General features: G+C 39.2%; 2 protein-coding genes across 8 annotated transcripts; both read right to left on the bottom strand.

Moving 5' to 3' along the window:
• Positions 1 to 7,837: 7,837 nt before the first annotated feature.
• Positions 7,838 to 52,047, bottom strand: PRRC1 (proline rich coiled-coil 1). Of its 3 annotated transcripts, XM_057540896.1 has the most exons (10): positions 51,714 to 51,865; positions 47,140 to 47,275; positions 45,648 to 46,037; positions 43,225 to 43,385; positions 40,544 to 40,646; positions 38,102 to 38,265; positions 31,392 to 31,495; positions 23,720 to 23,822; positions 10,665 to 10,836; positions 7,838 to 8,767 (listed from the first exon to the last, which is right to left on the bottom strand). In XM_057540896.1, the coding sequence occupies exons 2-10, from the start codon at positions 47,252 to 47,254 to the stop codon at positions 8,616 to 8,618; spliced, it is 1,464 nt and encodes a 487-aa protein (XP_057396879.1). In that variant the 5' UTR covers positions 47,255 to 47,275; positions 51,714 to 51,865; the 3' UTR covers positions 7,838 to 8,615. The 3 variants fall into 3 exon arrangements, with proteins under 3 accessions (XP_057396879.1, XP_057396878.1, XP_057396877.1); XM_057540895.1 differs by lacking the exon at positions 51,714 to 51,865 and adding an exon at positions 51,958 to 52,047 and having other exon boundaries at positions 7,838 to 10,836; XM_057540894.1 differs by having other exon boundaries at positions 7,838 to 10,836.
• Positions 52,048 to 120,727: 68,680 nt separating this feature from the next.
• On the bottom strand, positions 120,728 to 278,230 carry MEGF10 (multiple EGF like domains 10). Of its 5 annotated transcripts, XM_057541528.1 has the most exons (26): positions 277,378 to 278,088; positions 246,704 to 246,760; positions 241,908 to 242,040; positions 234,422 to 234,523; positions 233,979 to 234,079; positions 204,606 to 204,698; positions 179,487 to 179,733; positions 177,717 to 177,837; positions 173,774 to 173,910; positions 166,589 to 166,801; positions 160,107 to 160,281; positions 158,344 to 158,464; positions 157,374 to 157,537; positions 154,993 to 155,095; positions 142,286 to 142,432; positions 140,962 to 141,096; positions 140,306 to 140,434; positions 138,809 to 138,937; positions 136,538 to 136,666; positions 134,214 to 134,342; positions 131,883 to 132,119; positions 130,674 to 130,801; positions 129,255 to 129,378; positions 125,459 to 125,503; positions 124,419 to 124,625; positions 120,728 to 122,238 (listed from the first exon to the last, which is right to left on the bottom strand). In XM_057541528.1, exons 3-26 carry the CDS (start codon positions 242,021 to 242,023, stop codon positions 122,030 to 122,032), a joined length of 3,441 nt encoding a protein of 1,146 aa, XP_057397511.1. In that variant the 5' UTR covers positions 242,024 to 242,040; positions 246,704 to 246,760; positions 277,378 to 278,088; the 3' UTR covers positions 120,728 to 122,029. The 5 variants fall into 5 exon arrangements, with proteins under 5 accessions (XP_057397511.1, XP_057397512.1, XP_057397510.1 ...); XM_057541529.1 differs by lacking the exons at positions 246,704 to 246,760; positions 277,378 to 278,088 and adding an exon at positions 278,212 to 278,230; XM_057541527.1 differs by lacking the exon at positions 246,704 to 246,760.
• Between the last annotated feature and the right edge of the window lie 10,128 nt (positions 278,231 to 288,358).

Genomic DNA, 288,358 nt, shown 5'->3' with positions numbered 1-288,358 from the left:
TTTCTTCTTTTCTTCCAGATGGCCAGTTTGTTGGTATACAGTGGCTCATAGTAACCTGTTAGGTTCCTTTGTATTTTTGTGATATCAGTTGTAATGTCTCATTTTTCATTTCTAATTTTGTTGATTTGGATCCTCTCTCTTTTTTCCTTGGTTAGTCTAGCTAATGGTTTGTCAATTTTACTTATCTTTTCAAAGAGCGAACTCTTAGTTTTGTTTATTCTTTCTATTGTTTTCTCATTCTCTATTTCACTTATTGCTGCTGTAATCTTTATTATGTCCTTCCTCGTGCTAATTTTGGGTTCAGTTTGTACTACTTTTTCTACTTCCTTAAGGCAGGAGTTAGGGTGTTTTTTTGAGATCTCTTGTTCTTAAAGTAGGCACTTATTGCTATAAAATTCTCTGTTCGATCTGCTTTTGCTTTATCTCATGAATTTTGGCATGTTCTGTTTCTATTCCATTTGTCTCTAGACATTTATTTCTCCTTTAATTTCTTCTTTGATCCACTGGTTGCTCAGAAGAGTGTTCATATCCATGCATTTGTGAATTTTCCCATTTTCTTCCAGTTATTGATCTCTAGTTTCATACCGTGGTAGTCAGAGAAGATAGCTGGTGTGATTTATTTCTTCTTAAATTTGCTAATGTGGTCTCACACATGATCTATCCCAAAAAAATGTTTCATGAGCACTTGAGAAAGATGTGTATTCTGATGCTGTTGGATAGAATGTTCTATACATGTCTCCTAGGTAACTTTGGTCTCTAGAGTTGTTCAGATGCTCTCTTTGCTTATTGACTCACTGGATGACCTAAGCATTGTTGAGAATGGGGTATTAAACTCCCATTTATGATCAGGAGGTAGTTCTATTTTTAAACTTGGGGGGAACCTCGATAGTGTTTGCCACAGTGCCTACAGCAATTTGCATTCCCATCAACAGTGCACAAGTGTTCCTTCTCTCCACCTCCTGGCCAACACTTGTTAATTTTTTTCCAGTTCTATTGAGGTAAAATTGACATACACCACTATGCCATTTAAGGTGTACACCATTACAATGGTTGGACTTACCTATATTGTGAAATGAACACCACAGTAAATTTAGTTAGCATCCCTCATCTCATTAAGAAACAATTAAGAAGAGGAAGCAAAAAAGAAAAAAAATATACTGTTTTTTTTTTTCCTATGATAACTCTTTAGGATATACTTTTCTTAACAACTTTTATATATATCACCCAAATGTGTTAACTATAGTCTCCTTCCTGTACATTATATCCCTAATACATATTTATCTTATAACCAGAAGTTTGTCCCTTTTGACCACTTTGATCAAGCTCCCCCTTCCCCTAACCCCCATCTGTGGTTACCACAAATCTCATCTCTTTTTCTATGAGGAGTTTGGCAGTTGCTGTTGTTGTTTTGTGGTTCCATGTATAAGTGAGATCATACAGTATTTCTGTTTCTCTGACTTGTATAATTTAGCATAATGCCCACAAGGTCCATCCATGTTGTTGGAAATGGCAAGATTTTTCTTCCTTTTAAATGGAGTAAAATTCCATTGGTATATACACTACATCTTCTTTATGCATTCACCCATCCGTGGATGCTTCAGTTGTTCCCTGTCTTGGCTATTATGAATAATGCTGCTGTGAACATGGGGGTGCTGTTGTGAACAGAATCATTTTCTTCATTTCTTCTTCAGATAATCATTGTTAGTGCATGGACACATTACTGAATTTTGTTTGTTAATTTTGTGTCCTGCCATTTAACTCAGGTGGATGATTAGATCTAAGAATTTTTCAGATTTTCTATATATAAAATACTGTCATCTACAAATAGAGACAGTTGTCCTTCTTTCCAATTCCAAGGCCTTTTATTTCTGTCTATAGCCTTATTTCTCTGGCTAGGACTTCCAATACTGTGTTAAATACAAGTGGTGAGGGAACATCCTTTTCTTGTGCCTGATTTTAGAAGAAAAGCTTTCATCCTTTCACCACTGAGTATGATATTACATATGGACTTGTCATATATGGCCTTTATGTTGAGGTGTGTTCCTTCTATACTGAATTTTCCAGAGTTTTTTTTTTTAATCATGAACAGTTGTTGGATTCTGTCAGTTTTTTTAGATCATGGGCTTTTTTTCCCCTTCCATTCTATTAATGTAATATAGCATATTGACTTATTTTTGTGTAAGCTGAACCGTCTTTGCATCCCAGGGATAAATCCCAATGGATCATGGTGAACGATCCTTTTAACGTGCTACTGAATTCAGTTTGCTCATATTTAAGTAAGCAATTTTCAGCTATATTCAACGGGGATGTTGGCCTGTACATTTCCGGTAGCATCCCTGTCTGGCTTTGGTATCAGTGTAATGCTGGTCTCACAATATGAGTTTGGTAAGTGTTCGTTCTAAGATTTTTTGGAAAAGTTCAGTTAGAATTGGCATTGAGTCTTCTTTAAATGTTAGGTAACATTCACCAGTATAGCTGCTGATGTATAGCTATTCCTGCTGTTGTATTCTTTTTGGGTTTTTTTTCTGGTTACCATTTGCTTGAAATATCTTTTTCCATCTCTTCCCTCACAGTCTCCGTGTGTCTTTAAAGCAAATATAAATCTCTTATTGGCAGCATATCATTTTACCTAGTTTTTTATCCATTCAGCTGTTTAATGTCTTTTGATTGGAGAATTTAATCCATGTACATTTAAAGTCATTATCGATTGGAAAGGACTTACTATTGCCATTTCTTTAATTTTTTATTGCTGTTGTGTAGATTCATTGTTCCTGGTTTCTTATTCTGTTGACTGTTTTTTTCTGATGTCTTTTGGTATCCGTATGCTTGACCTCTTTATCATGTTCTTTTGTGTAGTTACTATAGGTTTCTCCCTTTTGGTTACAATGAGTCTTACATAAAATATCTTAAAATTATAACAGCTTATTTTAAACTGGTAACAACTTAACTTTAATAGCATTCCTAAACTTTACACTTCCTCCTCCCCTCCACACTTTAGGTTATTGATGTTACAGTTTATATATTTTTAATTTTCTGTTAATAATAACAAATTATTGTAGTAATTGTTATTTGAGTTATGATTATTGAGTTATGGTTATTTTCACTATTTTAACTTTTAAACGAGAGTTTAAGTGCATTAAGCACCTCCTTTTCATTGTTACAGAATCTAACTTTGACTATATACTTACCATTTCAGTTAGTTTTACACTACCTTCTTATTTTTTTATGATGTTAATTGGCTGCCTTTTACTTCCGTTCAGGGAACTCCCTTTAGCATTTCTTGTAAGCAGGTCTCGTGGTGACAAACTCCCTCCACTTATGTTTGTTTGGGAAAGTCTTTATCTTCTTCATTTCTGAAGGACAGTTTTATCAGGTGTAGAATTCTAGGTTGATCAGGTTTTGTATTTCAGTATTTTGAAGATACCATCCCATTCTCTCTAGGCCTGAAATTTTTCTGTTGAGAAATCTGCCTATTACCTTATGGGGATTCCCTTGTATGTAACTTCTCTCTTTCTCTTGCCATTCTCAAAATTTTCTTTAACTTCTGCCAATTTAATGATAATGTGTTGTAGCGTAGCCTACAGGCTCAACCTCTTTGGGGTCCTTTGTGACTCACAGATCTAGAATGTCCATTTCTCTCCCCAGGTGTGGGAAGTTTTTGACCATTACTGCTTTAAATATAATTCCTGTCCCTTTCTCTTTTCCTTCTGAAATTGCCATCATGCAGATATTGTTTCTTTTGATGGCGTCCCATAATTCCTGAAGGTTTTTTTCATTCCTCCCTCCCTCCCGACTCAGTAATTTCAATGTCTTCTAGATCACTGATTATTCTGCATAGTCAAGTCTGCTTATGAACCTCTCAATTTAATTGTTCAGTTCAGTTATTGTATTTTCCTGCTCTAAGATTTCTGGATTTTTTTTTCTTAATTTATTTATGTTTGGCTGCCTTGGGTCTTCGTTGCTGCACACGGGCTTTCTTTAGTTGCATTGAGTGGGGGCTACTCTTTGTTGTGGTGCATGGGCTTCTCATTGCGGTAGCTTCTCTTGTTGTGGAGCACGGCCTCTAGGTGCACAGGCTTCAGTAATTGTGGCTTGCAGGCTCTAGAGCGCAGGCTCAGTAGTTGTGGCGTGTGGGCTTAGTTGCTCCGCGGCATGTGGGATCTTCCCAGACCAGGGCTCAAACCCGTGTCCCCTGCAATGGCAGGCAGATTCTTAACCACTGCGCCACCAGGGAAGCCCTGGATTGTTTTTAAAGGTTTGCATGTCTTTGTTGAACTTCTCATTTGTTCATGCATTGTTTTCCTAACTTGGTTTAGCTGTGTGTTTTTGTAGTTCACTGAACTTCTTTGAGGGTTAATTTGAATTATTTGTCTGATTGTTCCTAGATCTTCATTTCTTTAGGGTTAACTTTTGGATCTGTGTAGTTTCCTTTGGTGGTGTCATGTTTACCTCCTTTTATGTGATCCTTGATTCCCTACATTGGAATCTGTGCATTTGAGTAAGTGATCCTCTCTTCCAGATTTTACAGGTTCCCATTGTCAGAGAAAAGTTAATCACCACTCAGCTCAGTCTGGGCTGCTGGACATGTCTGCTGGTGATATTCTTGGGCAGGTGGTGCTTGCTATCTGGGTATATATTTGGGTGTGGCCACTGCCAGCTCTGAGATTCGGGGGGCGGGTGCCACTGGCTGAACAGTTGGATAAAACTGCTGGCTTGATTCTCTGCTCAAGTGAGGCTAGAGGATGGGCTCTGCAGTTACCTGGGTTCTCTGGTCAGGCTTACTAGGCAGTCAGGATTGGGTACTATATATGCAGCCAAGGTGGAGCTATGAATTAGCTTCCCTGCTTTGGCAGGATAGCAGGACTGATCCCAGGGCCTGCACAGCTTGTTTTCTGGAGACCCGAATCAGGTGACTATGTACTGAATTCCCTGGTCAGGTGGGGCCAATGGTTTTATTCTGCAGATGGGAAAAACCATGGGATGTGCTCTCTGTGTCAAGCTCCACGGCAAGCATGGCTGTTGGATGGGCTCTACAGCTTCCGTGTGCTCTAGTTAGGTTCCCTTTGGGTAGGCTGAAGGCTGGATTCAGGAATTGGTGGGGCTGCAAATGTTTCCCTGTTGGGGCACAGTGGGAGACCCAACCGCAAGGCCAGTAAGGCTCTTTGTGGTCTTGACTCAAGTCATCCTGTGCCCCAAGTTCTCTGGCTGAACAGGGCCACTGGATTGCTCTACAGACTATCAACTCTGCCTACTGATCCTCTACTTGTGTTGCTGGGCTGTGCAGCTTCCAGGCATTCATGCCAGCCTTTCTGGTTAGGCAGGGCCAAGAGCTACACCCAACCTGCCAGCTGGCCTGTGGCTAAGCCCCCCTGCCTGGATTGGGGCAGAACAGGTTCCACAACTATTGAGGCTCTTCATTTGAGGGTCTGAATCAGATAGACATGTACCTGCCAAGTTCCTGGTCAGATTGCTCCACTGACTGGTTCTGCAGATAAGCAAAGCTGCTCTTGGCACTTGGGCACTGCAGGTATGAACTCAGTCTCTCAAGATCTGAATGCTGATGATTGCAAGCCTCTCCCCCTTCTCCATCACAGTCCGATTCCCAGTGGTCAAGCCCTGAGGATTCTCCTGCACCCTCCACTGGAGACCAGAATAGCAGCTCCCACAATGCTGGGTGACACCCGGCCTCTTTTTTTCCACGATAGGCTCACAGCAAGGTGCTGCTCCAGCCTGGGGGAGGGGCAGTGCAGTCAGTGTGTATCCACTCCTCTTGACCATCTAATGTGGTCTGTCTTGGTCTCTGTGGCACTGGGAGATGCTTAAGCCTCATCCCCATGGCCTGGGATTCCCTCAGTGGTGGCTTGTCCATGAATAGCTGTTAGCTGGCCTTCTTATGTGAGGGAGCAAAGTCAGGAACAACCTATGTTGCCATCTTGGTGACATCACTCTCTCTAAAATACCTTAGTATATGCAGAATGAGTCAGGATTTGTATTACAGCAGTGGTTTTCAAAGTGTGGTCCCTGAAGCAGCCATAAGTATTATTATAATATTTAAAAATGTATGTGGTCAGTACCTTGCTTGAAGACTAGCTTAACAATAATGACATCTCTGGCTTTTATCCTAAAAATGATACTAGAAGGTAAACCTAGTTTATGGCTTCTCAATTTTGGGAGTTAGAATAATCAGTTATCACAAATATATTTTCATACCAGCAGCAAAGCCAAAGCAGCCCTCTCAAACTAAAATGAAAAATAAGGCATAAAATAGTTTTCCTTAAACATAATATTGTAAAATTAAAAGTATACTAGGGCAAAGTCCTCATGCCACTATTTGAATTCAGTTAAATTCAAAAATAATTATAAGTGATTTACCCATAACTTCCTGAAGCAAATATTCAGGACGTTTTGGAAGAGAATGGTTTACCAAGTTACACATTCCATTTGACTTCTGTCTCTGTAAATTGTTTGCCGGGATGATCCTGGATAAGCAGCTTAATCTGATTTGGTTATGTCATCTATAAAAATAAGTGCCTACTCCATTGCCTAACTAACAATAGGTACTTATCACATAAATGTTAGCTTCTCTTTCCTTTCTTACTGCTTTAAATCCTTAAAATGAGTTCACTTTATGGATAGTTCCAAAGATTTCCTTCATCCTTAAATTTCTTAATTTCCTTGATAATGACCTTTGCCAATTTTGTTTCTGTTGCCATTTTTTTCCCTCTTCCAGTTACTTCTGAAACAAAGTATAAATTTAACAGGGCTTTTCCTGGGCCCTACTAAAGGGCTTTTTTTTTGTCTATTGAAAACAATAATTTGTCTTTTGGCAAATAAATCCCCAAATCAATATCCTACTGTCTTTTGGCATGTATCCCTTCCCCCACCAAAACAAAAGAAAAATCCCTTGTCTGGGGATCATAGGCTCAGAATAGCAAAGAGTAATGAGTAAATTTTTTTTTTTTTTTTTTTTACAAGAAGATACTCCTGCAGGTCAAGGGTAAATTAAACTCGGCACTGAAGAGGTTTCCTTATGAACACAGGCCTTAACTTCCTGCCTATTACTACCAATGTATCCTCTCCCCCAAACATTCTGTGTTCTTTAACCTTGAAGTTAAACTCTGGTACACAGTCAACCCTTGAACAACATGGGTTTGCACTGTGCAGGTCCACTTATACACAGATTTTTTTTCAATAAATAAGCAGAACAGTATTACATAATCAGTGGTTGGTTGATCTCTGATGTGGAATTATGGATATGGAGGGCTAACTGTAAAGTTGTACGTGGACTTAAGACTGTACACAGGGTCAGCTCCCCTAAACCCTCATTGTTCAAGGGTCAACTGTATTTGAATGTCACAGTTCCACTTGAAAGATGGTGTTTTAAGCTGCTATTACATAATTCTTGGCAGCCAGTAGCCAGTTGAGACAAAAAGGAATATGGGTCCTTCTAATATAATATAAATATGATTAGCATTAAAAAAAAATCACTTGGGATATAAGTCGAGGTATTTTTTATTTATGACATATTTACATACGTACAAAATTGGCTTTATCCAATATATCATCCTGCATAGTATCTTAAAAAACAATACCATATTCTGGGAGTAAAAATCCAAGTTTCTTAATTTATGTATAACCTAACATCTTTTAGAACACAGAATATTACCAATTTGGCTTCACAGAGCACAAATTCCTGTTTAGAATTTTTTCTAGCCAAGGAACAAAGTAAATTCAACAACATCTTAAACTAATTTAGCTGACCCTGAGTATATTACTAATTTGCATAATTTTGAATTAATGTATATAATACACTTTCATCTGTACTGTTATCTACTATCATTTTGTCTATATCCATTCATCTCAATTTTCTACCTCATTAATCCTTGAGAGAAAGAACAAAGAATGGGGAAGTAATAATAAGAGGCTCAGAGGAGAAAACTAAAGGTATTGGCTCAAACTTTTCCACCCAGAAGTCTGGGGCCCAGCTTTAAGTCCAGGGTTACCTGATAAACTTAATAACAAGATGATATTGATCTGAATAATCTGAGTACCTTCTGTCAATTGAGGCTGATGTAAAATTACTCTTCCTGCATTTCTTCCTGTTCTCTTTCACAGCACTTAATTAAAAAGTATACAAACTTATCAAATTCAGTAAGTAGTTCTGGGAGCACTTCAAAAGAAAAAAAAATAACACAAACATGACCAAAATAGTAGTGGCAAAGTACTGTGTTAAAGATAGGTTGTCCCAAGACGCTCGAGGGTAAAAAAAGCAAAGTCCCCAGCTCAACTCTCCCTAAAAAATTCTAGTCAAGAATTATAAGGAAACAAGCAAGAAAAGAACAGGGCAGCTGGATGATTGGTGAAGGGAGCCGTGGCCTTAGGTTGATGACCAGCATATCTCATGCCAAAATACCAACAGTAAAAGACCTCCTGGCTCACACTGCCCTGGTGTGTGAGAGGTAATGAGTTACTTTTCTTGCTCCTTGTACAAGAGGGAAATCCAAGAATGAAAAAGTAAACAAGAGGCTGGGAAAGTTGACTGTGGAGTCAGTCATGTACTGATGTCTTTCAAAGATAACTCTGGGCCAAAAAAGGAATAAGGGGCCAGAACGAGATCATGTGTTTATCTTTTCCATCTGCCCTTCCCTAGTCCTCACCCACTCACAAGAGCAGAGGGTGCAAATTACCAGGTGCAGGAAAATCATCTGCACCCAAACCACAGAATAACTCTGCCATTGCTGTTTGGGGATTCGAAGAAAATTATCCTCTAATGGGATGTCAATGTTAATGATTCTATGAAAACCACCCTCAAAAACATCAACTAAGAAAGATATTTGAGACTTGGTAAAATAAAAAGAAAATTTTATCTTTAGGATCTGTAAAATTTCCCTATAATAGGAGGGAAAAAAAGCAGAAATACGAACTACGGACATATGTTCCTTCATTCCTAACAGGGATGTGTCATCAGGCCAATGTCATGATAAAGGGTAGCTTTTTAAAATAAAGGATAAAAACAAATGGTAGAGAAAGGCTTCTCTTATTCATGAAAGATGGAGAAAACATAGACGAAGTGTTCCATAAATTCCAATAAAAAGGGAAAATAAGTATTCCTCTGTCCCTATTATGCTATAGCAACCAGCTACATCTCTCTTCTTTCTCTCATTACTTTTAATGACACAGAAGTCTGAATTGCACTGAATGACAACTATACAGTGCATAGAAATTAACACATAACACAGATGGAAAATTAGTACTTAATTGTCTCATCCTCAGGTAAAAAAAAAATAGCAGAAATCAAACAAGTACTTGAAATGATATTAATACAAAGCAAACGTTACATGTAATGAAATGATAGCACAGGATAACAGCTTCAATACCTTAAAAGATTTTATAAGATTGTGCTGATTCTTTTACATCCAAAAAATTATACAGAAGAGTAAATAAAAATTAAATTACGTTTATATAAGAAACTATCTTCAAAAAGTTATTTGAACTTTCATACATAGAGTTCAAAAGTATATGACAAACTATTTATTTTTGATTTGTATAAATCCAAAAATGGTAAAATATATTATCTGGGGGGAAAAGAAGCTTTCATTAAATACAAACATAATGGACTAAATAAACCAGATTCACTATAAAATAGTTTCCTGGAAAACTTCCATAAAAAGTAAAGGCAGAATGGCACGAAGTTAGAAAAGCAGTGTTTAAGGCAAACTAAATAAGTAACCTTAAAGTAAGTCATATGATCCCATAAACAACAAAGTAATTTCCTCTCAAAAATTTCTCTATTAAAGTTGGAGAAATGAATTAAAGCAGAAATAATGGCTGTTGTCAGAGTGTACTTGGAAGCACTGAATACCATTATGCAAAAAAACCCAAATGCTTCTAATTTAAATATGCTTGACTCATTTGCCACTTAGTTGTCATAGAGCAATGAAAAAAATAAAATGCATTAGCCCAGTGTTCATCGTACAGTATGAATGTGAAATGCTGAAACATCAAAAAAAAAATTTTTTTTCAGGCTAAAAGTGCATAACATGATAACCAAAAAGAAAATGATCGATTCTGTTATTCTGGCCTATGTTAAAAATATGCATAGACAAGTGCACCATCTCCCTACAAGTAGGTGTCTTAGATTCTCTTGTTGAGCACATGGCTTAGCATCAGACCTGCGATCACATGGACACACGAAAAGCTTCCAAGACGGACAGGGAAGAGGTTAATCGTGAATTAAAAGAAACAATGCTTTTAAACAGTGTTCGGTAAACATGTTCTTTAGTCAACTATTTCTTAAAAAACAAAATAATCAAGTACATATCATTAAGTTAAATATCTTAGCACATGAATTTGCACCTTATAAATTTGGTGTATCAAACTGTCCTATAAAAATATTTATATATTTTTTGAGAACTATGGTACGTGCAATTATATAATCAGAAAAAGGATCTGTTTCTTTTCATCTACTGGAATGACACCATGCCTTTCTAAGAAAGAAAAACTGCAGCCTACAGGAAAATGATCAAAACAGCTGAACTGACTGAAGTTGTCCAGTTTAGGAAGGGACTGGCTCTTCTCCACCAGCAGCTCAAAGTTAGCAAGTGTCAGTATCCCAGGCCAGTCTTCTCACATGGTCCTGGGGGACAGGCGCTGTTTATACATGCCTGCTACCGCTTTGGCTGCACTGTAGATCATCTGCCGACGAGACATGCCAGTGAAAGTCACATGCCAATCAGTCCGGCTGACATTGAGTAAGTTCTTCTCCAGGACTTCTCCCACTGTCACCAAAAGGCCCGACCACCTCAGACTGTAGTCTTGGGGAGTCAGACTTTGAGCCTAAGGAAAAAAGAAATTGATAGTTTAATACATTAAAAAACATCACTGAAAGTAGTTATGTCATAAGTGACGTTTCAAAGTCTCTCAGGTTACTTTTCATAGAGATTATGACAGACCCTGAGAAACACAGCTACGCTGCCAAATGTATGAAGTTACAAGGCTACAAAGAAAAATCAAAACAATATTGCACACATGGACTTGATTTACAATGTCCACACTAAGCTCATTTTGTTGTTTAAATACAATCTAAGTCTTAAAGCTAATGACTCTATCTAACGGAGCTCAGTGTCAGAGGGCCTAAGCGTCAGTTCTACATTCAGTGTCACTTTAGGTTAATAATAAAATTAGTGCTAAAATAGAAATGTTACTTTTATCTTTTTACAGTAATAAAATTCCTACCAGAAAGAGAGATAATACTGCATATTAAGGCTTCAACCCTATCAGAAAAGAATTGTTAAATTAATTTGCAGAAGAGTATTCCTGGAAACTTCATTTATGTGTGAATAAGTTAGTACCAATATATTATCAAATAACATCCAGTCCAGGAGAGAGCATCAACCACTGTTACATCACTTGTACTTGACCCAGCCTATATCTGCTCCATGGAAATCATTTATTCACCTACACAGGAATGAAAAAACAAACTCATTGCCTGATATCCAAGAATGATAAGAGTTTTCCGGCTTTAGGGTGGTAAGTATAGTCCAGAGGAGTATATCCATATGTAGAAAGGACCCATGCAGTGATTCCCAAATGTGCTATATACTGCAATCACCTGAGATGCATTTTTTTTTTTTTTTTTAACAAAACCAGTTTTCATGCTCCACCTAAGACCAATGAATTGGAAACTCACAGAAGGTTCCAAGAGAAAGAGCACAATACTTATAAAACAGTTTCCAAGAAAATGTGCTGCGGACAGCCCAGCAGCTGGGGAGCCTGCTGTCTTCCCTTCCACAGGGTACACTGCACTATCAGTATTCTACTATGTTTCAAAGAGAGACAGTAGATAAACCACTATGGTCCTCAGAACTGTGTTTCTCAAATGCGATGTGCACATGAAGCATCTGGGGAGCTTCTAAAGTTGCAGATCCTAATTCCATAGCCTTAGGTTAGGGCCCAAGAGTCTACTTTTTTTTTTTTTTTTTTAAGACTAAATGGGCAATGCACAAATCCTTTTTTTCCAGTTTTGAGATAAAATTAACATATATCACTATTTAAGATGTATACCACAATGGTTTCACTTACATTTATTGTGAAATGATTACCATGATAATCTCCCCATATTTAGATACAATAAAAAGAAGCAAAAAAAGAAAAAAACCTTTTTTCTTTATGACAAGACCTCTTAGGATCTACTCTCTTAACAACTTTCATATGTATCATACAATAGTGTTAACTACAGTCACCATCCTATACATTATATCCTCAGTACTTATTTCTCCCATAACTGGAATTTTGTACCTTATGACCGCCTTTCTCCTACCACCCTTCCTCAAGTGTGCATTTTTAGCAAGTTCCCAGGTGATGATTATGATGCTAGGCCTAGGATCATACTTTTAAGGATCAAAATACTTGACATTAACAGCAAACATCCAGAAACTGGGTTTTTAATTGGGGGAGGAGGGATCATTTATATTTGTTTAACCAGCATAAACTGTATAAAAATTTTTCCTGATTTTCACTAATATATTGATACATGCTGATTATAATCCCCTTAAGGGCTGACTTCTAGTCTCTTAAATTCTCTTAAAAAATTTCAACTACAAGGGAACACGGAATTGAACATCTTGCAGTGGATAAAACAAGAAACAGCGTAGAACTGAAGAGCAAGGATAAGAGGAAGGAATCTCAATACCTATACTTTTGTATCTCAACTTTGTACCTTGTGAAAGAAATGAAATGACAGCAGAAATGGTAAAACAAAAAGCAAACGACACTCTTTGAATACCACTGTTCACAGTTAACCACATTAAGAGCTTGTGTGTACTTTTCCAGGTCTTTTTTTCCTATTCATTTATATACATTTTAAAGTATATATGGGTATATGTGTGTGTATATATATGGATACTACATGCAGTTTATTTTCTCCTAGCAATGTCATAGACAAATTTGAATATTAGTATATATAGTTTTATTAGTATATATACTTTTGATGCTTTGTTCCTTGAGCATAATGTCTGTTTCTTTCCAATATATATTTTTAAAAACAGAATAAAAATTGTCCTTGCAGTGATCAGACATCTAGCAAAAGAGTCACCAACATTTTCTGAAAAGGGCCACATAGTAAATATCTTAGGCTTTGTGGGCCAGTCTCTATAGCAACTACTCAATTCTCCTGCTGTAGCAAAAAAGCAGCCGTAAACAGTATGTAAACAAACGGGCCCAGGTATGTTCTTTACAAAAAAAAATTTCTTTACAAAAACGGGTCAGGCCAGATTTGGCTGTAAGACTTCTTTTTTTTTTTTTGTGCTAGTCCCTGATTTCAAGCAATGTAAGAATGACAGTGATAGAAGCAGCCTTCCAATTACAGGGTTCCTAATGTTTTACCATTAGATCTGATTTTTGCTTTGACTTTCCAGTATACACATACCCTTCTAATCCTAATTAGCTAAGAGTTATTAGCATGGTTGTAATTTCTTTTTTTTTCTTTTTAATATTTATTGGAGTGTAATTGATTTACAATGTTGTGTTAGTTTCAGGTGTACAGCGAAGTGAATCAGTTATACATATATCCACTCTTTTTTAGATTCCTTTCCATTATAGGCCATTAGAGAGTACTGAATAGAGTTCCCTGTGGTATACAGTAGGTTCTTATTAGTTATCTATTTCAATATATAGTAGTGTTTATATGTCAATCCCAATCTCCCAATTTATCCCTTCCCCCCTACCCCCTTGGTAACCATAAGTTTGTTTTCTACATCTGTGACTCTGTTTCTGTTGTAAGTAAGTTCATTTGTACCCTTTTTGTATATTCCACATACAAGCTATATCATATGATATTTTTCTTTCTCTGTCTTACTTCACTTAGTATGACAATCTCTAGGTCCATCCATGTTGCTGCAAATGGCATTATTTTGTTCTTTTTTATGGCTGCATAATATTCCATTGTATACATGTACCACATCTTCTTTATCCATGGACATTTAGGTTGCTTCCATGTCCTGGCTATTGTAAATAGTGCTGCAATGAACACTGAGGTGCATGTATCTTTTCGAATTATGGTTTGCTTCCGGATATATGCTCAAGAGTGGATTGCCGTATCATATAGTAGCTCTATTTTTAGTTTTTTAAGGAACCTCCACACTATTCTCCATGTGGCTGTACCAGTTTACATTCCCACCAACAGTGTAGGAGGGTTCCCTTTTCTCCACACCCTCTCCAGCATTTATTATTTGTAGACTTTTTGATGATGGCCATTCTGACCAGGGTGAGGTGGTACCTCACTGTAGTTTTGATTTGCATTTCTCTAATAATTAATGATGTTGAGCATCTTTTCATGTGCTTTTTAGCCATCTGTATGTCTCCTTTGTAGAAATGTCTATTTGGGTCTTCTGCCCATTTTTTTGATTGGGTTATGTGTTTTTTTTATATTGAGCTGCGTGAGCTGTCTGTATATTTTGGAGATTAATCCCTTGTCAGCTGCTTCATTTGCAAATACCTTCTCCCATTCTGAGGGCTGTCTTTTCATTTTGTTTATGGCTTCCTTTGCTGTGCAAAAGCTTTTAAGTTTAATTAGGTCCCATTTGTTTATTTTTGGTTTTATTTCCATTACTCTAGGAGGTGGATTGAAAAAGATCTTGCTGTGATTTATGTCAAACAGTGTTCTGCCTGTTTTCCTCTAAGAGTTTTATAGTATATGGTCTTACATTTAGGTCTTTAATCCATTTTGAGTTTATTTTTGTTATGGTGTTAGAGAATGTTCTAATTTCATTCTTTTACATGTAGCTGTCCAGTTTTCCCAGCACCACTTACTGAAGAGACTGTCCTTTTCTCCATTGTATATCCTTGCCTCCTTTGTCATAGATTAGTTGACCATAGGTGTGTGGGTTTATCTCTGGGCTTTCTATCCTGTTCCATTGATCTATATTTCTGTTTTTGTGCCAGTACCATACTGTCTTGATTACTGTAGCTTTGTAGTATAGTCTGAAGTCAGAGAGCATGATTCCTCCAGCTCCATTTTTCTTTCTCGAGATTGCTTTGGCTATTTGGGGTCTTTTGTGTTTCCACACAAATTGTAAAATTTTTTCTTCTAATTCTGTGAAAAATGCCATTGGTAATTTGATAGGGATTGCATTAAATCTGTAGATTGTTTTGTATAGTATAGTCATTTTCACAATATTGATTCTTCCAATCCAAGAACATGGTATATCTCCACCTGTTCGTGTAGTCTTTGATTTCTTTCATCAGTATCTTATAGTTTTCTGAGTACAGGTCTTTTACATCATTAGGTAGGTTTATTCCTAGGTATTTTATTATTTTTGATGCAATGGTAAATGGGGTTGTTTCCTTAATTTCTCTTTCTGACCTTTCATTGTTAGTGTATAGAAATACAAGAGATTTCTGTGTATTAATTTTGTATCCTGCATCTTTACCAAATTCATTGATTAGCTCTAGTAGTTTTCTGGTAGCATCTTTAGGATTTCGTATGTATAGTATCATGTCATCTGCAAACAGTGACAGTTTTACTTCTTTTCCAATTTGGATTCCTTTTATTTCTTTTTCTTCTCTGACTGCCGTGGCTAGGACTTCCAAAACTATGTTGAATAACAGTCATGAGAATGGACATCCTTGTCTTGTTCCTGATCTTAGAGGAAATGCTTTCAGTTTTTCACTGTTGAGAACGATGTTTGCTGTGGGTTTGTTGTATATGGCCTTTATTATGTTGAGGTAGGTTCCCTCAGTGCCCACTTTCTGGAGTTTTTATCATAAGCAGGTGTTGAATTTTGTCAAAAGCTTTTTCTGCATCTATTGAGATGATCATATGGTTTTTATTCTTCAGCTTGTTAATGTGGTGTATCACACTGATTTGTGGAAATTGAAAAAACCTTGCATCCCTGGATAAATCCCACTTGATCATGGTGTATGATCCTTTTAATGTGTTGTTGGATTCTGTTTGCTAGTATTTTGTTTAGGATATTTGCATCTATGTTCATCACTGATATTGGCCTGTAATTTTCTTTTTGGGGGATAACTTTGTCTGGTTTTGGTAGCAGGGTGATGGTGGCCCTGTAGAATGAGCTTAGGAGTGTTCTTTCCTCTGCAATTTTTTGGAAGAGTTTCAGAAGGGTAGGTGTCAACTCTTCTCTGAATGTTTCATAGAATTCGCCTGTGAAGCCATCTGGTCCTGGCCTTTTGTTTGCTGTTAGATTTTTAATCACAGTTTCAATTTTAGTACTTGTGAGTCATATTTTCTATTTCTTCATGGTTCAGTCTTGGAAGGTTATACCTTTTTTATCTGTCCATGTTTTCTAGGTTGTCCATTTTATTGGCATATAGTTGCTTGTAGTAGTCTCTTAGGATCCTTTGTATTTCTGTGGCATCTGTTGCAACTTCTTTTTCATTTCTAATTTTATTGATTTGCACCCTCTCTGTTTTTTCTTGATGAGTCTGGCTAAAGATTTATCAATTTTGTTTATCTTTTCAAAGAACCAGCTTTTAGTTTCGTTGATCTTTTCTATTTTTTCTTCATCTCTATTTTATTGGGTTGGTCAAAAAGTTCGTTCAGTTTTAAGTAAAAATAAAAGACACATTTTTTCATTTTCACCAAGAATTTTATTGAACAATGTATTTACTAACCGAATGAACTTTTTGGCCAGCCCAATATTTATTTTTGCTCTGATCTTTATGATTTATTTCCTTTTGCTAATTTAGGGTTTTTTTTTTTTTTGTTCTTCTTTCTTTAGTTGCCCAACAAGGTGGAAATTTTAAAAAGTTGTGAAGACATAGGTGAATAAAGTAAATTTTGATTGGGATGAAACAGAGGAAACAGAGGAGATTCACAGAACTTATCCCAGCAGGGTGGAAATCTTCAGATGGCCATTAAGAAACAGGATGAATAAAACAGACATAAGTGGGATTAAAACAGAGGTTTTAACACAGCACTACCAAAGGTTGAGTGGGACTCCCTGCTGGTTCCCCAACATTGAAGGGCCCCAAATAAGTCTGCTCTATTTATCCTAGTTAGGAGAAATTTTAGAAGTCTGAAGGTAAAAATGACAATAAGAAATTTAAGCAGCAATCAATTGGGGCAGTGACTAGGCAGATTAATCAAGATGAAGACTGACAAATGGGCCAAAACCCCTTGGCTCAATCCCTAGTTGGGGACCCAAAGACTTTTGTACAAGAGTGAGTAAAATGGTTGAGTGGAGAAGAGAAGTTTCCAGGACTAGAAACAGGAGTCCCTTGAGCTGTCTTACCAAAGTCCACTGGTGAAGGCCTGATGTGTGCTACAATTAGACTGAAAGAAAGTAAAAATGTAATGGTTGATAGGATTATGAAAGTTGAATGTTTAAGCAGGTATAACATAAGGAAGTGTGTCTCCTTTACCTGGATGGATATTTGGCTGGGGGACACTTCCCCTACCTAGTATTACAAAACCAAAACCCACTGATGAAGTCTCAATGGGGGCTACAGTGAGGAACATAAGTGATGATGGAATTACAGTATAAGTTTGTAGGAGACTTGGTGTTTTTGAACTGGTTTTATGTGAAATGACTGTGTTTTTTTCCACCTGATTGTATTTTGGGGATGGACACTGTATCTCACTGGAGAACGTTTCCCTTATCTAGTATTGTAAAACAGAAGGGATGGAAAGCCACCCTTCAAGCATTATTAACTGGACATGCTATATGGAACCAGTAAGACTGTCTGAGCCTGCAGTGTGGAATAGAAGTTGGAGTGCTGGTAGGGACAAAATTCTCTGCGCCACAGCCCTATGTGGAACGTAGACTGAGGCTTATGGCAAAAATCTGTGAGTGCCTCCCAGCAATGACTACTTGAACTTCGAACTAGAGAATTTCCATTTGAGGGGTGTTTACTGCCTAGCCACTGGACATTATTAATTGAAGCTACTCATGACTAAAGGACATAAAATGATATTGAAATGTGAAATACCCGAAATGTCTGGGATGATGGAGAAACACCCTAATAGGGATGGCAGTGCCCGGAAGAGTTCCACCATAATGGAAACGGTTTATACAGGATCATGCTGTCTGGGGAGTATAGGGAGGAGACTAACAAGCTCGATGTCTCTTTTCCTCTAGGACAGATTTTGGAGTCACCCGAGAAGCTGCCAGAACCGACTGCCATGTAGAGAGTGCCCTATGAACAGCTCTTAACTGAACAACCAAGAGCTGCTTGGTTTATGGGTAGCAGTTCCAAGGTGGATGGATAACATACTATTTGGAAGTCCACTGCTCTGACTGAGGAAGGTAAAAACAAATCAGATGGGCAAGGCTGAACTGCATGCTCTTTTCCCAGCAGTGACAAAAGAACTGAACAGTGATATAATCTCCTATCTTCTGGTTTTTACTGAGTCATGGGCAGTGGTCAATGGCCTGGCCATATGGTCAGGCAGGAGGGCAGTGGAAACCTGGCCTATTAAAAGGATGCCCATATGGGACACACAACCCTGTGGAAATCACTGTGGGAATTGGAGGGATGCATTAAAGTAGAACATGTTGATGCCCATCAGAAGAACTCCTTTCCAGGCTTGGAAGGTGAGTGGAATCAACAAGCAGATATCCCCTTGCTCTCTCTCAAGACGGCCACCTGGGTCCATGAAGTGAGTGAATATGGGGTTAGTGCAGCAATGCAGAGATGGGCTGAATCTAGACACATTCTTCTTGTACACTCTGAGGCAGAAAATGCCAATAAAAACTTCTGTCGACCAGCAAAAAAGACAAGAGACTGCAGATGGCTATGTGGCAGATTTCCTGTTGGGAAGGCCCTGAACATAGCTAGCAAGTTAGTTGGTAGCCCTGGGGGACTACAAACGGTTCTTCACAGGTAGAGACAGTGACTCTAGGCAGGGCTTTTCTTACCCAGTGGTAGAGGCAAATGCTCAGTTACAGTTTTTGGTTCAGTACTCTATGTTTTGTTTTGTTTTTTTAACACCTTTACTGTAACTGTTTTTAATCTTTGTTACAATTCCTAAGGGCCTATAGGGCAAGGTGTGCCTTCACTTCATCTGAAAAAATGGGGCTAACAGTGATTGCTGCTATATGGGCTGGTGGTAAAGACAGCCCACCTGTTCTGCACCTATGTAACCTTATCTGAATAGAAGTGGATGAGGGGGAGGCACCTGCTAGACTAGTATTGCTGTCTGTAATCTAGACCAGCACAGTGGCTGAACCTAATGTCCCTTCCAAAGGTGGAAAAGTTTGGGTATGAATGGAGAAAAGGGAAAAAAAAAAAAAAAAGGCTCAGAGCAAGAGATGATACCATCTCTTAGCCCTATTACACCACATGCCTGAAAGGGTGAAGCCATATACTGTACCTCTGGCACCACTCCTGCTGTTTTTTTTAAATTGAAGTATAGTTGGTTTACAATGTTGGGTTAGTTTCAGGTATACAGCAAAATGATTCATTTATACATATGTATGTACAGATCTATTCTTTTTTGGATTCTTTTTCATTATAGACTACTACAAGATATTGAATACTGTATAGCACAGGAAACTGTAAGTCCTTGTTATCTACTTTTTATATAGTAGTGTGTATCTGTTAACCCCAAACTCCTGATTTACCTCCTTGCCCCACCCCCCCACTATCCCCTTTGGTAACCAAAAGTTTGTTTTCTATGTCTCTGAGTCTATTTCTGTTTTCTAAATAAGTTCATTTGTACCATTTTTTTTTACATATAAGTGATATGTATTTGTCTTTCTCTGTCTGACTTACTTCACTTAGTATAATAATCTCTAGGTCCATCCATGTTGCTGCAAAATTACATTATTTCATTCTTCTTAATGGCTGAGTAATATCCCATTGTATATATGTACACCACATCTTCTTTATCCAGTCATCTGCTGATGAACATTTAGGTTGATTCCATGTCCTGGCAATTGTAAATAGTGCTGCTGTGAACACAGGGGTGCATGTATCTTTTCAAATTAGAGTTTTTGTCTTTTCCAGGTATATGCCCAGGAGTTGGATTGCAGGATCATATGGTAGCTCTATTTTTAGTTTTTTTATGGACCCTCCATACTGTTCTCCATAATGGCTGTACCAATTTACATTCCCACCAACAATGCAGGAGAGTTCCCTTTTCTCCACACCCTCTCCAGCATTTATTATTTGTAGACTTCTTGATGATAGCCATTCTGACTGGTGGGAGGTGATAACCTCATTGTGGTTTTGACTTGCATTTCTCTAATAATTATTGATGTTGAGCATCTTTTCATGTGCCTGTTGGTCATCTGTATGTCTTCTTTGAAGAAATGTCTCTTTGGGTCTTCTGCCCATTTTTTGATTGGGTTGTTTTTTTGTGGTAGAGTTTTATGAGCTGTTTGTATATTTTGGAGAGTAATCCCTGTTGGTTGCTTCCTTTGCAAATATTTTCTCCCATTCTGCAGGTTGTCTTTTCATTTTGTTCATGGTTTCCTTTGCTGTGCAAAAGCTTTTAAGTTTAATTAGGTCCCATTTGTTTACTTTTGGTTTTATTTCCATTACTCTGGGAGATGGATCCAAAAAAATATTGCTGTGATTTATGTCAAAGAGTCTTCTGCCTATGTGTTCCTCTAAGAGTTTTATAGTATCCAGTGTTACATTTAGGTCTTTAATCCACTTTTGAGTTTATTTTTGTACATGGTGTTAGCTACATGTAAAAGAATGAAATCAGAACATTCTCTGTCTACTTTTTCCAGCACCACTTATTGAAGAGACTTTCTCCATTGTTTATTCTTACCTCCTTTGCTGTAGATAAACCGACACACCTGTGGTCAATTAATTTCCAGACTTTCTATCCTGTTACATTAAATCTGTGTGTGTATTTTGTGCCAGTACCATACTGTTTTGATGACTGTAGCTTTGTGGCATAGTCTGAAGTCAGGGAGTGTGATTCCTCCAGCTTCATTCTTCTTAAGATTGTTTTGGCTATTAGGGGTCTTTTGTGTTTCCATCCAAATTTTAAAATTATTTGTTCTAGTTCTGTGAAAAACGTCACTGGTAATTTGACAGGGATTGCACTGAATCTGTAGATTGCCTTAGGTAGTATGGTCATTTTAACAATATTGATTCTTCTATCCAAAACCATGGTATCTTTCCATTTGTTTGTGTCATCTTCAGTTTCTTTCATCAGAGTCTTATTTGGAGTACAGGTCTTTTGCCTCCTTACATAGGTTGATCCCTATGTGAATTTTGATGTGAATGGTAAATGGGATTGTTTCATTAATTTCTTCCTTAATTTCTCTTTCTGAGAACTTAAGAAAACAATTTCCACTCCTGCTTTTGAAACCTGCAAACCCGTGTGCCCTCATGCTGGGAGACATTCTCATGATATGACAATGTACTAAATAGTTATTAATGACAAACTGGGATGCCAGTAATGTGCCAGTATCATTTAACATTTATGACTGTTTTACTATAATGGATCCATGTTCGAAGACCAGGGAGTGGATTGTGATATTTTGATTTATAAAATATTTATCTGGTCTTCAACATCAGTTTCTGGCACAGAGCTCCTAGGAACTTGGCTGGTTGCCAAGGGAATCAACTATGTGATCAGAGGGTTGGAACTTTCAGTCCCATTTATTCCTCCCCACCAGGCCCCCTGCACCTCTGAAGAGGGGACCGGAGGTTTGAATCAATCACCAATAGCCAATGATTTAAACAATCATGCCCATCTAATGAGGCCTCCATAAAAACCTAAAAAGGATAGGGTTTAGACAGTTTCTTGGTTGGTGAAGGTGTGGAGATTTGGAGAGAGTGGAGCACTAGGAGAGGGTATGGAAGCTCCACCTCCTTTCTCCATAGCTTGCCCTACGCATCTCTTCCATCTGGCTGCTGCTGACTTACTTATATCCTTTTATAATAAACCTGTGATCTAGGGTGAAGTGGGTTTCCTGCATTCTGTGAGCTACTCTAGCAAACTGATCAAACCCAAAGAGCAGGTTATGAGAATCTCTGATTTCCTCTGATATACAGCCAGTCAGTCACAAGTTCAGGTAACAACCTGAACTTGTGATTGATAGGTGTCTGGAAAGGAGGGGCACAGGCAGTCTTGTAGGACTGAGCCCTTAACCTGTGGGATCTGACACTAATTCTAGGCAGAAAGGTGTCAGAATTGAGTTGAATTATAGGATATCCAGCTGGTATAGGAGAACTGCTAGGTGGCATGGGGAAAACTACCCCCACACACACTGGAATTCGTTTCAGAACTCTTTTTAATGTTCTAATACATTTCAAAATTTTTACTAGTTTTACCGTTTACTTCTTAAGTGATACTATATTATAATTTATTTTTTGGTTAGGTTACAAGCTAGTCTCACGGAATAAAATGGAAAACTTTCTACCTCTATGCATGAGAATCATGTATTCTTTGAATACCTTGTAGACCTCACAACACCATTAAAACTCAGTGATTTTTTTGGAGCTAGATGAAACTCTTGCATCAAAAGGCTTCACTAAGATAATTAGGTTAAATCATATGAAACTGCCAAAATTTGACTGGTTTTGACTTCAATGAGCAATTTTGTATGGTTCAACCTAATGGTTATAAACTGCCATTGTTGATTCAAGAATATTTTCCTAGAAAATCAACCGTTTTCTGTAATTTTTCTAAATTATTGGTATAACAGTGTACATAGTATTTGTTTACAATCTTTTAATCACCTTCACATTGGAGTGAATTTAATACTGCCATGTATAAAAATGTTTTCTTCAACTTCTGAAGAGAAATTTTGGTAAAATTATGGTATAACTAAGTAAAGGTTCAATAAACTTAAAAATTCCAAGCATAAATTCTTAGTCCCCATCTAACCTGTAAACCCCTAAGAAGGCCACAGGTTGCTTTCAGGGGCTCTGTAAACATGTGAGCCAAATTTATATGTGAGTGCATACATCATACATGCATGCTCTTGGGGGAAAACCCAGTAGCTTTAGCAAATTCTCAAATACCTGAAGTGCCAAATAACTTTAGAGAGTTTTGAAATGACATTTAACAAGGTACATACATAAAAATTGATGTAAATTCTATTAAATGGAAGACAGGAAAAATACCATTTAAGAGTACAAAGATTCCAATGTAAACAAACTCTTACATTCTATTTCATTTAAGAAAGGATTAAAAGAAGTACATAAAAATATAGAAGGATAGAAGGAATGAAAACCATTTTATATTAATGCTAACATTCTTCTGGAAACTATGTGGATAGGTAAACATTTTTCAACAAACCGAAAAGACATGTGACTTTCATCCAAGGTTTGTAAACTTCTAAATGTGTTTCTACATGTTTTTAAAGATGAACAAACTAAAGAGGAAGATGAGGACAAAGAAAAAGGAACTACAGTAACAGGGGAAAATAAAATTGTGAGATAAAGGAGACAGACAGACAGTTAATGAAAGGTGAACATAAAACCAGAATAGGTAAATTTTTTTCTGATCACAAGGTAGTGAACATAATCATAAAAAGACAGAAAACAATGAGAAAAAGAGCATTAACCATGTAATGGCTTACCTTGACAAAGACCGCTGGAAAACAAAAGTAGGGAGGTAGTGAAACAACATGGAAGGAATAGAAAATTGAAAAGCAAAGAGAAAAGGCTAAAAGGAAAAAGAGTGAAGCAAAATCAAGAATATACCGTATTTCCAATGAAAAACCTTATTTTGAAAACAATATTTCAGGTTTCTCTGAAGCATAATGAAAAATAAAAGGATAAAACTAACCTGTTGTACAAATTCCAAGGGTACTGGTGTAGCTTGTGTAAATGCTTCTAGATGAATACCATGCACAGGGTCTTCAACTATCAGACAGCCAATGTCAAACCATCTGCAACAGAATGTATGAGTTTCACGTTGTGTATGTGCTAAATGAATTACGGTGAATAGATAAAGTACTAACATTCAGATAAAACATTACCAGATTGATTAGAAAAACATTTCCTTGAAATTTTCAAGAGGACAATCCATAAAACAACATATAAAATTACCCTGTTGGCTTAATTCCAAGAGAAGGAAAAAAACAAAAAATGGGGAAAAACAACAAAGAAAAAATAATTGAAAATTACTCATCATGGAAAGTTCCTTTTCTTGCTAAGATCTGGAGAAAAGAATGGCAATTAGGGGTGCTCAAATATGCAACAGATAAATCTACTCATTTGAAAATGCAAATAGCTTATCATAATTAAAAATGTCACTTGCTAAAATATGGGAAAACTTATATTACCAACTCTATAATTAATATACAGCCAAGTTACAAAGTTACTATAAAAATAAACTCATTCAGGAAATAACAAATCCTCTCCTCATTCCTGATAAATCCTTCTAATCACACTTTTTGAATTGTTCACAATGAATCAGTCTTTGAAAACAGCCTCATGAAATCAAGAAAACTTTCTTCAATTTAAAGATATACGTAAAAAGTGATACATTTAAAAACTGACTTAGGTGAGGTCATCTGTAACATCACTAGCATTTTAACTAGCCAGAATCAGGAAATCATGAGTTTAAATGACAAGATACAGAGCAAGAAAACTTTAAAATATACAGATTTAAGTGCGATGAAATACAATATGATTAGGAAACTTATTTACATATTCAAAGAAACAATAAAACAATATGTAGAATAACTTTGCTGAGTGTTAAAATGGCAGTTTATAATGTCTGTAGTATTCACATCCTAAAACTTTGCTTTAAATTAAGAACCTAAGTTATTTTATTTATTATGTGAATCATTATTTTAAATAATTTATTTGGTATATGATGAATCAGTATTTTATTTTACATGATTTGTGTATTATGCAGATGGCAGAGAATAATTGCAGTGACTAAGCTTCCAGGCACGACACGGACGTCCGGAAAAGCAGCAACCCTGAAGGTACAAGCAGTCTCCCCTACAATGCCGGTGAACATACATGAGAAGGACTCCCCTTCCTCTCCAAACTACTGTCACGCTCCCGAGCGTGTCAACCTGGATATCCCATTCTTCTCAACTCAAATCTAAACTGCCGTCACTGTCATGCCCACCGAGACCTCTTCCATTTCCCTAACTAGTGCTATTGGCTGAGGAAACGTTGTCTCCTCCCTCCTGTCCTTCCACCCCACTCCCACTCCCCACCCAGCAGGAGGAAGAGTGGTGGTCTCCACTGTTCACACTCAAGCACAGTTGCTAAGGAACACTCTCCTCCTCACCCTCTCCATGCGGTTGGTGAAATAAGATAGACTCGACCAATCCTATATGGACGCTACTTGGACTTAAAAAAGGCTTAAGGAGAATAGTGGTTCCAAGACATTTAGATTTCATGTAGCAGAAAAAAATCAAAATAGCACCTGAGGAGCTGACACAGGTATGCCAATTTGTATTTTACCAAAGAAAGACCATCCACTACCACCAGTCACTTCACAAAAGGACATTTTAACCCATTTCACACATAACCCTTGGTTTTAGAACTTGATAGGTTAATCTCAGAATAAGGACAATTCATGCTTACACAGGTATTTTTCCATTTTGGTATAAAACATGCTAATTTTCCTCATGTAGCATGAACTGACGCAAAGTTTATCACAAATAGCTAGGTCTATACTGGCTTTACTATTAGGAGCCAAACACCACTGGTCTTTTCTTGACTCAGTTATAAGCACGTATTTCCCTGACTTTATCTTCTGTGCATTTATTTCTCATGGGAACACCACAGAGAGAAGTAGCCGAAGCAAACTATCAAGTGTTTTGGGTTTGCTGTTTGTTCTCATGTCCTTCCTCTAATCCCCTTCTGTATCTTAACATTACAGCCTTTTCATCCTCTCTCCTCCTTAAACCATACTGGAAACCATCCACAGACTTTCTAATACCATTTACTAATTCCATTTACTAATAAATACCATTCCTAATCTTCCTTATTTGCTAGTCTTCTGCTCAAAAAAAGGTAGGAAAAATACCACATCTAGGTATGATGGAGCAGTTGATGACAGACCAATGCTCCCAATGAAAAGCTGGATGAGTATACAAGTCTATATCTAATGGCATCCAAGAGCTGTAGAAGCAAGGAAGACAAAATGGAGTAACATTCTGGACAGGGACAACCTTTCAAAGGTATGCTGAAGACTTCCAGCTGACCCTGAGCACAACCCAGCCCGGACTCAGGTCAGTCTATCTAAAGTGCACCAAACTACCCCTTCCACACAGCTCACTACTCTGTTTATTAGAGGGAAGAGTGAACCTTCTCAAAATTACCTCAAGACTCTTGAGTTTCTTATAAACAATGCCTGGCTTTCAAAGATTATGAGGCATCCACAAAGACAGCACCTTATCGTCACACCAAAAGGAGGCTAAAAGAGGCCCACACACTGGAATCAGTAGACAAGGATCTTAAATATGACTCATATTCAAGGAAAGAGAGGTAAAGACAGTCGAAATAGAAAATATAGGTATTCAATAGATAAATCTACTTTAAAAAAAAAAATCAATGTATGGGCTACACAGCAGAAGACAGGTAAACAGAAGATACTCGAACTAAAGAAGAGAGAAAAATCAGAGTGAGGAAGTAGGGGAAAGAGGGGACTGACCAAATGAGAACTCTGAGGCACAGTCAGAAGGTGAACAAGCATGTAATTAGAGTCCTAGAAAGAGAAGAGAGAAAATGGGCCAGAAGCCAATTCTGAAGATACAATGGCCAAGAACTTTCCAAAACTGATGAAAGACATAAATCCAATGAAAGAAAGAATCAAGCTCAGGGAATCCACAAAAATTCAATACCTAAGCAAGCACACAGCCCTGTACATAAATACCATAAAACTGCAAATATAAAATGACAGAAAAAATCCTAAATGCAGCTAAACAATACATTCTCTTCACAGAAACAAGCTGGATAGCTGATGTAACAGAAATGATGGAAGCCAGAAAACAGTACAACAGCATCTTTAAAGTACTGAAAGAAAAGATCTGCCAATCCAGACTTCTACATCCAGAAAAAAACACCCTGTGAAAATAAAGGTGCTTAAAGGCACTTTCAGACAAAAGCTGAGAGAACTCCTGGCTAAAGTCTTCCATTACAATGTATATAGTACCAAAGGATGTTCTTTAGGCAGAATGAAAATGATCCCAGACAGAAAAACCAAAAATGCAGGAAAGAATTCAGAGAATAAATATAAGTGAATAGAGTGTACAGAACTATACTAATATCTTAGGAGTTTAAAATATATACACAATTAAGATACTTAACAATACTGCAAAAGATGAAGGGGGTAAATGGTATTGAAAGTAGTTCAGTATTATCAAAATTCATAATTTTTATTAAAACATAATACATGGAAAAAGGCACAATGGAATCTCTAAGGTAGCCCTTAAATGAATATTTCATTTTTCCCTTCTGTTAATCTTTTAATATTCATCATCACTGGATGGTTGCTTGGTGCTCACATAGAAAGTTCAAACTTCCCAACCTAGCAATCAAAGCTCTTCAGTCTGTCCCCAAACTACTTTTTGATTTCCTATCCAACAGTGTTCAGCCAAGCTGATAAAATCACTGACCCCAGAATACATCTTAATCATCTTCATACTTTTCCTCCATGCAGAATGTCCTACCTATTCTTTTCTATTTAACCAAATTTTACCTACTCTTCAAAATTCAGCTCAAGTCCCAATCATTCACGAATCTTATCTGACACTATCTCCACATCAAGTTATTTCCATTGAAAATGCACATAGCATTTTATGTATAGCCCACGTGCAGAAACGAAGACCCAACACAGCCAAAAATTTAAAAAATTTAAAAATCATATATTCCTCTATTGACATGTGTTTGGTGATACCTATCAATCAGTGTGAAAAGATAGATAGATATTAAAAAAAAAATGATGAATTATGTTGCTGGAGGTTTTTTCCAAACTAAATAGATGAGAGGTAGTGTTCAACAGAACTCAAACCTGGTGACTGCCTCCAGGCCCTCTTGCCATACCTTCCATTACTCTGAATGACTGTGTAAATGATTGTTACTGGAGGTCAACCTCCAAGCCAATAACTAAACCACTGTATCATATGTAATTGATTATTAACACAGTCTTAGCTTGCAGGCAATACAATGTCCATTTTATAATTAAAAAGGAGAAACAAGAGTAGAAATGTGAGCTGAGCTACACAGGTCACATAGCTAGTTAGATGATAGAGCTAGACCAGAACGTAATTTTCTCTCTGGTTCTAAAATAGGATACATTTTTTTACTAGATATTCAGTGTAAGCAATCATATTTTGCTCCTAAGAGAAACATAATAAGCCTCTTACTGAACCATTATACACCAATAAACTGGACAACCTAGAAGAAATGCATAAATTCCTAAAAACACACAACCTACTAAGACTGAATCAAGAAGAAACAGAAAATCTAAACAAATGGATTACTTGTAAGGAGACTGACTCAGTAATCAAAAACCTCCCAGCATACAAAAGTCCAGAACCAGATAGTGTCACTGGTGAATTCTACCAAAGATTTAGAGAAGAATTAATACCAATCTATCTTTCTCAAACTCTTCCAAAAAATAGAAGATAAGACACACTTCCAAACTCATTTTACAAGGCCAGCATTACCCTGACACCAAAACCAGACAAGGACACTACACAGAAGAAAATTAAAGGCCCAATATCCCTGAAGAAGAGAGATGTAAAAATCCTCAATGAAATACTAGCAAACCAAATTCTACAATGCATTAAAAAGATCTATACCATAATCAAGTGGGATTTACTCCAGGGATGCAAGGATGGTTCAAAATGTGCCAATTAATCACTGTGATACACCACATTAACAAAATGAAAGATAAAATCATATGATCATGTCAACAGAGCTATAAAAAGCATTTGAGGGGGCTTCCCTGGTGCCGCAGTGGTTGAGAATCTGCCTGCCAATGCAGGGGACACGGGTTCGAGCCCCGGTCTGGGAGGATCCCACATGCCACGGAGCAACTGGGCCCGTGAGCCACAATTGCTGAGCCTGCGCGTCTGGAGCCTGTGCTCCGCAACAGGAGAGGCCGCGACAGTGAGAGGCCCGTGCACCGCGATGAAGAGTGGTCCCCACTCGCCGCAACTGGAGAAGGCCCTCGCGCAGAAACGAAGACTCAACACAGTCATAAATAAATAAATAAAAGAACGTGAATTTCTTAAAAAAAAAAAAAAAGCATTTGACAAAATTCAACACCCATTAATGACAAAAACTCTCAACAGAATGGATACAGAAGGAACATACCTCAACATAATCAAACTCATATATGGCAAGGCCATAGCTAATATCATACTCAACAGTGAAAAGCTAAAAAGCTTTACTTCTAAGATCAAAAACAAGACAAGACTGCCCACTCTTCCCACTTTTACTCAGCATGGTATTGGAAGTCCTAGTCAGAGTAATTAGGCAAGAAAAAAAATGCATCCAAATCAGAAAGGAAGAAGTAAAACTGTCACTATTTGCACATGACATATTATATATAGAAAAACCTAAAGCTACCACCAAAAAACTGTTAAAACTAGTAAATTCAGTAAAGTTGCAGGATACAAATTCAGTATCCCAAAATTTGTTGTATTTCTTTACACTAATAGCAAACTACCAGAAGAAAAAAATTTTAAATACCATTTACAATTACATCAAAAAAATAAAATAGTTAGGAATATATTTAACCAAGCAGGTGAAAGATGTCTACTCTGAAAACTGTTAAGACATTGATGAAAGAAACTAAAGACACAAATAAATGGAAATATATTCCATGCCCATGGACTAGCAGAATGAACACTGTTAAAATGTTCCTATTACCCAAAGGAAGCTACAGAAGACTCAATGCAATCCCTGTCAAAATTCCAATGATACTTTCCAAAGAAATAGAACAAACAATCCGAAAATTTGTATGCAACCACAAGACCCTGAATAGCCAAAGCAATCTTGAGAAAGCAGAGCAAAGCTGGAGGCAACATGCTCCCTGATGTCAAATTATAATACATAGCAACAGTAATCAAAACAGTATGGTACTTGCATAAAAAACAAAAATATAGATCAATGCAACAAAATAGAGCCCAGAAATAAACCCATGCATTTATGGCCAATTAATTTATGACAAAACAGCCAGGAATATGCAATGGGGAAAGGACAGTCTCTTCAATAGATGGTGTTGGGAAAACTGGACCACAATTTTACACCAGCCATAAAAATTAATCAAAATGGATTAAATACTTGAGCATAGCACCTGAAACCATAAAAAACTCCTAGAAGAAAACATAGGCAGTAAGCTCCTTGATATCTGCTGTGGCAATGATTCTTTTTGGATTTGACACCGAAAGCAAAAGCAACAAAATAAAAAACAAGTGGGACTACATCAAACTAAAAAGTTTCTGCACAGCAAAGGAAACTATCAACAAAATGAAAAGGAAATCTACCAAATGGCAGACAATACCTGCAAATCATATATCTGATATGGGGCTAATATACAAAATATATAAAGAACTCATACTACTCAACAGCAAAAACCGAACAATCCAATAAAAAAATGGGGAGAAGATCTGAATAGCCTCCTTTTCCGAAGAAGACATACAGATGGCCATACATGAAAAGGTGCTCAACATCACTAATCCTCCAGGGAAATGCTAGTCAAAACCACAATAAGATAACACCTCACACTGTTAGAATGGCTATTATTATCAAAAAACAAGAAATAACAAGTGATGACGAAGAGATGGAGAAAAGGGAACCCTTGTGCACTGTTGGTGGGACCGTAAATTGGTACAACCACTATGGAAAACAGTATGGAGGTTCCTCACAAACTGAACTACCAAATAATCCATAAAATTCACTTCTGGGTATTTATCCAAAGGAAACGAAAATACTAACTCAACAAGACATATGCATCCCCCTGTTCACTACAGCATTATTTCCAACAACCGAGGCAAGGAAGCAACTTAAATGTCTGCTGATGATAAAGAAAATGTGATTTATACACACACACTCACACATATATATGTATGTATATATACAATGAAATATTATTCCATTGAAAAGGAAGGAAAACCTTGCCATTTGCAGCAACGTGTATGGACACTGAAGTCATTAAGCTAAGCAAAGGAAGTCAAATAGAGAAAGACAAATACTGTATGATCTCACATGTGGTGGGGGGAAGCAAACTCACAGATACAAAGGACAGATTGGTGGATGCAGAGGCAGGGGTGGGAGGGGGAGGGGGAGTAAAATGGATAAAGGGGATTAAAAGGTACAAACTTCCAGTTATAAAATAAGTTAGTCATGAGGATATAATGTACACCATGGTGACTATAGTTAATAATACTTTTTGTACATTTGAAAGTGGCTAAGAGAATAGATCTTGTAAGTTCTCTAAAAAAATTATAACTATGTTAAAACAAAAAAAATCCTCTTACTTGTCAGGAAGCAATTCTGCAATGAAGTTTTCTACTGACACAGCAGTCTGTTTTTCATGGATCACTCCAGTTCGACGCAAGCTATCTATCCGTTCCTGGGCACCCTGAAACAGTGTACATTAGAAACTATTTTAAATTATTCGGTTTTAAATATACTAATTTATGGTTGTATAAGTAATATGCGTATACATTTATACACAAACACATATATACTCATTGTAAACATGAAAACAATACAGAAGCATAGAGAGTAAAAAGTGAAAAAGCCCCATTGTATTCCCCTCAGTATTGAGTCTGCAGTGCATCTTCTAAATTATTCCTATACGCATTATTATTTTGGTTGCTATCATGAAATGGAAAATTTTTATATTACATGTTCTAATTGGTTATTACTAATGTAAGGAAACTATGTGCTTTTTAATGTTGATCTGGCAAGAGGCTATCTTACTAAATAAAAATCATTTATCAATTCTAGTAGTTTTTTAGTTGATTCTCTCTTGAATTTTTCTAGGCAGGCAATCATATCAATAGCAAATATGTTTTTTCTCTTTCTTCTGATTCCTTTTATATATAGCCTTTAAAGTTTGCACCAAAATGACAGTTATTTTAACACAAACGTATGCATTACATCAAAGCTTATTCAAGAAAATTAGTACCATTTATGAAACAAAATTGAGGGGCTGAGAACACTATATAGATAACTCAAAATCATGAATTAAATACATACTTACGGCAGAAAACTAAAAGCTGGATTAATAAGGACAAGGTTGTTGTTTACTACTTTTATTTGAATCACTTCATAAAAGTGATCATGAATGATATGATGAGAATGTGTTCAAAAAGCAAGATAAAACTATTTCTGAATAAAACTAGTCATGGATAATACCCTTATTTTTATCATGAACAGCAGAGCTAAGCAGTAAATGAGATTAAGGGGTCAATTCTTCTTCAAATGAAAATTAAGAAAGCTAGGATACTTCTAGAGACAACTGAATTTATTTCAGAGACAACTAAAATAAAGAAGTGACAACTGTATGAGAACATGTAGGCCAATTTGTCATTAGCCTATAAACATGAAAGATGAAAGAAGATATGAGTTAAACTACAATAAAATCAAGCTGTATTTTTGCTTACTCTTGTATCTCTGGTACTTAGCATAGTGTCTAACCTAATAGGCAGCCAGTGAGAACTTACTACATGAACAAGTGAACAACGGAAAAACTAAGGGCTTCTGAAGGCCTATATGGCTAATATTAGGAATCTAAAGAGTGTAAATATGGCATCACCAAATCTAATAGTGAATGAGGAGATCACTGTTGAATCTGAAAGAAAATACAATAGCTAAGATGAACTTAATTCTTTGTACTGGATAATGTAAATCTGTTCTGAAATCTGGGAGGAGTAAAATAATTCCCTCCTCCCAAAAGGTAGTTATGTCTAATTTTTACTATAAAGAAGCTTAAATAAATGTTAATTCAGTAAAAAACTATTAGGGGATTAGTGGGATGTTTAGAGATTCATCTGCAACTCTTCAAAGGTACACACTACAACAAAATATTCCTAGATTTTATGCTCCCAGGAAGCAGAAACTAAGTTGGTTCATTTTTTACTATCCTACAGCACAGGGCTTTATACTTCATAGGGTTCACAAAATATTGAACTGAAATTAATTAGCACCTATAAAAGATAGGATAATGAGTTAGGTAGACAAGTGTAATGCTTGTTTTTGTTTACGGAATCCAGAAAAGAAAATGAAGAGGGGGTAAATCAGCCTCTCTCCTCCTCTGACCACAACATTACTTAAATGTGGCATCTTTTGGCATCACAGAGACACTTTGATATTAGTCACTACCAATGTTTTGAGAAGGGAATTTTAACTTTATTTTTCAACAGTGTAGGGGATCAAAAATTAGGTAGTTTAGAGGCCACACTGAAGTAACTGTCTCAGAACTGAAGTAAGATGCAGAAATGCCTCTAGAGCTTATACTAAGCAACTTGGTTCAGATAATCAAAATTCCATGCTTCTTCATAAATTCTTACAGATATTAACTGCATTTTTCTTGAATATAAGCTATAAAACAATGGTCATAAATATAATTGGCTTTTCAGTAAAATTAATACTTGGCATTGGAGAAGTTTCAGAAGCTTCCTAACTTTAATTACAGCTGATTTATTTCCTTAAACAATTTCATATGTTTAAAGGAAAACTTAAGTTTAGTTCAAAAAAGACATTCACTTCAAATAAAATCTGATGGGGAGAAAAAAATCTGGGTTGAAATTTTAATATTCTACATTATTTTCTTTTTGTTAGTTCCCTCTACTGTTTCTGAAAAAAAAACAAACAGCTGGTAAAATTACATATCACTTTCCTATATATATCAGTTTCAATGAACTTTAATTTTAAGCTTGTATTAAAGATTGTGGAAAAGGAACACTTTTCTAAATTTGAAGGGCAAAAACCAATACTAAAACAAACCTATCAAATACTAATAAAATCACAATATAAACTGAACTATTAATATTCAGAAAATAAGATTTTTCTTACAGAAAAAAATCTCCATCAGCCTTTCAAGTTCAGTACCTACCGATATGAAGTATCTTTTATGCAATATTTAACATAAAATATTTAAGACTCATCTTTTAAAAACCATGAAATTCTGAGTTATGTTCCAAAAATCATGTGGTGATCTATCATCAGAAATTATGAATGACAACTCTATCAGTTTTTTTATCAGTTTTTTTGAGAACAATTAGAAACCACAGGACTTGCAATAAGATTTTACCGAGTCATTATGTCATTTGCATTCTTAACATCTAAAACATTATTTTGAATTGTCCCTTCATATGACACTCAGGAGGATTTTAGGTTCCGAGGCAATCAGTGGGTGAGCAGTATATCTTTATTTTCTAATGGGAGAGGTCAGAGCTTATGAAGAGGAGATGAGAAAGGAGATGGCATGTTGCCGCCATTACAAGTATGTATTCAGGCAGAAAATTTTAGGAAAGAATACGTATGGAAGTTGAGGAAGGAGAAGCTGAGTTCCTGAAACCTATCTGGGTCTACTTGGACCCTGTAAAATCTTTGCATGTCACCAGAGGTACTTATACACAAGTCTGAAGACCACTGTTTGTTTGATGGTAAAGGTACTATCAAAGTATAGCAACAGGTGGGCAGCTAGAGGTCTGTTAAGGGAAAAATCTCTATTCTCATAAGGCTGACATGTTGTTAAACCAAAATTCAAAACAGATCCCAGAGTGAAAACATCTTCTGCATTAGACTGCTTACTTGAGGAAATAAATTATTAATTTTAAAAGTTTACCCTAGCACTTTAAATTCTATTGTTTGGGGTTTTATACCAAGATATCTCAATAGGACTGCTAGATATTCATTTTAAAGAACATGAAGCACTATTCTAAAAGTTTATATCTGTAAACGAAACAAAGATCTCTGCTCTTGTAGAACTTAATTCTCGTGGGAAAAAAGCACTTAAAAAAAATAACATAAACGTAAATTATACGGTAAATGAGAAGATGCTGGACGCTATAGGAGAAAGATCAGAGGAGGGTTAGGGGATCAGGAGAGCAGGGTAGGGAGGTGCAGACTGCAGCATTGAACAGGGTGGTCAGGACAAGCCCCACTGTGGAGGCAAGATTTTACTGAAGACTTGAAGGAGGTCAGGGAGTCAACCAAGTAGGTATCTGAGGAAAGAGTGGCTCAGAGAGAGCTGTGAAAAGGCTGTGAGAAGAGAGCAGCCTGTCAGACAAGTGCAAAGACCTGCAAGGAGGCCAATGTGGCTGGCGCGGAGTGATCAAGGGGGAAGACCGGTAGGAGACGAAGCCAGAGAAAAGCAGAAGGCCGCTGGTGCAGCCACTATGGAGAACAGCATGGAGGTTTCCTAAAAACCAAAACAGAGCTGCCATATGATCCAGCAGTCCCACTCCTGGGCACATACCTGGAAAAGATGAAAACTCTAGTTTGAAAAGATACATGCACCCCACTGTTCACAGCAGCACTATTTACAATAGTCAGCTCGTGGAAGCAACCTAAGTGTCCATCGACAGATGAATGGATAAAGAAGATGCGGTGTGTATGTACGATGGAATATTACTCAGCCATAAAAAAGAATGAAATCGTGCCATTTGCAGCAACATGGATGGACCTAAAGATTATCACACTAAGTGAAGTAAATCAAAGACAAATATTTATGATATTACTTATATGTGGAATGTAAAAAGATAGTACAAATGAACTTATTTACAAAACAGAAATAGACTCACAGACATAGAAAACAAACTTATAGTTACCAAAGGAAAAAGGGTGGGGGGATAAATTAGGAATTTGAGATTAACAGATACACACTACTACATATAAAAGATAAACAACAAGGACCTACTGTATAGCACAAGGAACTATACTCAGTATCCTGTAATAACCTGTAATGCAAAAGAATCTGAGAAAGGATACATATATACACATATATGTGTATATATATGGTATAACTGAATCACTCTGCTGTATACCTGAAACACTGAAAATCAACTATACTTCAATTTAAAAAAAAAAAAAAAAATAGAAGGCCAGTTCAGCCAGGCCATGTGGGGCTGTGGAAGCCTTGGTAAGGAATTTGGATTTTACACTCAGTGAAATATAAAGTTCTGAAAAGAATAGTGAAATGGTTTGATCTTGTGTGTTGTAAGAATTACCCTGGCTACTCTGTTGAGGATAACATATAGGGCCACAAGGGTAGAAACAGGATGACCTGTTAGGAGGTGAACCCAAGATTCCAGCAAGGCTTTGTGGTGGCTTCACCCAGGGTGGGAGCAATGGAGACAGTGACAAGCAGTCAGATGCTGGATGTATTCTGAAGGTACAGTGAACAAGATTTCTTGATGAACTGGACATGGGTAACAAGAGAAGTCAAGGATGACTCCAAGGTTTCTCATCTGAGAAAATGGAAGGACAGAGCTGTCATCAATTGAGATGGAGAAAGCTGCGGCGGGGGACAGGTTGGAAGGAAAGAAAAGCAGTTGAGTACCAGACATGATAAGTTTGAGACATTCAAGTAAAGGTATTAAAAAGGCAACTTTTATATTAACCTAGTTTACATGAGAGGTCTCTGCTGGAGATACAAACTCGAAACTGTCAGTACACAGCTGGTATTCAAAGCCGTGGGACTGGCTGAGATCACGAAGAGAGTGAACGTAGATGAAGGGAAGGAGACCATCAGGAGGGTGGGGAGAAAAGGAGGAGCCAGCAAAGGAAGCACAGAGGAATTAGTGAGGCGGGGAAGAAACCAAGCGTGGCATCCCCAAAGGCGAGCGTAAAAGACACTACAGAGGAGTCTCAAAGCCAGTGGCAGGTCAAACAAGATGCACATTGGTGACCTTGAAAGCATTCTCGGTGGAGGGGTGAGGGTGACAGCCTGGCTGGGGTGGGTGTAAGAGACTGAAGAGAAGAACTAGAGATAAAAGTGTTGGCAACTCTTTGCAAGTTTTGCTGCAAAACAAAAACCTAAGGTTGGAGGTGATGGGGAAAGTAACGTAAAAAAATTTGTTAAGGTTTTCTTTGGTTTATTTTTGTTTTTTAAGGTGGGAGCAGTGTTTATATGCTGATGAACTGTTCATTTGTTTTTGCGTGTTTGTATACTGATGGTAAAAAGTGTATGAGAGGGAGGGCAGAACTCTTGGAACTTTAACACTTAGCACGCAAGAGGGGGCCAGGTCTACTATGGTAATGGAATTGGCTTGTGTATGTGACAAATTTTTTAATGGTAACAGTCCAGAAGACAAAGTATACGATATCCAAGTGGTGCTGTGAGTATGCAAGTGTGTGAAATTTGTTTTCAACATAAGCCATTCTATTATCTGCCACTATTACGTAGGGATTATATAGGTATCTATAGACTTAATCACAAGGTCTTCTTCCCTCACTACCAAAAACTATGGCAGTGTCTTCCTTTGGTAAGTGCATTACTACTGGTAATGTAATTTAATAGGTCTCTATATGCTGATGAGACCTTGGCACACTCTGGTTATATACAGGCTTTGTGCCTATAACATGCCAGCTAGTCGGGTCTCTAAGGCAAGGTAGTTAAAAGGACAGGGAAAGGGAAGACTCAAAGAAAGTAAGTTAAGAAAACTTTCTGGATGAGTGCTGAGTCCCCTCACCAAGTACTGGGTTGGCCAAAAAGTTCGTTCGGGTTTTTTCTGTAACGGAAAATACAAGGGAAAAGGGGGACTTTGCCAGGTATATTTACAACCTGCTTACTAGAATCCCATTACTACTCTGGAAACTTCCAAATATATGAGAATCCCATAAACCATGAAGAAATACATAAAGTGTAAAGTATTATTAATAGTGATAGTAATAAAAAGCTTACGGGATTCAAGGGATATTATAATTTCAGTAATGGATTTAAACGTTAATACTGGGTTAAGAAGATCTCTTTCAGGACTAAAACTGCTCTCTTTCTGTGCTCTTGGCATGTGGTTCCTCCCCTCCCCCGATAATCAAAACCTACTTTAGGTTTCTTTAAATTAAAACTCCACTGTATCTTCCTAACACTACAGAATTGTCTAATTAAAAACAAAATCAATATTTCAGTATGTAAAAACCCAAAAGCTCCATATAGACCATAGGATTATCATCAGAAATTTTAAAAAATGAACTGCCAGCTACTATATCCTGAAAAAGATGCTCTATTACTCACTTTTAATCCAGCTGCATAGCCCACTGGTTGTGGAGCAATGCTGGACTGCCCAGCTTCCCCTATCACCACAGCTAAGCCAAAGACCTCCTGGAAGGCATCTCGGACAGCGGCAACTTTTACTTCTTTATTTGAGGTCACTACAATGTCCAGTTCACCTCCAGATTCTACAAAGACCAGAAGAAAGTTTCAATTCCAAATTAAAATAATGAAATTCTCATAATTACTACCATGCACTAACATTTTATTACATAATTACTCTTAACCTGGCAAAACAATGCAAGCTATAGATTACCTTTTTATTGGCTGAGGAAACTGAGGCTCATAAGGTCTCGCCCAAGGTAACAGAGCTACTTAGCGATGATGGCAGGACTCAAATCTAGGTCTGTATCTTTTCACTACACTGCCTGATGCAAGCAGACACATTTCACCCTGTCACCTAATGGCATCTTACTCTGAGATTTCTCAAGAAAGCTGTTTGTACTGTGAAATATTTTGCCCTAGAAACAATGCTTTTCCTCAGTAAGTAACTTTTGGAACAGCTGAAAATATTTTCCAAATATTTGGGCTTTTTATCATGGATTTCTTTTTTCCTGATTGAAACAATGTTCCACAGATCCCATCTTTACTGGAATTTCTTAAATTATTAAAACCTAAAAGCAAGGGTTACCACAGGAAAGAAGAGGAAGACTGTATGTTTTTCTTTTTTTTGTTCTTCATGTGGGACGTATCTCTTAACCCTATCTAGCTAAGTACTGTTCCATTAGGCTTCAGCTCAAAAAGCTTTACAGTTTTTTGTGATGACTCATGCCACTTTTAATGATTATAAAGGGAGAGCTAATCAAAAAAATGTTGCAACTGTGTTAAAGTCCATTTCTAATAGTTCTTGTGCTTTCTTAATACATTTGAAATTGTTATAGTGATTTCTAAAATATTTGTATAAAAACATGGTAAGTTTTACTAGAGTTCTGTTAGATCCAAATGGTCTCGTTTTTGCTGCCTGTCAATAGCTTTTTCACACTCAGTATTATTGCTTTTTATAGGTGATTATATGTCATTATATCTTCTAATAATAGAAATTTCATTTTGTATTTTTTTCTCCCTGTTTTATTTTCCTTTTTCTGGATGTCATGCAGAGTACTGGCCTGAGAAAAGTCTTTGGTTTGAGTCCTGATTTTATCACTTACTAGCTTCGTTACCTTGGGGAAGTCACTGAGCTTGTTTCCTCACAGAAAAATTCCTGCTACCTCACAGGGCTTGCTCTAAGGATTAAATAAGGTAATTGATTTTACCGTCTAACACAGTACCCCTTAAAACAACAAGAGCTCCAAAAATACTAATTCCTTTCTTTTCCTCACTAAAAATAAGAGCTTGTGAAGACAAGAACATATATACTGCATTAATTATGTCAAACTTGATTATTATGAATATATGAAATCAGTATATGTGGTAGGGTCCAATTTCTAAACCCTGGCAATTACAAACACAGAGAACAATTCAACTGAGTTAATTCTTTGATTCAATTTTCCACTTAAAGGGAAGCAAAGTAGCTAAGTGTTAGCTCCACCAAGCTGTGTGACCTAGGATAATAATAAAGCTCTCTGAACACAAGTTCCTCATCTAAAACTTGAGGAAAATAACACCTAGCTTGCAGAGCTCTTATGAGAATTAGTATCTGGCAGATCAAGCATTTAATAAATGGTACTTATCATTATTAGGTGTTGCCCTTTGACATTTACTAGACAATTACCAACAGACTGAAGACTTATGAAAGCTACTGACTTTTTATTGCTACTGAAAATCTCTGTTCAAGTACCTGGTGCATAGCTTTGACCGCTAAATTGTTATCTTCAACAGAATTACTAATAATTGGTCACAAATCCTGCTAAGAGATTATGTTATTTCACTTACTGGATATGTACATAAAAAATTAATCCTCCAGTTAACCGTCTGGAGGATTCTTGGTAATGAGGGTTCAAAGGTGATTAAAATAGCTTTCCCAACAAACCTAGTAATGACATATTATTAGTAAATAGATTAACAGCCTATAAAAATTTTATTCCTGAGTTACACATAAACACATTTAATTAAAATAGGTAACTGGAGAAATGTCAAAACCAAATACGAACAAAGCAACACTTCAAATGTCAACACTGAACGGTAAAATTCATATAAAGCAACACTAACCATATTCGGAATTAAAATCAGTAAGTATACGAATAATTCAAATCATTTTTACTCCTCCAAAGTTCATTCTGGGAAGTTTTCAAAACTTATTTAATGGTGACTAAGAAAAAGATGAATTAAAAGTACCAAAACCGAGACTGACAATCAATGTAAGAATATAGGAGGATTTTCACTGATGACACGACCTGCGGGATTACACTCCGGCCGACACGAGCACACACTTTGTATGGCAGATGCTGCTCTACTTTAAGTACATACTGATGTACGGAGCCATGCCAGGGTCCAGCGTCGTAATCATGCTCTCTACTGAATGTTTTGTTTTATCAAGCACAGATTTCACCATAGGGTTCCCGGCCACACCCTGCACAGAACAAATTCACATGTAAATACTCATTCTGAGCAAAGAACACCATGATTACCGGATGGTGAGGGAAAAAAAAAATTTTTTTTTTAAGTTTCCAATGCATTGCAGACCTATACTTTTGTAAAACATAAGAAAACTAAGGTTACAGCAATGTCAAATTGCTATAAAATTTCAAAATGCTTCCTCTCAATTTCTCTTCTCATCTCATCATAGATTGACAGCAGTCTACTGACCCCACTTCGAGCAACACTGGCCTGGGAAGTATGTTTATTGTATACATATGTATGTGTGTATGTATATATGTTTATTTCATTTCTATGTATACCTATATTTTTATTTCATTTCATTACTGTTTATTTATCTATCTATATAAAAGACTAGGCAAAACTTGTCCATCAAGGTCCCAAATAAAGATTGTAATTGGATGTCTCTGAAGACTCATATTTTGTTCCCTAATATAAAAATAAAAACAGTAAAAACATTTCTTCTCTTTATTTCCCAGAACAGTTCCTTATTACCTTAATATATAATACTCTGTTCTATGAAAGTTTCTTTTTTCCTACTTCCTATTTGTTTTGTTCCCAAATTCTCCCTTTTAATAAAGCCAGACCTAGTCCTCTGAATTCCTAAAACCACACTATTAGACAGAAGGAACCAGATCTGAGTATTTCCTTCCATCTATGCTTCTCCCACAGTCGAAGAGACTTAGAGATGGCATCTGGCTAACAGGCCATGATTCCACCTGTCCCAACCTACCATTAAACTAAGGTGATTCAGAAAAACAGATGAGTTCATAACACTGATATTTAAGACTGTCCACCCATCTTATGCTGAATATTAGAAGAGTTATTTACAAGATCTGTAGGGTTGAACTGAGTATTACAACTGGTAACTGACATGCTGACACATGCTCTTAACAAGGAAAAGAAGTGACAGTCTCTACATAAAGGAGACCTTTAAAAAGCACAAAATGATATAAAGAAGCAAGGTTAGAAAAATGCCATCTTTCTGATACATAAAACTCAAATGCTGTAAATCAGTTTAACCAGCTACCAATTTAAAAATATGTTTAATATGTAATTAAATTGCAGCCAAACCCTCAGAATATTGAGGGGAACTTGACAAAGCGATTCCAAGATTCATTAAGAAAAATAAAAAGACCAGCAAAGAAAAATTTTGAAGAGAAAACAGCAAACTTACACAACCAAATGCTGATCTGCCTTTAGGAATGCAGAGACTCAGAACTGACTTTTCTATCTGACTCATCTATGAATACTCTTCATCCCCATCTCAGCACAGCGTAGGCTTTCAATAAATATTAGTGTAATAAATAAACAGTTACAATAATTAAAATAGTGTGGTACTGTTGCAAGGACAGGCAGAGCAGTGAAATAAAATAGAGCCCAGAAACTGAGGTTAACACACAATTTAGTAACTAAGGTAAAGGTAACGTATCAAATCACTGGGATATGATTTTGGAACAGTCAATTAAGTGGTTGGAAAAAAATTAAGTTTGACTTCTACCTCATATAATATAGTAAAGTAAGTATCAGCTATATCAATTTGGTAAGTAAAAAAAATGAAACCACAAGAAAATTAGAAGAAATCATAAAAAATAATTATCATATAATGTAGTAGGTAAATGTCACTTTTAACATTTAAAAAAATTGAAAAAAAAATGATAGAAATGACTCCCCAAAATTTAGAAGGCTTTGTGTCAATAAAGTATAATAAAGTTGAAATGTAAGATAAAAATGGAGGCTACTGCAACATATGATAGCATATAATAAAATATTCTTCTTATATTAAGAGTTCTTATCAATTCATTATAAAAGAAAATCATCCCAATTCAAAACTGAGCAAAGAACATGAATATAGACTTCACAAAATAAAAATACAAATGGCCAAAAATCACATTAAAAAAAGTTCAAATTGAGTAACAAAGAAATGCAAATTTAAACAAGGTATTATTTTTTTGCCTATCTAATTAGAAAATACTATATTTCAATTAATAAAATCACTGCTGGCAAACGAATGACATTATGACAGTGTATCTTGGTATAACCTTCCTGGAGAGCAATATGTATCAGTAATTTTTTTAAATGTTCACACTGACATTTACCAAGAATTAACTGATAAAACAGAGATGCACATAAAGATTGGCATACAAGAGTGCTCATCATAATTTAATTAATAAGAACTACCATTAGAAAATGCCAATAACAGATAAGTGAAATAAAACATGGGAAATAAATGCAATGACATGTTGGGTAAAGTAGCCTGAAGAATTTTATAGCTGGGAAGATGTTCACGATACACACTAGGTAAAGACAAACAAAAGACACAAAATTGTGTCGTGTCACTACTCCAGTTTGCTTTTCATGAAAAAAGAGATACATTTACATAGATATGTGCATCCAAAAGACAGAGGAACTACAGAAAAAGTGTAATAAGAATAAAAGGTATTTTAATTTTTCCTTACACCTCTTTCTACTTTCAAAATTCTCTCTAATGAATATCTGTTAGTTTTATAATTAAAAAATTAAATGTGATTTTTAAAGTAAACACCCCTTACCTTAATAAAACCCCAGAGTCCACCAGCAGATGCTTCATCCTGCCCTCTGCCAATTCTAGGATCTTCTTGCTCCTCTGGAAAAGTGATGGCTGGTGTGGTTCCAGTTCCCTGTGCCAGAGACGTCAAACCAGCTTGCTGAGTAATGGGAGTTGGCAAAATACCTAGATAATGGCAAAAATGTTAATATATGTAATTTATTCCATAAACCATTTCCTATAAAAAGAAGATACAACATATGAGATGAGTAGTTCAAAACAGCTTTAATAATGTAACTATATACTCAGGCATTTCAACACTGAGATATGAGCTCAAAGAATCACCTAAACCTTTATAAAATATACAAAATTCCAAAGAAGAAATTTCTTTCCCTCTTCATAAGCTTACACCAAGTGCCCTGAAAATGGACAGAAAATATACATCCAAAAGTACTTCATGTTAGCCCTATGTAGCATTTGGATACAGACAGCTATAGTCTGAATCTCTTTAAAGCATAAAAATAACTGATATGAGCACTCAAGCCCATCATACAAAAAGCATGTAAAAATTAGTAAACATATCCATATACCCTATTTTAACTCAAAAAAAAAATTCACATACACATACACATGGGTGTCATACTTGTACTCTTGAAAAAATTTTATTTGTTAAGGTAGGCAAGCCAAGTTGGATTATAAAATCACAACAAAATTGTTTCTTTTCCTAAAATGAGAAACAATAGGCAGAATATGACAGGATGAAGTTTTGATATTGATTTCCAATAACCATTCCAGGGAAGTCGAAAAAGTAGGTGTAACTGACCTAGAAAATAAAATAGTCCAATTCCACCAACTTACGGCACATACACTTATTTGTTTTTGAACTTTTACCTGGCTAAATAAAACTACTCCCTGGACCATTCAGTCCTGATAATTTTTTAAGTAAAGCTTTAAAAAAACCTCTCAGACTTCACCTTGATGTTTCTCTATAACTGCACAAAATGTTAGGACAAAATTTTCGAATTCTGTCTGACATTCCACATTCTAATCATGTACTAAGTTTTATATCATATAAAAATCATATATTAAGTAACATCAGCTTTATTTTAATAATTTAAATGAAAATAGGAAGCTCTGGAGATCAAGGAAAAGGGAATGAAACATTCATGCACAGTAACCGGACCCCTCATACACTGCTGGTGAGAAAGTAAAATGGTGCAGCTGCTTTGGAAAATAGTCTGGTAGTTGTTCAAAAGTCAGCAATTCTGACATGCACCCCGATGTTCACAGCACAGCACTATTTACAACAGCCAAGACATGGAAGCAACCTAAATGTCCATCGACAAATGAATGGACAGATTATATATACATATACAATGGAACATTACTCAGCCATAAAAAAGAATGAAATAATGCCATTTGCAGCAACATGGATGTACCCAGAGATTATCATACTAAGTGAAGTAAATCAGACAAAGACAAGTATCATATGATATCACTTATAAGTGGAATCTAAAAAATGGTGCAAATGAACTTACTTACAAAACAAATAGACTCACAGACATACAAAAAAACCTTACGGTTATCAAAGGAGAAGGAGGGGATAAATTAGGAGTTTGATATTAACAGATACACACTACTATATATAAAACAGATAAACAACAAGGACCTACTGTATAGCACACAGAACTCTACTCAATATCTTGTAATAACCTATAATGGAAAAGAATCTGAAAAAGAATAGATATATGTATAACTGAATAACTATGCTGCACACCTGAAACTAACACAATGTTATAAAGCAACTATACTTCAATTTAAAAAAAAAAAAAAAACCCTCCAGGAAAAAAAAAGTCAGCAATTCTGCACCTAGGTATAAACCCAAGAGAAATGAAAACATGTTCACATAAAACTTTGCACACAAAGGTTCATAAAATCAGTATTCACAATAGGCAAAAAGTGGAAACAACCCAACAGTGTATCAACTGATGAAATGAATAAACAAAACGTGGTATATCCATACAATGGAATATTATTCAGTCTTAAAAAGGAAGTTCTGACACATGCTACAACATGGATGAATCTTGAAAATATTACACTAAGTCACAAAGGACACATATTATGAGTCCATTTATATGAACTGTTCAAAATAAGCAAATTCATAGAAACAGAAAGTAGATTAGTGGTTCTGAGGGCCATGAGGATTGGGAGGAAGTAGGGAGTGACAGCTAATAGGTATGGGGTTTCTTTTGGGGTGATTAAAAGGTTCTAAAATTGATTTTGGTGATGGCTGCACAACTCGATAGATACAGTAACAACTATTAAACTGTACACATGAAAGGGTTGAATTGTATGTGAATTATACCTCAATAAAGCTGTTTTAAAATAAATAAATAAAACATTCACCATAACCACTTGTTTCAAAGTATCAGTGGGAGAGAGAATTACCTGTCACCGGAGGTGCAGAAAAAGACGGCATCAGGGGTGTCTGGGGAGCTCTTCCTGCATGTCCTCGTGTAATGTCATAGGCTGAGCCGACAGAGAATCCTGATGTGGGAGGACCCGAAGCGGGGGCAGATAAGAGAGTGTTTGGGGCAGAAGTGGAAGGTGGGAAGTGGGATAAAGGAGGGTTACTGAAGGCAGCAGCAGTTGGTGGAGAAACATGAGGTGGTGAAGAGGTAATGAGTGGAGGACCAGAAGGAACCGGTGAAGGAGGCACAAAGGGCAAGGGTGGCGAAGGCCTCACAGGAGGCAGGGACTGCTGAGGGGTGGAGTACGTGTGTGGCGGCAGGGGCTGCACAGAGGACACGCTTGGAGAAGAGAAAGCGCTGGCTGCAGCTAGAAAAAGGAGGGCAGGAAAAAAATGCGTCAGTGAAATGTTTTTTACTTAGTTTTCAAAGTGTCTCATTACTGTCTTCTTGGAAAATTTTAAAATTTAACAGACCCTATCCCAAGAGTTATTTTTAAATGTGTGATTTGAAATATAGGACCATGACTGAGTGCAAATGACTTTCAACTCCCGTCAGTAAAAGCAGCAGCTATGTAAAATTAAGTTATGGTATTGCAGACCTTTGTGTTTTTGTTTGTTTTGATGTGCTTTTAATAAAATAAAGCCGTTTTTCATCCCTGCTGATATGAGCATAAAACCTCACAATTTAAGGCTCAAACTTTGGTCAGAAGGTTAATCACCACAAAGTCACAGAACATTAGACAAAGCTAACACATACTTTTTAGGATATCTCTGTCATAACAAAGATGATTTCTAGTCAGTATGAACATAAAGAACGAAAGTTAAGATAAAGCAAAACGTATGTTTTCTGTCTTCGAGCTTAAATTAAAAAAGGCTATCTCCCTTCATCCTGGCAAAGATTACAGAATTTTTAATATACAGGCACACCTCATTTTCTTTTGCTCCGCTTTACAAATTGAAGGGTTGTGGCAACCCTTGTGTCAAGCAAGTCTATCAGCATCATTTTTCCCAACAGCATTTGTTCTTCGTGTCTCTGTGTGACATTTTGGTAACTCTCACAACATTTCAAACTTTTTCATTATTATTATATTTGTTACAGTGATCCGTGATCTTTGATGTTACTAATGCAAAAAGATTACAACTCGCTAAGAGCTCAGATGATGGTCAGCATTTTTAAGCAATACTTTAGCAAAGTTTTTACTTAAGGTACATACATTCTTTTTTTAGACATAATATATTGCACACTTAATAGACTACAGTATAGTGTAACCATAATTTTTATATGCACTGGGAAACAAAAGAATTCATGTGCCTCACTTTATTGCAATATTCACTTTATTGCAGTGGTCTGGAACTGAACTCACAGTACCTCTGAGGTCTGCCTCTATGCTTTTTTTAAATGACTCTGAGAAAAGATGACAGTATCTTGACTATCCTCAAAACATACTGATGTTAGACAACTGCACGTACCTAAAGGGGCTGCGGGGGGAGATGGCTGTGCCGCTGCGGCAGCGACAGCCAGTCCCGCTGAACTTGGTGGAGGAGTCCCAGGTGGTGTTGTCTCTATTCCACTCTCTTCCATCATTTTTCTTCAATTACGGTAAAACTGTAAAAATATTAAAATGTAATAAATATTACACAGTAATAAAAAGTATATTTTTAAACCTTGGATAGTTAGAGAATAGTTTTTTAAAATAATCAACAGACAGATGTCTGTCTTTACTGTTTATAATGCCACTTATCTCCAGGTGAAGGGTTTGTCAAAATTCCTAAGAAAATAGTCTGTGAGAATATTTAATGTGCAAACAATCTGAGACATTTTCATACACCTCCATTACTGAGAAATAATTTTATGTTAACTAAGTAATTAATTACCCAATATATTTCAAACAGTAAATTACTAATTTAATTTCTGCCACATGAATGCATGGTAGATTTATATCTAGATTCCAGTCACTATTACTTTTAAAATAAAAATAAATTACTTAAAGTATTCTTGAAACACTTCCTCTCTCCTCATTAAGCAGGGTACACGGGCTACTCCTGTTAACAGTAAAAAAAAAATTTTTTACTGTGCTCGATTCCCAGGTTTTCTTAGTTTACATTCTAAAATGTGCCCCATAATGGCTAAATGATATGTCTCGGGTTTTAGAAAAGTTAACTGTAGCAAAAATGCCACTAGATAGCATTTCGACCTAACAGTCAAAAATGGGTTACAAAATGTGGGAAAACTTCCTTAAAAATTACTAATTTTCAAGCCTGCCTCAAGTATAAAATCAAAACTTCTAAACCTACCAAATAAGTTTTGGAAGTTTTTACTCATTTAACAAATATTCAGTGACGGTCAACCACTTGCCAAGCACTGTACTGGTGCCTCTGAAAATACAGTGTAAGCAAAACAAACGGGATACTTAAAGTCCAGTCCGGGAGACAGTCAAACAATAAGAGCAACATAACAATGAACCACAGCCTGAATGATGTGCTCTGAGAGCAAGAACAATTCTGCTCGCTGGGAATACGGTTTTGACTTGCGGACAGAAAAGGGTTCCCCAAGGAAGTCACATATAAGCTGAGATCTGCGGAACGATCAGAATTTAATTAGGCAAGGGAAAGGAGCTAAAGAGGGCACATGCCAGAAAAAGTGAATATAGAGAAGGCATAAAGGCCCTGGAAGGCTGAGGGACATTGACACATTCAAGAAAACGCATGCAGCAAAAAGCAGAAAGGAATAATGAGGACCGGAGACACGGACAGGAGCTCAGACTGTGCTGAGACGTATAAGCCAAATTAAAGAGTTGGGTCTTTTAAGAACAGAAAGTCACTGTGGGACATTCAAACTGGGAATGACATACTGGGTCTTTTCACTTTTTTGAAGAAATTTCAGATTCACAAGAAGATGCCAAAATAGAGCAGACTTCATGAGTACCTTAAACCCAGTTTCTGCCAATGATGGCATCCTACGTAACTAGACTATGGTGATAAAACCCAGGAAATTAACATTGGTACAATGCGAGTAACTGAACTACAGACCTCATTTGGATTTCACCTGTTTTTACATTCACGTGTGTGTGTGTGTATGTGTAGTTCTATGAAGTTTCACCATATGCACTGACTCATGTAGCTACCACCACAATCAGGACACAGAACTGTTCCATCACCCCAAAGAAACTCCCACATGCTGCTCCTTGGTCACACCCTCTCATCAACCATAAGCTCTGGCAACCAACCGTTCTCTACCATTTTCTCATTTCATGAATGTTACATAAATAGAATCATACAGCACACAACTTTTTGAGATTGGCTTTTTTCACTCAACAGAATGCTCTTAAGATCCATCCAAGTTGTTGGATATATCAATGGCTGGTTCTTTATTGCTGAATAGTATTCCATTTTATAGTTGTACCACTGTTTGCTTATCCATTTATTTGCTGAAGGACATTTAGGCTGATTCAAAATTTGGCAATTCATATTTGTGTTCTGGAAAAATTCCTCTGACCACAGTATGCAGTTTGTGCCACAGGGCAGTCAAGAGTAGATGCAGAGAGACCATTAAGAAGGATATAGAAGTAGTTCAAGGAACATCCTAGGTTAGCGATTCTCAAATGGGGAGTGGAGGAGGGTGATTCTGCCCCTCTCCCCCGCAAGGGTCCTTTGGCAATGTCTGGAGACATATTTGGTTGTCAGAACTAGGGGGTATTACTGGCATCTAGGAGGTAAAGACTGGGGATACTGTTAAAAATCCTACAATGCATAGGACGGCCCCCACAAGAAAGAGTTATCTGGCCCCAGACTAAGGTGATGATAGTGGAGATGGAGAGAGTGGACGGACTCAAGAAATGTTTAGGTGGTTAGCACTCAGTGATAGACTGGGTATGGGGTCCAGGAGGGGGAGAGGCATGACCTGCACAACTGGAGAGATGGCGGTGCCATTCGGCAAGGCAGGGAACACTGCAGGAGGCCAAGGTGTATGTCTGACATCTCGGGAGAGGAGGGACTGTGCAGTATTGAATACTGCACATGCTAAGTTCAAGCTCCTTGAAACGTCCAAGTACCGCTGACTTGGTCTGCAGCTCAGAAACCACATAAATGAGGGCTTCATCAGTTTACTGATAGTCTCTAAGAGTCATGTGCTGAAAAGAGATTATCTGAGAAGACCAAGAGAAAAAAGAAGATGGCCCAACGAACCCTTGAAGAAGAGCCCAGGAGAAAAAAAAAAAAAGCCTGCAGAGAAGAATGAAAGACCAGAAAGACAGGAAGAAAACCAGCAGGCTGTGGTGTCCAAAAGCCAGAGTGTTTCAAGGTAGGAATGGGCAACAGTATCAAATGCTACAGAAAAGACAAATAGGATAATATATGAAAAAGTCAATGGATTTGCCAAACTGGAGATAAAACTTAGTGAGAGCCGTTTCCATAGAAGGAGTGGGGATAGTGGGGATAGAAGCCAATTTCAACTGGACTGAGGTGTGAGGTGAAGCAAATATGTACAACACTTTCAAAAAGTTTTGTTGTGAATGTAGAGGAAAGATCTATGGCAGTAAGTAGAAAACAGGTATCCAGGGAAGCAAAACCCTTTCATTCAATACTTACAGACGAAGATAATCAGGGACAGAATGGCCTTCTGGGGACTTTATCACTCCCTGACAAAGCTACCTCTTTTCTTCATCTCATTTCTCCACTGGTTATTCATCTTCCTCCTACAGATGCTACCAATTCTCATAGTAATTAGTAGAAGTCATATTTAAAGATAAATATTAATGAATGCATTTGCAAAAGAACCTGTACAATGAATACAACCCATAAAATGGAATAATTGGTCAATTTCTGTCTTTAAAAGCCATGTGATTTGAGAATTGGCTTAATGACAATATTGGGTAAATTTTGGATGCATAAACATAATACCTTCTACTACAGAAAAGCTCCTGTGATAAAAGTAACAGCAAAGGGTCAGAGTTGGTAAAGGTTCTAGTGCTCATTCTCGACACAAAAAGTATATTAATGTATCAGCATTAAAGAAAAAGTAATGGAAATGGCTTGGAAAATTGAGTCCTCAGTCTCTGGACCGACCCTGATCTTCCAATTTGCTTGTGTCTTGGTTCTTCAGTTAAAAAGTAGGTGGCTACTTATAAAGATACAAGAAATGGAATAATGAAGGTTTGATAAACGTAAAAGCTCGTTGAAAGCGATTATTATTGTCGATTACCGGTTCAAAAGATAGTCTCTACTACCCTTTAGTGACCACTGCTGCAGGAAGGTCTGAGTTTTGTCTCTGCATTCCCACTTCTTATCCCAAAATAACTTCCATAAATGTTCACTGACAAAATAGCAGCTGTACAGGGAAAAGACTGGAATGCCAAAATGTGTCACGTTCGCAGAAATGTACATGTTGTCTCTTAAAATAACTACTTCGAATGACAAAAACTCCCTTGGATTGGACAAATTCTGCCAATCTAGAGCACGGGCTTTCCGGCAAACTTGCCCGAAGCAGTTCCCAGGAACGAACAAAGAGACAGCGGAGTGCAAAAGCCCTCTGGAGCGGCGCTAGGCACTGATGGGGGAACCCACGGGAAAGGAAGCTACATCCCATTGCCCGTCCCCATTTGTTGACCTAGGAGTCTCCCAGGCGGTAGCGGCCTCCCCACAAGCTCTGCCACGTCTCCAAGAAGGGCTGGGCCGAGCTAAGGTCAATGGGCTCCTGCCTCGTTCTCTCCCCTCCGGCCAGCGCGGTGGAAGGTGGAGCCAAACAGCCCGGGGCGCCGGCGTCGGTCCCGGAACTGGAGCAAAGTGCCGGATAAGACCCCCGGGCCGCACCCACCGTGTAAGCCGCGGCGGGAACGGCTTGCCTCTCGAGGCGCACCCTGAACCCTGCATGCACCCACGGCCCGAGCCCGGAAAGCACGACGGCAGAGCTCCCAAACTACCCTCGCTCTCGGGGCGCCTGCCGGCCCGCCCACCTCGCACCACGGCGCCCCTGGGCGCCGGTTTGGGAGCCCGCGTCCCATCCGGCCGCCCGCATGCACCCGCGTTACTGCCAGGCTGACGCTCACCTGCGGGCCGGAAAGAGTGTCTGCGTGGCAGTGAAGAGTGGGAACTAGAAAGGCTGAGCTGTAGGACTACGAGAAGACGAGCAAGATACAGGCAAGAGCTCGCCGCGCGCACCCCCACCTCCAAGATGGCCACCGTAGGTGCACGTCCCTGCGCTGCCACGTCGGCCGCGCGCCGCCCCGCCCCGCCCCGCGCCCCGCCCCGTCTCGCTCGCCCGGAGCCCCGACCCGTGGCCGCAAATTAAACCTGCTGGAGTACTTGGGGCCAAAGATCCTCCTGCCCGCAGGGCTGGGTGCTGCCCAGCTCTAGGAGCATTCTCTAGCAGGACTGCCCAACCTTCCACGCCGCAACCTCCGTACGCGAGAATGGAACCCTTGCTACCGGGTGTAGCTCACTTACTCTGTGCCGTGGCCGCCCACGGGGATGACGATGAACCAGCCCGGGTCGTCCAGTCCAGTCCCCGCCTCCAGGAAGGACCTCGCTCCAGAAACAGGAGACTTATCCTATGTATTTTCAAAGATTTCCAGATAATAGCGGTTGCATCAAGCAAGAGAGATATAACGGTGGCAGCTACCATACTGATTTCCCCCCCAAAGTTCATGTGTTACACATTCTTTTTTTTTTTAATGGAAAACCAAAGATTATCCACTTTCTTAACCTTACGTGCTGCACTTAAAACAGTTCCTGAAAGTCGGTGCTCAATAATGTACACTAAATAAATCAATGAATAGAGTGCAATGGAGGAATATAAAGAATTTGCAATCAGAAGTCCTGTTTAGGTCCAGGAGTGCCCTAATGCCACTTGAGCAGTCATGGGACCTTGTACAGGTCACTTATTCTCCCTAAGTCTCCATATTGCATCTGTAAGATAGGAATAATATTGTTTGCCATCTCTAATCAAGCAGGTAACAGAGTTAAAATAAGACATACGAAAGCACTTTTTAAACTGAGCGGTAAACACATGAAAAACTTGTTTTTATTGTTCCCAAATTCCTTCAGGAACTCATTTGTAGATTTAGCATTAATATAATATCCCGGACTTGACAGCTGAAAGCACTTAAAAATACCAATACCTCACTGAAGTGTTAATACTATTTAACTATGCCCTAACTTCAGACAAAATGATTTGCAGCTGCAGTGGGTTGTTCCCTTTGGCAGTGACTCTTACCCCACCCACTGAGAATGTGTGTAGATGGCTGTCTCGGTTACTCTCCAGAAAGTGCTGTTTCGGTTGGTGTTGAAAATAGTTACCATCTCTATCCTCTTTGGTCTACACCCTTAATAGCTATAAGAACTGTTCCTTTCTTCATTCATTCAACAAATAATTATTAGTGGCTGCAATGTGCTGAGCGTCAGTACTGGAAATGTAGCAATGAACAAGACAGACAAGATCCTTACACTGAGGGAGAGGCAGATCTTCTCACAGGAGAGGCAGGCTATGAGCAGGAAAATAAACGAACTAGGTACTGTTTGTGAGGGGCACTTTGAGGAAAGTCAATAGGGTGATTATTATTGACAGTAATTGGGGTAGGCCACTTTGGATGGGACAGATGTGCAAGGCTTCTCTGAGGAGGTGCAATTTGAGTAGAGATCATAAAGAAGCAGCCCTGTGGTTCTCTGAACAGAAGGAAGAGCATGCAAAGGCTCTGAGGGAGGGTGACTGGCACATTTGCAGAACAAGAAGGAAATCGGGACTGAGAGGGTGGTAAGAAATGAGGTCAGAGAGATAGCTGGGCCAAATCGTAGCCAGCCTTGTAGGCCATCTTAAGGCCTTTGGGTTATATTCGGAGAGAAATGAGAAGCAGGTGGAAGGTTTTGAGCAGAGGAGGGACAAGACTTGACTTCAGTTTTAAATCATTCTGATTGCTGTGTGGACTAGGCAGGTGCAAAGACTAAAGCAGAGTGATCATAATGAGGTGATGGTGCCTTAGAGTAACTAATGGGATGAGGGTAGAGCAGGTATATGGTGTGGACATACTTTGAAGGTTAAGCTGTCATGATTTACTGATCGATTGGATGTGGCTGTATTCGTTTCCTAAGACTGCCAAAAAAAATTACCACAACTGGTTGGCTAAAAGCAACAGAAATTTATTCTCACACAGTTCTAGAGACCAGAAGTCCAAACTCAAGGGTCATCAGGGCCTCTCTGAAGGCTCTAGGACAGCATCCTTTCTTGCCTCTTCTAGCTTCAGGGGAGCCAGATGTTCTTTGGCTTGTGCCAGCCTAACTTCAATTTCTGCCTTTATGTCCACATGACCTCCTCTCCTGTGTCTCTGTGTCTCAAATCTCCCTCTGCCTTTCTTTTATAAACATGCCTGTCACTGCATTTAGGGCACACCCTAAATCCACAATAATCTCATCTCAAGATCCTTGAGGATCTAGACCCTATTTCTAAATAAGGTCCTATTCACAAGTTCCAGGTGGACGCATCTTTTTGTGAAGAACACTGTTCTACCCACTTACGTGGGTCATGAGAAACAGGAGTCAACCAAATAAGCAGGATTATAAAATAGGTTTTGAAGTTAACCTTGAATTGCATTTATAAATTGATTTACTCATCACGTCTCATTTAAACTTCAAAACAACTTTGTGTGGCAGGTATTATTATTATTTCAATATAAGAAATAAGAAAACTAAGGGTCTGAGAATTGTGTGTAGGCCTGGAATTAGAACCCAGAATTCTTCAGCTATACCCCAGATTCTTGCCTGCTTTTGGGGTGGTGGGGTAAGAAGATATGTTCTTAGACGGAGGGCATTGAGGGGAGTCAATGGAAGATTATAGCTGAATGACAGACCTACTTAGGTTTTTTGGTTTTAGCTAGCAGAACTCATCAAATTTTTTTGTACAGGAAGTTTCTAACACATAATAGAGTTCATTTCTGAGCTACAGTGCTATAGTGGAATTTTGCTTTTATTGCTCAAAACCAGAGGCAAACAAAATTATTTCCCACTTGAGGCTTTTTTCAGCTCAATTTGTAGTTAATAGATCTATCCTTAAATAGTCTTAAAACAGTCCATAAATTCTGTACTATTCATATGAATATTGATGTGTTTATCTGCAGGTGGAGAAGAGACCAGGCTGAGGCTCTGAGCATCTCCAGCATAACCGGGACTAGAGGCGAGGCTGAATCCGATTGAGAGACCATGGGCTCTGCTGAGAGAACAGTCAGTGAGTTATACAACCAGGAAGGACACTTCAGCAGATGTGTCAAGGGTACCGGCTCATGCATAGAGATCAGGGGCTCATACCCACATCCAACTCCTGCAAAGAGGAGATGTAAGTTCCTTTGGCACCTAGGAAGGAGGAGGATGGTTGTCCCAACCACTGCATGGGACATACCTGTACTAAGAAATTATTCATTGTTTATCTGGAATTCAACTTAAGGTGGAAAGCAAGCCATGACTGAGAGTCTGAGAGGCAATGTAGTGTAGATTAGGACACAGATATTGGTACCAGATGCCCTGGATTTGAATGCTGACTCTACACCTGCTAGGTCAACAGCTAGCCTTAGGCATGTCACTTAAACTCACTGTGTCTTGATTTTTTCACCTATAGACTGAGAATTATACTAATACTTACCTCATAGTTTTGTTGTTGTTGTATTTCAGGTTTTTTTGTTTTTGTTTTTGTTTTTTGGCTGCGTAGGTCTTTGTTGCTGCCCACGGACTTTCTCTAGTTGTGGAGCGCAGGGCCTACTCTTTGTTGTGGTGTGAGGACTTCTTATTGTGGTGGCTTCTCTTGTTGTGGAGCAGGGGCTCTAGGTGCGTGGGCTTCAGTAGCTGTGGCACGCGGGCTCCGTAGTTGTGGCGCACAGGCTTAGTTGCTCTGTGGCATGTGGGATCTTCCTGGACCAGGGCCCGAATCTGTGTCCCCTGCATTGGCAGGAGGATTCTTAACCACTGCACCACCAGGGAAGCCCCTTACCTCATAGTCTTTTTACTTGTGGATTGAATAACTTAATATGTGTGAAGTGCTTAGAACAGCGCCTAAATCACAGTATTCTCTAGATAAGTGTTAGAGGTAATAGTCTCTATATATTCTTTGACTTTTAAATTGCCTAAATATTCACCTGACAATGACTGTTTTAAACCAAAAAGATTTTTATTTAGGTGAGTCTGAGTTGTAATTTCCAAATAAAGTTTTTATATGCTTCTTTGTTTGTTTTCAACGACAGATAATTTAGTTTAGTTTTAAACAGAGTGACTCAACCTCTTGATTTGCCCAAGACACTCCCAATTTACTGCCATATTCTCAGCATAATTATTAAAAGCTCCCACCTTTTACTCTCAAAAGTGTTCCAATTTGGACAATAAATCTTTTGCTCATCCTAGTTACAGAGATATTAAGGAGTTACTCTCTTTGCACACGTGAGTTACAGTGTGGAAATGTCAGTACCTGCTCCTCGCCTGAACACACATAATCATTACCAGAGTCCACTGCAGTTTGCTTCAAAAAACTAACTTATCTTTCTAAAATATGCATTTATAAAAACACTCTGACTCCTCATTGCCTGCATGGTAAAATCTTAAAAACTCAACTTACCCTTATTTTCTAGACTCTTCTCCTCTTCCTGCATCTTCCTCCATATTCTCCAGGCACCAGCCTCAAGGATATGCCCCCTCCTGAAACCATGTGCCTTTGCTCTGATCAGTCCCTCTGCCTGAAATGCCTTTTCCCTTTCCACCAAATGAGGAATCCTCATTTTTCAAGGACCAGCTCAAAGTTTTCTTCCATTATAAACCTTCGTGCATTGCATTTTTGTTGATTTCATCTATATTCACTGTTCATTTATAAGCTCCTTGATGGCAATAACTTTGTCTTTAAAATCCCAATATATTCAAATGTTTACACAGAGTGACATGTTATCTGAAGAAAGTGACATTTTTACTTCTTCTTTTCCAACCTGGATTCCTTTTATTTCTTTTTCTTCTCTGATTGCCATGGCTAGGACTTCCAAAACTATGTTGAATAAAAGTGGCAAGAGTGAACATCCTTATCTTGTTCCTGACCTTAGAGGAAATGCTTTCAGTTTTTCACCATTGAAAATAATGTTTGCTGTGTGTTTGTCATATATGGCCTTTATCATGTTGAGGTGTGTTCCCTCTATGTACACTTTCTGGAGAGTTTTTATCATAAATGGGTGTTAAAGTTTGTCAAAAACTTTTTCTGCATCTATTGAGATGATCACATGGTTTTTATCCTTCCACTTGTTAATATGGTGTATCACATTGATTGATTTACGTATGTTGAAGAATCCTGTATCCCTGGGATAAATCATGGTGTATGATCCTTTTAATGTGTTGTTGGATTTGGTTTGCTAGTATTTTGTTGAGGATTTTTGTATCTATGTTCATCAGTGATATTGGACTGTAATTTTCTTTTTTTGTGTGATATCTTTGTCTGGTTTTGGTTTCAGGGTGATGGTGGCCTCGTAGAGTGAGCTTGGAAGTGTTCCTTCCTCTGCAATTTTTTGGAAGAGTTTCAGAATGGTAGGTGTTAAACTCCCAACAGCCAAAGCAATCTTGAGAAAGGAAAACGGAGCTGGAGGAATCAGGCTCCCTGACTTCAGACTATACTATGTTGATGACTGTAGCTTTGTAGTATGTATGGTACTGGCACAAAAACAGAAATATAGATCAATGGAACAGGATAGAAAGTCCAGAGATAAACCCAAGCACCTATACTCACCTAATCTATGACAAAAGAGGCAAGAATATACAATGGAGAAAAGACAGTCTCTTCAATAAGTGGTGCTGGGAAAACTGGACAGCTACATGTAAAAGAATGAAATCAGAACATTCTATAACGCCGTGCACAAAAATAAACTCAAAATAGGTTAAAGACCTAAATGTAAGGCTGGATACTATAAAACTTTTAGAGGAAAACATAGGCAGAACACTCTTTAACATAAATCGCAGCAAGATCTTTTTCGATCCACCTCCTAGAGAAATGAAAATAAAAACAAAAATAAACAAATGGGACCTAATTAAACCTAAAAGCTTTTGCACAGCAGAGGAAACCATAAACAAAACAAAAAGACAACCTTCAGAATGGGAGAAAATATTTGCAAACAAATCAATTGACAAGGGATTAATCTCCAAAATATACAAACAGCTCATGCAGCTCAATATCAAAAAAACAAACAACCCTATCAAAAAATGGGCAGAAGATCTAAATAGACATTTCTCCAAAGAATACATACAGATGGCTAAAAAGCACATGAAAAGATGCTCAACATCACTAATTATTAGAGAAATGCAAATCAAAACTACAGTGAGGTATCACCTCATGCCAGTCAGAATGGCCATCATCAAAAAATCTACAAGCAAGAAAGACAAATATCATATGATATCGCTTATATGTGGAATCTAAAAAAAAAAAATTGTACAAATGAACTTATCTACAAAACAAAAATGGAGTTACAGATGTAGAAAACACACTTATGGTTACCAGGCAGTAAGGGGGGGGAGGGATAATTTGGGAGATTGGGATGGATGTATACACACTACTATATATAAAATAGATAACTAATAAAGACATACTGTATAGCTCAGAGAACTCTACTTAATACTCTGTAATGGCCTATATGGGAAAAGAATCTAAAAAAGAGTGGATATATGTATATGGATACATATAACTGATTCACTTTGCTGTAGAGCAGAAACTAATACAACATTGTAAATCAACTATACTCCAATAAAAATTTTTTTTTAAAAACCTACAAACAGTAAATGCTGGAGAGGGTTTGGAGAAAAGGGAACCCTCCTACACTGTTGATGGGAATGTAAACTGGTACAGCCACTGTGGAGAACAGTATGGAGGTTCCTTAAGAAACTAAAAATAGAGCTACCGTATGATCCATCAATCCCACTCCTGGGCATATATCCAGAGAAAACCATAATTCGAAAAGGTACGTTTACCCCAATGTTCATTGCAGCACTATTTACAATAGCCAGGACATGGAAGTGACCTAAATGTCCATCGATAGATGAATGGATAAAGAAGATGTGGCACATATATACAATGGCATATTACTCAGCCATAAATAAAGAACGAAATAATGCCATTTGCAGCAACATGGATGGACCTCGAGATTATAATACTAAGTGAAGTAAGTCAGACAAAGAAAGACAAACATCATATGATATCGCTTATATGTGGACTCTAAAAAAATGGTACAAATGAACCTATTTACAAAACAGAAATAGAGTTACAGATGTAGAAAACAAACTTATGGTAAGAGGGGGAGGGATAAATTGGGAGATTGGGATTGACATATACACACTACTATATATAAAATAGATAACTAATAAGGACCTACTGTATAGCACAGGGAACTCTACTCAGTACTCTTTAATGACCTATATGGGAATAGAATCTAAAAAAGAGTGGATATATGTATATGTATAACTGATTCACTTTGCTGTACAGCAGCAACTAACACAACATTGTAAATCAACTATAATCCAATAAAACTTAATTTAAAAAGCAAATGTTTATATAAAGTGAGTATTCTATGAACTTTTTTGAATTGATTTGAACTTTCTATGAAGATCCATGTGTAGAACACACATTTCAAAAAGTACTTATAATCATCTTTTTTTTTCTCCCCTAAATATGATTTTGCTAAAAATAATAATTTAGGTGGCTGAGCAAATATGCTTCCTTTGGAAAATTTGAAATTTTACTTTGAACAGGAAACCATGCAACTGAAATGAGTTCTCTAGCAAAAACAAGAACAAAAACAAAAAACACACTGATAATATGCAGTAACATATTACAAAGAATTCTAATTTTTTTCTAGACTTTTTTTTCTTACAAAGTTTAGTTTGCATAATTTTAACTAAGTGTTCCCAAAGCATAATAACTCCTAAATATTTATACCTGTAGTATTGATTCTCAAGTCTTTGGATTTACAGAACACTCCACTTTTCCCCTCTAGGTTTTACATCATAGTTTAGAAAAGAAAAGGAAATATAGCACAGTTGTTCTTACAAACACATTCATTTTCAAGCAATGTTTAAAACTCAGAACATGTATTCATTCTTTTGGCAATTCAGCATTTTCTCTAAGGCTTAGAATTGAAATTTTGGGAAGACAGCCTAGGAGATTAATGACTCCAGTTCACATACCACATACCAATCCAACTGCATGTACACAGCCATTTGGTGTCTTCCCACTTACACTTCTCTTAGAACTGCTGCTGAGCAGGTCATCAGGATAAGGTGGAAAATGCACTAGCTTAGAAATCTAATACTGCCATTAATTAGCAACACAACTCTGGAGTTACCTTCTCTGAGCTTCAATTTCTTCCCCTGACAAGTGAAGGATAGCTAAGTGATTTCCGTACTGTATGTTACTTATGGTTGGCTTCCTAACAACACAAGAAAAGAAATTGATAAGACATTGTACTTACCAACATAGATGAAAAGTCTAGATGAAATGTTAGAAGATGGAATTGAGGAGGATACAATGATGATGATGATGATGATATTGATACACATTGTGATTAACTAGGTTTTTTCCCCCAGGAATGCAAGAGTGGTTCCATTTCAGAAGAATGTACTGATGATTTAATAAATTTTAAAAGAAATGAATCTGATAACACCCATAGTGTGGAAAAAAGCATTTGATAAAGTTCAACTCTTATTCATGATAACTCTTGGTTAACTAGAATTAGAAGGCATCTTTAACCTGATAAAGGGCATCTGCAAAATAGCACAGAAAATATCATAGTTTAATGGTGAGCTGTTAGAAGATTTTACTTAAAGTAAGTAATAATGGAAAAAGAGATTAAAATTTTTAACAGGGAAAGTAAAAATCAATACTGTTCTCATTTGCAGTAAAACTTCCTATTGAAATGATCCAGTACTTACTCCTTGCACCCCTTTTTCCAATTTTTAGTCCATGGCTTTAAACAACATCTATATTCCAGAGATTCCCCCATTTATATGTCCAACCATAAATTCTCTCCTAAACTCTAAACTATTTAATAGCTTTAACTTGGTGTCTCATCAGGAGGCTAATTAAAACTCTTGATGTTTCCACAATAACCCCACTCCACTTACACTCTTCCTGCTCAGTGAATGGCAATTCTGCTTTTCCATTTGCTCTGGTAAAAAAACACCTTGGATCAGAGTCAACATCAACAGTGGTAAGTCATGTTGATAGAATCTGCCCTCAATATGATGTGATGAAAATGGCACTTTCCTCTGTAGTCTTCCTCCCCAAGACCCATAATCCTGACGGATGCTGAGAATAAAGATATATTCTACAACATCCCTGACCACTATTCCTCAGAACTGTCAGGCTCATCAAAAGTAAGGACAGGGGCTTCCCTGGTGGCGCAGTGGTTGAGAGTCTGCCTGCTAATGCAGGGGACATGGGTTCGAGCCCTGGTCTGGGAAGATCCCACATGCCGCGGAGCGGCTGGGCCCGTGAGCCACAATTGCTGAGCCTGCGCGTCTGGAGCCTGTGCTCCGCAACGGGAGAGGCCGCGATAGTGAGAGGCCCGCGCACCGTGATGAAGAGTGGCCCCCGCTTGCCACAACTAGAGAAAGCCCTAGCACAGAAACGAAGACCCAACATAGCAATCAATCAATCAATCAATCAATAAAAAAATAAATCTTTAAAAAAAAAAAAAAAAGTAAGGACAGTCTGAGAAACTATTACAGCCAAGAGGAGTCTAAGGAGACAACGCCAGCTAAATGTAATGTGGTGTGGAAACAAAGGCCACCCAAAGGAGAACAAGAAAAGGCTCTTTACTCAGAGCTTGCAAGGGAGTCAGCCATCACCACTTTTGTTTGGCAGAGACTCAAAGGCAGGCAGTGGGGTAGGAAAGCTTTTAGGGGAAGGAAGGGAAGGCTTCAGGTATGCCCTGATTAGAGGCCGTGGCATGAGGAAGCTGTAGGTGAGCTATCTAGAAGCCCAACATTCTATGTGAATGGTTAGGAGGACATATTTGGCTTTCTCTGGTTGGTCTTAAATTGGAAGCTGTCCGTTATTAATCAACTCTTGGCCATTTGGGGCTGATTGCTGCAGGGGTTACTATTTGGCTTCCTGGGCAGGTTGCTATAGGTTGCAGGTCAGAGTTCTATTTTTATATGTGGTCTGGCCATTGTCCATTTTTATATTTAGTCTCTCAGAAGTATCCTGGATGAGATCTTGGAACTGAAAAAGGACATTAAGCAAAAACAAAGGAAATCCAAATAAAAGCATGACTTTAGTTAATAATATAACAGTATTGGTTCATTAATTGTGACAAAGGCACTATACTGATGTAAGATGTTTTAGTGACAGAGGAAACTGGGTGTGGGGTATAACAGAACTCTGTACTATCTTCTTAATTTTTCTGTGAATCTAAAACTGTTCTGAAAACTAAAGTTTATTTAAAAACAACAACACCTTAGAGATATCCTTGACTCCTCCCTTCCCTCACCCTCCACATCCAATCCTTTCACAAATTCTTAGTATTGACCCCACCCCTCTGCTGTACTGGTGTCACCTTAGCCAACTTCATCACCTCTGCCTTGGAAATCTTCACTACTTTCCTAAGGGCCCACCTGCTTCCACTCCAGGCTATGTGATACTTTTCCACAGAGCTTTACTGTGGTCTACAAAACAACAGAAAGCTTTAACAGGTTTGGCGGCCCGATGAATATGGTTGGTGGAGGAAGGAGAGCTGTCAAATTGTATTTCTAATGACTGGATCAAATACAGTCCCTATAAAAGTTAGCAGTTGGCTCTTTTCAGGGACTGGATCCTACAAGCATAGCTCTGTCTCGCTTAGCAAGTATAAATTCAGATTTTTATTTCAGATGCTAAACATTTTTTAAAAGTTTGAGTCAATATGTTTTTTTCATTAGTAATGTATACACACAGTACAAAATTCAAAGTTATAAAAAGTGTGTAATGCCAAGTTTCTCTCATAAGTCTATACTCTAACCTCATTGTTCTTCTCCTTAGACACAACCACTGCTCTGAATCTCACAAGCACATGTAATGCATACTCTTTTCCTTGTGTTTTTTACACAACTGGAAATATACCATATATACTATATTATACCTCAGTGCTCGGTGTGTGTGTGTAAATACTGCATGCACATGAGTGTACACACACATGTGTATGAGACAGGCCTGGGACCCTTTGCTGCAGTGCTGCAATGCTTGCACCTGGATAAACGTCGAGCAACAAAATACAAAGAAACTATAAGGGACTAAAAATAACTGTGTGCAGCTGGGGAAAATTATGGAGAGCAAAATACAAGAAAGACCAAAAAGCCCAGCTGCCACTTCTGAAGAGCCAGGAGCAAAAGCAGGAGGTCGGGAGCAAAAGCAGGGTACTGTGCATGCCTTCTGCACACAGCACCACAAAGGGGTGGGCAAACCATCTAATCTACCCCTGTGGCCCGACGCCTGGACACACTCCTACCCTCACCTCTTATAAGGAACAAACTCACTCCCACTCAGGGAGCGAGCAAGCAAGGGAACCTGTTATTTGTTCTCACTCCCCCCAATAAAGCCTTGCTTGAATTTGTTGTCTGGCCTCTGATCAATTTCTATTGATTAATGAGGCCAAGAACACTGGTCAGTTAACATACTTGGTGGCAACCACGAAGGGACAATTGTCCCCTTCCCAGGAGAGACTCTGGGCACCTCCAGGACCACTGAACGCAGATTCCCTGGGGGTAGCAAGCGGCCTCCTGAACCTCTTGTTTCAGCATCACCACGTTTGGTTTGTCTGCCTACCTGGCCCCTGAGGGCCTTAGTAACCTCATTCAGGCAACGCTTTCTCCCTCTTCTTTGTTCTTTTTTCCCTCACCATTCCTTTCCCTCTCCTGAAAACTCTCTACTTCTCCTCCCTGTCCTCTCCTACTTCTCTCCTATCCTTCCGAGAGAGTGGATGTCGGACAGTTACAGCATCACTCCTCTCAGCTTGTTAGACCTGCTCCCTCTGGTCTCACCTTGACAGGTGACAAGCAGAGGTGGGAGAGGCTTGCCTGACACCGTGTGGATCCTGGTCCAGCAGGCTCTCCCTGACCTGAGTGTGGTGGCCCCCAAGCTGTAAGCTTATTCAGCTTTCTGCTTTCCGGAGAACTGCTTGTCTCTTTCTTGGTACGCACCCCTGACGCTGCGGTATTGAGCGTAAAAAAGGAAAATGGCTTGCGGCCAGTTTCGCTCCAGGTGCCTGCTCTGCATCTAAGAGCCCCTGGTTGTTCCCCAGAAGAAGGACGTGCTGCCCTGAGGGGGAAGTCTGTTTCTCCAAAGAATGGCCCATAAGGCATGCTGACGCATAGATAGTGGTGCATAGATAGTGGTGCATAGATAGTGGTGCATAGATAGTGGCGCATAGATAGTGGCGACAGAATTATGCGGAAATACAATTTACTGATGTATTGTCTGATATTCGTTCCGAACTAAACCTATATATACATTCATGCTTTGAATAAACTTGCCTTGCAACCATCAGTTGTCTTGGCCCTTCTGACCCCATACTGGTGCTTTTCAGTTCCTTACCCCTCACCGCCAGGAACTTCTAGCTTTCTGCAGCCGGTCTGCAGCACCTGAGATTTCAGAGCGTGATAGAGGTTCAAACCTCATATCGTGTAGTGTCTGGAAGTCTGATCATCCCAATATTCTCAGCTTTATTTTCCTGCCACTAAGAGAAGTCCTGGTGGGAATGGGCTGAAGCGGCAGATTTCTATATACTGGTGTATGCCTGGGTGAGAGTCCCACAGATGACGTACAACTGACTGGTTTCCGGGCTTGATCACCCCAGTGGGCAGTGGACAGGGTGCTCCCTCCTTCGCTGGCCCTTTCTGGAAGCACACAGGTTGGTGCCTGAATAGACACCCACAGGGGGCGGATTGAAACAGCAATCTCTCTCTTTCTGCCTCTTTCTCTTCAGTCTATTCTGTCCCTTCTCCCTTTACCTCTCCCTTGGTCCTCACCCCTACACTCCCATCCCCTTCATCCTGAAGACTCCTTGTTTGTGTCTTTAAGTTTTGTCATTGGTAACTTTGTGATGTAGTTTTGTCTGTCCAGCTGCTCCTGGAAGTCTCTGCTGACATGGTGGGGCACAGTGGAGTACTTAAGACTTGAAATACAAACACAGCTCACGTTGCCTGTGACTCCAGCCTTGGTTTACTTAGTGGGATTTTAAAGAACAGAAAGGAAAGGAGAGGGGCTTGCATGTCTCTCCTCTGCCTTTGCAATGTAACTATTCTGCCTGGGCTCTCAGGAACTACCTGATTCATCTGTAATCCCCGAGACTGAGGGAAAAAAAGGGCCATTTTTAATTCAAGTGGGAAAACTATGAGATCTCTAGTTCTGTAGAAATTGGCTTTTCTGGCTTAATTTTGTGGGTTTAATTAATACAGACCTGTCTTTAGAGTCATCAACATTAAGTACAATACAGTCATTGTACCTAAGATTACTGCAAGTCAATAAGTACATATTGTTTCTGTTATCAAATCTGTCAACAAGGAAAATTGCCTGATATGATTAAACTTTTAAGTAAATATAACTGGGATAAGAGCTTTTTGGTTAACTCTATAGGAATAATTATGTTTTGGAAATGTCCATCTAAAATAGTCTCTCCAAATTTTGGTAACTTGAAACTAAATTAAGTTAACTGATAGGAATCCATTGCGTATCCAGGCCATTTCAAATAAAACGAAATATTGGAACATTAACTGCTAAACAGGTCTAAATTTACTACTACCACTTTTATTTTCTTGTAAGAGGGAAGCTAAAGATGTTTGGGTTTATTTGACATGTCTTGAGCCACATTAAGGAAAGAACTTGTGCTTTGGGAAGATACATGTTTCTAGAGGTTATGGGATATTCCAATCAGGGAATGCTAATATAAAAGACAGTTCATGGTTGCTTAAGGCAAGTAGGATGTGTGTTTTCAAAAAAGAAGTTATGAGGAATGGAAATATATTTTGTTAAAAGGAAAAAGATGAGTTTTTGTCCTGGAGCTGGTTATTTCTGAATCGAAAGAATAAGGGACAGAATAATATGGCTACAGAAAGTTGCAGAAGGTTTGTGGAAAAGGAATATTGGGAAAATAATTTTGTATGTGGTCAGGACTTTCTAAGGTTGGATTAATTTAATTAGCAAAATGGTTTTTATTAAGAGTAGGCTGATGCAAGACTGGATTTGGTTTCTCTCTCTCATAAGAGAACAAAGTTTTCCTGGAATGCTGCTTTTTATAACAGATCTTGTGAGTTCCTGTGCCTTTAAGTGATCTGTACTTACTTTTGAAATCTTTTTTCACCTTAGCTCGAGGCATAAGTACTGTTTCACAGCTACCTATGATCCTACCTGACAGGGTGTTTTAAAACTTGCTGAACTTTTTGACAGGCTTCCCAAATACCAAATTCTAATTAAAGTTCTTTTGACTTCCAGTTAACTTTGGGATGCTTCAGGGGGCCCCTGGAGCATCACAAAGAGAGATCCTAAACTAATTGGGTTCATTTGGTATGTTAAATTACATGGGGCACATTGTGAAAACTCACTGTTGCCTGTGTCAGATGGAATCATCAGGCTCTCCCCAGTTTTATGATAGCCGCCAAACAGATAGGAGATAGCCGCCGATCTCACACCTTACTCTATGTCCAAAAAAAAAAAAATCCCCTGGGGGAATACTCCCACCTCTAGGCCCTCAGGTCCTGACCCCCGTGGCATTTTCCATTGCACCCAACTCCAATTCCTCCAGGAGTTCCTTTTTGCACCTCTAGGACCCTCTTCACTTCAGGCCTTGGCAGCCCAGACCCTGTTACAGGTTACATATTGGGCTGGCCACTTCCAAGCAGCCAACATCCTAGGTTTTATAGATGCTTAATCTCAAGAAATACCCCCAGCATAGGGAAACATTATAGGACAAAAGCCTCCCGGTAAATGTTTCCAGGATGCCGGACATCACTTCTAGGAGTGCTCTTTCTCGGGTGCAGGTTACTCAACAGGGGAGGATCCGCTTCTAAGCCAGAAGAAGCACCTCTGAAGCGTATCCTTAAAAACTGGAAATGTTTCAAAACAGATGTGCTGAAAAGAGAAAAACTTAAACTCGACTGTAACATTGCCCGGCCCTTATATAAGTTGGGGAATGGAGAAAAATGGCCTGAAAATAGGTCTCTAAATTATAATACCATCTTGCAATTGGATCTTTACTGTCACAAGATGGGAAAATGGACTGAGGTTCCCTACGTTCAAGCATTCATGGTCCTTTACCAAAACCCCGTTCTATGCGGCTCCTGTAATCAAAAGCCTGAGGAATCAGAAAACACTCCCGATGTTTTAGATGATCCCCTTCTAACCTTCCCCAGCTCTCAGGAGGGAAACCAAGCCCCACCTACTTCCCTGGAGCTACCTACTTCTCCTGGTCCCTCTGACCAATCCCAAACTCTGCCTCCCTATGTCCCTTTATGTCCTCTCTTGCCCCAGGAGGGAGAGACTAGTCCCTCCAGGGTAACTTGTAGTGGAACTTCCTGTCACCTAGGATCAGGTTCAAAGTTAGCCTCCATCTCTGCCCCACAAGGTCTTTACCCCCTTTGGGAAGTAGCTGATGGGAATGGAGGGATTACTAGAGTGCATGTCCCCTTCTCAATGGGAGACTTAGGAATCTGTAAGGAGAAGTCTGGCAGATTCACAGAGAACCCTGACAAGTTTAGGGACAAAGTTATCAGGCTGGGGTTGACATTCTCTCTCACCTGGCAGGACATCATGGTTATTCTAGCCCACTGTTGCACCCTGGATGAAAAGGAGCATATACTGAGAAAGGCCAGGGAACACACAGATGGCCTACTGGTCACCAATCCACACCGTTGACAATTTATCCAGCAGGTGGGGATGCAATCCCAGAACATGACCTGCCCTGGGAATATGAAGATCTCCAGGCTAGGATGAGACATTACATTACTAGCCTATCAGAAGGAATGAAAAGGTGCATGGTGAAACCTGTAAATTACGATAAGGTCCAAGAGGTTACACAGGAAAAAGATGGAAACCCGGCAGTCTTCCTTAGCCGAGCGACAGAAGCATTCAGGAAGTACACCAATACAGACCCTAGGTCCGCGGAGGGGAGGACACTATTGGCCATGCATTTTATCAACCAGGCTACTCCTGATATCAGGAGAAAATTACAAAAGCTTGAGGCTGGGCTCCAAACCCCGTTGTCAACCTTGCTAGAGGAGGCCTTCAAGATCTATAACAACTGAGACTTAATGGAGGAGGTCAATAAGGATAAGAGGCTAATAAAGAAAACGCAGCTTTTGGCTGCTCTAATCCACCCACCACCTCGAGAGGACCCTGGAGGGCCAAGAAGGCTGGACAGACCACCAAAGAAGTTGCCTGGGCCTGAACCAATCTGCCTTTTGTCAGTGCCCCTCGAGGGGGCACTGGAGGGGAGAATGTCCTGAGCGCCCTCCTGTGGGATACCTGAGGGGCAATGCCGGCTGGCCCCAGTTCCTTGCAAATCTCTCGGATGAGAGATGCCCGCACGCTGACTGATGGGGCCCAAGCGCCTGCCCGGCTCCAAGTCCCACTCGATCCATCCTCATCACTCCAGTGGCGCCTCGGGTCACCCTCAATTTGGCAGGTAGGAAAACCAAATTTCTTGTAGCCACTGGGGCCACCTGCTCTGTTCTGACTCGGTCAGCTGGCCCCCTCTCCAACCATGACTGTATTGTGAAGGGATTTGACGGACAGCCAAAGGCAGGGCGATTTACGTCTCCCCTTGCCTACGGAATCAGGTCCATTATTATTACTCACTCTCTTTTGTATATGCCAGAATGCCCTGTCCCCCTCCTCGGAAGAGATTTGCTAAGTAAATTAGGAGCCAGTGTATTCTTAGGACAGGGTGAAGTCCAAGGAGATAGAGAATTCAAACAGCGAATGCATCGATTGATAGCCCCAGGTGACCCACCTGCTGGTCATCAAAATATTCCCCAAGACATCCCCCAAGAAATTAGAGAATGCGTAGATCCTGCATTTTGGGATACCTCGGTGCCAGGAAGGGTAAAACGTCTTCCCTCAATAAAAGTAAGGTTAAGGCCTGGGGAAAAATACCCCTGGAAAAGACAATATCCTTTAAAAGTCCGAGGCCCTGAGGGGAACCAACTGCTGCTCAGCAAATTCCTAAAACACGGACTCATTAGGCCCTGCCAATCCCCTTGCAATACCCCCGATCCTCCCCGTTCAGAAGCATGATGGGGAGTATCGGTCTGTGCAAGACTTACAAGCAGTGCATGAGGCAGGAGTCCCTATTCACACATCCGTGCCAAATTCACGCACCCTTGTTACCCAAGTGCCAGGGAGCACTCAGTATTTCTCTGTTTTGTACCTCAAAGATTCATTTTTCTGTATTCCCCTACATCCGGACTCTCAATACCCTTTTGCCTTTGAATGGAGGGACCCTGACACCCTGCAGGCTACCCAATATAGCTGGACAGTGCTTCCGCAGGGCTTTTGGAACAGCACCCATCTTTTTGGAAACGGGTTAGCAAGGGAACTGAGGGAACTGGGCCTTGAGAAGGGAACTCTGTTACAATATGTTGACAATTTGGGGCTTCCCTCGTGGAGCAGTGTTTAAGAATCTGCCTGCCAATGCAGGGGACACGGGTTCGAGCACTGGTCCAGGAAGATCCCACATGCCGTGGAGCAACTAAGCCCATGCGCCACAACTACTGAGCCTGCGCTCTATAGCCCACGAGCCACAACAACTGAGACCATGTGCCACAACTACTGAAGCCCGCGCGCCTAGAGCCCATGCTCCGCAACAAGAAAAGAGAAGCCACCACAATGAGAAGCCCATGCACCACAATGAAGAGTAGCCCCTGCTCGCCACAACTAAAGAAAGCTGGTGCACAGCAACAAAGACCCAACACAGCCATAAATAAATAAATAAATAAATAAATAAATAAATAAATAAATTTATTTACTTTTAAAAATCTTAAAAAAAAAACAAACCAATATGTTGACGATTTATTGATAAGTAGTGAGACCAAAAATACTCAGATCAAAATACTGTTAGGGTCCTAAGTTTTCTGGCAAAAAGGGGATATGAAGTCTCTCCAACCAAGGCTCAGATCTCACAGCAACGGGTTCAATATTTAGGATTTGTTTTGACCCCAGGGGCATCAGCCCTGGCCATAGATCGAAAAACAGCAATTACTGCATTACCATCTCCAACCACAAAGAGGCAACTCTGAGGCTTTCTTGGGATAGCTGGGCTCTGTGGTATCTGGATTCCAAATTATGGCCTTATAGCAAAACCCCTATATGAGGCTCTAAAGGGAGAAGAAAGGGAACCTCTTCAATGGAATAGGACCACCAGGGGCCTTTGAGACTCTCAAGACTGAGTTGAGTAAAGCACCAGCACTGGGGCTTCCAAATTTGGACAGCCCTTCACCCTATACATTCACGAGAGGTCAGGGAGAGCACTAGGGGTCCCAAAAGCTGGGACCAGATCAGAGACCAGTGGCTAACTTTCCACAACAACTAGACTCAGTGTCCCTGGGATGGCCAAGCTGCCTGCGGGCAGTAGCCGCCACAGCCCTGTTGGTTAATGAGGCTTCCAGGCTCACCCTGGGACAACACTTAGATGTATTAACGCCTCATCAGGTACAAAAGACATCATTGGTTAACTGGAGGACGGTTAACAAAATAGCAGGCCCTCCTAATGGACACCCCCACCATTCACTTAAAGGTGTGCCAAACCCTGAACCCAGCAACTCTGCTTCCAGCGGCCAAGAGTGGAAGCTTAGTGCATCAGTGTATAGAGACCATAGAACAAACTTACTCCAGCAGGTCTGATCTTCTAGATGAGCCTCTTGACAGCCCTGTGGTCGAATGGTTTACTGATGGGAGCAGTTTTGTAGAAATGGGAACCCGAAAGGTGGGGTATGCCATAGTTAGTCTAGCTGAAGTCATAGAAGCCAAGGCCCTGTCACCCCAGACATCAGCCCAGAAGGCTGAACTAATTGCATTAATGAGAGCTTTGCAATCAGGGAAGGATAAGAAATTAAATGTTTTTACTGACTCTAAGTATGGGTTCCATGTGCTATAAGCTCATGCCACCATTTGGAAAGAAAGAAGAATGTTAATCGCTAGAAATTCCCCCATAAAACACAGATTTGATTCTGGCTCTTTTAGAAGCAGTGCAGCTCCCGACCCAGGTGGCAGTAACCCACTGTAGGGGCCGTCAGAGGGATGGATCTTTTGTGAGCCAAGGGAACAGCAAAGCTGATCAAATTGCAAAACAGGCAGCTCGACTGCAGGAGCCTGAGCAAGTTATAGCCCTAGTGGTTGGCCCCCCTGAACTCCCTAGCCTTCCCCAGTATTCCCCACAGGAACAAGAAAATGCTGAGAAATGGGGCTATGAGAAAGGAAGCACAGGCTGGTATAAAAAGGAGGATAAGGTTCTAATCCCTGAGGCCCAACAGTGGAAACTCACTAAGAGCTTACGTGATGCCACCCACTATGGGAGGGATGCATTATGGGACTGGATGCAAAAGGCTTTTTCAGGGATGGGGCTTAAAAGGACAGTAAAACAAGTAACACTTGCCTGTGATTTATGTGCCCATAATAACCCATAGGCCCATCCAATCCTCCCATCATTACTCAGGTCAATTCAGTGCTGAGGGGACAAGCCCGGGGGAAGACTAGATTAGATTTCACCCAAATGCCCCCATGATCAGGATATAAATACCTTCTGGTGTTTGTTGACACTCCCACGAGATGGGTTGTAGCCTTCCCCACCCAATCTGAAAAGGCCATGGAAGTCTGTAAGTCTTTTTTAAAAAAAGAAAGAATTCCTCAGTTTGGACTTCCAATGTCCCTCCAGAGCGATAACGGCCCTCTTTTATAGACAAAATCATACAGGGGCTCACAACGGCCCTGGGGATAGACTACATGCCACACACCTCTTGGCACCCCCAGTCTTCAGGGAAGGTAGAGAAAATGAACCATACTTTAAAGAAAACCTTAGCAAAGCCCTGCCAAGAAACTCATGCACCCTGGACCAACTTGCTTCCTATTGCACTCCTCAGGGTCTGTGTAGCCCCCAGGAGTGGCCTGAGGCTTAGCCCACTTGAAATGACCTATGGGGGGCCTTTTCTCACTACTGATGTTCTGCTGGATGAGGACGTGAACCAGGCCCTGAGATATATTCTTAATCTAGGACAAGTTCAGAAGGCAATCCAGGACTAGGCCCACAAGGCACTGCTGGCTCCCACTAAAAATACAGAGGAAGGAGCAGTTCCTTCACAAATAAACCCCGGGGACCAAGTTCTTCTTAAAACCTGGAAAGAGGGGGTCCCTGAAGACCAACTATTGCCAAGATGGAAGGGCCCCTGTAAAGTAATTTTAGCTACCCTCACTGCTGTCAGACTGCAAGGGATATCTAGTTGGGTACATTTGTCTAGACTAAAGCTTTTACCTTCACAGGCCACAACAGAAGAACAATACACCTGTGAGCCAGTGGAAAACCTGAGATACCTATTCAAAAGACAGGCCCCATCGACAGATAGTTTGTGTGATAACTAATACTTCCTGCTGCAGCCGGGTCAACGAGACAGGACGGGTAGAAGTTAATATGAAGGAGATACACGCCCGGGGCAGAGCAGCTTCACAATTTTGGCAGGGGCGATATCACGTCCACTGCCTGGTCAACAGGTAAGGAAGCCCAAAGTGAACCTGGTTCCTTCCCTTTCTGGGCCCTTTAATGGCTATTGTTGCTCTTCCCCTTTTTAGCCCTTGTTTGTTTAACCTTCTGGTTAAGTTTGTGTCTTCTTGGCTCCAACAGTTTGAAGTAAGGCTCATGATGGCTCAAGGAATTCAACCCATTCCAGCAGAGAGTGGCCCGGGTCCCTACAGTTTCTTGGAACAGTCAGTGAGGGACTTCTACACCTCTAGGGTAGGCTAGGGTCTGTGGCCCCTGTCCAGCAGGAAGAAGTTTCAGAAGAAGAGACCTTCGGCCCCTTACCACTTAAAAATAAGGGTGTAGAGTCTCTTGGGGGAATAAGATAAGTCTGGGACCTGGGACCATTTGCTGCAGTGCTGCAGTGCTTGCACCTGGACAAATCTCTCTTCGAGCAACAAAATACAAAGAAACTGTAAGGGACTAAAAATAACTGCATGCATGTGCAGCTGGGGAAAATTATGGACAACAAGACACAAAAAAGCCCCAAAAGCCCAACTGCCACTTCTGAAGAGCCGGGAGCAAAAGCAGGGGGGTCAGGAGCAAAAGCAGAGTACTGCGCATGCCCCCTGCACAGAGCACCACAAAAGTGTGGCAACCCACCTAAGCCACCCTTCCAGCCAGACCCCCTGGACACACCCCTACCCTCAGCCCATATAAGGAACCAGCTTGCCCCCCACCAAGAGAGCAGGTGAGCAAGGGAACCTGTTATTTGTTCTCACTCCTCCCTGCTGCAGCAGGGGCCCCAGTAAAGCCTCGCCTGAATTTCTTGTCTGGTCTCTGAACAATTTCTATTGATTAAGGAGGCCAAGAACCCCGGTCAGTAACACGTGCATGGGCACGTGCGCGCGCGCGCGCGCGCGCGCACACACACACACACACACACACACACACCTTGGAGCTATTTCCACATCACTCATTTCCTCTACTTCACTTATAAAGAGCTAGATGTGCTTCCATTGAATGGATTAGATTGCCAATAATTTCTTTAACTTGTACCAATTCCTGAACATGTAGTTCATTGCAATCTTCTGCTAATACCAGCAATGCTATGTTGATTCTATTTGGATACATGTCATTTTACACATGTACAAGCATAGCTGTAGAATAAATTCCCAAAAGTAGAGTTACTTGATCAAGTGATACATCTTTGGAATTTTGAGAGATATTGCCAAATTGCTCTTCATTGGGGATGTATTGATTTATACCCTCACCAGTAAGGTATGAGGCCAGCTTCTCTTCTTCTCCAGCTAAGGTTTGTTATCAAATATTTGAATCTTTGCTGATTTACAGGTAGAAAATATATCCCTTTGCATTTATGTTATGAAGAGTAAGATTAAGCACGTTGTTTTTTGTAAAAGTCATTTGGATTTCTTTTGATGTGATCTCCAGGCTTACATTATATTATTGATTTTTAAAAATTAGTTTATAGGAGTTCTTTATACAATAAAGAAATTAGACCTTTATATATAATACATACTGCAAATATTTTGCCTTCTTTGTCATTTGGGTTCTCACTTTGTGTGTGTATGTGAGTTTTGCCATGCAGAAATTTTTTTATCTTTCTAGAATCAAATTTATTAGATCTTTACGATCAGTTCTTCTATATTACAATAAAACTCAGATGACATTTTAATTGAGATCCTATCAAATAGATGGCATTTAAGAAAATTGGCATCTTTATAATGCTTTGTCTTCTTCTCCAAACTCTTTTTATGTGCCCTGACAACATTTTATTTTTAAAAAATATATAATAGAACTTAAATATTTCTTCATAATTTTTTCTGAAGTATTTTATCTTTTTCTTGCCATTTTCAATAGAGTCTTTTCTTCTATTGCATTTTCTAATTGATTACTGCTTTTATATAAGAAGCCTATTTATTTCATCATATTAATTTTGTCACCAGTTACCTTACTGAAATGGCTTGTTTCCAAGAGCCCATGAATTCATTTGCTTTTGTTTACCAGTTCTGTATGATATTTATACTTCTTATTTATTTCTATCATCTAACTTTCTTAAATTGACTAAGGTTTTATTTGTGTCCTAAAAAATGTCCAGTTAACTCCAATGTTTTATGGGTATGTAAAAAGAATGTGAAGTCATGGAACTTAATTCCATGCAAAACACTTATAACTACCTATTATTTATATTATTTATGTATTCCATTGACAAACATTTCTTATTCACTTGCTATGTCATGGACTGAGATATTGGAATTAAAATCTCCTGTAACTAAAGTGTCTCTATTGTCTCTTTGTTTCCTGTAATTTTTGCTTTAATTATTTTGATACAATGTTGTTTGATTAATAGGTATTCCTAATGATGAGATCATCGAGGTGGATTGTATCCTTCATCATTTTCTTCACATTTGTCTGATAGGCCTTTGCGCGTCCTTTAATTTTCAATTTTTATGAGTTACTTTTCTTAGGTATATCTCCTGAATTTGAAAATATAATTAGGCTTTGTTTTATGATTCAGTTTGAGATTCTTTTCTTTCAATGAGGAGTTAATCAACTTACTTTTATTTATGTGACGTAAATGTTTAGTTTTCATCCAATATATTATCATATTATGTTTTCTGTTATATTGATTTTCTTTTTTATAATTTTTCATTATATTGCCTATAATGTTTTGTACATGTGTGTAATGCCTGATAATTCAGAGTTTATGTTTTTGTTCTAACAATTACCTTTATAATTATTATTTATGTGACATATTTGACCCTCTATGTAACACCTATTGACTGCCTACTGTGAATAAAGATGAAACCAGTATAAGCCCTTGGCCTTTTCTTACTGCTACTGTCCACTTTTAGTTGATTATATATTTTTGATAGTAACTACCTTTGTATTTTTAAATCACACACATTACTTGATTTATTGGCTTAATACAAGTCCCAAGACCCTTCCTAGTCTTCCAGTCTGTATCTCCAACCTCAAACCCTTACACTCAATCTGAGAGGCAAAATCAGAGTCTAGGGCAAGCCAGAAACCCAGCCCATGCAGCAGAACATTGGAGCAGGGAAAATATTGTACAGCAACCAGTGGCTGTGGGCAATTCTGAGATCTTATAGTTGCAGAAATTTGGGGAAAGAGGAGCAAGCAGGCATTATGGGAAGCAATGCTTTTCAATTAAGTTTGGAGAAGCAAAATTAAATGGGCTTTGCTTTTGAGAAAATTCATGAAAATGAAGTACTCTATGGAATTTGTGAAATTGGAGCCTGTGAAGGGGGTCAGTGAAACAAAGATCATGTTCTGAACATGGGGTTTCAGTTTCTATTATCTAAAGAAAAGAGGCTGCTTCTGGTTGTAAAGCTCAATATATTGTACTTGAAGATTAGAAGGAAATATGACCTTTGCTTGTTTACAATGCCAAAGGTTGATCTCCTTGTTAGATGATTTTCTGCTTCAGCTGTACTTTTGATTCTGCACTGCTCCTGGAATTTCTTGCCCCATTCTGTCCTGCAACATTTAGTAACTATTAAGTACTAATATCCACAAAAGAAAGAAAAGGGCAAAGAGTTAATAAATGCTGAATGCCTACTGTGTGCCAGGCTCTCTCTGGAGCTTTTCATGTGCTAGCTCACTCAATCCCAAAACAATACTAGGAGGGTAATATTATTATCTTTATTTTCTGATGAGAAAAATGAATGTCTAGAATATAAGAGCTGAAGCCCACACAAATTATAAGTGGCAGGATTCAAATCCTTGTCATATTCTAACTCTCTTTTTTTTTTTAATTAATAGACTCTATTTTTTAGAAAAGTTTTACATTTACAGAAAATTTGAATGGAAAGTACAGAGAGTTCCCATATATTGCCCCCTAACCAGAGTTCTTCATGTTATTAACATCTTGCATTAGTATAGTACATCTGTTACAATTGATGAACCAGTATTGATGGTATAATTTCACTGCCCTCAAATTCCCCAATGCTCCACCTATTCAGCCCTTCCTCCTTCACCCAACCCCTGGCAACTGCTGATCTTTTTCTATCTCCATAGTTTTGCCTTTTTCAGAATGTTACAAAGTTGGAGTCATACAGTACATAGTCTTTTCAGACTTGGTTTCTTTTACTCTGCAATATGTATTTTGGGTTCCTCCATGTCTTTTCATGGCCTGATGGCTCATTTTTTTAAAATCACTGTATAATAATAGCCAATTATATGGATATACCACAGTTTGTTTATCCATTCATCTAACAAAGGATGTCTTGGCTGCTTCCAAGTTTTGACAATTATGAATAATGCTACTGTAAACATTCATTTTTGTAGGGACATAAGTTTTCAACTTATTTGGGTAAATACCCAGGAGCATGATTGCTAGATTGTATGGTAAAATCATGTTTACGTTTGCAAGAAACTGCCAAACTGTCTTCCAAAATGGCTGTGCAATTTTGCATTCCCACCAGCAGTGAATGAGAATTCCTTTTGCTCCATGTCCTTGTCAGTATTTAGTGTTGTCAGTGTTATGGATTTTAGCCATTCTAATAGGGTGATAGTGGAATCTAATTATTGTTTTAATTAACAATTCCCTAATAACATATGATGTTGAGCATCCTTTCATTTGCTTATTTTCTATCTGTATATCTTCTTTGGTGATGTGTCTGTTTAGATCTTTTAGCAATTTTCTTATTCAGGTTGTTTGTTTCTTATTCTTGATTTTAGAAGTTAGATTTTTAAGCAGTAGATTGTCTTTCAAGAAATTATTCCATTTCATCAATGTTGTGGACATAGAGTTGTTAATAATATTTTTTATTATCCTTTTTAATATCCATGAAATTGTGGTGATGGCCCCTATTCTATTTCTGGTATTAGTAATTTGTATCTTCTTTCTTTTATTCTTAGTTGGCCTTGCTAGAAGTTTATCATTTTATTAATCTTTTCAAGGAACCAGATTTTGGTTTCATTGATTTTTCTCTATTAATTTCTTGTTTTCAATTTCACTGATTTATGTTATAATTTTTATTATTTTCATTTAGTTCAAAATATTTAAAAATATCTCTTAAAATTTCTTTGACCCTGGTGTTACTTAGAAGTGTATTGTTTAATCTCAAGCATTTGAGAATTTTCCAGCTTTCTGTCTGTTGTTGTTTTCTAGCCTAATTTTACTGTGGTTTGAGAGCACACTTTTTATGATTTCTGTTCTTTAAATTTGTTAAGGTGTGTTTTATGGCCTAGAATGTGGTCTATCTTGATAAATGTTCCATGTGAGCTTGAGAAGACTGTGTATTCTGCTGTTGTTGAAGCAGTCCATAGATGTCAATTATATTCAGCTGATTGAAGGCACTGTTCAATTCAACTAAGTCCTTACTGATTTTCTGCCTGCTGGATCTGCCAATTACTAAAGTCACTAATTATAATAGTGGATTCATTTATTTCTCCTCAAATTTCTATCAGTTTTTGCCTTATATATTTTGACACTCTATTGTTAGATGCATACACAATAAGGATTGTTATGTCTTCTTGGAGAAGTGACCCTTTTATCATATGTGATTTCTTGCTATATCCTTGATAATTTTCCCTGCTCTGAAGTCTGCTGTCTCAGAAATTAATAGAGTTAATCCTACTTTCTTTTTATTAATATTAGCATGGTATGTCTTTCCCCATTCATTTAGTTTTAATCTATATGTGTCTTTATATTTAAAGTGGGTTGTTTTTATAGACAACATATAGTTCGGTCCTGTTTTTTATCCACTCTGATAGCCTCTTTTAAGTGTTACATTTAGACCAGTAATGTTTAAAGTGATTATTGGAGGAGGAGCTTCAAGATGGCAGAAGAGTAAGAAGTGGAGATCACCTTCCTCCCCACAAATACATCAGAAATACATCTACATGTGGAACAACCCTTACAGAAAACCTACTGAATGCTGGCAGAAGACCTCAGACCTCCCAAAAGGCAAGAAACTCCCCACGTATATGGGTAGGGCAAAAAGAAAAAACAGAGACAAAAGAATAGGGACAGGACCTGCACCAGTGGGAGGGAGCTTCCTGCACACTAGGAAGCCCCTTCGCGGGCGGAGACTGTGGGTGGTGCAGGGGGGAAGCTTCGGAGCTGCGGAAGAGAGCGCAGCAACAGGGGTGCGGAGGGCAAAGTGGAAAGACTCCTGCACAGAGGATCGGTGCTGACCAGCACTCACCAGCCCAAGAGGCGAGTCTGCTCACCCATCCTGGGTGGGGGCTGGGAGCTGAGGCTGGGCTTCGGAGGTCAGATCCCAGGGAGAGGACTGGGGTTGGCTGCGTGAACACAGCCTTAAGGGGGCTAGTGCAACAGAGATGGCTGGGAGTGTGTCCAGGAAAAGGTCTGGAGCTGCCGAAGAGGCAAGAGACTTTTTATTGCCTCTTTGTTTCATGGTGCAGAGGAGAGGGGATTAAGAGCACTGCCTAAATGAGCTCCAGAGATGGGCATGAGCTGCAGCTATCAGCGCGGGTCCCAGAGACGGGCATGAGACACTAAGGCTGCTGCTGCAGCCACCAAGAAGCCCGTGTGCAAGCACAGGTCACTATCCACACCTCCCCTCCCAGGAGCCTGTACAGCCTGCCACTGCCAGGGTCCCGTGATCCAGGGACAACTTCTCCGGGAGAACACACGGCGCGCCTCAGGCTGGTGCAACGTCACACTGGCCTCTGCCGTTGCAGGCTCGCTCCACACTCCATACCCCTCCCTCCCCCGGCCTGAGTGAGCCAGAGCCCCTGAATCAGCTGCTCCTTTAACCTTGTCCTGTCTGAGCGAAGAACAGATGCCCTCAGACGATCTACACACAGAGGCAGGGCCAAATCCAAAGCTGAACACCAGGAGCTGTGCGAACAAACAAGAGAAAGGGAAATCTCGCCCAGCAGCCTCAGGAGCAGCGGATTAAATCTCCACAATCAACGTGATGTACCCTGCATCGGTGGAATACCTAAATAGACAAGGAATCATCCCAAATTGAGGTGGTGGACTTTGGGAGCAACGATATATATATATTTTTCCCTTTTTCTCTTTTTGTGAGTGTGTATGTGTATGCTTCTGTGTGTGATTTTGTCTGTATAGCTTTGCTTTTACCATTTGTCCTGGGTTCTGTATGTCCGTTTTTTTTTTTTTAATATAGTTTTTAGCGCTTGTTAACATTGGTGGATTTGTTTTTTGGTTTGGTTGCTCTCTTCTTTCTTTTTTTTTTATTACTTTTTAAATTTTTTTATTTTTAATAAGTATTTTTTATTATTTATTTTAATTTACTTTATTTTATTTTTCTCTTTCTTTCTTTTTTTCTCCCTTTTTTTCTGAGCTGTGTGGATGACAGGGTCTTGGTGCTCCAGCCCGGCATCAGGCCTGTGCCTCTGAGGTGGGAGAGCCGAGCTCAGGACATTGGTCCACCAGAGGCCTCCCAGGTCCACGTAATATCAAACGGCAAAAATCTCCCAGAGATCTCCATCTCAATGCCAACACCCAGCTCCACTCAACAACCAGCAAGCTACAGTGCTGGACACCCTATGCCAAACAACTAGCAAGACAGGAACACAACCCCACGCACTAGCAGAAAGGCTGCCTACAATCATAATAAGATCAAAGACACCCCAAAACACTCCACTGGATGTGGAGCTGCCCACCAGAAAGACAAGATCCAGCCTCATTGACCAGAACACAGGCACTAGTCCCCTCCACCAGGAAGCCTATACAACCCACTGAACCAACCTTAGCCACTGGGGGCAGACACTAAAAACAATGGGAAGTGCGAACCTGCAGCCTGTGAAAAGGAGACACCAAACACAGTAAGGTAAGCAAAATGAGAATACAGAGAAACACACAGCAGATGAAGGAGCAAGGTAAAAACCCACCAGACCAAAGAAATGAAGAGGAAGTAGGCAGTCTACCTGAAAAAGAATTCAGAATGATGACAGTAAAGATGATCCAAAATCTTGGAAAAAGAATACAGAAAATACAAGAAACGTTTAACAAGGACCTAGAAGAACTAAAGAGCAAACAAACAATGATGAACAACACAATAAATGAAATTAAAAATTCTCTAGAAGGAATCAACAGCAGAATAACTGAGGCAGAACAACGGATAAGTGACCTAGAAGACAAAAGAGTGGATATAACTACCACAGAGCAGAATAAAGAAAAAAGAATGAAAAGAATTGAGGACAGTCTCAGAGACCTCTGGGACAACATTAAATGCACCAACATTCGAATTATAGGGGTCCCAGAAGAAGAAGACAAAAAGAAAGGGACTGAGAAAATATTTGAAGAGATTATAGTTGAAAACTTCCCTAATATGGGAAAGGAAATAGCTAATCAAGCCCAGGAAGCGCAGAGAGTCCCATACAGGATAAATCCAAGGAGAAACACACCAAGACACATATTAATCAAACTATGAAAAATTAAATTCAAAGAAAAAATATTAAAAGCAGCAAGGGAAAAACAACAAATAACATACAAGGGAATCCCCATAAGGTTAACAGCTGATCTTTCCGCAGAAAGTCTGCAAGCCAGAAGGGAGTGGTGGGACATATTTAACGTGATGAAAGGGAAAAACCTACACCAAGATTACTCTACCCAGCAAGGATCTCATTCAGATTCAACAGAGAAATTAAAACCTTTACAGACAAGCAAAAGTTAACAGAATTCAGCACCACCAAACCTGTTTTACAACAAATGCTAAAGGAACTCTCTAGGCAGGAAACACAAGAGAAGGAAAACACCTACAATAACAAACCCAAAACAATTAAGAAAATGGTAAGAGGAACATACATATCGATAATTACCTTAAATGTAAATGCATTAAATGTTCCAACCAAAAGACATAGATTGGCTGAATGGTTACAAAAACAAGACCCGTATATATGCTGTCTACAAGAGATCCACTTCAGACCTAGGGACACATACAGACCGAAAGTGAGGGGATGGAAAAAGATATTCCATGCAAATGGAAATCAAAAGAAAGCTGGAGTAGCAATTCTCATATCAGACAAAATAGACTTTAAAATAAAGACTATTACAAGAGACAAAGAAGGACATTACATAATGATCAAGGGATTGATCCAAGAAGAAGATATAACAATTGTAAATATTTATACACCTAGCATAGGAGCACCTCAATACATAAGGCAAATGCTAACAGCCATAAAAGGGGAAATCAACAGTAACACAATCATAGTAGGGGATTTTAACACCCCACTTTCACCAGTGGACAGATCATCCAAAATGAAAATAAATAAGGAAACACAAGCTTTAAATGATACATTAAACAAGATGGACTTAATTGATATTTACAGGACATTCCATCCAAAAACAACAGAACTCACTTTCTTTTCAAGTGCTCATGGAACATTCTCCAGGATAGATAATATCTTGGGTCACAAATCAAGCCTTGGTAAATTTAAGAAAATTGAAATCCTATCAAGTATTTTTTCCGACCACAATGCTATGAGACTAGATAAAAATTACAGGAAAATATCTGCAAAAAATACAAACACATGGAGGCTAAACAATACACTACTTAATAACCAAGAGATCCCTGAAGAAATCAAAGAGGAAATCAAAAAATACCTAGAAACAAATGACAATGAAAACACGACGACCCAAAACCTATGGGATGAAGCAAAAGCAGTTCTAAGAGGGAAGTTTATAGCAATACAATCCTACCTTAAGAAACAAGAAATATCTCAAATAACTTAATAACTTATTTAGGTGTAACTTAACCTTACACCTAAAGCAATTAGAGAAAGAAGAACAAAAAAACCCCAAAGTTAGCCAAAGGAAAGAAATCATAAAGATCAGATCAGAAATAAATGAAAAAGAAATGAAGCAAACAATAGCAAAGATCAATAAAACTAAAAGCTTGTTCTTTGAGAAGATAAACAAAAATTGATAAACCATTAGCCAGACTCAACAAGAAAAAAAGGGAGAAATCCCAAATCAATAGAATTAGAAATGAAAAAGGAGAAGTAACAACTGACACTGCAGAAATACAAAGGATCATGAGAGATTACTACAAACAACTATATGCCAATAAAATGGACAACCTGAAAGAAATGGACAAATTCGTAGAAAAGCACAACCTTCCGAGACTGAACCAGGAAGAAATAGAAAATATAAACAGACCAATCACAAGCACTGAAATTGAAACTGTGATTAAAACCTTCCAACAAACAAAAGCCCAGGACCAGATGGCTTCATAGGCGAATTCTATCAAACATTTAGAGAAGAGCTAACACCTATCCTTCTCAAACTCTTCCAAAATATAGCAGAGGGAGGAACACTCCGAAACTCATTCTACGAGGCCACAATTACCCTGATACCAAAACCAGACAAAGATGTGACAAAGAGAGAAAACTATAGGCCAATATCACTGATGAACATAGATGCAAAAATCCTAAACAAATTACTAGCAAAGAGAAGCCAACAGCACATTAAAAGGATCATACACCATAATCAAGTGGGGTTTATCCCAGGAATGCAAGGATTCTTCAATATATGCAAATCAATCAATGTGATACACCATATTAACAATTTGAAGAATAAAAACCATATGATAATCTCAATAGATGCAGAAAAAGCTTTAGACAAAATTGAACACCCATTTATGATAAAAACCCTCCAGAATGTAAGCATAGAGGGAACTTACCTCAACATGATAAAGGCCATATATGACAAACCCACAGCCAACATCATCCTCAGCAGTGAAAAACTGAAACCATTTCCACTAAGATCAGGAACAAGACAAGGTTGCCCACTCTCACCACTATTATTCAACATAGTTTTGGAAGTTTTAGCCCAGGCAATCAGAGAAGAAAAAGAAAAGGAATCCAAATTGGAAAAGAAGTAAAGCTGTCACTGTTTGCAGATGACATGATACTATACATAGAGAATCCTAAAAATGCTACCAGAAAACTACTATAGCTAATCAATGAATTTGGTAAAGTAGCAGGATACAAAATTAATGCACAGAAATCTCTTGCATTCCTATACACTAATGATGAAAAATCTGAAAGTGAAATGAAGGAAACACTCCCATTTACCATTGCAATGAAAAGAATAAAATACCTAGGAATAAACCTACATAAGGAGACAAAAGATCCATATGCAGAAAACTATAAGACACTGATGAAAGAAATTAAAGATGATAGAAACAGATGGAGAGATATACCATGTTCTTGGATTGGAAGAATCAACATTGTGAAAATGACTATACTACCCAAAGCAATCTACAAATTCAATGCAATCCCTATCAAACTACCACTGGCATTTTTCACAGAACTAAAACTAAAAATTTCACAATTTTTATAGAAACACAAAAGACCCTGAATAGCAAAAGCAATCCTGAGAAAGAAAAACGGAGCTGGAGGAATCAGGCTCCCTGACTTCAGACTATACTACAAAGCTACAGTAATCAAGACAGTATGATACTGGCACAAAAACAGAAATATAGATCAATGAAACAGGATAGAAAGCCCAGAGATAAACCCACACACATATGGTCACCTTATTTTTGATAAAGGAGGCAAGAATATACAATAGAGAAAAGACAGCCTCTTCAATAAGTGGTGCTTGGAAAACTGGACCGCCACAGGTAAAAGAATGAAATTAGAACACTCCCTAACACCACACAGAAAAATAAATTCAGAATGGGTTAAAGACCTAAATGTAAGGCTAGACATGATAAAACTCTTAGAGGAAAACATAGCCAGAACACTCTATGACATAAATTACAGCAAGATCCTTTTTGACCCACCTCCTAGAGAAATGGAAAAAAACCCAAAAATAAACAAATGGGACCTTATGAAACTTAAAACCTTTTGCACAGCAAAGGAAACCCTAAACAAGATGAAAAGACAACCCTCAGAATGGGAGAAAATATTTGCAAATGAAGCAACAGACAAAGGATTAATCTCCAAAATTTACAAGCAGCTCACATAGCTCAATGTCAAAAAAACAAACAACCCAATCCAAAAATGGGTAGAAGACCTAAATAGACATTTCTCCAAAGAAGATATACAGATTGCCAACAAACACATGAAAGAATGCTCAACATCATTAATCATTAGAGAAATGCAAATCAAAACTACAATGAGATATCATCTCACACCAGTCAGAATGGCCATTATCAAAAAAGCTAGAAATAGTAAATGCTGGAAAGGGTGTGGTGAAAGGGAACCCTCCTACAGCGTTGGTGGGAATGTAAATTGATACAACCACTATGGAAAACAGTATGGAGGTTCCTTAAAAAACTAAAAATAGAACTACCATACGACCCAGGAATCCCACTACTGAGCATATACCCTGAGAAAACCATAATTCTGAAAGAGTCATGTACCACAGTGTTCATTGCAGCTCTATTTACAATAACCAGGACATGGAAGCAACCTAAGTGTCCATTGACGGATGAATGGATAAAGAAGATGTGGCACATATATACAATGGAATATTACTCAGTCATTAAAAAAACCCAAAACTGAGTTATTTGTAGTGAAGTGGATGGACCTAGAGTCTGTCATACAGAGTGAAGTAAGTCAGAAAGAGAAAAACAAATACTGTATGCTGACACATATATATGGTATCTAAAAAAAAATAAAAAGATCATGAAGAACCTAGGGACAGGATGGGAATAAAGATGCAGACCTACTAGAGAATGGACTTGAGGACACAGGGAGTGGGAAGGGTAAGCTGGGACAAAGTGAGAGAGTGGCATGGACATATATACACTACCAAATGTAAAACTGATAGCTAGTGGGAAGCAGCCGCATAGCACAGGGAGATCAGCTCGGTGCTTTGTGACCACCTAGAGGGGTGGGATAGGGAGGGTGGGAGGGAGGGAGTTGTAAGAGGGAAGAGATATGGTGATATATCTGTATGTATAGCTGATTCACTTTGTTATAAAGCAGAAACTAACACACCATTGTAAAGCAATTATACTCCAATAAAGATGTAAAAAAAAAAAAAAGAGTCAAGACTATACAATGGAGAAAAGATAGTCTCTTCAATAAGTGGTGCTGGAAAAACTAGACAGCTACATGTAAAAGAATGAAATTAGAACATTGTCTAACAAAAGTAAACTCAAAATGGATTAAAGACCTAAATGTAAGACTGGGTACTATAGAACTCTTAGCAGAAAACATAAGCAGAACACTCTTTGACATAAATTGCAGCAATATCTTTTTGGATCCACCTCCTAGAGTAATGAAAATAAAAACAAAACTAAACAAATGGGACCTAAGTAAACTTAAAAGCTTTTGCACAACAAAGGAAACCATAAACAAAATGAAAAGACAACCCATAGAATAGGAGAAAATATTTGCAAAGGAAGCAACAAACAGGAGATTAATCTCCAAAATATACAGACAGCTCATGCAGCTCAATATCAAAAAAACAAACAACCCTATCAAAAAATGGGCAGAAGATCTAAACAGACATTTCTCCAAAGAAGACATACAGATGGGTAAAAAGCACATGAAAAGATGATCAACGTCACTGTGTATCAGAGAAATGCAAATCAAAACTACAATGACGTATCACCTCACACCAGTCAGAATGGCCATCATCAAAAAGCCTACAAACAGTAAATGCTGGAGAGGGTGTGGAGAAAAGGGAACCCTCCTACACTGTGGGTGGGAATGTAAATTGGTACAACCACTATGGAGAACAGTATGGAAGTTCCTTAAAAACTGAAAATAGAGCTACCATATGATCCTGCAATCTCACTCCTGGGCATATATCCAGAGAAAACCATAATTCGGAAAGGTGCATGTATCCCAATGTTCACTGCAGCACTATTTACAATAGCCAAGACATGGAAGCAACATAAATGTCCATCAACAGAGGAATAGATAAAGAAGATATGGTATATATATACAATGGAATACTACTCAGCCATAAAAAAGTATGAAGTAATGACATTAGCAGCAACATGGATGGACCTAGAGATTATCATATTAAGTGAAGTAAGTCAGAGAAAGACAAATATCATATAATATCACTTATATATGGAATCTAAAAAAAAAAAAGATACAAATTAACTTATTTGCAAAACAGAAACAGACTCACAGACTTCGAAAACAAACTTATGGTTACCAAAGGGGAAATGCTGGGGAGAGGGATAAATCAGGAGTTTGGGATTAATATACATATACTGCTAAACGTTAGATAACCAACAAGGACCTATTCTACAGCACAAGGAACTCTGCTCAGTATTCTATGATAAGTTATCTGAAAAAAGAATCTGAAAAAGAATGAATATATGTATATGTATAACTGAATCACTTTGCTCTACACCTGAAACTAACACAACATTGTAAATTAACTATACTCCAATAAAATTAAAAAAAAGAACTACCAGGAAAAACAAACAAAAAAAAATACAAATTGAGAAGACTTTCTCTTCTTGTCATAAGTAAGTTTGTTACATTTCCTCAAGCACAAAATGACCGATTGGACTAAATAACATTGAGAGCCTCAACCAGGGTTATCTAAATTGTATGATTTAATAATTTAATATCTTAGTTAGAAAATATCTTTGTGTCATTTTTGAAAACATCCACTAGAGGGCGAGATAATGTGTCTCTCGTCAGTAATGTAGGTGAAATGGATAGACTCTCCCCGCAGCAACATTTGGGTACACATCAATTTTTCACCACCATGGGTGCTCCACTTAAAGTGAAGCAGCAATGTGAATAGTTCCAAGAATTTCTAAACAACTTTACATGGGATTTACTACCTAATTGAAGTTTCTTACTTTTCCTGGGAATTTTTCCTTTGGGCCTGTAGAGGGAGCTCAAAGCCTGAAATTTTTTTTCTTTCTGTGCTTTCAGCACTTAATTGCCACTGCCATTGAAGACTTCATCCTTAAGACCCTGACTTCTCCTAGATTTTTTTTTTAAGAAATTACTTGAGATATCCTCAAAAATAAAATGAAAAAATAAGAATTGCTTTTTAAAAAGTTACAAATAGTATAAGTTATCTAATACAATAAAATCTATAAGCAGCATCCTATTGACATCTAGTAAAAGTTAAAATCCTTAGTCTCTACAGGTAAATTTTTTCCCTACTGTATACATTTAAACTTCCCTTTAAGTTAGATTTTAGGTGCACAAGTTTTGGTACATAGGGACTTTCTTTGTAATTCTGTTCTAATTATTTTCTCACTTAATTATTGTTCTTTGACCCATGACTCATTTAGAATTGTGTTTTAAATTTTCTAGTCTATGAAGGTGTTGTCTTTTCATTGATTGATATCTAATTTTATTGCACTGAGATACAAGAACTCAGACTGTATCATGTCAGTTCTTTGATATGTGTTGAGACTTGCACTGTGGTTTTTTAAAGGATTTAAATTATGAGTGTGAGGTGGTGTGTGTGTGAAACAAGATGTTAACTGACTTTTTATTGTTGTCTTGGTGTTTTCCAGAAGTTGCAAAGCTGGCAATGTACATCTTTGCTATACATTCTAAGAGAGCATGAGATGGGCTTTACAACCCTTAGATCATCACTCACTTCAAAGGTGCATTAGACTAGTCTAGGGGATTGGTTATGTGTTGATGAAGAGGTCGGGGAAGAAATGTTGGAGAGCCATGGTGTTTCTCCTCTCCTTCCAGATTTGTGCTAATGCTAATATCATTTTAATCAAGGAGCACATTTCAAAAGAACCAATCAGAGAGCTAGACAGGTGCTTCCTAGAACTGGGGGACACTGTAATTGGTACCTGATTTATAAGTAAAGGTGAGAGCCTGGCTGGAGGTCTGCCTGGATTTGGACTGCACTTTCAGAATCTGTTAGCAAAAAAGGATGCATAATTCTCTCAAGAAATTGAATTGAATTTTATGGCTGCTTGGGAGGGAGATACTCATGATTTAGGAGGGATAAGGTGACTAAAACAGAAGAGTGGACTGTCAGAAGTTAGCCAATCCAGGGATTTATAAACTGCCAACAATAAAAGGTCTCTAAAAAAATTTTCACGAAAGTGTCTCTTAAAAGAAAGAGCCAGAATTTGGGTGTGGCCACAAAGCAAAGCTTCATACCAGATTGTAACATTGTGAGCTTTGAAAAATTGTTCCCTTTTTCTTAATCCCCTTTTATGCCCCACCTCCTCTCCCCATTGGCCAAAAACACATCTAGGAAGTAAAGACGGGAGTTATCCAAGCAAGAGGAAAGAAGCCAGCTACATCCTGCTTCCCCATGGTGGGATTTTACACCTTTGACAGTTGAGCTGGGGAAGGAGACCATCTAAATTGTGCGAGTGTAGAGTTGTTTATATTGGACTGGACTAGACTTTCATTTCCTGAAAATGACTGGAAGAGCTGAACTTGCCAGGATTACATTTAGGAGCAAAGTCCTTAGAAGCTGAAAGACTTCCTGGTTTCTCCTTGCACTTTATAAAAACCAGTTTGATAGTTCAATAAATCATATGTAAAGACAAATATATCTATATCTTTATCCATGTCTATACCTATATCTATATCTATATTATGTATACAGTACCTTACACACACATACACTCATATAAATTTAGTGCAAGATTGTTACATTTTTTAAAACATGCTATTCTTTTCCCAACTTTTGCCATTTTCCACTTTTCCTTGAAATTCTTTCAGTGTTTCTTTATATAGATAGAGGCCACATTGTTAGGCCCACATGGATTCAGAATCATGGCTTCCAGGTAAATTCTTTTATCCACATGCAGGAATTAGTTGTCCCTAATAAATCTTTTGCCTTACAGTCTATTTTGTTTGACATAATATAATGATGACAACTTTCTTTTGATGAGTGTTTGGTATATCTTTTCCCATTTTTGAAATTTCTATCTTCCTACATTACCATGCTTTGAGTATGTCTTATTTAAACAAAACAGAGATGGATCTGTTATCTTATATGAGACCTTTGACTTTCATCTGACAGGTGTAATCCATTTTATTATTTTTTATTTATATTTTAGATTTGTTTCTATGATCTTAGTTTGTGCTTTTATTTTTATGATTTTGCTATGCTTCCTTTTATTCCTCCTTTCTTATGATAAAATAGATTAATCAAAATTTCCACATTTCCTTGTCCATCAACAGATGAATGAATGATAAAGATGTGGTACATAATATACAATGGAATATTACTCAGCCATAAAAAAGAACAAACTAATGCCATTTGCAGCAACATGGATGGACCTAGGGATTATCATACTAAGTGAAGTGAGTCAGATAGAGAAAGACAAATATCATATGATATCATTTATATGTGGAATCTTAAAAAATGATACAAATGAACTTATTTACAAAACAGGAACAGACTCACAGACATAGAAAACAAACTTATGGTTACCAAAGCAGAAAGGAGGGGAAGGATAAACTGGGAGATTGGAATTGACATATACACACTACTATATATAAAATAGATAACGAACAAGGAACTACTGTATAGCACAGGGAACTATATTCAATACTCTGTAATAACCTATGTGGGAAAACAATCTGAAAAAGAATGGATATATGTATATGCAAAAAAAAATTTTCACATTTCCTTTTCTCCACTTCACTGACTGCCCCCCATACTGACTTTCTTTCTGTACTTTGTAGGTTCACTTAATCCAAAAGATTAATTTTCTTAAAGTAATACAAAAAGGTTAGAAAGTCAAAGCTTTAGTGTTTAGGCTTAGGATGAAAAGGAACAGGCCAGCCTTCCTATTCTTTAATCCCACTCCCCAGAAGCAACCTCTTTGAACACTTTCAGCTCTTTCTTTGAATATTTATCTTTGTATTTTTAAATAGCATTTTATGATATGTTTTAAAATGTTTATTCTAGGGACTTCCCTGGTGGTGCAGTTGTTAAGAATCCACCTGCTAATGCAGGGGACACGGGTTCGATACCTGGTCCAGGAAGATCCCACATGCCACGGAGCAGCTAAGCCCGTGCGCCACAGCTACCGAGCCTGCTCTCTAGAGCCCGCGAGCTACAACTACTGAGCCCACACACTGCAACTACTGAAGCCTGCATGCCCTAGGGCCCGTGTGCCGCAACTACTGAAGCCCGTGCTCTGAAATAAGAGAAGCCACCACAGTGAGAAGCCTGTGATGAAGAGTAGCCCTTGCTCACCACAACTAGAGAAAGCCTGTGCACAGCAACGAAGAACCAACACAGCCAAAAATAAATAAATAAAATAAAATAAAATAAAATGTTAATTCTAGACACTATCTATTGACTAACTACTATGACTATTTTCCTGGGATTTCCTCTTTACAATCATCCTGCTATTGCTATATTGGCTCTCCTGCGCCCACACTCCATGACTTCTTGTTTCTTAGTTTACCAGCCTGTTTTGAGAGAACGCTTCCTTCTGAAGATTACTAAAAACGGGGTGCCTGGGAGGCAGATTTTTCTCTGAACTTGCATGTCTAAAAATATATTTATCCTACTCTCACACTTGATTATTTGACTGGATATGGAGGTATGAAATCTAAACTGACAATCATTATCCCTTAGAATCTCAAAAGCATCTTCCCATTGCCTTATACATTCCAATATTTCTGCTGACAAGTACAATGTCATTCTCTATGAGATTCTGTGATTTCTCCTGGAAACTTTCAAGTTTGTCTCTTAATCACTCATGTACTGGTACTTCACAGTGATGTACTTTCTTAACAGACTTTTGGTTTTTTTTTCCATTCGTTCTGCTCTGCAGTCAGTGGGGCAACTTCAGTCTGGAATCTCATGTCTTTGGGTCCTCACATTTTTCTGTGTTATGTCTTTGATACTTTCCTTTCCGAGGTTTTCTGTTCCCTTTTTCTAAAGCTCCTATTATTTGGATGATAGAGCTCTTGAAATGGTCCTCTAATTTTTTCATTTCTTTCCTATTGCCGATCTGTTAGATTTTTCTTCTACTTTCTGGAAACATTTTTGAACTTTGTATTCTAATTCTTCTGTTAAAAATTTTGTTTCTACAGTCATAATCTTCCTTTCCAAAGCTTTTTTATTCTCTAATTTTTCAATGGAAATGTTTATTATTATTTCAAAGGTGTAAGAACTTTTATTTTTGATAGAATATTAATCAGTTATATTCAAATAATTTGCTCCATCTTCCAAGTTCCTTTTTTTTCTGTTTATTCAATTATTTTTATTGCTCTCTTTCACTTTGGAAGTTTTCCTTTAATGTCTAGTGATCATGGACCCTCTATTCATATTTAAGAACAAGGCCCTTAAAACCTAACTGAAATTTCTAACTCTCTTACTGATATCCCCCAATGATAGAGGATTCAGAGCTGTTTTTGTTTTTTGTGTTCTACTTTTTGTTTTGTTTTGTGCTCTTAGGCTGGTCAGTTTCATCAATGGGGAGTCTTTGTAACGTCTACCTGAGACTCTCAGCCTGGGTTTCAGCACTCTGAGAGCCCAGGCAGGAAGAGGAGAGAGCTGAGGAGGGAGCTTGCAGGGCTTGACTTGACTCCCTCATTTTAGTTTGGCACCTCACCCCTGCTCTTGGTCATACCAGCATCCATAACACTAGGGCTTCTCGAGGTCACTGTCTTCAGAAAATAAACTTTCTGTTTTTTGCTGTGGTGAGGGAAGTGCAGCCACTTTGTTTGCAGCATGGAGGTGGTTTGAGGTTCGAACTGCTTTTTATGCTTTTAATCAATCGTCCAATTCTACCTTCCCCCCGCCCCCAACAACCTGCACTTTAGCAAAGCCTGTTACCTCCAATTCTTTGGCCTTTCCTCACTCTGTGACATGAATCAGATTGTTTTTTTATAGGCTTTACCCATTAAAGTCTCTTGTATTATATTTCCTTTTTCCCTGCTATAATGTGTTTTTCTAGTTCATACACTTTATGTCTTCAATTTTTTTTTAAAACACAGGCTGGCTGTTGTTATCCCATCTTCTGTTTTCCTTTTCTTTGTCGGCTTACTTCTTTCTTATTTATTTATTGCCATTTTAATGGGATTTGGGAAATAAGTGGTGTTAAACACATATGTTCAAACTAGCATGTTTATAAGAGACCCTGCCTTTGTTTTTTTGTGCCTACTTGACTTAAAAAGGATAAATTTATTCAAATATATTTATCTTCTTCCTGAACAATAAAAGTTCCATACAATGATTTAACTCTGTCTATTCTCCCATATTCCATGTTATTATGACCTAGTATTTTGGGTTGTTTAAAAAAATCTCGTTTATTATATCATTTGTTTTTGTTGTTTTTATATTTAATTTTCATTTTCAAATATCCGTATATTTACCACTATTGATTCTAGGACCCATTCCTTCATTTTGGGTCCAATGTTCTTTTTCCTGAATTATGTTAGCAAGCAGGATCTGTAAGTAAAATGTCTTGTTTGTTGTCTTTTTTAAACTAGAATGTTTAATTTTGCCCTCACTTTTACATGGTAGTTTATATCACAGTCTTGCATTCTTGACAATTTTTCTCAGATCTGTATTTCAGATCTTGTTCTTCATTTGTTTGGTCCCCTAAGAAGCAGACATCAAGATGGGTTTAGACAACAAGAGATTTATTGAGGGAAATGATGGTAAAGAAGCAAGGGAGGGAGCTGGAGGAGGTAGGGAGCTGTCAGACTGGGATGCAGGTCTGACTCCTGCAAAGGAGAGAGGAAGGAAGGAATGATGGATAAGCAGCGTCTTAAACTGTCTAAGAAAGTATCAGCCAGGCCAATGGGAAGCCTTGGGGCACAGTTACTCATTAGAGGAATCCTGAGCCTCAAAGGACTCGGTCTGCCTATCCCTAGCACACTCAGTCATTTGTCTGGATCAGGCTGTTGGAAGCGTTGCCTCCACCTGACAGTGGGGATAGATTCAGAGCAAAGCACCAGGGGCCACCCAACAGTTATATTCCCCACCGCAGAGCTGACTAGCACAGTTTCATGGCTGCCACAGATTCCTGTTCAACTGTGTGTAATCTGCTGTTTAACCCTGACAGTTTAAATGACTGTATGTTTCATTTCCAGAAATTTCATTTTATCCTTTCTCAAAGCCACTTGTTCTTTTGTCTTGATGCCTTGGTTCTCCTTATGGATTCCATTCCTTTGTTTATCCCTCTGTTTAATATACACACAATTGTTCTGCTTTCCTTTTCAGATGGATTTATTTTCTCAAATTCGTGGAGGTGTTACTCTTCTTTTTACTGTATTTGTCAATTTTCACCTATGATACCATGTCCTTATTTGTTTGGAAATGTTTGTTGTAAGCTCACCTTTAGCAGGAATTGTTCTATCTTTGATACCTAATATTTAATTGTTTTATCTTTAATCCTATGCAGCTTGGGTTTTAGAAGTGACATTTAGGAATGGGATTGATTTTTACAATATCTTGTACCCTAGGGATATCACTAGTCACTGAATAATTTTTATGTCAAATTTTCATCTTAGATGATTGTTTTACCCAATGAACTATATATATTTTTTTCTGGAGATTTTTTTTTCCTACACATTGCTCTAGATATTCTTCCCCATCCTTGGTCCTATAGATATCATTTTTCTAGCTTCCTGTCATGGAAGAGCAGCCTTTCCTATCTTCATGGGGGACAAGAGCTCATATCTTCATGGGGGACAAGACCTCATTCTTCATGAAGGACAAGACTCCTGTTTCTAGGCAGACATTAAATTTTCAGCTTCTAGGCCTATAAGACCTAACTGTGGGTCTGATATCCCACCTCCTGACCACAGCAGTAATAATCTCTACTTCTACTGCTCTGTGTTTCAAGTAACTCTTTTTGTCCGATACCACAAGGATTGTCCCCTCCCACTTTTTTTTTTCTCTTGCAATATCAGACATGTATTTACATTATTTTTCCTATTATTTTTTTCCAGAATCTTCAGGTGTTTGTAGCAGGAGAGTGTCCATGTTAGTTGAGTCTACCACGGTTTGGGAACCAGTGTTGTCATCCTTTGATTATTCCTTCTACCTGGAATGGTCTTCTGCATCTTTTTTATAAGTCCATATTCTATTCATCCTTCGATCACCCATCCTGGGAGATGTTCTTCTGGGTCTTTCTTCCCACACCCTACTTCTTTAGCCAGAAGTAATCATTCCCACCTCTGAACAACAATACTACATTATTTAATATCTGCTGTATGGCATAGCATGGTCTTCTTTCAAAATAGTTATTGGATTACGTAGGATTTTGAGGAAAAGGACATGTATCCATAGCCAAACACTCAACACAGTATTATCTATAAATACAGAGTGTAGTGGAAAAAAAATACTACATTAAATGTTACACACCTGCTAAGTGCCTGAACTTCTTTTCACTTTACCTACTCATAAAATGAATTACACACTCACTCTTAATTAACTTACATTCTAATTCAAATGAATCTTTCATTTAAAGAGAAATAAACTTAATAATGAAAATAGTGAACCTAAGTTGCATGTGACATTCTAGGAGAACTCATAAACTGAGAGCACTTCACACACATATAAAAGATACATTGCCTTGGTATTTAATTTAAAGTAGAATAAAATAAATCAGAAGGTGAAGAAAACATAATTTAGCTCCTACCTCTGCTGAGTCATCAGACCTCATTGGACAAGCAAGTTTCCTCATCTCCCTTTCAGCATTTTGGTCAGGGTATCTGTGAAAGTACTTAACAAAATCAGTCAGTTCGGTGAAATCAATATTGCTTGGGTAGGCATAGCTTAGTGGTTAAGAATGCAGGATCTGGAACCAGACTGCCTGAGTTTAAAGGCTTGCTCCTCCATTTTCTAGTGATATGACCTTGGGCAAGTTACTTAATCTCTCTGTTTTGTTAACTGTAAAATGGTGATAATAATACTTCTTATAAATACTCCTTATTGTGAAGATTAAATGAGTTAATACATGTGGAGTTTGGAACAACATTTGGCATGTATTCCAGTAGCTACAAGATAAACTACTACTGGTCAGGCGCTGGGTTAAGAATTGGGAATATGAAGCTGAAGAGGGTTCTTATAACAAGAAGACAGGAAACTGATCTTGAGCTCAGTATTTGTCAGAGAACATCGATTAATAGATTAATGGTTGGGTAGGAACAGAAACCAAATACACTTGGCAACAATCTTGATGTAAACTATCAAATTACCTTTGATACATTTAAGGAAAGTATGTTTAGCTCTCATTACCTCTAGTGATAAGGGAAGGAGCAGTGGTGCCCATGATCTGAAATTCATTTCCATTTGGCTTTGAAGAGCATGATGTTATCATTAGGGGCCAATTTGTCTTCCGTGTGTCTTACTGAAGTCAATATTAAATGATTTTTCATTTTATGATGATAACAGTCCATCATAGAAGGAATCAGCTCATGGCTTGGCAAGGGAAAGCCAATCTAGATCATTAATTGGTTGCGGACAATTCACAAAGTACATCATAACAGACAGAGGACAGTCAGAATCAGTAAACTCTCTCAAATGAAACAGGTGTTCAACACCAGTGTAAAATCATTTTTATAGAGAGAAGGGTTAAAATCTAAGAACCTGTTCTACTATTGTATTAAGCAAAATTCTTGATGTGAATGAAGCTAAAATTCATCTTTATTAACACAGGTTAGGTGACATTCTTTGTACTGTTATAGTATGTGCTTTTAGGTAGTTGAAATGTTGATAAAATTATATTACAATAACTTGGCACCATTTAAACACTATCTGCTGTGGAATGCAGAAACAGCTATAGTTTCATACTGAAATGGAAGTTTTCTACTACTAGAACTAGTAGTACAAAAGGTCAGTGAATAATTCTAAATTGTGTTTAATTGTAATTTTTAGAATCTTTAAGTGAAAAATCTTTTTTGGAAGTGTAGAATATAATATTGATCTAATTCTCACCTTTATTCAGAGGCTTTGTAAATCCCTATTTACTTTATTTCTCTTTTTCCTTTGGCTTTTGTTGCAAACTGGCTGTTAAATAAATAGTGTGAAACATTGTCTGAATGGCTTGTTGTAGGTATTTTCCACTTTTATCAACTAGAAAGCTTAAAGGGGTCACAGGAGGACTCATCTAACAGACAGAGGATTTTTTTTCCTATTCATTTTGACTCTATTAATTAATGGAATTATTTTTCTTAGTAACAGTTGAGATAAACTCTACATATAGAAAATAAATTTATTTTCAAGTATTTCTTAGACTATAAGAAAAGAAAAAGAGCAATGAAACATGCAGAAAAATAAAAACCAATCAGCATCTTTTTGTCACAGTGCAGAGATGCAGCGACTTTGGGGTTGAAGAACATTTTAGAATTAGAGGCATTAAAGTTCAACATGAGATTTCTGAAACTTTCAAGGAAAATCTGCCAAACAGGGGCCTACAAACACAATACCTTCCCCGTTATAATAAACTATTATGTTTCATACATTTAAAACATTCCATTTTTTTCTGCCAGAAGCATGGAATTCTGAACTCCATCAGACAATGAACAGAAACCCAAAGCAATGTGTTTCTAAAGGATTATATTGCTGCCAATGCTTCCCAGACTGTTGGTTTATTGTGAGAAACTTAACTCCTTCAAGCTTTTCAGTAATTCACCCCTTTTGTCCATGTCAAGATGAAGTGGCCCCTTGTTTCTAACAATGGATCACATCATCAAAATCCCTGCAAGTGCACAAAGCAAGGAGGTATGTCACACTGTGCAAATGGCCTTCAGCTTGACTGTCATGGCACTGTCACCATTGTGTCACATGCTGGCAAACCCAGTGCCACAGATATAGAGCCATCGGGTCAGGCCATCATCTAGGATGGAAGAATTCACTTAAAATACAAAAACAGTCCATGACCAAACCCATGGACATATTTTACTTTACTATTGATAGCAGCAAACCATGAACATGATTCTTGGACCTGCCTGAATCATGACCAGAAATAAAAGGAAAGAAAGGGGAAAAATAATCAGAGAAGACTGTATTAAAGAATGATTCTTCCCCACAGCGAGAATGTTGTATTCTATTTTGAAACCATTCCTCTTGGGTTTTCGCTTGCATCTGCTTTCTTTTTTCATGAGAATCTGACTGTTTCAGGCACAACAGAATTCCATGTTTCTAATTGGTAAATGAGGATTATTTTACAAAAAAGTTGGATGCTAACTGTGTAAGAAGAAAAGGGGGCCCCATCATGCAACACTTTCTCCTACTTTTACAAGAAAATAACTACTGCCTCACAGATACAAAGAACAAACTAGTGGTAACCAGAGGGGGGAGAGGTTGGGGGAGGGGCAAAATAGGAGAAGGGGATTAAGAGGAACAAACCACTAGGTACAAAATAAATAAGTTACAATGATGTAATATACAATACAGGGAATATAGCCAATATTTTGTAATAACTTTGGAGTATAATTTAAAAATATCAGATACCTATGCTGTACACTTGAAACTAATATAATATTGTAAATCAACTATACTTCAAAAAAATAGTTACTACAGTTAGGCACTTCCTCTTTGTCCCATCTGCATGAATCTGTTTTATCATTTCTCACACTGCACTATAATTTTGAAGTAAATGTTTGTCTCCTCCTCATGCACACACATGATGTCCCTCTCAGTCATTGTTTTCTACTCTTTTTTTAAAATTTGAAAACCTAATATTTGTACATGGTTAACAAAAATCACTACAGAGTATATATAATGAAAAGCAACTTCCCTTCCTGCTTCTTTTCACCAGAAGCAACCAAAACTGGTTTTTGTGTGCATGTCCTTCCAGAACCTTTCTGTGCACATACAAATGTTTGTAACCTGATGGCATGTTACAAAACCTATTTCTGGATTGAAATAATTCACAATGAGCCAGTACAAATTAGTAAATAAAAATAATTATAGTCATAGAAAAAAATAAGATGAAAGAGTTTGTGCTTAAAACATATTTTAAGCCCAGGTAAATAATTTTCTCTGATATTTTTTACCAGTTTATCACCCTCAACAAATGTTTACCCATCTTACAATTTATTTGAGGGTTTATGCTCTAAGTTACAACTCCTGTGAGACATCTTCAGTTGTAAATGTCATGGGAACACAGAATCAGTGTCATATCAACACTTAGGAGTTGTAACCTCTCTTTAAATGACTTAAGGTCCCCTTTTCATTCCTGACCCTGCGATTACCTTCTTGAGAGCTTAATAAATTCTTTGTCAAGTCCATGAAATGAGTATCTCTGAGCCCCTTTTAGAGAATCTCCATTCAGGCCTATTGGGTTATTTCTCTCAGGATGAAAAGAGATTAGTAGGTTTAGAGATGAATATTAACTTTTATATTCCCGTGGGAATATAAAATGGAGATAGTTGCTACAAAATCTAAACTTGAACCTTTGCTTCTAAAAAGTGAGTGTTAAAATACTAGCAAACAGAATCCAACAGTACGTTAAAAGGATCATACACTGTGATAAACTGGGATTTATACCAGGGATGCAAGGATTCTTCAATATATGCAAATCAATCAATGTGATACATCATATTAACAAATTGAAGAATAAAAACCATATGATCGATCAGAAGAACCTAGTGGTAAGACGGGAATAAAGACACCGACCTACTAGAGAATGGACTTGAGGATATGGGGAGGGGGAAGGGTAAGCTGGGACAAAGTGAGACAGTGACATGGACATATAGACACTACCAAACGTAAAATAGATAGCTAGTGGGAAGCAGCCCCATAGCACAGGGAGATCAGCTCGGTGCTTTGTGACCACCTATAGGGGTGGGATAGGGAGGGTGGGAGGGAGGGAGATGCAAGAGGGAAGAGATATGGGGACATATGTATATGTATAACTGCTTCACTTTGTTATAAAGCAGAAACTAACACACCATTGTAAAGCAATTATACTCCAATAAAGATGTTTAAAAAAAAAACAAAACCATATGATCATCTCAATAGATGCAGAAAAAGCTTTTGACAAAATTCAACACCCATTTATGACAAAAATTCTCCAGAAAGTGGGCATAGAGGGAACCTACCTCAACATAAGAAAGGCCATGTATGACAAAACCACAGCAAACATCATTCTCAATGGTGAAAAGCTGAAAGCATTTCCTCTAAGATCAGGAACAAGACAAGGATGTCCACCCTCGCCACTTTTATTCAATATAATTTTCGAAGTTCTAGCCAGGGCAATTAGAGAAGAGAAAGAAATAAAAGGAATCCAAATTGGAAAAGAAGAAGTAAAACTGTCACTGTTTGCAGATCACATGATACTATACATAGAAAATCCTAAAGATGCTACCATAAAACTACTAGAGCTAATCAATGAATTTGGTAAAGTAGCAGGATACAAAATTAACGTACAGAAATCTCTTGAATTCCTATTCACTAACAACAAAAGATCAGAAAGAGAAATTAAGGAAACAATCTCATTTACCATCCCATCAAAAAGAATAAAGTACCTAGGAATAAACCTACCTAAGGAGGCAAAAGACCTGTACTCTGAAAACTATAAGACACCGATGAAAGAAATCAAGATGACAGAAACAGATGGAAAGATATACCATGTTCTTGGGGTGGAAGAATCAACATTGTGAAAATGACTATACTACCCAAAGCAATCTACAGATTCAGTGCAATCCCTATGAAATTACCAATGGCACTTTTCACAGAACTAGAACAAAAAATGTTACAATTTGTGTGGAAACACAAAAGACCCCTAAGAGCCAAAGCAATTCTGAGGGGGGAGGAGAGAAGATGGCAGAAGAGTAAGACGCGGAGATCACCTTCCTTCCCACAGATACAGTAGAAATACATCTACACGTGGAACTGTTCCTACAGAACACCCACTGAATGCTGGCAGAAAACGTCAGACCTCCCAAAAGGCAAGAAACTCCCCCGGTACTTGGGTAGGGCAAAAGAAAAAAGAAATAACAGAGACAAAAGAATAGGGACGGCACCTGCACCAGTGGGAGGGAGCTGTGAAGGAGGAAAGATTTCCAAAGCAATTCTGAGGGGGAAAAAAAGTGGAGCTAGAGGAATCAGGCTTTTTGACTTCAGACTATGCTACAAAGCTACAGTCATCAAAACTGTGTGGTACAGGCACAAAAACAGACACATAGATCAATGGAACAGGAAAGAAAGCCCAGAAATAAACCCTTGCACCCATGGTCACCTAATCTATGACAAAGGAGGCAAGAATATACAATGGAGAAAAGACAGTCTCTTCAATAAGTGGCTCTGGAAGACTGGACAGCTACATGTAAAAGAATAAAATTAGAACATTCTACAACACCATTCACAGAAATAAACTCAAAATGGATTAAAGACTTAAATGTAAGGCCTGATACTATAAAACTTTTAGAGGAAAACATAGGCAGAACACAGTCTGACATAAATCACAACAATATCCTTTTGGATCCACCTCCTAGAATAATGAAAATAAAAACAAAAATAAACAAATGGGACCTAAGTAAACTTAAAAGCTTTTGCACAGCAAAGGAAACCATAAACAAAACGAAAAGACAACACAGAGAATGGGAGAAAATATTTGCCAATGAAGCAACTGACAAGGGACTAATCTCCAAAATACACAAACAGCTCATGCAGCTCTATATCAAAAAAAACCAAACTACCCAGTCAATAAGTGGGCAGAAGACCCAAACAGACATTTCTCCAGAGAAGACATATAGATGGCCAGAAAGCACATGAAAAGATGCTCAACATCGTTAATTGTTAGAGACATGCAAATTGAAACTACAATGAGGTATCACCTCACACCAGTCAGAATGGTCATCATCAAAAAGTCTACAAACAATAAATGCTGGAGAGGGTGTGGAGAAAAGGAAACCCTCCTACACTGTTGGTGGGAATGTAAATTGGTACAGCCACTATGGAGATCAGTATGTAAGTTCCTTAAAAAACTAAAAATAGAGCTATCATACAATCCAGTAATCCCACTCCTGGGCATATATCCAGAGGAAAACATACTTTGAAAAGATACATGCACCCCAGTGTTCATTGCAGCAATATCTACAATAGCTAAGACACGGAAGCAACCTAAATGTCCATCGACAGATGAATGGATAAAGAAGATGTGGTACATATATACAGTGCAATATTACTCAGCCATAAAAAAAAGAATGAAATAATGCCATTTGCAGCAACATGGATGGACCCGAGATTATCATACTAAGTGAAGTAAGTCAGACAGAGAAAGACAAATATCATGTGATATCACTTATATGTGGAATCTTAAAAAATGATACAAATGAACTTATTTACAGCACAGAAACAGACCCACAGACTTTGAAAACAAACTTACGGTTACCAAAGGGGAAATGTGGGGCAGAGGGATAAATGAGGAGTTCGGGATTAACATATACACCCTACTGTATATAAAATGGATAATCAGCAAAGACCTGTATAGCACAGGGAACTCTACTCAGTATTCTGGGTTAACCTTTATGAGAAAAGAATCTGAAGAAGAATGGATATATGTATATGTATAACTGAATCATTTAGCTGTACACCTGAAACTAACTCAATGTTGCAAATCAACTATATTGCAATAAAAAATAAAAATTAAATGAAAAAAGTGAAAGAAAGATGAGACAGAAAAAATAAAAATAAAAAAAGTGAGTGTTAGAACCTGACAAATTAATTGCCTTTTACTAAAAATTTGCAACTATCTCAAGGCCAGATATCTAGGAAACTCTTCAGATCCAAGCATATCTTCATAACCCATCCCAGTTCAGACATACGTGCTTGTCACTAAGCCAGAAGTGACCTGAGCTAAGCTCAAGGCAAACTGCCGTTTTCCTCTTTGAGTCTCCTCTGACCTGGACAGCCACACATAGGAATGGTTGCTAGATTAGAGAGCACACACCAGATGTTCATGGGATACCTGTGCACATTGGGTTATTAATCCATGCTGAGTGTCTCTTCTGATTAGACACAAACCTATGATAGGAACTTAGGTTCTTCATTCCACATTTGGAAAGATTTCTACTCCTCCCTGAGTTTGTATTAAGGCAGAATTCCACTTCTTGCTTTGCAACCAAACCAACTCATTTGGTTTCTGACTGACCGGGAGAATTCAAAGCCCTTCAATGGAAACTGCCAAGTTATCATGAGTTTGGACTTCCTGCATTTCATATCAGCTGCCTCACAGAAACTTTATGATGCTAAGAAAAAACAAATATCAAAGCTCTGGGACATTATATCTGTGTGGACATGGTAATGCATTACACTCCAATGAAAGCTGTGAGCTGTGGCCTAGTTGTGAAAATGCCTAGTCCCACCTTATTGATGTGCTGAAGGATTGTGAAAAAAACTTTAGCTTTCAAAAGTGATAAATGACCCTACTCCATTTTCATTTAAGTCATGGAAATACTTAAAAAAAAAAAAAACAACTTAGGATAGATCACATATGTTGCTGAATCTGGGCAAAACACTGCTGATAGCAGAAGCAGAGATGATAGCAAGTATCAAAAAGTAATGTGACCACTGAACAAGGTAACTGAAAATAACTGCAGAGAAATAAAAGGTTAACAGTGGTATCCAAGCCCTATTTCTCTTGGGTTTGTCTTACCAATTTATGCAAATATTTGGATGCATTGATCAGAGATAAATGAAATCACTTACTGATTAAAATAGATAGTGATTTATTGCCCAGCAGGGTCTTGACAGGAAAGGATTCATACATTATTTCATACATGTTTGGATGAGAAAAACAGAAGGAAAAAAAGTGAAGAACTGGACAATTTGAATGAATTTTTGACTCATTCAAATGAAAAGTAATAACTTATTACCTAAATAACAACTTAAATAATAACTGACTCAAGCAGTGAAAGAAATGTCTGATCACAGTGATTTTAGTGACTGTTTTAATAAATATTGTAAACCTTATTCTTAGGATGCATAGTTGCATTTTAATATCTTAGAACTTTTTATGCATTCACAGAGTACCAGGTACTGAGGAAACACATTAATACTTTTTCTCCTGGCTTTGCCATCATACACCAGAAAGAATGGTTGCTACATAAAAGGAAGAAAATTCAATTTAGACTAGAAGCTCCCAAAGGGTAAAAAAACATTTTTTTAACATACATTTCAAAACTCTGCACTATACACATGAAAACCATTACATGAAATGCTAAAAATGAAACTTTCTTTAATGCACATTTCTCCTGGTATTAAAAGAAAACAGCAGAAATGTTAATCATTGAAAATTTCCAGTAACACAAAGTAGGCCCTTCTTAGTGTGGTATTGAACCAAGAAATAAGGATCTTTGGCATATTCAAGAGGAAAGAAAAATTTGGCATTTGTTCTGCAACACAATTTCACAGTTATAATTTTAGGAAGTCATCATTTACTTGATATAAAAATGGTATTTCAGACTTCCAGTTTCCAGTCCTGCATGTAAGGAGCTTAGAAGTTGCCACTCCATCCTAACAACCAGTAAAAAGCTGAACAGACTAAAAAAATCAGCAACACTTCTTAAATCCATCAGAGAAGTTAGGTCACAGGGCAAACCACTGCTTTCAAAACTGAAGAGACAGACAGACTGATAAAGAGAGTCACAACTTACCAGAGCAGAAAAATCTGCCAGAACCAGTGCCAAGGCAGGAAAACCTGAACTTCAGTTAACAAACTGCTGGAGGCTCAGTGTGGACAAATCTGAGAATTAAAAACTCCAGGGGGTCCAAAAAACTGCAGAGGAAGGAACACTCCCAAACTCATTCTATGAGGCCACCATCACCCTGATACCAAAACCAGACAAAGATACTACAAAAAAAGAAAATTACAGACCAATATCACTGGTGAATATAGACACAAAAATCCTCAACAAAATACTAGCAAACAGAATCCAACAACACATTAAAAGGATCATACACCATGATCAAGTGGGATTTATCCCAGGGATGCAAGGATTCTTCAATATATGCAAATCAATCAATGTGATACACCATATTAACAAACTGAAGAATAAAAACTATATGGTCATCTCAATAGATGCAGAAAAAGCTTTTGACAAAATTCAACACCCATTTATGATAAAAACTCTCCAGAAAGTGGGCATAGAGGGAACCTACCTAAACATAATAAAGGCCATATACGACAAACCCACAGCAAACATCATTCTCAATGGTGAAAAACTGAAAGCATTTCCTCTAAGATCAGGAACAAGACAAGGATGTCCACTCTCACCACTATTATTCAGCATAGTTTTGGAAGTCCTAGCCACAGCAATGAGAGAAGTAAAAGAAATAAAAGGAATACAAATTGGAAAAGAAGAAGTAAAACTGTTTGCAGATGACATGATACTATACATAGAGAATCCTAAAGATGCCACCAGAAAACTACTAGAGCTAATCAATGAATTTGGTAAAGTTACAGGATACAAAATTAATGCACAGAAATCTCTTGCATTCCTATACACTAACAACGAAAGATCAGAAAGAGAAATTAAGGAAACAATCCCATTCACCATTGCAACAAAAAGAATAAAATACCTAGGAATAAACCTACCTAAGGAGGTAAAAACCTGTACTCAGAAAACTACAAGACATTGATGAAAGAAATCAAAGACGACACAAACAGATGGAGAGATATACCATGTTCTTGGACTGGAAGAATCAATATTGTGAAAATGACTATACTACCCAAAGCAATCTACAGATTCAATGCAATCCCTATCAAATTACCAGTGACATTTTTTACAGAACTAGAACAAAAAATCTTAAAATTTGTAGGAGACACAAAAAATCCCAAATAGCCAAAGCAGTCTTGAGGGGAAAAAATGGAGCTGGAGGAATCAGACTCCCTGACTTCAGACTATACTACAAAGGTACAGTAATCAAGACAATATGGTACTGGCACAAAAACAGAAATATACCAATGGAACAGGATAGAAAGCCCAGAGATAAAACCACACACCTATGGTCAACTAATCTATGACAAAGGAGGCAAGGATATGCAATGGAGAGAAGACAGCCTCTTCAATAAGTGGTGCTGGGAAAACTGGACAGCTACAAGTAAAAGAATGTAATTAGAACACTCCCTAACACCATACACAAAAATAAACTCAAGATGGATTAAAGACCTAAATGTAAGACCAGACACTATAAAACTCTTAGAGGAAAACACAGGAAGAACACTCTTTAACATAAATCACAGCAAGATCTTTTTTGATCCACCTCCTGGAGTAATGGAAATAAAAACAAAAATAAACAAATGGGACCTAATGAAACTTAAAAGCTTTTGCAAAGCAAAGGAAACTACAAACAAGACAAAAAGACAACCCTCAGAATGGGAGAAAATATTTGCAAACGAATCAATGGACAAAGGATTAATCTCCAAAATATATAAACAGCTCATGCATCTCAATAATAAAAAACAAACAACCCAATCAAAAAATGGGCTGAAGACCTAAATAGACATATCTCCAAAGAAGACATACAGATGGCCGAGAAGCACATGAAAAGCTGCTCAACATCACTAATTATTAGAGAAATGAAAATCAAAACTACAATGAGGTATCACCACACACCAGTTAGAATGGGCATAATCAGAAAATCTACAAACAATAAATGCTGGAGAGGGTGTGGAGAAAAGGGAACCCTCTTGCACTGTTGGTGGGAATATAGATTGATACAGCCACTATGGAGAACAGTATGGAGGTTCCTTAAAAAACTAAAAATAGAATTACCATATGACCCAGCAATCCCACTGCTGGGCATATACCCAGAGAAAACCATAATTCAAAAAGAGTCATGTACCACAATCTTCATTGCAGCTCTATTTACAGTAGCCAGGACATGGAAGCAACCTATGTGTCCATCGACAGATGAATGGATAAAGAAGGTGTGGCACATATATACAATGGAATATTACTCAGCCATAAAAAGGAATGAAATTGGGTCATATGTAGAGATGTGGATGGATCTAGAGACTATCATACAGAGTGAAGTAAGTCAGAAAGAGAAAAACAAATATCGTATATTAATGCATATAAGTGGAACCTAGAAAAATGGTACAGATGAACCGGTTTGCAGGGCAGAAATAGAGACACAGATGTAGAGAACAAATGTATGGACACAAAGGGGGGAAAGTGGCTGGGGAGGGGGTGTTGGTGGTGGTGGGAAGAATTGGGAGATTGGGATTGACATATATATGCTAATATGTATAAAATAGATAACCCATAAGAACCTGCTGTATAAAAAAATAAATAAAATAAAATTCAAAAATTAAAAAACATAACTCCAGGTGGACCCAGTAATGTGGGACCTCCGTGCTTTACTGAGTTTTATCTCCAGGAGCTCAGACCAGGTTCTCACAGTGAATATCATAGAAAAATCCCCACATGCTTCTAGCGGGGCAAGGGGTAAATGAACCATTTTGAAATATGACAGAACACTGTCTTCCTAAGAAGCTTGATCTCAGGAAAAACTAGTTAACCAGAGCCTAACCTGCTGAGCTTTTATCAGAGCCTAACTGACCTTGGGGGAGGGAAATACCCAACTCCAGTCCTCTCTAATCAACTTGTCCCACCTAAAACCCGAGAAGCACTTGGGAAATTCATAGCCCAGGAACAAGGCAATCTGAAAAAGTTACATACTGTATGATTTCAGCTATATGCCATTCTAGAAAGTACAAAACAATGGAGGCAGTAAAAGGATCAGTGGTTGCCAGGCGTTAGTGGGGAGGGATGAGTAGGTGGAGCACAGAGGATTTTGAGGGCAGTGAGACTACTCTGTACGATACTACAATGTTAGATACATGTCATTATACATGAGTCAAAACCCATAAAATGTACAGCACCGAGAGTGACTCCTAATGTAAACTATGGACTTTGGGTCATAATGACGTGCCAATGTAGGTGCACCGATTGTAACAAATGTACCACTTTGGTGCAGGATGTTGGTATTGGGGAGGTTGTACGTGTAGGGGCAGTGGTATTTGGGAACACCCTGTACTTTCTGATCAATTTTGATGTAAACCTAAAACTGCTCTAAAAAAATGAAGTTCATTAATCTATTTAAAAATATGTTACTAAGATGAGATTATCCCTGTATTAAAAATAATATTTGCTGTTTTCACAGCAGCATTATTCCATAAAGGTTAGGACTTTTCCACAACTTATCTCATGGACATTTTTTCTCCATCCTTATTTCTCCGATGTGGTCAGCTGCTGGAAACACCAGATGTCACTCATATGGTGGAAGGTAAAGTGATTTAAACAGAGCTACACAGAAGGTTCATCTTAGAGATGAACAGGTTAAATCAGGATTTGGGACTACTGATTTATCCTTTCCATAGTTACACCCATGACAGCATCCTGTAAGAATCTACTGATTCTAGAAAATCACATTTATATCCCTTCCTTCTTGATCCTTCTACAATGATAATTTCGGTAAATTCAAGCATCAACAAAATATTTCAGTGTCCCTTAAATTTATTTTATATTATTTTCCAGTAAGTGGCACATTCATTAGGAGATTTCAAATATATACTTTATACATTATGCCAATTCTGTGAGGAACAGTGTCAGTATTTTTTCAGGCGAATAAACTAGAGTCAAGTGAAATGAATTTCCCTGATCAAGATCACAGAAGGTGTCAAAACTGAAAAACTGAAAATCACCAATCCTGCCACTCCATATTTCTTCACTTTTCTATCATTCTCAAATGATATTGCTTTAGAGTATGTTCCTCTCAGTCCTAGAAAGAATTTGAAGTAGTCACAATAAAAGCCACTTCTAAAGCACTGCAAATATGTACAATGAAGATAGTAAGGTATATAGAGAGAGAAGGTAAAATAAATATGGAGACTTAAATAATTCAACTGTGACTAACCATAAAATTGAGGTCAGAATCCCTTAAATACACTAGCAAAATCTTTTTTGCAACATAAAACAATGTCACTTGGAAGAGATGATGTGGTCTGTATGCGGTGGGATGAAAGTGGGGAGGGAGTTCAAAGAAGGGTAAGATGATCCTCTGTAGACTAGCAGAGAGAAATCAAAGCAACATCTTCCAGCTCTATTAAGGAATGCTGTAGGCCTTCTATTCTAATCAACAATGTAAGGCTACATACAAGCAACGGTCTCCACTTTTGCATGCTTTAGGTAACAAGATGCTGAGAACAGCTGTGAGTAAAAATGTCAAGAAGAAATTCACTGCGACCAGAGGATTTTGGTACTGGCTGATCACACCCATAAGAGCTGAGGTCACCAGCCAGCTCTGTCATTGGGTAAGGGCCACTGCACTCCCTGCCTCTCAGAGCAGTTGCTGGTTTTCCGAAATTCCTCTGAGGTTTTCCTGGGAGAACTTTTTTTCCCTTAGCTTCTGAACCAATTTCTAACAGTATAAGAGTTATACTGACTATAAAGTGTTTTTTAAAAAAAATGAATAATTCAGGATGTAAACACCAAGCAAATGTTTTCCTTAAAGTAATCACCGTGGGCGGTGACACAGTTTTTCTTAGAGATGCTGTCTTGGCTTAAATCAGTCTGCCTTTAGAACCAGTAACAGCCAAAGGGGAAATTTGTATTATGTAATGTATAGAGTTACATGACAATGTTTTAATAGGCCATGCTTAGTCTTTAAACTTTTGTTTAATGGCATTGTGGCTTTTTACTATTCATGATTTTAATACTGACTTGTGATTTAAAAGTGCCTAAAGCATTAATGAAGCACATAATGTTCTTATACCTGTTTGTTCAATCAATATTATTTAATGGAAGCCTATTTTATTTATACCAGATGCTGAGCTCCTAGAAGAATCAATTACCCTAGTAAGGGAAATAGTACTCTTTTTATAACCAAAAGGCATTTTCTAGTGATTAATATGGCCCCACAGTTCCCCATTCTAGGTTTAAGGGTATCCATTGGCAATCACCTTATACTTTGTGAGGGAAAATAACAATATTTTCAGCCTCTGCATCTGTTTTCCTAGCTTTTCCCCCTCCTTTTCTCCTTTTAAAATAATACATTCTGGAGATCAACATTTCAGCTTAGCCCCTCAAGGTTCTCTTTCAACATCTCAGGCAAGTAAGAAAAATCCTGCCTTTAATTCTGGTGTTTTAAAATTATCTTTGTCAAGTGACTCTGCTCCAGTTTGTTTTCTGCCAGAAAAGAAAATTTACCTACAATACAAATAAAATATTCAGAACATTTTTTTAACTTAATAAATATGTAGTCAAAATTCAAACATAAAGGACAGCAATTGATATTTATCAATGTCCAGCTATTTAGTGAGCAGAAATACTAAAGTGAATCTTTTTAAGTTTAGAATTCTTTTAATTTTAAACATATGTGTTTACATTAGGAAAGTTACCTATAAATTCCTGAATATCCACTAATGAAAAGAAATTTTTAAAAAACCTCTTGATCATTCAAAAAAAAAGTGAATCTTTTCAAAATTAGTGCAGTATGAATAAAACAGTTAATCCAGTTCTTATAACATAGTATTTTTAAAGGTCTCTATTAGTTGGGCATCCATCCTGGAAAAAGTCTCAAGTGGGTTCTATTACTCACTTACAGGGTTAGGGAACTCTATGTATAGTTATAAACAATGGTGTAATCGAGGGCGTTTTTTCCTGCATAAGTGCATTTTTTTTTCTGAATGGCAATTCATAAATAAATCCTTGTGCTAAGAGTTTATATATTACACGGAGCCTACGACACTTGAGTAAAGTCAGCCAATTCAGCGCTTCACAGGAAAGCCACTAATGAGGGGGACTCCTTCATGGCCAAATAATTAGACTGGTGATCTCCTAAGAATGAGGGAATCTGGTTCCTATCATCTTTTTTCTGGTAAAATGAGCACAAGAGAAATATATATATTCAAGGAGACCCAGCCCATGGTATTTTCAGTAAATAAGTACTTGCTTGAATGTATAAATCTTCTGGACTTTCATTTTTCTGGATATAAAGTGAAAATGTAGGAGAAGATGTGCTCTGAGCTCCCTTCCAGCCCCTATGCTGTATGAATCAGTGGCCATGTTTTGGGTAAAGATTGTGGCCCCCTGCTTGGACGATCAGAAATCAGGGTCATGGTAACCTAGAGATGTGCTGAAGCAGCTCATATGGGCTTGTGAGAGCCGATTGTTAAATTTTCAGTAATTTTGTGAGTCAGTTGTTAAACATAGCCATTATTAAAATTAAAACATATAGACTTACAATTTAATACATTATATTTTTGAAAGTAATAAATACTCAAACTTCAGCAATTTTAATTCTTTTACTACCTTTTACTATTAGTTATGCCCTTGAAGTCACTTGCATCTATTGTGGAAATACTATATAATGGCCTGCTACTGAGTATCTCTTCCTAACTCCACATTCAGTGATGTCATGATGGTATTTTCAGATTAGCCATGGTAGGAGAGTATTTACACCATAGAAATGGGAAAATGCTACAAATCACTGCCTTTTCATTCTTTCAGAGAGCTGATTGTTAAACACTTACCAGCATACCACTGGGGTCACCAGGCTGAGACCAAGGAAAGGAAGGAGCCGTGAATTTAAGTAACAGAACAGAGTGCCACCATAAAGCAGACCATACAGATGTTTGCACAGGGCAGATTTCACAAGGCATATTTTTACCTCGGTACACCTGGGTCATATATTCTCCTTAGGCTGTTGCAAGTCTGGTCCTGTGAAGTAGAGAGAGAAGGAAGATCCTGGAGTACAAGCACAGTTTTAAGAAACTTTAGGTCAGGCCAATGGGGAGTCTTTGAGCCAAAGTCACCCGTCAAAGGAATCCCTCATTTCACAGAAAAGGGCTTTCCTTGGTTTTCCTCCTGCACTCAATCATTGCCTGAGAGCAGCCCATGGAAAGCATAGCCTTGGAGCAAATGTTGTGCAGGTAGCCACAGGGACAAAGGGAGAGATGGGGGGAAGTGCAGGGAAAGGGAACAAGACAGTGTGGGGGGCTGGGCAGAGAATGGAGACCAGCATGTGGCACAACTCAGCTCTAATAGAGGGCTCACGGAAGCAAGGAGTGGGCAAGGCTGAGTGTAACATTTCCCATTAAAACATACTCCCTATCAATAGCTGCTGAAAAATTCAGTGGAAATGCTCTTGACATCTAAAACCTCTGGAGCTGGGGCTCTCAGCATTGTGGGTAAAATATCAAAGACCTGACCTGAGCTTTGAAATAAAATTTTAAAAAATTTTGCTAAACAGACAGGCTATTGCTGTCCTATATACATTTTTTAAATAGATCTTTATTGGAGTATAATTGCTTCACAGTACTGTGTTAGTTTCTGTTGTATACCAAAGTGAATCAGCCATATGCATACATATGTCCCCACATCCACTCCCTCTTGAGCCTCCCTCCCATCCTCCCTAACCCACCCCTCTAGGTCATTGCAAAGCACCGAACTGATCTCCCTGTGCTATGCTGCTGCTTCCCACTAGCTAACTATTTTACATTCGGTAGTGTATATATGTCGATGCTACTCTCACTTAGCCTCAGCTTCCCCCACCCACCCCGTGTCCTCAAGTCCATTCTCTATGTCTACGTCTTTATTCCTGCCCTGCAACTAGGTTCGTCAGTACCATTTTTTTTTTTTAAGATTCCATATACATGCGTTAGCATATGGTATTTGTTTTTCTCTTTCTGACTTACTTCACTCTGTATGACAGACTAAATATACAAACAGCTCATGGAGCTCAACATCAAAAAAACCAAACAACCCAATTAAAAAATGGACAGAAGACCTAAATAGACACTTCACCAAGGAAGACATACAGATGGCCAAGAGGCACATGAAAAGATGCTCAACATCACTAATTATTAGAAAAATGAGAATCAAAACTACAATGAGGTATCACCTCACACTGGTCAGAATGGCCATTATCAAAAAATCTAGAAACAATAAATGCTGGAAAGGGTGTGGTGAAAAGGGAATCCTCCTGCACTGTTGATGGGAATGTAAATTGATACAGCCACTATGGAGAACAGTATGGAGGTTCCTTCAAAAATGAAAAATAGAACTACCATATGTCCTATATACTTTTATGTTACCAGCTTCCTGAACTTGCAGCTCTCATCATGGATTATTGCAACTGTAGGATGGGATGGAAGGAGCAACATTTCCAAGTCACCTAAGAAAAATGCTGAGGAATAACAAAGCCAAACCTGGCATTGCCAAAGTAAGCACAAGCCATTATTCATTCATTCAATCAATATATATATTTTTTAATTTTTTTTAAAATTTATTTTATTTATTTAGTTTTGGCTGTGTTGGGTCTTCATTGCTGTGCATGGGCCCTCTCTAGTTGCAGCGAGCGGGGGCTACTCTTCGTTGAGGTGTGCAGGCTTCTCATTGCTGTGGCTTCTCTTGTTGTGGAGCACGGGCTCTAGGCGCATGAGCTTCAGTAGTTGTGCCTCATGGGCTCTAGAGCTCAGGCTCAGTAGTTGTGGCACACTGGCTTAGTTACTCTGCAGCATGTGGGATCTTCCCGGACCAGGGCTCAAACCCGTGTCTCCTGCATTGGCAGGCGGATTCTTAACAACTGCGCCACCAGGGAAGCCCCAATCGATATTTATTGAAACCCTGGCATGGGCCAGACACTGTTGAGTGTTCTGGTGATATGGCAGTGGACCATACAGAAAAGATCATGCCCTCATGGAGCTTACATTCTAGTTGGAAAGACAAACAAGAAATGAATAGAGATTGAATAATTTAACTTCAGAGACTAAGCCTCAGGAAGACAATCAAGCAGGTAAAAGCATATAGGATGGTGGGTCTATCCCACACAGGTGGTTAGAAAAGGTCTTTCTCAAGAAGTGATGGTTGAACAGAAGGCAAGATTAGAGTTTTCCCCTTTCCTGTTGAATACTATCATTTAATTCCCATTATTCTAGCTCCCTCTGCCTAAGAAAAGTTGCATGTGAACTAACAACCCTCCCCTTTATATTGACCTCATCCTATATTTACCACCTGCTCAAGAGCTAATAGATGTTATAAACATGTTGAAGCAGTATAGTCTATACTAGTTTCTTAGTTCCAAAAGCATTTGTTAAAAAAAAGTCTAGCCAATATTTGGGGGGATGATAGCAAATTTTAAAAAAGAATAACTAGAATCCCATGAATGTGTCAGCAAGACCATAGGGATATTTAAATTATTTTTACTTTTTTCTTTAAAAACAACAGCTGTTCCTTTTGTATTTTCTCCTCAAGAAATAAGTATGCAAAATTAAAAATTCTGGGCTTCCCTGGTGGCGCAGTGGTTGAGAATCTGCCTGCTAATGCAGGGGACACGGGTTCGAGCCCTGGTCTGGGAAGATCCCACATGCCACGGAGCAGCTGGGCCCGTGAGCCACAACTACTGAGCCTGCGCGTCTGGAGCCTGTGCCCCGCAACGGGAGGGGCCGCGATAGTGAGAGGCCCGCGCACCGCGATGAAGAGCGGTCCCTGCACCGCGATGAAGAGTGGCCCCCACTTGCCGTAACTAGAGAAAGCCCTCGCACGAACCGAAGACCCAACACAGCCAAAAATAAAGAAATAAATAAATAAAGTAGCTACAAAATTAAAAAAAAAAAAAAAAAATTCTTGCATATTTAGATGTATACAACTTAAGCATTATCTTGAATTATTAAGTTCCATCCAATTTTGAATAATTTGTTAACATACAAAACATCAGTGGTACAGAGAGAACAAAAAGCCTCTTTTTTTTGGTTATACACAAGATGTAGATATTTAATCTGAAGCAAAATACTTAATCTTTGTGGCTTTCCTCTACAGTTGCATGTGGATATACTGACTATATCATTATGTAATATAAAATACTATATTATTGTCAAGCCAGGTTTTCCAGCCATCTGTATGAAATAGGTTATAAGAAAGTCTCTTTCTCATTAACTATAAAATCAGTCTTAAGACATGACTCCAAATATTGGAACATGATGACACGTACTAGCTCTGCTTTCTTCGTAATCCTTTGTGGTGTGGCATACTTGGTAGAACTCAAGCATGGATGCTAGCCTGAGCCTCCAAACCTGCATGGGATATAAAATGACTTCTATGTAAATGAACTTTGGATATTGTCCACAATCACTGAATTCTTTACCTTAATTTCAGTATGGCGTCTAAAATTCTATTCTAAACACTTGGGAAGCAATGTCTCAAGTCCCTAGTCATGGCTGGACCTTCAGAGAGGACAGTGTTCCTATCTATTCTCCCAATTGTCCTAATGTACAAGATGCAGCTAAAGGAAAACTAGCCTGTACGGTTAGGTAGAAGCCTAGAAAATGGAAAGCCTCAAGCATTATTTCAGCAGTATTTTCTCTGTTTTCTGGAGGTTATAAGAAATTAATGGACTTCAAGTTCTGCCCTTAGTTATTGAAAGATCACTTGTCTCATAAACTTCTCAATCATATGTCAATCATCAATATACCATGGCAGATTGGCCACTTGTTGGCATATATGGATTTTTCTATTGCTTTATCATCAGTAGAGAAGTCCAGGACATCAATATAGGAGAAAGTACAACCCACCATAAGCCAATGGCCATGTATACTTTTGCTGATTCCTTAATAGGAAATCAGTAAAGGATGATTAGCTGGTGCTTTGGTATTTCCAGCTTATCCTGTGCCAGTCTGTCACATAGGCTCCCTTTCCTCTTCTTGTTGTCACAGTCTCTTCCTGGTCTATGCTAACTGGGTCAGAGATTTCAAACAGAATGGAATGGGGGCTATTTAACAATCTGCTGTCAAGTAGCCATGTTGTCCTAGGAAGAGGGTAGCTGCTGTTTCAGCAGGAGAACTTGTCAGGCAGTCTTTTGCCCTTTTCCATCTTGGCCTCCTTCCCATGTCTGCTCCCACCCTACACTCTCTCTATTCAATAGAATTATCTTTCCTTTGTTAACACTCTGTTAATTCTACTTGTACCATTTAAATTTTTTTTCTAGCCTTAGAGTTCAGAAATTTCACTAGGATTTGTGTCTCCATATTTTTTTCATTAATTCTCTTTCATTAGCCCAGTAGATCCTTTCATATTCGAAAGAAAGATCTAAAAGTCTGAAAGATTCACAGTATGCAAAGGCATAGATTATGGAATTTTTCTTCTATTATTTCTTTGGTTACTACTTCTCCAATTTTTTTTTTTTTTCCTTCTGGATCAGCAGCTGTTCAATATTGGGTCTCTTGGATGAGTCTTTCCTGGTTGCCTCACCCATATTTACCATTTTTGAAATTTTCTCTTGATCGCATTTCATCTTCCAAAACATGAATTCAGCCTCAGCGGTTACCATACTTTTTGTTCTTACATTCCTCTATTAAATTTTCAAATTGGTAAATCATTCATTTCAGTTCCAGGAAACTCACTCTGGTCCTATAATTATATCCCTTTAAGAGTTTAAACCATTTTTAATCTAGGTTTTCTTCCATTTTCCACATTAGCTCCATCTCCATAATAGAGGCTTATCATAGTTTTCCAGGTCAGCCTCTTTTCCTTCTGCCTGGGCTGCATGTTCCCACGAAGTGGCGTGTGATCTTTCTCTGCCTATTCATGTTGATAGTGTGTTGGTTTTCAACACTTCTGTGGATCTCTCTGGTTCTTTCTTGTGTATTGACAGTCAGAGTAGGGATTTTTCCTTCATTGGCAGCTAGTAATCCCTGTTGATATAAGTGACAGAAGACCTTCCAGTTCACAAGTCCAAGATGGGATAGGCTAACCTTAGCCCAACATGGAAACTATCCCTCCTGAGATGCCATCATGCGGAAACAGTCTCTCTCACTGCTGCATAATGCAAACTGCAGAGACATTCTTCCCTTACTTTCTGTGTATCCCCCAGGTCAGCTGGCTCTCCCCACACTCCCTTCCCCATAGTGCAGCCCCATCAACTCCCAGCCACTCCCATTTACATTTTGCCTTCAACCTGTACCTTCTTTCAAGGACTTGATGTCTCACTGTGTGTGGAACCTCTTCAGGTTGCCAAGGTCAGCCCTTGACTTTTTTGGATGGCTGTATTCTCCAGGATGGGAATATGAGGGCAGGTCACCATTTTCCCACAAACCCACATCCAAAGTTTAAAAGTCATTCTCTTGATTACTGTAGCTTTGTAGTATAGTCTGAAGTCCGGGAGCCTGATTCCTCCAGCTCCGGTTTTCTTTCTCAAGATTGCTTTGGCTATTCAGAGTCTTTTGCGTTTCCATACAAATTGTGAAATTGTTTGTTCTAGTTCTGTGAAAAATGCCATTGGTAGTTTGATAGGGATTGCACTGAATCTGTAGATTGCTTTGGGTAGTATAGACATTTTCACAATGTTGATTAAAATAGATAGCTAGTGGGAAGCAGCTGCATGGCACAGGGAGATCAGCTCGGTGCTTTGAGATCACCTAGAGGGGTGGGATAAGGAGTGTGGGAGGGAGACTCAAGAGGGAAGGGATATGGGGATGTATGTATGCATATGGCTGATTCACTTTGTTATACAGCAGAGGCTGACACAACACTGTAGAGCAATTATACTCCAATAAAGATGTTAACAAAAATCAGTCTCAAATTCTAGGAAGATAGCATATTACTGGAAGATGAAATTATGTTTTTATTGTTTTCCTAAGTTACACCTCTAGAAATAAAATATGTATGGAATTTTTTTGCAGTACAAAAATAGATCAGGATATGGTCCTACAAACATGTAGCTTTTATAATATTCATTAAATGCTCACTTCTGATTTACCAGCCTCATCACTTATCTGGTTATTGCAAACTGGCTCATTTTAGCTAATTTTTCATAATAGTTATGATAACTAACATTTACCAGCTATCTACTATGTATCGGGCACTGATACATAGTAGTGTTTTGTATGTATAAATTTATTAAATTCTCACAAAACCCCTTGAAATAAGTACTATTATTTGCAACATATTACAATATAGAAACCAAGGTCTTGAGAAGTCAAGTAACTTACCAAGGTCATGCAGCTGATAAGATGCTTTATTCCCTTAACGAAATAATGAGCTACTTGAGATCATGTCTTCTATTTCTCTGCATCCCCAACTGTGCTTGGCACCCAGGTCCTCAGTAAAATAAACAGTTATTGAGAGAAGCAGCAATGTTTTATTCATATCTGATCCCTAGAACACAGTGTTATAAAGTGAGAGTTTCAAACAATTTTTTAATTATAAAATGAAGCACTAAAGGCTACTGAGATTTAAAAAGCAAATCCACATAAGATAACCTGAAGTTTTTTACAGAGACCCAACTCTCAGGCACTAACCTGGGTTCCAGGGATCCGAATAGGAATAAAATGTTGCCTCTGTCCTTAAAGAACAAGTGATCAGGAGAAAAAACATGTACACAAGCAATTACATATAATAAAATATAATTGTTTTTTAAATGTATATATAAAGTGTTATGGGGCCACACATGAAAAAATATTAATTTTTCCAGTAGGAAAAGTTTTTTCTTCTCTTTAATTAACAATAGAATCAAATGTAGAAATAAACACCACTTTAAAGTTTTTTATTAGAAAGTTTATTGCATTAATCTATAAACTCATTTGGTCATATAAATGACAATGTAGGCTAATACTGCTGAAAGTTTAATCATCTTTGGAAAAGAGATATTTTAATACTGAAAGCATTTTTTGTTTGCTACAATCATGAAAATCCTAATATGTTTTAATTTTTTTCCTTTTAAAGATATATATTGCGATTTGTTCATATCAAAAGGAAGCCTGGACTAAGTACTGAACTAGATAAACAGACCCAGTGTAAGGACACCAGTATTAAGAGGACCCTAAAAGGGCAGCTGGCCATACATCTTTAGTTACTAGACAAGCACCCATCCACACCATGTGATTCACACTTACACATCTCGGTACACTTCCATGACATAAAGTTTTTAAGACCAACATACCTCTTAAATACTTAATGTGAATAATTGAGACATGTTACTCAAAGATAGAAAATCCATTATTTTAAAAACATAACCTTAATACTCACGTTTTTTATGATTTCATCTCATTTTAAGTGGTAAGTGGACTTCTAACATTGACATGAATTCTAACTGGTATTGCAATACTCTTGTGTAACTCTTGCAATATTTATAGTTTAAAAATCCCAATAATTGATAACTACTACTGTGGCTTTTTGGGGTCAACATGATCACATTTTCATAAAGTTGTTTGCATTTCTCACAGCACATAGTTATTGTGCTAATGGATTTGGATGGGACAGGTTACAACTGTCCTATTATAAAATTCTATGTTGGTTTTCCTGAAATTGGTGAATAATTTTCCATAGAGATAATGATAAACACATTAAGCTCCCTGTTAACATTACTACTATAGCATAGGAGAGGAATCTATATCAAACATTGTAAATAGTTATGAAATATTCCTTATCATATAATTAACTACAAATAACATTCTCTCTATTAAAGCAAGCACACAAACTATCATTTGGGCCAGTTTTGATGTATTTATATAGAAACACAAATAGTTTATAAATTTTCTGATATATCAACCTCTAGGGAAAGTATAATAGTTTGGCTGACATCCTTACATGAATGGCTTTTGTTGCATGTCGCCAAGCTCATTCACTGCTTTGACTACTATAGGGTATAGGGAAGAGATTATTTTTAGGATTCCAAATTAATATGGGTTCAAAGGTCATGAGAATAGATTCACTATGTACGACGAATAACATCACCATTAAATTAAATTTGATATATCTGGAAAAGTCCAAAAGGTTGTAATTTCAGGGGGAAAAAACTGTCAGGTCTTTTTGTCTTTAATTCTCATTCTGACATAAGTATTTCTCTCTTTACCCAAGTCTATATCAAAGTATCTAGAAATTTTTGATCTCTCAACTAGACCTCTCCAAATATAACTTGCAGTTTTACGACATCCAACATGCTATGTGTGTTCTGATGTTTGAAAAGTCCCGAGTGAACCCTAATAAGTAAGAATTGCCTTAGGTACAAATGTTGTCTCAGGACAGCAGCCATCCTGAGCAAGAGATCTGTCAGAAAGATTGCACAGGGAGGGACGGCAGTGCCCCTTTTGGATCCGCATCTGCTGCCCAGGTTTTCTACTTACATTGCTGTTGCCTTTGGACATGAAGCTTTCATTTTTTTCTTTTTTTTAATAGTGGAATGAGAAAAGAAACTGGTTTTTTTGTTTGTTTGTTTGTTTTTTAACTTATCTCCAAGGAGTAATGGGGAAATTCAACTTACCACGGAGCTCTGAAGAGATGAATCTTAAAAAAGAAGGGGAAAGGGCTTCCCTGGTGGCGCAGCGGTTGAGAATCTGCCTGCTAATGCAGGGGACACGGGTTCGAGCCCTGGTCTGGGAAGATCCCACAAGCCGCGGAGCAACTGAGCCCACGTGCCACAACTACTGAGCCTGCGCGTCTGGAGCCTGTGCTCCACAACAAGAGAGGCCATGAGAGTGAGAGGCCCGCGCACCGCGATGAAGAGTGGCCCCTGCTTGCCGCAACTAGAGAAAGCCCTCGCACAGAAACGAAGACCCAACACAGCCAAAAATAAATGAATAAATAAATAAATAAATTTATAAAAAAAAAAAAAAAAAAAAAAGAAGGGGAAAGATGTCTTCTTTTTTTCTAACCAAAAAGGACTCTTTGTGGCTATTGACCCACAAGTGTCTCAATTAGAAGTCTATCCCCTAGAACAAAGGGCCAACCAGCAGGTAACTGTTGGAATAAATCAATTGTTTCTAAGGTGTGTTCCGGGCAATTCCCCATTTCCTTGAATTAACTTTGGAGTTCCCTGAGAGAAACAGCCATCAAAGGAGTGAATGTTCTAAGTGTGTTTGTTCTCTCATCCACCTGACCAAACGAACATCACAGGTGCAGGTGTGTGACAGGAAAGCACTGGATATCCCAACTCAGTAGCTGGCGGGTGCAATGCTTTGTGTATACTAGTGGCAGAACGGGGGTGCAGTACATATTTGTGTCTTGACTCACTGAGGTAGGACACCAAGTAGCGTTTCATGTCTTGAAAAGATTGATGACCACTGTTTTCTCTTATGAAGTTGCTTCCTCATTCAGCCTTTCAGCCCTTCAGCTTGCTCAGGGAGGTCAAAGAGAAACTGGTTTTCTTGCATCATGTATCAGCATCCTCTTGAGATAACTATCTTGGAGTGAAAAATGTTATTGCATAAGTATGCACAGGATGAACATCTCTTCTGGTTTGCCTGTAACAGTCCAAATTTAAGCCCATTGCAGGATACTTGTTCATAATGCCCTCATTTACCCTCAGAAGTGTTCCAGTTTGGATGATCAATCATATCATCACCCTAATGAAGGTCTTTAGTAAGACCAGTCTGTGGTACTTTCTCAGTAACAGTGTCTCCCTGCTCCCCTTCCCTTTGGTTTAACCAAGACTCGGATCTAAAGGAACCCCATTTCAGAATATTAAAAAGCTTCTCTATTTCCATTATAAGCCATTCACTTGTGGTTACTGTACTATTTTAGTAATGACCAATTTTAATGGATTTGATTTATATATTTTCATCTCCTCCCTCCAAAAGAAACAAGAACAGTGCATTTTTCTCAAGCAAAAACAAAAGTAGCCATAACACAAGAAACAATAAACATATAATATTTTTTCATTAACAATCCAAACACTACAAAACATAGAATATACAACTTAAAAATGGAAATACAAACTGATGAAAAATGGGGTACATGTCATATTAGCAATGCAAAAGACCAGCTTAAGCATAGTTTCTCTAAATCAACAATTAATAAAAGGAAAGTGCCCTTTTCTCAAATATGCACAAAAATATTTCGGTCACTTCTAGGGAAAAATTAATCAAAACTTTCTGCTAATTCTATATTACAGCCTGTATTACTAACGGTTTACAAAACTTAAGCATCATCTTACACCTAAAATTTACAACTTTTTCCAATCATTATACACTCATTCAATCCAATCTGTCAAAAATAAAATTATTTCATTTCTATATTTATGAAATAATTATTGATATGTTATGGATCTCAAGTGGTGAATGTGTATGATGGGGACAGTAATCAGAATAATGTCATGTATCTAAAGTGGGCCAAGGATCAAATAGAGAGGAGAAGCACTTCCGCCTGGCACATTTGCGTATTGATTCCTGCAATTATTCTAGCATTTCTAAAGTAATTCTAATGGTACACTTCCTCATTCTAAAAGAAGTCTAAAGTTCTCATATTTAAATTTGCTATCCACTTCTAGAGTTTATTCAGAGTCTATCCAGTAATGCCACTTGGCAGAATGTTTCCTGCTGGGCTCATATTATCCTTACAATTCCGAGTCCAGCTGAAAGAAGTTAAACAGTAAGGACTCAATAAGATGGCCCTTTTTCTTCTACACGTTGAGTGATTCACACTTTTATGAAGCAAATTTTATGGTAAACCGCACAATCCTAGGTACAGCTCTATAATGCAAATGAGAAAGAAAACATTTAAATTTTAATTTTTCAAGCAACAATACCAATGTCCACTGCAACCCATGTCGCTGTAAGAGTCCTGCACGGTCATGCTTTTAGCCAAGATTTTACAATAAGCCTTGCTTCATGGGTGCAGTTCTAAAACTAGCAAGAATGGGAAATCACATTGCTGTCTCCTTCTGAGCCACCTGTACAAAAAGGACCTACAGTCAGTCACCCTCAGTTTTGAGCTTTCTGGTTCATGTCCAACAATTGCCTACTGAGCAGATTAACATTCACATAGGGTGGCAAACTTGAGGATGGAGAAGAACCGAACTGTAGTTCTGGAAAGGGTTCCAGCGGCTACCCAGTGGTCTTTTGGTGTCATTCACTGCTGCTGCTGCTGCTGCTGCCACCGCCATCCTCTTGCTTGGGGGAGGAGGAACTGTCTCGGACTGGCAGCAGGTCATAATGGCAAGGGATGTGACTGTTCTTTGGGAGGTCATATGGATCCTGGGTGAGATGCCCATTATTGCTGAATATTCCTTGGACAACACTCACTGTAGGTTCTGTGACAACCAGGGACACATTAACTGATCAGCAATGGAAATTAAAAAAAAAAAAAAAAGAATATGGCATTCTTTGCAAATATCAAACACACCAGAGGAGCTTTTATAAAAATATAAGAAGGGACTTCCCTGGTGGCACAGTGGTTAAGAATCCACCTGCCAATGCAGGGAACATGGGTTCGAGCCCTGGTCCAGGAAGATCCCACATGCTGCAGAGCAACTAAGCCCGTGCACCACAACTACTGAGCCTGTGCTCTAGAGCCCACGAGCCACAACTACTGAGCCTGCATGCCACAATTACTGAAGCCCGCACGCCTAGAGCCCGTGCTCCGCAACAAAAGAAACCACTGCAATGAGAAGCCTACGCACCGCAACGAAGAGTAGCCCCTGCTCGCCACAACTAGAGAAAGCCTGTGTGCAGCAACAAAGACCCAACTCAGCCAATAAATAAATAAATAAATAAATTTTAAAAAATATATAAGGGGCTTCCCTAGTGGCGCAGTGGTTGAGAATCCGCCTGCCAATGCAGGGGACACAGGTTCGAGCCCTGGTCTGGGAAGATCCCACATGCCGCGGAGCGGCTGGGCCGGTGCACCACAATTACTGAGCCTGCGCGTCTGGAGCCTGTGCTCCGCAACAAGAGAGGCCGCGATAGTGAGAGGCCCGCGCACCGCGATGAAGAGCGGCCTCCGCTCGCTGCCACTAGAGGAAGCCCTCGCACAGAAACGAAGACCCAACACAGCCATAAATAAATTAAAAAAAAAAAAAAAAAATATATATATATAAGAAAATATTATTTTTTAAAACAAATGATCCTTTTATAATCCCATAGAGGTGGCTACTCTGTGGTTCATAGAACCACTGAAGCTCACAAACGATGCTCAGAACAAAGGGTGACTGTATGGTTGCGATGAAGACATACAGAAACCCTGGACATGAATCACTGTCTGCAAAAACCTGGAGATAATCTAGTCCAAACCCCTTCCTCTACAGGTAAAACAACGAGGTCCTCTGGGGGTCGGGTCACTTGATTCACGGAGACACATAACAAGTGCACAGCTTTAGAACTCAGGACTCAGGCTCTCAGTTGAGTTCCCGTCTCACAGTGGTGGGCTTAGGGGACAGTTCAAAAGGGAACTGTTACTGACTTTTTAGAAATAAATGTAGTTCATTATGGCTTCCATTTTAAAAAGCTGTCTTAATACTTTAAAAAGAATTACGTATCTTTCCATGACATGTCTACGGCCTAAAATGAATGACAAATGACTAGAATTAAATAAGTCACTTCATTTACATGTACAGTTGACCCTTGAACAACGCAAGGTTGGGGTGCTCCACACCCTCCCCCAACCCGCTGCAACTGAAAATCCGCACATAACTTCACAATTGACCCTCCTATCCATGGTCTCACATCCTTGGATTGAACCAACTGCAGATCACATAGAACTGTAATATTTAGTATGGAAAAAATCCGTGTATAAGTGGACCCGTGCAGTTCCAACCCATGTTGCTCAAGGGTCAACTGTAGTAGAGAATTTTTTTCAGGCTTAAATCATAAATATTGAGAAAGATATGGAGAAAGAAAAATGAAAATATAAAGCTCTACTATCTAGCCCAGGATAGCTCTGCCCAGGATAGCTCTTGTATGTTTTAACTTTCCTCAAATGGTATTTGCAAGGGGCAATCAAAATAACTCTAATAGTAACTGAATTCTTATCAATTTGTATCAGATTCGCATCAGAGATTATTACTAATCTAATAGACAAATTTAAAAGTAAAATGTTCCAATCCTGCTAAAAGCATTATATTAATATAATGAATGCAACTAGGAAATGGAACCATCTGTTTAATCCACCTGAACCATTTGTTTTGGCTAACTTGACATATTAGCTAATATGATACATATGCTATTCCACATGCGTGCTAAAATATTCACTATGGTTACAAAACAAAAGATGGATGACTGGGTGGGAGGTAAATAAAAAAAAACTTACTTTGAATTTTCTAAATGGTATTTTCCCTGAAAAGTTCATTTGACACCAACTAATATGATCACCGTAAACACAGGTTAACATTTAAAATACAGACCATTATTTTCAATACAGTGTATATGAACTGCAACTACTGTATTCTCAAGGACTTTAAAATTGTTTGAAAAGAATATTCCCACTCACTAGGTTCTTTCTTTGGTTAGGAAAACTTACCAACTTCATAGACATTCTTGTTGGCTGAAGTTGAGTTATTGATCTCTGCATATGGGGAATCTCTCCGCGCCGGTGACTTCATCTCCACATAACCACACTCTGAGTGTTTGGGAATAAGGATGGGTGGGTCTTTAATAGTGGCATATGGGTTTTCAGAACTGCTTAGGGAGCAGTTACTTGAATTATATTCAGAATGTTTTCCCAGGTCTGTGAAGAGAGATGGGGTGGGGGGGAAAGCAAATGCTATTTCATGGGCAACATCATTTATTTTCTTGGCGATAACTGACTTGAGCAGATTACTTATTTTTCTTTGTAGCTATCTATAATTTTTAACAATGAAAATAATGGCATCCATTTCTTACGTATTTTGGAGAGAATCTGCTATAAAATTACCCATCCACAAAGTAATTTTGTCTCCTCTCTAAGGTGAGGACCAATGTAAACATCATGGATTTGATTTCATTTTTATTATCACACTCAAATAAAATTAATTCCACCTTATTTTACTAATAGTCTCCGAATCCTCAAAGGCTTCAGTCAAGAGCCCATCTGTTGCTGACCCCAGGAGCATAAGAAGATACTATTATCACGGTAAGGAAGGCAACTATGCTGTGAGGCTTCTTTTGTAAAACCTCAGGTCTGGGAACCTGAAGTTACTACTCAAGTTCCTTCCAAAAAGCAGGCTTCAGTGAACATGTAACCAAGCTGATCTCTTCCTCTTTTCCCTGCTATTTCCTTTCTCATATTTCTCTCTCCCCACAAGCCATATTTCTTTGAAAGGAATTATGAGTGTTTTCCCAACAAATCAAAGCCTTGGTTCTCCAAGACTTCTGCTCTAACAAGATCCACCTATGTTCACTCTCTTGCTCGCAGTCAAACGTGCTCATGTCTTTGCTGGAGTAATTAAACCCCCTAACAATGCTACACTTTCCCTACAGTGCCACTTTCGCTGGTTTAACAAATTATTCCTGTCTCTGAGGTAAAAAAAATTTTTACTTGTGTTCTGATAAATGTATTTCTTCCTCAAATTTACACTATACCTTTCAAGGATTTTCCCATATAACTTCTGTCAAGTCCAAAAGCACCTGTAACAAAGGAAGAAAAAAATATCCAGTGAGGACTGAAAGAAAGAGAAAACTCATCTAATATTCTCAGGTCCTTGGAGAAGATGGCTTGGTCACCCACTGTCTCCCCACTGCAGGTAATAGCCAAGGATGCTGCTTTCCAAACCTCGACACCAGATCACTTGCGCCAGATGTTTCAGTACTTAAGAGTTTAAAAAAATGTTATATAGCATTCTGAGCATTCTCCTGCTCGTTTCAGTGACTTTGGGAAAGGCTGGTCAATATGGGGTAGAAACTGAGGCACAGATGAATCAGTAGACTTGATTCAAGGTTGCTCGGTGGAAAGGACACAATCAGGCTAGAACTGAGACAAAGGACTGGGATCTCATCACTTGTTAGCTACATGACTTTACACAAGATGTTCAACTCGCTGAGCCTCAATTTTCTTATCTCTAAAATGGGGAAAACACAACCCACCTTCTAAGTCTTACAGGGTTGTTGTGAACATGAAGTGAAATAGACCATAGGGAAAGGCATTGCAAACTCTGAAGCACCATATAAATGAATGGTGTTTCAGTTACTGTAACACTTTTTTAAAAATTTTATTTTATTGAAGTACAGTTGATTTAAAATGTGTCAGTTCCTGAGCTACAGCAAAGTGATTCAGTTACACATATATATATATATATATATATATATTCTTTTTCATATTCTTTTCAATTATGGTTTATTACAAGATATTGAATATAGTTCCCTGTGCTATACAGTAGGACCTTGTTGTTTATCTATTCTATATATGTAATAGTTTGTCACACATTGTTGCTAGGAAAAGTTAGCAGTTTCTATGATTCCACTGGGAAAGGACAACTGGAAGTCCCACACTTGAACTTTCCTGGACTCTGCCCCGTGTCTCTTCCCTCGCTGATTTTAATCTGTACCTTTTTGCTGTGATAAACTGTAACCATGAGTATAACAGCTCTTAGTGAGTTCTGTCTTTCTAGCAAATTATTGATCCTGTGGGTGGTCTTGAGGACCCTTGAACTTGTAGTTGGTATCAGAAGTGAGGGTGGTCTTAGAGATTCTGGACTTTTTAAAGGGACCCGGTGAAGACAGGCAGCCTGTGGCCTGACAGCAGCCTAATCAAAGAACTCTATGTTATTCTTTGCCTAATTCCCTTGGCCATCTCCAAACTGTGGCAAAGTCTTGTTAAATGTCCGTCTTGATCTTAGCTGTGCAATGGCTAGCCTTCCCCAAGGGGTTAAAGAGAGGAGCAACATGGGGTGGTTAGTAAATCAAGGAATAAGAGCGGGGCTATGAGACCAGCCACTCATGGCAGATTCCCTCTTCTCTGCCCTGGAAGATCAGGGTACAGTTTTAACAAGGAAGCAGGTGGGCTTCCTCATAAACTCCTGTCTGTCCCAATCCCTGAACAGGCGCTTTCAAATGCTCCAGTTAATCTACTTCATACAATGAGCCAGAACGTGATCCTTATCTCTAGTTTACAAACAAACAAATCAGTCTTGAGAGGATGACTGGCACAGTGTCATATCACAGAACCAGGAATTGATCTCACAGCTTGTGTGTCAAGTTCAGGGCTCTTTCAGACAGCATCACAACTTTCCCATCATTTAAAACTACTACACACTTCATTATCCATAATGTGTCTTATTCTGTTCTTTGTAAGAAAAGACTTTTTCGATGCAACAACTTTACAGGGATATTAAATGCAGAATTACTTTTGGATGGGAACAAACCAAGGAGATCCAGAATTTCCAATGAAGATTTTATGTTACTAATAATCAGTCCCTTGGGTCTTATTGAGACAGAAAGCGGAGAAATTTATATGTGACAGTTACAGTGACTGTGTGTTGTGTTCTGGAATCAGGACAAACTCCATTAAGTGGAGATGGAATGAGAGAACTTTTCCCTCATTAGTGCTGGGTGGTATTTGACTATTATCAATTCATGTACTTCTTTAAGCTAGATTATTAACCTCCCTAAAGTTAAGTGATTTCACCAGTAGGTATAATGTGAATCTGGTATATAAGTAATTTTACTCTAAGTATGTAGAAATACACATCCTAGTGATAATGTTGGTTATCAATTGAAGAATGAAGATAAAAGTTAAGGATTTGTACTCATTTGCTACTTAAACATTTCCATTTCCATAGTAAGAGGGGATTCCAGAGCCCACAGGGGTTGGTTCCTCCATGTGGCTCAGATGAATGGACATATACGGTATTCACAGAAGGATCGAAGTGAGGGGAGGCAGAAGACCAACTGTGAGACCCAATTTTACCCCCTTCCTTCTATGAAATCTTGGACAAGAGGGTTAACCTCTTTGCTTATTCCTCTATAAAACAAGATTTGTGGAAGGACCCACACAGTAGGGGGTGCCAGATTTAGTAAATAAAAACACAGGAGGTCCAGTTAAATTTGAATTTTAGAGAAACAACAAATAATTTTTCATATAAGTTTGCCTCGTGCAACATTTGGGATATATTTATACAAAAATTATTTGTTTCTTATCTGAAATTCCAATTTAATGGGACTTCCTGGCAACCTTACCACCAAATAAATACATATGAAAGGGATTGCTGCCCCTAAGACACTGCACACATGTTAGTTACTATATCATTCCGCTCCTCCCTGAAAATAAGGGGCTGCACCACATGCTCAATGGGGTATCAGAGCAGTTCTTTAAGTGTGGTCCAGGAATCCCCAGCCCCTTTTGCAGGAGGGCCCCGAGATGAAATGTTGTGTTCTCATCATAATATAACACTATTTGTCCTTTCCACTCTCCTTCTCTCTCAGGTGTATGTTGGAGTTTTCCAGGAGCCACACCAAGTGCAAGATCACTACTGATCAAACACAGAAGCCGATATGAAAATCTAGCTGTCCTCTATTAAGCCAGGTGGTAAAGAGATGTATAAAAGTGTTAAACAGTGCCACTCTTCTCACTAATTTTTTTTGTTTCATTTTGGAAAATGTAGTTATTTTTCATAAAAATGCATTTTATGTTATCACGAAATGAGGTGTTACTATAAATTAATAAATAGCTCTTTAAGATGTTCTCAGATTTTATTTGTAATATGGTAAATATCAGCAGATATAACCCATGTCGGTAGGGGTTCTTTGGGCTCCTCGATTACTTTTAAGGGTGTATGAAAGGGTCCTGATTCCCAGACGTTTGAGAACCACTGACTTACTATTTTCAGAACCACTGACTTACTATTAGATATCTAATTGATATCTCTATCTCCTCACCTAAAAGAGGAAGGGCCTCTAGTGAGGGTGCCTCAGATTAACAGAGAGCAAAGAGAAGCACACACCCTGGAACCAAGCTGACTAGGTTCAAATTCCAGCTCCACCATTTAATAGGCTTTGAGAACTTACACAAGTTACTTAACCTCTTTACGACTGAGTTTCACTACTGTAACAGGGAGATGATGATGATAATAATGGTACCTATAACAGTACTTGTGAGAATTAGGTGAGTTAATACATGGAGAGGTGGGGTGTAAGCTATGAGCAGGCAGAGATCCTTGTCTCTTTTTATCAATTCCTGGCTCATAGTAAGAACTCAATAAATGTTGAATAAATAAAGCCCTTAGGACAGTAAAAGCCCCATACAGGGATTAGGTATAATCCTATGACTTTGTTTTTCCATGCATGTTTTCAATAGATCGCTTTGGCACTGTCATGAATCTGTCACTGTTTGCAGTGACTAGAAGACAAAGATGCTTGTGAAGGTGGGGAAGGGGGGACTTGCCAAGCTCGTTGAGGTAGCCGCCGTGTTTCCAGTCCGCAGGCAGTGTGCCTGTGTAGTCCACCACAGGGCCCCTCTTCCCAGGATTCACATTTTTCAGGTTCACAAACAGCTGATTGTTTTTTGACTGTTAAAAATATAAACAACAAAAGATTTAAAGAGAAAATACAATATGGCATAGTGAAGCGTTACCCATCTGGGGAAAGCAAGTCCATGGCATGTATCAAGGACCGGTCCTTACATGAGGATGCACCAAGAGGCCAAGATGACCGCTTCCGACCTGGCAGGACTTAGAGGCAGCAGGAGTATGTGTCCCTAGGCCCCAACCCTTTCCTCCACTGCCGCAACTGCTCCATTTCCTGCTGTCGCTCTGTGCCAGTTAGACTTTACTTTGGTTTACATACATGGAATTTTGAACTGAAAAAACAAATTCTTGGTCTGAGCTTTCCCATCAAACACTGTATGATCTTGTACGAGTCACTCTTAGCAGTTTTCTTAGCCATAAGCATGAGGATAAGATGACCTACTTTGTTCCCTCCCTGAATGGGAATAAGAACAAATGGTATGACAAATATCAAAGTCTCTGGAGAATGTGAAGTGCTATTTAACTATGAGGCACTATAATTAAAATCCAGCTGCATTGATTTAATTGCAACTGAATTAATTTAATTAGCTTGGTTTTCTTCTAATAGAGAGCTGGAATTAGACAACGGAGACTGGAAATATAATTCAGGCGCAGTTTGGAAGGGAGAAATGTTTGGGATTTCAGAGCACTGAAAGAGACCTGGGGGCGAACTGGGTGGTACCAGAGGAGCCACTCTGGGGCCTCCAACCTCTATGGGCATCTGTAAAATGGGATAATGACTCTTGATTCATAGGATTGGTGTGAAGATTAAATCATTCTAATCATTTTACAAATTTATATTTGTATTTGTATTTCATGTGGTTCAAGTGAAATAAATGCATATTATTGTTGTTGTCATTACTCAAGTATGGGTGGCCAGGAAAGGGCACTAGAAGACAGGTGGTCACAAAAGTCAAACTTGGCAATTTTACCCAGGCCTGAGTCCGCTATAGGTTTGGTCTAAGACATTACTTTAGAACCTCATGCAATGTTAGAAACATTTTTCCAAAGAAGTGCAACGAAAAGAGTACAAGTTGTAGAAACAGCGAGACTGACTCACCTCGCAGCAGCCTCACTCACAAGCGATGTTTGGAAGTGACTTAAATTCCCCACTACTTAGGGGTTTTTGTCAGTAAACCTGAGATCCTAACACACACCCATGGGACTGTTTAGAGGAATAAATGAGACAATAGATGTATGTACGTAGAACGGCAGCTGGCAAACAGTAGCCCTCATACATGCTTGTTTGTTCCTCTCTCCCCTGCCCACCCTCACTGGCTTAGACCATTTCCTCTCACCTTTGCGATGGTCATCCTGTCCCTGTTGTTGACGTGAGGGGATGTGGCACACTGGGTGAGTGTGTGGTAACTGGGATTGGTGAAGTAATGGCTGTTAGCATTTCCACCATTGCTGTGAGGAAGGGTTTCTGCCAGAAGAGAAGGAAATGGTTAAGATGGCAGGCTCCCTAAATGCCCATGGGAAAGAGGGAAGCAAAATAATAAGAACAAATGTTTGGACTGCTTCCATATCACAGGCGGGACAGAATCCCCTCCTGCCCTGCATACGCAGCAAAGCCTCTAGAAGCAGCAGGCATCTGCCTTCCTACCTGCCTCCTGGAAAAGTGTGAAAGTATCCACCAACAACTGCTCTTTGCTTTGGAGCTTGTACAAGCTGGGAAGGCATCACTTTGAAGCTACTTCTGCTGTAAGCTTCCTCTTTTTTTAAACACTCGAATTCTTGACACAATATTCCGCACTAGAAATGCACTACTAAGTAAATCAGCTACTTTATGGATTCCCCCAGAATCGCTTAATTTATAAACATGTAACCCACCTGAAATCCTTCAGTGATTGCCCCCAAATTAATAAATACCTTAAGTTTCCAAATTCTTCACTTATGTGGTTACTTCTTCTCAGGATTGAGCGTGTCACTTAAAAATTTACTTTTTATGGGGTCTCGTGACAGAAAGGAAGATTCAAAAGAGTTTTCTTAAAGAACAGCCTTGGTTCTTGCTAATCCCCCCATAACTGTTTCTTATATAACTTGGTTGCTGTGCAGCTAATGATTCCCATGGGCCCCAGGACAGGCTGGAAGGCACCTTGGAAGTAAGGCCAGAGACAGAAGACCGGCTCCTCATCCCTGACCTGCTCCATGACCTCGATAAAATTATGGCCACCTCCTCCTCTCCCCACCCTATCCCCCACATATGACAAAAGCTTGGGACTGGGTGCCCACCAAAGCTCCTTCCAGGTTGAAATTCCCAACATTTAAAGCAACCATATAATGAATCCAATTTTAAATCCCTCATAGAAGACAACAGTGATGATTTCACCACTGTTGTCACATAAAACGCATTTCTAACAATGCATCTTCTCCAAACATAAAATTTTCTCAAGGCTGATTGACAATAACAACAGGCAGCACAGCCCAAAATGCTCAGTTTCAAAGAACCAGGATGAAGCCTCATTTTTCAAGGAGTAAAATGCCTCTGGTGAGTCCAGTCTCACCTGAAATGGCATAGTCTGCATTCATGACCCTCATGGCGGGGGTGTAGGTGACTGCTGGCATGCTCGATTCCTTCCCCTTCTGCTTGTGTCTATAAATAATGAACAACGCCAGGAGGAACAGAACAACTAGGACAAGAATGATGATACCCGCAATGGCCCCGATCTGGTAGGAATCAGTGGGGAGAGCTGTACTGGTTCTGCTTAAGCTGTTCAGATTTCCGACTATTATAACACCAGCTAGAAAAGGAGAAAAAGAGATGTGAGTAAGGATGACAATGTGCCGGATAAATATCTGGTCTCTATTTACAAAAATCTCCCACTGTGCTAATGCCTGGATATTTTCAGTTCACGAAGTGTCAATTTAGAAACTTTTGGAAACAGAGAAGGAAGGAAAAACAAACATTCCTCATGTTCAGATGTTGTTGGCTTGTCCGTGCCCAGAAGAGGGCTTCTCTAAGCCTCAAAAAAGAGACAGGATTTCCTGAACCCAAAGACTCAACAGTAGGGTTTGAGAGCTTCTCACAGATTTCCAATTAAACGCTTAGATCAGCAGTTACTTGGGGGTAATAATTTATCTAATTTTTATTGTTCTTTATTTATTATCCAGCATTAAGCTTATGAATGGCTAACTCAAGTGCCTAACTTTATTTTATGTTTATCCTTAGCATGTCTAAGAGGAAAGTAATTTTCCTTCCAGTCAAGAATAAGTCCATTAGAAATCTAGCCCAAGATCAGGATCTGTCTTGTCCTAATTTCAATGAGCCTTTTACCTCAGAAGATATGTTCTATGAGGTATTTTCTATGACATAAAGGTCTGTCCCAATAATACCTGGTAACATCACCTGAAAACCTTACTCATTAAAATTCAAAATTTCATTTTACATAGTTCTTCCTTGAGTTCCATCAAGTGAAGGCACAAGTGGGGCTGACAATCAAGAAACCTGGCATCTAAAAAAATTGATCCATACATTCTGAACTTTCCCTTAAGCTCTTAGGCTGCAGTTTCATCATCTGTAAAAGAGGAAATAATGAATACATCCTTCATGGCCTCCATGAAGGTACTTCCAGCTCAAATGTCCCTATGACTTTATGATTCTAAATGCTAGAACTTCTTATAAGACAGCCTGCCCCAAAAGGCAGGCACCAAGGCCAGTGTAGTGTGATTACAATGTATTTGTAACAACAATGTTATTGTGGAATATAACATTGTATTGTTATGATGGTCAAATACAAATCATGAGCATGTCAAAGTTATTTTACGAAAGAAAGTTAAATAGGAATATCCACATAATTTACTGTTTAAGATGACTTCACTTACATGACTATATGAATTTTCTGAAGCCTTTACAGCCCATGTGTTTATGACATAGAGAAAGCACCACATGCACTAGGAGCTCTCTGAAGGCCATGCTTCAGAACTATCTTTCTCAAGGGAGCCATCCACCCCAGAATCAGAATTGCCCAAGTAGGACTGACTATGTATATTGCAGGTAGTCCCAGGTGACTGTGATATACACCCTAGTTAAAAACCACAGGCACAAGTTTCTTGAAAGGTTAAACATGCACATACCATATGACCCAATCCTTCTATTCCTATGAACTTACCCAAGAGAAATGAAAGCCTATGTCCCCAAAGACTTGACACGCTACTGTTCACAATAGCTTTATCTGCAGTAGCCAAAAACTGGAAACAATCCAAATGTCCATCACAAGAGAATGAATGGGTCAACAAATTACAGTATATCCACGCAATAGAATACTACTCAGCAATAAAAAGAACTGAAGTATTGATACACACAGCAACATGGTTCAAAAAGAATTATGCCGAATAAACAAAGTCAGACAAAAAAGAGTACAGTATGGTTCCACGTATATGAAATTCTAGGAAATGCAAACTTATCTATAGTGACAGAAAGTAGATCAGTGATTGCCTGGGACCTAGTGGTGGCAGGGAGGGAACTTTGGGGGGTGATGGATGTATTCATTATTTTTATTGTGGTGATAGTTTCATGGGTGTATACATACGTCAGATTTTATCAAGTTGTATACTTTGTGTTGTACATATGTGTTATATATATATGTGTGTGTGTATACATATATACAGTATAATTATATATATATATATATGTGTTGCTTTTTACAGGTTAATTATATTTCAATAAAGCTGAAAAAATTGTAGGCACAGTGGAAAACTCATGAGCTTTGGAATCAGACAAACCTGCTATCAAAACACTAACATATTCTAGATATATGTAACCTTGGGCAAATCACTCAACTTCTTCCAGCTTGAGTGTCCTCATCTGAGTAAGTATCCTTCACTAGCATCCTTACCTTGATCACATCGTGCCCCCTTCCATCCTGGGCTGCAGTAACAGGTCCCGGTGATGTGGTCACAGGTGGAGTTGTTCAGACAGTCACATATCTGGCGACAGCCATAGCCATATGTTCCTGCAGGGCACTCTGAGGAGAAGATGAGAGTCCAATGTAGCTCTCCAGCCTTGGGAACCTGGGGCAAGGGTCTTACTGTATGATCTGGTATGCCTGGAGGCCAGCCCTTCCAGGGGATCCCTGTTCAGGGAGACTTGTACCACCTAGGGTGTCCTAGAGCTGGCTGGTGTTCCTTGAGTCACGCTGGGACTCACAGGCCAGGCAGCACAGGGCCAGAGACTGAGGCCCTCATCACGGCTCTGGGCACTTTCAGATTCTGTTGTATGTACCCACCTCCCTGATGGAGGTTTGTAGAGAGTCTGTGGAACCCCAGTGGAACTGATGAAGATCATCACTAAGGGCAATCTGAGATGACTCCAGCAGGCAAAACTATGGGATGGAAGGGGACTACGCTGAAAAGTATAAACTAGAGATGCTTCTTTGAGAACATGTATATGTTACTGTAGGCTGTAGGAGCCTCCTGAAGGCACATTCTGACTTGGATTAGCTGGGAGCAGGGGAAGAGGGAGAGGGCAAGCTTTGTTAATTCTCTAGGTAAGAACTTCATTTACCACAGAAAGGCTCAAAATTTGGATTTGCGGGTTGAAGACTGAGAGATTAAAATAGTGAGATTATTACGATGTAGTCGTGTAAGAGTTGGGCATGAATTTCAAAGAATATACTAGGCATGTTAAATGTAAAAATTATCATGACAAAATACTGATGTTTTTTGTAAAGTGAGCAGCAGGGGGCAATGTGCTGTTACTATCAGAGCTCTCTGTCAGACACAGGGTTTCTATTTACACATGAGCATTAGGAAAAGTCTCCAAAAATAGGAACATTTTAATTTGATGTTCAGAGTAATCATGGAAGCACTTAAGATGTTTTTATTTAATAAGCTCATAACCATGCTGGCATTCAAGTGAAAGTCAGTTTAGAGCCTATTCTGGTTTCTAGGCATATATGTATGTGTATATACGTTTAGACATTTATACACATACGCATAATATTTATATACACAAAGCAGTGTGCAGGCAACTGTGGGACTCAGTATCTGTTTCATGATTAAATGAACTAGTAGTGCAAAGCTAAAATGGGGCCATCTCTGTCCAGGCTGATTCCTGGATGTCACCCTTGTTATTTACTAGATGGGAGGATATGCAGATATATTCTAGAGTTTGGCACATAGACAGCCAGGCAAACATGGCTGCCCAGTGGTGCTGTGAGGTTCTGGGGAGGGGTCGTGGAGGGAGAGTAGTGCTTTGTTGCCCAAGTCCTACTATGCTGATCAACCTTTCCAGGCCACATTGCTCCTAGAGCCATGTAATCTTTGTTGCATCCTTTTCAAGAGCACACCCTCTGTAAGCAGGAAACGTCCTGCACCTTTCCTGTCATTTATGGTGAAAGAGTGAGCCTCATACGGCTCTAAGACCTGATTTATTCATCTTGAACACTGAATGAAAGTCACAGAGGAAAGGAACAATAAATTACTTTGAAATACTCAGTCTAAGGCTCATGTTCTTACAGCCCTGTGAGCAGATGCGTAGCTGCTGGGGTAGAAGTGGAACCAGAAGGATGGGGAATTCCAATAGAGTATATGCTCCCTGAGTGGGATTTTTACAACAAAAAAATTGAAGGCAATATATTGTCTGGAAGGTTGTTAATACTCAGATGAGGAGTAGTTAGTGGAAACGGTATAAAAGCACTATCAAGAGAAGGTTGTCCGAAGCGTGGCCGTGTTTGCACGGACTCACCCCTCCCCCACGGCGGGGCTGGCACTGGGCTCTCAGCCCCTCTGCCCCCGCGCACCCAACCTGGCCCTACCGAACGCACACCCCTCCGCTGCGAGACCCTGGCACGGCCTCTGCCGTGGGGAAAGCCTGACTGGCTCTTTGAAAGCTCTGAGCAGCCACGTTCCAAAAATAAGAAGGGGAGGAAGAAAGAGCCAGGATGAACAGATGGAAACTTGAATTCTGTCTTCGTCCTTGTAGCCACACCCCCTCTACCCAGAGCGCTGATCAGTTCCTCAGAAGAAGAATTTTGAGGACAAGGACAGCCAGCAAGAATCCCAAGGTAGCGGGGTCTCTGGCAGGGGAAGGAAGTCAACCGCGCTGTTAGGGGACCAGCCATCAGGCGGAACAGCCTCAAAGCTGTGGGTCCTGCCTTCGCATCGTCAGGAGTTGGAGGGGAAATAACAGCGCCTAGAGGTGCCTCGCTCTCACACTCACTCTGCTCACACTGCTTCCCCATGAACCCGGTGCGGCAAGTACACTGTCCGGAGATGTGGTCGCAGTCGGCTCCGTTTTGACACCGGCATATCAAGGCGCAGTCCTTTCCATAGAAGCCCAGGGGACATCCTGTGCGAGAAGGAAGGACAGCAGAGTCAGGAGCCCGCTGAGGAGAAACCCAGCTCCGCCTCCAACATGTTTGTGTTTGAACCTGAAGGACGCTGAGCCAGTAGAGCGAGAATAAAGATAATGCGCATCGCAGCTTCTCACAACGGCTTCTTTTAAGTCCCAAGATGGAGCTCTTGGGAGGAACTTGTACTTCACGAGCAGGCAGAAGAGCAGTTCCACGCCTGGGGCGGTTTAACCATCGCTGGTATCCCTGGAGGCAAGCTGGTGTCTTCTAACAAAGCATTCCATCAACCCCATGGAAGTCCGGGGACGTTTCCTTTCATTTTTTTCTCTCGACTACTAGAATCCTGGACTCAAATTCCATGGACTGAAATGAGTACTTTGTTAAAATTACCTACATGCTTTTACTTATAGTACAGAATGTCTCCAAGTCTGCTACTAGCCCTGTCATCCCTATCTGTTACTCTCTTATGTAATAGTATCTTCTTCAGCAAAGATGTGTGGTAGAATTCTGATCTTAAAAAAACCTGCACTTCATAGGTGCATTGTTAGAAAAAGCAATAAGCCTTCTTACTGCTGCACAATTTTCAAGACCCAGACTACTGGGGCCTTTGGGCTGAGGACATGCACAAGCCCTATTGGCTTTCCTGGGCCAGCAGCTGCCCTGCAGGAGTGTTTCAGGGCTCTCTGCCATCATGAAAACTTCAATGCGGGCTGCTCGACGGCTGTTTCCAAGCATCACATGTGCTTTTTAATCTTCCCTTTCTCTTATAGAAGTTTTAATGAAAGCTCAACTTTCAAGAAACAGAGGCAGAACATGGATGCCAGCATGCAATGACATCATTTCCACATATTTATTTAGCACCTACTCTGTGCCAGGTTCTTTTCCTGCATCCTCTCATTGAATCTTTTCAATAACCCAGAAACACAGGGATAGATATTCTCACCCTATGGATGGAAACTGAGCCCAAGTCACACAGCCAGCAAATGGCAGGATGGCAGGGCCACGATACAAACACAGGGAAGTCTGGCTCCAGACCCCATGTTCTTCCCGCTGTGCTGTGCTACTTTTACTTCAAAAGGTCCTCTGATTGAAGCAGGTCCTAATTTTAGAATTATGCACAATAACTTTTCCTTTTTCTTTTCTCTGAAGAGCTGAAAAACTTTCTATATATACAATCTTGGCAGAATATGCTTGAGACAACCTCCCTCCTCGTCAATTTTTCCTTTCAAATCACGGCTCAAGGTCTAAACCCCCTTCTAGAAACTTCCAAAAGACTTGTTCAGCCTGTTCTCTAATTATGTTCTCTAATTAGTATTAAATAAGAGTTGACTGATTTCTGACCCATCTTTCTTCCTCAGCTCATTTCCGTGATTTAAAATTATATATTGTTATTACTGATCACCATAATACATGCTTTCCTGTCTTGCCTCCTTTATTCCACTGAAGACAAGAGGGCAGAGATCAGTCTTCTTATCCCAACAGTGCTGAGCTGTGGAGTACTTTGTACATTATACCCTATGATGCTAAAAACCTCATAGAAGACGAGACAGTGAAGACATTGTGTGACATAAAATGGAGAAAAAGAACTAGTGGTTCTTAAAGCATGATCCCAGACTGACATCACCCCTTGGAAGGCTGTTAGCAATGTGAATCCTCAGGTCCCACCCCAGACCTAATGAATCAGACACTCTGGGAGCGGAGCCAGCGGTTGTGTTTATCCAGCCAGCCGGGTGATTCCGGAGCTCGCTAAAATTCGAGAACCACAGAATTGGTCTTCTCCAGGAGCACACATTAGGTCAGGCAGTGAGGCTTGTTGTCTTCACTTCCTTTCTAATCACTGCCGCTTATCCTAACCTTTGTGCTGCTAGAATAAATGACAGGGGATCTGAGCCATGTAAATAGGGCCTGGTGAAAGGAGAGAAGTGAAAGAAGCTGCACACCATCACTTATAGCATCGCTCCACCTCAGTGTCCTGATATGACACAGGGACAGCAAACCTGGAACGTGGTATCTCTTAACTGCCTAGAGGAATTTAGATGTCTCAGGGTCACTGGGTGATGAAACCCTCCAATGCCAGGAACCTCGGGGAGCTCAGCTCATGCCCCCGCTTGGTGAGCCTCCAAAGGCATGCCACTTACTCTGAGTGCAGTAGAGCCCCGTCCAGCCCGGAGTACATTTGCATTCCCCGTCGTAGGCGCTGCAGAAGGCCCCGTTGTGGCAGTTGCATGTGTGGATGCAGTTGGGACCCCAGTGCGCAGGTGGGCAAGCTGAAAGCACAGCACGCATGGAGAGCTCTGTGAGAGTCCTGAGGCCAGTACCCCGAAGAGAGGATCCCACCCGCCTTACACAGCTCCTCGCGTGTGACAGGTCAGCAGTGAGCATCAGGATTGAGAAAGACCGTGCTCCACATCTGTCTCAATTCCAGATGGTAATGCTGATGGCGACAGCACCCATCATGACGGACATGGTATTCGTACACAGACTGCAGGGCGAGGTGGGCAGAGTAAACATCATTCCAAATTTACAGATTTAGTTATTTAACAAACGCATATTGAGACCTACATATGCCCAGCACTGTTCTAGGCCCAGGGGAGATAGCAGAAAACAAGACAAGGTCCAGACCACCCTCTGAAAGCTTGTATTTTAGTAGGGGAAGCAGGCAAACCAACTAACCACCCAACCACCCAGCCGGCCAAAAAAATAAGGGCAGTAAGGACTATAAGAAAAAATAAAATAGGGAAAGGGGGACAAGAATGATGGGGGCTACTCCTTTACGGAAGGCCTCTCTGAGGAGAGGACATTTGACCAGAGACCATATGGGCAAGATGGTGTGACTCGAGAGAAGCTAAGGAACCCAAGGTCATATAATTCACATCTGTGATGTCTAAACCTGCACGTGTCACTCTACTCTAGAGCTGTCCCTAGAGGCTTGTTTTAAACGTGAAGGTTCCCATTTGTTTGTAAGACTTGGTTTACTGTAAAAACTCTTAATTGGACAAAGCGGAAAATAATCAAACTAAATCATTAGGGGTCATCGCCCACTGAAGAGCAATCAGAACCTCGGATAAAGTATCTGTGAAATAACGTTTAAAATTATGGGGTAAAATGATTTGATTTACCAAAGAAGTACTTTTTATTCATATTAACACTTCAAAAACTACTTTAAAGAAGAAACACTTACAATTTCTATATGGTTATCCAGAAGGGAATATGGCCCCAAGAAGATAATAAATAAATATGAATTAAAAAATGAAAAAAATTTTTCCCGTAATTGTGTGTACCATTTTTGCCCAAGAGCAAGGGAAAAATCATAGCTGACACTTGAAGTCTGGAATGAACTTCTGAATGGATTTTCTGAGTACAAGACCCTCATTTTACAAATGAAGAATCATTTTAGTGAATAAGCAAAGTGCTGCCTATTTAGGTTCTTTCCGAGACATGAGTTGGATTTAAATTCAGGACCACTGCATAGAACTCTTACTGAGGGGAAAAAAGCCACTTAAAAATTAAATAACATATCTTATAATTATTCATATAGTCTTTCTTGATTATTTAAATACTCATACTTCAATCCTAAAGAATTTGAAAACAAATGTAAATAAATGGTTGATCAGTTGTTCCCAAACAAGACTTACGTTGAGAGCAGTCACTGCCGATCCAACCTGGGTAACACTGACAAGATCTGTCAATGGGGTTACAGGTTCCATTGTTGGTACAGGTGCAAATTCCTGCACAGTTTTTCCCAAATCTGCCACTGGGACACACTGTGAATAAATCATAGGTCAGAAACTCACAATTACATCTCATCTCACAGAACCCTAGACTCAGGATAGGAAATGACTTTAAAGGTCATCAACCCAGCCGTCCATTCGGTAGCTGCCTCCACTCAAGAGCATCCCTCATCCTGAATGAGCTCATTTTTACAAACATCTGAAGCCAACGACCCTCGTTAAGGCGACACAAATCAGGAGACATCACCACATTTCTAGAAATCTTCCTGGCTCCTTGCTCAGGGAGTCAAAAATCCTTCCTCATATTGATTTTTCATGGAAGGCTGTTTCCAATTAAACCTGAAAAGTAGCACAGCTCAGAGAATAAAGAGACTGTGCTGGACTGGCAAGCCAGCTTTTCCAAAGCTCAGAGTCATATTTACAGAAGCTGCAGCCACAGCGTGCCAGGAGGCATCGCTAGCTGCTAGCTGAAGACGGGCGTGTCCTTTGGGAAGCCTGAGGACAGGCTGCATGGGGCCTGCTCACCACCACATATTTCTCCCAAAGCCTGCGCACCCTACCTTCATTGCAGAGGGCGCCTGTGAAGCCAGGCAAGCAGTCACACAGGCCTGTGATGTGGTGGCAGGGCCCACTGCTGTGCACACACTGTGGACACGTCTGGCTGCAGCGATGCCCATAAAAACCAGGGGAGCAGACTGAAAACAGAAAGGAAATAGTTATCTTCCCGGAGATGTGTTTCTCTCTTATTCCACATAAGGATCTAGTTCAAGTTTGAGGTAAAAAAAAAAAATTCTTTTTAATGATACCGAGAATTTTCCAAGTATAAAACAACAACAAAAGGAACGAGGGCGCTCTTCAATAATGAAAAGAAGCCAGTAAACTCTGAATTGCTTCAGGGCAGGCAAAATGTCTTAGTTCTCTTTATCTTCCCATTTATGGCCCCAATTAGCTCAAAGCTTGGCATAGAGCAGGGGCTTGAGGAATTTTTGTTGAGCAAATAAATTAAAGAAATAAAATTCTAAATACGAACAAGGCCCAAATAAATACTTTCAAGCCACACGTTAATCCTTTATTCTTTAAGAGTCATTTCTGGCAATAAATAGATCTACAGTCAGAATTAAAAGATTGTTCCTCCTCAAAATGGTCCAGGTTAATGACTGTGATTGAAAAGTAAAAAAGCAAAATGCTTTGTAATTAGGTTCTTCCCAAGACGTTATTTGGATTTAAGTATAGAATGACAGCATAGAACCCTTAATGCAAAAAATCATAATTAAAAAAATAGAATAATGTATCTTACAATTAGTCATATATTCCTTTCTTCATTACATTTACTAAAAGATTGAGGAAAATCTTATGGATCAATCCCTAACTCAAAAATTCTATTGACCAATGTCATCAGCCCCCATTTTAAGCTCCGCAATCCTATTTTTCCCTGAGCACTGGCTTTCAGACTACTAGAAGGATGTATGATTTGCCGCAAAGTTTGGCTGGTGTTGACTTCTGGTAATTGAGGTAAGGCCAATGCCCAAATGGTTGAATAAAATATTTACAGGTCAATGGATTTCTGGAACACCATTTGCAAGATTTAAGGCAGGATCAAGAAACTGGTGATGATGCCAATGAGGCAATGAAATCATTCCTGAGAAGAAATGGCTAAAGCCCCATCTGTTAGGTTAGTCCTGAAGGTTGGAAAGAACGAAGCCTTTGGGGAAGGGCTATCGAGTGAGGACAGCTCTGCAAAGGACAGGGTGACCTCGCCACTCTCCCCTGCCCTCGACTACAACAGAACACTTCTATGAGTTGAGGGGTGGGACAGAGATCAGGATTCTGTACACGGTGATCTGAGAAGGGAAGGTGGAAACTGCCGTCTAACGAGACACTTACTTCTCTGACAAGTGGTGCCTCGGAACCCTGGCGCACACTCGCAGATGCCGTCGTCAGGGGAGCACGAAGCCCCGTTTTTACAGTAGCAGGGCAGGGAGCAGTTGGGGCCCCAGCGTCCCTCAGCGCACACGCTGTCACAGTGGATACCTGAAACAAGGCACACGGGCAAGGCTGAGTGAGGAGCCGTTGGGGCGGGCGCCTGGGATGCTAAGTCAGAGACCAGGACCAAGGTCACCATATCGACTCTGAGGTATCACGGGCAGCAGTGAGTGGGCATGATACAAGTCTTAAAATCCACTTATACACATCAATACATCATCACATATTGGATCGTATATCATATCGTCATAACATTAAAATAATCCCAGAACTGTTTTCTGTGGTGTCATAAAGGAGAAGGAATAGAACATCTTTGTTATACTGATTTTTCTTCTTTAGGAGGAGAGAGCAGAGGAGAAGCCCAAGGGCTCTGTCTATTGAAGGCAAAATTTATCAAAAATACTATAACCTTTAGCCTCCGGCAACTTCCTCCCTTCCCCATTCTTTGTTTTTATGGAGAAATGGACAAAGTGTAGAAAGATAAGGTTGAAGCAAAAGGTGGTTAAATTGTTTTACGTAAAGAAAATCTTCCCCTGGAGCAAACAAATAAACACAGTCTTAAAATATTTTGAAAATACAGTGTACAAGACAGAAAGATATACTAATCTGTGCCACCAAATTCCTCTTTAAACATTTAATCTGCCATTGGGCAGACACAGGCAGAATATCACAAATGATGTTACTCATAGCTGTTGTCTAAGCTATTGATTATTATGAACCCATATGCAGGTGTTTAACTCTCAATCTGGAAATAGAGAAACTTTAGAGTCAGTTTCGAGTGAACAAATGCCTAAAGGAAACAAAGAAAATCCAAAGTTGCAAAAAATAAAAATAAAACCAGGTTTTATTTGAGATAAATGGAAGTTTCTTTTGTAAATCTGTATTCGAAATGCCACAGAGGGCTCTTTCTTGTAAGTCAGAATACTTCACAACTCAAAGAAATGCTCCTTGCTTTGAGAGGCAAGAAGAATGAGTTATAATTAGGAGCGAACTGGCGACTGCTGGCCTCAGACCAAGTGAAAACACAGTAGGAACAAGCCCACTCCCACTCTGACGATTCCAGAACACGAACTCCGCCCGCACCAAGGAGGCTGACAAGGCCCTGTTTTGTATTAAAGTTTTTGCCCCTAAATTGATTAGGAGAAAAGTTACCATGGCCCAAACCTTAACACAGAAGCAGCCCCAAACCATAAAGTGAACGTTGCTAATTGGTGGCCAGTCATTTCTGCTGAAATAGCTCCACTTTTGACTGTTCCTGTTTTTCTCCATCTGAAAGTCTTCTGCATGGTACAGGCTGTTAAATAGGCATGAAAAAGCACAGACCTCATTGTGTTTCGCTTGAACTTACAACAGACTGTTATTTTAGCTTGGCTGCTGGCTGAAGAAAGGCAAGCAGGCCTGTTAGAAGCCAACTGGGGTTTAAGTGTTCCCCATAAAATAAAATGCGGAATTTTGGCCTACTATGATATTTTCTTTCTTGAGTTGACAAATATTTGATCTTTCAATTCTCTTTCGAAAAACTGAGATGGAATTGCAAATGTTACGCTCCCCAAGTGTGCTAAAGCTGCCCCAGAGTCTTAGCTGGTGTTTTGACTCATAGCTATACTAGGCAGAAGCATCAAATGGATTGAGGAGCCAGCCACTTTGAAAGAGGCTGCAGGGGCTTCCCTGGTGGCGCAGTGGTTGAGAATCTGCCTGCCAATGCAGGAGACACGGGTTCGAGCCCTGGTCTGGGAAGATCCCACATGCCGCGGAGCAACTAGGCCCATGAGCCACAATTACTGAGCCTGTGCTCCGCAACAAGAGAGGCCGCAATAGTGAGAGGCCCGCGCACCACGATGAATAGTGGCCCCTGCTTGCCACAACTAGAGAAAGCCCTCGCACAGAAATGAAGACCCAACACAGCCATAAATAAATAAATAAATAAATAAAATAAACCCAAAGTTTAAAAAAAAAAAAAAGTAAGCTGAAATATTTAGTTTAAAAAAAAAAAAAGAAAGAGGCTGCAAATCTAAAGTTTGTTTTCCATATTTGAAAGAAGTACCCATAAAGGTAACCCGCTACAGGCTTCACTCTCTATTCAAGTTCAAGTTCTGAGCTCTGATGGTGAGTCAGGACTCCTATTTAGCAGCAGCTAATATGGGACACCTGCTTCATAAAGATCCAGACGACCCTGGCCATTTTGGTCTGGAGCTACCCAGGCAAATCCGAGTTAGGATTTTAAAGAAGTGGAAGCTGAATGATTATCTGGTTAATCTGAAAATCATCCTGAAAATTAGTCCTGATTTTTGACACTTTTTTTGTGGGATAGGAGTTTGCGGGAGGTGGAGATTTAGCCATTTATGGTGATTTAGCTTATCAACTACTTACCAAATCTCTACATGACAATAAATGCAGTTAAGATGGAATACACTTTAGATCAAAAAGCATATGCTGCTTTTTCACATTAGAGATTATCATGATTTATGTATTAATTAGCACATTCTCAATCAAAGCATGTCAAGAAAAATGATGCCAGGGCAGATTGGCAAATCAGAATAAAGTGATCCTTTATTTCATATCTGTTTCCTCTTCTCTAGTAGGTTTGTCCAGCTGGTTAACATAACCATCAGTTACAATCAACTTTATCGAGGTAATTTTCATAGAAGTAACAAGGCCCCCGATATAGCAAGGAGATCCATTGCAAAGATAAGCTTTTTTTCACATGATTTACCCATCATTTCATTTCCAGAGAATCACAGGGAATTCTAGAGATCATCTATCAAGCCTTCTGTCTCCAATCATATGAGCATATTTCAATAGAACCAAGCTTACGTTTAAATAACTTTTATTTTAGGGCTGCAAATAAGTCTTTCCTTGGCAAGTAAATTATAACAATTCTATTACCAACTCCCTTTAAAAATTCAATTCCTTTTTTTTTTCCTCTATCACTAGTAAAAGTGAGTCATCATTTTGCAGATATTAATGCCAAATCTATTTGGAGACAAATATAAAGCATGTTTCAGTCAAGGGGCAACTCCAGGAAAAAAGCATGACGCTGTCTTTTTTCCTCTCGCTGCACCGTTTTCTCCTATTGCTATTCCTCCCCTCTGGACCTCTGCGCCCTCCTGTTATCTTTCGTTTCATCTTACAGTCAGAAAAAGATAAGATAAATGTATTATTGCTGAGGTGTTATCTTCTCTAGAAAATATTAGTATTTTAAGACAGGATACATGTTACAAGCCTAAGAAATAAATCTCTAGCTGTGGAATTTCAGGCAGTGAGGCTGACTGAAATTCAGGAGGTAGTACTGGGGTAAGTGCTTCTCTAGGTCACACTTGGTATATGGCCACTGATGTGACCTCCATATAGGGTTAACCCTGCAATGAAACTTTCTCCAGGATAGGGAATTGTAAGTTTGCTTTAACCATTTTTTGGGGGGGAGGGGCTGTGTGTTTTGTGTGTGTGTGTGTGTGTGTGTGTGTATGTTTTATTCCTTAATTATTTCCATTGTTCTCATCCTACTCTTTGCCAACCTTGCTGGAGTGCTATAAGACATCTTTTTCTTACCTTGTTTGTCAAAGACAGAAAAGAGAATTCAGCTCAATAAACATTCAGGGGGTCTAGAAACTGCTGGCTTGCTCTTGAAAGGTTCTCTAAGAAAGACCTCCAATTCTAGAGTGATAATGGCCCCAGAACAGGCATATCCAACCCTGTCTGGGGATCATGATTAGGGAAGGAGTTAGCTTGTGAAGGTGGAGGAGGGTCCCAGGCTAACAGAATGGTGGGTGCAAGGTTCAGGCCCTAAGAAGTATGTGTCTATCCTTCAGAAATCACAAGTGTTGGGGACAGCTGAAATTGGTGCTGGGAAAAGCAGGAAAGGCAATGGGGCAGCAGGCAGTGGTCACGTAGGGAAGAGCCAAGGATGCCATGCTATGGAGTATGAGCTTCCTCCTGGTGTTAACAGGGACCAGATGGACAATTAAGTAGGAGAGAGGCATAGTTAGATTTGTGCTTTGTAGGAGGGAAGATGATGGTTTGAAGATGATGAGCCTGGAAGAAAGAAGACATGTCAGGTCTCTATTTTGGGTTACTCAAGTAAAAAGTGATAAAAATGACAAGGTCTTGAATGAAATCAATGGCACCTGGGGGCAAGGTGAATTCCATAGAGGTGCAGGAGAGAATGCAGATGAAAGACCATCCGCCTGCCCATATTCCATCCAGGGTAGTTTAGGAATTCTGGCAGCTCTGTGAGGGAGAGACGGATGATGCCTGCTTTTGTTCACTGCAGTGCCTAGCACATGGAGGGTGTTAAATAAATGTTTGTTGAATGAGTCAATAAGCACAGTTCCTCTTTCCAACATAATATTCAGAACCATTTTCCAACTGTATGGAACAACCATATCGTTCTTTGCTCCTCTGAAGAAGTTACAAGAAGAGCACTCAAACCAGGAAGCCCAACACGTTAATGTTTTGTGTACCTAAAATGGGGACTCTTCCCAGCTAAGGGGGTGGAAATGTCTGCCCTGCTTATTTTGGGCAAGACAGACTTTGATGAGCTCAGGTCTGTGATTTTAAATGTTAGTCCAGATTATAAAGCAATAGAAGAATTATGGGACATCTTAAGGAAATTCTTTTGGAATGTTTATCAAAGTACAGATAGAGGCTTTAATACGAGTTACTTCAGGAAACAACTTCCTACGCTATTTGGAAGAAGGGACAAAATCGGAAGGGGATATCTTTAAATTTGCAGGACTCTCTGGTTCAATGGAAGCATTTTTTCCTGATAAATGTTCTAACACTGATAAGGAGGTCTGTGCAGGACTGTTTTTGCCAGGACTGAGGACAAAGAGCTCTTTGATAGCCTTCACGAGTTGCTAGGCAATGGCTGAGTGATCGTGATAAACTTCAGCTAAGCAGCTCTAAAGAAATGTTCGTGCATTTAATGCCTGATGCATTATGCCCACGGCCTCCACGTGAAATCAGCATTCACTAGGCATTTGTGATTGCATGAATGCAGTAAATAAATCATCTGGGGTGTCATTATTTCCCCTCTCAGAGATCTAACCCAAACTCCTTGTCTTGCTTAATTGTTTATATTCCTTATGCAAGTATTGCAATATTTGGGGCGTTAATGAATGAAGGAAATGATTTTGATTCGATGTCTTGTTCCCGAGCAACGAGCTACTAAATATCTATTAGAGCAAAGAGTGAGATTTGTTAATAATCACTGGGCCTGGTGATTATAGGAGAGAGGAACTAAATTATTTAGTCATAACATTGTCTCTGCTTTTCTAATCCTCTGGACACCTGAAGCGGAGGCGTATGGCAGTGTAGACAAGTGACTCCCTGGCCTATCCACCTCTGCCCACACAATGGCTTCCCTGAGAGTCGTGAGTGTCTTCCTGCCGGCCAGGAGCCGGTGCCATCTCATCGTCCTGTTCCTAGCACCGAAGCACTGCGGTTGCATACAACGTGGAGATACTCAATAAATGGTTGTTAAGTCAAATTTTTCTCTTTCGATACCATAAACGTTAAAGGTCCATTAAGAAGGAACTGCTATATTGGCAGCCAAGCTGAAAAAAAATCTTGATAAATAAATAATGTAAATCAGAGATGTTTGTATTTGCAGTGGCAACACAAAACACCAGAGAGCATGGCCTGCCTTAGTCCGGGCCCAGATAAAAGCAAACAGAACGGAATGCCAGGCAGATTAGGGATCTGGAAGCTTGGCTTTTACAACAGCCTTTCTTTTGGGAGGGCGAGCCCCTCCCTCCACCCTCACTTTAGGGACCCCATGTTCTGCTTTTAAATTACTCCCTCCCCCAGGACCATGTGACAGACAGACATATGCATGTGCTACACATTTCCCACCCTCCTGCCCCAATATCTTAAAGGGTCAAATAACAAGTCATTTGCACTTGTGGCTGATTGGGTGCAAAGCACGTTGATTAAAACTCACGCGCACTTGAATTTGCACTTCTATGTCACTTGACAAAGAAAGGTGGGTCTCCCCTTACTATGACAATTCAGGCATCACCGATCAGTGTCCGAAGCAGCAGCTCCCTTCCTCAGCTGGTCAAACTCGGTGTGTGGGGGGAAACTTAGAAAGGGGGGCCGTCCTTCTGGAGAGGGGCTGGGACCACTGCAGACCTGGTTCTGCTTGCTGGGAAGAGTAGAAAAGCTGGCCTCTTCTCATGAAGTTGCCTGCAGTGTTTCCTCTTTCCAGTGCCCCCCTTCCTGGCTGGGCTCAGACGAGCACCCCACCTCTTCCTACTCTCCTTTCCCCTCCTCATCATTATCCACGCCTTGCTAGTCCCACTCTCTTTCCTAAGACTCCTAGACTTTGCTTTGGCATCTTAATCTCTTTTCTCTCAGTTTAGCATTTAACTCTTTTGTTCTGGAATGAATGTATCTCTAAGACTCCTCTAGTCTTTTGCCACTGGCTATGAGGTTTTCTGTCGCAGAAATGCTCCTCTGGACTCCAACCTCTTCAATCGCTAGAGTAGCAAGGTAGAGCAGAAGTCAACCCACAGATGGGTAATTGCCCCTGCAATTACCGGGGTAACCTTTTAAATAACAGACAGGGCCAACAAGTAAGGTTGTGCAGGTTGTACACTGCACAAGAGCCCCTGGCTAAAGGGCTAAGTTAGAGCAGAAATCCAGCTCATTGCATTCTACCACCAAGAAGCACACCCTGAGGGAATTCCAAACCTTTTCGAAATTTGTCCAAACGGTACTTTATGGGCTGGCAATGGCTCCATCCTCCTCCTCATGCACCCTCCAGATTGTCATTTAGTAGGTGTGAAGCGGGGATCAGGAATATATGAGTTATATGAGTTAAAGGAGTTCCCAGGTGACAGTGATCTTAGCCAGGGTTGGGAACCAGCCTGGAGACTGCATATCCTCCCAGACAGCTGGAATGAAATCTTGATTAGCTGTAACACTCAGCAAAGAGGTGATCTGGCTGACTGAAGTCAGAGCAGAAAGGAAGGAAAAAAAAACATCAGCGTGTTTCTACTGTTTTTGGGAAAAACTTTATAAAGCATATCACTCCACTACTCTGGAAACACACATACACACACACACATACACCTAATTATATTTCACTGACACCTGGAATTTCAGAATAATGGTTTTGAAGAGTCAGTCTCATTTTATTAGACTGTGTGTGTGTGTCTGTGTGTGTGTGTGTGTGTGTGTGTGTGTGTGTGTGTGTGTGTGTGTGTAGCAGAGGTGTGGGAGAAGGAGCCCAGGACACAGCCTATATCTTGTTGATGTTTCATTTTTTCCCATTTTTTTATTGCAATTTGCCTCTGTTTGATAAAGTAACCTATTGGTTAAACACATCAATAAAGTAAGGTTTTAATTAACAACATATAATAAAAGTGCATGTCTCTTCTTTTGGAAAATGCTACATTTCTTTTGGAAATAGTATCTGGGATGTCAGATGCAACTTTTGGTTAATATTTATGGTAGTACATTTTGAAAACTTATTTTATGACTAGGTAAAAATGGGACTATCAATTATAGTAGAAATAAATAAGAGTCTTGTTTCCTTTAAGAAAAGAGACCGTCAAACATTAGAAAAGAGAGTGAAGTTACAAGGATGGTGATGAGCTCCTTCGTGAAAAAGCAAGCTGACTTCCTCAGTATATCATGTCAGTGCCTGACTTCCTCAATGTGGGTATGTCAGTTTCTTTGCAAAGAGGGATAAAGGTCTCTTGACCCTTCTTTCTGGCTCCATACTCCTAGGCCAGATCAGCCTCTCCCCATCCTTAGTGGCTGAGCACAGTTGGTGCCTCTACAGTATCCTGATGATTTGGTCGAGGGAAGAGCCCAGGTCCCTGTGTTAGATTTCATTGATTCCTTCACAAAAGCCTCACTGTCATCCCACATACTTGCTACCCTCTCCAGCGATTCTCAACATTTCACCTAGAGCAATCTCCACAATAAGGAGGAAGGAAACAGAATCACTTGCTTCCCTGGACTGAGGTTACTTATTTTGCCCCAAACCTGATATCTAAAGGAAAAGCAAAGCTTCCTTCATATTTTGAAATGTCCTTATGAGGTACTTACTCAAAACAAGTATGTGATGAAAAATGATGAGTCTACCCAGTTTTGACAATGAAATGGTGTTCTGTGTACATAATACAGATCTACTCTTCTTTCCTTTTAGAAAAATAAGCCAATTCTTGATCCAACTGTAGGGTGTTTTTCAGAACTTCAGGAACTTTCTTTTCCTCTACATATGTTTGCTTATACAAGTGTGTTCTGTTGAGTGCAGGGGATGACTGCTCTAAAAAATGTCTCCCAGCAGTCTTAGATACTTACAAACCAACAGCCCATGCAGAAGACCCACAGGAATTAGACATTGGAGCCATGAAGCAAAGAGATGGTGGGCAACAAGTGATAGAACAAATGAAGCAGCAAAACTTCCTCCCCTTTGGAGAAGCAGACCAGTCACAGATGGACAGAGGATTACAAGATTATGTTGTGTGACAAAGCCACTGCATTCCCACAGGAGCTCCACAGGTCTAAGGCCAGATGGGATCATTTGTCTTACCCCATGACCCAGACTATGGAATGCAACTAACACATTTTCTAGCTGGCTTCAGGCCAAATCATATCTCCTGCTTTTCTCATGTATACTAGCACATGCTTTTCACAGGCTGGTTCTAAATCATCAAAGCAGGTGGATACTTGATCAATGACTGGTGTGTTCAGGAACATCTCACATTTCCTCTATATTCATAAGACAAAAGTAGATTTGGTGGAGTATGGCCCAAAACAAATGATGTGACTTCTCTGTTAGTTAAGTTCTGAATTTGCCAGGGGGCTAAAATGCTATTTGCTTCACTGTGGTCTTTGAGAACTTAGTACTGGTCACTATATTTGAGAACTTCAAGAACGCTGTGAAGTCACAAAATCTGGTTTAATCCCTGGAGGGATGTAGTTTTAACATTTAGTAATTAAGAGCCAAACAGAAACATGGGAAGGTGGAATTTCACATTGGGAAGTCAGTTATCTCAGCCTTTGCAAGTCAAGGAGGAATTAGAGGGCTAGGGAGTCCTTGCTTCTGTGGGTAGCTCCTATTGACAGAAAATGAAGTCTATTACACAAGCCTTGACCTGTTTCCCAAGGTAGCTCTCAAACACTAGAAATCAAGCACACTACAGTTTTTCTCAGTTTACTCCTGCCAGAAGCCAAAGAAGCTCTCAACAAATTCTGAAGGGCTGAGAGACACCACTGCAGAGGTTACTGTTGGCCTCCTACGTTCAAGGATCTGAAGACATAATATTGATAAGTTGGCAATATTACTCTCATGGATCTATTTATTCAATCCTCTTTAATTTTATACCTTGTTTCTTTGCAGGAGTTAACATGCTGATCCTAAGATACATATGGAAATTCAAAGGACCCAGGATAGCCAAACAATCTGGATAAAGAAGATCAAAGTTGGAAGACTCACATGTCCCAATTTTAAAACTTTCTACCAAGCTACAGCAATCAAAAGAGTATGTTACTGACATAAGGATAGACATATATATCAATGGAATAGAAATGAGAGTCCAGAAATAAATGCTGTCACATTTATGGTAAACTGCTTTCTGACAAGGATATCAAGACAATACAGTGGGAGAAAGAATGTTCTTCTCAACAAATGGTGCTGGGACAACAGGATATTGACATACAAATGAATAAACTTGGACCCCTACCTCACACCATATATAGAAACAAACTCAAAATGTATCAAAGACCAGAATATAAAAGGTAAAATTATAAAATGCTTAGAAGAATACTCAGGCATAAATCACTGTTATCTAGGATTAGGCAATGGTTTCTTAGATTTGACACCAAAAGTACAAGCAACAAAAGAAAAAAATAGATAAACTGAACTTTATAAATATAAAAACTTTTCTGTGGCAAAAGACACCATCAAGAAAGTGAAAAAATAATCACAGAGGGAAAATATTTGCAAATTATATATCTGAAAAGGGACATAGAGCTAGAATATATAAAGAAATATTACAACTCAATAATAAAAAGACAAATAACCCAAGTTAAAAAATGAGCAAAATATCTGAAGAGATATTTCTACAAAGAAGATACACAGATGGCCAATAAATACATGAAAAGATGCTCAACATCATTACTTATTGAGGGAATGCAAATCAAAAACAAAATGAGATAAGATTTCACACCCACCAGGATGGCTATAATCAAAAAGATAATAACAAGTGTGGTGAGGATATGGAAACTTCATACACTGCTGGTAGGAATGCAAAATGGTACAGATGCTTTGGAAAACAAGTGCAGTAGTTCTTAAAAAGGTTAAACTTAGAGTTACCATACAACCCAGCAATTCCACTCCTAAGTGTATACCTAAAATATATACATCCACACAAAAATTGTACAAGAAAGTTCATAACAGTATTTTTCATAATAGCCAAAAAGGTGGAAACAACCCAAATGTCTATCAACTGATGAATGGGTAAATAAAATGTTGCCTATCCACACAATGGAATATTATTTGCCAGTCAAAAGGAATGAAGTATTGATATATGCTCCAATATGGATGAACCTTAAAAACATATGCTAAGAGAAGGAATCCAGTTACAAGATACCACATATTATATGAATCTATACAATATCCAGAATAGGCAAGTTTACAGAAACAGAAAGTAGATTAGCAGTTGCCTAGAGGAGAGAGAAGGGGGTGGGAGGGTGAGTTGGGAGTAAATGGAGAATGACTGCTAATAAGTACTAATAGGGTTTTTGTTGTGGGGTGGTAATGAAGATCTTCTAAAATTGATAGTGGTAATGGCAGTACAATTGTTTGAATACACTAAAAACCACTGAATTCTACACTTTAAATAGGTGAATTCTATGATACGTGAGTCTATCTATCCATCTATCTATCTATCTATCTACCTACCTACCTATCTATCTATAAAAAGGTTGCTAGTTATCAGCACTGAGCACCATGGTCCTCTCATATAATTCTCAGAAGTCTTCATCCATGCTGAAAATAAATCTCAGCGTAACTTCCCTCGCCCCCCAGCACTTCTTGGACTAAGTCCACGCATGGCAGTAGGGTGTAAAAGTTAAGAGAGCTGGCTGCATGGTGGGACAGCATTGGTGCAAATCCCGTTTCTCATGATTACTGACTCTGGGACTCTGGGTCAGGCCACTTAACTTCTCTTTGCCTAAGTTTCCTCATCTGTAAAAAGGAGAAAATAATATTTTCTACCTCATAGAGTTGTTGTAAGCCTGCCGTAAGCGCTCAATAAGCATTACTTATTATTATTTCTCTAGAGTCTTCTTTGTGTGCATTTTTGCTAAAAGGTAAGGCCACTCCATAATTTCCTCAACATGACAACTCTGGTATGGAGGCATAAGAGTCTTCTCTGAAAGACCCATCTTCTGAAAATATGAACCATCACTGAAGAGAATACTGGGCTTTTTACTATCAACTTCTCTTTTAGAGGACAAGTTAAAAAACTATTCTGGAGGATACTGAAGAATCACCAATATGGAAACAGCTCTGTCTTACAAATCCCTCTCTCTTCTCTAAATATATATACAAATATATTTAGACACAAATATATACAAAAGCACACACAAATGACTTCCAATGAGAATATAATTTTAAACGAAAGTTTTGGTTCATTTATCTACCTCTAATCCTGTCTCCTGTTTAACAGGATTTCACTCTAAGTTGGCAATCAGCATTTAACATTTCAATTTACTTACAGAAGAAGTGTTCATCAATATATTCAGTTCATTCTTTTCAATATCCGATAACTTTCCTATTGCATTCCCATTAGTAATTTTTCTTAATGAGTGTTTAAAATTCTATTTTTTGGCTTCTTTAGTCTTCTTAGAACACCCTTGAATTGATGTATCAAAAAGAAGAGCAAGATCCCAATTTGCTTGGGCATTTAGTGCCATCTCCCAAGTCTATATATCCTAAGCGAAAACATGGTTCTTCTCCCAAGACCACTGTTAGTTTGATAAACTTCCTGGCTGAAACCAAGAAGCCATATAAATAAGGAGAAACTTCTACCTTGTGGTTAGAAAATTTGTCCTCAATCATATTATGAATTTTTAAGGCAAATATTATTGTAAGAAATATTTCTAGTAATAAATATTTTAATATTTGCATATTAACCATAAAACTATTTAATAGTTTTGCCTCACTGAGGTGAACTTATTTTCTTATGGTTTATATCAATCATTCTTTCCTCGATGCTCAAAAATACCACAGAGGTCTTGCTAAACTCTTCACAGCAATTCACAATTTTCCCCTCTTGATGACGTGAATTCTGATAGTTGTATTGGGTTGGCCAAAAAGTTCGTTCAGGTTTTTCCGTAACATCCATACCAGAAGGCTCAAGAGAACTGCCCTTGCCTGATTCAACAAAAAGTCATCCCTGGATTACAGATTAATTAGGCCTAGCAGTAATATTTCTTGGGTAAAAATTTGTCAGCTTCCTGGAGACTTTACCATATTTTCATTTTTTTCTGAAAAGTTGACCTGTGCGTGTTTCTCTGAAGTAGCAAGGAACAGCGCTAGGCACAAGTTGGCGTGTTTCCCATTTCAAGTAGTGGCCCTTGGTTCTCACCTGACCATCCGGGGAGGCAGCGGCAATGGCCCGTGGTGGGGTGGCAGCCATCCGCGTGGCTGCAGTCACAGCGCTCGGCACAGTTCAGCCCATACGTGCCATCCTGCATGGAAGATAGCAATGAGCGACAGGAATCCCATGGTGGGAGATGAGAGGGACCTCAGTCAGCCGTTTCAGAAACAGCACCCTCCCCTCCCAAACACCTCTCAGCAGCATGCATTACAATCACCTCTTCCCATGTCTTCTTGGCCCCCCAAATGTAGGCTAGGCTGCAAGAGGTAAGAGTTTTTAAATCGCTTAAACCTTAGTTTATGTCTACCATACGAATGGTGAACCAACTATGCCAATATGCTGATGTGCATACAGGCAAATATAGGTAAACATGCCAAATAATTAAAAGAATCTTTATCTTACCGTGAGCCACAACTCATAAACATATTGTCTTTTTGTTCCTAAAGGTTTTTATAAAATATTTCAGTACTCCTTACAGGGCATTTTTTTCCCCATTGAGGTATAATTGACATACATTTTATTAGTTTCAGGTCTAAAACATAATGATTCGATACTTGTTTATATTGTGAAATGATCACCACAATAAGTTAACATCTGCCACCATACACGGTTCCAGAATTTTGTTCTCCTACAGGGCATTCTATTCATTAGTGAAAAGGGAAGTCCCTGACCCACATAAAGAAAGCCTAAAATTTTAAAAATAACAGTTCTAATGATGAAGATCATTTCCATAAATTGCCAATGAGATATATAGAACTAGGAGAAATTAACATCTTTTGTCACTTTTCCTAATTAGCATCCTCCTCTCCATGATGCCATCTAAAGCACATGAAACATTCTGATTCAACCTCCTGAGCGAGGATGCAGTGTGTGTCGGCAACCCACCCCCCCGCTCTCATCCTCTCCCAGACCTTAATGTTTTCACATGCACATCGCGTTGGTGGTCCAGCAGAGATGAGACTCTTCACGGAACGTGATCATTTAGTTTGTGGGAGAGGAATGAAAGTTCTGCATTTATAAGCCCTGCTCTTTTGCCAGGTCCTGACTGAGGGAGAGCACTACAAACCTCCCACAGCACCAAGCTGCAAAATTACCAAGAGGGAGGCACCGAGAACCAGCATTAAACAGGTAGTGGGTGTTAGATGGCATAATCATTTGTCTAGTGATTACTAAAGTAAAATATTAAAAAAACATTTTTAGGTTCTACTAATGTTTGTTCGGGCTTATAGGATTTAGCTTTGCTACAGTGTGAGCCACTAAACCATCTTCAGCCTTTGCTGATTTATTAATGCACCTAATAATATACCAAAAAAAGGACAAGATTGTGCTGGGGGCTTTGCTTTGTCCACACTCAGACTGGGAGTGAAGGGTGATCTTCAAGCCCATCTCAGAGCACTGATAATCTGTTCACTGGTGGATGACAGGAGGCAAAGCTAAGCTAACTTTGTCCTAGGGCTTTGGAGGGCATGGAATAGCCCCCGGTGAGATGCTCTCTAGCTGCCAAATGGGCTGCACTTAATGAGGAGGAAGCCCAGGGAGAAAAGCAATCTGTGGAAGGCCCCCCTCGAGGGGGCCAGTTCAGGGGGTCATGGTGTCACCTCACCATCAGATGATCCCCGGGAGGCAGAGAACACACACCGCTGAGAGAATGCTTAATGGCTCGGGAGCATAGGGAGAAAGAGCGATGGAAAAGAGGGAAGGAAACTGGCCCCGTGCGTGAGAGGAAGCAAGCGAAATGGGCTGTTACTACAGAACGCACTGCCCATTGCCCACCCTGTTGGCCTGCGGCAGACTCGGCACAGGGGTTCTGATGATGGGTGTCTCCAAAGTAGGTCAAGGGAACAGAGTCGGCCTTGAACCATGGAAATCTATGGAGATTTGTGTGACTTCAGAGATATTTGTGTCAAAAGGCGGCTGTTTCCAAACCTTTCACCACCTCACTGAGGCTTTCTGTGACACCATCACCACCCCCCTTTCAATGTCCTGCCACTTTCCACCCTAAAGGCTGGAGGATTTCCATTATAATGGAAACACAATATTTGGAGAGTTGACAGGCATACACTGGGTGTTTGACAAATGCTGGTGACTGGCTGCCATGAAGATATGGGTATATTAGAATAGAGAAAACAGAGGGGAATGGTGGCACGAACCAGGAGAGAGAGGAAGGAAGGGATTCTCACAAAGCTGCCTAACTAATTTCCACATCTATTCCTTTTCCTATCCTGTATCCAATCTGAGTTGAAACACCTCAATTCTTCTAGTAGTCACTATGGTTTGGTTCACAATCAGGCACTTTAAATCATGAAGTCTGCAAAAATAAGCTAACCCTCTGGCATCAGCTCCTCCCGGCCCTCCCAGTTGGGTCATACCTGGCAGGGAAATTCACATTTCTCCCCGCGCCATCCAGGTGCACAGGTGCAGGTCCCATCCAGGGTGTTGCAGGCTCCGCCGTTGAGGCACTGGCATGTTAAGTTACAGCCAAAGCCCCATGTGCCACTGGGACAGCTGATGGAGCAGTCCACCCCGTGCCAGCCTGCCACGACAAGAGTGCCAGGGCACATGAGCAAACAAAGGCAGCAGGGAGCTCTGCCCAGCCTTTCCAAGCCACTCTTCACCTTAGAGACATCTCAGAGGTGCACAGAAGTGCCCCTGCCACAGCTCAGGGAGCATTGGCTCTGCCATGTAAAGCCTCTACCAGAAATGAACTAAAGCACCCGCACAGCTGTCAAGGATGCCAACACTGAGAAGCACTACCGGGCTACTGGGGGGAGAGAGATGAAGTGAAGATGCACAACGTACATCACTCACTGTCTAATGCGCAGTGATGCACATTGTGGGGTGCTGAGTTTTGTTCAGGTCAGCAAATGAAACATTTATATGGGAAGGAGAAGGAAAATTTGTGTTTGAAGGAACAACCCCATCTTTAAAGCAGGAGCCCATGAACCATGAACAGTGAGTATCCAGGATCCTGGCTGCTGCAGCAACTGTGAATAAACACGATCCGGCCCCCACGTACAGTCAGGTGCTTGGCTACATTTCTTGTCAGGACTCCAGGCCAGTCAATTTAGGGGAATGGACACATGTCTGCTTGGTTACTCTTCACCAAAGCACAGAGACTCACAGACTTTTGGAGCTGGCAGCGACTTCAGAGATCATCTCATGTGAGCCTCTCCCTTTGACTCAGGAAAGCAGGGGAGCTCTCCCTGGATAAGGGTCTTGTTGAGTCCAGGCACCGTATTTCTGCACAGCTGGAGCTAGAATCCTAGTTAAAGTTTCTTTCCTGTGCCTTTAGGAGCTAACAGGACTAGGATCAGGTAACAGACTCATTCACCCACTCACCTGCTTTGCAAGTACAAGACCCATCCACAGGAGAGCAGACAGCATCGTTTTTACAGCCGCAGAGAGAGGAACAATTTATCCCATAGGTTCCCAGAGGGCATGGGGTAGAGCAGTCAATTCCCTAGATGGGCGCAAATAGGAAAATGCATGCAATTTTACCACATGAAATAAGGCCAACACAAATAATAAACAAAAATATATCTTGTCCATGCTAATTACAGTCCCTCTCTAATTTTTTTTTTTTTTTAAGAAATTCACGTTCTTTTATTTATTTATTTATTTATTTATGACTATTTATTTATTTATTTATGACTGTGTTGGGTCTTCGTTTCTGTGCGAGGGCTTTCCCTAGTTGTGGCAAGTGGGGACCACTCTTCATCGCGGTGCGCGGGCCTCTCACCATCGCGGCCTCTCTTGTTGCGGAGCACAGGCTCCAGACGCGCAGGCTCAGTAATTGTGGCTCACGGGCCCAGTTGCTCCGCGGCACGTGGGATCCTCCCAGACCAGGGCTCGAACCCGTGTCCCCCGCATTAGCAGGCAGACTCTCAACCACTGCGCCACCAGGGAAGCCCGACCCTCTCTAATTTTAACACGTATTTTTAAGAGTTGTTATAACGTCACCACTATACTAATTGTACGGATTCAAGGGCAATGCTAGCTGGCCTATATTTAGGATACAGTATTGAATAGGACCCAAAAAAAGCCTGCTGCCTTCATTAGTTTTCCGTGGTAGCAAATATAATTCAAAACCCTCTGTCCTTGCTCAGACAAGTAGATATAGAACAACAAACTGTAGCTGTACAATTACTGTCAATAAACATAAATATGAACTATACATTAAATTGCAATGCTTCCTAGACTGCCTTGTATAATATGTAATATGATTAGTGGGTGAGGCAAAGGAATAGGACACTCTCAGCCAGCAGCATGATTCAATTTATTATCTGACAGGGAGTGTTAAACATAGAAGTAGGTTACCAAAGGTGACTGGAGGTCACCCTCCTTTAAAAACAGAAAAGACTCTTAAGGATAATTCAAGGGCTCAACCAAAGAATTGTGACACAGGTTAGAAAATCCTGTAAAGATCTCAGCTCTGAGACTTTATGACCCACTCATTCTACATTATGTGCTCTGGAGTAATCATCAACATTCTTCACAGTTTAATGTTCTCTTTAAAAGGGGAGAAAATAACTCAAGAACAACCCATTTTCCTTCAAAACAAAAATTTCTAATCTGTTGCTAAGAAATCCTAGAAACTAGGCAAAATTCTTCTCTGTTAGCTTATAGGCATATTTGAAAGGTCTAGATTCTCAAAGGGACTGAAAAACTTATATATTACTAATCCTTGGATATTAATATATAATAAATGCTAACTTGATGTAGTATGTGCCTTCAAATTGCATGGAATTAAAAACGGTTGACAATAATACATATCCTACTTGGAAAATTTCTTTGCTACCTATAAAACATGACAAAATAATCACGTAAGGAATAATTAAAATACATTTTACTTCATGACATATATTAATTAAATAATTAAATATTAATGCCACTTTATAGTTTCACCGGCTTGCCCAGTCATCACTCTCAGGTAATTACTTATATCTCTTATCATTACTTTTCTCTTTGTTTTCTTTCTTGTTAATGATGCAATTGATTTTTAGCACATTCATTGGACTTCAGAAAAGGTTATATAAATCGTGGTATCAATATGCTCCAAGTTGTACCCCTTATCTCCTTCCTCCACAGCCCAAGCCACTCACTTTGAATCCTGGGGCACAGGTGCACTTTCCTGTCACACTGTCACAGTCAGCCCCATTTTGGCAGCTGCAGATCTGTTGGCAAGCTTCCCCGTAGAATCCAGGAGAACATGTCTCATTACAGTAGAGTCCTGACCAGCCTGGCTTGCAGGCACACTCTCCAGACATGGGGTGACAGCTGAGAGACGTGGATGAAAGGAGCAAGTCACTCTCGGGTAAACATGACACCCAAGGCCCGTGCAAATGTTGCTTTAGCCATGATCATTAAATGTGTGGGTAATTCCATGCACGATAATTTAAACTTCATTCCCAGTCTTGGTATGATTTAATTAATCGGCTGAAACCTGATTGATACCACAAATGTTGCATGAAATCAGCTTCATGTTCTAGCAGGATGACACTAAACAACTGTGTCCTTTTGTCTGAAACTCATTTTAATTTTTGTAAAGTGAAAGCACTAATTTGATAAGATGTCAACTAGATGAGACTATCTAAAGAACTCCATCCAATGAACACTACCAAGTCAGTTCACCAGAGTGATGTCCAAGGAACTCTAGAAGCAGCAATGTTTTCAGTCTATTTCTTCTCTCGGCTCCCCATACCTGGTGGCGGAGCAGCTGTCTCTACCTGAAACAGCAGTCGCATTGATGGGCCAGGCAGCCAGCTGTCACTCCATAGCAAATGGACACATCAGCTGCGCTAAGAGGCACGGGTTAGCGAGGCTCACACAACAGGGTGCTCTGTAACGCTCAAAACACATGTGCTTCTCGCCAAAGGAAAATCTGAACAATCAAACTAGCTCTGCTCACAACTGGAAGACGGTTGAAGATGGTCTTCCTCCCCTGATGGAGATAAAACCCTCCCCTTAACTCAGGCCAACAACAAAACCCACTGTTTCATCCAGACATTTGCTAAATGACCTCTCACCAGAGGATTGTTCATAGACTTTCTGCAAAGAACCATGACCTGGAAGGGATGAAGACTGAGGCTGTAAATTCCAGCTCTCCCACTACCTGGTCAACATTAGTGAAAACACATAACCTCCCTGCGCCTGACATCCTACTCTGTCAAGTGAGGGTCTCAGCCATACCCCATAATCTCATTTCCTATCCCTTTTTCTTAAAGAAAAGGCCTGTGTGTTAGACAGTTTGTTACTCATTTTTGGAAATTTATTTAAATATACTTTTAGGCCCCTATTGTAACTAAGTGCCCAGAAGCAAAGGCCTAGGCATCCGTCACAAGCATTACTCAGGAAACACGGCAGGAAGAAATATTCAAGCACAACTCTACATTTAAGATGGTTTCTTGGGTATATAAGGTTTGGACTCATAAGACAAGAGTTTGAATCTCCAATCAACTTAGAACTACTCAGATCTACGTATCTGCTATTTATCCTTGGGCAAAATACCTGGCATCTCCATGCCTTCTCGAATTTAACCATCAAACACGGAGCTCTGTTTCTTCCCTTTCTTCATTCCTCACTCAGTGTTTCCTTTCAACTGCTTTCCACTGAAGTAATGGCACCACCAGCCACTCAGTGGTTTCAGCTAAAAACCTCATAGTTATTCTTGATAACTCCTTCTCCCTCATCTCCCATATTGACTTCATCACTAGGACCTAACCATTCTAACTCCAAAATATGTCTTGAATCTATCCACATCGCTCCATCTTCAGTGTCACCATCCTACTCCAAGGCAAGGTCATCTGTCTCTTACACTCCTGAATAGCCTTCCGACTTTCTTCCCTGCATTCACTCATGCCTCATCACCTAAAAAGTAGATCATATGGTATCATTTTCCTTAAAACTCTTCAAAGACTCCCTTTGAAGCCTACACTCAGAATAAAATCCATACTGTTTAATACAGCTAGAGTGAAGATTATTTATTGTCTAAACCAGGACATTTTTAAGAGTGAAGAGGGAGTTACTAATAATTACATTAGGGCGATAGGCCTAAACCAAACAGTTCCTGTGACACCAGATATATCATGACCCTAAATATAGCCCATAGGCCTTCATCATTTGGCTACTGCCTTCTTTCCGACCTCTTCTTTCATCGTTATTCTCTCTTTATTACTATGTTCAACCGCAATAGATTTCTTTTAGTTTGTAAGAGCATTGAGGTTTTTCAACTTAAGGGCTTCACATGGGCTATTCCATATGCCAGGAATGCTATCTCCTCACTCCTGGCCTAGCTCTCTCCGTCTTCTCCTTCCATGCTCAGTTTAAATCTCTCTTACTTAGAGAGGCCTTCCCTGACCACTCATGTTTCAGTTAGGTCTTTCCTATTATTCTCTTTCATTGCACCCTGCTCATCTCACTTATCACAATCTGTAATCTTATGTTTATTTTTATAATCCTTCCCCTGTCTTCTTTCCCCTCTAGACTTCCAGCTCCATGAGGACAAGAATTCAGGGTGTTTTGTCACCTGGCCATGGACACAGTAGTCCACGGTAAGCACTGATTGAGTGAACAAGTGAAACTGTCACAGTTGATGTGTGGCGGGGTCTGACTCCAGGGATCGTGCTTTCCCACACAAATCTGCTTCCCCTGATCTCTCCAAGTCATCTAGCAATGTTAAATAATAATCTGTATGTCTGCATATAAAAGCCAGATTTCCCCTAAAATTAGTTTTTTAAATGTCAAATTTATGACTTAAAAGGAATCACCATTAATTGCAGGAGACAGTCACTTAAGTGACATTTATGGTGATATTGTAAGCGGATGCACAGACTAGCACTGAATGTATGCTAACACCATGCTAAGCAATCCACGTGCATGATTTCATTTAATGCTCACAGTGTTAGGTATGATTCCATTTTATAAATGAGGGAAGAGAGACCTGGAAAGAGGAATTTATTCAAAGTCTTGCACAGGTAGTGGCAGAATCAAACTTGAACCCAGATTTCTTTCTTTGTTTTCACACCAAAGGAAAAGGAAGTTTGATAGCAGCCTGCTAGGAGGGCTATATATGAAAAAGAATTGCTAAAATTTAAATTTTAAAACTGCAAGGATAAAAGGGTTAGCAGGACCAATAAAAGCTTGTATTGTGCAAGAAGCATGGACAAATTTAAGTTTATTTTAGAAAGGCCCTACATATGACAAAAAGAAAAGAAATATTCCAAGTGATGGACTGGTTAAAGTAGTTCACCTTAAGATACTATTTAAAAAAAGGACATCTTTTGGTAGAAAATACTACTTTACATTAAAAAGTAGAAAATAATATTCATGGTATAGATATAAATGTTAAGCAGAATAGACAATTCGGGGACAGGGAATTGAACTAAGCTAGAGGCAGGCAGAGAAATTGATATTCAATGCCCCCCACTGAGTATTAGTGCAGCACACTGGTTCTCAAATTGATTGACACCAAAATTAGTATTCTGCAATTTGTAATTATATGTAGGAAGCCAGAGCACTTTGGAGGCATTTGATGGGTTCTCATGCAGGCAGCTTAATTGGTAATGAGATTTACATGTTGTTGTTAGAGCAGCAGAGTGGAGGTTGAAGGGTCATATCCTCCTACCTGATTTCTTTCTAAAGAACAGATTGCTTTGTGTAATATGAAAACTGGATTAAACACAGATAGGAATATCTACCATTTTATACACATATATAACTAGATAAAAATATTCTAGTAAAGTTTTTCAGTTTAGGAGTTAAATTATTACAGGTATCCCATATAATTTTGGCTAAAATAGAATGAATCATTGAACTTCCTTTTATTCATTTCCTTAGATATTATTCATGCTCAGATATATGACAATTAGGTGGCATTTGCAAATAGGCACACCCTGATTGCCCACAGCTATTAAATGTCCTTATTAACAAGAGCTAATATACATATGCCATGTGGAATCTCAGTGAATCTTGAATTTTGTTTTCCTGTTCAAAATCATTTCCACTATAAAAGTTAGTTTTAAGAAGTCCAGTTCACAGAGAGTGTCCTTAGGCTCTATAACAGTGCTGTAATTTAAAATACTAATATCACTTATAAATATATTTACATTCATTTCAACCTTACGATAGCTTGCAAAATAAAAATGGCTACAAACGCTTTGTAACTCTTCCCACTAAGAGGTGGAGTGTAACAAATCTGGACTTGGTTGTGTTACCTGCTTTGTCTAAAAGGACATTAGCAAACATGACATAACCAAAGGTTTGAAAAGTGTTTGCATGTTGGGGCTTGCCCTGTCTCTTGCTGCTGTTGGAAGCCAGTCACCACTTACAGAAGCCCAGGCTAACCTGCTAGATGCTGGGGACATATGGCTCAGTCACTCCCATCACCCAGCTAAATGCTAGACATGTGAGTGAGGAATTCCAGTGAGGAATTCCAGGAATTCTAGTTGATCTTCCAGCTGAACATAGGCAGACCAGCAGAACAACCACCAAGCTGAGCCCAGCCCAAAGAATCAAGCAAAAAATCATCAGTTAACAAATAATTGTTGTTTTAGACCACTAAGTTTAGGGTAGGTTTTTTTTTTTTTATGCAGCAAAACTAACTGATACAAACCCTTACTGAAATATACGGCTTCAATATATGTCAATACATACATATCCACAGAACTAAAAATTTACCTAAAGACACTGTAAACTGATAGTGTGCATTGCATTAGTTATTTCATTAATTATGACGAAGACTTTTAGGATAAATATACATCATGTATTATGCAATAGCAAGCTACACTCTTGCCTGATTAAATGGTAAGTTAGACTTTCAATTAATACAAAGATTCTATGCCTTTTGGTTCAAAGGGAACCTTGTGTTTCTAGGAATTTTACATAGAAGTTCAAGATATAAGAATAGATGGGTGGCTTCAACTGTGAATTCAAAAAGAGTCATATAATCAACATTCAACTGGTCTTAACAGAAATTTGTACAAGCTAATTTTAAAAAATAGCTCTCATTATTTAGGGAAGCCACTTCATAGGCTAATTGTTTTTTAATCTTCTGATTATTTGTTATACATTATTAGACAGATTTTAGTGTTCTTTTGATCTATGTGACTATCAAATAAGTTCATGTACTTGTTTGTTAAATATACGTGCTTAGGTACACATGACCTATGTCAAAATTATATGGTACTGATGTCAACCTAATAACTGTCCACTTGCACCTTGCAGCTACTAATATGGTAACTAATTCCAACAAAATCAACATTTCCTCTGCTTCCCCAATTCTTCTCATAGCAGAGATCCTTTGTATAGGTTTATTAATCCATTTGACTTCAGGCTGCATCTGTATACAATGAAACAGCACACTGGCATTAAAAAGTCCTTAGCCATTACTAATGACTTGAGCCAAACTAATGAGCCAAACTCATGACTTGTCCCTAATCCTGCCAGCTCCTTCAACATTAAAGAGTTGAAAAACAAAAACAAAATCCTGCAGAGATTATTCGTTTTTACTCCCCAAACTGTCATGTAAAGAGTGGCAATATTTTCCAATGAAGAAAACCAGAAGTTTGCTAAAGTAGCTTACTAAGTTGCTTGAGACACATTAAGAATGCACTTCTTTGATATGTCCCACTAAAATGTATTTCAGCACACACACACAGTGCAAAGTCCTTTGTTGTTGTTTTTTTTTTGGCTCCCAACAATAGTTTAAAGAAGAGACCAACTACAGGCTTCTATTTACTTTTAACTTTTGTGCATTTGAGATTTGATGTGGTCACAAGTTACCTTTCAGAAGCATAAATGAAGTAACAGTTGTGCTGAATGCAAATAAAGGTAATTCTGGTATCATCTGAACTGCTATATAACACACTGCATTTTTGTCAAACTCAACTTTTCCAGCAGTATGCAAACGAGGCCCAGAATTTTAAGTGATATGTATCTGGTCTTTGGGGGAGGGAGAGGAAGAAATGGTTGGATAGATATTTTCAGGGGCAGACAAGGTACAGAAAAGTGGGTGGGATCTTGGTTTTCTGTTCATAAATTCTTCGAGAAATTTTTGAGCCAAAAGACCCCTGTGAATTCTATGTCCAAGTAATCAATTCTGAACACATATCTCGCATGTGACAACGACTTGTGACACACTGTCACAAAACTTCCACCAGTACACTTCCTGGCTAGGCAGATGTCAAGTAAAAGAGGCTGCAGTGAGAATCATTTTGTGATAGTTTTACATACTAAACTGGGCTTAACCTATGTCTTTCATTGTATCTTTGCTTCTAAGGGAATGTCACAAAATCCCTCTCTTAGGGATACATTCTACTAACCTCAGCAAGTTTAATATTTTCTGGTGGCCATTAATAGAGAATAGGGTTTCATATCCATCCACAGCCATCTAACAATTTTAGCACTTCTTACTTGGACCATTAAGTGGAAAAGACTTCCGTTTACTTAGTGGTTCCTGCCCTGGATGACCCAGAGGCAAGAAGGGTCTCAGGGTGGAAATTTCTCTGCCGATCCCTCCTTCTAAATAGTGGACACTGCGGTGAAAACTTTAATAGGACACATCATTCCAGGGGCAGCCGACCCTCACCTATGAGTGTTGTCCAGGTGGCAGGGACACCACTTGTCACATTTGATGCCGTAGAGCCCTTCTGGACACAGGCGCGCCTCACAGCGGTCGCCAGCAAAGCCTGCTTCGCAGAGGCAGGAGCCGCTCACATGGTAACACTTCCCTCCATTGACACATTGGCAGGTCTCTGCACAGCGAACTCCGTAGGTGCCAACGGGACACTCATCCTGGCACCTGTCATGCAGGAGGCGGGAGCGTAAGATAGATTAGTCAGTGCCTTGTGAAAATAAACAGTTGATTCAGATAGGCTTTGTTATGTTTACAATGATATCATTTTTGGATTTGACATTTATTTGGTAATTGTACCATTACAGATATGAAAAGCATTAAGATAAATTATAGTAGTAACAGTAGTATGACCTGTTTAAAGAAATAGCAAAAACAAAAACAAAATAAAATTATAAGCTTGGGATGAAAAGCATGTTTTACACCTAGTCCTTGCTAAAGGCATACATAGCACTTTAGAAGATACCAGGAAAGGGAGAAAATGAACTGCCCTAGTGTGAGTCCCAGCCCATCATTAGGGAATTAAAATATATGCTTTCTCTAAAAAAGAATGAAATAATACCATTTGCAGCAACATGGATGGACATAGAGATTATCACATTAAGTAAGTCAGACAGAGAAAGACAAACATCATACACCGCTTATATGTGGAATCTAAACAAATGACACAAATTAACTCATTTACAAAACAGAAACAGACTCACAGACATAGAAAACAAACTTACGGTTACCAAAGGGGTTAGTGGGCAGGCAGAGATAAATTAGGAGTTTGGGATTAATAGGTACAAACCACTATATACAAAATAGGTAAACAACAAGGACCTTCTGTATAGCACAGGGAACTATACTTAATATCTTTTAATAACCTAAAATGGAAAAGAATCTGAAAAAGAATATGTATAATCACATTGCTGTACACCTGAAACTAATACAACATTGTAAATTACCTATCTTCAATTAAAATAAAATAAGATATATGCTTCCCCATTTCAAAGAGAAAACTTTGTAGCAAACTTGAAACAAAATATTAATTATCTTGGCTTTCACGTTGACATTAATTTTTAATTTCAGCCATGTGTCTGCTCTTTTCAAAGCTGAATGGCAATCATTGCTCCTCATTTAGAAAGTTATGTAACTAAATAAAGTCCTCCTTAGATTTGGGAAAGTCTGAGCTACTGAAATCAGGTGTCCTCAATTTCAACCTGGGGAACTCCTGCCAGGAGACGGTAGAGATGCTGGGAGTTCTCGAACATAAAATTTTCATTAAATGGGGTTTTGTCCTCTGTTGGGAAGAAGGGCTACTAAATAGTAAGAAAAAAAATTCACTTTATTGTCTTTTAAAAAATGGCCTAACAGTGTGGTCTCGGCATAAGGATATGCTCTAGGTAAGTTGGATCTGGTGGGAAGCTGAGTTGCTGGAGGGAATCGAGAAGAGAAAATCATCATGGCTCCGTGGAACGCAAGACTAGCTATCGGGCCAGCCAAGTTTCTTTCTGACCAGGCAAGGTGACTTGATGGGACTTTCTGTAGCAGAAGGAGCCCTTTCTGCCAAGGGAGAGGAAGCCGGGGTCTCGCCTACCCAGAGCGCTGCCACAAGCAGGGTACCCTCTGTGAGTCTCAGAAGCCACTTCCCATGTGGCTCTCAAGTCATGCCAGACCCAGAGTCCAAAATGTAGGTCAGCACTGCATTTTTTCAAATGGGTACAGGGCAAGGGCAAGTGCATGATAATGAATCCAAGCAGACTTCAAAGCAACAGCAAAGAGGCTGAAAAGCAAACATTTTCCACAAGGCTTTGCATAGTTTTAATGATAGGGTGTGAGGACTAACAATATCAAGGCTGGATGGGATTCTATTTAAGTGCAGAGAATAAATCGTGAGAACCCTTTGATATTTTTCTCGTTAACTCTGGTTCTGGCATATATTTAGGGAAAAGGGCCTCTTGCAAATTTGGTTTCACAGACTCTAGACATCTTCAGGCTTGTCAATGGCAAAGTCTTCAAATCAACCACTCAACAAAGCATTAGAAAAGTTCTGGAGTAATTGAACCAAGTTTATTTAGCATAAAATCAGATGTGTGCTGCAAAGTTACACATGAGTAAACCTATTTTTAGACCAGAGTATTTTTTAAAGGTACTCTATTTTTAACTTGTAAGAAGCTTTACTAAGCCAAGTCACTTAGTTTACTCCTTAAAGATGTAAACTTTGGAGAACGAAATGCTATAGGACAATCATTGGGCCTCCTCATGGCTCCACTAAAGGCTGGCAAGACAGCTTGGCAACCTGTCTGTCCAGACGTCCTTGCAAGGCAGTACCAGAAAAAAAGAAAAAGTTATGCTCAAGGTAAATAATATTACTAAAAGAAACCCAAATGTTATGCTTTGGACTCCAGGATTTTAACTCAGGAAAAAGCACAGCTCTAAAAGTGGGGAACAGGATAGAAACGTGAAGCATGGAAAAACGTCTGCCACCAAATGACAGGGGAGCAGTGTGTCTATTCTGTCCTATTTTGGCATGGACTTCCTTCTCTCTGAGAAAACAAAATCCATAATAGCTGGGCCTGACCCATATTTACCTTTCTAACATATACTTAAACATACTGAGTTTCTGTTTTAAATGGCAAAAAGCCATTTGAATTTTACTTACTAAAGTAGCCAGTAAAGTTTGGTTTACCTTCCCACTTCTTTTTTGTCAATGTTGTACTTGTAAAAGAATTCTGTTAATAATAGTTATGTCTGCTTCCACCTACCACACCAAAATGGTAGGATATCTTTCTAGAAGTAGGTATTTTCCACCTTAAAAATAAATGCAATCATAAAGTAGCTTACACCCTTCTCATTGGCTGAATTAAGTCTTTGTCAAGCAGTCTTGTCTCCTTTTTGGGCTCCTTTTTCTAAAAGAAGCATCATTTCCCAATGAATTTTATGCCCTTAATGTTGCTTTTGTGGTACCATGTGGAATAAGAAAAGTAATCTTAGAAGTCATTAAAAGAGGAAATATTTTCTTAGGAGAGATGGCAGAGAGGCAATAAATATAAATAAAATAAAAATATAGCAATAAATATTGGCCATAGTAGAAATATGAAAATGTGAAGTTCCTATTTTATTTTTTTAGATTTTGAATAATACCCTGGAATTGGGAAAAATGGACAAGCATTAAGTAGAGATAACCTAATAAAACATGACACCAATATCCAAACCAATGAGGGTCACAGGCTTGTTTGAATATCATTTCGATTATCATATTGCATCTTACTGTGAACTTATGGAGAAGGAAGTGAGTTAGCACATAAGGAGTGCCAGCTTCCTTTTTCTCCTTTGTCCTTTTGAGCATGGCCCTCCAAGAATGACCTGAATAACTGGGCCAAACCATGATTTAGTGTGAAAGAATCACATTCCTCATTAAACTGGGATCAATAGATTGGCTGCCTACCTTTCAAACATCTAGAACTGCTGCTCTGGGGAAATATAAAGAACACTGGGAAAGAGCCAACTTTTCCACAATCCCAGAAGCAGGAAAGAGTTCCTCCACTGAAGGCCAGTTCTGTATCCCCCCAATTCCTGTCTCCAATTTTGGACTTCACCTCCTTTGGCCCACATTCTTCTTCACTTTCAGGGTGGTACAGAAGACAGCGTGGCAGGACTATCTCGGGCTTCACCTTAACAGAGTCCATAACTGATCCACGGATCTCTCCACTCAGCGTACGCATAAGGAGCACCCATTATGTACATGGACTCATGCTAGGCCATCAAAGGCCCCAGTGCGATGATGCCATGACAACCCATCAGCATTAAGAACACTCTTTTAACTCCTTCAGAAGAATTTTTGTCAGGATCTGAAAGCCATGCTCTCTCCACTCATACTTGGCTGTGCCGCATGAGGTTTCCTCACCACGCTGTCCTCTCAACCATCCCACAAACCCTACAGCCTATTATGGGGGCATCCCATGATCTGCTCTGCCTGCTTACAAGGTGCCCGTTTTGTTTGTTCTGTTTTCTCTCTGGCTGGGAGGGCCGTCCCCACATCCTGGGTACGCTCTGGGCCAGCTGCCTGCTGTGGTACCTGCTTCCCTCTGGCCTGACCTCAGTGATCAAGTTTCGCTGACTTCTCAAAACAGGGGAAATGGCAAGTTCCCAGGCCTTCGGCCTGCTCTCCCCAAACCTCCTGCCACAGATCGTTCTATAACCACTTATTGTTTCCCTTTCACGATGACAGATGTGCTTGTTGTCATTGTGTTGTGTGTGTGTGTGTGTGTGTCTGCATGTGTGTTAACTCTTGAACCCAGAGAGTGAGAGCAGAATTGAAAACAGGAGTCATGTCATCAGTTCATCGGAAAAACAACAGTTATAAAAACAAGTCAAGAAGCAAGTTCCCTCTTCACTTTCCTTCTCTTTCTCTAGCTCTTTGCCAGCTTCGCCTCAAATCTAAAACTCACCTGAAAATTAGCTGTTATCCCCTTTCCTTGTATTCTAAATAAGATAAGTATAAGCCTGCCTGTATGTTTGTTGATTTTGTGTTTCCTTGAATTTGAGACTTAAATCCCTACAGGGCAAGAAAACCATTATATTTAAATTTTTATGGTCCAAAAATATTACACAGAACTATTATTTAGGGTTCTGCTTGGTCCCATGCCTCTCCTTTCCTGACTCATCTTTCTATATTAAGATGTTAATGCCACATGGATCCAGAACTCATCTAACAACATCATTTTCCAAAATACAATCATAAACCAGGATGTAGGGCACAAAAACTTTCTGAGTAGCCCAATTACATGTTGTAAAAACCATGTGCTAAAGGTGTCAATAATGCATAACATCAAAAAACTAAGGAAAATATGTAGTTATATTAACAAAAGATGAAAAAGTCTTTAATGAAATGAAACAGATACTACTAACAAAAGTTCCTAATAAAAATAGGAATTAAAAAAAAAAACTACTCAAGGGGACTTCCCTGGTGGTCCAGTGGTTAAGACTTCACCTTCCAATGCAGGGGGTTCAATCCCTGGTCGGGGAGCTAAGATCCCACGTGCCTCCCAGCCAAAAAAACCAAAACATAAAACAGAAGCAACATTATAACAAGTGCAATAAAGATTTAAAAAATGGTCCACATCAAAAAAAAAATCTTAAAAAAAAAAACTACTGAAGCATGAAAAAGACAGTAACAAACATGAAACTATACTGGAGCCATTTCCAATAAAATTAGGAAGAAGACAGGAATTCCCACTATTACCTCTATTTGTCAACATTCATTCAGAGGTTTAAATTAATGCAACAACTCAAGAAAACGAAATAATCATTACAAATCTTGAAAAGAAGAGCCTAATTTGTCTTTATTTGTAGATGATAAAATAACCATAGTATTTGCTAAAAATAACATGAGAATTAACTAAGAAGTTTGGTAGAGTGGCTAAATAAAAAAATATTCAAAGGCAAGTTCTTCTTTATCTAGAAATATCCAATTAAAAACTTAAATGGGATTTTTCAAAAATTACAAAATACTTATAAATAAATTTAATAAGGAAGTGCAGAGTCTTAAGTGTGTGTGGGGGGGAAACACCCTACAGTATCTTATTAAAAGTCATAAAATTAGACCAGAATTTTAGAAAGAAAAAAATTAGAGAGGAAGGTTAAAGGAATTCTTAATTCACAGATATCACCAAAAAAATAATGATACCTAGTATCTATATAGTTTCTAGACATCACTCAAATTAATAATCGCTAGTATTTATACAGCTCATAGAAATCACTCCACTACAATAATAGCTAATATCTGCAAGTTTCAGCACTGTTCTAAATGCTTTAATGTACTCATTTAATCCTTATAACAACCCTAGAGGAAAGTACAGTTATTTATTTGAACATTATAGATTAGGATGTTTCCAAGGACACAGGTTCCAAAATCTTTGTTTTTGGCTATTATACTCTTCTGCCTCTCAAGCCTCTTTCTCTAATTTTATACACACATCTAGCAAGCTTGGTTATTGATTAAAGAGCTAATTAGAAGCCGTAAAAGCACTCTGGGTAACACTTTACCACCTAACACAAAAAAGGACCAGCAATGAGTGTAAAAACCACGCACCACATGAGCATCACGTGCGACCAGAGAGCCCTGTGAGTCCCACAGGGTCTTACTCTATCAGCACTGCACAATGAAACGACTGCTTTCTTCTTTTTTTTCTTTATCCTTTTTTTTTTTAACATCTTTATTGGAGTATAATTGCTTTACAATGTTGTGTTAGATTCTGCTGTACAACAAAGTGCATCAGCTATATGTATACATATATCCCCATATCCCCTCCCTCTTGCATCTCCCTCCCATCCTCCCTACCCCACCCCTCTAGGTGGTCACAAAGCACTGAGCTGATCTCCCTGTGTTATGTGGCTGTTTCCCACTAGCTATCTATTTTACGTTTGGTAGTGTATATATGTCAATGCCACTCTCTCACTTCGTCCCACCTCCTAGAGAAATGGAAATAAAAACAAAAATAAACAAATGGGACCTAATGAAACTTAAAAGCTTTTGCACAGCAAAGGAAACCATAAGCAAGACGAAAAGACAACTCTCAGAATGGGAGAAAATATTTGCAAACGAAGCAACTGACAAAAGATTAATCTCCAAAATACACAAGCAGCTCATGCAGTTCAATATCAAAAAAAAACAAACGACTGCTATTCTTAAGAGCACACAGCATTATAAGAAGGTAACTTTATGCCTGACATACTTTTTAAAGATACCTAAGTACACATCCCATTTTAAAATAAATCTATCCAAAAATCTTTAAAATGTAAAAAGTATTGGTGCTTGAAGTGGCTGTCCTAAACACTTAACTGTATAGAACTCATCCATCATGGGTTCTGATATTTTATTATTTTTTAAAAATATAATATAATATCTTCAATTCACCATTGCTGTATCTTCAATTCACCACTGCTGTATCTTCAATTCACCATTGCTGTCTATGATCCAGTTTCTATGCACTGAGTTGGGAAGGAATCTGTCAAACACACTGGTACCTTACAGATGCTTCTTGGATGATTACAGAATAGTCACAGACAAATGGTAGTACACGGGTTCCCTGGACGCTCCAAGCTCTCCTTTCACACCATTACAAACAGTCAGAGAAGCACAAGGATGTCCCTTACCGTTCCCCCGTGTATCCGGGACTGCAGTGACATTGGCCCGTGGTGGCATCACACGTCCCTCCATTATGGCACTGACATTCTTGTGAACAGTTCTTTCCAAAGCGACCCTCGGGGCAAGGCTGACCACACACTGTGCCCTGCATTCAAAGAGACTTGGGAAATTAGATGGGCCTCCAGCCAGGGAAGGGCCAAAGGAGAAGGGAGAAAAGAGGGGAAAAAAAAAGGGAGGAGGGATATAGGAACAGGGCTGCAAGAAGATTAGATAAAGGAGATTTTAGAACACATACACTCTGTTCATCATCTCAAAAGTGTTAGAAATTCTAAATTGACTTATTTGCTTAGTAAGTCTAAATCTCAAGATATACTCATAGGTGGCAGAATAGTAATCTTAAGAAATACCTATATTAAAAAAATAAAGTTACATCAAATTATTACGGAAACCTAAGGAATTTACAAATCCTCCTAAGTGTTCTTCCTTGTGTCTTACATGTACAGTAAGTCAACAATACTTATTGAGCATCCATTACATAAATGACAACATCTGGCCCAAATGGAATATCCAAATGCTTCACCATATGTTCTAGAGAAAATACACTTTATCATTGGTTTTATTTCTTATAAGGAAGCATAAGAAAAGACTGACATTTTTTGCACCTGAATTAATGATAACATTGCCTAAGAAATACTTCAGCAGAAATGAACCTAGACATTTTATTTCAGAAGAAAATACACTTTTATTTTCAGCAGGTTCAACAAACATTGTTGGGCCAAAATCAATAGGAAAGCCTATTTCATGGGGAGAAAAATCGAGAGAGTAACTTGGACACATCTCCTCACCCTAGAGGCTGTCTGTCTTGTCACACACTGTCATATTTATTCCAGTACTATGTGGAGGAGCATAAGATACTTTGCCAATAAGTCAATGAAATATTCTACTATTTTCTACTTCACTCGTCTACATAACTTGGGCTTGTAGCTTATCATCTATTTACTGGAGTTACTGTTTCAGCAAACAACATATCCCAAGTAACAGGAATTTTTACAATGTTTTTAACTGTTGGAAGCTGTTGCTTTGTCCTCCTTCTCTATAAAGAAAACAGACTGTGGGCACTCTGATATTGGAGGCTAGCGAACACCAGATGGTTTTGTAAATGTTTATTCTGGGTAGTGTAAGAAAATACATTTCCTCTAACTCCTGGCTATCTACAAAGGCAGTTGGTGTGCTAATTAAGTCTCCTCTGGTGGTTTCTAGTTATCTACCAATGAGGAAAGTTCTTCCAGAATCTTGGAACTGAAAAAGCCTTTGAGAGGTGATTCAAATCAATGCTTAACTGAGAATCATCTATGTGCCAGGCATCGTGTTAAGCTCTGAGAATCAAAGATAAAGTCACAACCTTTAACTAGCTCACAACATGGTGAGGGAGAAAGATGTAAAAATAGCTCTGACCCCTCCATTCTAGCACAACATATTAACATGACTAAAGGAATAACACGCCAAGGGTTAATCCATGATAAGCAGGGGTTCTGGTGAAAATTCTCACTCTCTCAGGGACTAACTACTCACATTTTGTAATGGTCCCACATAAGCTTCAGAGACGCTGTTGAAATATTGTTTATAAATAAGGATTAATGTCCTACTTAAAGCTATTTGCTCACATTATTCCTATTAGTTGAAATACATACATGTGTATGTGTGATAGGAATATATATTCATCATGAAAAGTACCTAGGTTGATTGCACAAAGAAAATGTTGTAAAGAGAAGTGTAAGTTGGAAGCTCAGCTATGCACATAAAAAAATGACCTGAAACATTCAGTAAGAAACATCTATCAAGGTAGGGGCCCCAGAGTATTGGGGAGGCTCCACTGGGCTGATGGAGAGGGCCATCTGCCCACCTACTGGGACTCACGGTCCAAGCTTGTGGTTACCACTATCCCACATCATGACCACCCCGACCCAGAAGAAGAACAAAGCTTCAATCTCAAGATGAGGCAACTCTACAGACAATGTCTACACAAAAATCCTAGGAGTAACATGCCTATAGCTCCTCATCCAAAGAACACGGAGCTCCCTGGACACTCTGCTATCCCAGCAAAATCCATCCCTTGCCAAGGACCAAGCAACGACAAGTGTTGGCAAAAGGTTGAATATAAGAAATAAAAGAAGAGAAGGAGTCAAAGATAATTCAGCATTTCTACCTTGGGCAACTAAAAAGAAGTGTTGGTTTTAATGAGGATAAAAAAGGTAAAAAAGGAATTGCGGTACAACAAAGGATTAGGGGTACAACAAATTTGGTTCTATGAACACTGACTTTGATGGGCCTGCTTCCAGCTCAGTAGTCCTTCAATAGCTCCCCTGTTCACCTCACCATGAGGCATCAATAAAAGGCCCTCTTGCACTGACTCCATTGCTTCATAGAGTTTCCCCATGCTCTGCTTCCTTGTCTTGACCACTTACCATTTCCAGCTCTCGCCTTGGTTCTCATATCTCTTTTCCACTTGTCCCAGTGGTCTTAACATCTTGAACTCAACCTTACTTCCCGTGATTCTCACCAGAAAGTGGACTCTAGGTCTCCTTTGCTCCATGCCTACAACAAGGGCAATCCCAAACCAGTCCCATCCCATGTCTGGCTCCTAAGGCAGACACATCAAATACACATCTGTGGTCAAGTGAGGGAAAGTCAAGGTTTGGGGAAATCAGCAGATGATTGTTAAAGCCATGGATCCTAATGAGCTTTCCAGAAAAGATTTATAGTGGCAAAAGAGAAAGATAAGACTGGAACCAAGGAAATACTGTAAGAAAGCAGTATGTAAAAGAAGGGGAATTAGGAAAAGAGATTTTTAGTAAGAGAGGTAGGACAAAGGATTATCAAAGAAGTGGAGGGAAAAGAGATTAGGAAAGGGAGGTGGATGAGCAACAGAGTCAAAAGAAGTGAAGCGGAATGAGAAGAGAGGAGTTGTTACTGGATTTGGCAGTTAAGTCTCTTGAACCCCTGCAAGAACAGCTTCACTACCGTTCATGGAGATGGAAAGTAATCATCAAGTAAATTGTTCTTTTATTTTCTGTATGTTAACGAAGGAAATAGACATTGGTCATTCACTCTTCTGCCTTCAAGCAGACTTACACACAAACCAACTCAGAGAAATACGAACCAATGTTATTTCCTGATTTCAGAGTAATCTACTTAGTAAACCAGCTTTGACATTTTTTATTCCACATAACATTAAGCCTGTGAGACACTACATAAAGAGTAATGAGAAGCCCACGCACCACAACGAAGAGTAGCCCCCGCTCACCGCAACTAGCAAAAGCCCGCACACAGCAACAAAGACCCAATGCAGCCAAAAAGAATAAATAAACAAATAAATAATAAAAATAAATTAATTATAAAAAAAAAGACAGTATCACAGTCAAAGTTTGGGAAGTGTGGTGAGATATAGCTTCCTCTTAAAGTATCATACTAAAACCTCTGAGAAGTTCTGCAATACTTGGAAAACTTGGCTTTCCTCAATGTGTCTCCAGATTCATAAGACCGAATAACTTTTTCACATAACACTTAACCTGTTGAGAATAATGTTCCCAAAGAATATTAATGATCCACAGAGCATAATTATGAAAATGCTTATTTAAATATTTGCAGGGTTTGACAGCTCTTGCTGTCATGTGTAAGGCAAGATATTCCCTTTTTATATCCTGAGGGGAAATGCAGGACATATGGCTTACTATCTTTTCCATGAAGACCCTTAGTACACTTCAAGTTCAGGATTTAATCACCTTCTGCCTTCTCTGGACTGAAAAATTCCAGCTTTGAAATGGTCAGGTATTTCCAATTTTGGAATCTTTAACCATCAGTGTAACTTTCTTTTGTACCAAAGTCCTCCACATGCGTTTTCACTTGAGTATCCAGGAACAGGGTGCTTTGGGAGGGTGGAAGTGAGCTTACCAGCCAGCCAGAAGGACACGAGCATTCTCCAGTGACGTGATGACATACACCTCCATTTTGGCAGGGGCATCTCTGCTCACACTGTGGCCCGTGCTTGCCAGGGGGACAAAGATCCTCACAGCTGAGGGATTAACATGTGACAAAGGACACCATGATTTACCCAACCACACAACCCTTAGGTTCACAGACACAGCAGCACCCACGGCCCTAAAATAGACCAGGTTTCTCTGTCCAGTACTGTTCGTTTCATTAACATCAAGGGCATCAATCATATTGGCCGGAAGGGTCTTTGAGGGGTCACCTAGCCCTTCCCTTTGTTTGGGGATATCTTCTGAATGATTAGCTTTTTTGATTGGGGGGGTGGGGAACGATGCTAGGCTTGTGGGATCTCAGTTCCCTGACCAGGGATTGAACACAGGCCCTCAGTAGTAAGAGCACGGAGTCCTAACCACTGGACCACCAAGGAACTCCCATGTTTTGAGATATTTTCTAATGAAACCATTTCAATTTGAGGAGAATCTGTCCTATCAGAGAGCACCAAGGATGACTCTTGTGGGCCACACGCTCCCTGGTGACAGGAACTTTCCATGTAACTTTTATAAAGCTCATGGGTTACACTGGAAGTCTATTTGGTGTGTTTTTTCTAACCTCAAAGGAGACTGAAACGTCTACACATCACCCCATTAGTGTACAAAATCTTCATAATCAATTTTCAGCGTTCTCTTCTTCAGAATGACAAGCCCCCACCCCATATTGTATGAATACACCTTCTTCCCTAAGCCTTTAATTGTCTTTTTTACTCTCCTGTAAAATTGCTACAAGTTTCCCAAAGCCCTATTCAACTGTGGTCTTGATAAAAACCCATAAAAGCAATATTAACAAATAGTCTGAGATGATCATCCATTCTTCTGAAAATCAGGGCTTTCTTGGCTAATGCAATTTTTCCCTTAGCTCTACTTGTATAGCCCTAACACTGTCAGCAGGAAGTATTTACCTAGTCAGCCACATTTTTTTCAGGTTCTAATTCTGTGACTTACAAGTGTAATTTTCTCATTAAGGGAAGAAAATTTTTTTATCTCCTACTTTTTTTTGGCAAATTCTGCCTCTTAGTCTGTTTGCTAATACAAGCAAACCGAAGAATGCCCTTCCCACAAAATAAAGTAGTAGAGATTAAGTAACTGCTTTAGTGTTCTCCAGAAAGAATTAAACTATCTGTGTGCACATATCCTGCACAGATGTGATATATGTACTTTCATATTCACAAAGCAACATACATATCTATAGGCATTAAATAACCCAGCTAACCTTTCATCATGGACTATTTCTGACGTCTTTCGCCTTCCTTCTTCTCTAAGGCACTGAACCCACCCAGCTTTATCCAGCTAATTAACAGAGCAGAACAACGTGGACCATTAACAGCCGGCAGTGTAAAATGAATGCAATTGAGGGAGTATCAAAGCGGAACCCAAACCTGCCCCAACAACCCCAAATATTGCCATTCAGCACAGCATCCTGGCCCTCTCTGCCTCTGCTCTGCCAAAAGAAGGCATGCAAGCTGGCTCTGAGGCTCTGGCTGGGCTCTGATGCTCTACAGCAAACAGCAGGAGCACCTAGTGGCCATCACTGCTCATCTCCACATCTGGGCCTGGGGTCCTATTCCCTCAGTAACTCTTCAGGCAGCAATAGAAACAGAAGCGCAGGAATACACCAGCAGCATGAACAGAGAGGGTGGGTGGGCTCTGCTATGCTGCTCAGCAGCAAGTCACTTACAAGGCTCCAGTGTAGCCAGGTGGGCAGCGGCACTCCCCCGTGACGTGATCGCAGGTAGCTCCGTTCTGGCACTGGCATCTCTGGTGACAGTCGTTACCATACGTGCCCTGCTCACAGCGCTCCTCGCAGCGCCAGCCCCGGAAGCCTGCAGCACAGTGGCAAGCCCCTGTGATGGGGTTGCACAGAGCCCCGTTTTTGCACTGGCACCGGCTGCTGCAGTGAGGCCCCCAGTGATCACCGTCGCAGGCTGAGGTTGGGGAAAGAAACAGTGGAGGGCATCAGAGTACAGGTGTGGGTAATGGCAAGCTCTTTAGAAGCAGCTTTCCTCTCCCTTTGGAGAGAGAGTGGCTTGATGATCCCTTCATCACCATTCCTCAACTAAGCAGCAGGGCTCGGGCACACATCCATGGCAATATTGCACTGGTGCTCCACAGTGGACCACTTCTTATCACTCCGTTGCTAAAGCATTGCTATACTGTTCAACTCCATGCCTGTGCTCAGCCTGTTCCCTGCACCTGGAATGTTGCGTTTGATGTGGCCGGAGTCATTGGCTAGGGGAGGGTGTGAGCAGTTGTAGGGAGAGAGGAGGCTGGCTAGGCAGGTGGGAATGGTCAGCTTATGCAGGGGTTTTTATGCACACCAAGAAGTTTGGATTGCATCTGGTGGACAAGGGATTGGTAGTAAAGGATTTTAAGCACTGAGGGACAATGGAGATTTGCCTTCTAGTAAGATCGGCTGGCTACAGCATGAGGAGGGCAGGAAGGAGCTGACAAGGAGAGGCGGGAGTTGGGGGCAAGAAGCATAGTACTCAGGGGATCAGTGAGGGGGCCTCGCCTCAGGCAATGATGAGACGGACAAAGAGGCGACCCACAGGCAGTCCACTGAGGAGTGGGCTGGCCTTGCTACAGGTACACGTCGAGCTCTCGAAAAGGAAACTGCTGCTGTGCTTTCAAAGTAATCAGTCAAAATACATGTGATTGGGAAGTAACCAGAAAAGGTAGGAAAAAAATTGACTAAATGTTTAAAGTCACTGACTTTAAAATACAACAAACCTGAAACTGATATGGACAGCAAATAAAAAGATAAGAGGTACATGAAACCAAGTAATACAAAGGCAGAAAAAAGCATTTAAAAGACATATTTTGTTTTTAACATCTTTATTGGAGTATAATTGCTTTACAATGGTGTGTTAGTTTCTACTTTATAACAAAGTGAATCAGCTATGCATATACATATATCCCCATATCTCCTCCCTCTTGCTTCTCCCTCCCTCCCACCCTCCCTATCCCACCCCTCTAGGTGGTCACAAAGCACTGAGCAGATCTCCCTGTGCTATGCGGCTGCTTCCCACTAGCTATCTATTTTACATTTGGTAATATATATATGTTCATGCCACTCTCTCACTTCGTCCCAGCTTACCCTTCCCCCTCCCCGTGTCCTCAAGTCCATTCTCTATGTCTGTGTCTTTATTCCTGTCCTGCCCCAGGTTCTTCAGAACCTTTTTTTTTTTTTTAGATTCCATATGTATGTGTTAGCATACGGTATTTGTTTTTCTCTTGCTGACTTACTTCACTCTGTATGACAGACTCTAGGTCCATCCACCTCACTACAAATAACTCAATTTTGTTTCTTTTTATGGCTGAGTAATATTCCATTGTATATATGTGCCACATCTTCTTTATCCATTCATCTGTCGATGGACACTTAGGTTGCTTCCATGTCCTGGCTATTGTAAATAGAGCTGCAATGAACATTGTGGTACATGACTCTTTCTGAATTATGGTTTTCTCAGGGTATATGCCCAGTAGTGGGATTGCTGGGGCATATGGTAGTTCCTTTTTTAGTTTTTTAAGGAACCTCCATACTGTTCTCCATAGTGGCTGTATCAATTTACATTCCCACCAACAGTGCAAGAGGGTTCCCTTTTCTCCACACCCTATCCAGCATTTAATATTTGTAGGTTTTTTTGATGATGGCCATTCTGACTGGTGTGGGGTGATATCTCATTGTAGTTTTGATCTGTGCTTCTCTAATGATTAGTGATGTTGAGCATCCTTTCATGTGTTTGTTGGCAATCTGTACATCTTCTTTGGAGAAATGTCTGTTTAGGCCTTCTGCCCATTTTTGGATTGGGTTGTTTGTTTTTTTGATATTGAGCTGCATGAGCTGCTTGTAAATTTTGGAGATTAATCCTTTGTCAGTTGCTTCATTTGCAAATATTTTCTCCCATTCTGAGTGTGTCTTTTCATCTTGTTTATGGTTTCCTTTGCTGTGCAAAGCTTTTAAGTTTCATTAGGTCCCATTTGTTTTTATTTCCATTTCTCTAGGAGGTGGGTCAAAAGGATCTTGCTGTGATTTATGTCATAGACTGTTCTGCCTATGTTTTCCTCTAAGAGTTTTATAGTGTCTGGCCTTACATTTAGGTCTTTAATCCATTTTGAGTTTATTTTTGTGTATGGTGTTAGGGAGTGTTCTAATTTCATTCTTTTACATGTGGCTGTCCAGTTTTGCCAAAACCACTTATTGAAGAGGCTGTCTTTTCTCCATTGTATATTCTTGCCTCCTTTATCAAAAATAAGGTGACCATAGGTGCGTCTGTTTATCTCTGGGCTTTCTATCCTGTTCCATTGATCTATATTTCTGTTTTTGTGCCAGTACCATACTTTTTTTTTTTTTAATTTATTTATTTATCTTTGGCTGTGTTGGGTCTTCGTTTCTGTGCGAGGGCTTTCTCCAGTTGCAGCGAGCGGGGGCCACTCTTCATCGCAGTGCACGGGCCTCTCACTGTCACGGCCTCTCTTGTTGTGGAGCACAAGCTCCAGACACGCAGGCTCAGTAGTTGTGGCTCATGGGCGTAGCCGCTCCACGGCATGTGGGATCTTCCCAGACCAGGGCTCGAACCCGTGTCCCCTGCATTGGCAGGCAGACTCTCAACCACTGCATCACCAGGGAAGCCCCCAGTACCATACTCTTTTGATTACTGTAGCTTTGTAGTATACTCTGAAGTCAGGGAGCCTGATTCCTCCGGCTCCATTTTTCTTTCTCAAGATTGCTTTGGCTATTTGGGGTCTTTTGTGTTTGCATACAAATTGTGAAATTTTTTGTTCTAGTTCTGTGAAAACTGCCAGTGGTAGTTTGATAGGGATTGCATTGAATTTGTAGATTGCTTTGGGTAGTATAGTCATTTTCACAATGTTGATTCTTCCAATCCAAGAACATAGTATATCTCTCCATCTGTTTGTATCGTCTTTATTTTCTTACATCAGTGTCTTATAGTTTTCTGCATACAGGTCTTTTGTCTCCTTATGTAGGTTTATTCCTAGGTATTTTATTCTTTTTGTTGCAATGGTAAATGGGAGTGTTTCCTTAATTTCACTTTCAGGTTTTTCATCATTAGTGTATAGGAATGCAAGAGATTTCTGTGCATTAATTTTGTATCCTGCTACTTTTCCAGGTTCATTGATTAGCTCTAGTAGTTTTCTGGTAGCATATTTAGGATTCTGTATATATAGTATCATATCATCTGCAAACAGTGATAGCTTTACTTCTTCTTTTCTGATTTGGATTCCTTTTATTTCTTCTTCTCTGATTGCTGTGGCTAAAACTTCCAAAACTATGTTGAATAATAGTGGTGACAGTGGACAACCTTGTCTTGTTCCTGATCTTAGTGGAAATGGTTTCAGTTTTTCACCATTGAGAACAATGTTGGCTGTGGGTTTGTCATATATGGCCTTTATTATGTTGAGGTAAGTTCCCTCTATGTCTACTTTCACTAGGGTTTTTATCATAAATGGATGTTGAATTTTGTCTAAAGCTTTTTCTGCATCTATTGAGATGACCATATGGTTTTTATTCTTCAATTTGTTAATATGGTATATCACATTGATTGACTTGCATATATTGAAGAATCCTTGCATTCCTGGGATAAACCCCACTTGATCATGGTGTATGATCCTTTTAATGTGTTGTTGGATTCTGTTTGCTACTATTTTGTTGAGGATTTTTGCGTCTATGTTCATCAGTGATATTGGCCTGTAGTTTTCTTTCTTTGTGACATCTTTGTCTGGTTTTGGTATCAGGGTGATGGTGGCTTCGTAGAATGAGTTTGGGAGGGTTCCTCCTTCTGCTATATTTTGGAAGAGTTTGAGAAGGATAGGTGTTAGCTCTTCTCTAAACGTTTGATAGAATTCACCTGTGAAGCCATCTGGTCCTGGGCTAAAAGTCAGATTTTAAAATGCAGTTCCAAAGGAAAGGAAGATGGCCATGATTCAAGTCAGTGAGCAGGAAAAAGAGAGCAGGGAAGAAAAAAACCTCAATCGCAAACATTCTAAAATTTATGAAGGGTGACAATAAGCAAAGCCTACTCTCAATATGCATTGCCTAGGCAGCGGTGCATTTATTAATTAGATGCTATAAAAATCACTAGGGAGGAAGCACCCTGCCTAGAGCTCTTAGGATAAATTGCTTTTATGATGAAAAAAAAAAGTTTCATTTCATAAAAATTATGTAACATCAACAGATCTGAAATAAACTATTGAAAAAAACAAAACTAGTCACACAGTAAACAACTTATTAGACTATTAGACATGCAGGATTTATCTTACATTATTAGAACCTACCTTTCATTTCATAATTTCAAAAGGTTTAAATGAATATTTCTGTTTTTAATCAGTATGGCTTTGGTCTCATTAGTACTTTAATAAACATACTTTCACACAATTAAAAGCAGTGGAAGAGAATTATCGAACCTAAAGCAGATCAAGAAAGCAATTACCGAAGAACTCACAATATTCTTTCACAAAATAAGATTAAGTGGTAGTTCCAAGATGAGATTTCAGCCTAATTGTTATTCATATGAGTAGTTTCTTTTATTGCCTATGGATATGGACAAAGTTGGGGTTTTTTTTTCAATTTTAATTCTTTCAATCTAAGATTTATTCTTAAAAAAAAAAAAAATTACATGGTATGTTCCTTTAAGCCCTCTCGGCTATCCCAGTTGGAGAAGAATCTGTCCTGTTTTGAACGTCCCCCAAGGTAAATTACATAGTCCTTTGTAACTTGTTCCCTGGTTCATCAATCCTAAGAGTACGGAAAATCTTCATTCCATGTAAGCCAAACCCATTATCCTATAACTTGATCCCCCCCTCCTCTTAATAGTATAGTCAATCCTGTACATCACTGTTCTCTATATTGTAAATGATTTTATTCCTTAAACATGAATACATCCTTGACACTGCTCTTTGCTATACTAAATACTACAACCTCAATACTTTTATGTATTTTTAAAAGTTTATTCTATTTCACTCATTTTCTTTGCTGAATCCTCTCCAGAATGTCCATATCCCTCTCAACTTCCGGGAGCCTCAGATGCTAAATTAAAGATCCATTTTTCCTTATGTATAATGGGGGATTAATTGATTGACACAGAAAAACAATGTAGGTAATAAAATTACCTTGATAAGGACATCAAGATCATGTCGAAAGCATTAAAAAAAACATCATGATGACTTAGAGTTCTTTTCCCTCACTGTGATATTGGGGTAAGAGTGAGCTGGAGCACATATGTTTTATAGAGTATATTTTACAACAAGAGGAGAGTGGCAGGAAGAATTCAGGTATTGAGGGGACAGAACTGGTCTCTCCTCTCCCTCATAACCCATTTATTTGTACATCCCATTCAACAGCTTCTCTCCCAGCAGAGCAGTCATGCAGAGACCAGTTCTATTTTCTTGGGATTAGATAAAAACAAAAACAAAAAAATCCCTTAAGATATCTCCTCATGGTAGAAACAAGTTTATACCAGACATTGATAACTATCAGCATTAAAGAAAGGGTTTCAGGCTTTTAAAGAAATATTATCATGCCGACATGGTTAATTTCCTGCCTATATCTAAGCACTGTGGCATGCTTTGAAGTGACAGCTTCTCCCCTTGGGGTTGTATTTCTCTAAAAAGCCACTGATACATGGGCCTCACAATGTGAATACTAAACACCAACATGGACTCTACTGGGAAGAAAATCCACATACAGAAGTCTACAGACAAATAGACAGGAAGTAGGACAAGTAAGATACAGAAGCCTGGCTTGAATGTAGCCATCAATGTGACTTCCTTTCCTTTCTTCATTTGTCATATTTAACTGCTTCAACATATCCACTTTTAAATGCATACTAGTGAGTTACACAGTTTATTGCACAAAAGCCAGCTTTCTTCTCTGATTACTACAAATACAAGAGTATGTTGACTGTCTAGTACAAGAGGGAGAATTTGTTCCTTACATTTAGTGCCAAGCTTGACCAATTATCCTGAATTCAAGTACTGTATTTAGAAAGACAGTTTGGAGAGAGTCTGAACCCAAATCATCTGACATCTTTTAGTTAACACCTCACTCAAATTTCAAGGGGCAAGTATTTTACTCCTCAAGAAAAAGGGACTGGGTTGATTACTCCCACTGACAACTTTTTTAAAAAATGTAATATGTATAACTGAATCACTTTGCTGTACAGCAGAAATTAACACAACATTGTAAATCAACTATACTTCAATAAAATAAATTTTTTTAAAAAATGTAGTTAACATGGAAATAACTTGAATACCCTAATAGGAAAAGGTAAATGAACAAAATTTTGTTTCAGATTAAATTGAAAAGAACCCAGAGGCTAATAAGGAAGTGATGCCTCCTTTTCAGCTTCTGGTTTCAGTTCTTATTGTGCGAACAGCTAGGAATGGGCTATCAGAGGCCATGTGCCCAGAATCATGCAGATGTTTCAGGAGACAGCTTAACGAGGGTCTCAGCACAGACAGCTTGCTCTAAGAAGCTCTCATAATAAGTTGGGAATAAAAGGGATTTTAAACTACTGTGTAATGTCAGGAGTATACAGGCCATGCTACAGCTCTTAGGGACAGCTTAGCAGAGCACTGGCTCCTCTCAAGACAATGGACTCACCCTGGAGCTCTAATGGCTGTCACTTCCAATGACATCTGTAACCACAGGTTATGTTCAGGGGCTGGGGGCTGAAATTCACTCAAGTGATATCTCTTAAGTACCTGCCTTGTGCCAGCCATGGTACCAGGCCTTGACTTCAAACAAGAACAATAAAGCTCATGCTTCTACAAGCTTACAGTTTAATGGCAAGGCGTCAAGTTACTAGGCAAGAGAATAACCTGTGACAGGTAGTGAGGTAAGGATATGGACTGGGTACAACGGAAAACACAGGGATGACACTTAACCAGTGTTGGTGAGTCGGGAAAGCCTTCCCTGATAAAATGATGTCTAAGCGAAGACCTAAAGGCAGAGGGTGCCATGTTTAGGTAAAGGGCAGAGGATTTGTACATAGGAAAAAGGGGGACTGCAAGGAGAGGGAGGTTGCAGGGGTACTACATTCAGAAAAATGATGCATGCAATGGCCAAAAGCCTTTCACATGACAAACATCCATGAATGCCCTCTTGGGCTTCTACATTATTGTATCATGGCCACTGTCATCTTTCTTAGCTGTGTGCACAACAAAAAGAAGTATAGAAATAAGCAGAGAAGAAGAGATGTTAGACATGTCCTCTCCCTCCATCAGTCCTCCCCAGTCTGCCAAGCTCAGCTCAGAAACCTCTGTGCTTCAGGTACATTTTACAACCCAATCTGAGATGCTCTCTGAAAAAGGCAATATATATTTTCCATGACACTCACTTTGCACTTAGATCACAGTTTTTATATATGTTTGCCTTGTCTCATATCTCTCAAATAAAATTGAATTTCATAGGTGTTAAGACACGCGGACACCCTTCTAGATCTTAGCAGTTATCAACAGAAGGTTTCATACAATCATGTCCTGGCAGTCACCTGGCTGACAATGATGGTGAGAAGCATTCTTACTCAGAGATATTAAGCGGTGAAAAACTGTGCAACTGAGTCATGAAGTAGTGTAATAATAATGATGAGACTGATACTTACAGTGAGGATGATTATCTCTCCCTTTTTGGGAAAATCAGCATTCTTATGCACTATTATGGGATAGCAGATACCACATCTAGTTTAGAGATTAGTCTGGGAAAGTATATCAAAAGCCCTTTACTCATAAATTCCTCTTTGGGGATTTTTCCAAAAGAAACAAACATAAGCGTGTAAAGACAATTAGTAATACTTACATTGTGCCCACAGACATTGTTCTAAGCACCTGAAATAGATGAATGACCACAGTGTCCCTGTGAAGCAGGGACTGCAGTTACCCCTATTTTATAGAAGAAGAAACTGAGATCCAGGTGACGTGCTTAAAGTTACACAGGCAAAAAGGGGTGAAGAACAGACCTCCCGTCTTCACTTTGGATTCTAAACCACTATATTCTACCCCCTCCCAAGCTTTAAGGATGCTTATCCCAGCACTGTTTATAACAACAAAAAAATTAGAAACAACCTAATTTTCTAGCAATAAAGGACTGGTGAAAAAAATTTTGGTATAATCATACAACGGAATACCATGCATCAATTAAAAGTGAAATTATAGAAGAATATTTAATGAACTTGAAAGATGTTTACAATATTGTAACTGTAAAAAGTAGATTAAAAATATGTAGCACATGATCCAATTTTAGCAACAGATTAGAATAAACTAGATGAAATTGTCATTAACTTAGGTCAAAAATGGCCTAATATCAGCAACTGTATATGGTTGAACCTAATATGTGGGGAAGGGAGGAGAAGAGGGAGAATGAGAAAGACACAGACAGAGAGACAGATATTGAAAGACTCTGTGGGCCAATGGGACCACTGGGTAACTCTGGGTCTTAAAACTGTGCGTGATTTTTTTTTATTCATGTAAATTAACTAGATTTTCTAAATTTTCTGCAATTGAATGTATCCTTTTGGCAGGAGGAGAAAAGCAAGCAAAAAGTTACATTTTTAAACAGTTCAATCTGCTGAGCATTTGTACTGTGCTATGTTCTGTACTCCACGCTTTACACACCTCTCTCCAGTCCTCACAGCACTGACAAGGTGGGTGTCATTATCACCTTCAGCACGTGGAGGATATTTAGGATGAAAACATCTAGGTAAAATGTCCAACAGAACACCAGACTGTGGTATCAGTACTTAAACCCAAGGTTGTCTGCAAACAAAAGTCCAAGCACTTTTCACAAGTCCATTCTGCTCCTTAAGTAGTGAAATTACGTATTTTGGTTAAACATAATATCCCACAATTATGTTTTTCATCTAATATGATCCGTTAAGGCGGAGCAGCCAATGATAAGACCTTTCACTGAGCGAGCCTATGGGGTCAGCCAGTGACTCAATATTCAGGGGCACTGAAGATAGGAAATTATCTCAGTGAGAACATAGGGCGTTTCTCAAAGAGAAAATAAAATTAAGGAGATGGTTAAATCTGAAGAGCTTCTGTAAGTTGAAAATGATTCTATGCAAACAGAAAGGGCAGTGAACTCACTGTGAAAACAGTACTGATGCCATTAGTGGCCTGCTAAGGAGTACACTAACCTGAAAACTAGGCCTGCATAGTACCTGGCACATGGCTGGCTCTCAATATATATTTGGTGAGTGAAAGAAAGTGACTGTGCACGCAGAGCAGGATAACTAGGACAAGCAGAGAAACCTTAAAACCATCATCGCAATTCTAGGTATATCCTCCTCTCCTAATTCACTTCAAGCAGTCCAGTTTTCCATGCAAAGGACAGGGAGAGAGAGAATAGGTTCCAAGACACACTGAGTTTTGAACATGTGTCAGCATTATGCAGCTACTTTATTTTAACCTCACAATAACTCGATGAGATGGGTATAATTACTTCAACATTTCATGTGGAAAATGGACTCAGATGATAATTTGCTCAGTCACTTAGCATTCAGGTGGCAAAAGCAAGGGTTCAACCCAAACCCATCAATGCTTCCGTATCTGCACTCTTCCACACACCCTGTGGACCATCCCAAGCGAGCAATGCTCATCAATTACCGGATCTGATATCAGTGCTCATTACTGGCTTCTGCCTGCTTTTCAAAGGGGAACCCTCTGGGACAAAAGTGTCACAGATATTTGAGAAGTAATACTTGTTTGCCTAAAATGACAGTTACTAGGCTTCAAAGTGTTAGTAGCAGGTTCATCAGAATGGTTTGATAAGAAATGTTCCAACATGTCCATAGCCATGTATGTATTGACAAAAACAAGGCATTAGGAAAAATCTTTGAACAAATGAGAGATGGTTTAGTAAATCTCTTGTTTTTGTGTAGACCAAGAAAAAAGAAAGGAGAACAATTAGAGATACAGAGAAATGCCAAATGGAGAGATACTCCAGAGGAAAGAACAAGGGCACATTAATACATTGTCTCATCCAAAGGACTCCCTCAGCAGAAAAAAAAAAAAAAGGATGAAATCATTTTTCCCTTAGATAAAGAAGTGACGGTTACCATCAAATTCACCTTGTTACAAAATTCATCAATCACTAGCTGGCTCAAGAAATGGGTACGATTACTTAGCATTAGACAGGCCTGGACCTTAGCAGGGACACTGCAACTTCATAGGAATGGAAACTTGAGCAAGTCCCTGACCTTTATTATACTTAATTTTCTTTTTGTAAAATGGGGATGGTGAAATGTACTAATTACATCAAAAGTACTTGTTGCTATGTGTGACACAGCACAGATCTGGTAGCAGCAGAAATTTTATTCCGTGGTTGGCACAGTGGAGCGTCCCACCCCTAGAAAAACATCCTCCAGCTGTATATGAGGCTGGAATAACAGGCCTGTCGGTGGTTTGCATTATTTGTTTGTCTTGCATGAATCATTCATGCCAAAAAGGACAACTTGGTTCTCACAATGTGAATTCCAAAAACAAACTGCCCAGTAACTCCATAAAGTAAAAACAAACCCTGATGTATCACCCTTTTCATCCATTTTTATAAAGCCAATTGGAAAAAGCTCAGGCCTGGGATGAAAACCAGCGTTAATTTACATCCTATTCTTAATTGTTAATTAAAAACTGGATTTAGAAATTTCTCACTTGCTGATGATTAACGTGTTCAGAGGTGTAGGCTCATACATGGAGCCCAGAAATATAAAAGGAGAAACTTAGAAACAAACATGTGAACTTCTTAATAATCCTCCCCTTAGCATAAAGAAGTAGATGGTCATAAATAAAATCTAAAGAATCCTGCCATATTAGAAGGCATCAATTCCAGGACTTGATTTTTCCCCAGCTTATATACACCCACCAAGACCACAGAAACAGCCTTGAAACACATTTTGAAGTATAAGATGCTTTTTTTTAAAGCAATTGGTTCTGAATTACAGCGAAAACCAAAAGGGCCCAATTCTGTGTGCTTGTGTTTGGTATAAAGAAACCTTAGATGAACTGAGTAGTCCGTTTTTTTGTTTTTGTTTTATCTTGGTTTAACACCTCTGGGATCGAAGAGGTAAAACTGTAGAACTATATGGGGTTCAAGAACTTTGTGGATACATCTCCACCAGATATTTACAAAGGGATAATGTGTTGAATCTTGGAACTCATGTTTATCATAGGGAAAGTGACATCAGTTTATAATACATAACTACCCTCACCAGGGTTGTTGTTTGAAGTAACTAAGACTGTAAGTGCCCTTAACATCTAAATGTCAAGCATCTATTAGGTTACATCAGTCAGCTATACAGACTTAAAAATATATTTTTACATGGAGTTTGACCGTGATGTTCTCCATTGACTTTAAATGTAGGAAAATCTGTGATTATGAGAGAATTTAATAGGAAAGAAAATTCAGCCCTTCATATTCTCATATATAGACAAAGCACAAATAAGTCACTTTCAAGAAAATATCTCTACAGAGTGTGTGGCTTTCAAAAGAGACCAAAATAATTTTCTGCTGTCTCAAAGGATAGAAAAACATGATTCTTCCTGAAATATACACATTTTCTTCCCAAGCCTTGGTTCCCTCAGGGTCTTTTATCTCCCTGTGATTTCATTCCTTGTGCCTCCGGCTAACAAGGCTATGGTGTGTCATTCCCTTTGTTAATGTAGAAGAAAAGATCCTCTTTCAAAACATCAAGTGCTTTAAAAATAAAACAAGTTTGTAAAGCTTCTCCATCCATGAAGAAGAACAATAAAAATGTATTTTCCAGATCCTCTGAAAGCACTAAAACCTCATGTCCTTCACATGTCAAAAAGCCGGCTGGAGAGCTGACAGGGTGCCAGCAATCACTATGGACAACTACCCAGTGCTGTTTATATTAATATTATTCAGTGGCTGAGAGAGAACCTTTATTCTTCTTCTTTAAAAAATGTTTATTAAATGAATTTTCGAAGCATGAACTGTCATTTTATAACATCAGTGCATGCTTATCCCAAATTATGAACCAGAAAAAAGGGTGTGAAATGTTTATTCTTTAATGTTTCTAAATGTAAATGTTGATATCTCTCAACGAGAGCACATTGATGACTCTATTCACAGTGGAGGGAAATCTCAAGGATATAAATTGTAGGCTGGGATTAAGTAAGGGATTTGGGGGGATTACATTTATTCACTGAAGTCAAAAGAATAACAACGACCTTGGGAGCCATTACGGGATACTTTGCTTTATAAAGTCTTGCCATATTTTTGCTCTTTTGCTCATTTATTCTTGCATTAAAAATGTACAACGCAGCTTCTATGGTTACTAAGTTCTGTTTGTTGAGTACTTACTATTGCTCCTCCCTAAGACCTGTCTTATAGCTAAGATTTCTTTGTCTACTGGAAGAGACTGGCCGACAGTGAGACTTATCAGAAAAGAATGTGCTAAGCCTTGCAGTGCACAGGACACTCGAACACAGAGGACTTACACCCACTGCGCCTCTGGGCAGAGGAGAGCAGGGAGGGGAGAAGGCTTCCAGAAGAGGTGGGCTGGAGGTGAGCACTGAAGGATACGTACTCAGGACCACCACTGTGCAAGTACTTATTATCTTCATCCTGGATGTGAAAGGCCAAAAGGCGGAAGCCTTAAATGATTTGCTTAAAACCCAACAGTAAGGAAAATCAGGTCCCAAACCCTCAATGCTAACAGGATGGTCTGAAAAATTTAAGTTTTCTTGAGTAAAAAAAAAATTTAATCACAGAAGACAAGTACTACTATAGCAAAGGTCCACGTTCTCACAACCTAGAATTAACTGTTGTGACCATTGCATCACATTTGCTTCATCATTTAATGCAAGAAATAACACATTACAGTTAAAGTCCCTTATCTCCTTTGTACCTGGTTTTCAGTTCTTTCCCTACTCCTTCCTCAGAGGGAACCACAGTCATGATTTTTTTTTTTAATAAAAAAATTTATTTATTTATTTTGGTCTGCGTTGGGTCTTTGTTGCTGCGCGTGGGCTTTCTGTAGTTGCGGTGAGCGGGGGCAACCCTTTGTTGTAGTGCGTGGGCTTCTCATTGCAGTGGCTTCTCTTTGTTGCAGAGCACTGGCTCTAGGCATGTGAGTTTCAGTAGTTGTGTCTCGCGGGCTCTAGAGCTCAGGCTCAGTAGTTGTGGCACACGGGCTTAGTTGTTCTGCGGCATGTGGGATCTTCCCGGACTAGGGCTCGAACCCGTGTCCCCTGCATTGGCAGGCAGATTCTTAACCACTGTGGCACCTGGGAAGTCCCCACTGTCATGATTTTAATGTGTATCATTCTAGTCTGCTTGTGTGCCCAAAAATTATATATTGCATGTATTAATATATTATTAATATATTAATAATAATATATTGCATAAATTTTATGAATTTATTAGTTTTCTATTAAAATGTTTATATCACTGTGTATCTTGTTTTCACCCAATATTACGACATTGAGATTCACTAATGTTGACACATCTTTTAATGCAGTGTATTACTACATAGAAATTTATAGGAATGAATGGCTACACAGCATTACACTGTATTAACAACCTCCAATAAATCTATCTTTTCTCATATTCAAGGCCATTTTTACTTGTCTCCAAATTTTCACTGTTACAAAGATGCAAAGATTATATCCCCTATACATGTATGCAAAGGTTTCTCCAAGGTATACAGACAGATTATAAAGAAGTAAAAATAAAATTACCTAATCCTATGGTGTACACAAATCAACATTTTATTCTAGAGACAGCCAAACTGTTCTCCAAAGTTACTCTGCCAATTTACCCTCCTGAGAGCAGTGTGTGCAAGCTTCCTTTCACATCTTCATTAACACTTGATATTGTCAGACTTCTAGACGTTTGCCAATCAGATGGTGAAAAATGACATCGTGTTCCTTCATTATGCACTTCCTCAGTTATTACGAAGATAAATATTTTCATATGCTTATTAGCCAATCAGGTTTCCTTGCCTTGAATTACCTTATTGTATCCTTTGCCTAATCTAAAGTTGAGGGGGTTTTTTCCTTATTGATTTGTGGGAGTTCTTTACATATCCTATATACTAATCATTTGTTTTATACGTTGCAGAAATCTTTCTCCATTCTCTTCTTTCTCTTTTAACTTTGCTTATGGTGTCTTAAAGAACTGTTTAACTTTGATGCAGTCTAATTATTCTAAGAACTAATTTACAGCATGGATAAATCTGGTTTGTGTAATACTAATTTTACAACATGAGGCTATTTTTATTTGTAAGGATAAAGGGGCTTTTCTTTAATACATGAACAAAAATTCACAGCTATATACTAATATCAAGTTCAAATCAATTCCATTAAAATTTAAACTTTCTTTGGAAGTTACTTCCACTCATTTTGTGCAAGAGTAGTGAGTAGTAAAACCATTAGGTTTTCACAGAATTTTAAGACACCATTTATGGCCCAGAGGCAGGGCACTTATAACCTCTACTACTTACCCTATTGAAACAGTCTTTATAAGTAGTATAAATGTTATTGTTTTATTACTTTCTATACTTTATTAATTTACACATGTCAAACATGATTACTTTGCTCTAACATATATGTACAAATATTCAAACTTTTTAAAGTCAACTCGGTTGTCTATGAATTAGAAGATATTTTGACCAAAGAAGGAAAAAACGGTTTTTTTTCTCATCTGCCCTGAGGAAGTTTTCAAGTATTTAAAAAAATTCTTTGACACAATCACAAACAATAAGAAATTAGATATAGTCATGAAAGATACCGGACTATATGTTAAACCAGAGCACTTAATTTTAGCCAATTAACAGCATAACCTTATGAGAGGAAATGTACATGGCTTTACTAAAATCAGGTATTAGTCTCCTTGATTTTACAGGTAAGGTAAAACCCTTCCTCTTTTGAGGGTGAGGAGCTCTCTACGTACACAAGTTCTTCAAAGTTTATGGAAACGACACCTAGTTCATCTTGCCTGGCTTCTACAATCTCACTGCAGCTGCTAGTTTATGGGAATTCACCAAGGATGAATGAGCCTGCATTGCACACAGCCAAGGTGGATCCTGAAGCCACTGGAGCCTGAGCTCCCTTAAGGCCACTGAAGGAAGGACTTCAGGTCATGCCCTTTCTCTAGAAGACCTTTGACCACGTCCTCCTTGACTTCTCCAGATGCTTTGCCTATATATTTGTAGATGGACTTCCAATCCCTCTATTAAACTGAAAGCATTTGAAAGAAGAGGCAGAGTCTTTCATCTCTCATATCTCATGTTTATATCCATTACTGCTCCTGGAACATTTATGCCTTCATTCCTTCTTTCCACAAATATTTATTGAGAATCACTGGGTGCCCAGCACTGTGCTAGACATTAGGTGAATAAATTAGCTAGGAAGCAGTGACTAAAACAGACGAAATTCACGTTTCTATGGGCCTTCTATCCTGGAGGGGAACACAGACAAAAAAACAAAACCAAACAAACTAACAAAAAAACAAATGAAGTATTTTCAAATAGTGCCATAAAAAAACGTTAAAAAGATGACGTAATAGATAGTTATGGGAGAATATTCTTTATGTAGTCAGGGAAAGCCTCTCCTGGTGGTAACACTTAGATTGAAAGTTCGTTGACCTAAATTAGAAGCCAGCCACATAAAGTTCCAGGGAGGAGAGCATTCTAGGCGTAGGAAATACCAAGTGCAGAGGCAGAAATGAAGCTACTGTGTTCCAAGAAAGGTAGGCAGAGGCTGAGCAGTGTGGTACCCTGGGAGAGCAGTGGGATGAGAAGGGGCCAGGAAGGTAGGGAGGGACGGATCAAACAGGGCTTGGTGGGTCACGTCAGGGCTTTGGCGTTTATTCTAACTATAATGGGAAATACTGGGGAGTTTGGGGAAGGGGAGCAGTATGCTCTGAAGTGCATTTTTACAAGATCACTCTGGTCTCAATACAGAGAACTGACTGGAGTGGGGCTCAAGTAGATGCAACAGCAGGGAGACTACTGTGATCACCAATTAAGAGAGGACGGTGGCTTGGATTTGAGTGGCAGGAGTAGAGAGTAGGAAAAGGTTAGATTATCTTATATTTTGAGGTTGAACCAAGATTTTCTGACAAACAGATGTAGAGGGAGATGACACAAAATTAAAAAAAAAAAAAAGGAAAAAATATCAATAAATGATGTGTGTGGAGTTAAATAAAATGACAGCCCAGCCTTGTCTTTACAGCATGTGAACCAACTAGCGCAAGTAACATAAACATCTATAGTGTTCTCACTGCGCCCCGAGCAATATGAACCAGACGTGAATTCATCTGGTAAGGACATTAATGGTCAGAGGTCGGAGATAATGCAAAAAACTGCACCAGGACTCTGTCTGGGGAGCCTCCTGGCAAGCAACTGTGGACAAAGAGAGGCTCCTGCTCAAGAAGGGTGTGGCCTGCTGGGCGAAACGACATGTCCACAAAGAGCCCCTCCATCCATTCTCCAGTCCACAGACCGGTCTGATGCGAAGTCTGGTGGAAGGCACAGTTGTCACACAAGGAATTGTAAGTAAGTACCATTTACTGAGCCATTATCATGCCACCAGGCACAGTGCTGAGTGCTGAGTACTCAGCAGGTATTGTGTCATTTAATTCTCACAAGCATATGACATAGATACTTTGAACCTTATTTTAAGCTAAGGAAAGTGAGGCATAGACACAGCACAGAATGGAGAGGCACTAAGTCTACTGTCATTCAGTTCCAACAGGGAGTTGGGTGGGTGGAGGTGGAGGAGATTGTCTGCCCCTCCAGAGAGTAACCAACAGAAGCCCAGGTTTCAGACTCCTTCACAAAGGCAAAATCAGCTGTTTCCGTGTGTGACCTCTATCAAGATACTCGGGCAGTCCATCAGTGAAATAGCTTTCGGGCAGTTCCGATGAACCATTCATCCCGAGCTCAGTCCTCCCCACCTGTCATCAGTGTCCGGCCCCCATGCCAGTGAACCCAAATGATCCACTCTTATTCTGCTGCTCCATCAACCTGATTTCTAAAGTAGTTCTGACAGGGTGATGGGTATGTTAACGACTTGCCGCGAGGACTGGGCTCCGGTGACTTCTCTCCCCAGACAACATCGATCCTCTATTGTATCCAGTCAATAGACCTTTACAGCAGACTTTGCTGGCGAACAAGTCAGCTTTTTGTGCCTTACAATTTCTGGCTTGTAATACCCTTCAAATGGATTCCCCCATTCGAAGATCCTGCAGGCAAATTCTTATTACTTATTCTGAGCAGCACAGCGTGCTTGCTTTATCTGAAAGGTTATCAGTATTCTTAATGTTGTATCTGAAAATGTTTGAGCTAGTCTGGCCTCCTAGGCATGTTTTCACTACTTCAAAGTACATTTAACCAGAAATGCTATTGGTGACTAAATAAACCCCAGTTTGGATTTTCTAGACCAAAATTAATTTCCATTTTTTGTTTCTAATTGGTACTAATGTCAAAAGCCTAGCGAACAAGCATTTGAAAACTATTTGCTGGCTGCTGGCTGATTTAGGACCCTCCATGTGTTTTTGGATGCGCCCTGTAGCCAGAGGAGAAATAAATCTCTCTATAGACCTTTAGAAAATCATAAATAGAATTATATGGGTTGAGAGAACAAATGTATCATTGCTACTCATACAAAAGGTTTAAAGGGTTTCCAAAACAAAGAAAGATCTCGGGGATTGCAGACACATATTTATGAGAGTAAATCACACATAGAATCATAGGTTTGAAAGGGATCGTAAATATAATCTGGCCCAACATTCTTAATGTTACAAATGAGGAAATTACAAACGCATCCAACCAAATTGGTGTCCTTTTAAATGACATGTTAGTGTGCCCTCAACACCTCTCAGGAAATTTTGTTTTGCTATTTTGTCTGGTGGTATCAGTCCTGCCTCCTGCTCTCATTCACTGACCTTTGTCACTTTCACCAAATCTCCTTTCCAGCTCCAGGAGGCACCAGATCCTTATTAAAATTACCGGCTGTGAATGAGATGCAAGTCTGGTTCCACTATTTACCAGAAGTATAAACTTAGGCAAGACACTTAATTTTTCTGTGCCTCCATTTTCTCATCTGTATAATAGGAACAAGAATTGTAACAATCTCATCTGTTGAGCATTAAATGAGATAGTTCCTGTAAAGCCATAAAGCTCTTACAAAGATGCTTGGCACATACTAAGCGCTCAATAGAGGAGAACTATTGCTGTCATCATCATTATCAACGTGCCCAACTTCTGCTCCCCCTGATATCAGCAGATAATCTCTTCCCCAGTTTACCAAGAGAAGAAAGGTCATCAAATATGAACTCACTCAGATCCTCCTCCCCACTGCCCGTGAGCTCCTGAGCCCAGAAACCTATCGACATCCTGCCTGCCACTCTTTCCTCCCTCGTTTTTTTGGGAATGGGAAGTACTTCACGCTAATCCTTCCATCAGTGTCAGGATCCCATCCGTCTTCTCAGGAGCTGTGTTCCCTCGATTAAATGACCTCTCAATTCAATCTCCAGACTCTGTCTTTTCTTTCACCATCCTCTCAGCCTCTTTCACCTTAAAACACAATCAAAAGCAAACAAACAAACACCAAACTTTCTCTTGAGCCTACATTTGTCTTTTACTAACTCCCTATCTCTTTGCCCTTCCTTGTTGACTTCCCAGTTAAGTTTCTGGAAGAGGAGTCTATGCTTTAGCATCTTTGCATCACCCCTCACCCCACAGCAGTCTGCTTTCTGTCCCCAGCACAACATTAGGCCCTTCTTTCTAGTCCAGCCAGAAAACCTCTCACTACTTTACCCACCACCATTTCTAGCTTCCTCAATCCACCTCTTCTCCTGAGGCTGTTCTCTTCCTCAGGACAAGACATTTACAAGTTTGACTACTTTTCTCCAGGCTGCGAGCTCTGTGGGACCAACAACTATTCCTCATTGGTTTCTTTATCTGAAGCATCCAGCACAGTTCCTTGCACACAGTAATCAATGAAAGTTCAAACTATGAACACATGAATGACCTTCTCAGAAGCATACATTCAATCTCATTAAATGAAACAAACATTTACTGCTCTCCAATCACATGCCAGGCACAGTGGAGGCTAAAGACATTAATAATACACAGCCCCTGCCCTCCAGGAGTTGTTTATCATCCAGTGAGGGAGGAAGAGAAATACAGGACTGATGAACAGACAAGAGATATTGATGGGGGAGGAACAGAGAGAGAACAGGAAAGAGGAGGAAAGAGAGAAGTGGAGCTAAGATAATGTCACACAGGCTAGGGTATTCTTTAGGATGCCAATAGAAGTAAAATACATGCATACTTTTTTTAAAAAAAATCATTTAATCAAACCTAAAAAGAGGTAATATGCCCAAGTCAGTCAAATAAATCATGATTTCACTTCAAGCAAACAGACCATGTTCAGTTCTCTGACACACCTGGTTTTTCATACAGAAAATACATTGAGACCCAGGAACACTGACTGTATACCATATATAGGAATCCATCCATCCACTGACAAGGTAAACAGTCATACTAAATCTCCAAGGGAAGCCTTTTTAAATTTGTGCTTGTGAAGGTACTGTCAGACTCTTAATTTCCCATGTATATTGGGAAGGAAAAAATATACAGAGAGATAGCCATGAAAACAAGTTACTCTTCTGGCTGGAATGATTGATCCTGATTATCACAGGGAAATTGGGCTGCTGCTGCATAACGGGAGAAAGCTGAACTATGTCTGGAACCCAAGGGATTCTGTGGGGCACCTCTTGGTACTTCCATGACCAGTAGTAAAGGTTAATGGAAAGTGTCAACAACCAATAAAAGGCAGGACAACTGAGAATTCAGATCCTTCGGGAATGGAGGTTTGAGTCACTCCTCCAGATGAAGAACCCTAAGTAGCTGAGGTTTGGGCTGAGAGGGAGAAATATGAAATGGGGAAGCAGGAGGCCATACATACAAGTACAGCATGTGACTAATTACAGAAAAGAGGCCTGTAGTAGTTTTTAACATATCTCTTTGCTTGCTACATCTATGTGTTTATTTGTAGAAGCTATTTTCTTTTTTTCTGCTCTTTGTATTTTTATTTAATTTTATATAAAATAAAAGCTGTTGGAAAATAACTTTAGTATCTAGGTAGCAAAATATTCTGTGGTACTTCATCTGAATTTCAGGAAAACTTAATATAACCAGCAATGGATACCATGACTGTTAGGACTTGCATCTCCTCATTCTGGGAAAAGAGTGAGAACATCTTAACTTGTAAGATGTCAGGCTGTATTTTATTAGAGGGAAATGCAGAGTCGTTTTGTTGATGTACAAGAATTCAAATGGGGCTTCCCTGGTGGTGCAGTGGTTGAGAGTCTGCCTGCCAATGCAGGGGATGTGGGTTCGGGCCCTGGTCTGGGAGGATCCCACATGCCGCGGAGCAACTGGGCCCGTGAGCCACAACTGCTGAGCCTGCGCGTCTGGAGCCTGTGCTCCGCAACAAGAAAAGGCCGTGATAGTGAGAGGCCCGCGCACCGCGATGAAGAGTGGCCCCCGCTTGCCGCAACTGGAGAAAGCCCTTGCACTGAAACGAAGACCTAACACAGCCCCCCAAAATTAATTAATTAATTAATTTTTTAAAAAAAAGTGCACTGGTGCATTTCCATTAAAAAAAAAAAGAATTCAAATGTGTGTAGAAAGATGCACAGAAGAGCTGAGTAAACAAAGGAGTGGACTGGACCAGTTATCACTTTACTGTCTCTCAGGGCTAAATTTATCCTTCATTTTTATCTACAAAAATGGATGTGGGCCCTTTAAGTACTCTTCCTTTGCCAGCTGGCTGACTGTTAAGCATTTTCTGTAGGGTGCCGGAGAGACTCTGTAGGAGGAAGGTGTTGCCCATCATGGTTCTAGTGTGCCAGCTCAACTGACTCCGGAAGTGCCCGTGGCTCTTCCAGCACCCAGCCCCTGCCCTGTCAGCACAGTGGGGGTGGCTTCTCCAGCACAGGCAGCTTCTTCAGCATCCAGCTCCTACAGTGCACTGTGGCCAGCAGCACCCATCAGCCAGCAACTTCCCCTGGCATTCCCCCTTGGGCTTTTTTGTAGCAGAGTGCTTCTGGTAAAACACTTCTCCAGAACAGCTTTCTCAAGCATCCTATAGAACAGATTTCTAGCAAGTTCCAGAAAGCAGATTTCCAGCAAGTTTCACTAGGGGTGTACCATGGCAGTCTCTCTGCCATTCAGTGAGCTGTGGCTGTGCTCTAACAAGGTCTGCATCACACCGTTAGTGGGGCTTCCTCTTTGGGTGTTCTATCTCAGCCCTAGGAGTAGTGGATGCTCCTTATTTCTGCCATTCCTGTATTCTTTTGAGTGTTATCTACTTTCTACTAGCCAATCTCTACACCAAATTTGTGTTATAGCTAATGATTCTTTTTAATAAACTTTCCCTGCTCAAGTTACTATGTGTTCCAGGAGCAACGAGCACACCAGCACCCAGATCTTGGTTTCTAAATACCATTCTCCAATGGCTCATTCTAGGACTGAAGCAGGAAAAACACAAAGTGAGCTTGGAGTATCCTACAGTAGCAGAAAGTAAGGAACTGCTCAAAAGACCAAACAAAACAAAACGACCAAACAAAAGGACAATGGCGTGTGAAAAGGACACAGAAGCCACCTAAAAGAACTCCCAGTTGCCAAAGCTGGAACAATTTAAGCAACAAAATAAACAATATAATATTGACTTCTCATGTAACTATATATAAGTCCACACTGATATAAATAAATGATTGATTAAATGGGAGAGAATAAATAAATCTTCCTTATAGAATATGTCCAGATAACATATGTAGATATTCTCCCCCTCAAAACCATGGAGCTTAATTTCTACCCTTCATCCTTGAGGGTAGGCTAGACTTAGTGACGTATTCTCAGAGAAAAAGGAAAAGGAAAAATAGTAACTTTATGTGGAGAAACCTGGCAAACACTACACATCACCAAATGATGAAGGTTAACCGAGTGATGACACCATCAGTGCTGTCATGTGAATATCATCATACCCCTGATACGATATAATGAGACAGGCACTTCAACTCTGTGGTATTTTCATAACCTGTACCCCTAGTCTAGTCATGAGGAAAACACAGACTGGGGGACATTCTGCAGGATATCTGACCAGTTCTCGTCAAGGTTGTCAAGGTTATGAAAAACAAAGACTGAGCAATTGTCACAGACCAGAGGGGACTGGGGAGATGTGAAAATGCAGTGCAGTGCTCAGGACTAGATCCTGGAACAGAAAGAGGACATTAATGGAAAAAATAATAAAATCCAAATAAAGTCTAGAGTTTGTTTAGTAGTAATATACTAGTAAGGAACTAACTGGTAGTGTATTCATGTCAATTTCTTTTGGCAATTAGTTTTGCCAAGCTAATGGTAACTTAACATGTTAAGGGAAAAACTGGATGCAAGTGTATGGAAACTGTCAACTCTCTTTGTAACTCTTCTAAAATTGTTCCAAAATGAAAGGTTTACTCAAAAAAATTATTGCAGTTTCTGTCTCTTGATTGGACCCTGACTAATACAAGGAACTGGTGTCATTAAAAAAGCAATCATTTTCTGGATCTAACATATATTATCAAATATATGCATAACAATAACCAGAGAGGAGGGGGCAGAGAGATAAAAATCCTTGGGAATTAGGCCATTTTAACTCTGCTACTTAGTGGATTACTAGAGTGTGCATTTGCTTCAAGAATTATCTGGCCAAGAGTAACTAAATTACACACCTCCTAATGAGTGATATTAGGGTAACAGCTATAGACAAAACCCAGGTAACAAAATTCAGCACTCTGGCTCAGAATAGCATTTTCTTAGGTGCTTAAAAAAGGTGTCAGAAATGTTTTCTAAGAACATCTTTAAAGCCTTCAGATATCTGTCCACATTTATTTATGCTTCTGTTCATGATAAAGCCAAAACATAAGCTGTGGAGAATAAACTAAAAGTCACCTCAGTATCATCATCCAGGATTGAAAGAACATGTGTTGTCAGAATTCTAGAGGCTTCATTCAAAAGTCAGTCAACTCCGAAATGAAGCAACAATTTGTTTTCTAGAAGGCTTAAATCAGTTCTAGAGAGTCTGAAACCCATCTAGACCTTTTGTTTTGTTTACACACTCTTTAGTCTGATCTCTCAGTTTGAGGTAGGCTGCAGTTCTTAGGGGACAAAGTATGACTGCAATAAAATTATTCCACAGTATTCTGATGCTGAAATTAGTAACAAATCTCATTTCTCAAATGAGGAATATAGCCACTCTTCTCTTTCCCAATGGTTTATACAATAATGTTATTTTTCTTCCAAATGTGTAGGCACAACTGATCTTTAAGTTGGAAAAGTCAATGAAAGCAACAATGCATTTGAGGTCAGTCGGCCAGAAAAATGGACATGAGCCAGATCCCACATCCCAAACATTTTGCCTCAACGGCATGTGAACGAAGTGCTCTCTCTCCTCCTGATCTCTAACAGAAGGCTAACAAAACCTTGCAAGACAGCTACCCATTGGAATGGGGAGCCTGTCGGGGCAGAAAGATGCATGCACGCATGCGCGCGCACGCACACACACACACACACACACACACACACACACACTCCCTGTTTAGGACACGATAAAAAGGCTCTTTCACACGGAATGTTCTATGCACAGACAGCATAAGGACCTCCCCTGAAGATGCTGTTTTAGAGGCAATCAAGAGATCACAAGTCTAAAACAAGTAGTTCTAACAAGATAAAGAGTAATCTCCCCAATTCCAAATGGAAGCAAGTAAAAATTCTTAAAACCAGCTTATCTACATAGCTTGAAGTTCTTTTGGACTAGTTTCAGAAAATTCTTTGGTAGCAGGGAGGACAAAGTTGTGTTGTCACGAGAGTCTGCTAATTTTTAAAACTATTTTTCCCTTTCTCTAAATGTAAACGTTTCATGCATTACAATTTAGTTGCACTTCAATTCCTTCTCACATTTTTCAAGGCAAAACGAAGTATAAAGGAACAGGAAGAGTGCACAATTACACGCACAGCAAGGAGTTAGCCAGAAGACCTAAGTTTTAACTGTGAAATTTAGAAAAGCAACTGTATTACATGACATTCCATCATTTAATCCTCATAATAATGAATACAGGATTTTAAATGCAATCTGCTTATAGTCCAAAACACCATCATTTTACAATTATAATTCTAACATAATGGAGAAAAATTATATACTATATTATGAATTGATTTAATACCTAAATGTTCATGAATTTTCATTTATTACCAATAATTCTCCCCAGTAATCTGAGCAAGTACTTATTATTTGCACCTCAGAATTCAAAGATTAATATGTTAAGCATTGAAAATATCAATTTTACTTCTGCTTTAGAACCAACAAGCGGTAAGTTTTCATCACCAAGAAAATATATTAGATAAACAAACAAGTAAAAACAGACGCAGGAATACAGTAGCTGTGTTACCAAAACTGCCTTACTGAGTTAAGGAATCTAACTTCTGGACCCTACCCTGGAAAATGCATTGATATTCACAGAAGTACCAGAATCAGATGATTGAAATCTTCTTTCCAAGTACCTTTCTTTATACTCTATTCATAACAGTTCTGTGTATAATACATGTAGAGATTTAAAAGAAACAGTATTCGTCAGTTGGATTGGGAATCTACACCACGTTCTGTATTGGGATGAAGAGGGAAACCTGTGGCTCATGTAATCTGCAGACAAGAGGCCCATACAGCAAAAACATCCGGAGACAGACAACAGCAGGTGGAAACTTACCACTGGAGCAGTTGGTCCCACCCCAGCCAGGCTCACACTGACAGGTGTTTGGAGCAATGCAGCGACCATGGACACATTTATCAGCACAATGGGCTGTCAGAGAGAAAAATCAATCAAATAAGGAAAGTTGGCACAAGAAAAAAACCCCAACAACACAGCTGTTTCACATCTCAGTCTCAAGTATCACTTAAAAACAACATGCATGCTTGATAATTTTCTTCAATCCATTCCTCAGCCCTCTTACAGTCCTCTGTGTAACCAAACAATTCCCCTTCTTATTTTGATACCTCCAAATAAATTCCTTCATTTCTACTATATAATTCTACTTCATGCTAAATTAGCAAAGAAGTTTCAAGGAAAATTGCCTAATCCACTTTTTAAAAAAATTATCAGTGACTACCAAATATATCCTCTTTGTTTCAGGAGGAGCGTATATGGATGCACAAACAAACCACAAAGCAAGATCTCAGGACTCCAGGGCGACAAGAGTAGTCTGAAAGGTATTCCCTTTACATAATACCTTCACTAGAAACAATAGTCAAATTTCTTTGTGCACATGTTATTCACAACCGTGACACAGCAGACTTAGATGCCCTTTGTCTGTTGAGGAGAATATTCAAAAAATGTCACCCAGGTCTTTAGGAAATAGTAAATCTCAATTCCTCTTTTGTTAGTGAATATCACTGGTGTGACCCAACCCATGAAAATAAGGGGTATCATTGCAAACATGAGTGGATGAGTAGTCTGATGATTTCCAAAGGAAAGCTCAGTGGGCGGATAGAAAGAGATCCAAAATATGCTGTGTTGAACATCAGCATTATCCTCAACATTAGTGCCACTCAGGTTGGTTAAATCTTCTTTAAAGTACCTGGATATATGAGTAATTGTGAGAACAGCTTGGAAGAGTTTGGATTTCAGATGTTCCAGAATTTCATTTAAGGATGGGATAAGGTATCCTATGCTTTAGAGATAAGTTTTATTAATTCATATCTTATTACAAAAGTAAAACAGGTCTACTGTCCAAACATAAAATACCAATAAGCAAAATAAACCTCTCTCTTAAGGAAAAAAAAAAAAGAGAATCATAATATTTTTCAATTTGCCTTCCCACTTAGTATAATGAGAAAAAAATCTTTCTATGTCATTAAATATTCTTTTGTGTGATTTATATACTGTGTGTAAGTCTATATTGTGCATATATATTTATATATGTTGTATATATATATTTATGTATGTTGTGTATATATGTTTATATATGTTGTGTATATATATGTATATATAGTATAGGATATACATATATAATATATTTTGCTGGACCAAAAAGTGATAATCACTTCTAAGGTTTTTATCAAAAAGATTTAGGCATGAAGAGATATAAATGAAAGGCATTTTAGATGAAGAGAAAGCAGAAGCAAGCAGTAGAAAGAAAAACAAATGGAAATGAGAAGATCTGTTTGGGTGCAGTGTTCTGAGCAATAGCTTTGGAAAGAGAGAGACACTTTGAAAACCAAACTAAGGTGTCAGGACTTTATTCTGAGAATTAGCTGGGAATATTCTAATGAAAGATATAAATTTGTTATAAGAAATAAACTATCAGGTAGGTCACCTGATGAGGACACTGCAACAAAATGAAGTGACCAAAATTTCAGGAAATACACGTTTATGTCCTATTACTAGAATAATTCTTTAGCATCCAGGCAATTTGGTGAGGGGTATCAGGCCAGATGAGCTAGAGATTTTGACACTAGAGTTCCAAGGAGATGCTTAGCAACCTCATAATACTTGATACAATTACGTATTTAATTATAATGAGAAGCAAAATCTGCCTGTAACATATGAACACACTGCCCTACAACATGTTGACTTCTGCTGCCAGGTTAAGTCGACATGTGCTAATCTCAGGGTTCAGTGCCTCCAGCCATTTCTATGCATGTTTGATATTGCAGATGGGTCATTCATTCAAAAGGCCATAGCTCTGTACTGTTATTTCTTAAAATTTAGCTATACATGTATAAGCCAGCAAAATACCATAACTAGAGTATGCAAGGTTCAACTAAATGCCACAGAAGGCCCAGTTCTAATTGTGTAGGGCATGTTCTGGACCCTGTATCACACTGTTTTATGGTAGCCAGGACACCCCCATCTTACAGAGAGTGCTGGCACCCATTGTAAATACGTAAATTTGACCGTGCTTGGTCTAACTTGTCTTTTGTACTGATGGCATCTATGCTTGCAACATACTGTTAGTGATCAGCCTTCAGACATCAAATTCCCAATTTATCCTGCATCAAGATACTAAAACTATTTAAAATTCTGTTTGTATATTTTGAGAAGTTTTAAAAATCAGATACTAGATCTCTTTAATATGAAACCAGAGTTTTCTGATAGTGTGCACCTAAAAGAAAACACAGAAATTGGATATGATGGTTGATGAAAAGAAGTATCATTCATATCCTCAAATTTCAAATTTTTCTGTTTATTTAAAATACTCTTGTTGGTCTCACCCATTAATTTTACACTAAGAAAATGTTACAAATGTTAACTTATAAGGTATATCTATATTAATAAAACACTACTTTGTCTTTATATCTTAGGCATCTACACATAATTTCATTTGACAGAAAAATCAGTTCCACTATTTGAAACTTGGAAAATCTCTGGGTTCCCAGGACACTGGATTGGATGACAGCAACCTGGGGTTTCCTATCTACAAAGAGCGGGTGGCCAGGAGAGGAAGGTTTTGGGGGGTGTTCCATGGGAAGGTCTCAATTTGCTCCTCCCCTTTTTTCTGTCTCCTTTCATTTTCTCACTCCTTATCTTCCTTTTCACCTTCTTTTACTACACATCTTTCTCTCCCCTAAACTACTTCCTTGATATGCACAGTCACCATACAGAATGCAGATTAAACTGTGGTTTTAGTTGTAGTTGTGTTGGCTCTTAGCCCCTGAGTAACCCCAAAAGATTTCCACTGTACCCACCTGAATCAACCAGAAAGAAAGGTAAGACAGAGCAAACAGGTCTAGAACCTTTCCTCCAATATCAAGATGGCCTTTACTAAAATGGGTAAAGAAATGCATGATAAGCTAAACCTGGGTCCCAGAAGATTAGGAATCAGAATTGCTTATGCTTGGATACCAATTGATTGTTTTTTGTTACTCTTGTTTTGTTGATTACAAAAAAGGATATTAAGTGAATTTCTATATGTAAAAATCAAAGGAGATCTGCTTCAAAATGCTTTGAGATTGCTGAATAATCATACGAATACTCTCATGTTTGATTCCTGATGATATGAACTTTGTGTTTTATGAAATAAACACCAAGAAGTCCAGTCAACTGTAATAGATGGAAAAAAATCCTATCATGGTAATTTTAAAATCTAGATTATTTCTATGAAAATCTTGAAATAATAACATTTGGCTAAAGTCTGAAGCAAAACGTAAATAGATAGTTAGCAGAAAACAAATTAGTCTGTAAGTTAATTAGGAATTGGAAGGGGCAATCTGCTTTCCTAATGATGTTTTTTCTTAATTAAAGCCAGAGTCAAAGGAATCAACTTGAAGCATTGAAGCCTAAAGTCAAATAATGATCTAAGTAATGGAAAATATTATTGGTACAGATTCTCAAAGGAAAGAACATGAAATTCTCCTGCCATGGTGCAGAATCTCCACATGACATTAGACTGTCACACAAGTGCCATCTGTGTTCCATGCCCTATCCCACAGCTTGGGACTCTCCACATTTAGCAGCAGCTCTCACCAAGCACCCACAAGACCAGTGGGAGCAAAGAGAGACAGCAGAGGAGAAGAGAGCGAGCTAGAAAACTCTGTGTTCTCTGATGTCCCAACTCTCCAAGTTGCAGTAACACTAACCATGGCATATGTGGTGACAAACACAGAGCCTGCCTCTAGGAAACTGACTGAGCTAGATCCCTACCCTAGCTTCATCTTTCCTCTTTTAGCCTCAAATGCCACCTACTCTGGGTGCTGAGTTTTATGACTAACAAACTCCACGTGAGAACCCAAGGTGGGTTAAAGACATGAATTTGTCATATAGAAAATTCCAAAGTCAGCTGGAAACGAGAAAGGGAACAGAGGTCTCCTGTAGCAAATGTTCAATAGCTTAGATTTCAAGGACAAGCACAAAAGAACTATCCTAAATATGGCTTTCTCATCCATGGAAACTGTCATTTTATTCCCTATCCTATTCTTATTTTTAAAAGGGCAATTAAAACCAGGAAAATGCTAGCAAAGACAATCTATCCAATATGATTCTTTTTCACATCTCTCTTTAAGAAAATCATTAATATCACATTCTGAGTTTTCAGTAATCTTTTATAGAGACCAGATGTAAGCTGAATATGTGGACCCATACTTGGTACATCGCTGCAGACACATCAAGTTGCAAGGAGCAGCCAAGGTATCTTCTCCCTCAAGAACTGGGCGGCAAGAGACACTGATGAGAAGAACATGCCACATCTATGAATTGAAAGCTGTGGACAGCCTGTCTGCCTGATGGACAGGTGAGGACTGACCCGATGACCCTGGAATCTTCTCTAATTAGGCTCCTATTTCAGCCTTAGCTCCTAAATCCCATTACCAGTGACATGGATCTCATTCCTTTCACTTGTAAATATTTGCCTTTAATACTGAGAGCTACTAACTATACTCAATAGTTTTCTCTTCTGCCATATACATTTCCCTTTGGATTTACACCTAGAGTATGGCAGAAAGGTGAAAGTAAGAGTGGGCAGACTAAAGACTCCTTTAAACCAATTGTATCTCTAAACACAGTACCTACTGTGTCCTAGAGGATATATTATAATCAATGCATTTAAGTTAATTTGAAAAATGTTTCCATGATCAAAGTATCTCTTGAAAATAACTGTCGATTAGAAACACACACCTTCCACCTAATCCATCTTTCCCCAGAAGTCTTTTATCTTGATGTCATGAATAAAGAGCAAAAGTGACAAATCTTATTTTTGCTCATATTTTATTCGGAGTTGCTACAGAGGAACATAGATTTTTAGAGTTAAAGGTGCCTTTACTGAATGTCATTTCCGCATTTTTCAGGCAAGAAAATGGGGATTGGGAAAATGAAATGATTTTCCCAATATTTGCAGCTGGCATTAGAGGCAGAAGTAGGAGTGAACCCAGGTGCCTGAATCCCAGTGGACCAAAACTTCTGATGAGTTTTGATGGCAGTGGGGAGGCAGGAGGGAAAAGGATGGTAGTAGCTGTGCTGGGTCAGATATTAGGGCAGATGTACTGGACAACTGCGAGTCGGGAGTTAGAAGATTCAAAGGAGGAAGAGAAAGAAAGCAGAGAGTTGACTCCTAAGATAAACTTTACCCACTACATACTTTTGTTTGAGGCCAATTACATGCAAAGTCTTTACAAAAATCTAATTGCTACTACAGTATTCACTACAGACAGGAATCATTTTGTTTTCATATTTGCAGACATTACATTGTAGCCTACCTTATTGTGTTTGTTTATAAAAAGGAAGAGAATTCCCTTTTCCTTCAATTTAATATTTACTGAGGTAGCAGGCACATTACTAGGCACTACTATGGATACAAAGATGGCAGACCGGGAACTCTTAGTCTGCAGAGGAGGTCAAATACAGGCTCCACAAAACCTAACTGCAGAGCAGAATGCAGATGTAATACAGAATTATGAACAAATACTCTGAACCATAGTCAACAATTCCATTTATATGAAAAGTCTAAATAGGCAAAACTACAGAGACAGAAAGTGTATTAGTGGTTGTCTAGGGCTGGGAGGGACTGAGGGTGAATGTCGGGTGATGGCTAATGGATACAGGGTTTTATTGAGGAAATAAAAATACTCTAAAGTTGATTGTGTGCTGATTGTACAACTCTGTAAATATGCTTTAAAAACCCCACTGAATTATACACATTAAATAGCTGAATTGTATGGTATGTGAATTACATCTCAAAAAGTCATCATAAAAATACTGTGGCAGCTGAGGAAAGAGAGCAATTGATTCCAACTAGAGTGAGATCAAGGAGGGTCTCAGGAAAGAGAGAACATCTGAGCTGAGGAAGTAGACACCTTTGTAATAAAGCTGCAGGAAAGAGGTGCCAAAAGCAGCTGCCTCATACTCCATCCTCTTTTCATCCCATCCCCAAGGTTACATAACCCACTGCATAGGGTCAGGGGCTCTCACCCCACAGCCACCAGTGGTCCATATATGTGATGTGCATAGATTGCTGATCAGTCATGGAGAGTGAGAAAACACTGGAAGTCTAGAAAGTTGCACTTGGTAAATGTATTTTTAAAAATCCACATCTAAAATTCCTTTCCTTCCATTCTTGATGGAGCTTTCATGGCTGTGAAGGACAAGTACAAAAAGTGATTACCAGCAGTGTCTTTGGCAGACATCTCTAATTGTATACATAATGTCTAGTCTTCCTTCCACCTTTATTAACAGAATGCCACTTTCACCAGGGACAATGGTGTGACCAGCAATAAACCACATTTCCATCCCGCTTTCTGGATTGATGTGTCCATGTGGAAACAGTATAGGGGGAGAGATTAATAGTAAGAGCAATCCCCCATCTCTTTCTTCTTCCTGATGCCAAGTGTGTAGACAAAAAGGCTGAATCTGCAGATCTGAGGGAAGGGCCCAGGGAATCATGAAACACTTTGCTCTGAATTTCTTGCATGGATGAATAAATGCCATAAACCACTCACTTCCAGACTTTTCATTACATAAAAATTAAAAATTCCTCTATATATGTTTCTATTTTTCAGATATCTACTTATCACAGCCAAACATGATTCCTAACATACACTGCCCCTTTGGAAGATCTTTCTGGTGAGTCAGTTCCCAAATTGAAAAATATATATATATAATAGCAGAAAATAATTATCTCAAAAAATGTCCAAAAAGCACTTGGAAAAATCCAACATCCATTCCTGAAAAAAATTCTCTTGACCCCTTAGATTAGGAAAAAGACAAGGATGTCTACTCTTATAATTTCTAGTCAGCATTGTACTGAAGGTTCTAGCAAGGTAATAATGCAAGAAAAAAGAAGTAAAAGACATCCAGATTGGGTAGGAAGAAGTAAAATTGCCTTTATTTATAGATTATTGAAATATATGTATGTATGTATAGAAAGTCTGATGGAAATCTACAAAAAAAGCTACTAAAATAATGAGAGTTTAACAAGTTTGCAGATAAAAACCAATATAAAAAACTTAATTATACCTCTATATACTGGCAAGAAACAATCAGCAATTGAAATTTTAAAAGCCATTTATAATAACACCAAAAATATGAAAAACTTAGGGATAAATCTGACTACAGATGTGAAAGACCTATACACTAAGAACTAGCAACATTGCTGAGAGAAATTAAAGAATTAAACAAAACTATCAACGAAAGTGACCCATTTGACATTTACAGAACACTCCACCCAACAACAGCAGAATATATGGGATATTCTCTCTAAATAGAGAGAGAGACATTATTTATGAATCAGATGACTCATTATTGTTAAGATCAATTTTCTCCCAAATAGATCGACAGATTCAGTGCAACATCAGTCCAAATCCCAGCAGCTTCTTTGGTAGAAATTGACAACCAGATTTTAAAATTCATATGTAAATACAAAGTACCTACAATAGCCAAAATAACTTTGAAAAAGATAAAGGCTAATACTACTTGATTTAAAGACTTAAAAACTACAGTAATCAGGACAGTGTGATATTGATGTAAATATAGACAAATAGATCAATGGAATGGAATAGAGTCCAGAAATAAATCCAAACATGTATGGACAATTATACTTTGATAGAGGCACAAAGGCAATTCAGTGAAGAAAGAACAGTCTTTTCAACAATGCTGGAAAATTTGGATATCCATAGGCAAATAAATAAATATAGATACATAATTTTTCACCATATACAAATATTAACTCAAAATGAATCATAAACCTAAACATAAAACCTAAAAGTATACAACCTCTAGAAAAAAACATAGGAGAAAATCTTTATGACCTTGAGCTGGGCAAAGATTTCTTAGATATGCCACCAAAAAATACAACTTGCAAAAGAACAAATTAATAAATTTATCCATCAAAATTAAAAACTTCTGTTCTTCAAAAAATACCATTAAGAGAATGAAAAGATAAGTCACAGAATGGAAGAAGTATTTATAAAAAAAATTAGCTGATAAAGAACTTGTATTCAGAATATACAAAAATACTAAATAAGAAGATAAACAGCTCAATTACAAATAAATAAATAGGCAAAAGATTTGCACACTTCACCAGAGAAGATGTATTAATGGCACATAAGCTCATGAAAAGATGCTCAATATCATTAGTCACTAGAACAGTATGAATTAAAACTGCAATAAGATAATATTACATATCTATTCAAATGATTGAAATTAAAGACTGACTGTACCAAGTATTGGCAAGGATTAGAGGAATTGGAACTCTCATACATTGCTAGTGGACAACTACTCTGGAAAATTTTGTCAGTTTCTTAAATTGTTTATGGACATTTGGATTACTTCCAGTTTTGGGCTATTACAAATAAAGCATCTCCAAACACTATGTACAAGTACCAAATGATTCAGCTATCCCACTCCTAGGTATTACCCAAAAGAAATAAAAGCATAAGTCCATACAAAGACTTGTACACAAGTTCTCAGTGCAGCTTTATTTGTAGTTGCCAAAATCTGGAAATAATACAAGTGTCCATAAACAGATGAAAGAATAATTTATGGTATATCTATACAACAGAATACTACTCAGCCATAAAAAGGAACAAATCAATGATACACATGACAATATGGATGAATCTAAAAGTGATTATGCTGAGTGAAAGAGACCAGACATAAAAGAGAACACACTGTGATTCCATTTGTATAAAGCTCTAGCAAATGCAAACTAACCTGAAGTTACTGAAAGCAGATCAGTGGTTACCAGGGGGTGAGAGATGCAGGTAGGAATGGCTGGGAGGAATTACAAAGGGATGTGAGCAAATATCTGTATGTGATGAACAAGTTCACTATCATGATTGACATGATGATTTCATGGTTGTAGACATATGTCAGTACCTATCAAATTGTACACTTAAACCTGTACAGTATATTTTATGTCAATTTTACCTCAGTAAAGCTATTTTAAAAAAAGAAAGGTAGAATGTGAGAACTTCCACAAAGGGTCAGAGACCTCTCTCTATACAAATAAGACATATTAAAAAAAATCTGAGCTAACACTAAAACACTGAACACACTTTGCAATTTCAGTAAGAGTCTGGTCATTGGTGGGTGGGCTCTCCAAATGTTTATGAAGATATTGGCTTTAGAGCCTCCCAAGACATTTACTTGGGGAAATGCTAATACTACAAACTCACAATGCAGAAAAAATGGTCGTGTTGAAATTGACTATTGTAATGGATTCCACACAAGGGATTGTAATACCAACTGTGGAGCACGTAATCCTATTCATTTATTTAAAAATGGAAAGAGTTTTCAGCTTAATTCCACACATACACAGGCATTATCTATTCTGGCCACAACTCCCACATTGTGTCTCTAAGTTAAATCAGATTTAAGTAACATTAGTAACATGATCCTAATGGACCACAGTTTCAAAAAGTTAAGGAGTGCTGGAATAAACTCTAATTTTCCTAAGCACAAATTCCTAACAACTCAGCCTACAACTGGTCTATTAATACGACTGCAAACTGATTCAATTTGAGGATTTCAAAATCATCAGCAGACAGTTTAGAGAAGAAACCAGAAGGAAGGTACCTTCATTTGTGACAAATTATTTCCCTCCCGGTCCTGTCATGTTTATGTCTACTAGGAAAGCATGGCAATTCTACAGGAAGTGCCATACCAGGCTCTTCTGGTTTTTGACTGGCATTCCTCTTGGCCCGACCAACTCTCTACGGAGCCATGGAATTCTTTGACAAATATTCTTTCCCACAGCACGTTTTGCACCCCATGGCATTTCCTCATCTGCCCTATTTCATCTTGCTGATACTTGCTTCCAGACACTTTGCTTCCAGCTATCCAGTACATCTGAATCACATGTTAATAATAAAGGACAGTCCTAGGGAAAGTGAAGAGCGCAGTGACGGTCATAGTTACCATTTTCCCATTCAGTATACCCGCCCCTCCTCCCTCCTAGCTGGTGGTCCCTGGACATTTCCTTTTGGACTCTGGTGCCCTAATGTTCTTTCCGCTCTCCTTCCCTGTCTACGCTAGCTTGAGAATAAACAGAGTCCTCATACCCAAGAATCAACAGCTAGTTATAACAGCTAAGGGGTTATTTCCTTCGTCAGGGACATTTGCATTTCAGTATGAAAGGCTTAAACCAAATGTATAAATTAAGTGGCAGAATTTCTTTAAATAGGGGAGGATCAAACGTCTAAGAGAAAGCTGGCAGCAGAAACTTTGCTACTAGAATGCCTCATAAAAACCAGGGAACACAAACTCAAATGCCTGCAGGAGCCAGGGGGGATCAATGAGAAGAGTAAGTAGGTCAGGTAAGGTCTGGGAAACTCAGAGAGCCTGGGCTCATCTAAAAAGGGCAGCTCCCGGGGGTCAAAGGTACAAACTTCCAGTTATAAAATAAATAAGTCATGGGAATGTAATGTACAGGATGGTGACTATAGTTAACAATCCTGTATTGCATATTTGAACGTTGCTAAGAGAATAGATCATAAAAGTCCTCATCACAAGAAAAAAACATTTTGTAACTATGTATGGTGACAAGCGTTAACTAGACTTATTGTGGTGACCATTTCACAGTATATACAAATACTGAATCATTATGCAGTACCCCTGAAACTAATGTAATATTATATGTCAATTACACCTTAATTAAAAATAAATAAAAGGGTAGGCTCCCCTTCAGTATCTCCTGCCTATTGCCACATAAGAATGTCGAGCCAGTGTTACCAATACGCTGATTTTTCTGTGGAAGATGAAAGTCCTAGGTTTTATGTTAAAAGTTCTTTAAATGTAAATACTATGTAGACCAAACAAAATATGATTATGTATCAAATCATCCAGCCTCTAGTTTGCCACCTCCAGCAAAGACTATTGGCCTGCTTTATAAAAAATCAGTGAAGGTCCTAAAGTGTTCAGAATAAAAAGTTTTTAAGTTCTTTGACAGATCACATTTTACACTTAACTGTCCTTTTCTCTTAATTTTAGTATTTAGCCCCGTAACTGCTGCCAATCATTTATACAGCTATTTTGAATTTAATATCAAGATCTGTTTCACATGCATTGACTCATTGACAACATCACTTCTGGTAAACACCTGTTTGCCATGAAATAGCTGTTACTAATAGCTCAATACTTGGAGGAGAGGCCCAGCCAATGCTGTACCAATTGATGTAGATAGTAAACAGGTACATCATCTATGCAATGGTGAAGGGAAGGAAGTGCCTGCTATATTCTGTCATGACTCAACTAAATATTTCCCTTTTTTCAGTTGTTAAAACAGACATCACTGTCCTTAGAAGAAATTACAGAGTGACACAGCCAACATGCCTGACATATCTATCATGGTATCCCTCCTCGAGAACAATAATTCAGCACTCACCCATAGATAAAAGTGCCTTTGTGGGAGCTATGGAATCCAGCACCATACACTAAGGGACCCAGAAGCAGCCTCACCCACCTGTGCTTCAGGTAATAGGCGTACGGATCTCAGTCCCAGCTGTGGACAATGAGTGGCCCGTGAACTTTCTCCAGTCCATCTTGGCCATGGCCCAGAAGCGCCTGGAGAACAATGTCTTAGACAATCACCCATGGATGAGAGAGCCTTTGTAGAAGTACAGTTTCCAGCAGAGACGCTCCAGCACATCACTGGAGCAAAAAAATACAAGTTTGTACACACTGGAGAAGGTAAGAGGAACAGTTAGACTTTATACACATTACCCCTCCTACCAAGGCAGCATAGCTCATGCCGAGAGTCCTTCTCGGCCTGTGATTTCTCATGTGGGGGAAAGCTAGTGCATGTGAGTGAGTGGACAGCTTCTCCAGCTGTGTAGGACTTTGCCAAAGAGGCCTGTTTCTCCCTCTCCACATTCACAGTATGGAGTCGTGAGCTGCATGACTGGGGGGAGGGAAGAGTCTGGGAGAGAAACAGATAGAAATCTCAGAGGGCATTAAAGGAATGTGGATTCTACTACCTGTGTCACACCCATGGGCCCACCCATGAGCCAGAGGGGATGTCTAGCCTGTGGATACCCCCAACTGGCCCGTGGACATTCCCAGTGCTCAGTGTACCTCACCCAACACCACCCCCTACTTTTTGTCCAGCTTTCTGTGCATGCTCCCAACAGTGGTGAGAATGAGTTTTGGCAAATTGCTACTGAACACATGAAGAAAGCTGGTCCCAATCTGCAGACCAGGGAGAGACCACCAACTTAAGTTTTAGCTCTGCCCTTGGGAAGGCAAAAGGCAGGCTGTTAGTACTGGCCCAGTGCATTGCAGGATGTAGAGAAGGCATACAAGTTTGAGAATTCTCATACAAGAGGGAGCAAGAAGCATGGAGCAGGCATATCAATAGAAGGTCTGGAAAAGCCTCAGAATCCCTAGCAGAGCTGACAGAAGATATTTTATCTGCCAAAGTCAGTCAGTAAAGACTGAGGAGGTGACTGCTACTGAAAATGTGAAAACAGAAATGAAAGAATTCAAGGAACATTAAACATCAAGGAAACATGACACCACCAAAGGAGCACAATAATCCTCCAGTAACCAACATCAAAGACATGGAGATCTGTGATTTACCCAATAAAGCATTCAAAATAGCTTTTTTAAAAAGGAATTTCAATAAGCTACAAGAAAATGCAGAAGGACAATTCAATAAGATCAGTAATATAATACACAATACAAGAAGTTTAACAAAGAGATAGAAATCATAAAAAATAACCAAACAAATTCTGGATCTGAAGAATATAATGAATGAAATGAAAAATGCAATAAAGAGCATCAACAGAAGAATTTATCAAACAGAAAAAAGAATCTGTGAAGAGGAAGACAGATATTTTAATATTATCCTGTCAGAGGAGAACAAAGAAAAAAAGAATAAAAAAGAGTGAAGAAAGCCTATATAAACTTTGGGGTACCATAAAGGAAGTCAACAGCAAGTAATGAAAGAAAAGAGAGGGAAAAGGAGGCAGAAAGCTTATTTAAATAAATAATGGCTGAGAATTTCCCAAATGTGGGAGAGATTTGGATATTTAAGTACATGACCCTCATAAGTCACCAAACAAATTTAACTTAAAGATATCTTCTCTAAGACACATTATAATAAGGCTGTCAAATGTTGAAGACAAAGAGAGAATCTTAAAAGCAGCAGGAGAAAAGAAGCTTGTGACTTACAAGGGAGCCCTCATAAAACTATGGAAAGATGTCTCAGCAGAAACCTTAGAGGCCTGGAGATAATGGAATGATGTATTTAAAGTTTTGAAAGACAACAACTGCCAAGCAAGAACACTCTATCCAGTGAAGTTGCCCTTCAAAATGCAGGAGAAATAAAAACTCTTCCAGACAAACAAAAGCTGAGGGACTTCATCACCACCATAACTGCCTTTAAGAAATGCTAAAAGGAGTTCTTCAAGCTGAAATAAAAGGATGCTAATTAACATAAAAATATGAAAATATACAACACACTGGTAGAGGTAAGTATATAGTCAAATTTAGAATATTCTGATTTGAACAGGATGTCAACAAGATATACACACTCCCATGTTTATTGCAGCGTTATTCACATTAGCTAAGATATGAAAACAAGCCAAATGCCCACCAATAGATGAATGGCTACAAAAGATGTGTGCAATGAAAAGATGCTCAACATTGCAAATTATTAGAGAAATGCAAACCAAAACTACAATGAGGTATCATCTCACACTGGTCAGAATGGCCATCATCAAAAAGTCTACAAATAATAAATGCTGGAGAGGGTGTGGAGAAAAGGGAACCCTCCTATACTGTTAGTGGGAAACAGTGCAGCCACTATGGAAAATAGTATGGAGGTTCCTCAAAAAACTAAAAATAGAGTTACCATATGATCTACTAATCTCACTCCTGGGCATATATCTAGAAAAGATGAAAACTCTAAATCAAAAAGATACATGCAACCCAATGTTCATAGCAGCACTATTTACAATAGCCAAGACATGGAAGCAACCTAAATGTCCATTGACAGATGAATGGATAAAGAAGATGTGGAATATATATACAATAGAATATTACTCAGCCATAAAAAAGAAGGAAATAATGCCATTTGCAGCAACATAGATGGAACTAGAGATTATCATATTAAGTGAAGTAAGTCAGACAGAGACAAATATTATATAATATCACTTATATGTACAAATCAACTTGGGAGGACTAGGGGACTTTAACACCCCACTCACATCAATGGAAAGAATATCCAGACAGAAAATCAATAAGAAAACAGTGACCTTAATGATTTACTAGGCTAGTTGGACTTAATAGATAGCTACAGGACATTCCACCCAAAAGGAGCAGAATACACATTCTCTCAAGGGCACATGGAACGTTCTCCAGGATAGATCACATGCTAGGTCACAAAACAAGCCTCAACAAATTTAGAACAGAAATTATATCAAGCACCTTTTCCAACCACAACATAAATGAAACTAGAAATCGATTACAATAAGAAAAATGGGAAAAAACACAAATACATGGATACCATACAACATGCTACTAAAAAAAACAATGGATCAATGAAGAAATCAAAGACAAAAATCAGAAAATACCTTGAGACTAATGAAAATAAAAACACAACTTTCCAAAATCTATGGGACACAGCAACAGCAATTCTAAGAGGGAAGTTTATAGCAATACAGGTCTACCTCAAGAAATAAGAACAATCGCAAATAAATAACCTAACTAAGGAATTAGAAAAAGAAGAACAAACAAAGCCCAAATTTAGCGGAAGAAAGGAAATAATAAAGATCAGAGCAGAAATAAATAAAATAGTCTCCAAAATAATAGAAAAAGTCAATGAAGCCAAGAGCTGGTTTTTTGAAAAGATTAAAAAATTTGATAAGCCTTTAGTCAGCCTCATTAAAAGAGAGAGAGGACCCAAATAAATAAAATAAAAAATGAAAAAGGAAAAATTACAACTGATACCACAGAAATGCAAACAATCATAAAAGAATACTACAAATAGTTAGATGTCAACTAATTGGACAACCTAGAAGAAATGGAAACATTCCTAGAAATATACAGTCTTCCAAGACTGAATCAAGAAGTAGATAATCTGAGCAGACCAATTAGCAGCAGTTAATTTGACTCAGTAACCAAAAAACTTCCAACAAACAAAAGTCCAGGACTGGACAGTTTCACATGAAAACATTACCAAAAATATATAGAAGAGTTAATACCCATCCTTCTCAAACTATGCTAAAACTCCCAAACTCATTCTATGAGGCCATCATTACACTGATGGCAAAACCAGACAAAGACACTACAAAAAAAAAAAAAAAAAAGTTACAGGCCAATATCTCTGATGAATAGAGATACAAAAATCCTCAACAAAATACTAGCAAACTGAATTCAACAATATATAAAAGGAGCACACGCCAACAGGTACATGAAAAGGTGCTTGTCATCACCAATCATCAGGAAAATGCAAATCAAAACCACAATGAGATATCACCTCATCTCACACCTGTTAGAATGGCAATCATCAAAAACAAGAGATAACAAGTGTTGGTGAGGATATAGAGAAAAGGGAACCCTTGTGCACTGTTAGTGGGAATGAAAATTGATATAGTCACTATGGAAAACAGTATGGAGGCTCCTCAAAAGATCAAAAATTGAACTACCACATGATTCCACAATCCTATTTCTGGGTACATATCCAAAGGAAATAAAATCAGTGTCTCAAAGGGATACTTGCACTCCCCTGTTTATTGCAGCAGCATTCATAATAGCCAAGATATGAAAATAATCCAAATGTCCTTTGGCTGATGAGTAGATAAAGAAAATGTGAGATTATATATATATATATATATATATATATATATACACACACACACACACATACATACACATACACACACATGTTCAATGAACTATTATTCATCCATAAAAAAGAAGGAAATCCTGCCACTTGTGACAACATGGATGGCTGTGAAGGCATTATTCTAAGTGAAATAAGTCAGACAGAGAAAGACAAATACTGTATGATATCACTTATATGTGGAATCTGAAAAAGCTGAACTAATAGAAACAGAGAGTAGAATGGTGGTTGCCAGGGCTGGGCGTCAGGGGGCAGGGGTGAGGGAAATGGGGAGATGTTTATCCAAGGGCACAAACTTCCAGTTGTACAATGAATAAGCTCTTGGGATCTAATGTACAGCAGGGTGACTACAGATAACAATATTGTATTATATATCAATACATGAAAGCTGTTAAGAGAGTAAATTTTAAATATTCTCACCACAGAAAAAGAAGTGGTAATTATGTAAGATGAAGGAGGTGTTAACTAACCCTATTATGGTAATCATTTTGCAACATGTAAGTCTATCAAATCATCACATTGTATACCTTAAACTTACACAATGTTATATGTCAATAATATCTCCATAAAGATGGATAAAAACAAGAAAATAAAGATCCAAAGAGTCTCTGATAAAGTTAAATATTTATAATTATCAGCCTAAGGTTATATAAAGGCAAACCAAATGCCTTACAGCATAGTTTCCCAAATAAGTAGACTCTGGAAACTATTTGTTCCATCATGTTCTTAAAAGAAATAGAAAAGAGGGGTGGAGGAGTAGGGAATTTTATGGCCAAATAAGTTTGAGACATGGGTTTACTCCAATTATTCCCAAAGTCTTCAATAAAAATTTACATGTCAAATATAAATTTTTGAGAAAGGGGATCCAGCACAAGGCATTTCCCAATTTTACTGGATAATGCAACAGTGAATTCTTCAAGAAGAGTACTCAGTAGCTCACACTTGGGGCACACAGCTACAGATAATACCCAGGGTCCAAGTTTATGGAAACCCATTCTCCTCCCTGGATCAACAGATGGATTTCATTTGAGGTAGCACATTTCTTTTTCTGTCCCTCGATTACATGCTGAGTTCAATAAATTAACTCAGTTGTTTTTAAAGCTTAAACCTCAGTTTGGGTGACATATCTTTAGACTTGCCATACAGCTTTTGCCCCTCCAATGAGCCCAGCTGGCCAGGGAGGTCCACCTTCAGATCATGCTGCCTTCTGTGACCTAACTAAGAAGACTGCTTTTCTATATGATAGTTCTCTTGGAGCTCTAGATGATTTCCTTTAAATCTTTTTAAGAATTATTCATTGGGGCTTCCCTGGTGGCGCAGTCGTTGAGAATCTGCCTGCCAATGCAGGGGACACAGGTTCGAGCCCTGGTCTGGGAAGATCCCACATGCCACGGAGCAACTGGGCCCGTGAGCCACAATTACTGAGCCTGTGCGTCTGGAGCCTGTGCTCCGCAACAAGAGAGGCCGCGACAGTGAGAGGCCCGCACACCGCAATGAAGAGTGGCCCCCCGCTCGTCGCAACTAGAGAAAGCCCTCTCACAGAAACGAAGACCCAACACACCCATAAATAAATAAAATTTAAAAAAAAAAAAAAAAAAGAATTATTCATCAAGAAAAAAACTACATCTGGAACTTGGGATATTACTGTAGCTTAAGAAAACAACAGTGCCCATGGAGCATTGCCTGTATCTGTGCGTCAGTCTCCCTCTCCTCTTAGCATCTGTGTGTGTGGTTGGAGGGATGTACTAGGTTTACCACTGGATTTCCTGTAAAAGTGCTATCCCAGCCTAAAAAATGCAAGTTCTGTCATCACCTGGTCTTGTTAATGTTTTGTGGTTGGTCACTTAGATCAAAGTGTAATTTTTCACTTACTTTTAGTTTTCTCTAACAATATTTGAACCACAGTGCAATAAAAAATTGCTTCTCAGTTCTGAGCTTTTATATTAGCTATTATCTATCCCTGTAAGGAGACTACATACATTATTAGGACTGTAAAAATTCTACCTGTCCTACACAGACTGAAATTGCATAAACTCATTTTCTAGAGATAAGGTAAAGCTTTCCATTGTTTCCCTTTGGCCCTCTCTCCATGGGACTCTAAAGTCAGGCTTCCTTAAGGAAAAAACAGGCAGCAGACAAGATTTCCATCTGTTTAGACGGAGGCTATCTTGAATTCATAGTGGTTTTTATTATCATTATTAAATTCATGATTTCTATCTATAAAACCCTAAGTAGTGAGCAAGCATTTATAATCAATAAAGCAAAAAAGGTTCCCTGCATTGATTATCAGATTTCCAGTCTTCACTACTAGCAGACACCAATGACCAAAACCAGAAAACATAAGTTAGATTCCAATAGATGTGTGGGAAAATTGGGATTTCCGCTGGTGCAGTATGTTGACAAAGAATCTTTCCCAGTATTTACTGGTACATTCCGCTGAACCAAGTCGGAGTCCATGGCAACAGAATACAGGGTCCCTATGGAAACATGAAAAAATCCACTGCCAGTGGCAGAAAGGGCATCATGGGTAGGTGTAATTAGGAATACCATCTGATTTTGCTGCCAGTTCAGGGTTTCTCTGGATAGCTTAACAGGATTGTCTCACTTTTATCTATACTCAAAAGGGTCTGCTTAAAAGAATCTACACACTAAGGTTGTTTGGAAATATTTGACAAGATCACAACTTTATTACTGAACAAGCTTGTGAGTGTGAGACTCAAACAAATCCAGAGCAGAAGGCTCTGATTGCCTTCAACTTCAGAGGTGCCCCTCCTCCCCTAAATTCTCACCATACTCCCCGGAATCCCCCAGAGAAGCCCAGCTCACACCAAAACAGCCCTCTACCAAAGGCTGAATCTTCACAGCCCCCCAAAACAAGGCTGCACTCTAGCTCTTCTCATCCTGAAAAATCTGAGCCCAAGACTTTTCAGCAGCAAAAGACCAAAATAACATTAAGCCTGGATAAAGAATTAAATGTGTCCCTCCATCATCTCCAGGTGGGGGAAACAAGTACCTGCAGCGCAGCTCTTCCCAAAAGCCTTGACCATTTGGCCAGTTCCTCAAGCCTGCGATCCCCCGCCATCGGACCCTCCAATGGCTGACACTGAGGCAAAATGTGGTCATTGAAAATCTTTTTCCATTCCCTAAACAAAATTGCTTACAATATTATCCTGAGTTAGCTTGCTAAATATTCCAGCTCACAAAGAGGAAATGCATTCTGCCTGGAGACAAGAACAGGAATAGTACATATAACTTCCCAGTTAAATGGAGAAGTTAGGTATAACAGGAGCCTATGACCAGGTGCATGATTCAGGAATCTCAATTGATATCTCCATGACTCAAGAGGTCCAAAATGTCATAGGATGCCAGACAGAGTCTAATACAGGGATTGCAAATGTGGGGCACTCAGGCCACCCAATGACCATGACAGAAATCATTAATGAGTCACTCTGTTTTCTCTCTTAGCACAGACATGGCCTCAAAATCCTTCCAAACACAATGTTCTAGGTAGCCGCTTCTAAGAAATGTTACCCTCTCTCCCAAAAGGGAAGCTCTTTGTTAATTCCAGTCTAATACAACATAATATTCCAATATAAAAAGAAGAAATAGGTGGAAATGTATGAGTTATGTGGCAAATAGCCTAACTGCGTCCCTAATGTGCCCCCTGTGTGGCATTTCAGTCTTCTGGAAGGAAAATAGTCCTGGGCAAGTGAGCTGCAGATGTCTTTAAGTCCTTAACCCAAAACTTGGGTTTAAAACCCATTGCTTATTGAAACATGGCATTCAAACAAGAGTAAAGTTCATCAGCAGGAATTATTTTTGATATAAACACTGACCAGAGTTCTAGCCAGTTCAGTTTTTTCACAAAAGTGGCCAAGTTAAAAATCAGCTGTGAATATTCATTCAGTGCTATGGTAATCAATTGTCACACTCCTCTCTGCTAAACACAGGAAATCATATACAGTTCAGTGTGCGGGAGTGAAGCCTTCTTATTTACAGTTCCAAAGTTCTCTTAATGATTGCCAAAGACAGCCAGGGCACATCCATGGGAACTGATCCTCTACCACCAGGGCTGGCCTACAAGGCAATAGGGTGGCGACCCAGGCCCCAAACCTCTTCCTGCATCTTCCCTGTAAGCCACGCTGCCCAGAATGCCCCCATTACAGCTTTAATTTGAAGTTAGCATTTGACCTCCACAATCTAACAAAAACAGGGTAACAGAGTCAAGTCCACCACAAAGGAAACATTCATCACAACAGTCCTTTCTTCTGCAGCAGCATCCAGCAGCAGAGGACTGGGCATCTGGGCAAAAGGATGGGAACTGCACCAGAGAAGGGACCCCAGGCCATGCCCTTTGTCCATTCACGATTCTGCGGCAAGCAGCCTTGCTTCCAGTGATCTGCTTTCTCTGCCATCAGTAAAGGACATGGGAGGGAGAATGTATTGCTAGCTTCATCTCGGGATTAGCCAATCCTTCCCACAGAGGGATAGCTGCCAACTTCCCACTCTGCTGTTGTCCTGTGAGCTTTTCCTAGTCCCATGAAACCAAATTTACAGGCAACTCCCACTTGCTAAGAGGTCAGGTTCCAAAGATGTGTTTGGAAATCAGTTGTGTGCACAGCCAAACACATCTTCCTGAAGTTCTAGTGTTGTAAGTAATGGTTTGGATGCCTAGGGCAGCCTCAAATCCTTATTTACTCCTCAAGTACAGGACTGTAGAGATCACGAGTCTGGGTCTCAGCTCCTTTCCGCGGACCTGGGAGTTTGCATGTCACTGTCTAGGGCTTCCTAGAGCTCCCCTCGCTGCCATGGTGGCAGGGATCATGCTTCTCTCCTCAGGGCTCATGGTGGGGGCCGTGGGAGAAGACAAGGGGCTGCACTGGCTCCAAGCCATTCCCAGAGCTACAAACAGTTGAGGCCTTGGGAGAGAGGGACCTGTGGACTTTGGGGTGAGGAGAGAATGGATCCCAGTGAGGTAAGGGGCCCTGAAGGGCCTGGGCCTTTTGCTGGCTTGGCCCCTGGCATTTGTTATTCAAGTCTCAGTCTCAAACTATCTCTTTTACCAGCCTGGAAATCAGCACATTTCTCTCTCCACTGCCACCTGTTGTTTCTACCCAGCATTTCTATGGCTCTTTAGAGACAAAACACTCTCACTTTATCCCCCTTGAAACCAAAATACAAGTGGCTAACAAACATATATTTCTTAAGAGAACAGCATAATAATTAAGGAAATGCAAAGTAAAGCAACGTACCATTTTTGTCACCCAACAGGTTGAAAGAAATAATAATGCCTAATGTTGGTGAGCATATGGGGGAGTGGGCACCCTCATGTACTCCTTGTGGGCATGCAAGTTATTAGAACCTGTCTAGACAGCAATTTGGAAGTTTGTATCAAAAAGTCTTAAAATGTGACTCAGATTTCTCCTTTCTCCCAATATCCATTATTCCCTTCCTATAGAAATATATTTTTTACTGGGCCCCTGACCACCCAGAATAAAGATGCCCTTATAGCTTGGTGAGGTCATATGACTAAGGTCTAGTCAAAGTAGAAATGGAATGTGATCACTTCTAGAAACTCTCCTCAGGAAACAGCTGGCATTGTCATTTGCCTCTTTCTCCTGCCTCTTACATCCATTGCTTGGGACCTAGATTGATGTGGGGAGATCAATAATGGCACATGAAGATGAAGGCTCCACCCTAGAAGTGGTGGAGCAGAAAGGTGGAAATTGCCTGGGTTCCTTATTGGTTTACCAACCTCTGGACTCATGTGAGAAAGAAACAAAGTTTTACTCATAGCCAAACCTAATCTTACTGTTACAACATGCATGCTCTTTGTCCCAGAAATCCCACTAAATTTGTCTTATTAATATTTCACATGTGCAAAGAGATACAAAATAGTTTAGTGGCTGCAGTGAGCATCTTTAAGTGTCGAACATTAGAATAAGCAGGTAGGTAGGTAGGAGGGAATGCAGAAAGGAAAGAAAGAAGAAAGGAAGAAAATGTAAGTGAGGCAGGCAAAACAGTGAGGAGGAAATAGATGTTAACAGATAATCCTGGAAAGCACCATGTTTAAGCCAATTTGTGTTATGCATCTTTTCATTTTGGGAACAAGATCAAAATTCTAAATTAGAGAACTATATGAAATCTTGGGGTATGGGGGCTGAGAAGATGGAAGATGAGAAGTGTCTGGAGATTGGTGATCTTGTGGAGGAAATTAATACCCTGGAGGAAAAGCCAGACAACTGGCACTCTTATGACTTCAGACAATACATGGGATCAGCACCAAGGCAAGGTGGAAGAGGATGAACAAGATGACCTTAGAGATTGTGATTTCACATTCAAACACAGCTATGAGATTTGCAAAATGCAACCAGATACCAATATTTACAAGAGACGTGTGGTTATAAAAGATAAGAATTATATGAAAAGAAAACATAATTGTAGCAATTATCATGGTAGTTAAAGTTAGGCCAAAAAAATACATTTATATATCTTAATGACTAAAGATACACAAAATTCAATCAATTGGTATAGCCAACTGGGTTGAGGGTTGTAATCTAACTTGAAAACTAGGACTATTAAATCATATGTCTTAAATCTAAGGAATACAGGATATAACATCTAGAGTAGATAAAGGGCTCAGTATGTTTGGTCAAGGCAGTTAATCAAAGAACATGTTCTTTGGTATTTAAGAAACTTCAGAAAACAATACAAAAGAATATTATGTAGCCTTAAAACAAAAAGGAAATCCTATCACAGGCTACAACACGGATAAATCTTGGGGACATTACACTAAGTGAAATAAATCCATGATTCCACTCATATAAAGTATCTAAAGTAGTCAAAATCCTAGAAATATAAAGTAGAAGTAAAAATGTGGTCTCCCAGAGCTGAAGGTAGGGGAGAGGGGAAATTAAGTTTTAATGGGTATAGAGTTTCAGTTTTGAAAAATGAAAAAGTTCTAGAGGTCTGTTGCAAAACAATGTGAATACACTAAACACCACTGAACTGTACATTTAAAAATGATTAAGACGGCAAATTTAATGTTATGTATTTTTTACTACAATTAACTAACTAAATAAATAATATTAGCAAACTGAAAAGAGACCACCAGAATACTATTTTAAAATAAACCAAAAAAAAAAAAAAGAGATGATATAATTATTTGCTTAGGGGGCATCTGTCAGCTGTGTGAATATTTTGAATTTAATATAGAAATGTGTGTGAGAATCAAAATCTATAGTGTTTATAACTTTTGTTTTAAGAAGATAATTGTAATACATAAAAGAATGTGGTCTATTGCAACAAGAGGCTAGTCTTCTAATTTCATTTTTTAAAAGTGTAGTGAAATAATTGATTAGAAATGTTAAAGTTGAAATTTTACAAATACAATATTAGAACATTTAAGAGAATTTAAGATTCCACCTTATTAATAAGTTGAACTTATTAGATTTACAAAAATTATTTAGGCACATGGGATGGTTTGTCAGCCTAAAAGCTGGATTATTTAAAATAGGATTCAAATTTATTAAATATACAAATTCCATTTTAAAAACTTGATGGTGTTTAAATATGTAAAACATTAGTCAAAGGCCCTTTTATGTTTATGTGTTTGTTAAAGTTTGGTAGACTGATGAATGAAACACCTGTAAGGTGATTTTAGCTTAAGAAACAACTAGGTTTTGTTGTTGTTGCTGTTGTTTATTTTTTTTTATTGACCTATAGTTGATTTACAATATTGTGTTAGTTTCAGGTGTATGGCAAAGTGATTCAGCTACATATATATTTTTTTCAGATTATTTTCCATTATAGGTTGTTATAAGATACTGAATATAGTTCCCTGTGTTATACAGTAAATCTTTGTTGCTTATCTATTTTATGTATAGTAGTTTGTATCTGTTAATCCCATACTCCTAATCTATCCTCCCACCCTCCCTTTCCCTTTTGGGAACTGTAAGTTTGGTTTCTATGTCAAGAAACAACTAGGTTTTAGATTTATAACTTTAGTAAATCAAAATTAATTATGAACACTAACTTTAAAAGAAATTAAGAAAAAAATCCCATTTATAATGGCATCAAAAAGAATAAAAAATCTAGGAACAATTTAACCAAAGAGGTGAAAGACCTGCACACTAAAAACTATAAGACATTGATGAAAGAAACTGAAGAAGACACAAATACATAAAACCTGACTCAAATATATTTGATACATTCCATGCTCATGTTTGGAAGAATTAATATTGTTAAAATGTCCATATTACCCAAAGCCATCTACAGATTCAATTCAATCCCTATCAAAATTCCAATGGCATTTTTCACAGAAATAGAAAAATCAATCCTAAAATTTGTGTGGAACCACAAAAGACCCCAAAGAGCTAAAGCAACCTTGAGAAAAAAGAACAAAGCTAGAGGTATCACACTCCATGATTTCAAACTTTATTACAAAGCTATAGTAATCAAGACAGCATGGTACTGGCATAAAAACAGGCACATAGATCAATGGAACAGATAGAGAGTCCAGAAACAAATGCATGCATATATGTGTGGTCAATTAATTTACAACAAAAGAGCCAAGAACATACAAGAGGGAAAGAAGAGTCTCTTCAATAAATGATGTTGGAAAAACTGGACAGCCCCATGCAAAAAATGAAACTGGACCATATCTTACACCATACACAAAAATCAACTCAAAATGGATTAAAGACTTGAGCACAAGACCTGAAACAATAAAACTCTTAGAAGAAAACATAGGTGGTAAGCTCCTTGACATGGGGCGTGGTGATGATTTTTTGGATTTGGCACCAAAAGCAAAGACAACAAAAGCAAAAATAAACAACTGAGACTCCATCAAACTAAAAAGCCATTGCAAAGCAAATACCAACAAAACCATCAACAAGCAAAAATAAACCAAAAAGTCTGATTAAAAAATGGGCAGAGGATTTGAATATACATTTTTCTAAAGAAGATATACAGATGGCCAACAGGTATGTGAAAAGATGCTCATCATCACTAATCACCAGGGAAATGCATATCAAAACCACAATGAGACATCACCTCACATCTGTTAGGATAGCTATCATCAAAAAAACAAGATATAACGAGTGTTGGCAAGGATATGGAGAAAAGCAATGCTGGTGGGAACATAAATTAGTACAGCCACTATGGAAACATGGAGGTTCCTCAGAAAATTCAAAATAGAACTACAATGTGATCTAGCAATTCGACTTCTGCATATTTATCTGAAGGAAACAAAACATTAACACAAAAAGATATCTGCCGCCCCATGCTCACTGCAGCATTATTTACAAAGGCCATGTGGAAACAACCTAGTGTCCATCAATGGATAAATGGATAAAGAAGATGTGATATACATATATAGTGGAATACTATTCAGCCATAAAAGAGAATGAAATCTTGCCATTTGCAACAAAATGAATAGAGGGTATTATGCTAAGCAAAATAAGTCAGACAGAAAAGACAAATACTGTATGATGTCAATTATATGTGGAATCTAAAAACAAAATAAAATGAAAACAGAATCATAGATACAAAGAACAAATGAGTGGTTTCTGGGAGGAGGGGGTGGGGGTGAAATAGGTGAAGGCGATTAAGAAGTAAAACTCTCCAGTTATAAAATAAATAAACCACAGGTATGTAAGTAATATACAGCATAAGGAATATGGTCAATGATGTTGTAATAACTCTGTATGGGGACACATAGTTACTAGGCTTATCCTGGAGATCATTTCTTCATATATACAAATGTCAAATCACTATGTAGTACCCTGAAACTAACATGATAGTGTATGACATCTCTATTTCAACTTTTTTAAAAAGTCAAGAAAGTAAATAAATGACATTCCAGTTTTTAAAAAAGCAATGAAACACACAATTAGGCAATAATAGTGACCCTGAAAAATGAATACACTTACAAGCTTAATTAATTTTATGAACAGGTTAAAACCTCACGAAGGAATCATAGACATCTTCATGTCTAGTAATATTTTCTCCTTGGAAGATTTTCCAATTCATTCTTTTTTTCCGACCAGATTCTTAGGAAAGGCTTCTAACCACGTTATTCCCTGAACTCTCCATTTTGGCTCTTCCTGCCTGATGGTACATGTCTGTCTTCTGAACACAGACCCTTGTTACCCAAAGTGTGCTCTGTGGACCAGCAGCTTCTGCACAGCCTGAGAATTTAGCAGAGATGCATAATCTTGGGCAGGATGCAGCAGGGGTGGGGAGGGATGGGAGGATGGAACTTACTCTCCAGGGGAGATACCCCAGATACCTAAAAGAAACTATTTTTCTAATACAGGTGGTTATGTGAAACCATCCTTTTTTTTGCCTTCTAGGTAAACTGATTACCAAAATTAAACTAAAATTATTACCAATTCTTGTGTTTCAATTCCTTTCGATAACTTGCTGGAAACAGTTAAAATGGTGACTGTGCTAGGTGCCTGGCAGCAAAACCTAGTTGAAAAAATGATTATGAAAGCAGAACAAAGAATCATGTGTTCTCTTTTCCTTCTCTATCCACAAGGGTGCCTCACTAGTGTCAGCTGTTGAGAGAACAGAAGATTTACCAGTGGCATCCCCAAGAACAAGGAAATCAGGGAAGCATGATTGTCCTCTGGGGTTAAGCTGTGAAATCGAGACATCAGAGTGGAGAGACGCAAAATACCCTTAAAGAGATCAAATAGCTTCCAGGCCTCTGAGACTAGACAGTAAGCTGAGTAAATATATTAACATATCTAAAGAAAAAATATTTCAGTCTCCAGGAACAGTTGGTCAGCCAAGAAGGCTTAGAAAAGGAGAATTTTACAGGCAAATTCTAGAGATGTCCATCCAAGCGATCAGGAGGACACCTTGCAACCTATTTTGCGTGAGATCAAGGAAGAGTTATCTTTACCATCATATGACAGCAATAATTTTTAGCAGGTGTGATGGTGCTGTGGGATCGCCTTGCTTTCTGAGGCAGGCTGCACTACTGAATATAATGATGGCGGTGTTGGGCTATGGAAGGCTGGAACCACGAAGCACTAAAAATTTTCTAACTGACCTTGCTCGGATCCACACTCCCCACATCAGCTGCCAATAAAATCTAGTTTCCCACATGCCAGACCTTCAAGGAGAAAAGGTATGACCAGAAGACTGTAAGCACCTCTCCAGGTGCTGTGTAACAATGAATTAGCATCCTGGCTTTATAGATGATTCCTATGACTTGGGTTAACAGAAGAGAATCCTGGGAGATAGAACTATTTTCTCAGTGTGCTGACAATTGTATTTGTAAGTTTGAACCCTGGTAAGTGCACCAAGATAATGTCACCCTGAAGCTTCTGTAAAGTGGCCAGCCCAACCAGCCAAGCCTCTCCACTCTTCACTGTGTGTATTCAGGGCTTTCCTTTGAAAATTTCCCATCGGCCTGGGCCACAGAGATCACTTCATGATTATTCTCTAAGATGTTTGATTATAAACATGTAATTTTTCTTATTCAGCATCATTATTAATCAAACACGTGCAAATAAAGAAAAAAAATAGCAAAGGGAAAATTGCCACAGGGTATAAGCAAAAAGACATTCTATACTGCTGGTGGTGGTATAAATTGGAAAAACACCAAACATCTTAGAAATATGTGTATGCCTCTGACCCAGAAATTCTACTACTAGGAAGTTATCCTTACCTATTAATTATGGATATGAACAAAGATTTAACCACAGTGATGTCTTCTAAAGCAGTACATAATAGTTAAAACTTGGAAATCATGTAAATATTCAAGAGTTGAGATCAGTCAAATAAACATCTATAATGCAATAACATACTGACATTTGTTAAATGTTATAGAAGTTCATTTACTGACCAGGAAAGACATTCACAACATATTTGTATTTTCTTCTTTTCACTTAGTTACATTTTATAATTTCTCTTCAACGAACATTTATAATGTATAGCCTTGGTTTTGAATAAAAATTTGAGAAATCACCCCTGTCTATATAAATAAAGAATAGACTCCAGGGATTGGAAGGAAGATGACACATACACTGGTCCAAGCCCCCTTGCTGCTTGAGTGCAAATTAGCCTCAAAGAGTTACAAATGGTTTATCCAGGGCCACCAAGATGAGTGGTGGCCAAGCCAGTGCTATCACTCAGCTCTGCAGAGTTTTAAGCCCAGTGATGTGTCCAATCACTCCTAGTGCCTCCAAATTAGAGCAGAACTTTGTCTCTCTCTATGCTACTCAACAACAACATCTCAGCTCAGAAAGCAAAGGTGTCCCTCTAACTTTGTGTTGAGCCAAAATATTTGAATAAAATTGTTTTTATTGCTCTCTTCTAAGTGTCCTACACACAATGGTAAGAAACGCCAGTTGCAAACTTCATGTCACATGATATTCTAGGATTTCCTGAAGTGTATCGTAAAACATCAAACTTCTCTTAAGACATCTCAAAGATGTAGAGAATGCACTTGAAGACATGGGGAGGGGGAAGGGTAAGCTGGGACGAAGTGAGAGGGTGGCATTGACATATATACACTACCAAATGTAAAATAGATAGCTAGTGGGAAGCAGCTGCATAGCACAGGGAGATCAGCTCAGTGCTTTGTGACCACCTAGAGGGGTGGGATAGGGAGGGTGGGAGGGAAACACAAGAGGGAGGAGATATGGGGATATGTGTATATGTATAGCTGATTCACTTTGTTATACAGCAGAAACTAACACAACACTGTAAGGCAATTATACTCCATTAAAGATGTTAAAAAAAAAAAAAAGACATCACAAAATGAATTGGTGAGATGGGGAGGGGAGGGAGGAGAGAAATGACAATGAAAAAAGAAGGTCTACTTTGTAACCCAGTCATTTCTTATTGCGAAAGCTCCTCTACTTTTAATAAGCTTATCATTCTATGTATCAGAAAAGAACATGCTGGCCTCTCAGAAGCTGACTCAGGACTCTGTTGAGCTGCTGCATGAAGGTTATATCTCTGTTCTCTTCTGTGACCTAAGTTCAATGACTCCCTGACCAATTTCCAAACAGACATTTATTGAAGGACTGTAATGAAGATCGCAGCATCCAGCCTTGAATCATCTTTCTACAACATCTGCTTTCTCAAGTGACATTCATTTGGAGATTTTTCATAGGACAGAGGGACACAGTTAATGCTTCCCTCCTTACACAGGCCAAGAAAGCAGCAGTGAATGAAAGGGAATGATCCGAGATGCCCCATCTCCCCAGGCCTCTGTTTCAGCCTCCCTTAAATGCAAACCAACACTGCAAAAAATAAATGAACCTCCAAGAGATGCAAGTCTTACTTACGGACACACATTTCCCTGCTCTCATAAAATCCAGGACAACACTGGGATTTGCGCCTATACATAGTTTTTTCTCCATGTCGATAGGCTGTCCGATAACTGATTCTACAGAAAGGGGAAAAATCACATTGTTACTTTTTTGGACCTGCAATTTGATTAGAAATCAAGACTTTATATTTTAATACAAAAAGCTATTAAATACAATAAAGGTATAAAAAGCAAAGTACTCCAAAATAATTAAGAAGAAACATGGGATATATGTTTTGACCAATATTATGCTAACTCACTAATTTGCTAAGAATATACTGATTGTCCATTTAAGGCAACCTACACTTTATTTCAAGGAATCAAGTTTCATGACTTCCCTACTTCACTTATCTCGAGATATCTCATATCAGACTCCTTCCCAGTTTGCCAAACACATAAATACATCTGAGCTTCCATTACCTGTGCCGCGTGCATTTAAACCAGTTCAGAATGTCAGTGCAGCTAGTGTAGTAAATTTGATCAAAGGGATGTGGGTATGACTCTTGCACAGTCACGGAGTAGCTGAAAAGAAGAGGAAAGAGAAGGAATCAGTATTTCTCTTTCTTACATTACTGATAGGCTAAGTACCAAAAAACAGTCATTGGCTAAATTATCTCCACTTGCAACTCCACACTGACCTTTAACAGAGAATCTTCAGGTTTTTTCAGGTTTCTATTTGTACTAGAACCCTAAAAGATCCAATATTAATAATATATTTTAAAGACAAGAGTTCATGCTATACATTTCAAAAACATCTCATTTACTATTCACCCAAAACTCTGATATTCCTAAATTTAAAAACGTATCACCACGTATTTTTCTGTATTTAATCCCATCCCCTCCCCCAGAGTCCAGGGATGTCAAGACCCTTCACAAATTGTTTTCAATCTAGGCCTCATGCAAATAATAATGGTAATCAGCAAAAAAGACAATCCAAGTACATTTTGCTACTGATTTTGGAAAATCAGAAAGACTATATTTCTCTGATTGGAACTTGTAATAATTTTCTTTCTTGTGCCTGCCCTACTTCTTAGGCAATGGAAGAATATATACAACCTCTATATAGAAGCTACAAAGAAGTCTTTAAACCCAATTCTAAACATATGGCTGAGACAGTTAGCCTGAAATAATCATATGAACAACCTGCTGCTACTTAAACAGTCTGTTTTCCAACATATTTTCACTAACAGCTTCTTGTTAGAGTAAAAGCATGCACTCCTATGGGCCTAAGAATGTGGCTGAAAAACACCCATGAAATATAAAGAATATTCAATGTTCAATCCTATATTTCTTCATTTCAAAGCAGTCTATTACATGCTCAAGAGCTCAGATTTCTTGCCTATAGGAAAATCTGGAGAATCTTCTTTTCAAAACAATTTATTCTATTTTCTTTAACAGTCTCTTAAAGATCTCCACTAAAATCTTTAATTCATGCTAACAACAACAAAATGGGCCTCAATCATGGACTCACTTGGTGTAGATCAATAGTCCAAGTTCATTAATAGGAACTATCAACTACAGAAGGTACGGAAGGAATGAGGTTAAAATTTCAGCCTGAAGAATTCAGGTTAGATAGAGAGCAGAAACTTCTAATTTGAAAAGCTAAGCAGCATTGGCCTCACAAACAGACCGATGTCTTTCTCCAAGTGGTCTCTCTCAGTCATTATGAGACATCCATGAATTAATCATACTATTCATACTGTTTGTACTTGATGCTTTGGGACATTGCAACTTGATTTCCAGGTAAATTTAGGGATCCTCCACAAACCTGAGGCAGATGCAACAGGTCCTAGTGAAAAGATCGCTGGATTAGAAGAAGGCAGGGTCGTCATCTTGATCTGACACTGAGCACCTGGCTGACCTTCAGCAGGTAACCTCACTTCCCTGGGTTTTGACAATCACATCGTAAAACCAGGGGTTCAGAGATGTTCTTGGAGATCCCTTCTTACTTGGCATTCTGCATTTCTAACATACATTTCAGATGACTACTTCCTTCTACTCCAGCAGACAACACCTGCAGGAACAGGTTCAGACGAGCGTCGAGTATGCCATCGCCTACATCTCTGATATAACTCCTTTGGGGTAAAGCAAGAGGCCTGCGTTAAAATATAAATGTTCTTGGAATGAAATATCACATGAAGCTATTCAGATTTTCTTCAGACCCCTAGCAGTGTCCTGAGGTTCAGGTTGTTGCAATTTCTAAGACTTCCTCGCCAATTCTTTTCCCTCCCTATCCAGCAGCTTGTAAAGGCCTGCAGCATTATTTCTCCATTCCATTTCTAGTGGAGAGCAAAGCGAATGAATGTCCTCTGTGTGTGGAACTGCCATCTAGGCAGTCCTACATTCCCATGAGCAAAACAGAACAACTTTCCACATGTGCTATGGGAATGAAAAAGAAACCACCCTAAATTAATGCTGCTTGGGTGAAAAAATGTAATCTACCAGGCTCTATAGTACTAATTTAGCTGAACTAAATTGGTTTGTTAGAACTAGGCCTGATGCAGTATTCCCACAAAATTGCACAGGCCATGTTAAGTGTTAAGATCTGAATGCCTTGGAGAGCAAAAGTGATAATCAACTAAGGGACCCTGGCCAAACACACGCCCTTGGATGTGATGGGGGAGCTGACTCCACAAGCAAACGTGGAAAGTATTTTCACTAATTTCTAGCAGCCTGGAAGGTTTCTTCAGTAAGAGAAAATGTTAAAGTACATGAGTTTCCTCTTCTGGACATTTGCTGCTCACCAATAGCTTAATTTGCAGGATGCTTCTCTGCTTTTAGGATATAAAAAGGCTCTTCTCTATAAAAGGATAATCAAACCATTAAGGATTCCAATTCAACAAATGTTTATTGAATAAATTCTATGCAATTCCTGCCCTCAAACTGCTCTCAAGAGAAGCCAGCACGTAAATGCTAAAAATAACCTGCTCTTACTTTAATAGAGAAATATATAGAGTTTGAGGAGAATCGAAGTGTAAAATTCACTATGGTTGAGCATTTCTCTTCAGTCTTGACGCTTCTCATTAGAATTATTCAGTCTCAAACTCAATGAAGAACAGACCGAATATAAATTACTTTTCACATTGATCAGCTACTGAGGCTTCCACTTAAGTTTACGGGAGAAGGGTTCTAAGCCTTTTCAACCCAAATTTCTTTTCTGTTCTTTTTCATACACTCTTTTTCTTTTCTAAACAATCTCCCTTTTTTACTTTTCATTTTTAATGATATTATAATCACACTAGAAAATTTGGAAAACAAATCTTTAAGAAGAGAGGGGGAGAATTGTATAACTCTTACCTAACCACACATTGCATTTTGCTGTACTTCTTTTACCATCCCTAGGGTTTTTAGTTTTTAGTTATAGTTTTCTTTTTTGTTTTTATATTTTCATACTCATGCTATACACATAATTTTAAACCTACTTTTTAAATTTAAGACTATCATAAGCATTTTTCCATGTTAGTAAATAGTCTTCAAATTATGACTACCAAATACTCACGACTACACCTAATTTGCTCAATACCCACCTATCATTAGACAATTAAGTTGTTGTCACTTTTCAAGGGGCCACTTTCTGGAAGCTGTGCGCCCGCATCATGAAGGGAAATGTCTCTGAGAACTGGATGACTTCCTCTGGTCCTTAGGGCTGCTGTTTGAATTTAATTAGTACCTCTTGATAGTCCACACCTCCCTGTTCATCTGCAGCTGCTCTTAGTCACAGAATGGGAAGCAACCTTCTCGATTGTCTAGTCCAATCCCATTTTCATCACAAATAAGCCACACCGAGCTCCCAGTGCTAGTGGTCAGTCTAGAGCCGGTACTAACACCAAGACCCCCAGACAGCATCCTGTACCTCTGTCCCCTCTCAGATGTTGTAGAATATTGAAAGCTTCTAAAGCAGACAGTGAGTGGCAAACTGTGGTATAAAAGGAATCTGGTCCCAATTCTACACTATTTTCAGCATCAAGATGCAAAACCCTTTATCTCCTGCTTGTTTGTTTAATCTTCCCAAACACACTGAAAACATATCATCACTGTGATTTTAAACTATTAAGTATTGTCCAGGGAGGAACCCCAACAAGATTTAATTTAAGGTCAAAGAACAGGCGGGAAAAGCCATCATCACTTGGACACATTCCAAAGTGGTTAACTACATTTCATCTGCCTAAATTATCTTGTTACTTTAATCAAATATGGTAATAATTATCATTTCTTATCTCTGCTCACTTCAGGAATGCAGCTTCAATTATTACCACTCCTGTGTCCCACCCCCAAGGGGTTGGGCAGAGAATGGCTTCTCTTCATTTGTGCCTTCTTTAGAAGAAACCCCATTAGATGGAAATACTTAAACTCACACAACAGGGAAAGGAGATGGGGAGAAGGAACAGATGATTCATGGAGTTATTCATTTTCCAAAAGGATGCTGTGCAGAATTCCTTTAATAACAAGCATCCCTTATGTATTTTAAATGATTTAATTTTCCTTCATTTCCTTTCATGTACAGCTTCTAAGAATCACAATTGCTGCATTAAAATGAGGCATACTTTTATTTGAAAATAAATGATTCAGTAGGTCTGGGGAGGGACCTGAGAGTCTGCATTTCCAACAAGCTCCCAGCTGAGGTTCCTGCCGCTGCAGCTCCACAGACCACACTGAGAAGCAAGGCTGCAGGTGATTCCGTGGCTTGGAACCATTGGTGACAGGTGGGTTTTAGTGTAAGGAAAACCTACAATGAGCACTACTTGGCCCTACTACCAGGAATTTTGTCCTTGAAGCTAATCTTCCTCTCCCTGTTTCAATTCAAGCTCATTTCAGTTTTTGAAAATACAGGAGAACCTGTCAGCTGCACCTTTATTTGATCATTTTAATTTATACTCCTTTTCTCCATTCTTACCAAAACAATTCCACTTTTTTTTAACCTTTCTCCAAAGAATCATTATCTAGCCTTATAACAGAAAATTTATCAATAAGAAGATTGCAGCTGTCAATTTTTCTTTCTAGCAGTTTATAGGAAAAATATAGAGAGGAAAAAAATCTCCATCATTTTCCTATTTTTCCACACTGAATTTCTTCCCCATTAGTGAGTATTTTAGCGGTTACTCTAATCACCTGTACAACAGTGGAATTATATTAGGTTTAGAGATTAATGTGCCCCTTCTCTATCTCTCCCCACCTCCCCACCCCCACTACTGATGTCCATATTTAGTCATTTCCTTTCCTACCAGGTGAGTTTACTCCTCAACAATTATTCACTGAGCACATGCCCTATGCAAGGCAGTGTTTTAGACATTGGGAATTTAAAATGGTGAACAGAACAATGCAATTATGTGTTGGTAAGTATGGTTAAATATTGAGCACGAAATCAGGACAAAATGTGTACATCTGAGTGGGTGCTGGATTACTTGAAGTCTTGGATTCTTTTCTCTTTGTAGCCTTTCCCTCGGAGAGCTCATCTGTTCTCTCATCATGCTGGAGACTCCCAAATCTATATTCCCAAACACTTTCAGGCCCATATTTCTCTTTTCTTTTTTTTTTACATTCATCCAGCACTTTTTATTTTACAAAACATCGTTCATACATTATTTGATGCAAGTTTCACAATAAACCTTTGAATTGGATATGTTAAGAGACTCATCCAAGATCATTGGACTTCTTAAGTGAAAAAAACAGGGCTAAGCCAATACTCTTTCTTATATTTCATAAGGCCTTTTTGTCCATGACGATTATAAGATAGGACAATGTCAAAACAAACTGGGGGGGGGGGGGCGGGGGGGGGGAGGGGAGGAAGGCTTCCCTGGTGGTGCAGTGGTTAAGAATCAGCCTGCCAATGCAGGGGACACAGGTTCGAGCCCTGGTCTGGGAAGATCCCACATGCCGCGGAGCAACTATGCCCGTGAGCCACAACTACTGAGCCTGCGCTCTAGAGCCCTCGAGGCACAACTACTGAAGCCTGCGCGCCGAGAGCCTGTGCTCCGCAACAAAAGAAGCCACAGCAATGAGAAGCCCTCGCACCACAACGAAGAGTAGCCCCTGCTCGCGGCAACTAGAGAAAGCCCGCGTGCAGCAACGAAGACCCAACACAGCCAATAAATTAAAAACAACAACAACAAACAACACTGGGGGAAATATCTTTTTAATGTTTTGTTTAAATGAAAAGTTAAACATTCATCCAGGCCCATATCTCAAACTGATCATATCAATACAACATGATAAAACCACAATAATCTCTTCCCTGTCAAATCACCTCTCTTCTTTTTATTTTTCCATATGTGCAATGACACCTCCACTCTTTCACAGCAGGTTCTAAATCTCAGCCTTTTCTGCCTCTTTCACATCCATAGTTAATGTATTACCAAGATCTCTCGATTCTTATCTCACAGTATCTAACAAATTTGATTTTTCCTCCCATTCCAAAGCTATTATCCTCCAAGAAGTTCAACTACCAATGGACTCTCCCTCTTCTAAATTTGATATGTTCTTATTCATGTATTCATCAATTCATTTTTATTACTTTAATCATATTTATTATGTACTTTGTTGGTGAAATGTTTTATGAGTGGTTCTGTGAAAATTGTAAAGATAATTAATAGGAGGTCCCTTCCCTTAAATTCTATATAACATAGTGAATAGCACAAATATATAGAACTTTATTACACATACATATTTCCTCTACAGCTTAAAGTTTCATAAGGCTACATAACTCTATTGATCGATCAGGAAAATATGTTTTTGTTACCCTGAATGTAATACTGCCAATGGAGATGGGGACGAGCCCTCACCGAAAACTAATGCTATGAGTGAGGAACCAGTGTGCCCCTAGAATAATACAGCTGCTGTGCTTGAAAGACTCTGAGCTTTGTGCATCCTACCAGTGGGTGACACAGCAATTAGAATGTTTACTCTGTGGTGTACTCATCATGATGCTGAGGGTGACAGGAAAAAGAGAACAAGAGTTTGATGTCATTGAACTTACAACTATTACAAATATGTATTAATCTCTAGTACTTGACACCTTCTATTTGCTTGAAAAACTTGCAAGTGCAATGTTAATTTCGGATAAAGATACACACTTTCCTAGGAATGCAAGTAGCATGTGAGAGCAAGTAAACTGCATTTGACTGCACTGCAGTATCACTAAATGGTTTGTGCTGTTTCTGTGTTCCAAAAGGGACTATAAGATGACCTATTATTTTGTACTTCCTCTGTATTTCCTACTGCAAATCACCCAGATCTGGATACTACATCATCTGCTTTCATATAATCTATTCAATCTTGCCCTCCTCAATCCTGTACTGACTCTAGTTTTACTGGGCACAGCCCTTAGTGGTCTGCATGGCACTGGTTTCAAACTACCTTCCATCCTAGAACCCCACCCAATCACTGCCATCTACTCATCTTATTCAGGTCTTCAAAGACATCTCAGGGGACAATACTTCCATGCAGCCTTGCCAGTTCCTCCAGAAATCATGTCTCCCTTTCAGGCCACCTACTGCACAATTTTTTATGCCATTCATTTCAACACTCTAGGATATTATTCCACACTGTCTTCCACTGCTCGCTCATTGGTTCCCATGCACAAGTCCAGTTCCACCAAATTATTGCAGATAGATACAGAGCAGGGAGAAGACCTTAGGGAGGTCATTTTAATCGATCTATTAATGTTTTCCTTGGTCTTACAACTGCACCTGTGTTAGAATCAGTATATCAAGTTTTCTTCACATAATATATATTCTCTAAGACCAAGGTGAATTATACTATCTAATTATTACATATAACTAATGATTTTTACATAAAAGTAATTTTATAATCTCTTCTCAAATTCTAATTTTATATATCGTACTGATAATGATAGTATATAAAGGAATCTATCAGAAATTATTTCTCAGACTACTTTCAAAACCATTACCTTTCCCAGTGGCTACACACATTAGGGTCTTCAAGGTTCAGAGATGATGCCGTCCTGATCCAGGGGCATAACAGTATACAGATAAAGCCCAGGCATGAGTTCAAAGAAATAACCATTGTTTCTGAAGAACAGCCTACAAGAAAAAAAATCCAAATTAAAGATGCGTTAAAATGACCCAAACAGAATTCTTCTGAGTACACCAACTATTCAGTACCAGTTGTTACTAGGGCTGAAACATGCATAACGAGTCTTGGATTTAAGATGGGTCACCAGCTTTCATGGTCCAGGAGAGAGAGATGCTTCTTATGTTGTCAGGATGGCCACCATTTTGTAAATTACTAAAAACTGCAAATCATCATTAATTGCCATCATTACAAAAGACCTTCTCATCCATGCCAGCCAACATTAAAGGAATCTACCCAGACAGCTCAGAGCAATATAGTCTTCCGGATTCTCTCACCAGGCATATTTCCCTTCTGGAAGAAGAGGGCACACAGAGGAATCTGGCCTCATTTGTCCTAGAGGATAAATAATGAAACAGAAGCTCCATTGACTCAAGAGAGAGGCACCTCAGGCTTAAACTGAGAGTCATTCAATAATTCATTCAGTGTACACTGAATGCCCACTCTATCCTAGGCACCGTGCAAACACTGGACATAAAACACAGATCTAGTTCCTGTCCCAGCCCATCAAGATCTTTATAATTTAATAATCGTGATTTACATTTCTTATATTTAGTGCTTCTGTCTCCCCATCTGCTGAACAGAGACAAAACCAGCTGTTTTATAGAGGTTTCTACATAGGTGTATAGAAAAAAGTGCAAAGGTGTTTGGCGGTCAGTGTTAGAAAAAATGAACCTGGTATTACTATTGAGAGGAAGAAAGACCAAAAAGGAAAAACAATTAGCAACATATCTTCAGAAGAGTTAGGCCTGCAAAGGAGACAGAAGAAGAGGGAGGAGATATTCCAGACAGAGGGAACGGAGGTGAGGGAAGGTCAGGCACACTTAGGGAGCTCAAACTAGCTCAGCTGGAGAAAGATATGGTGCGTATCACCATGGGTTTTATAAGACATTGCAAAGTATGTGAACCTCATCCGAGGACTACAGAGAGCTAGGAAAGGCTCCAGGGTGACATTCGAAAGATCACTGGCTTCAGGGGGTGAGGGACCTGCAGGAGGAGACTATTAGAGGGAGGTCAGGTGAGACACGACTGTGAGTGAAATAAGGAAGTAACACTGGGGTTGCAGGGAACTGAGTGACTCTGGGAGTTTTTCAGGAGGTAAAATAGACGGGACTTGGTGATTGATGTGGGAGTAAGAGCGAGGAGGGTTGCCTGATAAGGCCCCTTGGGTGGAGGGTGAGCCCCTCATGGAAGCACAGAAGCCCTCCTCCTGGGAGGCAGGGGAGGGCAGGGGTGTGGGGAACTTGGCCCTTAGTAAGGAGGAAAAGTTTGTCACACTATATAAAATGATTTTATATAATCATTATAAAAATGGACATAGAAATAGCTGATCCAGGATTTCCCTGTCGGTCCAGTGGTTAAGACTCATCGCTTCCAATGCAAGAGACGCGGGTTCAATCCCTGGTCAGGGAACTAAGATCCCACATGCCGCGGGGCCAAAAAAAAAAAAAATGATCCATTTACTAATTAAAAAGAAAACAAGCATTAGCCTGCCTGTTGGTAAACTAGTGAAACTAGTAACAACTGGTCAGATTATGGGACTAAGCAGTTATTTTCCGGGTGAGAGCTGGCATTTTGAGAAGTTGTACTAACTTTCCACACCATGAGGTTACCAGTTTTTGGTATCTGGGAACCAAATTCATTGAATAATAATCTTGTGGTTTTAAAAGGTAAGTTTATCTTAAAACAAACAAATAATAAACAACAATATGGGCAAACACCTAACCTTAGGAAATAGTTTATCCTTCAGACTCCAGACAATAGATTAAATGAGGAAGTATTAAGTTCTTTAAAATCAAGATTGTTATAAGCACAAGTATATTAAGTATATTATGACAAGTTACTTACCTCTAAATCCACAAAGGCTAAAACAAAAGAAAATGTTTGATTTGGAATAAGGAATAAATGCCATGGATTTGTAGGATAATTAAAAGATAGTGTAAGCCACTATGAGAGGTAGTGAAATCTTTAAGAGGGAGATTTCAATCATCATGAAATAATTCCAACATATAAAGCATAAATGAGTAGCCAAAATATTGCTTATAAATTAATTCAAATTACTGATGTTTCTCACAGGCTAACCATCATGAAGTTGTAAGATCTGAAGCTTAACATTATATAATTAAAGAAGCTATGCTACTTAACAGAAATAAATACAATGTAATGATGATGATGATGATGATAAACAATAACAGCTAACATTTCCTGACCTATTACTCTGTGCCAGGCACAGTGCTGAACCTTTTACGTGAATTACCTATTTAATCTGCACAGTAACTTACGTAGGTATTTTTATCATTCCCATTTCACAGTTAAGGACATGTAATATACTGTGAGGGTTTCCTCATCCATCAAAAAAAGTAAACCTTTTATATTTTGGTTGTAACAAATAAGCATGGCAAATATCTCTCTGTCTCATTGCCTTATCTATGTCAGGTAAGTGTTCTGTTTCAATGAAGTGTGAAATATGTATCTTAACTTTCATTCTTTCCTAAAGACAAAACAAGAGCTGGTCAGCAGTAATCTGCCAACTACTCACAAACAATTACCCCAAATTGGAAAGTTTATATCCTGAGTGACAAACTCAGACTCAAACCATCCATTTCCCAATTAGAAATGTTTAGTCTGTAAAGTTGGAAATTGCTGGAAGCAATGAATCAAACTGCCAAGAAAAAGGATGAGGCTGTGTTCTCTCTCTTTTTTTAAAAAATAAATTTATTTATTTATTTTATTTTTGGTTGCGTTGGGTCTTCGTTGCTGCCCGCGGGCTTTCTCTGGTTGCAGCCAGTGGGGGCTACTCTTCGTTGCGGTGCTCGGGCTTCTCACTGCGGTGGCTTTGCTTGTTGCGGAGCACAGGCTCTAGGTTTGTGGGCTTCAGTAGTTGCAGCACGCAGGCTCAGCAGTTGTGGCTCATGGGCTTAGTTGCTCTGTGGCATGTGGGATCTTCCCGGACCAGGGCTCGAACCCGTGTCCCCTGCATTGGCAGGCGGATTCTTAACCACTGAGCCACCAGGGAAGTCCCTGTGTTCTGTTTTAATGTAAAAATTTTAGCGTTAATTTGGTATCTCTTTTTGTTTTGCACTTGATGCATGGCCCTGTGAAGGGTTTAACCTCACGAAGGGGATGGCAGAAAAAAAAGAAAAAGCAGAATTTGGTCACCTCCTTATTGCTTCCGAAATTCAGCATACAGAAAAATCAAACTGCACTGCAAAGTTGCCGGCAGCATTCACGGAAGGGAAAATATCAGTACATTTAAATTTGTATATATGCCACTCGGTCTCTTATTCCCAAAGCATTTTCCAAATCAAAATTAGAAAATTAACTGAGTTCTAGAATAATCTACATTAAAGTATAAAATGTTCAAAGCAAAATGAATTGCTAAATCAAGAAGAAGGGATCATGCAAACTCACATGAATTGATTAAAACCATTTGAGAAAATAATTCATATGTTATATTGATACGTGGTAGGGGGAGAAGACATTTCACAAATGTGCCAATGAGCTGTAAAGGAGTATAGAAATGCAACATTTCCCTATATTCAGAAACATGGGTGGTCCTTCTTTTTGTTTGTCTTGTCACTGATAGGCAATCAAAACAAGTGGGTAAAGCATTTCATATAACTTTTCCCTTTTTGATTTGTTTTCTTCTATAGGTTTTGATGAGTAAATGTGTGTACTTTTTTCCTTTGTGTCTGTCCTGAAGAAAAAAACTTCAATAAACATTTTTCTTCCTCATTTCTCTTTTAAGCTGTGCCATCTTGTCTGACACTATAATCTTAGAGCGCAAATGAAAACAAAATACTATCTTTAAAAAATAGCATTATTTCAACTGAAAAAAAAAGGCAACACAGTGGTGATATGCTTCCTTGAAACAGACATTTTGAAAATATTCAAAACTCTAAATTGGATATTGAGCTACCCCTACCCACCCAGTCTTTGCCTTCAAATAATTTTCCTCATGGTTACGTTCAACAAAATTTTTAATGTAAAAAAATAAAGAGACATTTGCATGAACCCCCTAGTGCCAAACTTGATTGCATTCCATATCATTCACTTAATTATTATGGAAAAATCAAAACAGAAAATCAGTAGAACTGATTAGCATCGCTAAAGTGCTCCTATTAGAAAGAGGAAACACAGCAGGCAGAGTTAACTCTTACTGCCTACTGGGAAGGCAGGCTTTGCTTATTCTACTACAAAAACCTCAATAAACAATCAGGTTGAATAAAATCCTTACAATGGATGAGTCCCAGTTGTGATGACAGGGAGTAGTTTCTTTATCAGTGTGTTAGGGAGAAATAAATAATGGGGCGTTGACTTGCTAATTTATTTTTGCAACAACAGAAGGATAAATGATTCCAGACAATTCTTTCTGGCTCTAAAATCTATTTCCTTACTAGAATCATTAAGTGCACACATAGAAATAACTTGGATGCCCTTACCCATTGTTTTTTCAAGCTCACTACTCTAAAATCCTCTCACAGTTCTCTCAATGAAAAGTGATTTATTGATTAAGAACAGCCACATTCTCACAATTTCCCCCCTGGATACCAAGAGTCACCTAGTCTACTGATCACTCTATCACGTTATCTATAAAGGATGTACTAGCTTTACCTTGAATCACTCAGAAAGGCTGCCCAGATGTGCTGTATGCTTCCTGGAGCTCTGAACCTGTGAATAGAGTATCAAGGGTCCAGCTTCAGGGTAGTCAAGATGTCAAAAGAGTAACGCTTGCTGGTTGCCCCAAGAACAACCTCAGATGAGGACTTCCATGGGAAATACTACTTCACCGATAAAAGGAATCCCTGAGGCACTGTCCTGATTTCTATTTTCACCACCCAAAGCTAGTTATTCTAATAGCGTATTAATTTACTCAAGCATAACTACACATTGGAAGCAGTACAATGCTATCTATTTTCATCTGGGGATCCTCACATCATTTTGCTAACATCAAATACCACAACCAAGATATGCTTCTAAGTCAAACTAAATCATGTTGTAATGGCAGCCCCCCAGCATTCCTTGGAAGCTTCTAATAATAAAAGTTAAATGAGTGTGGCCATTAACATTTAAAAAAAGAAAAATATTCTCAAATCCTATTTTATAAACTTATAAGGATTTTATAAACAACCAAAAAAAATCCCAACACATTAGCACGAAGTGGGTGTTTAATATCAGTTCTGGCATTCACTGAGCACTTCACATCAAGCAAAAACTGGGCAAACCCCTGAGGCTGCCAGGCACTGAGATACCCTGAGGGGCTCACACCACACGGAGAACGGCCACAACCGTTGGCCGTCTCAACGCAGCAGGATGCAGCCACAATTAAGGATTAAGACTGAAAGAGCTGCTGGGGTAACATAGAGGTACAGCCTCACCTACTTAACCAGCCGCCCCACAGGTGTAATCTAGGTGGCATTAAGGGAGAATTTTGGGGAGGCCATGGTCACCCGTTCATCATCAGCTTTGGAAAGTACTATACAACATCCCTGTAAATCCATCTCCTACAACATATGGAAAAAAGTCCACAAACAGTACTCACTAAGGATCTAAGTGCAAGCAACTGTGGGGAGTATTATGACTTATAAAGCATGGTCTCTAGCTTCAGTAGTTCAAAATCTACTAGGGAGGAAGATTATAAATAAAATATAATTATTTGTCAAATGACTCAATGTAGAAAGAATTGCCAGAGTTTTAAGAAGATAGAAAAATCGATGTGAGCAGTGAAGGCTCATGAAAGAGGTCAAACTTGAAAAGAAAGTTTCCAAAAGGAGAAAAACTAGAAATCACTGAGTGCCTACCTCGTACCTTGCACCTCACATGCATAATCTCATTGGCTGAGATTAAATGTTTCACTTGAAATCAATTAAAACAGAGCAGTGATTCGAACATGGCTGGCTGATGACTGCAACATCTGCGATCTGCCCTCAGCATCACATCAGGATTAAAGGAAGCCTTTGGGTAAATGAATATAATGGGGAAGGGCCACGAAGCAGAGAGAAAAGTGTGAATCAAGCCCTGAGAGTGGAGAGCAGGAGGTCTTGTAAGGAATCATGAGAAGCAGTGCTAGAAAGGAAGGTAGAGCTTCTTGATGAAGGGTCTGGAGCCCCAGGCTAAGGAGTTCAGATGGTTTTATTCTGTCAGCAGTGGAATACACTTAAGTCTATGAGCAGGGTGCATTATTTGATGAAAGAGGTGTTTTGAAGATTAACACAGAGTAGGTGTTCAAAATCCAACCAAGGGATTGCCTCCTGGTGGCAAAGAAAGTGAGTGGAGGTTAGTGTCTTCCGGTGTAACATGGGATCGCCTGTCCCAGGGTGGTAGCCTCAGGAATGGGAAGTATGTGAGAAAGCAATGAAAGAAAGAATTGGCAGGATTGGGAGACATACTAGAAAATAGGGTTGATATCTGGGAGGGCTGTTTGGGGTTTAAACCATTCTCAATCCCAGTTATATTTTCTTGGTTCAGTCTATTTTTATCTCCTACTGGGAAAACAATACATCTCTTCTTTATTAGAAAAAGACTTCAAACTTCAAAACTTCAAACACTACTTCTCATTACAGAATTCAGTAAATAAAATTATATTTATTTTCCTAAACTCTCACAATTTAATATTCGTCAGTAATATTCCTACCTATTCTTCCCAACATGAAGATCTCTAATTTTTTTGGCCCATCCAACAACAACAACAAAAAAGCCCTTTATCCCTTTTATAAGATACACTCCTTCTTTCCCGTTTTCAACAGCTATGATTTGGCAGCACTAATTATACCCTATTGTTGTAGCCAGCCTCCCGGATGGCCTCCAGTGAATTCTGTCTTGTGTAAACCCTTCTCACAATGAATAGACTTATGTAACCAATAGGATATTGCAAAACTGACAGAGTATAACTTCCAAACCTAGGTCATCAAAGGCGTTGCAGTTTCCATCTTGCTTTTTGGATCATCATTCTGCAGGAAGCCAGCTGCCATGTCATTAAGACACTCAAGCAGCCCTATAGAGAGATGGACATAGTGAAGAACTGAGGCCTCCTGCCAACAGCCATGTGAGTGGATCCTCCAACCCCTGTCAAACCTTCAGAAGATGGTAGCCCGTGCTGAAATACTGGCTACAACCTCACGAGACCCTGAGCCAGACCCACCAACTAAGCTTCTCCTAAATTCCTGACCCATATAAACTGTGAGATAATAAATGTTTGTTGTTTTAAGCCACTAGGTTTTGAGGTAATTTGTTACACAGCAATAGATACCCAATATGCCTATATTTCAATATGTCTATACTAAAAATATTTTGACTTCCAAAATAGCTCTCAAAAATGCCCACCATTTAGTTGGCATCTTCAGTATCAGTTGTACACAAAAGAAACCACCTGCAATGCTTCTGAAATCTTTTCTCTACATTAGAACTCCTGGCAAGAGCTCATCAACTTCTAATTGCACTTTGACTTATTGCATCCCTAGAGGCATGACCTCACAATACCTGTGTGTTAAGGTGCATCTGCTGCTTTTCCACACAAAGCACTGTCCCAAATTATCCTGTCATTTATCCTTAACCATCTAACATCTGACTATCCAGAAGAGTTGATCTGCTTCACAACTTGGAGAGTTCATCACGTGATCTGTGCAATGTCATTTGTAAAATATTAAATGAATGGGTTCTAGACTTTTCCATAAGTTAATTTTTCATCTACAAATACATGTTCCTTTATTCCTAGTCTTCTGTGATTATCTTTGATTAGATGGCATATAAAATTTAATTATTTCATTTTGTTAACTTTTTATTTTAAAACAATTTCAAATATATTTGAAAGCTACAAAAATAGAACAAAGAGTGCCCTTCACCCAGACTCACTAGTTGCTAACACTCTGCCACATTTACTTTATCACTCTCTATCTACATACACATATATAGGCAATATATATACATATTCTTTAACCATTTGAGAGTAATTTGTACATAAGCAAATACGTCTAAATACTTCAATTTACATTTTCTAAAAAGAAGAACATTCACCTATGTATAACCCAACTGTCTGAGGAAATTTAACACTGATGCTAAACTACCATCTAACCTATAGACCTAATTCAAATTTCATCAACTGTCCTAATAATGTAATTATTTTAACAATGTTTCACATAGACATTGTTCAAAGCCTTTGCTGAAGAACAAACATTTGTTTTCTCAATCAGCAGACATTGGTCAGGGACATTTCTGCCCTCCAAGAGTTTCTAATCTAATGTGAGAGCTGTATCATGTGGATAGTAATAACAAGGCAATAAAAATTATGATTAGGGTCAAAAGAGGTTACAAAATAAGTATGGAAACTAAGAAAGTATTTCCAGCTGGAGAGTGGGGATAAGAGCATATTGAGGGCTGTGCTGGGTAGATGGAGCAGGGGAGGTTGTACCCAAAGGAACGAGTAGGAGCAAAAGCAAGAGAAAGCAGCTTCCCAGAGGGAAAAGCAAATGGGCAAGGCTGTCTGGAGCACAGAGTAGAAAATCAAGTGAGTAGAAAACGAATTTTAGAGCCAGGTCAGGAATGGCATTGAATATCATGGTTTAAGATTTACTCAAGGTAAAATATCCAAACACTTCATGAGACTTCAGGCAGTCCAGGAATAAATGTGCATAAGAAAAATGAACTAGAAAATAGAACTTGATCAGTCCAGAAAGAAAGGGAGACTACCGTTTTTTGTTTTCTTTCAACCAACAATACTAATTAAAGAAGCTGGACATTTCAGGTTTGACCAATCCCCTGACACAGTACAAGCAGGAAAAAATCCAACAGAAACAGAATGAATGACAAAATAAGGCAATTTCCTTTAGAAAGGAAAAGTCAAATTAAAGGGTAAGAGGAGAAAATATCAGTAGAATTCTCTGATGTGCAGCAGGATACTTTGAGTGTCATCAGCATCTTAGGTCTTTCCTTGCACACAGGGCTGGGGAGAGGACAGAACGATAACAGGAAGCCTAAGTATTTGCACAGTCCCTCTCCTCTCAGGCAGGTCCGTTTCAATGGTGCATGCTGCTATAGTAGGAAAGATGACAACGTTCATCTGCCCCCATCACTGGCACGACAAGGGGAACCTGCTCGTCCAACTCTAGGTCATTGTGCTAACCCTCAATTCCTGAGACACTCACCATTAGGCACAGCAGAGCAATCCAAGTCAAGCCTTACTTTCCTCAAAGATAATTTCTTAGAGAAGACAACAGAGGAACACAAACCCCATGAGGAAAAGAATTTCTATGGAACCAAGATTTTAGAAGAGTCTCCTGTCAGTTGCATCTATCTAGATTCTATTAAGGCAAACACACACACACACACACACACACACACACACACGTGTCTTACACACATACCATTCCTCTATTTTTAATACTTCATAACAGGCCATATAATTGAAGTTTTTAACATTCATTTCGCTCCCCCAAATTTTCCAGAGCACTACACATATCCTGGGTTCCACAGAGCGTTTGTGCTAAAAAATAGAACAGAAAGTTATAGTTTATGGTTTTATGGAATCCAGTCAAAATCCTTTCGTTTTATGAACGGAATAACTGAAGGCCCAAGTTAGGATGACCTGACCATGATCACGGAGCTAGTCTGTGGGTAGTCTGACAGTAGATCACAGAACTCAGGTTTCTTAACTCCAGTCAAATTATTAATACCGCTCCATCAGGTATAATAGTCATAGTCTTCCTAAAATAATACTCCATCTGTGCATTGGAGCCTCTTGAAATGCAAATTCATTCAAAGTTAGATTCTTCAAGTGACCAAGCAACTTCCTCGTCAAAACTGAAAATGTGAATTAGAAAGTACATAAGGTATTTCCATGTTTAGACTGTACAGATGGTTCAAATAATCAATGACAGCGGAACTCCACTGCCATTCTTCCCAGGGTTACTCAGTTCTGAACCACTAATCCAGACCAGGATGCAGAGTGACCACAGACATCTCTAGCTGCAGGCATTGCCACAAAAGAGTCTGGACACTTTTATCCACATGGTTTTAAGCCCACATGGGCAAAAGCTTTGAAGATTTGAGAAAAAATGTGAGGGAATTGCTGAGGAAGTGTAAGTAGGCAGAAGGTAATTACTCAAAGCTGCACTTGGCAGGACATTCTGGAGAAAATGCTGGGGCTGCCATCTCTCCCACTTCCGCTTCCTCACCAACAGCATCTATGTGCAAATATAAGAAGCCACAACCCAAACCCCAACTTTATGACTCTTAAAAATAGGGCTTTGTTTTAGTAGATGAAGTGCCACATGCTGAAGCAGCAGCACCACTTCCTGTGGTATCGAGACAGATCTTTTATTCAAGAATTGACCCTGTCTGACCCTGAATAATAGTTTGAGAACAATCTCATATTGATAGGAAAGTTAAGAGCCATTCTCCATACTACTTCCTTCATTCACATTATCCATAACACTCTCTTCTGATTTCCCTGTATCTTATTTGTCCTTCTCTGCCATTTTTAGGAAAATCCACGATCTGGATGCCATGGGGACAGGAAGGTATAGCGACTGACGTTCTAGTCTGGCTCAGTGTCAAACTTTGATCACTGATGGGTCACTGATTCTCTCTCGCTTTACTTCCTGTTCAGAAATATCAGCCAGGAAAGCAGGTTTAATGGCAAGGAAACTTAAAATGAGAGTTGTATTTTCCATTTGCCTTTCTTACAAACCTCCAGAATGCCTATGATTCATCGACTTTTGTGTGAAGATGACCGTTAGCAGGAAGCTGGTCCAGTACCCTAATTTCACAGATGATGATGCTGTGATCCAGAGAAATTACGTGTATGCCCAAAGTCACAAACCTATTTCATAAATAGCTTCTCCTTAGCCTAATACTGGACCAAAATGCAAGATCCTATCAGTTTGTCTTGTACAATATTATGAATTGCTACACACAAAGATAATAAAGACGAAATTACTTTTTTTTTCTGCAGCTGATGCCAGTCTTAACAGAACACAAATATACAAGTTATAGGCCCTGGGGTTCTTATAAAAGTTTAACTTTAAAATATTGACAAATGGCCAAGACTTTAATCAGGTAACTCGTGAATGCGCTTTCTCATTCCAAGGAGGAGGAGCTCACCATGAGTTATGTCCACCCAATCTCTGCATAGAAGGAGCAGAGTAGACACAGCCTCATAAAAGTTTTGCTAATGGCTGAGGCAAAGGAGTTGATGAAAGATAAATGGACATTCCCCCAATTCCTCAGCGCAATGATGCCTTTTTGGTTCTTTGTAATATCCTTGGTACTTAGAACAGCACCTCACAGAGAGGAGGGCAAAAGAATGAATGAAGAACAAATGAATGAATAAATAACTTTAAAGAATAATAAAGTATAGAGAAGATTCAAGTATGTAGACTTGAATAAAGAATTTAAGTAAAGAAAACTAGTTTAAAGAAGAAAAAGGTTTGGGTCTGGTAGAACTTCTCCAGCAAGATTTGGAGTTGGTAAATTGAACAAATAAAAATCTGTTGAAAATACATATATTTCAAATTATGGGTTTTTCAAGAACTAATAATTTTTATGTACTATGAGTCCATTGTACATCTCTTATATAACTTAAAGTACCTTTTATTTTTAAAAAATTCTGGGGGAGGACTTTGTTACTTTGAAATAGGGCATAATTTTACAACTCTTATGGGCATTTTAATTTTTCTCTCTCATTCTCAGCCAAATATGCTTGATCTTCTTATGGGAAATGTTTCTCATTAATTTATTTTTCATTATTTTTTAGGGCTTAAGGCAATTTTCCAATGGCAAAATCACTGCAAGAGTCGTTATCTCTTACTGCAAGTATTTATAAGCTTTGTATATTCTAGGATGATTTTATAATTATTTTTTAACATAGCATTTGGCAATTTTTATCTGCTTTCCAATGTACTTTTAAATTCATTTTCAGTCCAACTGTATCTACTTAGTATGGTCCCAGCATTTTAAATTGGTTATCACTTTTATATCTTATCAAAAACTTCTATCAGGAATGAGGAAATGGCCAGTATTTTTTTGGCGGGGGGGCTCTTCCTGAGTCATTAAGTTTTTAATTTTATTTTAACACTGGAATACAAAATAAAGAGTTGAGAAATATATGCCTCTATCATTTATTATTAACTTAGTTTCATTCTTCATTGTAACTACAGCAATAAACAGTTCTGTGGTATTGGTCCTTTAGTTTGACCTTTTCTTGTAAAGATAAAGTAGGTTTTAAAACCAAGACCTAGAACCACTAAATTTTTTTTTTTTTTAGTATTAGTTGTTTTGTTTGTTTGTTTGTTTGTACTGCAGGTTCTTATCAGTCATCAATTTTATACACATCAAAGAACCACAAACGTTTGACTAGTTTTTCAGTTTGATCAATTTATCCTTTTTCCAATTAACCTCCAATTCATCCTCCATGCTGCCACCAATCCTCTCAAAACACATATCAGAACATCACACTTTCATACTTAAAAGCTTTTGAGAGTTTGCCTTTGTGGTAAAGCCCAAACTGAGCCTTATCACCCAGGAAATTCCCACAGGTATATATCACTTCTAAATATCACTTGAGCAATCCTTGCTACTTGAATTTCCCAAAATATTACACGTTCTCACCCCTCTATGTCTTTCCCCATGCTGTTCTTCCTTCTTGGAATGCCCTTAACTATCTGGTCAACTTAATTCTCACTAGTTCCTCAAGAATCAAAGGTTACTTCCTCTTAGAAGAGCTCCCAGGCCAACCTAGACATCCTCCTTCTTTGCCCTCATAACCCCTGGGGCATCCGGGGAGTAGATGATGTGGACTTTGTCAGAGTAATAACACACACGATTTTATTCACCATTTTCTTACTCATCTCTCCACTAGCTGGTAAACTCCCTGATATCAAAAGGGTACACTGTTCATCTCTACATATTCTTACCACATATGGAGGGCTCAATAATATTTCAAGATTTTATCCCATTTAATTGCTAAACTATACTACTACAAAGGGAAATCCTGGAGTTGAAATAAAATGATTACAATACTAGTGAATATAAACATAGAAAAGCAATTAAACCTTTGCTAGAAAAATAGTTGTTCAAAATTAGAGGAAAAAATTATGTTGTTTCTATAGAGAACCTATGGACACTTTCAAGGGCTTAATTAATAGTTAGTTATTCTGTAAATTCATTTAAAAGCTAAAGGTTTTCTTTTCATTGGCATTCCTTTATTCTCAATAAGCACCCCTGCTCAAACATGGCTACATTTGGTCATGATTTTTGTAGACCTATATTCATCTCAGCTGTGGGCAAAGTGAGGCGACCATGGGTATACATTTGGGAGCAGCAAAGGGAGGGACCAGGATGCACTGGGATTCACGCAATATAAGTAACAAAGAAAGGTACAGGAGTCAGGGGCAAAGGAGCAATGGAACCAAACTCTCAATGGCAGCCTTTTGCTGTGCTAAGAACTCTTGGGAAGAGTTGAGTCCCCATGGCTGAAGAGCACAATTCCTAGGGCCTTTCTGTGTGGGCTGGTAGAGGGACCCATCCCAGCAAACTTCATCATAAAAACTATGTCTGGGAACACACCAGAACAAACCCTCAATAATTAGCAGATTATTACAGTCTACTGTAACTGAAGGACCACCCTGCTTCAACGCGTTCATGAAGTGCAATATAAATATAGTTTAGAAAAGGGAAAGTTTATATTATAAAGTCATTTTAAATATATCCTTGAAATATAGAAAGGAAAAGAACTTTAAGCTCATTTTGAGAACTACCTAAGGCCTTTGATGGTCTTTGATGAAGGTCACATTGTGATACAAGCAAAAGAAGATTTTAATGGACCCCGAATGTACATAAGTGTCATACATTACCCAAATAAGGAAAGAAAATGAAAAGCACAGGTGGGCATAAATGCACACCAAGTATAACGCTAAGAATAAATAAATAAACTGTAACATTAACATCAATATAGTTATAGGTTTCATGGTGATTAATACCTTTACTTTCAAGCAGATTCTAATAACTCTTTAAGGGCAATCTGAACCAAAAAAGCTAAAGGTATTTGAACTGAAGCCATGAGTTCTGAACTCTGCAGGGCCACAGGCTTTGCAATTTATGACATTTTTTTTAATCTCTTCCCTTCCTCCGTTCTTGATCTTTTAAATGTCATTTGTCTTTTGCCTTTATTATAAATACCCTTCCTTGACTCTTTTTTTAATTTCAAAATTTCTAATAGTAGTATCTTCATTTTATCATAAATATTGGAAACTACAGGCAGCACAAAGCATTCAAGATTAAGTTGACCCCATCATACTGAATACCTTAATTTCCTTCTTATGAATAAGTCCCTATAAACTATATTACTGTCATTTGTTCAAGGTTTTAAACTTTCTAATCGTTTAATTTTAAAAGGAAAAATAAAATATAATGGATTTAAACTATACATGAAGCCTAGCTCAATTGAAGAATCTATGGAGGATGGAAAAAGTTTCCTGCATGGATTACATTTTTCTTGCTCTGCTAATTTGAAAGGGTCTATGATTAATTTCTATGATTCCCTTGGGTCAACATGTACGCCTCCCCTAACTGTTTGAAATTCAAACCATTACATAAGCTTCCTGTCAACTTATTTGTCTCTTTGCAATAATTTATTCTCTCATTCCATATCTAATTAATGATGTTTTCAGGACATAAGTAAAAATATACTTTGGTCTTTTCACTAAAGGCTGCATAGAAATCTCTGATGGAACCAACTCTCCACATCCTTCATCTGTATGTTACCTTGTGCTGCTGGTCATCTTTTCACATAACCAACCCCCTCTCCTCAACTAGACTACAAGCTCCTTGAAAGCAGAGTCCATGTCTTTGTCTTGTCTTTCATTCCACTCCTCTTTGATCTCTACTTCTCTCCCCATTGGTAAGAATATAACAGATGTTCAATAAACGGCTGTTAATTGAGATAGGTCAAAACTTGGGGCTGTGGGGCATGCAACATCCACATTGTTTTCAGCAGTGATCTGAGAGGCTGAAGAGTAGTCAGGGGATTGTATCCTGTGAGTCACAGACAGTTGATATGAGTCTACAGGCTTGAGGTGAGAGATTAATAACTGAGAACGGGATCCATACCTGGGGAAAACGCCCGAGTAACTTTGAGAAACCATCCCTGAAGTGATCTGTTCCACCAGGAGGTGGCGCTTTAGCTCAGGACCACTCTGCTGGCCAAGTTTCCACTTCATCCAAAAGGTATCTCTCTGAATTTATAGAAACATTTTCCCAGCAATGGAACGGGAACTAAAACATGAGCTGTATCATCCCAGACGATCTTGCTATTGTTAAGGAAAATATAAGAAAACTAATAGGAATCTTATTTAAAGAAAAGCTTTGCTTTTCCAGCAACTGAATAATCCCAGCAACAGTCTTCTCTTGAACCACAGGTCTTTCCTACTGTACCGAGGAGGTCTCACTTCTTGATGCAAGGTGTACATAGAGATAGTTTCTTAAAATAAATTTTAATGTGGTAAGGTCTGTGTGCACGTGCCTACTTTCATATTTGGCAAGACATCAATGGCAGAAAATGTCTAAATGGATAAAAGTAGTAAAAAAGTGATTTATAAATATTAGGTGTCATTTGAGTAAACAAATACGGAGTGCCATTAACATTAGTGTCCCTTTCCATGTATGTGTGTGTACAAATGTTAAATACATACAAACTGCTTGTTCAAGGCTAATTAGATGAGCAGGTCAAGTTTATGCTTTATTAATACCTCGGTTGAAATTAAACTAAATCTTGATTATGCTCTATGAATCATCTGCTTCACTGGATTAGATTAAGAGAGCTAAATTTAAGAATATAATCAACTACAAATTCTCTTGGCAATATCCTGAAAAACTCAAAATTATGCATTAGGAGACAAGGGTATGAGTCAATAATTTTATAAAATGGGATCCAGGGCCTTTTCAAAATACTTAAACATCTCTATGCTTATGGCCACACTGGATTAGAAACAAATAAAAAATCATCTCCATGATATAAATGCTGTTTCCAAATCTACACTATCCAATAGAGTCATGTAGAGACATATCAAAAATGGGCAGAGCACTTGGCTGTCTTTCCCAAGAGCACCAACGGTCACATAGACCCAGCTCTAAACAATCCAGGAAGTGCTCCAGAGAAAGTTTCAAGCCATGTTCTCTTACTATTGAGGACATACACTTTTTCTACCTGGCCCAAGTTATTAAATTCTTAGATTCATTTTCTCCATGATGAGCCAGACTCACGTTCATCATTAAAAAAGAAAGAAGGGAAAACAACCTTAATGAAGACATTTGCCTTAAAAACTGCCACAATCAAAGACAGACCTTTTCAGATGCAATTAAATCCTTTTCCAAGATAATTTATCTTATTAAAATATGGTAATTTACCATGGTTTCAGGTTATTTGAAACCTTTCTAGGATTGAAAGCTGAAGTTAATTTCTTGCTACAAGCAGTATAATTTGGACCAAAGAGATTCAGGGAGCATTTTATATTCACACAAGCACATAAAAGCTAAAACTGTCTATTTTTATCCAAGGTACTTAAAGGAATGTGATGGTGCCCCAGGAATCTGCATATGCTTCAGCATTGGAGTGCAAAGGGCAGACCAGAAAGAACAGAGCTGTCCTCACCGAGACAGATCCACCCTGTGCCTGGCAGCACCCTAGGCTGATAAGGACTTAGGAAGAAAGCTCTTGCAGAGATGTCATTTTTGATGACATCAGGATGCCCAATTCAAAAATCAGCGTGATTGGAGGTTTAATGAGGCACTTTGTTATTCCCTGCAATAAAAAATAGAGACAGAGTTCTTCAGGCTTAATTACCACATCTGTTATTAGGCACTTTACCGTGATTGACTGGAGTGTATGTCGGACACGGTGCCAAAAAAGCCTCCCCGTGAAAGCAGCTTCCCTCTCGCTGTCTGAATGGCAGCGGCCTCTGTTACAACCAGGATTTCCATGGCAAACAAGCAAAGCCTGGAGTGCACAAGCCCCCGAGCCAGCTGAAGGCATTTTTCCTGGTGCCAGTTAAGCTGAGAGCAGGGCCTGGGCCGCTCGCTCTGAATTCTGCTTCTCTCTCCTTCAGGCTCCACCACACTTGCCTGCAGCCCATGATAAACAGGCACAATGGGGAGAGGAAGCAGCAGGGCAAGACCAGGAGGGGCCCAGTTCTGGCTTTGTTGTGGTGCCTACTTGCAGACATTCAAATTAGGAGTTACGATGGGATGCTGCAGATGAGCCGCATTTGCTAGCTCCCAAGCTAATTATGACTTTAAAATATGCAGCTAATATGCAACACCGGGAAGGTGCTTTCTCGGGATACCAGTTCCTTGGATGCCTTGGGCTCTATGAACTAACCACCAAATTGGATTTTAGGAACTTAACATCTCATTCTATAACATACATATTAGAGAAACTTATTGCCATTGCTCCGGTCCCCAGTAAAGCTGTTCACTGATTCCTTCAAGTCTGTGTATGGAGGCCAGTGGGGATCTACCAATTAAACTGCAGTTCATTTGAAAAGAGTTGCCTTTAAAAAGTACGCCATCATCAAAAAAAAAGTACGCCATCATTCAACTTTTTAAAACTGCAAAAATCCAGACACCCACAGCTCTCTGTATCCCTGTGCAGGCAGTAGCACGGGAACAATTACTCGCACAGAAAACCATTCTTTAGACCAGACATACAAGCAGGAAATCTCTTATCTGAACACATGCCAGGTAGGGAAACAAACCAATACTCACCTAACCAGAGTTGTCTCAAGTAAACAGAGGCCCAGTGTTACAGAAGTCATGACATATGGTTGTAACATAAGAAATGAGAAAAGACAACATATATACCTTGTAAATATTCTTGTGGAACAATGAAGTGTAAAGAAGAATGTCCTTGAGGCCTTCTCTCTCTCTGTGTTTAATTTGCTCTTCGAGGATGAGACTGTATAAATTTATGATGCACTCCCCGGTTGGATTTTTATACCAAGCAATATCCATGGTGTTTTGGATGTGTGGTTACTATCAATGGTGCTTTGTGCATAGAATATAACCCAGAAATAACAGTGAGTAAAGTATGAGAAGTTGGCAAGCAGGAAAAGGATTTTCTACGCTATTAGAAGAATCAGGGCAGCATTTAATAAAAATAAAAGGAATGTATGGTGTTTTCTAAAAAGGAATGAAAATTTTAAAAAGTCATTGTCTATACACTGGAGGCATTTCAGATATGGAACAACTTTTTCTGTCCTTGGGGTGGAGACTGAGTGTCAATTCCCTAGAGGTTTGCAGCTAAGATCTGCCCACTTTTCAACAATCTTTCTAGCCTGAGGGGAAAAAATGAGCTTTAGGAAATAAATCTCAGACTTCTCAGACAAATGGAAGTCCAGTTTGGTGTCATACACTTCCTGCAAGTCATGATTGCTAAAGGGCCCTCTCATATTCCCCAGACTTCTGAAATATGGCCTTTCTCTCCTCAGCCCCTATAATACAAATGATTGAGGCTCTTTTCTAACTAAGCCTTTCCCTTACTCTCTCTTTTCTCTTTATCCACAATGAGCCTTTCTGATCCCTTACGAAGAGAAGAGAGATGATAGAGCAGGGTGAAAGTGAAATCAACCAATTCTGAAATTATATCAAGTCCATCTGCCAACAACAACAAAAAAAGAGCTATTTCAAAGCAAAATTCCTTCAAAAGATAAAATTACACAAGTAATGGTTTTTGTGGTATTACAGAGAAAGGAGCTATACGTTAAAATATCTAAAAGCAATTTAGCAGTGATTTCTTGGATATGACACCAAAAGCACAAACAACAAAAGAAAAACCAGATAAACTGGATTTCATAAAAATTAAAAACTTTTGTGCATCAAAGGACACTATCAACAGAGTGAAAAGGCAACCCACACAATGGGAAAAAGTACTTGCAAATCATATATCTGATAAGGGATCAATATCCAGAATATTGAAAAACAAAAACTCCTACAACTCAGCAACAATAAGATAATCAACCTAGTTAAAAATGGGCAAAGAACTTGAATAGACATTTCTTTAAAGAAAATACACTATTGGCCAATATGCATAGGAAAAGGTGTTCAACAGTCACTAATCACTAGGAAAATGCAAATCAAAACAACAATGAGATACCCCTCCACACCCATGAGGATTGCTATTATCAAAAAATACCCCAGAAAATAACAAGTGTTGGTGAGGATGAGGAGAATTTGGAACCTTGTGCATTGTTGATGGGAAAGTAAAACACTGTGCTGCTGTAGAAAAGAGTATGGGAGTTTCCATTAACTAAAAAATTAAACATGGAATTACCATATGATGCAAAAATTCCACTTCTGGGTATATACTCTAAAAGAATTGAAAGCAGGGACTCAAACAGATTTGTATACCAGTGTCATAGCAGCATTATTCACAATACCCAAAAAGTGGTAGTAACACAAATGTATATTAATGGATAAATGGATAAATAAAATGTGGTATATCTATACAATAGAATATTATTCAGCCTTAAAAAAGAAGGATATTCTCAAACATGCTACAACATGAATGAAACTTGAAGACATTATGCTAAGTAAAATAAAGCAGACACAAAAGCATAAATGTTGTACGATTTCCCTTATATGAGGTACCTAGAGCAGTCACATTCATAGTCAGAAAGTATCAATAGAAGGGTGGTTGCCAGGGGCTGGGGACACAGGAAAACAGGGAGTTGCTGTTTAATGGGTGCAGAGTTTCAGTTTGGGAAGATGAAAAAGTTCTGCAGATGGATGGTGGTGATGGTTGCACAACAATATGAGTATATTTAATGCCACAGAACAGTACACTTAAAAATGGTTAAAATGGCAAACGTTATGCCTATGTTATCACCGTTTTAAAAAAGAAATAACTAGAAATAAGCCAAATGCTAAGGAGTAAGTAACAAATATCTGTCCAATAGGTAGGGACTTCCTGTTTGCTTCTTTTTTTACTGGTCTGCATGATTACAACACACATCACGCCTTCTTCCATGGATCATGCATGGACCTGTAATCTAGTCTCTAGAACTCAAGGGTGGGAGGAGGGAAACATCAGCAAACATAATAACATCTGTGTGATCCTGTGTCAGCCAAGTGCCACCACTGTCTTCTCTGCCAGGGGCAGGGTGTGGGGGGAGGTGGCAGAATGTAACCTCTCTGCCCTCCTAGAGAGCTCTAAAACAGATGACAATTCCTCCAGAACCAACACACAGAAGCCAAAATGGACAATTTAGCTCCCTCTCAACTTTAAGCAAATGGAAACCAAAGAGCATCCAACATTTTGAAGCCACCCTGCCTGTCAGAATCCCAGCTCTTCACTGTCTGCCTGAATTCAAAACTCCAATTCGCTTGTTTAACTTGGAATGAACTTAGGGATGTGGACTTGTGTGCACTTTTTACTTTCTCAGAGAAGTTCTAAGGAATTTGAGGTTTTGGAGTACCTTGCCTTCCTCGATTTCAATTCTAAATTCCTCAACTTGGACTTTCTGGGTCAAATCGAAGTAGCTCTGCTTTGGGGTTTTATTCTCCCCCCCTCCCCACTCCTCTAATGGCTAATGAAGTTAAGATGACACAAAACAATGCTTTTTTGAGTACAGAATGCAGATCTCAATCCCTTCTGGCAGGTACTCCTACAGACCAGTTGTTATTTATAATACCTATAAGGGAGAAAAGAGATTAAAAGATCAAGTCTTGCTGCACTTCCCCACAAAGCCGGCCACAGCTGTACCAGGGCTTCCGAGCAACTGGTCGGCAAGGAGACAGCAAGCCTTCTGTTGTCCTGTCGGGTCTGCTCAGGTCACCGCATGTGGCGTGGATTAGAGAATCCTGGTTCTCTGTTACCCAGAGGGGCAAGAATGGGCTTTCCACACCACGCTCCCGAACTGGGGCTCTGTGCCATCACCGGACGCTCTTTTCAGGGTCTCTTGGGGAACAGCAGCAGATATCAGATTTTAAAGGCTAACAATTCCTTTTCTTTCTTTTTTTTTTTTTTAATTTGTGTGTAAATTTTTAAAAGACAGACACACAGAGAGAACAATTCATTTTTATCCGTTTTCCTGAAGATCTGTCATAATGGAGTAGAAGAAAATGTATCCAACGTGGATAGAAAAAGGTAGTTTAGATTTGATCTGAAGTTAGCTATAACCAGGGACTTTGCTAAAGTTGTGCTTTAAGTTCCACATGTTGCAGCCAGGCTGCACCAAAACCAGGAGCCAGTGCAGAGGAAGAGCCTCACAAAGGCAGCTGTCCCCAAACTCACACTCGGCTTCTCCAGGGCAGAGAAGGGGCAGAAGGAGCAAGCTCTGTAGGTCACATGGCTGTGCTTCCTCCATTTGGTGTCAAGCCCCGTGGCCGCTGCGAAGCTGCAGCTCTGCTCAGGGTGCTGCCGGCAGTGAGCCTCACCCGCTCAGCCGCACCCTGCCCTCCAGACACGCCCCAGAGGCTTCCCAGTTGAGGCCATGGGGTTGCAAAGGGCCTTTTTGACCTCTTCATCTCATAAATAAGGAATAAGGCATGAAAGAGTTTTTCAGGTGTCTAAGATCAAACGGTGGCAGACGTGGATCTCGGATCAAGAGCTTTTGGCTCCAGATGCATGGCTCATCCCACCATTCTGGGCCACCTAGTAGAGCTCTAAGGGGAGGTACACTCCCTCACTCTAGAAGCATTTATTTGTTTCACCCAAGGCCATGCGAGTATATATATATATGGATTAGTGACACTGACCTTGAGATTGACATCACTGTTTATGCTTTTCATTGGCACCAAGATGAGAAAACACAAAAAAACTACCTCAAAATGATACAATTCTAAAAGTGGGCAGCTACGCTCATGAGTAATGCTGGAATTTCAAACTTGGGTGATTCCACCATCTCCCACAAGTCAGCATAAAGTACATTTAAGGTAAAACTTGAACCACGTCAATGAAGTGAAACGTCCCAAAAGTCAGTCTCTCCTTAAGCAATTTTGCTTCATCTGGACTTCTTTCCTCTAAACATGGGGTCCCCACTGGGCCTTCAACAATGATCCTGAAGCCTGACACTGACCACCCACAGGCATCTTCACTCTCCCTAGCTGCTCAGCTGCCAACAACTGCTGGGACACAAAGAATGGGTGGGACAGTCACTGCACACAGCTTTTTCTTTGTGGGCACTGTGGTCAAAGCCTGGCAGAGGTCATCTCCTCACGTCTCAGGGAGCACACCATGGAAGAAAGTGCACTCTGGTTCCCAGTACACACTGAAGAGGTTTGCTCTGCCCGGGGTCTTACTTGTGATGGATCCAACTCCTAGACAGAGACTGGGAAGCTGCTTTTGTTTTAACGAACTCATTCTTAGAACTCAGTGAAAAACTCACCTGGCTTCCGAAGCCCTGTATTTACTGACTGACACTCTGTTCTGAAGATGGGCCTGTCAGGCCGTGGTTGCCATCCTCCTCAGCAGTGGAGCCTGACACATTCCCCATCAAAGGAAACAGACAGGGCACGTCAGCCACTAACCCATGAAAACACTGTGGTCTCCCTTATGTGCCAGGGAATGAATCTACATGCCATTGGGGCCTTAATGACATAGCCTCATTTTCACAAAGAATACAACCTAGCCAAGAAATGAAAAATTCTCTTCCAAGTTCCCCAACTAGACAAGAGTTTCCTTAGATCAAGCTATAAGAAATCCTCTGTGGATAGAGAGAGAGGTAATGTCTCTGTCTGCCACACCTTAACTCTGCAAATTCAGAAGGAGCAGAGTTTTGTCCTTTAGGGAGAAGGCAACCCATAAGCACACACTTAAAATTCTAAAGGCAAATTTGGGGGATCTCTTTCAGAAGCTCTCTGGATGTCATAACAACACAATATCCTCAATCAAAGACAATTACACTGGAAGGTGACAGCTGAACCTAGAGGGTTAGCTTATAGGATGATGATCACGATCATAAAAATTAAACCCTACAGCAGTGATGGGCTGCGGGGAGGCCCTCCAAACAGTCCCCAGTGGCTGCACAAACAAAACTACAAAGCATCATTTACATCCTGCCTTGAAAAAAAAGCCAGGATTTCTTTTTCCTTCCCTAGCTTGGCAGAGCTCCACGTCATAAGCTTTTTGTTCTTGTTTTTGAACGGCGGAAGAAAAGTGCCTTTGCCCCAGGCTGGTCTTCACCAAAATAAAAGTAGACCATCTGGCTAGCTCTCCTGAGGAACTCTATGCAGCTGAGTCCTTGGCTGGGTTCGGGCACAGTCCTCACCCTTCTTGAAGGAGGATGTCTTCTTCTCAGTGGGAAGAACCACCTGACCTCTCCTGGCCCAGGTGAGGTGCTTCCTGGCTGGCATGGCCTCCGTTACTGACCCTCCCCTCACACTCTCACCACTTCAATTCCTCTGCCTCCTATGAAAGTATAGCTAAGAGGTCAATTGTTCAAAACCTGAAAGTCCAAAGCATAAATTGTCCACCCATTCCCTCACCTCGCATCCTCTGGACAATGGTCCTCACTCATTATTGACTGTTCACCAATTGTTAGCATCTCCACTAAAGGAAAGATGGGGTCCTGAGGAAGTTTCCATTAAGCAATGATGATACCTGGTGGCCTCACTGGTGTACAGTGGGAGACAAGGTCAAAATTATCCATTCAAATGAGGATTAGGATTGTGGGTGAGGTTCTCCTCTTCATGTTATTCTTCTGTCCCTATAGTTCTGAATAATCTCGAAATTAGGTCCACAAATGCTTAAGTTCCTATTCTCTGAAAAGAAAGAAAGAGAGAGAGAGAGAAGGAAGGAAGGAAGGAAGGATGGAAGGGAGGGAGGAAAGAAGGAAGGAAGGGAGGAAGGAAAGAAGGAAGGAAGGAAGGAAGGAAGGAAGGAAGGAAGGAAAAGGGAAGAATGAAAGAAAAAAGAAAAAGTTTATATGTCTTGGTCTGCTAGGGCTGCCATAAAAAAATACCACAGACTGGGTGACTTAACAACAGAAATTTATTTCTCACAGGTCTGGAGGCTGAGAAGTCCAAGATCAAGGTGCTGGCCAATTCAGTTTCAGGTGAGAGCTCGCTTCCTGGCTTGCAGATGGCCCCCTTCTCACTGTGTCCTTATATGATGGAAAGAGAAAGTCTGGGGTCTCTTCCTCTTCTTATAAGGGCACCAGCTCTACTCGATTAGGGCCCCACATTATGATCTCATTTAATCTTTATCGCATCCTCACAGGTCCCATATCCAGGCACACTGGGGGGATAAGACTTCAAAATATGAATTTGGGGGACATAATTCAGTCCATAGCACTATGCTTGACTATCTGGGGGCTGTGAGATAAACAATATATATCCCATGTGCTCAAGAAGTTTATATTCTAGAATCAATTTATGCTAAAAGTAGAAGGGCCCTCACACTTTATGTAGTCTCTTCCCACAAGTTCCAAGGATTACTTCTAGATACATTCCAAGAACGTACTTCTTGATTAGGGGGTTGGCTATTTTACCCTAATTCCCAGAAAGTGCACTCTAGAGCCCACGATCCCCAACTACTGAGCCCACGTGCCACAACTACTGAAGCCCGTGCGTCCAGAGCCCGTGCTCTGCAACAAGAGAAGTCACCGCAATGAGAAGCCTGCGCACCGCAATGAAGAGTAGCCCCCGCTCGCCGCAACTAGAGAAAGCCCACGCGCAGCAACAAAGACCCAATGCAGCCAAAGATAAATTAATTAATTACAAAAAAAAAAGCCTCATCCTAATTCTGTACCAGAGATAAATAACTTTTCTTTTAATAAGATACTATCATCATTAAAAAGTATTCAGGCCCATGAGTAAATTTAACTGTTGTTGTATTCCAGAATATTTTAAATTCCTTATTGATTATATCAGAGTATATCAGAGATCAGATTTCCTAACTTCTGTATTTAATTAATAGAATCTTACTTAAGCACATGAATAATTTGTTCATAAAAATCATAAGCAAAACTTATTCCTAACCGTGTTAATTATTCTTCCCCATTTTAACATTATTTGGTGTTAAATAATGATAACATGTTTATTGAGAGCTTTACTATGTACCTACCACTATGCTAAATGTAACACTCTTTGAAATATATACTGTTATCATTTCACAGGGGATGAAAAGATGCTTAGAGAGCGTAAGTAGCCTGCCCAACGTCAAGAGCGTTAGGGGTGACTAGATCCTGACCCAGGGTGTCACATTTCACACAGTAAATGACACGGCCAGCCAGGAGTAGACCCAGACCATCAAAATCTTGTCTCCTAGCTCATGACTTTAAATCACATGTGTTTGTGTAAATCAACAGTTAACCTTTAAGCCCAATGCCCAAAGGAAGTGTATAGAAGGTTACTCAGACCTCTCACAGCTGTGCTAGAATCATTTCAAAGTGAAGAACTCCAAATTTTCCTTTAGGAAACCAAAAAACGCTCCTATTGTCTCCATTTGAGTCTACCAGCTCCATATGGTAACAGCAAGCTAGGATGTTCTATAGGTACAATGACCCACACTGATGATGAATGATGTCCTCTAGATAGAAAAAGGATCACAGGTCGCCCATGTGTCAGAAGCATTGTTTTTGCTTATAGGGCCGTTCCACCTTCACAGGTATTGCTCCTGGAGCTCATTGTGGAGCTCAGGAAGTGATGGCTGAAATAAGTGAGAGAGATGAGACAAAGACCCCACACCTCATCTCACTTTCTCCCAGTTAGAAAAATGAAAGAAAAAAGAAAATAATAGCAGTCCAATATTAGACTTCAGGAGAGTTGTCATCTAAAGATTCAGAAAAACATCCATGACCCAGAGTTGTTCTCTGATTTTTCCTGACAGATTACAGTGAACAGGAGGAGGGTGGAGAGTGGGAAGGAGAAAATTTACTAGTTGACCAACTTGGAGGGGCACTTTTGTTTTAGATTATGAAGAGTGGGGCTCTGCTGACACCGCTGACCTTTTAGGCACTGGATTTGCTGCCTGGAAAAGTAGAACAATCAAATATGATGGTGCTGGTCCATTGCTTTCTGACACGCAGCTCTTCTGGCTATGGAAGTAAGGGCAAATTCAAAGATATTTAAAGCTCCAGGCCCTCTTAGCCCCAGCAAGACCCAAATTTTGTGACAGCTGGGGTGCTCAGAGTTTATTGTTTTCCATCACTGCTACAGTTTTAATTCTATATTAAACATCATGCTTTAAATTTTTTTTCAAACTTTTAATTGAAGTATAAAATATATACCAAAAATGTATACACATCAAAATTAAACAGCTCAATACATTTTCACCAGACGAACACACCCATTTAATCAGCCCCCAGATTAAACAGAACAATATAAGCATCCCAGAAACCCTCCTTGGCCAGGGCTTTAATCCTGACACAAAAATAAGTCCCAGCAAGCATCCTATGCCTAAAAGTGCATTTAGCATTAAATGTGGGACCTGAACGACCACAGTGAAAGACATCATATCCCTGCCCTATTTTTTCAACACAAGCTGCATCTACACAGAACTTCAGGCAGAACACAGTACTCATCCCTCACAGCACCGAGGGGAGAGCCTCTCCAAATCACAGGAATGGAGCCAAATGAACAGGCCTAATGACAACGAATTGAAAATTAATGAACTAATCAGGAGCCTGTTGAACACAATTCTTCTGCCACCTGCCCTTCTCCACTTCAAAGGCATCTCTATCACTGGTAAAACCAAATATCCACTTAGTAAAGTATAAACAAACTGCAAGGGGGCAGGGGGAGTGGAAACATATGAATAAATAAGCCACTTGCCTCTCTGCAATCCACTTGTTTCTCCTCCCTTAATGGACTTACAATGATAGTCTGTAATCAAGGTGCAGTGATGGACTCAATGACAAGAAGCTCTAAGTGACCTCAAGCAAATCATGTATTGCCTTCTCCTGGGTACAAACCTCCTTTAGCCTGATACGCCCAGTCAGAAAACCTCTTACCTCAGAGACAAAAGGATTCCTACGGCCAATGAGCACTAGCTGCCTGACACTGTGTAAATGGGCTCTCCATAACCCATTACATCCAGGGAAGGCTTTTCCCATTTGGCTTAACCCAAGGCTGCACTCTGTGCCTAATTTGCAGAAGGAAAAAAAAAAAAAAACATAGCCACCTACAAATGTCCACAGGAACAAGGGACTAAGTTTCCCTTTAAAAGGAACCCAGAGGCAAAGGTTGAATGAATGACAAACTTTTTCATAAAGGGAGTAATCAGGCTAAAAGAACAATCCTGTGTGAAAAGTCCGTGACCTTTACTGAGGCTATGACCTTGAATTTGAATCTTCTTCTGATGCAAAGAATGTAGCCAATTGTTGGGCTCTGGATTAGATCTTTACAGAAAGTTTACAACCCTTTCCCTCCAGGGCTAGAATCTAGTTTGGAAGTTGGGGGTGAGGATTGGTATCTACATGACACCTGGGGAGTCCTCCAACCTTATAACTGTCCAAATATATCAGTAACTTTCTAATGCATTTAACTGTATTACAACCTCAAAAAATTCTCAGCTTCTAAACTGATACCTGAGTCTAGATTTGGAAGGAAATTTTTAATATATCGTATACCTGGCGACCACACCATGGAACAAAGAATCATTCTCTGAGATCACAGGCCTTGATTTAGGCCAGCTTTCAGATCAGATACTTGTTTTTGATGAACCTGGGGAAAAGAGGCTGAGAAAGGTACCTTTGCCTATCATGGACTGAGGGAGATCTTTTTTATTTTTAAAATCAATAGTAAAGCCTTTCCATAAGATAAGTCACTGGGCATAGTAGGAAACAACTCTTCTTTGGCCAAAGATCAACTGGGAGTTCTAACAGACTTGTGTCCCTTTAATGCCGTGTCTCATGCTCCCCAAAACCAGCAGGTTAATGATGCTTCCACAAAATTACTTTTTTCCTTCCCAAATCCTACCTCTGACACACTGCTGCAAGTAGTTTAACTGTGAAAGGCCTTGACCTCCTTTCTTTGTCTCTCTGATTCAAGTGTGTCTGTTTCCTTGGGGCTACCAAGCTCAGTTGGATGGCTGACCACAGTGGAATGGAGCATCAGCCAAGCCCCGAACAATGGGCCCCTTTCTCCGGCTGTCACATGAACAGCGTTGTGTTACAGCCATTGTCCCTCCAAGCAGAGACGGAGAGGCACAGTCTCTCACAGACCAGCTATTCTCTCTGACCCCCTCCGACCAAGTTACTAAAAATTAGAAACGAAAGGAAAGGAAAAGAGAAAAGAAAAGGAAACAAAATTCATGCCTTCTGAATGGAGCGATATAGCCCTAATAAGAATTATTAGTGCAACCATGGACCATCTGTGTCAGAATAATACCTTGTCAAAAATACCCATCCCCAGTGCTCACTTCAGCAGCACATATACTAAAAAATATACATCCCTGGTCCCCACTGCACACCTACTGAATCAAAATCATTAGAGGTGAGCCAGTATCTGCCGGTGATTCTTATGCCCCTGAAGTTTGAAAGCAGAGGCCTCGAGCATTTCTAACCTTGCTGATGACCCGATTTTGCACACCTATCTGTTCAAGGGATGTACAGGAGGTGGGGGGATATTGAAAGGGCAAATACGTTATACCGTGGTTATCCAATCTTCGTGTGAGGGAAAACATCTGGGAGAAGAGAGGTGAGAAAGATGAGGGCACCAAGGAATGTGGGGAATGAGACAGGAAATTTTTTATAAATAATAATGGCTGTTGAGAAGATAATAGGAATTTGGGGGTGGGGTCAGCAGTGAGCAAAAAGAGGGAGGTACAGGGAGGATAAAAGGAGGTGCTGTAGCAACCTGGCAGAGGCTTCAGAAAACGATGGACGGTGAGAAAGTTCCAGTGGTGGGATGCACAGATGGCTGTCAAAAAACAAGCATGTTGAATATTTAGCGCTAAGTTTCAAGATGTGAACTTCATTGTCCTAAGCCTTAAAAGCCACTCAGAGTTGAATGTTTGATGATAGTGTATGAAGTGAAGGAGAAATGAAGCGAAATCCATGGTTGGACGGATGACCTTACGCTAAAAAAGACGGTAGAGTAGCGTGGCAAGATCATCTCTAAACCTCTTAAAGGAAAATATGAATTCAGATTCGGATGATGCTAGAAGAAACAGGAGTCCTGTCTCCATCCACACCCCTAAGAAGCACCACAGTGGTTGAAAGAAATAACCGTTTTCTCATTTCACACCTTCTCATGGAACGGGGACTCAATTTTTTACTTGACTCTCAGTTGGGTTCCCCAAACCACATTGGGTTTATATAATAGAATAATAGCAGTGTAATATGAGGGGGTCCTTTAAAACACATTAGTACTGTGGGCACAGGCAGAATCTAGTCCTACAGCCCCGGGTGTGGCTGTCATAAAACAATTCTCAAATGTTAACTCATTACTCCTATGGAATGGTTTAGTAACTGTTGTTTAAAGATGTCTTGCAAATTCCTGCAGCCATGTGTTTGCATTCCCCTGTCTTAAATGCCTCATGTACTCAAATCCTCTCTTCTTCAAGGCCCTACACTGCCAGGAAACCTCTGGTGAACACAGAGACTTCTCTCTAGGATGAGCCCTCAGAGCGGCTCTCAGAACTATCCACCTGGCCCTGGCTACACTCAGCCTTACACAGTCACTTGTATTTTTTTTTTTAATCTGTTTTTTTAAGGCAAGTATCTTGGTAATTCCACACAGTATTTATCCCTATGCCCTATACACCAAATACATATCTGATGGAGCCAAAATAAAACTCACACCAATTACTTTCTTAAAGAGCAAAAGTCACATTTTGTCACGATTCCTTGTCCGAAAAAATAATAAAGTAACCTTCTCAAAATATCAGTGGGGGTAGATATTTGAAATTTTTCATTTTGATTGTAGAATTAATCCCCTGGACCCAAAACAAAGATTTCATACTTTTATTTTGTTCTGTGTGAAACAAACTGAATTTGTGGGGTTTGATTTTCAATTTGTCACCAAAAATTATTTGTTTAAAAAAAAAAGACAGACAAACATGATTCTTTACCAAAGGTATTTAAAAGTTCCATCATGGGAATGATCACCTGTGGTGAGGTTTTAGAACAAACCCAATCTGTGCAGCTCAGCTGGCTTGGCCAGGATGTTAAGGACAAGGCACTCAGTCACCCTCTAGACGGGGCCTCCTTGCTCCCAAAGATAAGAGGTTTTTAACAGATGCTGATATCCTTCACATGTATGTATCAAGATGAGGCTTTCTATACTAAAATACTGTTTTCTTTGTCTTGGATGAGGGAAAGGGTACAATTTATTGCCCTCTAAGCAGGAAATTGAGGTGGTTAAAGTGCTTTACATAGTTTCTTTATCTAAGAGTATAAATCACTGGAACTGAAACAAGAAAAATCACTAGTAATGAACATCTATAATAACAGGATATATTATCACATTCACACTTTCCAGACTGGCTAATTGCACAAAGTATGCATCATCAAACAGCATCCAGATGGTGACCTGCAGTTTTACAAATAAAGTTGTATCAAGGAAAATAACATTGGTTTGCATCTTATTTTTTCATCATAATATGAGTAATCCTTTTATTAATTGATATAAATTAATCTTCTGCAATAACTATTTTTTAAAAGAGTTAGAATGATTACAGTGAAAAATAATCTTAAATTGGGAAAAAAAGAGAGACAAGAGACAAATATAAAATCTTAGGAAATTCAGAGAGAGAGAATAAACGAATGAATGAGTAAATCAAGAGATTAGGAAATTAGTTAAGAGACAACAAAAGTACAGCCAGATGCAAGCTTAAATTAAGCTAGAAAAAGTTCATACTGGAAACAATTGAAAAAGAAGACAAATCAACAGAACCCAATGAATCTTGTGTTAATTCTTAAAGCTAAGCTAATTTTTAAAATGAAATACTGGGTACACATCCTTGAGAAAATGAGAGCAGAGTTTGTTCTTAATATTGCTTTGTTTGAAGTCCAAACAAACTGGATGTTTGTACTTCATTCACTGATACTGCTACCTTCCTGCTCTATGTCATTGGAACTCTCTTACTTCAGCCTATGAAAGAACATTGTTTTGTTGTTTATTTTATGGTGGAGCTGCCCATGAGCTAAAAGTTCAATTTTTGAAGCATCACTATCTTTGTCATTACCCTGCAATTTGTTCATTTGTTCAAATAGTATTGCATATTTCCATGATTACAAAAAAACAGTAAGTGGAAAATGAAAAAATTTAAAACCTAATCATAATTTTAAGACTTTGTCTCATAAACTTAATATGTGAAACAAAGATGGAATTTATTAGACATGCCAAAACGGCAAATCTTTAGCCTGAACCAGACACTTATTTAACTTGAACAGGTCAACTGGGGTTCAAATAGGAAGAAATATCAAAATTATAGAACATTTAAAGAAAGAAAAATTAAAGAAAGAAGTAAATACTGAATACTGTGTCTAAATGGCAAAATATAATTATAAATTTATAATATACTTGTCTCTCTAGGACCAGCATTCCCTGTAACATGTAGGCTTTTGGACAATCTTTGGAACTATTTTTAGGACTGCATCCTGTACTCAAGTAGGAAAAACAATATTGAACCAGTCACCATGTCTCTGATCAAATACAAAAAAAGATGCAAAGATGTTTTATAAACTAAAAAGCACAGGGTAAACCATTACAGTTTACTGTGATACTGTCATTCACAACCAAAACTATCCCAAAGGTATGATAAATTCAGCTCTTGTATTGTAGTGCTGCCACAGTGTTGAACATGTAACATTAATTCAGCGGCATCTGGTGTTTCATAAGTCTTCTTAGGATATTCTATTTTGTCCTTTCTCACTCTGTGTTATTAACTTTGTAGACTCTGTCTAGCCAAATTGTAAATTCTTGAATGGCTTCTCCACAACCCTTAGTATGTACATAGTGACTGTCCCAAACACTTGGTGTGCTAAGAAAAAGTCAACTGCATTCATTCATTCATCCTTCCTCCACATTCTTTAGGCATTTATTATGTAACTACCGTGTGCCAGCCATTGGAATAAAGGCTCAGAATAAGGAATGATAAACTCACCAATCAGTTGGAGAAAAATTCAGGTAACATAACATAGTTGATAACAGTATGATAGATGCTATACTAAAGCTAGCCACAAAGCAGAATAGGAATTACATGAGATACCACTGTTTATGTGAGCGAACTAGGAAAAGCTTCAGAGGGGAGGTCTTAACTGAACTGCATCTCGAAGGATGACTAGGTAGTAAGTTGGTTAGATCAAAAAGAGGAACAAAAACATTTCCTGCAGAGGGAACAGCGTACACAGCCAGGTCCGGGAGGAGTGAAAGAGGCAGTGTATTCTTTAAGGAACAGTAACAAGATCAACGTCAGTGGGGCTGAAAGGCTGGAGAATAGGGAAGCAGAGAAACAACCCAGAGAAGATTATATGTGAAGCTGGTCTTGTGTATTGTGTTAGGAGGTTTGGCTTTATGCTGTAAGCCAGTGTTTCTCCAAATGTGATTTGAAGTCACCTCAGATTCATTTGGGGATCTGCTCAAATGCAGATTTCTGGCCCTTACATCTGGGATGAAGCTCCAGAATCTGCATTTTCAATAAGCACCCAGGTGACACTGATGCTTACCATCTGGGGAGCTGCCAAAGATTATTAAATAAGGGAATGACACAATCAGATTTGTGTTTTAGATATATGCTATTAAACAATCACAAGGAAGGTAAATCCGCTGCTGCTAAATGAGCTTGTGACTTGGGTTTGCATTAGAACCATCTGGGGAACTTGTAAAACTGCAGACTTTTCAAATCTCGCCCAAGACTTATTGCACCTGAATCCAAGCAGAGGTGGCTAGGATTTATATTAGGTAGAACTATTATACATGAAATCGCCATTTTACCTAGGTCAAAAATGGTCAAATTTTGGCATTTTCTCACAGCTTCATCTAATACTTTTAATAAGCCTCGCTCCATATTTCTGATATACATCAAAGTCTCAGAATAGCTGATGAAACACAAGCAGAGCTAAATGCTTTTCCTTTTTTATTAAGTATCAGTGTTATTACTCACTTTGACTGACATGCAATGATGTGACATAATATATGTACCTAAAACAAATGTTAAAAGAAAAAAATGACATTCAAAAACAACCACCAATGAACTAAGGCTAATTTAAGGATGTTAGAGCCGGAAGGAACACCAGAGATTATCCAGCTCTTTCCCTACCTCCCCACACATGATGAAGCTGATAGGAGAAGTGCCCTGCTAGAGGTTATACTGAATATTTTGTTCAATTCCTCAGTGATACATGCTCTTGATTTTAACAGGTATTGAAATCATTAGAGCTAAAAAGTGTTGGGGATTTAATTTATAGAGTGCTAGTGCCACGTGAAGCCCTAAACTTGATGTGTGTGTGTGTGTCTGGGGAGAGGGATGGGCATAAACCAAATATTTGTGCATATCCATTTCTAAAATGAAGCCAAGGAATTTAAATAATTAATATAAATAATAATTTAAATATAGCCAAGGAATTTAAATAATATACAGTGCTTGAACTGTAATAGATGCTTAATAAACATTTATTGAACAAATGATTAACCTCTAAAAAAAATAGGTTAAAGGAGGTATAGTAATGCAAGGAGCTTCTAAGGCAATGTAGTTTACAGGCTGTAAACTGAGTGTAGATTTCCCACCTGCTAGCCTGTCCCAGGCACCATTTGGCACCCAACCATGACCCCTCCTCTACAAATCCCAGCCCTGCCACATGCACTGTTCTTTCCTCTGAAGGGTCCCCAGCAGGAAGCAATACAAAGACCACGTCTGAGCAAAGTTTGACAATACATCACATTCTAGGTGGGAGTGAAGCCCACATGAGCACAGCTTTCAAAGTCCATTCGAATAGGAAGAATAGCTAACACTTAATGACAGCTAACAAAAACTATATCATCACGATACAACATGTTAATAATGTTAGAATAATAATGATGATGATTCTAATAATAATAATAATAGCTAATACGTGCTTACTATCTGCCAGGCTTGTTAGCACTCCACATACATCCACTCATTTAATCCTTTGGACGACCTTCTGGCGTAAGCATTGTTATTATTCTGATTTTGTAGATGAGGAGAGAGAGGTTAAATAACATCCAAAATCACACAACTGGAAAGTGGCAGAGCTGACAGTTGCCCCCAGGCCCCCTGGTCCCAGAGTAACCCCTCTGTTGAACTCTTTGACCTCAGAGCAGCACAGCAAAAAGTACCCTGCAAGCTGACCTCCTGGAGCATTCACATCAGGAAAATGATCCGGTCCCAGTCTTTTCAACCATAAGGAATGAAGCATCTTTAGTTGGGAAGACCATACACAAAGTGAGACTCAGAATATAAAGGAGAAAGGCCAGGAGAGCCAAGAAGAAATGGCATCTTCCTCTGCCTTGGGATAGCATGGATATCACTGCCTGAGAACTCTAGGGCTAACAAAATCTCAAACTTTAACTTTCCCCTGAAGAATCTGGGTCCTCATGTGGGGATATTTTCTAAAGAAGTATCAAAGATATCACTACATTTCATCTACTCCGTGGTATCATTCTTATTTCCAGAAAGAAAAATAAAGACCAAATATTTCCCTAAACCAGGGGTAAAAGTTCTAGATGAAAGGACTTTAAAAGACCAATAGGACATAGATCTTTCCATGGTAACTATGGCTGGAAGAACCGCCCTTCCCAACATTCCCTGAGGTGCCAGGTATTCAAACAAATAAGAGACTCCTTCAGTTTAAGTCACCCAGCCTGTGATCCTGACGCCCCTAAAGGACGCTGAGAGCGCAGTAAGAGGAAGCCTCCCCGTGTCTGACCGCACAATCTGAATATCAAGTCCCGTAGAAAGAGAAGTTTAGAAAACAAGATCCCAGAGAATTAAAGCCGATCTGAAAGCAAGAGCCCCGCCGAAACTGCTTTTCATTCTCAGTCTCATTCTCCCCAAACCTCCCTACACCCAGCTATGACACCGGTCAACAAAGAAGCAACACAAACAAGGAAATACAAGGGCAGAAATTATGCAAAATAAAATGCGTACCGGGGGCATTTCCTCATGAAAAATACTCCAAGAAGTTCCTACCCAGCCCCAAGTAACAAGACCAAATCCAAACACTAACAATAAACCCTTGAGACAAGTAAACAAGTCAGACTGAGCCCGTCTCATCCCACCTCACGGGGCACCCGGGGTATCCTGGTTAAGGAAAATGTGCCCTCACCCATAAGAAACCATCCAGCGTCCGGCCAAGGTCCAGCGGCTGCCAGAACGGAGTTTGCCCAACTCTTACCCGAGATCCTGAGATTCGCAGTGCAACCCTTTTCCCCTGGTTTTCACGCAACGACAGCGGAGAAGCAAAATCTGTTCCAAACAGCGCAGTTCGCCTCCAAGCAGCGTCCCAGAAGAGAGCGATACTTGGAAGTCTTGGTTAAGGCTCAAAGAGGGAGACGCACGGGAAAGGAGGCGGGTCTCTGCGCGTTTCCAGACCCCCAGTTTTGCGCACGGGGAAACTACTCGTTGCAAACTTAAGTAAGGTTTTCTCCGTCTGGCCAGAGATGCTGAAGGAGGAGGGGAGTAACCCGAGCCGGGCCCGGGATGCGAGCAGTTGCCGCTGCTGCAGCTGCTGCCGCCGGGGCAGTGACCGCTGGAGGGGGGCGTCCTCGGCGCCGCGCGCAGTCCCTAGTGTGACCGGCAGGATCCTGCTGGCCCGACTCCTGCGCCCGATCGCGGGTCGCCCCTGTCCTGAGCGGCTTCCACCGCGCCGAGGCGACTCCGCCAATAGTCTGGCTACTAAATTGGCAAACCTTGGGGTCACCGCGTGGGGGTGAACCTAGAGGTGGCGGAAGGAGTGCTCGTCTGCGTCCCGACTCACTCTCAATACCCCAGTGTCAAAGTCCCCGGAGGTGTTCTAGACCCTCTACGAGGAGTGGAGGGTTGGGGACAGCACCCGAGCGACCAGATGGAGTGGACGGCACGCCCCAGCGGTGCCAGGGAAGGAGCGAATCCATGGGACAGAGAAGGGAGGAGTGACCCAGCGGTAGAAGAGTGTGCGCTGCGGCAACAAAGTGGTTGGAGAGGTGGGGCGAGGAGTTGGGGGGCGGGGGACAGAGGGGGCCCACTTTACCGAGGCTGGGCAGAGAGCGAACTCCAAGGACCCGCAGGAAAATCCCTCCAGACCCGCGGAGGCCCCGCGCGGAGATTTGTTGGGGAATGGCTCCCTCTGCCGACTCGCCGGGGAGGCCCCGGGAAACCCAAAGGCGCAAAGTTAAAACGATGAAAAGGCTTTTTTCCCCCATCTGTGTGTTGGGCGAGACGTGAATTCTAGAATCTACTTATCTGGCTGATCACCTTGCTCTTACTTACGAATTACCCTGCGTGCGAACCACCCAAGAAGATACAAACTTCTTATTCGTGGAAAGTTGTTGTTGTTGTTTTTTTAATGTTAAGCTGAATTCTATCCTCCCCCATCCTCCCCAAAAGGCTAGTGCTCCATATTCACGCCAGATGAGCCACTCCTACCAGGCTTCTGTTCCTTACATTAATACGAACTCTTTCTTCTTAGGGAGACCTCAAATGCATATGCGACCCCAGTCAATAACAGCACCTGGCAAACAGTCCATGCTCAAAGTTATGCTTGAATGGAATCAATGAACATATATGTTTGAAGCCCCTCACCATCCTCTTCATGACCTTGGGGTAAGTTTTCACCCCTGGACACAAACAAGGGGAGACTGTTTCTGTTTGCTTGCTTGTTTGTTTACCAGGTATCATCACCCCTTCTTCTGGTTAACAGTACCTTCATTTTTCTTGGGGGACCACCCTGCCACACTCAGGGCGGTCTGGATGGGAAAGTCAATCAGGATGGTCCAGCTTTTCCGGATCCAAGAGTGGGCACCTGAGCTAAGCTAGTCCCCTCAGACCTTCTCTGCCACGAATCCTAAGTTTGATCAGAGCAACACAAGGAGGAATAAATCTAGAGTTGATTGATCCATTTGACAGTGTTCTAGAGATTGGCCATGAGGTCACGGCATTTATTCCCCAAAGCTACCCTGCTTTATGCTTTATGAAACCTGGTTGCTCTACTTCCTTTGATTTTTTAATTAATGTTATTGAGACATGATTTGCACTCAATGTATTGCACTCATATGAAGGATACAGTTTGATGAGTTTTGAATAATGTATACACCTATGTAACCACTACCACAATCAAGATAATGAACAATTCCATTCCCAGGAAGTTCCCTTGTACCCCTTTGAAATCAGTTCCCCACCTCACTATCCCTGGCCCACTGAGCTGCCTTCTGTAGCTATAGATTAGATTTGTCTTTCCTAGAGTTTCTACTATGGAATCATATAGTATGTATTCCTTTGTGTCTGACTTCCTTCGCTAAGCATAATGTTTCTGAGATTCGTCAAAGTTGTTTGTGTAAGCTGTTTGCTTTCTCTTTATTGGTGAGTATTATTCCATTGTATGGATATGTCACAATTTGCCCATTCACCAAATGTTTATGTTGTTTCCAATTTAGGCTTATAATGAATAAAGCAGCTAGGAACTTTCTTGTAAAAGCCCTTTTTTGGACATATGTTGTTACATCTCTTATTTCACAGGAGTGGAATTACTGGATTATACAGTAAGTGTGTGTTTAGATATATAATAGAGATTAACTGTTTTCCAAAGTTAATGCATCACTTTACATTCCCACCAGCAATGTATGAGAGTTGCTCCACGTTATTATCAACACTTGGTATTTTCTGTCTTTTTATTTTAGCCATTCCATTGGGTATATAGTGGTATCTCATTATGGTTTTAATTTGCATTTCCCTAATTACTAATGATGGTAACCATCAAAGATGTTAACCACCTTTTCAAGTACTTGCATTCCATTTGTTTTTTGATGAAGCATCCAAAGATTTTTGCCCAATTTTTAATCAGATCATTTGTGTTCTTGTTGTGTTCTTGTTATTGGGTTGTAGGAATTCTTTACATATTTTGAATACCAGGCCTTTGTCAGATATGTGTATAGCAAATATATTCTTTCAGTTTGTCTCTTGCCTTTTAATTTCTCAATGTTGTCTCTCAGAAAAAGGTTTTTTATTTTGAGAGTCTAATTTATCAACTTTTCCTTTTACAGCTTTGCTTTTCATGTTTTATCTAAGAGATCTTTGCTTACCCCAAGGTCATGAAGATTTTCTCCCATGATTTCTTCCAGAAGTTTCTAGTTTTAGCTGTTATGTTTATGTCTGTGATCCACTTGGAGTTAATTTTTGTATATGGTTTGAGACAAGGGCTGAAGTTTATTATTTTTCATATAGATATCCATTTGTTTCAGCACCATTTGTTGATAAGATTATCTTTTCCATTGAATAATTATGGAAATAATTACTGAAACATTATCAGGGTTATCCATTGAATAACCTTGACACTTTTATTAAAAATCAATTGGCCATATGAGAATGGGTCTTCTTCTGAACTCACTATTCCTTTCATTTGATCCATATTTCTATTCTTTTGCCAATGCCATGCTATCTTGATTACTGTAGCTTTATAATAAGACTTCAATTTCTAACTCTGTTCCCTTTTTTTTTTCCAAAATTTGTTCAGCTTTTGTAGATTTGAGGGTTTTTTTTAATCTTCCATATGAATTGCAGAATTAGCTTGTCAATGTTTAAAAAGCTCACTTGACTGAGAATGCCTTGAATATATTGATAACTTCAAGAACTGACATGTTAATTGAATCCTCCCATCTATAAACATGTTGTATCTCTCCATTAATTTAGATCATTTTTAATGTCTCTCAGCAATATTTTATAGTTTTCAGCATGCCAGTTTTTCACATATTTTTAAAAATTTATTCCTAAATACTTTTTACCTTTTGATGCTACTGTCAACAGAATTATTTTTGAATTTTAGCTTTTAACTTTTTGTTGCTAATATAGAAAAATACAGCGGACTTTTGTACAATAGTTTCATATTTTGCAACCGGACTAAATTTACTTACTAGTCCTAGCAGTTTTTCTCAAGTTCCTTTAGGATTTCCTACATGCAAATAAATACAGTTTTGCTACTTTTATTTCTCTGTTTTGCTTTATTGCTCTGGATAGGATGCCCAGGACAATGTTGAATAAAATGTTAATGTTGGTAAAAGTTAAAATCTTTGCCTTGTTCTCCATCTTAGAGCAAAAACAAACAGTCTTTCACCAGGAAGTAGGATGTTAGCTGTAGACTTTTCATAGACACCCTTTATTGTTTGAAAAAGTCCCTTCATTAAAAGTTTTTACCATAAATGACTGTTGAATTTTGTCAAATGTTTTTCTGCATCAATTGAAATGATTGCATGGTTTTTTTCCTTTATTTTGTTAATTGATTGAATTGATTGTTAAAACTGCCTTGCATTCCTGGTTTAAAGCCTACTTGGCCAATGTGTATTACAGATTTTATGTACTATTGGATTTGATTTGCTAAAATTTTGCTCAGGTATGTCTATGAATATTGGTCTGTATTTTCATTTTCTTGTGACTCTTTGTCTGGCCAGAGGTTCATTAATTTTTTAATCTATTCAACAGACCTCGTAGCCCCATTCTGGCACAGTGATAAATGTCCTGCAGCCCTCTCCATAAAGATAGTGCCCTGAAGGTCTTCTGCTTATGTCATCACTCCAAAGCCTCCTGCCCACATTGGTACCCCAATTCCCTCTTTAGTCCCACAATCATGGCTTACCTGCACCGAGAGGTTTGCCATTGAGTCCCTGCACCCTCTACAACTCCCTGCACTGCTTGTTTCTGAACTGAAGAGTATCTACCGAGCTGCTGCTCCCTCTTCAGGGAGCTTGTCTGTGGTCCAGAGGGTTCCCATAGAGCTACTACTCTCCCTGCATGCCCATACTACCTTACTAATTACCAGTGTTTTGCCTGCACTGCAGAGGGTTGCTTTCTGATGGCTTAGAGACGGTAGAACAGCTCCAGCCTAGGTAAACCAGCAAACTTCTGTGCTCTCCGGTGGACTGAACTATAGCTTCTATAATAAGTTCTGAACCCCTTCCAGTTTTGTCCTTTCTTAAGCACTTTCTCCACCCTAGAATACCATACAGAATTGTCATATCTTACAGTCGCTTTTTACCAGAGTTAGTAATTCTTTATATGAAAACCCTCCTGTTTAACCTATGTGGTTTCTGTCTCCTGATTAGACCCAGACTGATACATTATAATAAGGTGTGACCTTTCTGAGATCTCTACTGAATGTCCCTAGATGTTCACTGAAGACTATTCACTCTTCACTCGGTTTATCAGTCCCTCAAGATCTCTGGGAATTGTTCATCTTACAGCTTCTTGACGGGTGGGTGTGTACCTGTGTTGTACAGTTTCACCCTATTCATTGTGGCTTACTATTCTGCAACAGAAGGACCCTACGCAAATTTATAGAGGTTTTTCCTCATGTAATTCTCTCCTCTTTGGTACACTGCTCTCCAAATTCCAGCCACCTCAGCCTCTCTGAATTCCAGTGTCTGTCTCCTGTGCTCACCTGCACTGTGGTCCAGGAAGTACCTCTGGTCAGAAAGCCTGAGTGATTCTAGGGTTCACCTCATTTGCCTACTTTTTCTTTGGGACCACAATCTTCTTGCCCAATATCTGAAAAAAGTTGTTTCAATATTGGTTGCTTAGGGCAGGATCCTAAGTCCAGTCCAGTTAATCCTTTATGACCAGAAAAAGAAGTTTTTTCCCTTTGATTTTTAGGAGCTACTCTTTGAACAAATTCCATCACATTTTTTGGTATGTTTGTATTTGTTTTCCTTGAGTTGGATAGACTTGATTTTTATTGCTTTTATCCAAAGAACTCTGGACGATACACATGTGGTACCCAGAATGAACACATAAAGCATTTCAGATAAAGCCTGAACAATCTGGATTAGAGTGAGACTTTTACTACCTTTATTCTGAATACTATAAGCATTATTCATATAGTATAAGATTAAATGGGCTTTTTTTGTGGATAACTATACTATTCTGTTAACATAGAATTTATAATCTACTAAAACTCCAATTATTTTTCATATTTGTTATTAAATCTGGCTTTTAAAGATATTATTTATATAATTAGGTGTGACTTTCACAGTAATTTTACAGAACTATTAATTTAGCCCTATAAAATTCCATTTTTCTATATGCAGTCCATTTTAGAACTTGTTGAGATCTTGGAGGAGCTAATTCTTGTCCTAGTATATGGGCTAAGGAGCTCAAAATCAAGATATCTGAAGTTTGATCACCAAGCCACAATGCTCTTGAGCAAATACTTATTAAACATGTGGAGGCAGGTGAAAGTCAAAGGCATATTCTGACAGGGACTTTATTCTCCATTTAAATTTATTCACATCCTGTAGTATGGTCATTCAACCACTTATAAATACTACAACTCTATTACATCAGCCCACATTCTTCATCTGATCCAAAAGGATTTCATGGGATATTTTTTTCAATTACCTTATAAATCCAGATGTATTCTCATTCCTTCAATTTACCTGTCTGATAAGATTTCCAATACAGAAAATGAAGTCAGCCTAGCAGGTCTAACTCTTAGCAAACAAGTTTGGCTTCTAGAGACTCCTCCCAGATCCTTTGGCATATGATGCTGGATCCCACATTTCCCACAGTCACCTTTGTCTATGAACTGATGCCAGATTTTTGTTGGGAGGTGGGAATATAATGAGGGGCATCTTATTGGGCCATCTTGCTTGTATCACTCTCTCCAGTTGTTTTTTTACTGTGACCCACAGTAAGAAGTACATTTTTCATCATGACCAAATTCACATCTTCATAGGTATGTGATTGGAACAAGTTTCATCAAACAACACTTACTGTTATGTCATGTCCTCTAATATTTTTCTATTCCAGTGCTCCTCAAACGTCAATGTACATGTTAAACAGCTTGGGATTTTGTTAATATGTGATTCTGATTCAGTATCTGGGATGGAGCCTACATTTTAACAAACTCCTAAGGTGGCATGTGTGTCTCTCAGACTGCATCTTGAGTAGCTAAGTTCTATTTTATTTCGTTTTATTTAAGTGCTAAATTACTCTTCTGATTTTTCAAATGTATCAGGACTGTCAGTTTGTAAAAGTACTACTGGTATATTTCCTGGTGTAACACTATGCTTGGAGAAGCTCTTGAATCAACAACATGCCTACCTAGGATGTTCGTGTAAAAGTCTACATGTGATGTGGTATCATGCTTAGAAGAGTTTCAACAGGAAACAAGCTTCCTCTTCCATATACCAAGGTCAGAAAATGATAGAAGTAAAGAGACTGATATCTTCCTCACCTTCCTTCTTAAAATTGTAACATTTGACACAAATAAATCTATTCCATTTTGGAATATACAAGTCTAAGCATTCTGCATAATAAGGATTTTCATAACTGTATGTGAAAAGAAAGTTAGAGATGACCAAAAGTGACCATGGCAATGAGACAAGTATCAGAAAAAAAAAAAAATTCCTGTGGTGTGATCTCCTTTTGTCTGCAGTATCAGTGCTTACTACGTCAGTCAAGGTTCTTGTTTCAAGTAACAAATGTCAACTCTAACTAACTTAATAAAAACAAAACTGGGGAGGCTATTGAGGGACTCCAAAAGAGGTGGGAAGCTGTGGTACTAAAGTTGAATATAAGAAGGAACTCCTCTAGAGGGTACCAAAGATTCAGAGTGGAAACAGCCTGGTCGTGCTGTCTCCACTGAGATTAATGAACTTGAACAATTTCTTTCCTTAGTCCTCACAACATGTTCTCAAGATCAAAGTCACAGGAGAGAACATCCATTGGCTGAACTTGGGTTTTGCATTCCCTCCTGCCAGACCTGTGGCAACATGAAGTATTTGTCCCTTCAAACTTCTATAGGGGAGCAGGTGCCTGATACACCATCCCTCTAAGAGCATAGAAAAGTGGGGAGAGGAAATGTCCCAAAAGTAAATTGGAGTGCCACTGGGAAGAGGAAACAGATGCTAAACCACCAATAAACTATACATGACAGAGCACTGTGAATCAGTAAGGGCCCTTATTATACTTGTTATTGCAAGTATAACAGGATGGTGAATGCGGTTTTCCAATTGTTTGGGAATTGTGGCTATAGTCTCACAGCCAAAGAGCATACATGCTAATTGGCCCACATTTTAAAGAATGCATGCACACACAACCCTTGCAGAACTTAATAAGAAGTAAACAAAACAAGCTCTGATAGCACCATCAAGTACTGCTACACACATCCCCACCACACACACACAATCTCTATCCCTTTACCCCCATAGGAAAAAACTAAAGAATTCCAGAAGAGTTGGCAGAATTCCTGCTGTATGGAAGCTGTCACCCAACTGGTGACTTTTCTCCTTCCCATATTAGAGGGAAGGGGAATATGTCTTCCCTCCTATGGCAAGTTAACTTAAGATGTAGGGGAAGACAAGGAAAACAATCACAAAATGAGGAGAGCTGGCCAGAGGTGGAATCTGGCATTGCCACCCCTAGGCAGACTTCTGCTTATGTAGAACAGGAATATCTCCTCACACATTAGAAGAGGAGGAAAGGAACTGTCAAGAGACAACAGTGTGTAGCTTCTATTCCCACTGCTTGGTGACACAAGAATGCCTGGGGAAAACAATTTTTTTAATTAAAAAAAAAAAAAGAACACCTGGGTTTCCTTAAGGCCAAATGGACACCACTGGAGGGTATCTGGGCTTAAGCAATTTTGTCACAATCTAGCCTAAGTAGGTTGCCTGCTAGTGGGGGTATGTGGCCAAGGAGCAGGAGCTGAAAGGGCAGGGGGCAGAAGAACTCAGGTTGTGAAGAATCATCCATGTCAGAGGCCTGTGCAGCTGAGGACCCTGCAGGCCCTCCTGAATAGCCCACACATGCACTGCACTTCAGCAGGATCCAGATGTCTCCTCTGCAGGGGGCACTGACCATCCTATGTAGACCACAGCAGCTCAGCAGGAGACATCAATCCCTTCCTCAGTTCTGCCTCCAGAACCCAACACTCTGAAAGAGATGGAAAAGATGGACCCAAAAGATGAAGAAAGAGAAGGAAGTAGAGGAGGGAGAGAGAAGCAAAGCACATCAAATACCCCAGGGTGGGACCATTCGCACCACTGGTCAAACCTGGGCTTGGAGGGGAGGGGAAGAGTGTCAAATTGGATGTGAGATTCAAGCTGTACAGTGGATTATACTGTCCTTGATGTTTCAAAAGCTGAGAGTCTCTGGAATGCTACAGGAGCTACCCGAGATGTTGTGAAGGGACAGAAAACAAGTCTCCATCAAAGCACACCTGAAAACACTATTGGAGAAATAAAATAAAGGGGCTTCATGTTAGGATCCCACTGAGTTCAGACTCTCCAATAAACTGGTTACATAGCAAAAGAAACTGACTTTGAGTAGTTTAAGCAGAAAAGGAATTTATTGAGAAGCTACTGGGTGCTTGGTGAGATGCCAGGAAGTCCAGAGGACTGGCTTGGGAAAGCACACAGGGATGGTGAGGTTCTGTACTAAAAGCTAAAATCACTCCTTGGAATTGTTCTGGGGAAGCCCTGCCCCACCAGTGGATATGGGATGGTAGACGTCTCACCAACAAAACCACCTACCCTGGATCCTGACTGAGGCAACCACTCCCTCTAGGAATGGGATGTTGCTGCCTCCCCTGAGCTGCCACAAGAATTCTCCTTTGTCTCAGTTCTCAAATCAAAGCCCAGGGCAAATACATCCAATTGGCTGAGCCAAGACCCAGTGGAAAAGGAGTCTAAAGAAACAAATATTTGGAGGATTGGTTCAAGAGGGCGGAGTAGAAGGACGTGCGCTCACTCCCTTTTGTGAGAGTACTGGAATCACAACTAACTGCTGAACAATCATCGACAGGAACTCACCAAAAAAGATACCCCACATCCAAAGACAAATGAGAAGCCACAATGAGATGGTAGGAGGGGCACAATCACAATAAAATAAAATCCCATAACTGCTGGGTGGCTGACTCACAAACTGGAGAACACTTATACCACAGAAGTCCACCCACTGGAGTGAAGGTTCTGAGTCCCACATCAGGCTTCCCAACCTGGGGGTCTGGCAACGGGAGGAGGAATTTCTAGAGAATCAGACTTTGAAGCCTAGCAGGATTTGATTGCAGGACTTTGACAGGACTGGGAAAAGAGAGACTACACTCTTGGAGGGCACACACAAAGTAGTGTGTGCATCAGGACCCAGGGGAAGGAGTAGTGACCCCATAGGAGACTGAACCAGATCTACCTGCTGGTGTTGGAGGGTCTCCTGCAGAGGTGGGGTGTGGCTGTGGCTTACCGTGGGGACAAGGACACTGGCAGCAGAAGTACTGGGATGTACTCCTTGGCGTGAACTCTCCCAGAGTCCGCCATTAGCCCCATCAAAGAGCCAGGTAGGCTCCAGTGTTGGGTCGCCTCAGGCCAAACAACCAACAGGGAGAGAAACCAGCCCCACCCATCAGCAGACGAGCAGAATAAAGTTTTACTGAGCTCTGAGAAGCAAGAGGAACTACAATCCTGCAGCCTGTGGAACAAAAACGACATTCACAGAAAGAGAGACAAGATGAAAAGGCAGAGGGCTATGTACCAGATGAAGGAACAAGATAAAACCCTGGAAAAACAACTAAATGAAGTGGAGATAGGCAACCTTCCAGAAAAAGAATTCAGAATAATGATAGTGAAGATGATCCAGGACCTCGGAAAAAGAATGGAGGCAAAGATCGAGAAGATGCAAGAAATGTTTAACAAAGACCTAGAAGAACTAAAGAACAAACAGAGATGAACAATACAATAACTGAAATGAAAACTACACTAGAAGGAATCAATAGCAGAATAAATGAGGCAGAAGATAGAATAAGTGACCAGGAGGACAGAATGGTGGAATTCACTGCCACGGAACAGAATAAAGAAAAAAGAATGAGTCGGAGGAGCTTCAAGATGGTGGAACAGTAAGATGCAGAGATCATCTTCCTCCCCACAAATACATCAGAAATACATCTACATGTGAAACAGCTCCTACAGAACACCTACTGAACGCTGGCAGAAGACCTCAGACCTCCCAAAAGGCAAGAAACTCCCCACGTACCTGGGTAGGGCAAAAGAAAAAAGAAAACACAGAGACAAAGGAATAGGGATGGGACCTGCACCAGTGGGAGGGAGCTGTGAAGGAGGAAAGGTTTCCACACACTAGGAAGCCCCTTCGCAGGCGGAGACTGCAGGTGGCGGAGGGGGGAAGCTTTGGAGCCACGGAGG

This window comes from Balaenoptera acutorostrata, chromosome 2 (genome assembly GCF_949987535.1).
Source record: "Balaenoptera acutorostrata chromosome 2, mBalAcu1.1, whole genome shotgun sequence".
NCBI lineage: Eukaryota > Metazoa > Chordata > Mammalia > Artiodactyla > Balaenopteridae > Balaenoptera > Balaenoptera acutorostrata.
The sequence above is the reverse complement of the archived record's forward strand: the minus strand, read 5'-3'. Positions and strand labels throughout refer to the sequence as shown.

What these genes read in the sequence shown, in the direction of transcription:
- PRRC1 (XM_057540896.1), bottom strand. Translation starts at nt 47,254, where the DNA reads ATGATGGAAGAGAGTGGAATAGAGACAACACCACCTGGGACTCCTCCA. An exon ending in TTCTGCACCTCCGGTGACAG is followed by an intron (nt 43,386 to 45,647) that starts GTAATTCTCTCT and finishes GCCATTATCTAG; the next exon opens with GTATTTTGCCAACTCCCATT. An exon ending in GACTCTGGGGTTTTATTAAG is followed by an intron (nt 40,647 to 43,224) that starts GTAAGGGGTGTT and finishes TGTTCTGTGCAG; the next exon opens with GGTGTGGCCGGGAACCCTAT.
- MEGF10 (XM_057541525.1), bottom strand. An exon ending in CACCTGGACAACACTCATAG is followed by an intron (nt 160,282 to 166,588) that starts GTGAGGGTCGGC and finishes CACGTCTCTCAG; the next exon opens with CTGTCACCCCATGTCTGGAG. An exon ending in GGGGGCACGATGTGATCAAG is followed by an intron (nt 132,120 to 134,213) that starts GTAAGGATGCTA and finishes CTCCTTTTCTAG; the next exon opens with CTGGTGTTATAATAGTCGGA.